The 245325-nt window shown below is 36.3% G+C and overlaps 9 protein-coding genes across 14 annotated transcripts; 7 read left to right on the top strand and 2 right to left on the bottom strand.

The window, feature by feature from the left end:
- Positions 1–7180: 7180 nt before the first annotated feature.
- far1 (fatty acyl CoA reductase 1) lies at positions 7181–30368 on the bottom strand. 3 transcript variants are annotated; one of them, XM_088935182.1, is made up of 12 exons: positions 30217–30368; positions 22538–22760; positions 22019–22194; positions 21356–21535; positions 19489–19666; positions 18710–18754; positions 17882–18009; positions 17447–17514; positions 15530–15701; positions 11998–12127; positions 10853–10980; positions 7181–10318 (listed from the first exon to the last, which is right to left on the bottom strand). In XM_088935182.1, exons 2-12 carry the CDS (start codon positions 22724–22726, stop codon positions 10156–10158), a joined length of 1557 nt encoding a protein of 518 aa, XP_088791308.1. In that variant the 5' UTR covers positions 22727–22760; positions 30217–30368; the 3' UTR covers positions 7181–10155. The 3 variants fall into 3 exon arrangements, with proteins under 3 accessions (XP_088791308.1, XP_088791309.1, XP_088791311.1); XM_088935183.1 differs by lacking the exon at positions 30217–30368 and adding an exon at positions 24697–24751; XM_088935185.1 differs by lacking the exon at positions 15530–15701 and adding an exon at positions 15068–15239 and having other exon boundaries at positions 7188–10318.
- Positions 30369–37104: 6736 nt separating this feature from the next.
- LOC148819518 (uncharacterized) lies at positions 37105–44955 on the top strand. The gene is made up of 13 exons (XM_088935193.1): positions 37105–37149; positions 37439–37632; positions 38077–38214; positions 38905–39043; positions 40511–40688; positions 41505–41646; positions 41777–41935; positions 42015–42073; positions 42233–42408; positions 42629–43029; positions 43246–43342; positions 43939–44140; positions 44828–44955. The coding sequence occupies exons 1-13, from the start codon at positions 37105–37107 to the stop codon at positions 44953–44955; spliced, it is 2058 nt and encodes a 685-aa protein (XP_088791319.1).
- Positions 44956–49354: 4399 nt separating this feature from the next.
- Positions 49355–57515, top strand: LOC148819517 (uncharacterized). Its single transcript, XM_088935181.1, has 13 exons — positions 49355–49512; positions 50336–50532; positions 50803–50940; positions 51874–52012; positions 52424–52622; positions 52947–53088; positions 53353–53508; positions 53611–53666; positions 53972–54147; positions 54382–54782; positions 55080–55176; positions 55578–55752; positions 56496–57515. The coding sequence occupies exons 1-13, from the start codon at positions 49393–49395 to the stop codon at positions 56633–56635; spliced, it is 2136 nt and encodes a 711-aa protein (XP_088791307.1). The 5' UTR covers positions 49355–49392; the 3' UTR covers positions 56636–57515.
- A 3882-nt stretch (positions 57516–61397) lies between these two features.
- Positions 61398–69800, top strand: LOC148819516 (uncharacterized). Its single transcript, XM_088935180.1, has 13 exons — positions 61398–61574; positions 62001–62197; positions 62324–62461; positions 62708–62846; positions 63772–64036; positions 65117–65258; positions 65505–65663; positions 66653–66711; positions 67041–67216; positions 67362–67762; positions 68440–68536; positions 68804–68993; positions 69303–69800. The coding sequence occupies exons 1-13, from the start codon at positions 61455–61457 to the stop codon at positions 69443–69445; spliced, it is 2226 nt and encodes a 741-aa protein (XP_088791306.1). The 5' UTR covers positions 61398–61454; the 3' UTR covers positions 69446–69800.
- Positions 69801–72541: 2741 nt separating this feature from the next.
- Positions 72542–81197, top strand: LOC148819515 (uncharacterized). Its single transcript, XM_088935179.1, has 13 exons — positions 72542–72702; positions 73292–73488; positions 73604–73741; positions 73900–74038; positions 74659–75214; positions 75652–75793; positions 76342–76500; positions 76690–76748; positions 77079–77254; positions 77462–77862; positions 78873–78969; positions 79443–79632; positions 80142–81197. The coding sequence occupies exons 1-13, from the start codon at positions 72583–72585 to the stop codon at positions 80288–80290; spliced, it is 2523 nt and encodes an 840-aa protein (XP_088791305.1). The 5' UTR covers positions 72542–72582; the 3' UTR covers positions 80291–81197.
- Positions 81198–90302: 9105 nt separating this feature from the next.
- On the top strand, positions 90303–118322 carry usp47 (ubiquitin specific peptidase 47). 4 transcript variants are annotated; one of them, XM_088934552.1, is made up of 29 exons: positions 90387–90546; positions 98513–98572; positions 99984–100178; positions 100901–101014; positions 101342–101495; positions 101596–101692; positions 101786–101931; positions 102302–102381; positions 102793–102942; positions 103250–103345; positions 104443–104595; positions 105021–105179; positions 105939–106070; positions 106781–106857; positions 107124–107179; positions 107408–107520; positions 107666–107770; positions 108428–108635; positions 109131–109246; positions 109570–109689; positions 110196–110967; positions 111553–111728; positions 111829–111909; positions 112141–112256; positions 112888–113006; positions 113692–113822; positions 114161–114208; positions 114379–114509; positions 116000–118322. In XM_088934552.1, the coding sequence occupies exons 1-29, from the start codon at positions 90502–90504 to the stop codon at positions 116172–116174; spliced, it is 4125 nt and encodes a 1374-aa protein (XP_088790678.1). In that variant the 5' UTR covers positions 90387–90501; the 3' UTR covers positions 116175–118322. The 4 variants fall into 4 exon arrangements, with proteins under 4 accessions (XP_088790680.1, XP_088790678.1, XP_088790677.1 ...); XM_088934551.1 differs by lacking the exon at positions 90387–90546 and adding an exon at positions 96461–96593; XM_088934554.1 differs by lacking the exon at positions 98513–98572 and having other exon boundaries at positions 90303–90546.
- On the bottom strand, positions 117895–130482 carry LOC148819513 (dickkopf-related protein 3-like). Its single transcript, XM_088934555.1, has 8 exons — positions 130302–130482; positions 129701–129987; positions 128738–128863; positions 128181–128261; positions 121695–121787; positions 120555–120699; positions 120136–120292; positions 117895–118661 (listed from the first exon to the last, which is right to left on the bottom strand). Exons 2-8 carry the CDS (start codon positions 129947–129949, stop codon positions 118610–118612), a joined length of 903 nt encoding a protein of 300 aa, XP_088790681.1. The 5' UTR covers positions 129950–129987; positions 130302–130482; the 3' UTR covers positions 117895–118609.
- A 6181-nt stretch (positions 130483–136663) lies between these two features.
- On the top strand, positions 136664–215291 carry LOC148819512 (F-actin-monooxygenase mical2b-like). Its single transcript, XM_088934955.1, has 37 exons — positions 136664–136855; positions 149059–149420; positions 157756–157963; positions 159024–159140; positions 161189–161290; positions 163149–163304; positions 164475–164575; positions 166514–166771; positions 167427–167542; positions 168060–168186; positions 169298–169388; positions 171314–171461; positions 173243–173442; positions 174236–174345; positions 174773–174859; positions 175083–175232; positions 176846–176962; positions 177227–177439; positions 177979–178083; positions 179357–179488; positions 180387–180449; positions 180821–180916; positions 181707–181814; positions 184007–184193; positions 184930–185009; positions 186088–186187; positions 195936–196098; positions 198077–198213; positions 199970–200047; positions 201666–201766; positions 202221–203196; positions 206076–206164; positions 206558–206668; positions 207731–207824; positions 212823–212922; positions 213258–213331; positions 214421–215291. The coding sequence occupies exons 2-37, from the start codon at positions 149157–149159 to the stop codon at positions 214603–214605; spliced, it is 5544 nt and encodes a 1847-aa protein (XP_088791081.1). The 5' UTR covers positions 136664–136855; positions 149059–149156; the 3' UTR covers positions 214606–215291.
- Positions 215292–217569: 2278 nt separating this feature from the next.
- Positions 217570–243156, top strand: LOC148819511 (alpha-parvin). Its single transcript, XM_088934745.1, has 13 exons — positions 217570–217805; positions 225739–225828; positions 225938–226008; positions 226874–226976; positions 227664–227804; positions 229734–229849; positions 230341–230399; positions 231326–231345; positions 232128–232189; positions 232499–232567; positions 233394–233495; positions 238357–238429; positions 240590–243156. The coding sequence occupies exons 1-13, from the start codon at positions 217670–217672 to the stop codon at positions 240664–240666; spliced, it is 1119 nt and encodes a 372-aa protein (XP_088790871.1). The 5' UTR covers positions 217570–217669; the 3' UTR covers positions 240667–243156.
- Positions 243157–245325: the final 2169 nt, after the last annotated feature.

The following is a 245325-nucleotide window of genomic DNA, read 5'->3' as shown; positions in this document are numbered from 1 at the left end:
AGAGTGGGCGTAAAGCTGGGTTTTCAATCTTGGCATTAACACCTCTTTAATATGTATATCTTTTCTCTGTATTGGAAACCTGCATCAAAAAGAAACCAGTCTTGAAGATGTACATTGTTTTTCAGAAAGTATAAGCTTTCTGCATTTTAATTACAATTTTTTTTTAGCGTGACAATAGTAAGAGAGGAGTCCTGCTGAAACAATGGCTTGGTCATACATGCTTTACAACATTCCAAGAAATGAAACATAAAAGAAAGATATTTCAAAGAAACACAAGCTGCTCACTCACTTGTGACCTCTGCATTCTTGAATCTGAAAAACCACAAAAAAGCTATAACAACTGCAGCTAAAGGGGCATGACCAGATCGCTCTGACATAAATGATTACAATCGAACAATTTTAGAAACCCATTTTCTCCTGTATGGGAAATGATGTTTGCTGTTGTTTATCAATATGGTCATCTCACTACATAACATAAGCAGGTATCACGTGTTTTACTGTCATTCTCTCCGAGTGATTCACTTTATACTGTAAAACAGATGTCAGCACTTAAACATGCTCAGCACAAAGGTTTTCCTTTGATGACTCTTCCTTTGACATTTGAGTTAAAATTTTAGGAGGCTTTGGACAGGAAACAAGAGTGTACAGCAAGACTGTTTACATCCCTCCATTTTCCTATTACCACTGTAATGAGCGCAATCTTGGCAAGCGTAAATAGAATCATTTGAACTGAATGCACAGGATTTTCTTCCTTCAGTCCTCAGTAAAACATGAAAACAATTAACTTCTCTCACTATGTAGTTATTTTTATGTTGGTACAGTGAAGGTAGTTTCCATAACAGCATCTCATTGTTCTTGTTCTGTCTAACGTTGCAGAACACACTCCACCTGAAAGTGTACTTCCTTTGTTGTGCTTCTTAAAAGGAGCACTGCTAGAACAGCAATAAAGCAACTGACCCAGAATCAATTCATTTGACCATGTTCAAGGTGTTTGATTTCAGTGTACTGGATTTACCAGACAGTTAAACATGGGCAGTCCTTGTAACACCCACACAGAATTAAATTGTGCCCTGAATATTACATATAACAAGACAGACACTTGGAGATTTTGTACGTACACATTGTGTATTAATTTCACGTTTTAAACAGTGTGGTAATCAGGAATTTCTTGTTACTTTAAATCCATCTTAAATCCTTAAAAGGAAGCCACAACACTTCTATTTATCCTACTGGATAGCCTGGTTGTTTCATGAGATGCGGTATTGTGACAGCATCATATACTAAATTATATGGAACACAGAAATCTTTCCGTTAACTCGTACAGGAAATATGGCATCACTGAGCTGCAGCACCAGGGATCCCTGTGCAGATACCTTCCACTCTGCAGCCAGCTCCAGATTGTAATGCCTTTGTTGAGGCCACAGAGTTCAATTTATCAACCACTGCCGCTAGCAAACGTCATCCAATTCTTCACTTGTGGCAGGACTGCTTTGTGTTCTTCCCACATCATGGTGCTGTACAATTTCACATTTGGTTGAAAGGCTAACCTTAATCCTTGTCGCCGTAGTACACAGAGGCTTCTCATATCAGAAGCATGCGTCAGGCTATATCTGCTGCCAGACGAGGCTTTTCAGTAAGTGCGAGAATTGAATCCATCCCAACAGAGCTTTTCTAAATATGCCACTGCAGTCTTTATGAAACCGCATGTGCCAGAGAAGCAGTCAGCAGTTATATCAACTTTAAAACCAAGCATAGGTGTGCCTGCATGAGCTGCAGCTCAAATGAAAAGGTCTTACTTGGGGACTCCAATGTCACTAAGGTTACAGTCCAGAATTGTTCAAGATGGGGCTGCCATTAGCCAGCTGGGACAAGCAGACAAACCACATCACCAATGCCAAATAAGGAAAGAACAAAAATAAAATCAGACTTAAATTTTGTTTGGAGTGTCTATCTATGTGGATTGCTTCAGAATAAGCTGATGGCCATCATATCCATTCATCCATGATCAGACATCAATGCACTCTTGGCAAGGGTCATAGTCACTCAGTCTATCCCAGAAACACTGTGTGTAAGGTAGCACCGCACCCTGGATGGGTTGCGAGGAGGTCTGAGCCAGCAGTGCTAACTGATGGCCAATGTCATTGAGATGTCCACCTAACATATCAGGTCTTGAAATCTCATTATTAAGTGGGTTACAGCACAGCATAGCACATTAAAAATATAAGGTCATTATCCACTGATAAAAATACTTCTATACTATACTAAAAATACTATTCTTCTGCTGCCTTCTTAAAAGTTAATCTTGTCAGCCCATTAGACAGCACAGAAAAAAGTCAGTAGACTGAAAAGGAGTCAGAAAATAGACAGTTGCATTCATAGATCACAGAAGCAACAGAACACTACTATGTCAACCATATTTTTCATTGCAGAGTCTTAACCTTAAACAAAGGTTGATGGAGTTAGTTAATTCAATGGGTTTTAGCTAAAAAATGCAGTTCCAGTCCGAAAGAGAACTGAAAGAGAAGATGGCCATACAATAGAAAACCTATTTTGAAATATGTTTCTGATAAAGCAGAAACTTGACAAGGAACTATGTGGTTTCTCAAACAAGTTTATCTAATGTAAAGAGTTTTTTCCCCCCCTTGAGTGTGTATTACCTGTGCTTGGTTGTTTTTGATAAAACAGTTTTGAAATTTGTTTTACCAATGAAGTAGAAACACTACAGTGAACAAATATGGTTTCTTAAACAAATTGAACTAAGAAAGCACATTTTCTTCATGGGCCTTTGTTTTTTTATCTCAGGTATGAAATGAACCAAGGAGGAATGAAATAAAATAAACAGAACATATATGAAGAAATCAAGGACTTCAGGATTCCTTCCTTCTCACAATGCCCATCACTTTCATGGCATTTTAAGCTTTCCTGTGATAATCCCAACCTTTTAACACTTTTTAAGGATCATCATTCATACATTTTGAAAGAGAAAAGTAAAACCTGGAGGCCATTTGTCCCGTCTGCTCGAGCAAACCTGTTTTTTTAAATGTTTTGTGTCAAAACAAGTTTTTCTTTTCTTCTCGCAGGTTCAACCAAGTCACTACCTGTGCAGCTTCCACAACCCTGGCTGCAAAATAAGATCTCTTTGTGTAATACTACCCAAATGGAGTCTTCTGCGCCATGTTGCCTGGCAACAACACTACACCAAGGCACAGGCAGCTATTTGAAGAAGACAGCACAACTTGAAATAGGTTACATCTACCCACCTTCCATGCACTTGTTGTACTGCATTGCTATCCAGAGTTAATACTGCTCCTGAAAGGAAGAGCATAAAAACCTTCTACACAGTTCCCTCTTGAGGTTCTTGGCAAATAAAACTCGAATGTATTTAAAGTTTATAGATATACCAGATACTGTATCACTATCAAGAGTATATTTTATTATTATTTGGATTAAAGAATAGTGAATGCTGTATTTTCAATGAAATAGCTTTAGTGTTTTAAGACTAAGGCTCCAGTTCAGAAGTAATTTAACATTTTTGAAAATTCACACTGTAAAAAAACCCATAAGAAATATAATTAGAGTAACATGAACTTTAAAAATAAATTTTAAGCATATTGAGGTTTATCGTGTTTTCGGTTTGGTTCTTCCTTAAACACTGAAACAAGAACTTTTGTGTTCAGCTAGGACAAATCTACAATTAACCAGTCATGAACTTTGAAAGAGAATGAATGAAATGCCAGTCTTGACACAGTGTAATGTTATGTGGAGATAATTTAGCATTCTCTTCCACGGCAAAACAGACACACCAAGCTTTGTTTAAGATGCTTTGGGCGTATTTATAAATCATCTACCGCCGTGATAATTAACACCTGTTTTTTCCTAATGAGAACACAGCACAAAAACATTGGAAAGCGAAACTGCAGTGACTTGCAGGATACTAATTAAAGAGACGCTAAAGAAATTTAAATGTTTTATTTCATGTTAAGAGCTGGTGGCATGGTGGTACCAACTCTTTGGGTAAACCAAAACTTTTTTCTCTTTAACCTCTCTCTCATACAAATTAAAGAAAACACACAAACTTCCACAACATGACAATTTTCTCTTTTTTTGCGAACTAAACAGTTCTATACACATATAATACTTCTTGCAGCGCTGGGCCTTGGGTTCAATTCCAGACCTGGGGTGCTATTTGAGCGGAGTTTGTACAGTATGTTCTCCTCTTGTTCACATGGGTTTTCTCTGGGTGCTACAGTTTCCTCCTACACTCCCCAAAAATATTGGTAGGTTAAGTGGCTTCTGAAAAAATTGGCCCTGTTGTAAATGTGTGCCTGCATGTGTGCGTGTCTGCCCTGTGTGGTGTACCCTGCCTTGCACCAGTTAATTGCTGGTATAGGCTCCGGCTCCCCCATGACCCTGAGTTGAAGAAGTGGTTAGATGTCAGGTGTTTGAATATCCAGTTTTAGAAGAATAGGGTAGTAAATTTAATGTGAAGGAAAACATTTTATGTTTCATCCATCTAAATCTGGTATTTATGGCTTACTAACTTTCAAGCTGTGTTGGTATTAAGCACAGGTATCTAATTAAACAAATATATACTGTACATATATTATGATCAGGTGGGGCTCAGTAGAAAGATTTGTGTTTTGCAAAATTACTTTTCATGATCAAAATTATTAGGTCCATCAAGGTCTTGACAGAGCCATAAGAAAAAAATCAATGCAGTAACTGCTGTGTTGCTTTTTGATTACTGAGAGAAAGCCCTATGTACCTTTAATATATCACTGATGGCAGCAAGCAGGAATAAAGACATACACAGAGAAGCTAACTTTAACATAAGTCAAGTTTCTGTGTTTTGCATTAGATCAATCCACCTCTAAGTGGACACTCGTAAACACCACTAAACAGACAGCCCAGAAAATAAAAGCATACATTACTAATAGGCTTTCACGTTTCCAAGACTGAAGTGTAAATATTTCCAGATTTTATTTACAGTAAATATTCTTGCTTGCCAAGCCAGGTAACTTCCTCAGTGGCAGTGCAATCAATAGGATGGGTTGTTCTCTAATAAAAAGATTTCATTGGTGCCTCACTCAACATGTTTGAGATGCAAGTCTCTGGCTATATGGAATACCAATAACATTCTCCTCAGCAACCAGTACATAAAGCAGCTCCAACGCACTCAGGGAGGAGTAGAGGAGAATTGCACAAGAACTTATCATTTCCTTTTTATTAAAATGAAGTTTATTTTCATAAAACAATTCTCAAAGTACTGTACAACACTGTAGTAAAGTTATAAGAGACCCTACTGGAACACCATATCTAACAGGAAAGATTAAATGTGATATTTTAAACTTGAGGAAGAACAAAAAATTCCTGATCTCATAGGAATGAGTATTCCATAAGCTTGGTACTGTACATATCAGCAGAAAGCTCCATGAACCACAGTCCTATTGAAGGGAGTAACTAAATTAGTGTCGGAGGACTGGTGTGCTAACTAGGAGCATAATTTATCGGGTCAGAACACATGGGGGTTCTGGTGGTTTAAAAATACCTAAGTTTTATCGGAGGAATCCTGGTATGATGATCCAAAAATGGCACACATCATTTGTAACTCTCGAAAATAAAATAAGCCAACATCAAAAGGTCTGTTTACACCTTAGAAAAGTGGCATTTGGACAGAGATGACCTTTAAAATGGAAATAATTCCATCTCTTAATGCACATTGTGAATTATTGGCATGTGAATACAAACGCTCATGTGCACAACAGGATTAGCGGTTTATTTATAGCCCTGGGAATGTCTGCAGTAAGGGAATACATTTTGCTTTATTCAAAAAGAATTTAAATACAGCTTTCAAAACTTTACAAGTTACCCTTCTTAACTAAACTGAATTTCATCAAATGGGACAAAAAAGGCATTTACATTTGTCAATCCTGACATATCCCAGGAGAAATCTGGAATTTCTCAAACTAGTTAGTTTTTTTTGCTTAGAAAACTCCAAAGATGATACAGAAAACAATAAATGTCCACTGTTGACAACAACTGTACATAAATAAATCAGTAGAATCAAGAATCCATTTTCAAACCACTTTATCCAGTACAGGGTTGTGGGGGAGCCGGAGCCTGTCCTGGAAAGCAATGGGCGCCTGGCAGGAAACTGCCTGGATGGGCTGCCAGTGTATCGCAGGGCACACACACTCACATTAACACCAGGATCAATTCTCCAGAAGCCAGTTAACCTAAGTTAACTGGACCATGGCAGAAAAATGAAGCACTCATGAAAGGAAAAATAAAAAGGAAAGTCTCATGGGGAGAGCATACCAACCCCCCGTGTTCGTGTGGAATTGAACCCAGGACCTCAGCAATGCTAACCGCTGTGCCACCCAACCCTGCAGAGTCATCTAAAATTAAATATTAATTTCTACAAATAACATTTTGTGAAACAAAATGCTGACAGGCATTATAACGTCATATCACAACCCTGAGAGCATGTTTGATTGTCATCAAATACTTACATCCATGCTGAGTCTTGCCTCTTCTGTTCTGTCTTTGATTACATTATATTACCTGCAAACTAACAAGTGGAGATAAATAACTCCAGTGCACTTTAGAAAGTGGATAAGTATTAGCTGTAGCCAAAAACTGAAATAAAAGGGGTGTCATGGTGACAGAAATACAAGAATACAAACATTTAAATACATATAAACTTGCAACTTTCAAAGTCAAATATTGATTCTTACATTCTTTTAGGACTCTGTAAACCAAGAGAAGATGCAAGTCACTTATTTATTTCTTCTTATAAATAAATTTCCCCGTCTACACATGTAAGAAATTCCACTAGTTTACCTACCTGGGATTCGATCACAAAGCTGTAACCACACACTCTGCACTGGTGATCATTATGGAGAGTGTATTAATAGATTTCTTGAAATCATGTATTATTATGTTCCTTATATTGGAGTTCTTTGACCCTGGCTGTTAAAGGCTATAACCCAGGAATTTTCCTAAATTGATAGATCATTAAAAAAAACTCTTAAAACTGGTCCAACCAAGGCCAAATAAGAATAATAATTTTAATCAATGTATCACAGGCTGTAAACTACTTACGATTTAAACAGACTTATAAACTGTACTTACATTACAGAGAAATCAAACGACATTAAAACAACACAAACCATAAACAGTGATTTCACTTGGTTTATTTTTTATTTCATTTTCTTATTTTTTTGTTTTGGTTTACAAACAAAGGCACCCATAAATTTTTCCTTGACATTGACAGTCGAGTAATAGGTTCCCTCCTTTTTCACCATTTTAAAATCACTGAAGAGATCGACTATTGTAGTTATACACACAGCAAGAACATTGAAGGGGGATACATTCATTTAAGAACCCGGGCACTACACAGTAACATATTAGGCAGGATACCTATACTGTACTGGGGCAAGAACATGTTACGATCACTTTGCAAGCAAAAAAGGGTTTAAACCATATTTAACAACACTCCACACCAAAAATAAAAGAGATAAATCTACCAAAAAGAAATAAAAGAGAATTTCATGTTAAAGCAAGTGTATAATGACCCCCCTCAAGAATAACAGCACAAAACTGGAGAAAACAAACTTCAATATGTGCTAATAGTTACTTTTTCCTCTAGAATCTTTGGATTTACAGATGTAATACAATGTCATTACCTACCATTTTGATAACATTGAAAATGTACAAGTCTGTTTAATTAAATCAAGGGAAACCAAAATGTTCTGAAAGCAAGTGCTTCAAATTCATTTTCTTGTATTCGGCAAAACTAATACCCCACAGTGTATTAACTATGTACTGTATAAATTTTAACTGGCTGAAGAAAAAAAGTTAACTGCGTACAAAGTTTAAACCACCAAAAACGAAGAAAACTGACCATTCAAATAAAAAAAACAACAACAATCTGGTCACTCTTTTCTTACATCAGATTTTAACATGGCTTCCAACCCACAACTACAAAGAAGTCACATTGACATTTTATTAAGAAAAAAAAATACAATAGGACATTAATCAACATCATTCTGAATATACAAATTATGAATTGCCACCAAGAATCACACATTAGTCATTTTATAGAATTTTAACCTTAACCTTTCTTTAGGTGTAAAAGATTTCAGACTGAGGAGAACAACATTTCTATTTACATTCTTAAACACTAGCTAACAGTTGTAAAAGTTATTTTTAATTAAAGGGGGAAAAATCAGACAAGACTCCATGTGATTTCAGATGACTTCACACGCTCAAGAAAAGCGCTACGATATCTAAAAGGGATTTCATTTATGTCTTAAGACTGTTTTAGCGGCACAAATACAGGAAGTACAAAGCAAAACTGGCTTTCTTGAAAAGGGTGTACATTAGAAATTATCTGACAAGCTCAAATGTTATCATTATAGTTAACTCAGAATAATGTTTTTTTCTTTTTCTTTTTGTAAATAAATACATCACTTTTTATATTTTCTAAGCACAAAAATAAAAGTTTCTTCTATAACTCAGGTTTTAAACCTCTATCTAATCTTGTTTATTTTTAGCTACCTAAATAGAGTTTTACACAAAGTGATTAGAAAACATAGATCTGATTGCTCTTTTTCACATTTTTAGACATCTGAAAAAAATCAGGCACAATTCACACACCTTCCAAAAGCCTTTTAGTATCTACAGGTCTCCAGGCTAGTGTTACAGCACTGTTTCAACAAGCAAGTCAAAATGGAAAGCTTTCCTTTGTGATACACGTAAGTGCATGTTACAATGCAAGCAGAAAGCCTAATGTTCACTTTCCAGAGTATGACAAAAAATAAACACATATATGTAAAAAAAAAAAGATCAACAGTACTTTAAATCCAAGAATTCTGGCAAATATATATACTAAGTGAAGGGTAAACTTGGAGTGTAAACCTAAAAAACACAAGTATCACCCTCCACTTTTGAGTGGTCTCACACTCTTTTAAACAAGCATTTACCCATTAACCCTACCGTATATATAGAGTATGTGCTTACATTTGAAAATACACTGAAAGCCAAAAGGGAAAGATACTCCTGTCATTCAACTTTTAATTAAATATATAGTCACACATTTTGGCTCACCACTTGTATAAGTATACTAATAGAATCAGCGAAGGAGATACAGTAAATACATCCCTTACCTAGCTGTTTGGACCAAGCCCAAATCTGACAAGAGATATTCCTAATGCCCAGAGTGCCTACGTCCCTGGGCTGGAAATAAGTGCTATATGCAAGGGAAAGGAGCTACTGATACTTATAGAAATAAAACAAATACATTAACCAAACCCAATAGAACTAAGCAACATCTACTGTAAGTGATATCCTGAGCAACACAACTAAAGGATTTATGGCCAAACACTTCTTTAGATGACATTAAAGTTAAAGCTGCTGAAACAGTACATTTTAGTTCCTTTATCCCATTCACCCCCTTTGAAAAAACAGGTTGTAATGTATTAAGAAAGTAGCATATTTGCTCAAATTAATATTGGTTCTTCAGCAATATAGGTTTGTTGACTAAATCAACTTCTAAAAGGTCTTTTAATTAATAACAGCAAAAAAAAATGCTAGGAAGATGTAAAGATGTGCAGTGTAATGAAATAATGATGGAAAAATGAAAGAACAGAAACAGACCAAAATACATGGTAATTTCAATAATGATACATGCATCTTATTCACTCCACCATTTGCTCTCACTAAGAATTCAGAACTGAAAATCACTGCTATCAGCAACCCCAATCCTAGAAAGAACAGCAGTTAACTACTGTCACCCCAGAAGAAGCAGCCCGGCATTTCATGCAAATGAAAATCAATGCCTGCAGACATCAGCATAGTTTAAAGCACTATAAGTTCAATATTCAAATGTACAATATCTGCAAAGGCTCTCTCTGAAGTCAGTAGAACTAATGTACATTATAGGGCACTTCCAGGACCTTAAACCTAGTCAGATTTGTGTTTTCTACATTTACCACTTAAGGTCATGTTAAATAACTTGCAGACAGAGAACACGCATAGAAGAAATTAAGTGTCACATTGTCAGTACAGCGACCAAATACCAACAACAATGTCCGGGCTGTGTAAAGCATTTCATCAAATGCATAGCTTTCTGGGGGCATAGCGTGGCACTTCTTAGTACCTCATGGTACTGGATGCTCGGAAGTAGGACAAGAACTTGAAACACAGACTGACGACAAAATACCAGATGTTCCTTGCCATCTGAGACCTTGCAATAAACACTCTCCAAATCAGGACTACTAAGATGGTATTGAAAGCATATCTGATATTCCTTAATCTGAAAGATAAAAAAACAAGGTTAGCAGCTAAGGTTACCCAACATAAAAACATGAAAGAAACATGAGTTGAGTTGGAAATAAAACACTGACAATATGTTTGCAACTGTGAGAGAAAGACTCAATATAGATCCTAGAGATTAGAGACAGATGGACCAATAATGCAAGAGCACACTTTCCTGTGCAGATAAGAAAGTTCAGAATTTACCGAACCAAATCATCAAGATGCAAAGTGCACATAATGTCTTTCACTTCTCAGCTGTAATTTAAATAACACCCGGTTACAGCTTAGCTGGGATACAGCAGAATGTCTGCTGTTTTATCAAAGCATGTCACTGTTATTTCAATAAATAAACAAACATACTGTCTATTATTTTTTAATGCAATATTCGTAAGATTTGGTAAAAATAGAAAAACACTTTTCCGTTAGAAATCACTCACATGACAGTTCAGGCATTCTGGATATTCCAATTTAAAATAACACTTTTTCTTAGAAATATCAGACCACTGAATGTACATACAATAGGACAGCTTACTTGTTCAGATGTTTCCTTGCAGCTGGAAGCCCAGACAACTCTTCATTCAAGACATATTTTTTTGTTCCCATGCAATAGTTCTCCATATACTCAGCCCAGTGTAACTGCCTCACGTCAAAGTTGAAAACCTGAATAAAACCATACACATTTCCGCTAGCTTTGCAAATGCATATATACTTTCAGAAAGGCAGGAACATCACAGTCTGTTGGAGATTTAGCAGGTATTACATAAACACACAGCCTTCTTAAAAAACATTCTACCGTAAATGTCAACATTTTTATAAAAATAAAATAAAAATAAATTATCTAAAACTTTTAAAATCTAGAAAGAAAAACCTGACCATAACTTTCAATATCTTACAAATCAATCTATATAATCTAATAACCTATAGGGTTTATCCTTTAATTATTTTGACACTTCTGTCTATTTATGAGAACCAAACACAATACATTTTAATCCATAATGCTGCTGTAACATTCAAAGTGGTTATATTATTGCTTCATAACAATTAAGCAATTTATATTTCTCACTGTAGCTTAGGAGACCAAAAGTCATATTTCTTAACCGATTTATTGTACAGCTCTACCCCACTGGTACTCTGTCTAAACAATATACTGGAACTCACCACAGCTGGGACGATACATTTCTGAATACAAATATGGATATATAACAAGAGGACCCTGTTCAGAAGACATTTTGTACATTTCTCATAGTACTATCACATTGCATGTGTATCACACTGCATGATCATTTTTGCTTTCTTTTCTAAACACAGAGCATTTAATTAATTAATGTAACCTAGCCTGTGTGGAATTTGCATAGTCCAGGGACTCAGCTGGCTTTAGACACAATGATTCCATTCATATTAAACAAGCCTCTTTATATCCACTTAGTGAATTTCTCAACTGTCCCAGAAGAGGCCACTTACAAAGTTCATCTAATAAGGCATTATCAAGGAGAGGTTTTGAATATCTCTCATGAATCAGACCCCACGAATCTATATTAAAGCATATCTGATTTTTTCTTCCTAATATTGTAAAGGCATACGGATATTAGTTCAAGGGAGCCTTTGGAATCACAGTGGTAAAAGAGGATCAGTAGTGCAACTATGTAACATAATGTAGGTGAGCCTATAGTTTTTTACCTTCTTGTCTTCTGGGGTTAACTGATTCAGAAGCATGTTGGTGTTGTCGGTGCTCCAAACCCAAGAGTGGCTGGTGAAATATTCCAGGAGCATCATGGCTTTGTGAAGACGAGTGATGGTCTTCATCATTCTAGATTGCATCAGGTTACACAGAAGCAACAGACCATTATGAACAGCTAAAAATGGAGATATCAGACCTCATACTCCATGTCACCAATCCAGTGTATGTTTTATGCTGACGTGTATGAATTAAATGTTCTGCAACATCTCATCATTATACTGTACTCTATTCAGCCAGAACCTCCTAAACCTCCTATTGTTCCATCAATAGCTGTATTTGTAATAGGATAATAATCACATTAGATCAATTCTATTGAGAAAATTGTCAATTACTGGGAAATATTGACATATGTAATATGGGTTAAATTATATTGTAAATTATATAATATTATACTGCAATAAAATGTATTTTTATTGCGAAGGCTTTGCAAATATGAGTTTTTTAAATTTGAGTGAACAAAACCACAAACATCTATGAACCAAACATTGAAATGTTTGTAATGAAAAATCTCAACAGTATTAAATTCTAATTGCATACTTGAGTGAATATAAAAAAGATTAAACTACCAATTTTTTATATTTTCAATTGAAAATGAATTGATGAAGTAAAAGTGTATGAATTTTCATCTTAACAAGATATTAACGCAAATAAATATTAAAAATACCCTTATTTCTATTACTCCACAAATTTGGATTAATAGAAACAGATATAGGATAACAGAAATTTTTCACATGCTTGATATTATAAACCCTGATGTTGCAGTGTATTGTAAGCTGGACTGGTTTACTGGAGCTCAATATTTATAAATAATATACAAAACAATTGATCTCCACAATAATATATCAGGGAAAAAATAAAGTAAAATCAACGCTAGTGATATTCCTGTCCCACTTTCACATTTAGCTTGTACAAGGGAACAGGAAGGCCAATCAGCAATTGGTAGGAAAGTGAACTGTTTGAAATGTCTATATATTCTTTACAATATCCTGAATTAATTGTTTAATTGTTTCGTTCAGGCTTATTTTCCAATGTGCTCACTTTCCTTCCAAGATTGACTCCAATTCGGATTGAAACAAGTGAGGAGAAGAAACCCACCTCTGTGAAATGACTGCAATGAAAAGGGTGGAAAACATTTTTCTAGTCTTTTCAGGTCAGCAAGCCCCATATTTAAAGCCCCCTTTTGAATGCTCCTTGAATATTTCTTTGGAGAGAGAACCAGTTCATTTAAGATTGTGATGGGGGGAAATTCAAACAATGGGGAGGTGGCTTTTTATACTACAACAGCATCCCTGAAGATAAATTAAAAAAATGATCCATCACATCTGTTGACAAATTGCATTTTTTAAATGCATTTGATGTTTCAACATTACTTGAATTGGATCTACATTTTTTAGCATCGTAGCAATGAGGGAAATTAGAAAAATGCATTAAACACAAGGAATGGGAAATGTTGATTGTTGCAAATTGTGATCAGTATAAGAATATAAAGATTTTATTTAATGGGCCTTGATTGGGGATGCTGACAGATTGCTGACGTGCCCAGAAATGATCTCTCATTTTAAGACAAAAGATGAACCGACACTAACACCACATTAAAGACCCATACCAGATACTAACAATTTCGAGATTTGTTACGTTTTAATTTTACTATATATATTATATACAAATAAAGCCCAGAAACTTTCAAATCTTTACTTCTTAGGAACATAGCATGAGTCTTTGCAGTAGCAGTTATATGCGAGTAAAAAGATTATTGTAAATTAACAGGCTTTTGCATTGTAAAAATAATTCAGTTCATTGCTTTAACTTGTAGTTTTGTAACGTAATGTTACTTTAATTTTGTAACATTCTTAGATGAACGTATACAGTATATAGCACTGTTAGATTTATTATTTAGAAACAGAGCTCCAAAGATAAAGGGCTTCTAATATGCTAAATATTTATTCCACAGATTACAGTAGGCAGTATCCAAACAATGTCACCATTTTCTAGCTAGTCCTGTGTTGTTCATTTTGAACAACACAGGACTAAATATCAATTGAGCATGACTCTGCGAAATGAATTATCATTCTTATCTGCTGTACATTTCCCACAGTCACATCCAACAACTAGTTATAACTTCTTCTAAAATATTTTACTTAATAAATCGATACTGTTTGGATATAGACTAAATATTATTAATAACACAGTTGGTGTTTCTGTACCATTTATTAACATACAAGGAAACAATTCTATTACACAGTTTATTCTGCTTATTGTGAAAAACTAAATGCGAACACATCCCTGCCTTCTTGTATTTACAATGTAGGCAGAAAAACACATTTAAGATCAGTCATAAGAGCTACATAAGACACCTGTAGAGATATAGCAAACTCAAACAAGAGTAAGTATCTGGTATTGGTCCAATAACCGAAAGCCCAATAACTCAGAAAACTAGCCAATGTGCTCGGGCACTTGGTATCCAGTATCGGTCAGACTGCACTGAAGAGTATGTTAATTCCTCCTCGCAAAGTGCCAGAGTGAAAGAGGAGACTGGTACTTAGAGATAGTTTAGAGGTCACTTCGAAAGACTTAATGGCATGGCTTACTTAAGGAATGGCTTCAGTGTTACTTTGCTCTACCGATACAGGCTCAAGAACATAGGGGCAATAATTTTTTTAAGCAAAAAAATTAAAAAATAAAGAAAACCTTTTAAAGCAGAATGTTAAATCTGATCACACTCATCGCAAAACAAGTCAACGTAAGATACTCCTACTACAGTAAGAGTGGTGTAGGGAGAATACTTTTCTCTTTCAAAGCATTAACTCAATTCTCTGTCTACAAAGCCAGCATATACTAAAGGACATGCTTTGCCTTTTTTTATGAAGCGAAACCATTCCCATGCTTCATTACACAGCGTGTTAATAGCATTATGCCAAGTCCAATGCCATAAAGTCAAGCAATGATTGCTTGCCTCCTCCACCACTACAAAACCAGCACCAGCGTGGACTGCAGCACTGATCGCCTTACCGGGGCTTCTGACCCGTCAACCTTAGATACCCATCATACAGCAGCGCAGGTACTGTATGACTGACTGTGGTCCAGTACTGATTCGTAAAGGGGTTGGACCGAAGGTTAACATTGGGACGCCTGAAAGCCTGTTCTAAGGGGTTCATCTTGAAGGACACATTTACATAATACTCTGCAGAGAAAATATAATCAAAACCTTAAAGATACACTTTAATAAATAAAATAACATACAGAGTAAGAATGCAGAACTAGGACTATGGAAGTCTATTGAGTTCTGTATCTTTAGAAGGCAGTAAGCAGAGTTCTACTTGTTTGCAAGATGTTGGTGACTCCGTTAGTCCTTTACGTTATGCATTCTTGTCTCTATGTATTTATGAAACACATGGAGGGCAACATTTTGGCTGCACTGAAAGGCTGAGGGCTGAAACGATAACAACAGGGGGCTGAGCAAGTTGGATTTACCTTGGTGTTCTTCCTGTTATCCTGAGGTAGATATCATATAGGAATGCTGGTGCCTTGTGGCTTACAGCAATCCAGTATTGATAGATTAGGTGACTGGATGTGAGATTAACATTGGGCCGTCTGAAGGCCTGCTCGAGTGGGTTCCTCTTGAAAGTAGATATAACATGGTACTCTAAGAGAGAAAAGTGTTGTGATAGTATAACGTTTTCAAAGTATCTCTAACCTCAAACGTGGAACAGAATAATTGCATCTGATAGTTATTTTAAAACATCTGCTGTGGGACACTCACTTAGTTATAAGCATTGGTGTGCATTTCTAATAAACAACAAGACATCAATTTCATTTTCTAGCACTTTTCAAATGCAGTACACTAAAAGGGTTATCTTTATGGCCTTTTCTATTGTCAACAAAACAGCTGCATAGCAAGATACAATACTCCATATAAAAAACAATTTGGCATTTGAAAGAAAATGTTTAACATAATGAACGATGCTTATATAAAACTCTTAATGATTCAAAACATTGCTTTGGAGAAAATGCAATAAGCAATTGTAATAGCATTCTTAAAAATGTGTCACATATGGATGATCATTTTTGCTGGGAGTTGAATGTACAAAATGAAGAAAGTTGGCCAGTGGTCTGTAATTAAGTGGACATGGGCCAGTGGTTCTCATAAATGATCATCAGAGACTGCTGTGTCTGCTGGTTTTAATTCCAACTGAGTCCTTAATCACTGGTGATACCTGGCACATATAACTGATCTGCTTGCCTGATTTGAGTTTTTTTTCCCCCCCAGTCATTTCTTTCAAATATAGCATAGCTAAATAATATGATTTAAATGTCCCCAGCATATTGAACTTAATGCAACCTCTCCTCAATTTCCTAATTAGGAATTTATTTGTGACTAAAATATTATTGATGAGTTTATATTGAACAAACACAGGTGGGAATGTCAATATATGAAATAGTCCCACAATGTGCTTTTGTTTTTTCCTTCTGCTTAAGTCCATTTGGTTACATTTCAGATAACACACCTTAACTTAGGGCAGTTCTGAAACTTGGTACAAGTTGATGCCAAACAAACTCTGAATATATTAGAAGCTGAAACAAAATTGGACAACACAAGTAAAACAGAAAACTGAAATAGACTTTCTTCTGATTAAAAACTTGGCTGAAGCATAAAAGACAAAAAAGAGCTGAAAACAATACAAGTCTCAAACAAATTTTATTACTAGGTCAATTAAGGGCTTAATTATGTGACTAAGAACTCAGTTAGACCAAAACCAGCAGGGCTGGATGCTTCCAATACCCAGAGTGGGAATCCTTAACCCTTAATTCTGACAAAATATGCAGGTGGGACACTACTCGTATCCCATTTGCAGGCCTCCTCTACAAAAACAAAGGCTTTGAATCAGGAATCAGCTCAACCCTGGGATTGGAGACTGAAAATAATTATATATAATAACCAGCTGAACAGATGCACACCAGACTAAGCAACGTCAGGGTAACTGGAATGGTTTCAAATCTCAGTACCTCAGCAACTTCTCCCTGTTTCAGCTGAGCAGGTGTGCAGCATATAAACAAAGGACTTCTGTCTGCCAGCTCTATGATCCGCTCATGTAGAAAGGGGCATCCAGATTCCTGGCTGCACTGGGGTTTAAACTAAATGACATACTTCGACTCTTAACAAACATGCAGGTAAACTTGAACAGATCTTTATAGATCCTCTTTCATTAAAAACTACTATTCATGAGAAAGGTGGCCCTGCAGATGATCTGTCTACATGACCACTTTATGAGTCAGGGCCACTAAATTTTGTTGGAGAAATTTTAAAAATAGAAAAGCATACTTGTCTACAGGGTCCTAAATAAACTGTTTCTATTTCTTGATCATTTGTAATATAAAATGCATCCATACCAACTTCACCCCAGTGAAAGGGGTTGACGCCACCTGTTGTGCAGTTGTACACCAACACACTTCTTGGCCTGTAAAGCCAAACATAAGAAGAAGAACATGGGTAAGGTCACAAACACATGCCATGTGGTCTTCTTGCTCATTTTGCTAGTTTCTTATTGATCCTGAGATCTTATCTAATCTTTTCGCAAAGAATCTCCAAAAAACAGCTTCAGAGTGCGGCTGGGAAGTTTGTATTAAACATGCAGAATTTACACAAAAGTGGTTGTGTATCAGATCATGCCTTGCTAGACCATCATGACATAATTTGGCAACATGGCAAAAACATAGATTCTTAAATAACAAATAGGATTTCTTTCCTTTTACTTAATTAAACATTTATTTAGTTTTCTTTTAAAAATAAATCTCAAGCCATTAAGAATAAAGAGAAGAAATCACCTGGTATATCTGTGAACTCCTGAGTACCATGCTGCAGCCAGTGTAGTATTGATGACTACGTCTACTGGGACAAGATCTGCTACGGCACTGTTAGAGGCTCTCATTGTACGAAGGATTCCCTTTCCAGCCTACAAGTAACAGACAGCACTGAAAAACACCTTTTCTCAATACTTCATACAGTTTTAAAAAAAACTTTTTTTTTATTTTTCAGCTGTTTTAAAGGTAAACTAAGAAAATAAATAACATACATCTCACTTTTCTTCTATTCTTTTATTTACCTTTGCATATGGTGAGGATTTTATGAATTTATAAAACGGTTACTCAAAGTGCTGTTTTTTCAAGGTGCATAAGCAGACAGGCTTAGGTTGGGTAAACAAGGTTGACACTACTAACGCCTGTCCTAACTACTATGCAGATAATAAAGCCTCCACAGGTTTTTCATACTATTCGGATAATATAAATCAAAACAATCACACCTTAATAAAAAATTGCATTTGGTGTAAAAAACTTGCATTGATAGTAAATAGTCAGTTTCCAACCAGACTGTATAAACTGTATTAGGTGCAATGTCAACGATGTAACCCATTTCTCCCTGCTTACGCAAAATGACACATTTCTAAAACCTTGAAACACAGAGACACATAACATAAGATGGCTAAATAAAGCCACAGAATTTTTTTTTTCTGTGCAAGATGACTAAAAATACTTTTAAAGAACATTTATTACCAAAAATTAATTTAACCCATCAAAATTCTGCTAATTCTAGGACGTGGTATCTAATTGTCAACTAAGACCGCTACAATGTCATTCACAAAATTGAACACTTACAGCAATAAATATTCCACTGGGTCCATTAAAATTATCAATCCAGCCCTAGGAGGAAAGAAAGAGACAAGATGAGTAAGGGTTTTAAAAAGATTTCTTTCACTTTAACTTGTCTGTAGCAAACTACTGTCTTTGCCTTACATGGTCACAAAGAACACTATTGTTCTTCCCAAGGCACAGTGAAAGCAATACAAGAGCAGAATAAGACAAAAAACAAAGAAACTGCATTCACTTTTTAGTGAATGTTACCTGTGACAGAATTATGTTCTGAATTTCAAGACTAAAAGCAACAGTAATTTTCCTATCCACACAGAACTGCTCTGACCTGAAAACACTTTTACAAAGGTTTTATCTATGGATTGTGGAAGAAACCTTTGAAAGATTGCTTTTTTCATTTACGGGTCCCCGGTGGCTTTTCAGAACATCACAGCTTATTTCACGGGACTGTGGCTGCTTCCTGGAATTCCTTCATTTCCAGGTCTTAGATTCCAATGTCCCACTCCACTTTACTGTCAACCTCTTATCCCACAGATTCAGCACAGAACAGCTTCCGCTCTGTAGCCCAAAGGTGCCTTAACTGCAATGAACTCTGTGAGCTTCAGGTTGGGAAGTGCTATAAAAGTATGAATCTTCAGATGCAAAAACAAATCCTAAACAATTATTACAATATTGACTCATAAGGTCTCAAATTCCTGTATGAAGAATGATACTACCTAAGAAACAAGCTTCCTTTCCTACCATCAATGGTTTTGATTGCATATAGCTTTCTTCCATGCACTTACTGGAAATGGCTCCATCCAGCTGGCTCCCACAATAGAAGGTCTTATAATTGCCACATTGAGGTTTCCACATTCTTGCTGAACCACATATTCTGCCAGAGCCTTTGTATATGTGTAAGTGTTTGGCCTGTCTCCAATAAGCTTTGGTGTAATTTCATTAATGAGTTTATCATCCATCCACCTGTAAAAAACAAAACTGCTTTCAGACTTTTCATAAGAAATAACATTATTATTTTTAGCCCTTAAGGCATGAGTATGAATTAGAAAATATCCACTGTACAGCAGCTATCACCAAACTGATCCTTTGTGGTAAGTGAACTAATTGATGGCTCTGATAAGTTTATCTCAAAAAGGTTCTCAAATATACCTTATTCATTAATTCCTCTTAAAAAGTGATTCAAAAAATTATTACTCTACTTCACTCTAATGTAGTCTTTCAAAATCACACTTGAATGTGGTCTGTAATTGAAAAACAAAATGCATTTTAAACCTAATACTAAGCTGTGGAAAATGTTAAAAGTTAAATGTGGCTACAAAACACAACAGCTGATAAGGGCCTTCAATGAAGACAAATCTGACATTTCATCTTTCAGAACTGCAATGCAATACAAACTTAGCAAGGCAAGAAAAAAAACATTGCTGGTACTCAGCCAAAGGTTTTATGACTGATGATAAACACTACACAGAGCACACCCTTAAAAAGACTGGTACCTTCAATCATGTCTTGAGAGCATTTCTTGAAGTGACTCAAATGGTGATTTGTCATAATAACAATAACAAAGACTTTTAATAGTCTTCAGTTATGCCAAGTTTGAAAAGGGGAACCAGGATGGAAATAGTCACAAAATACCTTGGTGCTACAATATCAATCCATTAAAAAGCCCTGCTAAATTTGCTTGTGTGCATAACTCTACAGTAAATCTACATATACTACATCCAGGACCTACTTAGCAAAACAGGTACAATTTCTGTAAAAGCAGAGAGGTGAGGTCAACATTATGTTGAGAAAAAAATTGGTTAAGATGTGCTAAGCGTTTCAATGTGATTTAGTCAGAAGACGTTACAAGTACATGTATACAACCCAGATGACTAAATATGTTTTATATACTATTCATTATGCATGTACTATTATTGTCACATTTTAAAGGTTCTCCTTGTCAATGCAACAATGAGCACTATGAACAACTTATGTCTATTTCTTTACAGGTGACCTCAGTGCTTCAGGGGAAGACAAGGCAAATGCTTTACCTATGCTAGTCTAGTAAAGCAAGCACCAGTATTTTTGCATGAAGAACACATCTACTTACTGACAAAAAATGTCGTGCACAAGAAAGAAAAACAAAACATAAAAGTAAAGGGCATGTTTTTCACCATTTCTCCAAAAATATATAATTACACTAACTATAGAACAAAATATATTAAAGCAAGCATGTAATAAAGCTACAGTTCTGAGATAATTTAAGCTCCCTAAACCTTTTTCAGCAACCACTCAATTTAAGTTAATTTCTTTTAATATAAAAGGGTATTGTAGTAGTCTCCTGTCAGCCAACACTATAACCAACTAAATGACTACTAAACATTGAGTGCTACTTTACAGAATTAATAAAGGCCCATGCAATTAAAATAGTTTTCTAAAACAAAATGCTTGTTTTAATGCTAATACTACTATTGCTAATTTAAATATCTAGATCAAAAATATAGACCTTTCAGAAAATCGAAATTTAGTACAGTATTGTATTATGTTTCCATCCATGATTGCAACACGAAAGCTGAACCATTTCATGAACATGACCAAACAAGGGCAAGATGGAAAAACTTCAGGTAGAATCTCTTCAACAAACAAGGTGGAGAAAACACCATTACAACTCACTCTAAAGAGTCAATAAGCTTCTTATAATCCACCGGAGGTGGGTACACTACTTCTTCAATGAGCTTGCGGTTGCAGTTTGCGTACGCTGTTGAAACATGGATGAAAACCTCAAGCTGCTTCATTCTATGAGCCAGGGCTATAAGCTGCTGGGTAGCCAGAACATTCAGCTGCACTGCATCCCTTGAAAATAAAACAGTAATAAGAAACAGAAACATCAGTACTGCTGTGGACTTCAGTGTAAAACAAAGTATTAAAAAACTGCAGCTTCAAAAAATTCACGTATATACATGCAGGCAGATTTAGCTGGCAGAAATGCATTAATGAGAAATTAGCCTTTTTGAACCTTTGATAGCTAAGGACTATGACAGACTAATTAAATGTGTAACTGCAGTAATTGTGTAATAATGCAATTGTGTAATTACATTAAATCACTTTGAGCACAACAATTCGAATTTTTCAAATAAACAGCAATAAAAACTCTGAAGGGAAGTGGCCTGATGAAGGGGCAGTGAAGTGGGAGAACTGATGGGCGAGATCTACAAAGGGAAAATGGCTGTAATACAGTCAAAGGGGTGGCAACATTAGCTACAGGCAAACTCATAGCATTGTCTTTCCATGCTCTGCAAAATGGTACCAGAGCAGAAACTGCTTACGATTACTCACTTCAGTGGCTCATTGAATCTGACAGTTGCAGCGCAGTGGAAGACAATGTGAATGCAGTCGGCAAGTTTCTCTTGGTCTTCTTTGCTCAGGTCAAGTTCAGACTGCGTCAGATCACTGCTCACAGCAATAACTTTGTCTGCAAAATTTGGCTGCTCATCCCTCAATCTATCAAACAGCTGAGGAAAGAAAGGACACATGCTTTAAAAAAATCAATAAAACTGAAATAAGAAGAAATTTGAATTGTGGGGAGAAATCACAGCGAAGTGTTTGCTTTTTATTTCTGCTTGAGTGAAGACAGAGTGAAATCAATGCGGGATTCTTAACCACAGCATGAACAGCAACTGTGGCAGGTGCAACTACAGAAGTTAAACCACAGTGTACATCTGATGCAAGACACATGGTGACCCCCTCCCGTCTCATCATTCAAGAAGGAAACCAAAATGAAAAGTGACTTTTCTGCAGTGCTCCGATAACTCTGTTAAGAAATCATGAGCTGGTTATCTCCCTTCCCAAACCTACCTTGCAGTTCACCATGTCATCAATCCGTGCTTTGGGGGCTTGCCCTGCCTTCTGCCTCACCAGCACATACACAGCATTCACAGTGGGACAGGAGCGCAGCAGCTTTTCCAGCAGGACTTTGCCCATGAATCCAGTGGCGCCAGTGATGAGGACATTCTTCCCCTCGTAGTATTTAGGAATTGAAACCATTGTGCCTGTGGCAACCTTGTTAAAGTGTATCTCCCTGAAGGAATAAAAGCAGAATGGCAACTAAGCATTATCTCAAAATTTCCTACATTTCTACAAACAAAACAAAACACTGTCATGTACATGCTTCTTACGCAATTGTGAAGTGATGGAAGGTTTTTTTTTCTCTGAACCCTGGCATAGTCACAGAACTGTAATTTAAGGGATAAATTGCCAGCAGCCATATCACACTGCAGCTCACAACTGGCAACCCACTGAAGCTAAGCAGCTGTGAGCCTCGTCAGTACCTGGATGGGAGACCTTCTGGGAAAAACTAAGGTTGCTGCTGGAAGAGGTGTAAGTGGGGCCAGCAGGGGGGGGGGCGCTCACCCTGCGGTCTATGTGGGTCCTAATGCCCCAGTATAGTGACGGGGACACTACACTGTAAAAAGGCGCTGTCCTTTGGATGAGACATAAAACCGAGGTCCTGACTCTCTGTGGTCATTAAAAATCCCAGGGTGTTTCTTGAAAAGAGTAGGGGTATAACCCAGGCGTCCTGGCCAAACTTCCCATTGGCCCTTATCAATCATGGCCTCCTAATAATCCCCATCTATGAATTGGATTCATTACTCTGTTGTACTCCCCACTGATAGCTGATGTGTGATGTGTGATACTGGCGCACTATGGCTGCCGTCACATCATCCAGGTGGGGCTGCACATTGGTGGTGGTGTAGGGGATCCACATTACCTGTAAAATGCTTTGAGTGGAGTGTCCAGAAAAGTGCTATATAAGTGTAAACAATTATTATTATTAAGGTAAAAAAAGGAAAAAAATATTACTGTAGGTTTGTAGGTTTTTGGCTTTATGCAACGTGATGGAATGTAATACATTCTTAAAAAGAACTTAAAAAGAACCACTGAAACATATTCTATTGTTTAAATACATCATAGTCATAAAACGGAAAATTTTCAAAATGCACTTAAAAAACAGTATAATACTATCTCAAAAGTCCAAACACATTTTTATTACGAAATTGCAACTGCTTTCAGCAAGTACAATAGTACCGTCAGTATCCTGCTCAGTTACTGCATGCTCCCAATCAGCAGTTGTGTTAATTATTACCCTGTAAAGACAAACTAATCTGATTGTTCTAGATAACCTCAGTTTCATTGAAAAGGCAAATGCTGATAACAAGTAATGCTGAAAGTTTTTTCAGACCCAAACAAGCCATATAAAATAGAAATATTATGCATCTAGATGATAAAAGCTTAGTAGTAGAAAATTGTCCTGAATTTAAGCGCATCTGTAAAATATTAATATTAATTAAAAATATAATAAAATAAATAATAATTTAAAGTTTAATAGCTTTTAGATGCGACAAGGTGTAGGCCCACAGCTCCCACCAACGCCAGAATCCAGCAAGTATTCTAGGTCTCCAAGTCAAACAGTCGATTGTACCTGTTGTACCTGTTTTGTACCTGTTTTGCTAAGTAGGTCCTGGATGTAGTATATGTAGATTTACTGTAGAGTTATGCACACAAGCAAATTTAGCAGGGCTTTTTAATGGATTGATATTGTAGCACCAAGGTATTTTGTGACTATTTCCATCCTGGTTCCCCTTTTCAAACTTGGCATAACTGAAGACTAATGCATAACTTTTCTGCCAAGCTACAACAACAGTAAAACAAGCAGATCTGGAGCCAAATAAAACAGACCCTATTGTAAACCAAACAAAGCACATCACAATGTAGAAATTAACTCACCAAACAGTACATGTGATGAGATTACAAGAAACATGCAAAAGATAAACATCATTTAATGTCTACAACAGCTGTATACCAAACACATTTTATAAGCAGTCATGAGAGAACAATTTCTCCAGAAATATGTACAGTGCCATACAAAAGTACTGTATCTATGCCCTTCCAATGGTCAAATTGTGACATTAAAATTATGTATATACATTTTTTTAAACTTAATACTTTATTCAAACCTGAATGCCCTAAAGACGTCCAACAGTAAGAGATGTTACGGTACGTCAGCAAAACCTAAAGAGAACAGAAAATGAAATATGGCAATTGTATAAGTATTCAGACCCCTGAACTCAATGTTTGGTGAAAAATCAAGTGTAGCAAGGCACTGTACAGTATATGTAGGCCAGTACACGAGATTAATTCTTTACATAACTAAGACCTCAAAAGATTTTCACTGTTCTAAAGATGAGAGAGGCGATTAATGATCGATGGCGGTGTAGTAACTGTAGTAACTGAAGAGACATTTAATTATCCCCAAAAATAACAAACAATACTAAAGGGGGTCTGTAAACACTTTAAGCAGGGCAGAACTGTAAATGGACTCAATGCTACATGACTACTGAGATGGAATGCCTTGCGTTTCATGGTGGAGCACATTCTTCTTTCACTGGATTCCTACCCTGAATATGCATTATATGCATGCTTTTGTGGCATGAAGAAATGCCAAGTTTAAAACTCCACCTTATGATCACACATTTTTCCACCTCAACTGTCCTATGTACAGACACAAATAAACAAATAACAACTAAGTATGATTCATACATATTTTAGAAATGTAGGACTATTAATGATCCCACCACCAACAACCCTGCACCCTGGCCCTGATGTTAAAACTAATAATTCAATACAGGCTTAAATGCCAAGTGTATAACAAGAACCATATGTTGCAGGTGAATCTGAAAAATAGGAAAAATAAAAATAGTGTGCTGTTTGCTGAGACCAGTAACCTTGAAAGCCATACCTTTTGGCTCAGAAGCAAAAGGAATATCCAACTTATATGGACTCACAATAGACAACTGGCTGTGGTGTAAAAATATGCAAAAGAGTATATCCTGTGGGGCTTTCATGCTGACAGCAGCTATGTCTTTGCTGTGGAGAGCAGAGTTAGTTATTTCTGCCTGCCAAGGGTTTGAAGCTGTGTGTGCTTTCCAAGAAATATGCTGCAGTTATTCCAGACGTGAAATAACCTATATGGTGAATGTAGTGAGGGAGACAAGAACTTAAGAAAGACACACAAAAAGAATCTGCTTCCAGCTGTCTCCAGCAGCTTCTGAAATACTGATGCTTCCATGCTGAGGAAAGCAAAAAAATAATAATTTTCCTGTTAAACAACGGTGACAGAACAGGAAAGATATAGTATGGGCTTAATTTAAGCACTAAAAATATTTAATGCATTTTTACTTATTCTATGGATAGGATCTATGCAACATAGGTTCGTTTCTTTTAAATTACTTTGGTTTTGCATGTTGTTTCAGCAAGTAGGAGAATCACTAAGCCTTAGATAACACCATAGCAAGTTCCAGTTGAACCCCCATCTTATTTGCATAAGTGTTTCATTGAAGGCAGCAATGAAACATATCAGAAAAGCCCTGGAACCTTTATTTTCATATTTTATTTCTATACTATTAGAGGACAAGAAAGGGAGCACCAGTTAACAATATTAATTGAATATTGCCATATTTCGTCCATTCAGACAAGCTTTTTCTCAAGTGTTGTTCCATATTATCTTCTCAATTTACTTGGTTGGCACTGAAATGGGAGTCTGGGTCGAATAATATTTAATATCTAGTCAAAAAAAGGTCATTTATCTAGTTATGGTTCAGACAATAAGCAGAACAGGTGGGACTTTCCACTTTTACTCTTTTAAATTTAAGAAAGGTAAACTTTTAGAAAGTCAATTTCTGTCCTTTTACAATATGAAAAAGGTACATTTAATTATGTTATTTTAATATTCTAAAGAATCCCTATAGAAAAACGTTTAGTAAAAAATAGAGATTTTTTTAATCCTCCACCACAAAAACAAAATCAGCACATTGTGAGTGTACACAGACTATAGCTGGCCTGCAATAATACAGTAAAATGTAATGCAATTTAGATTTGCATCTCACATTTGGGATCTGGACTTGACCACACCAAGAATGGCTTTTTCATTTCCATTTTCACATTAAAATACACTGAACAACAGCTCAACATTTTCCACAATGAAAGTGGTACAGTATATATGTATTCTCAAATATACATTAGGTTAAATAAATCATTTATGACAACAATAAATCAAGCATCAATATCTAATCCTGCTCAGAAATGGTAGCATAAATGTCATAGGATCAGATACAATTATCTCAGTAGAATGAATTTAGGCTGCCATACAACTACTTTGGTATAGCTGTTTGTTATACCAGTTGTAACAAACAGGAATAAAAGCGTTAGGTTGAGGTTGTTGAGGTTGGTGTTACTACGTCTGATGAAGATCATGTACAGTTTTGAGATACATATTCACAAAATCTCTACTGTACAACACTAATAACACAAAGACACAGAGTGTGTGGACCCACAACTATTCCTAACAAAACATAGACAGACCTAGAGCTTTTGAGTTTCTAAAATACATCCAAACAAACCTCATTTGTTATTCTTAATACCGAAAGGCACAGGTTTGTCAATGGGTCTGTGATAAGACTGATAGTAATGAAATCAGAATCTTGTGACTATGGAAAAAAAAAATCCAAAAAGTTTTAGTCATGCCTTTTCTCCAAAGGCATGTGTAACTTTTTAGTGAAATGGTTTCCTAAAAGAAAAATCAAAATATTGGTAATCGTCCCAGACAGCACTACCACTGAATGGACTTTTATCACTGCAATATTGAAACTAAATTAAACAAACGAAATGCTCTTTAAGAAAATGTATGCAAATATTAAGATGCATTGAGACTAGGACAGTTCACTGTACAACACAAACTTTAGCCTAAATCTGGAAAATGAAAAGAAGAGACATGGTCAGGGGCAGCAGTGTGGAGCAGTGGTCAGAGTTCAGGACATCAAACTGGAAGTTTGTGGGTTCAAATCCAAGGTGAAACACTGCTGTTTCACCCGAATTGTTCCATTTAAACAACCAACAGATGGTGTAAATGTAAGCCAATTTAGACTGAAGCATCAACCAAAAGAAATTTGATTAGTAAAAACCTAAAAATAGGTATGGAAGAGGAATACATATGTAAATATAATAAGGTACAAAACTAGGAATGTACAGGATACCAAAAAAAAATGCACAGTACAACCTCAACAAATCAAAGGAACACTGTGTTGATTCTCCAAAGATGATGTTGGCCCTGCAGTAGGAAACTGTTATATAGTTTTTACTAGTGAGCTTCACAACATACACTCCCCTTTTGTGTAAATATTGGGTAAATCTGTATTTTTAAGTGGACATCTCTGAGGCATAAAATTTAAAGTTAAATATTTAGAGAGCTTTTAGAACTCTGAATCATGCATTCTGCACTACCACATTTAATAACAGCATTTACCTAAAACTGACTATTTACATACATTACCTCACATACTCTTCAACTGCATATTGTAGTATTTGCATATCTCTGGTCTTCAAGTGATATGCCAATTCATCAGTAAAACAGAGTTCACTGGTTTTGCTAATATTACTACTGTGACGGGAGACTCTGTCTCCACATCACCTGGCACTCGTGAGGTATCCACACACACACACATATGCCAACAGTTCATCGCCAAAGGTGATAAAACTGTTTTCAAACACATACAGACTTTAACTGGTCTGAAATCTCAGGGATAGCTTTGCTTTGCTTTGTGGGTGCACAAACAGAGCAAAGTAAGGTAATTCAAGTACGATCAAAAATTAAATATTTACTCAAACCATACAACTGTATCCTTTGTTATCATAAGTGAAATAAAACACCAATTTAGCCACAGACATTTAGTTAACTCACGTGTTTCTAGTGAACCCAAACCATGACAGAGCAACAGGAGCTGGCTTAGTAGTGCCTGTCCCAGGGTTCGGTACATGAGAAGATACCATTGTGTGGGGGTAGTATTTTCATAAAAACAATAATGTACATAAAATGATTATTGGCATTTTGATTTTATCAATAATATGTTAATTGTGAATTGTGAATGGGAAGGATTTATGTCAGAATTAATTTTTGGATTACAGCAGAACCTTTTAGGGGGTGTTTTACTTAAAAGGGGAGCCCCTCTGGAAAAGAAAAGAAAAAATAAGACAGGAGGAAGTTTGTGGAGTAGTGCTATGATAGAGTTACCTACAGCATTTTCTTTTTCTTGTGTTGTTTTTCCTTTGATTAATTTGTTTTTTTCACAGTGTTTTTTGTTTGTGTGCACTTTGGGAACGCAGCTCCTCACAATAAGCACCATTACACTTCTATACAACTGTGGCTGTGCCATCATTATCACCCCACCATTTTTTCTGTGCTTCTAAACTACTGAAGGATAAGACTGTGACAATTATTCTTGTGCTGCATTATATACACAACATAACTCACTACAGTATCTTCAAGGTTGCCACTTTTAAATTGACATTCACCATCTAAAAAAAGTTTGTCTTAACTCGAACACTAGCTTCTAGGATGTGTATCCTACTGTAATCTTAAAAGCATTAAAATTTCAAGGACGTTGAAAACAGATTTTGACACAGAAAGCTAGGACACATTCCTGTCAGAAATACTTTTTAGAATTAGTCTACAATTACAGAACTGACGCACCTCAGATCCGAGCAACGGATACACAAAAGTGAAATGACAGTGTCACGGAGTATTGTCATATTTATATTTACTGTTTACAATATAACAGCACCCCAGAAATATTCAACTATCTCTCATTTTCTAATGCAAAATTAAGAAATAAGTACAAATAACTTGTAATAATAAAGGAGACGAACTATCACAAGCAGCAGGAAACGTAGCTGTCTCAGCCTGGTACTCTTAAACATTCAATAAGCTTTTGATTTCAAATAAAGACACTCACAGATGGTTGTCATTTTAAAAAAGTGCATCCATTTAACGGAACAATAACTGCCACTATTCAGCTGAAGTTCAACCCAACATTTAGCAACCTTACGTAGCTACTGTAGTGTTACCAGAAAACAAGAACACCGTCGCACCCATGCTGAATTCATGCACCTCTAGTAACAACCTTGTCTCTTTGGAGTACTGTCCCTCGATATAACTTCCAAATTATATCAAGATTCCCCGTACTCTCTCGAAGGTGCGAAAGAAAATCGTGTTTGTGACTTCCCCTTTCCCCTCAATCAAGACAGCCTCACAGGTTCTGGCTCGCAAGTGGTCATGATTAATACATAACTCATTTAATAAAACCCAGACAAAATGCATCGATTTTTTATATAAGCGCACTTATGGGGAGCGCCCCTGAAGAATTCTGTACAGATGTATTTTTTTTTCTGTGTAAGTCCGCATAACAAAAAAATATATATTTTCGCGATATTAAATGAAAGGATACGCCATCTTCAAACGCATGCAGAATTCAAGAATAACAAAAAGTAGCAAATGAACCCAGCAATGCGCCGCGGACGAGCGCCACTTCCTGGAAATATACCTCTTTCCTCTTTCGAACAAAAGAGTGGAGAGGCAACTTGCAAATATAATCCACGCATTACACAATGCAAAACAACATCGTAAAAAAACCGCAGTATTGTACCTGGAAAAAAAAACGGTCCTCCTCCGTGTTACTTCTCCCTTTTCCCTTTTCCCTTTTCCGCTGTAACTGCTGTCAGCCCCGAACTGTAACACAAGCCTTACCGCCCAGCCGTGATCAGAGGATGATCAGGCCACGCCGCTCTCTGTGAGGATGTTTAATCGAGCCCGTCTCGTCGATGCGCCCGTGAGGCGTGCGCCGTTCTGCCGAATTGTGAGCTTCGTGTTCTGCACGCTCCGGCTAGACTGGTTGGTTGGAGAAGAGGGGGTGTAATTCAGAGATAATATTTAAGGATACATGAATCACTGCTAAAATGAATATATCAGATTGGTAAAAACGTACACAGCATTTACAGAAGTAAGGTGGGGTTGTATATTATTATTATTATTATTATTATTATTATTATTATTATTGTTGTTGTTTTTGTAAATATTATTGTTAATGTTATTGTTATTATATTGTATTATTATAATTATTTAAGATGTTATATTTTGTTGCTGCTGCAGCTGTTGTTGTTCGTTGAATAAATACATTTTTATTTTAACGAATAACAACAACAACAACTGCAGCAACAACATTTTAAGAATTTAAAAAAAACATGTTTTCTTGTCATACAACTTCAAAAACCGAAGTCATCGAGCAGGAAACCCCCTCTAGCTACGACAGTTCAAGTTTATTTCTGAGTGACACGAACCTGCATAACAAGTTTAATAACTATCTAGTGAACTAGATCTTATCTGTTTGGACAAGCACTGATTGCTGGTTTTAGTCATATTTGAACTGCACTTCTAAACATCATGAGATGGTACACGATACACTGTATCTTTAATAATGAAATGTAATTTATTTTATGCATGAATCCAAAATGTGAAAAATAACCTCAGAATCTGTGACATCTTTTCTGTCTTGAATGTTTAAATATTGTTGTTTGGCCCTATATTTAGCTCATGAGAAATAAACGTTACGTGTAAAGTAGCACAGCCTGCGATTATGAATGAGGACATTACAAAGATCACCCAACTCCAGCGATATACATGCTGTTGCTCAGATCATGAGGTAGAGGTGGATTAATGCACTGCTAAGTGATATTTAGCGATAATGGATGACAGAAATGCTCCACAAACATGCTGTACATCTTTAAACCAATACACATCCCTATATAGAAAGGACACATGTACAACATTTTAAAGCCCACAATTAAGACCATTTCACTGAATTAGCAATACTAAGCCTTTCAAATGCAGAAATCACCCACCCCCCCCCCCCCCCCCGTTGCTGTTATCAATTCATAATGCAGCTTTATATAAAATTCTACAGAAGATCATAAAACATTTAAAGTTTGTATTAGTCTGTTAATCCAAATTTCAAATTTAAAAAACGAAAGCAATGTTAGGCAGTACGCAGTATATGAAACTGTATTCTACTTCCTCCTGTTTTCTGGCACTTATTTGATGCATTGAATGGTATTTACAGTTCAGTTTACCTTTAACTACTTAGAAAAAACATCTTTATTTCATTACCCATGTCCACCAACTGAACTTAATTTAAGTTAATTAATTTTCCATTTCCTAAAACATATAATCTTGTTTTTTGTTATCTTTCCTTCTTTTGGCTATATTTCAACTTTTGCTATTGTTATATCACTTTATAACCCATCTACAGTTTCTTGCATTAGGAATTTGTCTTTTCGCATGCCACAGCTTGCTTTCCATGAGACACACAGGCACACAGACAGGGAGAGAGAAGCTCAGGGTCAGTCATTTATACAGCCTGCAACTCTGCATAATCTTAGAATGCAGTTTCTTTGTGGAACCACCCTCATACTGTAAGAAATGTTTGCATAGTACGACTGTAAGACTGTTTGCACAGGTAGAATTATCTGGAGGTTGCATCAATTCCGTGTTATTATTCATGGAGAAAAGGAAAAATCTCCCGTAAGGTGATTTATTATTAAGTTCAAAAGGTTGCAGAAGGTCTCCTCATACTCTAAAGATAATAAGTTATGATGTGAATTTACACTTAATCAAGTTCATAATGTCTCCTTCTAATTTCAATGCATCCATCTAGAGAACGGATACATTCTGAAATACTCTGAGAAGCATGTCAGATGAAATTAAATTAACTTGTTAGATTCCTGCCTTGAAATCCTCAGCAATATGTATTAGCTTGAAATACTCCATGGTTCAGGTATTGCCATGGGCAAAACCTACATGAATTTATATTGTATCAGTGGGTCTGATTGAGTGGCTCAATGGGTAGCCAAGCCTGTCCCTGAAAGAATGGTCAAAAGCTTACATTATCAGTGAATGTGAATCATTAACTTTCAACTTTCAACTCTCAATGTCAATTTCTTTCAACAGCCACCACAGGAATCAAACTCTAAAATCATATTTTTTTCTCTAATGAATATATTTTATTTACATTGTGTCACACCATTTTGAGTGTTCTTAAAACACTCTACGTTCTAAGATACCAGTTTCTAAAGATATAATTTCTCATTCATTAACTAGCCTTATAAAGAAATCAGTGCACCGAATCTGACACATGAGCAGGTGCTGAAATTGGCAGGTTAAGAAAACAAAACACCCTGCTGTTTTGTGCCTTGATTTTGTTATCAACATAATGAACATCATAATAATATTTATTCTCTCTTGCCACTCTTTTGGAAACATCACCCAAACATTGCACAGCAGCAGCATTTGATAAGTGAGAAAATACTAAACCCATGAACAAAAGATAACTGGTATTCAAGAAGCAAAAAGATAGCTTTCATAAGTGGCTAAGTGAAAACATACACACCAAATTGATAGACCGCTTTTAAGCAACAGAATTTCTTCTGGCACAGGTTGATTATTATTCTTCCTTAAAGACGTGGTATATTGGAATTGGGCTCAATTACAAAACTAAAGCAGAATCACATTATCTTCCTACAATGCATTTACATAACTGTCAGCTTTGCAATCTCAAGCTTTTTAAATTTAAATAGCACTGAATTAATTACATATGTGGAACATTTTTAAACATTTTTTGTTTTTCTGCTTTACGAATTAGTCTTGTTTGCAGTCTACAAAGGAACAAGTAATAGGTTTATTCCATGCTGAAAAAAAGAAGAAGAGAACACAACGTTTCGGCAGTGGAGCCTTCTTCAGGTGTGAGAGAGACAGGGCAGTAGGCAAAAGAAATGTAGCGGGAGAACAAAGGCTGGGAGGGAGGAGGAGTGAGAGGCGGGAGCAGGGGACAGAAAGAGAGGCCAACCAAGAGGTGTGAAGTCAAAATGGGTGTAGAGAGGTGTGAAATGAAACTTCCAATGAATGGAGAAAATTTAAAAGAACAGTAGTCTGTCGTTAAGAGAAGGGAGAATGTGTGATCCTAGCTGCAGAATGATTTTGGTTTTGGTAGTCCTTCTGATGTATGAGTTCGGAAAACACAGTCTGTTTGCAGTCTATATGTACTGGAAATATACCACTTCCTCAGTGACGTTTTATCTAGATCCTATTGTTCTCCTCCCCACTGATACCTGATGTGTGGTGAGCGTACTGGCGCACTATAGCTGCCGTCACATCATCCAGGTGGATGCTGCACATTGGTTGTGGTGGAGGGGATTACCTGTAAAGCGCTTTGAGTGGAGTGTCCAGAAAAGCACTATATAACTGTAAGGAATTATAATTATTATTGTAAAATGTATTGCATCACAGTAACAACTTATGTTACCAGTTACTGCTGTGGCATTCATCAGCTATCCCTCACAGTCCAGGATGAAGGTACAGATGACTGATAGGACCTAATGACATCCACACACTCTTGGGAAGTTGAAATAGAACTGTGTTAGAAGGTACAGTATCTGATCATGTACAGCACAATTTTGTAAACAATCTTCTGGGTCTCAAAGTAATTTGCTTCTTGTCCAGATAGATATACTCTGTCCATGAGATTCAGTCATAGACCATAATAATATTGATAGTGCATTTCAGCCTGAAAGCTCACAGCAACCACACCCAACAGGATAAGTGGCAAGAAGGCTCCTGAGTATATATATAAGAACGAGCAGCCAGAAATGCTTTCTAGCATCCGCATGACTGATATCATTTTAGTTTTGGAATCACTCATACAGTAAGCTGTTGTCACGGTTAATTACCAGAGGCTCAGAATGAAAGCATTGCAATTTATCAGGAAATGGATTTCAGAAATCATCAGGACTACAAACCGTGTTTTATAAGTTTTCAGATACTGCCACCTAGTGTTTCAATTGGTTCAATCCATCATATATTGGAAAATACACCACCAGCAGCACTGTTTTGTACCTATTGTTAAAATGGAAGACATTATGCTCTGAGGTTCAACATTTCTGACCCCAAGACCTGGAGCAGTTTCATTACGTAGTTACTAATTATTTTCCTGATCAATATTATTTTGTCACACGTGATGCAGACTTGTAAACTATTGACTGCCTAAGTTAAAGTAGTATGTAGCTGCATGCTTGCACATTCTAACATGAGAACTGTGTTCAGTGAGTAAGCAAGTGTGTCAATGTGTTTGTGTGTGTCAGTGGTTGCATTAGTTAGTGCGCTGTCACAGTGTGGGTGTTTGTATCAGTGAGAATAAGTGTGTCTGCAACACAACAGGTCCTTTATAGATTACAAAGCCTGAAAAGATCTAACATTTAGAGGCACATTTAAGAAAAATATGTTTTTCTAAAAGTTTTTTTACATGGGTCAGATGGGTAGTGATAAATCTTGTACTTGCTGCCCACCCTAGTATTGTTTTCTATAGCTATATTTAATTTTTAGGAGATCATTATTGATTGCAGTGCTGAACTATTAATACACAGTATGGTTTCCAGTCCAGGGTTTTGGAAAAGGCTAAACAATTACAACAAAGGCTAAATAATTTTATAAACTTTAAAGGTGAAACTTATTTGCATTTATATATTAAGATTAAAACCCCAAGAACCTCATTTTTTCATTAGAACAATATGTTGTAAATTTAGCTAACTAAACGTTCCAAAGAGAGGTGTTAGTATGAGTGCTGTAGGGAAGTGCTGAATTCATTAACAGTTCAAGTGGGCAGTGGGTGCTGCTTTCTTAGTCAATCAATCAATGGTTATTGTCAGGTCTGACTTGAGCTCTATCATGTGCTTTTGGTTTCATTTCTGCCTCAGCTGCTTCTGACACATATGAGCTGTCACAGGTATACAGTATAAGGAATTCATAGAACTTTTTAGGCACTTCAGCACTTTAATTGTGCCTGGACTCAGCATCAATAAAGGGTGTTATTTTTGTTTTGTTCCTTTAATGTATTAAATAGATTCATATATAATTTTTCATATTTAAATACATATTAATTTGCTTATTAATGACTCATCATTTTGCATACCTATTTCATGTTAAGACTTTGTAGCAGCAATACAAGTGCTGTAGTTCAATGAGTTGGGAGATGCTCCATTCAAATCATATTTGAACAACATCTTTAGACACTTACACTTAAAACCTGACAAATGACATTATTTCACCCTAACATTAGGACAGCTCTCAGGTGCACCTCATACTTCTTATAGACTAGGAGACCCAGAGCTTCTGGTGATCAGAATGGACATTCTCCCCAGAGTAAAATATATTAAATGTAATGCACCAAGATTGTCAATTACGAGTGTGCATTTTACAGTGCATTCATACAATGCCTTTTTGCCTGTATTGGCTGTACACTCACAATTCTTAAGCAAATCATATTGATGAGTTCCGACCTGATCTGTTAAAGTTTTGAAGTTTTTTTTCCCCAAGCTGTGTCTGCATTAATAAAAGCTTATTTAAAGCTGCAGCAATATTTAGTTTCTTTTAATAAAATATATTTGGAAACAAATGCATCAATATTTTACACATCATCTTTTAAAACCCTACACCTACAAATGGATCTTGCTACCAGCTGCACAGTTGGATTTTCCGTATTGGAATAATTTCAGACGAATGACTGACCCACTTACACTCTGGAAAATCTGTACAGTTCGTGAAGCTCGCCTTTCTCTCTCTCTAACACAAAGGTCTTTGTGGTGATCAGCACGGCAGCTCCAGTAATACAATGTGCTATGACATGGAAGCTGAAACAGTATAATCCGAGAGAAAGACCATGTTCCTAAGAAGGGAATTGGGAGCCTGTAACAAGTTACCAAATCAGCATTTAAAACTGAAATAGGGCGGCAAGAACACAATAACAATTCTGACAACCTGGTTCATTTGAATGTTGTACTGAATGTATACTTAGCAGTGTTAATCCTGCTCATAAATTCTTGGCTTTTCAATAATGTTTTGTCAGTTTCTTTAATTCTCTCTATTTTGTGATCGTTACACTGCTTTAGAGTATATTAAAAGATCAGGCCCTGATAATTAAATTATTACCAGGTGATGTTGCAAACTGGATTGACAGTCATTAAGGAAGAGATTACCAGTGTTTTCCAAAATACAGACAATATGACATCATGCGTGCTTCTCGTCTTTTGCGCGTGCACTATCTTGGGCAAATTAGCGTGTTAGCGCTCAAGACAATCTCATTTGCGACTACGAACTATCATGAATAAAGAATAGTTAAGACAGGAAGCGAACGCTTGTTGGCAAATCACAACAAAGTTTGATGAAGTATTTTCAATTCAATTTATTTGTAAGAAATAGAAGTCTATTTAACACTATGTACAAGTACAAACTTTAGTTTCCCCCCTTTCATATATCAGTTGATTAACAATTATTCTAATAACGAGCATCTGCAATCGTAGTTTATAAAGAACGCTTCGCTCTCGACTTTCCACATACTGTCAGAGTCAGTGTAACGATGAATCTTCTGATACTGTGTCGTTTCTGCAGTCTGATTTCTTTTAGCTTTTCATCTCATATTCTGGGGGCGATTATGTACTTCACACCACGAGGAAAAAATCCTGATGATACGTTTAGAGTAAGTAATGTTTGTACAATTAAAGGCGTTGCCTGCGTTTAAATATTTTAAATGCAGGCAAAATTTTCTCTAGCCAAAAATTGTAGATAAGAGGGAAACGTTTAGTAATCCATCATTAAATTGTTCACTACTTTACATGCTTGTTCAGTGTCAATAAAATTAATTCATTATTATCAATCGTACTCTCTAAATATGCACCGGGGATGAGTACATTTTCTTTTTCTTGGAAAACTATTTTATTTTGCATTAGGCACTGTTTTATTGGATAATTTTATATCTTCAATTGCAGGTGGACTATTGGGTTAAAGAATCCTTCACTAATGGATGCCATTCTGAATTGCATTTGAGGTGCTTTAAAGGTACCTGTGGAGAAAACGTGCATTATGAATTTGGGAAGATAGACGATGACATTTTAGGGAACTGGTGTCAAGCAGAAGGGTATATGTCTTTTGACGTTACAACGAATAAACCTTTTGTTTTAAGGTGAGTTTCTTTTCAAATCACCATGATGAATATGAAATATTTAAATTGTTTGGGTAGCCAAGCACACATTATTTGTACAGATTATGTAAGGATTTTTTTTGTTTTTGTATACCAATATATGAATGCAGCTTTTGCTATGGAGTTATATAGTCTTATTTTGAGACTTGTATTAAATCTAAAGACTGTCATTTATACAGTACGTGGAATCCTACAAGCCAGGATATATGCTATTGCCCTGTGCAACATTGACATTGAATTAAGAACTCATAAGTGGCAGTGAAAGTTTAGTGGCTGTATGGTTCAAGACCATTTTCTCTTTCATTCCTTTGAAGAGAAGCTATTTATCCTAAATTTACTACTGCTTTACATGTTCAAGGCCAGAAAGTTAAGATTGTCTTTTTTTTGTTACATTTTTTAAGATTTCTTTTTGTTTCATCAATGCAGGGCAACCAACTGCTGCTGGGTTAATAATTCAGCTAATGCCAATTGGTGGCAGCTTTTGACCTATGTGGATTTAGGAACAAGATCTGACACGCGGGCTTCCAACAGATCCCCAACAACAACAATTCTACCAGAAATAAGGTTTTGCTGTCAGATCTCCATCTGTCAGTTTATTTTTATAATCCTAGAACGCCTCTTCTTTTTGTATTGCCTTTAGGTACTGTTCTGTATTGGTAAAGGATATTTGTGGTAAAACGCATATTTATTGGTAAAGGATATTTCTGGTAAAATGATAAAGATACTGCCTTATTTAACTTAATCATTCATTTAATCGGGATGGTTATGGTTATTATTTAGTTTATTCTTTCAGTTGTGATTTCTTTGAAGTTTAGCTCTTTCCTAAGATGGTGTAATGTGGTAGTTTTTGTTTCCTCTTTGACATGACTGTCACACTTCAAAAGTGAAGCATGCAGTAAGTGTTCCAAATCTGATAACACACTAAAAAACTTATGTAATGTATTGTAGGTTAGTGATCAACTGCATTTAACTTTGTTACTGACATTTAGCCTTGATAAGATGCTGGGTAAAGAGACCACTCATGTCATCCCATTCTTAGCATCCGGTTTTTAATGTTAACTGTTCTGCAATATGGAATGTAATCAACAAATGGGTTATGCACATCACTATAATATGATGTAGAAATAGAGTAAATCTTTGGTTACAGAATGCTTTTTAGAATGCATTAATGTGTTTAAGTAATTGTACTCGGCATGATTAAATTACTGGAAATCAAAACTAGACAGTAGCTTGTTTGGGTTTCATCTTTTCAAGGGCTCCTCAGAACTGCCCAACTACATACAATCTATTGGCTCATGACCCAGATGGAGATCATGTTAGATGCAGATATGGACTGAAGAGCAATTCAGAGTGTGTTGCATGTAGTCAACATCCAGGTTTCTATCTTGATCAGGTAATGGTAATTATCCTACAGTTTTGCATGATGTATAAGATTTGCTGTTTTTACAACATAAGCATAATTATAGTTCACAACTGATTGTGTTGGCTCACATGTTTATTTATAACTCCTGTTTTAAAAACAGCACTTGGGCATTTATGCCTAATATTGTAGTTAACATAATAGGGATTCAAGGTTTCCTAGAGTCTTTTTAATGCTTCTCATTTCAAAATGCGTGTAAGTATGCCTACTGTAAAATAACTATCACAAACTGTTACTAGAAGTAAACTTATAACTGTTAGCAATCATTCTCACATTTTTGGATTACTTTGATCATGCAGTGTGTATTATGTTTCAGGGATTCTTATACTGTAGGTCAATGTAAACATATTTTAAAAATTTCTCTTCAACTGACTAGAAAGTATTTTCTTACTGGAAAAGTAATCCAAAATTGCTCCTGAGCTGTTTAAAACCTAAGATGTGATGTTATTTTCTTAAACTCAGCTTGTTTAGGAGTGTTTTCCTAAACTGGGAATGTGAAGATAGAGAATAGTACTTGTAAGAGGAGAGTGGCAAGGTTCACAGTTCCGAAAGGCTTAGTACGTGACTGAAGGCTCCATGTATTGTATATCAACCTTGCCCAGACACTTGCAGAGCTTATAAACTTGTTGACTTTGCAAATGGGGCAAAACAAAATGAGGTGAAGGTGATGAGCATGATGATGGTGGGAATGATATCTGCACTTCATTCTGAAATTGGAATATACGGGACTATGTTGACATAATAGGCGTTACAAAAAAAAATAACGGGAAGGACCATGTGCCGGTATATTAAATTGTAGATACTATGGAAGAGACAGTCTCTCCAAAAAGCAATATTTTCCAGACATGTAGGAAGCAAACAGAATGTTTGAATATACTGTATTGCAAAATGTGTTATGACAGCAGTGATGCTGAATGTCTTAATTCAGATATGCAACTCCAATTAGAATGTAAACATGTTTTGAGTATTCTTAGAAAAGGAATAACTTAACTCAGTGTTTATTTAAATTACTTAAGTCCTTAATAAAGTGGTGGCCCAAAAATAATTGAGAATTAAATGTACTGTAGTTTACTTCTTGATTAAAATAATTGTGGCTGTCTGGTGCAAACTGTCGGTCTATACTATTGAAACTGATTACTGTTCAAGAAACAGTTTGAAGACCTTGAACCAATTAGTTACTAGCAACTAAACAAGCAATATAGTTAAAAAAAAACTGTATATTTGAATCTTGGATTTTATTTTTATGATAAATGAAATGTTGAGCCCTTTTGAAATTTTATTTTTCTTCTCCTGCCTTATTGTTGTGTGCAACGTGTGATGCTCTCTGGGTGCAATACGAGAAAGTGAGCCAAATGTATGGAACTGAGAAAATTTAGATGATCGTTCTTACGTCTGTGGAGATTTTGAAATGTGCTTGTTGTGGATTTTTTTTTCTTTTAGGGAACATGCACTTTATTATTTTCTGAATCTTTGTGGCTTGTGTATGTGTTTGAAATAGTACTGGAGGACTTTCCAAGGGAAGCCATTAACCTCACCTACACGGATGGCACTTCCTCCATTAGAACTCCTCAGCAGTCTTCCCCACTCAGCAAAGTTCCTTTGCAATTTGTTTTTAAAGGTGAGACTTGTGATTCTGTAAACATTAAGATCTGGTAGAAATTTTAAACGTTTTAGCATTGAGGTTTGTATACCAGGTGTGAGCCTGGTCAGTACCTGGATGGGAGACCTCCTGGGAAAAACTAAGGTTGCTGCTGGAAGAGGTGTTGGTGGAGCCAGCAGGGGGCTCTCATCCTGCGGTCAATGTGGGTCCTATATGCCCCAGTATAGTGACGGGGATACTATACTGTAAAAAGGCACTGTCCTTCGGATGAGAAGTAAAACCGAGATCCCGACTCTCTGTGGTCATTAAAAATCCCAGGGTGTTTCTCAAAAAGAGTAGGGCTGTAACCCTGGTGTCCTAGCTGAATTTCCCATTGGCCCTTATCAATCATGGCCTCCTTATAATCCCCATCTATGAACTGGCTTCGTCACTCTGTTCTCCTCCCCACTGATAGCTGATGTGTGATGAGTGTTCTGGCGCACTATGGCTGCCGTCACATCATCCAGGTGGGTGCTGCACATTGGTGGTGATGTAGGGGATCCCCATTACTTGTAAAAGCGCTTTGAGTGGAGTGTCCAGAAAAGTGCTATATAAGTGTAAGCAATTATTATTATTTATTATTCTTGTATCCAATTAGTTAGTTTTTCATTACATTTTCCATTACTGTTTGCAGGAGCTGAATTTTTAATGTGGTTCTTGTGATTTAATTGCTGTTTATTTTTATTAATAGTTTAAATTTTATCGACACTTTATTTGAAGAGATCATTTGAAAATCCTATTGGCCTTCTATTAATGTAGGAAGCTGCAAGTATTACACTGTTGCACGTTTTTCAGTTAATCCTCCAGTGCCTTCTTGTGAGTTTGGAGAATTCAGGCCCCAGTTCCTCTTGCCCACTCCTCCTCAGGGAGCTTTCAGAGAAGCTACAGTTGGCCATGAGTTCCAGTTCACTGTCGCAGCACAAGCAAATCTTTCAGTGTAAGATGGTTTTATTTTCATTAAAGTGATGTAAAATGCATCTTTAACATTCATTTAACTTTTTCCTGACCTCCACTTATTTGTAACCTTATGTCCTACCTAAAAATCTTTTCCTTTTTTGTTGTTGAAGGGTATATGATATCAAAGTCAGTGGACCTCTGAATATTACTAAAACATTCCATTACAATGGGACAAGTAGGATCGGGCAGATAATTGCAAAGTGGACACCACAAGACAATGATGTGGGGCTCCATGTTCCTATGTGTTTTATTGCAGAAACAAGAGACGGGTAATTTATTAAGGTTATTTATTACTTATTGTGCATTTCCTAAACTTCTAAAATTAAGTGTGTAATTTTCTTTTTTTAGGTACCAGTCAGACCTAAGATGTATAGTAGTGTTGGTTGGAACTACTGCTACACAGACGAGTAAGTATGTTCAAATGAATATACATCTATTAACTTTTTCAGTTGCCATCTGCATTAATTGTGCTATTAACTAGGTATAAGTGAGTAACTGCTTACACCTACTGTATAAGACTAATTAAATTGTTGTATTGTGTAATGTTGTAAGTACTTAATCAACAGGAGAAGCTGAAGTTGTGTGTTCTGAAAGCACAATGTCCATATTTGTGGACAAGTCTTCCATTCATGAAGTTGATGAAAATAATTTGCGGCTCAATGACCCATCTTGCAAAGTGACATCCAATAAATCCCACTTCATTGCCTCAGTTTCATTAAATTCATGTGGGACAGAGCTTGAGGTAATTTCCCTCTTTTTTGCTTTATTTGACATTGAATATTTACACATCATTCTAGACAGTGTCTTCCATAATGCATACAGAAAAGATGTTAAACTGCATATTAAAAAAAAAAACAGATCTAGGAAACAAGATCCTTTTATACATTTACTAGTTATGAATGACTTTCCAAAGAAGTTTTTTTTCCCCCATATGCCCTATAATGTTTTTAATGTATTTTCAGGAAATGGAGAATTCCTTGGTTTTCAAAAATGAAATTACAACATTTGATGCGCCTCGTGATGTCATCACCAGGGGGAATGTTCTGGAGATACCATTTTCTTGCTCCTTTCCCAAAACATTCCTAACATCTGGCTCCTTCACTGTGCACAAGACAGTTTATACATTCACAAGTTCAGGCTTTGGAAGATTCACCTATGTCTTTGAGTTCTATAACAGTAGTGCTTTCACAGAGCTCATTAAGCCCAGCACCTACCCACTGAAGGCTGAACAAGGAGAGATGCTGTACGTGAGCATACAAGTACACTCATCTTTGAACACTACCCAGCTTTTTGTGGAGTCTTGCAGAGCAACCCTTCATGATGACCCAGATGATCCAATATATTATGACATAATAAAAAATGGGTACGTAATTTATTCTCTACAGATGTGTTTGGCCTTTAGTCTATTCATATTTGTCAATATATCTAATGTTCATAATTGCTACACTGCCCGTTACCAGAATCTTGTCAATTACCATTGTGCACCTTGTTTCTGCCCTCGATTTTTTTTTCTCTTCTTCCTACCATACTCTATCCATCCCATGTGAAAATTGTTGTTGAATTGATTTTTTTTTTGTAGGTGCAAAATTGATGATACTTTAGTGGTCTACCCAAGCAACCAGACAGTTTATCGCTTTGGAATGAAAGCTTTCAGTTTCGTTGGGGAGTATAACCAGGTGAAACCTCAAGATTTACTGGGAGCGGGAATTTAAAATTGGATGCTAATCGCAGATGTGTGTAAATAAGATCCTTACCCCACCACCTGTTTTAAAGACTGTATGCATTTGCTACAAACTTTTTATAATTTAAAATCAAAAGTGTTGCTTCACTGTGAATGTTGTTTTTAGACTGCTGAGAATGCTTTTTCAAAAGAAATAGCCCATACAGTATGAAGTGAGAATGCCACATCTGTGACAACTGGCTTGTGCTACAGAGAGTATGATGAGCCACTGGGTCTCAAATGGGCATATCTTAGTTTGGGGGTTTTCAGAAAATGCTCTACTTTCTTTAATCATTTTAACTTTAATACATGCTAAATTCACTATGGATTTAGTTATACATCCCTGTTACAAGGTTGAAGAAATTCTGCTGTAAACTATTATTTAAATGTATTGAAATTCATTCACCAACAGACAACGGCTTTATTCCAGTATCATAGTGAGTCCATAAGTTATGTGGTCCCTGTGCCGCAGTGATTGTGCTCTAGATGCATATCGTTTCAGAGTGAATTCTCTTCTGCCTGCTGACTAATTGCCGCCATGTGTTGTTGCAGGTGTATATCAATTGTGTTGTTATCTTGTGCCGAGCTGGTAATCCCAACACTCGCTGTGCTCAAGGCTGTATAAATAGCACATCCTCCTCCCTTCAGCTTGGGCTAAGCCACCTGAACAGAAGATCCTTGGGCATACAAACGGAGAGGCACTACATTTCTCAGGGACCTGTGCAGATAAATAGGAATCTTACAGATAATTCAGGTAAAGACAGAGACCTGATGGCAAAAAAGTGCAGACGAAACTTTCAGGAACGCCAAATAATTGTCATGTGACAGATTCCTTAACTAAAAACCTCCTTGGATAACACTCAACCAGATGTTTACTTAATTTAGCAGAGTTTCCGTCTTAAATATAACCCAAATTACTCTGGCCTTTTTGCAGTTTTTTTTACATTCCGATATTTTAATAAGTCTGCTTTCAAAAATAATGCACAACCCGAGTTATTGGTGTCCAGCGAAAATTGTTGAAAACCAAAAAATGAGCTTGATGTACACTCTCTGTACTCCAAAAATGTATTAAATGCTGTCCACATTCAGTGGCCTTTGTCAAGACTTGCATACTTGGTTACACAAAGACATCCATTAGTTGTAAGCATTCCATATGGCAGGAAGCCTTCCTTTTAAAATCAATTAAGGAATTAATCCCTTAGGTTGTATGTTATCTGTCCAATCACTTACATGTATGCTGGGTCATTTATTTTCAAAATGAAAACAGTTGGGATGCAGCCTTCGGGCTTTGTACAAGGATATGACTGTCTTGCTGCTTAGAAAATATACTCTACTGGTGATTCCAAATGTATTTAATAGTAAGTGCATTTCTGAGAGTACATTTTCTTTTGTAGTGCAGTAGTAAACAGTTTTATTTTCCACTTTTTTAATGTCACTGCAGATCTCGCAGTGAATGTGAACGTCAACACCGTGGTCGTCGCTGGGGCTGTTCTTGGCACCACTGCTATGGTGTGTGGTGCAGTCATCTACAAAACCAGAAGGGCCGTTCGATACGAACTGCTGCAGTAACAGGAAACCAGTATGGACTGATGTTGGGTGCCACTTCTTTCACTCAGGTTACTGGCTGTGGAAGTCGTCCTTGCAGATTTTAAGGGCTTCTTTCTTCTTTTATGATAAAGTAAAAGATGGGAAGATGGTAAACATGGATTCTTTCAGCCTGCACATCTTTCTATGCTTCAAAATTCAATGCTTCCATTTAGCAGTGCCTTGTATGCTTGCAGATGTCTCCACACAAGACATTTTGTTTGGTTTTTGTAAAGAAAGTATGGGTAGAGCTTCTCCCCCACCACTGCTTTTCTTTCATACATTCTGGAGACATTTGGAACATAGGCAATCCAGGAACTTAGCCACCTAATACGAAGATGTGAATGATGCTGTTCAGCGCAACATCTTAATTTCATCTCTAGAATGTATTTAATACATGTAATTCATCATACACAAAACGGGGATGATCTGTATTTGCGTAATGGCTTGATAATGTCTTATGCACTGATTGCTCTATCTCAAAACTCAACATACAGTAGCTTATCTAAAATGCCATAATGAATTGTCATCTATCTGAAAACTAATGTTATATCACTGTGAATAAAGGGGTAGAATGAGTCAAATGGCAGTCACTTTGTAAGTGATGGAAACATGTAGTTAATTCTGTTTTGTCAAAACTTTTAAAATGCACTTAAGCTGTTAGCTGGTCTAGCAGGAACATGCCTGCTTTTGTCCATGATCAGCTTGTGACTCTTTGAAATTGCCACAGACTGAAATCTTTCAAGATTGGGGATTACCTTTTAAAGTTGGAGGCCAAGGTGTCAAAGATTCAGCTACCATATTGTCAGTTGGGACTTTTCCTGGCTTAGTATGCAATTCTACGGAATTGCCACCAAGGGGAAAAAAAAATTGCCCCCTTATCTTGGAATTACGAGATAGCATTGCTTACCTGTACGTCAGTGTATGTACAACCTATTATGTTGTGCACTGAATGCATGTAGAAGCTACCATGAACTTGGCTGGCACTTTCCATTTAATTTACTTTCGACTGGCGTTTAGTCATAATGAAATCTTGCAATTTTTAGCAAATATGAACAGAATCATTGCAAGCATGAGGACCAGTTTTGTGGGATTTAGAGATCAAAGCAATGGTGGTTCCGTTATGAACAGTTATACGTACAATCACTTAAAACTGTAACTCCGCACGTAGCAATATATGTATTAAAGGAATAAGTTAAAGGTTTATTCCATGCTGAAAAGAGAAGAAAAGAAACACAATGTTTTGGCTGTTTGGGCTTCACAGCTGAAACATTCTTTTTCTCCCCCCCTCTTCTCAGCAAGGAATAAACCTTTAACTTGTTCCTTTGCAGCCTATGCATACTGACGCAGGTACCTACTTGATAAAGGTAGTACTGTATATGACAATTGTGCTATCATGTGATCACATAAAGTACGTGAGAATTACTATCTCGTAATTCTGAGATAAGGGTGAGGATTTTTTTTTTTCTTGGGGGCAGTAATGCGCTTCTGTAAAATTCCACTATTTCCACTATTTTTTATGTATACAGTTCTATTGCATGCTTGCCTCTCTGTTCTTCTTCCTTAGAAAGTGGACCCCACAGGCTCATTTTATAAAGGGCTACTAATGTTAGTCAGACAAAGTTCTTTAGGCTTCTTTTGCAACAGTGACTCCCATGAATCCCAAGACACTAGACTCTGCAAAGCTTTTAGTATGACATGTTAGGAAAATACTCTCTACATGTGCAAAGACTAGTAGGAAAGTGTACATTTTTGCAGTGCGCTGGAGCTGTTCTACTGTAATCGTACTATTTCATTCAAAGAACCTAGATAAGCTTGTACCTGTTCGCTTTTGTCTGAAATGTTTAACGGGTTTCAAGTTGGGTAAGTTGGGCATCCACACCTTTGTCTTGCAAGCATGTTGTTATACAAGCAATATGAGGACATATGCACGTCAGGATGGGCCCACTGCAAGGATGTGATCTATCTGGCATGGTGCGGCCAGGTTGCTTTCAATCACTCCAGGTGGAGGTCTGGGGTGATTGGACAACAGGATTCAAAGTATCACAATTTGACTCCTATCGAGTGGTCTTCTGTACAAAAACAGACTCCCTGACAAACCCTTGAGTCATTACAAAGGAGGACTTTACTCTAGTGTATGCGAGTCCACCTGAGGTATTGTTCCATCATTCCCGTCACATGCAGATGTTCTCTTAAAAGGCAGGGCTAACATAGAAACAAGTATAGCAAAGGGGGGCTAAAACTACAAAAAAGTTTTAGACCTATGACAATTGCCCAAATCAAATGTTTGCATTATCAAAGTGATAACATTTTGGTTAAAATAAACAGTATTTGAATATAGGTCTTTTTTTCTGTCTTATAGAGCATGGGGAAAGCATTTGTTTCTTTGCTATGGTTTCATTATTTTTTCTTTAATGTGAAGTTTATTACACATTAAGCAAATACAAGATGGTATATTTTCAAAACACTGGTATTAGATTCCTTATAAAATGCAATACTCAGTGTCTTCCAGTTTCAGCAAGCCACATCACATCATGGCTGAAAAGTGTAAGAATTTTGATAGGTACTACAACCTCACTTATAACTAATAACATAATAATGATGATGAAAAATGCTGTTATCTGAGGAGGCATTTAATTGTCACTAGATGGAGCTGTGAATCTGAGATCTGGCTTCCATCTGCAATAAAAGCAAAGGGTTCAGTAAGTCCTTTCTCCTCATCTTCACCTGAGAGCAGCTGTGGTGAAAAACACAAAGCTATTGACAATAAACAGAAGTAAAGTTTTCTATATTGTTTGGACATATTTGACTACTTTTACATTTATACAGGACAGTAATTTTGTCATTGAGCCTATGCAATATTTATCTAAACAGGTAGGTAATTTACTCAAACAGAATTAAAACTTTTCTTTTTATCCACAGGCTAAAAAATTTGCTTTTAAATGCATTTGATTAATCAGAAAAAACAGGCATCCTTGAACTTTACTCCAGGTATGTATCTCCTTTGTAGCCTGCTGGTGTGCTGAGGGTGGAACTGAATGTCTGAGAAAAGGCAGACAAGGTACTTTCACACAACTTTATAGGTGACATCTATGTCTGTTTTATGGAAGAAGTAAAGGTTTATTCCATGCTGAAAATAGAAGAAAAGAAACGCAACGTTTTGGCTGTGGAGCTGTTTTCGGGTCTGAACTGTGTCTGTTTTATACTGTTTATTAATTAAGAAGTAAATCTCGTGTGAAAAATGCACTAGAAAACTGGAAGATAAAAGGAAGGAAACAGGGACAACTACAATTACAATTTTGATTATGAATGGCTTACATTTTAGGTATTAGAAAACACTTTCTGATCATTCAAAACAATGAGAAAACCATTGTAAAAGTTCATTACCTCTTTGTTTTAAAGAGCAGTGGGCGGCTGCTTTCTGAGTCAATGTCAAGGGTCATTGTCAGGTCTGACTTCAGCTCTGGCATCTGCTTTTGGTTTTGTTTCTGCATCAGCTGCCTTTTACACAGATGAGTTACCATAGGTGTTTGTGTATAGAACTTGACAGGTTTGTCAGCAGTTCAATCTTGCCATTGTTATTTCCCTACCCTTTTTAATTGTTCCTGGTTGTTCTGCAGCTTTTTGGACAAACTAAAATAATAAACTTAATAAACGAGTAGAGCATTGCAGTAGTCAATTCGAGAGAACACAAATGTGTTGATCAGCTTTTCAGCCACAGTTAGTGATAGCATAGGGCGTAGTCTAGTGATATTTCTGAGGTGAAAAAAGATGTTTTGACAGTATGCTGCACATGTGGGTCGAATGTTAAGCCAGAATCGAATATAACCCCAAGGTTTTTCAATTTTGATTGAAGCTCAAGTGCAGAACCATCTACAGATAGGGTTACAGGACTGGCTTTACGAAGTTGATGGGGGGTGCCAATAAGCATTACTTCAGTCTTGTCACAGTTAATGCACTCAGCATCGACCAGTCTGTGTTCATTTGACATTTCATCTGTTGAATACATTAAGAATTTATTAATTTGTTTCTGTCTCTCACAAATATCACTTTACAATTTGTCAATCAATGCATTTAGTGCATTTGTCTGGAAAGCATTCGGAAGTTACCTCTTTATAAACTACATTCTTAACTTTTGGAGACTTTCATTTCAATTTTAGAATTTCATTAAAAAATCATTAACAAAACTCTTTTAATAGGAACAATGAGTCCCTATGTGGTAAATTACAAGTTCAAAATTGAAATGAAAATGATCAGTCAGGAAAATGTTTGAAAAGCAGGAAGACGTTGCTGTGAATATTTATATAGCACGTGATATTTCTTTCTTTTGTTCTTACCTGTCAGCCCAGGGCATTTTACAATCAAAGCAAAGGACAAGATTTTTTATCTTTTCAGTTGCTGAAGGAGAGACATCAAGCAACAATGGCTCTTTACGAGTTATGGCTTTTTAGTTTCTTGATCTCTGTAAGCACTGCAGGACACATGCAAGGCGGGTTAATGACTTTTATGCCCATTAGAAAAAATCCAGATGGTTCTATTATGGTAAGTTAAATTCATAATGTGTACCATATATGGAGAAAGGGAAAGTTTCAATTCAACACGGGGAGGCAGAGAACGTGAGAAAGGTGAATAGTTTCTTGTTTATTTGATCAGTCATTTTGAATTGAATTTTAAAACTGATATAGGACAATGTAGAATTGTACTAAAAAATCATAAGCCCTTAAATTCAAATATTAAACACCTTTGCATTTTGTGAAAAGGCACTAATTGTCATCCACTCAAAATATGAAATTTATAACAGTGTTCTAAATACTTATTTCAATTTTAATAAAAAAAAGTAATATGTTGTGTACACAAGATTCTTTACTTTATGTTCTGAAAATACACATGTACAGTACAATGACCCCTATATTTCCTGATAACAAGAAAAAGGGAATGATGGGGATACTGTATGTATTTCACTGCTCATTTAACAAAATGTATTTCTGTTTTATGCCTTAACACTCCAAGATGGACTGCGTTACAGAGTTGATTCCAAATGCTTACAAACATTGTAGACATAAATAAATCACACTTTCTTTAAACAAAAAAACAACAATAATTATTGTTCCAAGACAACAGAATAATTAGACATAGAAACTGGAACAAAAACACAGATAATGGTCACCATTTTCATATTCACAGACAGTAACAGAAAAGATTGTTTTTATTTCTTAATTTTGGCTGGATCACTGGCATATTTGATGTATGGCTAAACATGGCTAAACAAAGAAAATTTAATACATGGAAAATACCATGCAAACGAACATATCAGTGGGGGAATACCGCATTTGCTTTCAGTTAAATACCCCAACATGCTTTGTAGGTGGACTTCCGTTACAAGGAGACCTTCAATGGATCCTGCAACCATGAGCACAGCTGGAACTGCCAGAGTGGAGACTGTGGGGAGGTTGTTGATGCTGGAGTTGTGGATGTAGCCAGGGACACTAATCTTGGGCAATGGTGCCAATCAGAAGGATACATATTAAGAAACCTCTCAAACGATAAGCCATTTGAATTGAGGTAAGCAGGTCCTGAAAATTAAAAAAAAAAGAACATTTTTTCATTATTATGGCGAACTAGTTGAAGGGCATTTTTATTTTTAACATACTAATTTACCAAACTCTAGAATCTGGTAACAAATCAATTATCATAGATAGCCTGTCTATTATGTCTATTAATGTCAATTACATTGATTCAAATGTTTGATAATGAACAGATTATATAGAATATTTCTAGGAACAAGCACTCGTATTACTGAATGCAGCATTATTTCTTTTCCGACTGAAATAGGGCCGCAGACTGCTGCTGGATCTCTAATGTTCTTGGAACATCAAACTGGCAGCTGCTGACTCATGTGGATATGGGAAATCGATCTGATTCAAGTCTACTCAATAGATCTCCAGTTACCACGATGCTATCAGCAATCAGGTCTGTGACATTTTTAAGGACCTTGTTGCCGGCTGTAGTGCCGGTAGGAATGCAGGTAGTCACTGAGGAAGAAACGTGGATAAATGTGCAGGCTCTGGCATAAATTAATGTAGGACCCACTACTCTATATTTCAGAAGTCAGGTGTATTGGAGTTTAATCTTCTTTGTGTTATGTTTATTAGGAATGCACGCCTTGATTAGTAAAGATCGGGCATCTACACTGTAGATTACAGTATATGGACAGAACATCCAATGCTTCTGGCATAAAAACCTTTTCATAGCAAATATACAAGTACCTGCAGATGCATTCTCATGACTATCTTCAATACAGTCAGCTCCTTGATTGTACTTGTAATTGCAATGAAACAACTACTTAACGACTTATTGGTGTCTGCGTTAAACAACTGGGCCTTGGACTGGTGACAATACATGGCAGCCTCTTTCCTAACTTTTTTCTTTGGGGGGGGAAATACATGTACCATTACGATTCTCATGTAAACCTCATAGTAAGAAGAAGCACAAAAATGTAACCAAAAAAAATACAGGGTGAAATAGCATGGACTTTAAAATAATTAAAATAATCGTGGCAGTGTAGGGAAGGAAACCAATCTGACCCCAGAATGGAAAAGAAACACTTGGAAAGTTTTATTGACCTTAAGGTGTACTGTCCAACCCCTTGTTTTCTGTTTAATACCAATATAATATTGATGAGAAACATCTTGAAAAATGGATATTTCTCACATTACACTCTATCATCAAGTTCCCTTTTAAAATCACTGACCAGTGTATCCTTAAGATTGACAATTAATGCACAAGTTGGGTGCTGTAGAATATTTAAATAAAATATTTTAAAAAGTACAGAAAGTATACCTCTACAGCTGCTGCAAAGTCATCAACAGTCAGTAACATCATGTTTCTTTGTGTGTTTTGAAGAGTACCCCAGAACTGTATGACAACTGTCAGGCTGCTGGCCCATGATCCCGATGGTGATCATGTCCATTGCAGGTTTGGGCAAGAGGCCAGCGGAGAGTGTGCATCATGTTCCCAAAACCCCGCCTTCCACCTGAGTGAGGTAATATCCACAGCTCGGACAGCTTCATGGGAAAACGCAATGTTGGTGCGATGGTGAATTCATACTGTTAGGGGTTTCATAATTAAATTGCTTACATCTATAGGACAGTGAACAGCGGCTGTTGGATGTTCTTGAATGTGTTGAAATGAGTAATACCCTGTAGCATAAAAGAGGCAGATTTTTTTTAAATAAAAGGATGGCGTATCATTGTTAGATTGATAATTGCCACCTCAATTAGATGTTTTTGGAAAATACTGTACCCACATGAAGACAGAGCTGATTAAGCCAGGTGTGAATGCTTGCTGTATATATTAATATATCAATATTAAAATAATTGTTTCCTACAAATAATCTCCTCCACAGCTGCCAATTAAAAATTCATTTAGTTTTCTAACTGATTTTCTTTTTCAGAATTTGTGTACTTTGCATATTATAAACACTACAAGCATTGGTGCTCATGTATTTGAGCTAGTAATTGAGGATTTCCCAAAGCAAATGATATCCCTAACATATGAAGATGGGACCTCATCTGTCAGGCTCCCCTTTTCGCAAAACACAGACAACAACACTGCTGCACTCAGTAAATTGCCCTTGCAATTTGCCATAGAGAGTAAGTGTTCTGTTTAAATTTAATTCACAACAGTTTAATACCTCAGAAAAAGGTATTCAAAGGCACTTACATGTACAGTCCTGAAATGCATGTAAAATCAACACACATTTAGCTGTGATAAACCATTTTATAGTGCTAGAAAGCAGAACTGTCTATAGTGACGTATTTTTTGTTAAACAGCCACAGATAACTGTATTACCCTTACAAGTACTCAATAATATTAATGTTTCCTATAATTCATGGCAACTCTTGCTTTCTTTTTGAAGTACCCTAACCCTAGCAGATACATTTACATTTATTATTCTTTACTGCACTGTATTGCAGTTCTTCCACCTCTGCCTACCTGTGACCCTGGGATTTTGATACCACAGTTTCTACCTCCAACACCATCTCATGGTGACATGTTTCATGTCACAGCTGGCCAGGAGTTTCAGTTTCATGTCAAAGCTCAAGCCACACAGGGAATGTAAGCCTATTTGATGTCTTAATGTTTGATGTCTAGCATAAGCCTTTGGTGTTTGGCAGAATAAAAATGATGTATGTATAGGTGATGTTATTCCTCTTTCCTTTAAGCCATTCATATAAAATGTTGTGGTATTATGATCATTATATTTCTTGTATATAGAAATGTTTAAGAATGCATCTGTCTATATTAGGGATGAATTAAATACTGTACATACCAGAATCTGTTTTCTGAGTGTGGTTTATTTTTCCTTTTTTGAAAAAAAAGGATCTATGACTTCCAGATCAGTGGCCCACCAAACCTAACAAAACACGTTTATAACAACACCAGTGGAATCCTACAGGCAAGGATAAGTTGGACGCCAGAGCAAAGAGAATTATATCACCGTGTGCCCATTTGCTATGCTGCGGAAACAACCGAGAGGTACAATATGTCTCCTGTAGATAAGCTTCTGTTGTTTTTATTTTTCTGTATACTGTGTTGTATTAAAAATGCCTAACGATTATTCACTTTGACATTTTGCAGTCAGTCTGAAATGAGATGCATAATAGTAGCTGTTGAAAGATTCCATTCACGTTCTGGTAAGATTATTAGTAGTTGTAGTCATGATAGTAGTATTATACAGTATGTTAAGGTAAAGGCTGTAGCTGGTTTAATGATGTTATAATTTTCATTAACATTATTTTAGCCTTAAGACAGCTCAGTTTAATGGAATTAACTGTACCTTACGTATCAATATTGTATAACAATTTGCATTACTGTATATTCAGTATTTGTCCTGTAATTGTGTTAATGAGTTAATATTACTACATTTAAACAGTATATAGTATTATTTAGTCATTAATGCCTTTTAACCTTAATAAATATTGATGTTTTTATTCATCAGGTGAAGCTGACGTTGTATGCACTGAGAACACTATGACCATTTCTCTGAACAAGTCGTCAATTAGAGGACTTCATGAAAGTCACTTACGTCTTAATGACCCATCGTGTACATTGACATCTAATGAATCTCATGTATTGGCAACTGTGTCACTAAACTCATGTGGAACACAGCTTGAGGTAGTATTTTAAAATGTATGATATAAATATCTTCACAATTTTCACTACATAGTGCATTGTTATATACATTTGTAGATATATTTACATTATATGTTTATACATGTATATATGAAGATCTTACCAGTGTTGGAGAATTAGGGTTTTTCTATTATATGCTCAGTTCATAATAATTCACAATATGCAGAACACTTGCTACACTATATTACAACTTTTCTGCCTTTTCTCGTTCTGCAGGAAACTGCAACTGATCTCACTTTCAAAAATGAAATAGTATCAGTTGACGATATCAGGGATGTGATAACCAGGAAACACCTAATTGCGATACCATTCACGTGTACCTACTCCAAGAAGGGTCAAATTACATCCAATTTCAAGAGCCACAAGTCCGCCTATGTGTTCACAGAGGCTGGCTTCGGCAGCTTTGGCTATGTGTTTGAGTTCTACACCAGCAGTAATTTCAGCGAAATGATCGACCCTAGCACTTACCCTCTGGAAGTGGAACTCCAAGAAATGCTCTACATGAGCATTCAGGCTCACTCTTCTCTTGCAAACACTGAGCTCTTTGTGGAGTCCTGCAGGGCATCCCCATATGATGACCCCAATGACTCGATATACTATGACATCATGAAAGATGGGTAAGGTGTTGGCTTGCTGTATTCTGGAAAGAGTTCAGAAGAGTTAGGACTTTTCAGCAAGAAACATAAGAAAAACTGAATCTGGCAATAAGCCGGTGCTTCTAGGAAGGGATACACACATACAGTATTTCCCTGAATATCTCAGTTTAGAAAAAGTGCCCCTTATAACATTTCAGTATTTTTCTACTGTATTTCTTTTCCTTCATGGATACAAGAATGTTTAAAACTGCCAGAAGGTTGCATTTTTCAATTACCACAACATAATGTTCAGCAATCTGTTAAATTATTGTTTTACAGGTGCATCAAGGATAACACAGTAGTTGTCTATTCACATGATGGAATTGAATTCAGGTTTGGAATGGAGGCTTTCAGATTCATTGGGGATTTTGACCAGGTAACATGAGGTTTTATTCAGGGAAATAGCCTCAATTCTCAATCAAACTGACTGCTTTAGTTACAACAGATTGAAGGTGTCTGTTTCAATGTGGAACAGGTAGGGCAGGTATTAAATTTAGTCTATATATATTCAATTTTTCACAAAATCTGAAGCCTACTGGTGTCCAATATAAGATAAAATTAATAGTGACCAATTTTCTGATACACAAAATATATTAAATAATATTAAACATTATTTTTCTGTGTTTTATTGCATTTCAACTCCCTTGCATATATTGTTATTTTAAGAAGATTTAATATTTAAATAACTGAACATAAGATTTAAAGGTGATTTAGCATTACTAAAATAATAAGGTACTTTTTAATAAGGTTGTTTTTTGTGCATTTTCCTGGCATTAGGTGTACATCAGCTGCACTGTGATTCTGTGTGATGCTGGAAATGCTGACAGCAGGTGTGCCCAGGGCTGCATTCAGAACTCTGCTCGTCGCAGGAGATCCCTGTCCTCAGAGACTGAAAGACACTATATATCCCAAGGACCTCTGTGTGCTGCCAAAGGGGCTCTGGGAAAAAGAGGTAAGTAGAAGACCATTCAAAGAAGAAGGTCTAAAGATTGTCCTAGATTAAGAATTTATATGTTTGTTTGCTTTGGCATTTCATTTTGGAATTTCAAGTACCATACCCACCAACATGAATTCTGAAAGGAATACCTTTGCTGATATGTGGATAAAAAAAAGACTATCAGTCAAACACAGTTGTGCTTTATCACTGGACAAAATAGGTGGTGTTTAATGTAAAGACTTTTGTGAAATGTAGGGTAGCATTATTGAAAGTGAAAATAGTTTTGAAGCATTTACGCATACACTGTAAAAATATGATTGTATTTTTAAGTTGATTATTCCCACCTAATTCAAGACATCAGTACAACTAAGAAGAAAGATAGAGAAATGTGTTTTCTTCAACTGATCTATAACAAAAGCTAAAAAAGTTAAAGATTAATGTCTGTAGCTACGCTTTTTTATCCAAAGTATTATGTCCTCTCCATTTTATTGTATATGTGTAATGTAATGTGTGATTATATTGTAATGTGTAGTGAAGCAAAACAAGGGTCTTTGTTTTGCTTTGTTTTAAAAGGATATTTAAACCAATTTTAATAGGTTTCTTAAAACTTCCTAATAAGCAGATAATTTTAAATATAATTAGAAAATGTGGCCCTCAAATAAAGTTTTAATGTGCGATGTTTGAGACTGAAAACTGGGTATGTTTTTATGCTGCGATTCCATTTATTAATGGCAATAAAATTGTCTGGTCTCTTCCAGCTTCGAATGTGGTTATGAATACAAGCACCAGAGTCTTTGCAGGAGCTTTTGCCGTTGCTGTCCTCCTGCTGTGTGGCGTATTGATCTACAATGTCAAGAGATCCAGGACCGTCAAACAGGAAACCCTTTTATCATTTTAGAGTTCATGTGCAAAAGCATGGGCAATGGGGACTTCCATTAAAATAGGCTATTAGATAAGACAAAAAAACATATAAAACTTTTATAAGTTTTAAACTTACATTATTTTTTAACACAAGTATCGGTTTCCTGGATCTCTTATTGGTTAATTAAAAGTAGCATCTTAATAAGCTTTCTTAGGGGAGATGTCATGATCAATAAAATGCAATTTAATAAACAAACATATCAGTTGTGTCAATACATCAGTGAATAACTTTTTTTTTTCAGATGCATAGTACTGATTCCTACATCTGGAAGTGTATGACAAAACTATTATGTACCTGCTAGGGAAACTCATTCATTTTCTTTTACTTCAATATATGGTGTGTGGCTTTGGCAAACTTTTATGAAATCATCATAAGATTAGGATCCTACAGCACTAACATGCAGCAACCCTTATCTCCATCAGTCTGGCTACACAGCAGATCAAGTGTGAGCAATAACTTCTCCAGTTAAATTAAGGGATAAAATTTAGGTAGACTAGATTGTGCAGGACATCCTTGCTCTTATCAATAGTGACCTTGGATCTTTAATAATCTCACTTATGTCATTTATAACACAAAATATAAAAGTGCTTTGGTGTTTTGTGATGTGATAACTGCATTTTTTAACATAACATTTCTAATTAAATGTGTGACAGTGCTGAAAATTAAGCTTGGGAAAAAAAAGTCAAGACAAGGAAACATATCACCACAATGATTTATTTGGATTGCTTGAAGAATGTACCATGACCATGCACTTCACATTGTTAACTTTACTTCTCTTTCTGTTTCATGTTAATCTCCCTTACATTATCTGTTTTGCCATATTTATCATCAAAAATAAAAAATCAAATGTATCAAATTGTTTGGGTTATATGGAAAGATTGTATACTGAAACTGCTGTTATTATTAGGTGATTTTACAATTGCAATACATATAAAACTGGTTTGTGTGCATTCTCCCATGCTGAGACTTATTCCTTTGGCATTTATCAAGGGGTGTAGTCTTCTGGTAAGTAAGGTGTGCTAACACAAAGGAGTCTATGTAAATAATAAATACAAAGTCAATTGTCGTAGGGGATGACTTGCACATTAAAAAATATGATAAAATAATACATCATTGGATTTCAATGTTCCTAAAAGAGTAAAAATTGTAATCCTTCAAAAGAAGCATCATAAGTAAAACTCGCAGAATGCATTTATTTAGACCTCTAGTCTTGCTCATTTATGTAATCAAATAGCTTAGCTTTCAATGAGCAAGACTTGAGACATAATGTATCCTTCACAGACCTAGAACTATACCCTGAAAGACATTCCCCTGTGAGTTTACTTACCATACCATCATAGTATGAAACATCATTAAAAATAATTGTATTATTGTTTGATTTACCTGCTTGTTCAGAATTACTAAAGTGAATTCATCAGTGGTATTTTAAAGACTCTCTTTAAAGACGTTTCTTGGAGAAAATGTGTACTATGCAAATAGGAAAATAGATGACATTCTAGGGCTTTTGACTGTTGCAAACTAGAAACCTTTACCTTTAAGGTGAGTTTCATTTTAAATTCTGACCATATTTTACATGTCAAATCAATGTGAAATTGTGCAATACATTTAAAAAAGGTTCATGCCAATTCACCTTTGTTCCATTTGTCAATGTTTAACTTTAATTTCATTAATTGTGAACATTTCTGCGTCTTCTCTACTGGTGTATATACTGGTATCTATTCGAATTTTGAATTAGGTTTTTATTGATGTGTAATGGATTTTTATGTCAGTCAGCATGGAGATTTTTGCCAGTGTTCATGAGGGTTTCATTTGGGTCCTCTGGTTTCCTCCCATATTCCAAAGGCATACTGAACTGGTAGGTTAATGGGCTTCTGGGAAAATTGGCCCCGATGTGAGTGTGTGTGATTGTGTCTGTGTGTACCCTGTGATGAACTGTTGTTTTGTTTCAACACATGAAAGTCATATTGAAACTGAAATGAGCATCAATACAAAGAATGACTGGTAAAACAAACACAAGCACATGAATGTACAGTATGCAATGTATAAGTAATAGGTTTATTCCATTCTGAAAAGAGAAGAACGAAAAGGCAACGTTTCGGCTGTGGAGCCTTCTTCGGGTGTAAGAAAGATAGGGCAGTCGGCAACGATAATATAGTTTGGGAGAACAAAAGCCAAGAGAGAGGAGGAGGCAGGAGCAGGGTAAAGGCAGAGTGGCCAATCAAGTGGTGCGAGGTCGAGAGAGGTGAGAAGAGGTGTGAAATGAAACCAACAAATAATAGAGAGAATTAGAAGAAAACAGGTTTGTCGTTTAGAGAAGGGGAAGGTGTGAACCAAGTTTCAGGATCATTTTAGTTTCAGATGTCTTTTTGCTATAGGAGTTAAGGAACCCAACTTTGAGAATGCAGATGGAGAGATCAGTGTGATCATGGCTGTTAGTGGTGAAATGAGAAACTATGGGCTTGGAGAAATCTTTAATCTTCACAGCCCTAACATGTTCTCTGAAGCGGTCTCCAAGTCTCCTTGCTGTTTCCCCAATGTAGATGGCTGGGCATTTACTGCAAGATATACAGTAAATAAGGTTGCTGGAGGTACAAGATGTCATCTGGGTGATCCAGAATTGTCCTGAGGGGCTTTGAATGACTGTGGTGTTAGATATGTACTTGCAGGTGATGAATTGAGCTCTGTTGCAGGGGAAAGTGCCTGGTGTGGATGATTGCTGAGGGCAGTCAAGGGAGCTGTGAACAAGAAGGTTACGCAGATTAGGTGGTCGGCGAAATGAGATGATGGGGCGGTCAGAAAAGAGGGCCCCAATGGAGGGATCATCCTGTAAGATAGGAAAGTTGTCGTTAATGGTTCTGGGTAGAGAGTGTGTTAGGGTGGTAGGGAAGCACCAAAGGAATGTGGTTGTTAGGCTGGGAGTTCCTGATCGAATTGATGGTCCGAGGGCTGTTATTGGGTCGGGTGAGGGCCCTGTCAATAACACGGGTGGGGTATCCTCTGTTGATGGGGAAAAAGTGTGCATTTTGAGTGCTTGGTTCTGGAAATCGATGTAATCACTGCAGAGTCATCGTAGCCGGAGACCGTAGCCGTCGCCGCCATAGCTGTATGTAATGTATGTCAGTGTTAACGATATTTTGCCTCTGCATGGAATAAACCTTTACTTGTTCTTTTGCAGCCTTTGCATGCTGACGCAACCACCTACTTGAACTACTGATAGACATTTCATGTCATCTAGGGCAGTTTTGGGGAACCCTTGAAAAGATGAAACCATACTTATAGCTACAAACTAAAATTGATACAAAACTTGCAGTTTGTAATATTGCAGTTGTCTTATTGCAGTTATCTAATATTGATTTGCAACAAAGCAACAGAATTATAGAAAGTGGAAAATGGGATAAATCTGTAAGGAACAGAGCACTGTAGATCAAAATCTTATCAAAATAATATTCAGTAACCCCCTTGTGGATGCAATTGAGACCATTTCAGATACCAATATCTAGATGACAGTTGCAGAGAAGAAACAGAAAAAAGTGTGATCAAACAAATCATTTAACTTACACCTTAGAAGAATAAGTGAATGGAAATCGCCTAGGAATTTTAAAAAGCTGGATCCATAATTGATGGTTTCACATTAACATACCTTTCAACAACAATTCTGTTTCCCCAAAGAATTATACAAAGCTTACTATCACGTTTCTGTTGTTTGTGATGTTATTGGACACCAGTATTATGTCCACATATGTACTGGCCATGTGATTTTAGAAACTAAGCAGAGCTGGGCCTGTGGTGTATGAGATATTGTCCTCCCAAAGAGTTATTAAAATTAGTTTAAGAGTACTTGCATGTTTACAAATTTATACAGCCCATCAAAAGTGTAGTGATTTTAACCCAGGTGATAGTGACATTGGGCCAATTTCAGAAACATTTCTTAAGCTTTAGCAATAATAGCATATTCCTTATGCATGGCAATATGCAATACATATACCATATTTACAATAAATAAATCACACGAACAAGATAATGACAATGAAAAATATGGCATAAGATATTTTTGAAAAGAGAAGACAAAAAAGAAAAGTAATGAGACAAAACATTCATGCCACATTCTTGCTTTTTATGAGATGGTCATACCTGTTTTCTATCCATGCATTACAGTTTACATTTTTCTTATGATTAAGAAGCTTTTGTGAATACATATCATTTCTTGGTATCACTATTGTAGATCACTATTTAGCCAATGCAAGGTGACTTTTTCAGGAAGACCGCCTGAGCATGCATTACCTTTTCTTAGTAAAAATAATTAATATATAACCTACACATTCCAGAAAAAAAGCGTGAAGAGTAATTTCACTTGCTGTGCTCCAGTAAGACAGCTGTGATGCATGGCTCATCTTAGAGTGACACCTGAAGGTCCCTGCCTTAGTGGTCTCTCTCCATGTCATTTGTTTATTTAGGACATGACAATGAACCCATTATCTTAGCTTTAAGACTAACTTTAATGTCCTGCCACTCATGCTTAAAAGTTAGATGGGTTAAAGTGGTCTTTGTAAGCAGTGTTACATACTGTAGCTTGTATTTAAACTTGGGCTAAGATGGTCCTTATCGGAAAGGAACTATTTGTGAATAAATCCTATGGATTAATCTTAACTTCCTCATTCCAAAGGGTGGCACTTATTATTTTTCCTTTCTTTTGTGTTCATCCAAAGATGGCTTCACTGGTGTGTGTTTCTGTGTCTATATGAGGCAACTCTCCCCTTGTCCTTGCATTTCTGTGCACCAGTGATATTCAGAAACAATGTCTCTGATTGCACTGGTGGTCTGCCTGAGCCTGGGCTCCAGTGCCTTTGCCTCCCATTTGCAAGGTGGGATCATGACCTTCAGTCCCAAAGGAAGAAACCCAGACGGGACTTTCAGGGTAAGAGTTGTGTTTTCAATATTACACTCTATGCATGCAGTAGAATAGCTTTTTATGAGGATCATGGGTGATTTTTATTAATATTCCATCTTTACTCAATACTCTTGCAAACAGAATGTCAGTCAGACAGCAATTATGGTTTGTATAAGAACACCATTTTATCATATTTTAATTGTATTATTACAAGCAGAGTATAGCATAAATACTTCATTCAAAAGTGGGAAGGAAAAGAAAATCCACATCTTAGAAGCCTACATTCCAGTTAGACATGGGTTGTTACTACCCAACCTGTTTTTTCTTTTGTATTGCATAAAACAATATGAATATTGTAATGTAACAATTATTGATCACATTTACTTAACACATTAAACAGAAAACATATTTAAATGAAGGTATGAATGATACTCACTGAACACTTCATTGCAGGTAGATTTTCGGTACAAAGAATCCTTTAGGACTGGCTGCCATCAGGAATTTTACTGGCCATGCCGTAGTGGGAACTGTGGACAAAACACCCATTTTCAATATGGGAAAATAGATGACGATCCCTTAGGAGGTGGCTGGTGTCAGGCAGAGGGAGTCATGACAAGAAGCATTGCCAGTGACAAACCTTTCGAACTGAGGTAAGGTAGTTTTCTCAATTTTAAAAATGACAGAGTAGTATGATGCTATATAATATGCTGAACTATCACATTTTTCAGTTTCACTGACATAATTCTTTTATGCATTTGTTTGTACCAATATTACAGTGAGTCAAGCTGTTGCTGGAACTCTGATTCATACAGTGCTCTCTCTTGGCAACTTTTGACATATGTCGATCTAGGAACAAGATCGGACACCAGACAACCAAACAGGTCTCCTGTAACTACCCTTCCACCAATAATCCGGTATGGCAATATAGATTTTTAAATCATGTGTTTAAATATTGCACTTTGCAAAAAAAAACCTATATAATGTGTATATCTTGATTTAGACACAAATGTTCCTATAATAGGCATCACTAGCTTTCAGCCAAATCAATCTTTAAATGAGATTACAGATTATAAATAATGGCATGCACTAGTGCATCTACTTCTGGAAATGCTGCTTAATATTTTTTTAAAACACCTGCAATCTTATTTTGTGTTTTCAAGAGTACCCCGAAACTGTCCAATAACATACAGATTACTGGCACATGACCCAGATGGAGATCGTGTCAGATGCAGATATGGATTTAAGGAAAACTTCGAATGCTATAACTGCAGTCTACATGTAGATTTCCACTTTGATGAGGTAAGTGTCTTGGAGAAAAATGATCAAATAATGTCTAGTATTTTTATCTGCTAGCCTCACACAGTTGTGAGCTGCTCAGGTTTAAAGTTGAGTATGTGAACATTTATTTTGATTTTCTGTCTTAAAATAATTGAATATTCTTTCATTTATTTCCTTTCTTCAGCACATGGTTTCATTAGCATACAGTATACTGTATAGAGTGCAGTGTAGCTTTGTGTTCCCTAATTAAAGGTAAAACCGGTTTATTCTTTAACAGTACCATAGTGCTGAAAAGTAATACTGTATATTCTCTATAATATCAAACTAATAATAACTAATAAACTAAACTAATAATAATAACAAAACTATAATATCAAAGATTGTTTCAAGAACATTCCAAGGATATTTAGGGAATCTAACAAAAGATGCAATTACTGTATTCTTCAAATACAAATATATAATTACATCCTATATAAAGTATGAAGGGTAAAATGTGATAAATTAGTGGGGTCAATAAGAACAATTGAATGGAGTCATGCACACTGACAAAATATCCTACAAAGTGTATAAAGTGAATCTGATGGGTAAGCAGGTTTTTTTTATTATTTTTTGTTCTAATTTTATGTAGCATGCAGGTAGAATCAGTGGCAACCGAAGATTATTGGAATTTTGTTTGTAACCTCTGTGTGAATTAGTTTCCATTTAGCATTTATGCAATTTTGAAATTATGGACACATGCATATTAATGTTTTTTGTTTTCGCTGCGGACAAGACGATCTGTCTTACTTTCCCCATGTTGTAAAGTTAATTATGAAACGCTGTACAATGGATACTTACAGTATTTATTATGTTATTTTGCTGCCCTGTCAATGTTTTGGGGGCTATTCTTGTGATCCTTTGGAAACTGTACATTTATAAGTAAGCACGCATTTTTTCTCCCTTCCAGAATACGTGTACCATTACATATGTTCACTCATTGACGAGGGTTCATATCTTTGAGATTGTTATGGAAGATTTTCCAAGACAGTACATCAGTGTAACCTACAGGGATAACACTTCATCAGTCCGATCCCCGTTGCCACTGTCCCGGCGCCGCCGTGGTGCCGCAACACCTTCACTTACGGATTACCAAACCATTTCCTCTACTAAGTACCCACCTACCAGTTCTACGTCTCCCTTGAGCAAAATCCCTTTGCAATTTATTATTCAAGGTATTAATTTTAAATATGTGTATTCTCGCTAACCCTTTCCTATACAAATACTCAGCCTGGAAAATAAATGAAAGATGTATAGTGGAATCATGCTGTTGTACTTTTGTTTCTTAAGGATTTGACAAACCTTTATAATCAGCAGATCATATACTTTACTTAAGTATATAAACGACGTAATGCCTCTCTTATAATTGTGGTGTACCAGAGAACAGAAACTGGCAATTCAGGCAATTCTCAGACAAATGAAAGCAATTTTAGTATTTGTTACTACACTGTACATTGCATTTTCTCTTCTGATCTTTGATTAATTGCTATGTGGGGTCCTGTTTGCAAAGTAGTGCATTAAAGATCTTGTTAATTAATACACTCATTGATGGCTTTATAATTTATTTTTCAAAATAAGTTGTACTTCCTCAAGAAACAGTGACCAAGGAAAAGAGCTTTAAATTTGAAGCACAACAATCAGGTGTCCGTACACTTCAAAACCTCAGCATTATGTTTGAACTCCTTAATCAACAAGTACACACTCAACATCGCTAGCCTTTGGGTTCCTGTAGATGCAGGAAGACTCCCCAAAGCTGAACTTGCACTTTTGAGCTTGAACATCCATATAAGTTAAGGATGCTAGTGCTCTAAATATTGTCTCATTCCATGTTTGGTCTTTGAGATGTAAACATCTACAGAAATCATTGGCAGGGAGAACAGTAGGACATAATTTTGCTGCTTAGTCAATTCATTGACTCAAAAATGGTCATTTGTGGTATTTGTACATTTTATTTGAGCAATCTGAAATGCTTGCACATTTCAGTTTTGAACAATACCATAACAATCACCTGACTTAATGCTGTCATGACAAAAATAATGCAAATACATACCTTGTGTGAAATGCATAAAAGCATTTTTCTTCTGGTTGTACTGCATATATTGGCAACAATTCAACCACAAATTTAAGTTGTGTGTTTTTCACATGAATGTGTTTTTTAAGTCTGGGCACAGAGCAAACATTTTTTTTTTTCAGTTTTCAAAATACTGAAATTAAACTCAATTTAACTATCTTGCTTTCCCATTGCTGTATTTCAGTTGATAACGATGTGCCTTCCTGCACATTTGGAGATTACAGACCCAAGCTCCTGCCTCCCACCCCAGCCCACGGTGCCTTTCTGAATGCTACAGTGGATCATGTATTTGAAATCAGCATTAGAGCACAAGCATTCTACTCCGTGTAAGGCATTAAATCTCATTTTTCAGAAAACAGTAATAAAAATTCATTTCAAATGAAAAAAAAACATAAAAACACAATCAGCTCATAATCTGATCTAACAGGAACTTTAATATATGTTCTTTACCACAGTTATTGACATGAGATTGGTTGCCCTACTACTCTAAATTAAATAAAATACAACCAAAACTAAATGCATTGCATATTTTTACTATGTATTTAAGATCTTTGCAATTTTCTCCTCTAAAGGATTTATGACATCAAGATCAGTGGACCTCTGAATATCACCAAGTCATTCCAATATGATGACATCAACAAAACTGGACAAGCGTTCATACGATGGACACCAAATGTGAATGACTTAGATGAGAATGTTCCTATTTGTTTTATTGCAGAGACCAGAGATGGGTGAGTATGAAATTACCAGTCTAATCTTACAGGGGAAACCTTTCAGGATATTGCTAAGAGCATGCTGTCACTATATGCTGTCATTCGCCTTATCACTGTGCTGGGAGGCAGGACAACCTAAGCAGACTTCTAATTTCTGTTTTTGCACATATAAATTCAAATTCAGCAAATAAGTAGTTAAGCAACCCAAGACATGTCATATTTATTACTATCTGAGCCACAAATAGCTTTTACAGGCTCCCTGCATTTGACATTCTGTTAAATTTAACTACCTATCTCAATCAACAAACTTCTATTGGAACAGCAACTGTCACTACCCTTCCTCCTTTTTACATACTTTACTATACTGCCACTTCCAGATGCTGAATACTAGGAGCCAGTTTAAGGGCTTATGTCTTTCCTCCAATAAATATCCTGTAGATATTATATATTTAAAGTTAATCACATTATAGTTTAAAAATGTGAATTAAAATTAATACTGTGTATCCCTGCTTATTCAAACTCTTTAGCATATGAACTTTCCCTTAAATACTTTGTTATTCTCTAGAAACAGGAATTCTTTGCAAAAAGTGGTGAGGCAGGTGGAAGCACAACACAGCAATCACTTATCTGTTGTATCTTATCAGACTTTGTATGTTAAAATTAAATGTGCCTGGCAAGTTGTAATGTGCCAAGATGTTAGGATTAGCAACACAAATGTATGCTGTTTACTACAGTATATTCTTATTTCTCATCCATGTCATTAACCACTATTACACAGGTACTGTATTTGTACAGTAGAATACATTTTTTACAAAAAGAGCGATTTTCTGTAGTATACAGGTCTGTGTTCCCTAGTAGCCATTACAGTGTCCAAGGTAACAGATGTATAATATAATACATATAACACCAGAAAGGATGTATAAGACAGTTTGGGATCTCTAATTTATGAGAGGTCTGATGTCACATGCATGGACTTCTCTTGATTTTTTCTGAATTACTCTTTTCAGGTATCAGTCAGAAGTGAGATGTGTTGTGGTAATTGTTGGAAGAAATTATATTCGCAGTGGTAAATATACAACTTAAAATTATAATTATTATTACATAAGGACTTTAACACCGAACATTACCTCCAACACTCCACAGAACATTTTTATAACAACATTTTGTTTATGCTCTTTTCTATCTTAATGTATGATCATTTTGATTTAAAACAATTTGATTTAGGAAATTTAAAACAATGTTAAATAACTGTAAGTAACAGCTGTGTAAAATTTAAAATATCATAAATGGCAGCATGCTTGACTATAGCAAGTTCATCTCTAATTTTAAAAATAACAATTTCAGCACATATATAAATATTTTAAAATTATTTTCTTTCCAATTTAAATCGAACAGGTGAAGCTGAAATTGAATGCACTGAGAACACCATGAGAATTACTGTGCTCAAGTCTTCAGTCAGAGGAATTCATGAAAGCCATCTGCGTCTCAATGACCCCTCATGTACGCTGACATCCAACGGTACTCATGTAGTTGCAATAATGTCACTTCACTCCTGTGGAACACAGCTTGAGGTGATGAGTGTTTCTGATTCTTTTTCCACATTGTCTTTAAGTTGAACTGAGAAGTTGAGATTTAAATATTTTCTTTCAGTTAGCTATGGACATGTGACCAGGGGAATTTTGAACTGAATTATTTTCTTTTTTATGACGCTTGCAGGAAGATCACAAATTTCTTATTTTCAAAAATGAGATTACATCATTTGATAACCCAAACGACATCATAACCAGGAAGCATCTGGTAGAGATTGGATTCTCTTGCTCCTACCCCAAGACGGGTAACGTGTCTTTCGAGTTCAAAGCACGCAGGATTCCCTACGTGTTCACGGAGTCTGGCTTCGGCAGGTTCACCTATCAGTTTGAGTTCTTCAGCTCCAATCTGTACAACAGAATGATCGACTCCAGCTCTTACCCAGTGACAACGGAGCTGCGGGACATGCTTTATATGGACATTGTGGCGACATCATCTCTTCCCAACACCCAGCTGTTTGTGGAGTCTTGCAGAGCGACTCCTCATGATGACCCCAATGACCCCGTATTCTATGACATCATCAGAAATGGGTAAGCAAATAAAATTGGAGGTTGAGAGGAACTGTGAGGAAAGACATCTGCCATCTTTCTTGTGTGAAACATTGCAGAAGTGTAGAGGAGAGGGTCTCAGTCTCAATGACATCATCAGGACCGGGTAACCAGAACAAAGGAACAAAAGAGATTGTCAGAAATCTCTGTCACTGTCTTGGTGTATGGTGTAATATAAAGTACCTTTACCTTTGTTCTTATTCAGAAAGAAACCTTTGTGGGTTGGTGATTTAAAACAAAACAAAACAAAACACATTACAGCAGATACTCAAAACCTTCCAGAAAAGAGAAGGAGGGCTAACCAGTCAAACTGTGGAGCAAGAAAAAACACTGCCACTGTTTCCCACTAGCAAAATGTCACCCAGTTGATTTCTTTCCAAAAGATAAATTTCTGCTAACAAACACGACCAAGTGCGAATTCATGGAGTCCCAAAATCCACCTAACCTAATCCACCTGGTTGGTTCTCATATAGTACATTTCTACTATACTTTTTATAACTGTTACTTTGTGTAATTTGGAAGCATTCGTAGCACCCATCATAGAATACACAAGAATTTTATAAACATAGTAGCCTCAAATGAAAACACTTTTATGCTCTAAAAATGGTCGAATGTGACCTCCCTCCAATTTTGAAAGTAATAGTAGCTTTGTTTTCTAGATGCCTTCTGGATAATACACTTCAGGTCTTTCCAAGCAACAGGACAGAGTACAGGTTTGGAATGGAAGCTTTTGCCTTCATCGGCCAGTATGAAGAGGTCAGAAAGACTATCTCATGAACTTTGTGTTTATACTACCACCATCATAAGTTCTCGTCTAAATTCAGAATTTTAAGAGGAAGTTAATCTTCTATTAGTCTATATTCTATTGTTTCTTTAATCCAATAGATAGGATTTAAAAGTACATTATTCAGTTTACAGAAATATATTTTTGTCTTTATGTTTAAAAAATGTTTTCAATAATGTTTTAAAGTTAAGTAATTTTCACTGTTGTTCAGTGCCGTCTGTGCCCTTGTGTGATTTAAGGTTTACATCAGCTGCATGGTCATCTTGTGCCAGGCTGGCAACCCCTACACCAGGTGTGCCCAGGGATGTACCAATGGCACTTCCATCTATGATGGGCATCACCTTCAAAAAAGAGCTTTGGTTTCACAGACTGCAAGACACTACATTTCCCAGGGGCCTGTGCGTCTAGCCAGGAGCTCAGGAAGTGCAGGTAAATTTGTATAAAGACTTTAAGAGCTTTGGTTATAAGTGAGTAGTGTTAAGAGTGAGTCGATTTTGTCTTTTTGATGCATAATGCATAATCAAAGATCAAGATATACAAGGAGAATTCACAGTATATCTACACTACAGTGGAAAAGCAAAATATCCGGTGCAAAATATAATGAGTGCAAATATGTGAAAGATCTATCAGAGAGTCCCAACTGTTGTAACAATGAAAATGTTTCCTTTTGAGAAGTAGTTTTGAAAATGTAGCTTTGATAAATAATTCAGCAAACCAATTCTTACCCATTTTTTTCAGTATCCCACGTGAATCTGAGCCCCAACATAGTTTTTGTTGCTGGGACTCTCCTGGCTGCCATTGGCCTGGTGTGTGGAGTGGTCATCTATAAAGCCAAGATCTCAAAGGTCCAATACAAAGCTCTTCCGACTGCAGACCTCTGAAGTGCTAATCATCAAAGCGACACTGCTAAATGAGGTGGAAAGGGTAAAACAAATTATTCAAGTGAAATCCTGTGAAACAATTATAATATACAGTACTTCAGTAAAATCATAGAATATCAGTTGAAAGGGAATTAACTGTCAAGCTTACAAACTAAGTAGATGTCTAAATCATGACAAAGCTATAATTATAATAAAAGCAATTCTTTTCCTCAGAGCTTTGTAAAACTCATGTACATCTTTTATTCTTTTGAATGTGATTGGACTTTTATTATTTTTAATGTGATTTTAATGTGATTGGACAAGAATGAAAATAAAATGATAACACTATATGTAACATGTTAATAAAAACTTGAGCATAAAAGTGTGTTCTGACTTGTTATACCAATTCTCACACGAAAGAAAGAATGCAATGGTGAACTGTGTCAAGTTAGCCCTCGAGGCTACATGTTGATTTTTCCAAGACTTGCATTAGTTGGAGCTAAAACTACAGTATGTGTACTCAGGGGTGATTTAAAAGGTGTTGTTGAATAACTTCCCAAAGGCACAGAAATATTTTTGTGCAGTTAATTGCAATCCATTACAGGATACAGTATATCAGTCCCGTCCCTGAAGACTCACATTTACTGTTTTTTTTTGTTCCAGCTTTGTTCTCAGTTGCATTAACTCAGATAACAAGTTGACTAGAATATTTTTCCCTACCAGAAAATAGTATATTGTAACTGTACAACAGTTAAAAGACAATCTCTAACATGCTTAAGAGGTGAAAACAATTCAAATTAATCATATTAGTGTAAATAAAGGTTCTGAGAACTCAGATGTAACAAAATAATTCAGGTGGGTAGCTGCATCAGCATGCATAGTCTGCAAAGGAACACGTAATAGGTTTATTCCATGCTGAAAAGAGAAGAGAGAAAACACAATTTTTTGTCTGTGGAGCCTTCTTCGGGTGTCAGCCTAAAGGTCCCACACCTGAAGAGGGCTTCACAGCCGAAACGTATTAAACGTATAAACCTATTACTTGTTCCTTTGTAACAAAATAAGTTAGTTGCCATAGAAGGTCAAGGCTATAAATAGTTGGTACAATATAAAAAAAAGACATGTAACAAGTGAAATTGAAGACAAGCTGTTCTTTTTTTTTTGCTATTCAGTATGTTTCCTGTCTCAGTCTCACCTAATTAAAGGAAATGCTAAACAGGTGCTAAACAGGTGTGGTTTGAAGAATACAATGAGGAAATCAGTCAGAAGAATGATCAAGGTACAGTATGTTATCGACAGACAAAAGAAAAACCACAAAATAAAGGTGCTGAGATAGGATTTTAAAACTGATCTCACCTGACAAGTGTAAGCACATGTGTTTTCATTTTTTTGTTTCTCACCATTAAATTTAATTTCAATTTACATTACAATTATGTAGTACCTTTTATTTGTTATTGCAGAAATGGTCCTCGCATTACAGAAATTTGCCTTCTTTACTTTCGCTTTCTCTTTCACCTCAGGTCTTGGAGGCCTTGGAAGCATTCCTTCTCATATTTCTTGAAAGGCAGTGGAGTCACAGCTTGGAGGTCTTGCTTGCACCTGGAATCACTTCCACTCCTTGTTAGGATGACTCAGTGTTCCACAATGTCTGGAAAGATATAAATGATTAAAAGAAACTAAAAAATATAATGGCCACATCCCAATTCTATCAGCGCAATGGCTCCCAAAAAGAAATTTTTGAAAGGTGGCATCTGTTCCTCCATATTGAAATCAAGTATTATAACAACACCTGCCTTTGCCATTCTGAACCTGGTGTGAGTTTTTCTCATGTTTGTCATGTTTTGAATCAGTTGGTTTACTGCTTCTGGGAAAGAAGATCTTAAAAGGTTTTTTTATAACACTTGATTCAAGCCACTGTCTTGGCAGACTCGGCAGTAATGTTATAATATTAATTCGCAAGTGCCAGGCATGATACCTGCCAGTTTTGATGTTGATTCACTACAGAGTGTTCAACTGAGATCAGTTTAGATGTTTATAATTCAATGACATAAAAGAGTAATGGTGATCAGAACACCATATTGATTCACACAGTAATATAATTTTATAATGTTGGGAAAGCTTTTTCTCTAGGACAATACCTGTCATATTTGGACTTAACATGCTAAATACCTAAACCCTTGTTTAACAATGTACAGCATTTTGAAAACAGAATGTTGGTCAGAAAGCTGTCTTGGTCTGCACAGGTGCGGCATTCAGCATGACTTTATTTGTATAAGCTTGACAGCTCCACAGTCAAAACGTTGTGTTTTTTTCTCTCTCCTCTTTTCAGAATGGAATAAAAATATTACTTGTTCCTTTGCAGACTACACATGCTGACACAGCTACCCACCTGAACTATCTTTTTAGGTTTCCATGTTTGCGTAAAAAATAAATAAAACACAAATTTATGCTTTATTAGTGCAGCCTTTGTTGTTCCTGTTCTTGGTGTTATAAAACCCAGGTGCCCGAGCCTGTCAGGATAACACTTGGAAGCCAATTAAACTAAAAAAAATAGTGGGTTTACTTCAAACGAATGGTATCAGTGCTTACTATATGTGTGTCAAATTAGCTTTTCATTTTATGATGAAACACATTCAATGCCATTTTAATAAATAATATGAAATAAAGTTTAGTTCACTACAGTTTAAAGTTCAGATCAGGCCAGGGCCTTTCTTCAAAATTGGTGTTGTAGACTTATGGGTCATTAGTACTTGGGTTGCTGTCATTAACAGTAGCATATGCTCAGATACACTGGGTGTGTTTGTGTATTCCAGTCCTAGCCCTGAACTCTAGCCTACCTCATCATTACACACTGTGGAACATAGCAATAGTTGACTAGCCAACAATAATAACATAAACCCAACAAACGTTTTTTTTTTATGTAGCATCTTTCTGACATCTTTTTTCACTCCTGCTACATAACAACTTTGACATAAATGAAACAAAAACTCATCAATTTTTTGCTGTATATCATGTTTGATTAACTTCCTCATTTTTCCTTTTTAACTCCTATTGTGTTAGTGACAGGTGACTTCACTGGTATTTGTTTCCATCGTCTATATAAGACACTGTCCCTGTCTTTGCATTTATGTTCACTGCGGTGAAATAACTACAGTGTTACAATGTCTGCCTTTGCACTGGTGGTCTGCCTGAGCCTGGGCTCCAGTGCCTTTGCCTCCCATTTGCAAGGTGGGATCATGACCTTCAGTCCCAAAGGAAGAAACCCAGACGGGACTTTCAGGGTAAGAGTTGTGTTTTCAATATTGGACTGTATAGCGGTTATTGAAAATACTTTTATAGTGAAAATATCTAATATTTTAATTGTATTTCTTCATCCTGTTTAATCTGTACTTTAATCTTTACTTAATGCTCAACTGACTTGCACAATGTGTCCTTTCCATTCCATTTTGGCAGGAAGAAAAACCAAAAAGATAAATTACTTGTATCCTTATTAAAATACACTGTAAAAGTGCTGACCACAACAATGTCTGATTCATGTGAACTAAAGAAAACACTGAGTCAATAATGATCTAAAGGTGTAAAATTGTTTTTGCAAGTACCTGCATTACTGGTCTGAATAAAGCTATTTTAAAAATGCAAAAGGAATTGTTTGTTTATATGGATATATAGCAAATCATTTCTGAAATAAGTAAAGGGAAAAAATCCTTATTATTATAATAGGCTTTCACTACTGGGAAGTGTTAATACAAGACAGAAACAAAAAAGTGCTGATCCTGTCTTGTTTTTGAATTTTATTAAACCATAATGAATATCTTGATGCGGTAATTATAACTTTATAATTATTAACAAATTAGCAAAATTGAATTACAGGTAGACATTCGGTACAAGGAATCCTTTAGAACTGGCTGCCATCAGGAATTTTACTGGCCATGCCGTAGTGGGAACTGTGGACAAAACACCCATTTTCAATATGGGAAAATAGATGATGATCCATTAGGAGCTGGCTGGTGTCAGGCAGAGGGAGTCATGACCAGAAGCATTGCCAGTGACAAACCTTTTGAACTGAGGTAAGGTAGTTTTCTCAGTTTTACATGTGACAGAGTAGTGTAATAGGCTGAATGCATTTTTTCAGTTACACATTGAAATATTTCTTTTTTGCATTTTTTTGTACCAATATTACAGTGAGTCAAGCTGTTGCTGGATCTATGATTCATACGATACTCCCTCTTGGCAACTTTTGACATATATTGATTTAGGAACAAGATCGGACACCAGGCAACCAAACAGGTCTCCAGTAACTACCCTTCCACCAGTAATCCGGTATGACAATATAGATTGTTTAAATATTGTAATCCCGTGTCTTGAGAAGCATTTTGAGATTAGAGATAAATCATGCCTTGTACTAATGCATTGTCGCTTATGAAAATGTTGTTTAACTTGCTTTAAAATTACCTGGTGTCTTATTTTGTGTTTATCAGAGTCCCTCGAAACTGTCCAATAACATACAGATTACTGGCACATGACCCAGATGGAGATCATGTCAGATGCAGATATGGATTGAGGTCAAACTCGGAATGCTATTCCTGCAACACACATCCAGATTTCAACCTTGATGAAGTAAGGTTAAAAGAACCATAGAGTAATGAATCATGACAGTCATATACAGCAAAGGCAGAAAATCATAAACTGTAATGAAAATACAGTTTGTATCAATGGGTTCTAGAAACAACATATACTTAGGGAATAAACAAAAAGCTCTACATACCACTTAACATACTCCCCCAAAGAGCACGACTTCATGACTTCGGTCACAAAACAGACAATGGGTGAAACTCAAAAATCATTTACCTTCATTTTAATGAAAATATTGCTCAACATCCCTGTTTCTATACTGTATTTGTGAAGAACTTAAGCTTATTTGTATGTTTAATTTTCTTATTCTAATTTAGAAATTATCTGATAGTATCCACTAACAACAAATGCTTTTGCAATTGCTAATATAATAAATTATATTGCAATAATATTTTTTTCATATTAAAGTTATTTACTTAGAAACTCAACTTTCATGCAAAAGTCCCAGTTGTTTGTAATATTTATCAATATACTGAATTAGTATATATTTACCATATATGCATATTTTTTATCATGTAAATCTATGGGTCAAAAACAGGTTAATTTTTCCAGTGTTTTGAACTTGCTGTATATGTGTATGTAACCACATTTTCTGCTTTTTCCAGAATACATGTACCTTATCGTACCAATACTCGTTAAAGACGAATCATCTGTTTGAAATCGTGCTGGAGGATTTTCCAAGGCAGTATGTTAGTTTAACATACACAGATGGCACATCGTCCGGCAGATCACCCTTGGTCCCACAACGAAACCGCCGTTCTATCACTGCGTTCGGGGGAGGTTCTATGTCACCCTCTCTGCCTACCACAGCAGCCTCAAACTGGTGGTGGTGGTTTCCAACAACAGCACAAGCACCTACTACTACCACTGAACCTACTACCACAGCAGCCTCAAACTGGGGGTGGTGGTTTCCAGTGGCAACACCTGCACCTACTACTACCACTGAACCTACTACCACAGCAGCCTCAAACTGGGGGTGGTGGTTTCCAGTGGCAACACCTGCACCTACTACTACCACTGAACCTACTACCACAGCAGCCTCAAACTGGTGGTGGTGGCCTACAACAACCACAACATCCCCAACTACTACAACCACACCATACTCCCGTTCCCTTCTCAGTCCGCCCCTGAGTAAGATTCCTTTGCAATTTGTTGTTCAAGGTATGTATTTCCAAACCCTTTCCTTAAATTAGAACAAATAAATTAGAATTAAGACAAATAGTCCATTATTTTCTATGGAAATATTTCATGTAGAGTAGTGGGTTCATTCTCTTTTTTTTTACTTCAGTCTGAATGCAAGGAGAAACAAAGACTTCATATTTGGCCAATGACAATGGCAGGGGGGACCTGTAGTCATCAGCCATTGTGTTCATTGAAACACAACAAAAACCTCTGAAAAGAATTTGTTGTTGTCAGACGTACAGACATGTTCTTTGTTCTGTAATCACGGTTTACTTATTTTCAGCGTAAGGGGTCAATACACAACTCTTTTGTTTTGAAAAATAATGCAATTGTTTTTTGAGCTCAATGTATTTTCATTTAGATCTAACTTTGAAGTTGAGGTTAATTTTAGATTTCTTGTTTTCCGTTGTTTTCAGTTGATAACGATGTGCCTTCCTGCACATTTGGAGATTACAGACCCGAGCTCCTGTCTCCCACCCCAGTCAACGGTGCCTTTCTGAATGCCTCTGTGGATCATGAGTTTGAAATCAGCATTAGAGCACAAGCAAGCTACACAACGTAAGACATCATGTCTATTTTGTTTATAAAACAGGAAGGCAGTTCAAATTTGCGAAACAATACCCTTGAGTTGTCTCACGCCCCAGCACCTCTGCTCTGTTAAGTACTAAATGCCCTTTAACCTTTACAGAGCTTGGGGTATGTCAAAAGGGAAAAGGATTGAGGCTCAGTGGAACCTATTTGCTCATCCTCATTCCCACTGTTGGTAGAGAAGCCAGTGGTTTGAACCACTATGTAAGAAACAATTGGCAGTTCTAGATTGCAATTGTCAATTGTAGATATTTGTGTTCATCAACACCACAGGATATCAATCTTTTAACTAAGCGAACTGAGAGACTCGTTCATGATTCTTTTGTCACCCCATAAAATCAATTATTCCAAATCATGGTTTCTGTGGCTGTTCAGAACACCTTGCAAACAATGTGGAATTTAAAAGGGGACTGTAATAGCAACTTTTGAACATTTATGAATGTCTGGTAGGACGCTTAAAATAAAAAAATAAATAATATCAAAGCTCTTTATTTACATATTTATTTAATCTTCCAAAGGATTTATGACATCAAGATCAGTGGGCCTCTGAATATAACAAAGTCATTCCAATATGACCAAAGATCCAGAATCGGACAAGCATTCATAAGATGGACTCCAACTGAAAATGACTTAAATGATCATGTGCCCATTTGTTTCACTGCAGAGACCACAGATGGGTGAGTAAGAGATTAACTATCACTACGTACAGTACATACGTTTGCCATGTTATTATTATTATCGCTGTTATTATTATATTGTATTATTATTCAACATAATCGGTTATTGAAGGTAATTTAAAAAGTGCTAAGGTTAATGTTAATTTTAAATGCTAATTTTAAATTAATTTCATGAACTGATCTCTTTAGATACCAGTCTGAACTGAGATGTGTTGTTGTCTTTGTTGGAAGAAATCATATAAGTGCTGGTGAGTACTGTTATTGGAGAAAGTAAAAGGATTTGTGGCAATACATATAGTACCATAGCCGAAGTGAGGGCATACTTTCAAGTGGTACTTTTAAATTTCTTTTCTTTTATGTCAGAAAAAATGGTTGTATATATTAATTTTAAAATACATCGTATTGTAAATATCAAACTAACAAAAAATAGTTCAAGCAACACAAAGTTTAAGGTATTTGCAATTATTTTTTTATTCAATGTGTTTGATGGAAGATAATGAATATCTTGTTTTCCAAAGTGAAATTACATCATTTGATACTGCAGGGTGGTGTTTACAAATAAAATTTGCATTGAACAGGTGAAGCTGAAATTGAATGCACTGAGAACACCATGAAAATTGCTGTGCTCAAGTCTTCAGTCAGAGGAATTCATGAAAGCCATTTACGTCTCAATGACCCCTCATGTACACTGACATCCAACGACACTCATGTAGTTGCAATAATGTCACTACACTCCTGTGGAACACAGCTTGAGGTAATTACTGTTTCTGATTTTTTTTCCCAAATACAGTGTCTCTCAGTTGGCCTAAAAAAAGTATAATTTTGAAACAGAATATAAATTATTTCACATCATCTAAAATGTTTCCAACTTTTATTGCAGCACCTTTATTTCAAGCACCTTATTGCTTAAGGTTTCAGAAACGTTTGAGCCGAATTATTTTTTTATTCATTATATTTGCAGGAAGATTCCGAATATCTTGTTTTCAAAAATGAGATTACATCATTTGATAACCTAAACGACATCATAACCAGGAAGCATCTGGTAGAGATTGGATTCTCTTGCTCCTACCCCAAGACGGGCAACGTGTCTTTCGGGTTCAAAGCGCACAAGATTCCCTACGTGTTCACGGAGTCTGGCTTCGGCAGGTTTACCTATCAGTTTGAGTTCTTCAGCTCCAATCTGTACAACAGAATGATCGACTCCAGGTCTTACCCAGTGACAGTCGAACTGCAGCAGATGATTTATATGGACATTGTGGCGACATCATCTCTTCCCAACACCCAGCTGTTTGTGGAGTCTTGCAGAGCAACTCCTCATGATGACCCCAATGACCCCGTATTCTATGACATCATCAGAAATGGGTAAGCAAATAAAATTGGAGGTTGAGAGGAACTGTTAGGAAAGACGTCTGCAATCTTTCCTGTGTGAAACATTGCAGAAGTGTAGAGGAGTGAGTCTCAGGGATGTTCCTGGGAGCCCCATGCCTTTCTGTTTCTTCGCTGTAGCCGAGTCTTTAATCACGGGCTTCTAGATTCACCTTTTTATGTTGAGCCTTCTTTAAATTGGAGGTCATGGTTCTTCCCAAACAGAATAGTTGCTCTCTTCAGATAAGGGGTAAGCAGCTGCTCTTGGAGGAGGAGTTTAATTGCCTCAGGAAGTTGAAAGGGCTGGTAGAGTGGAGCACGATATCATCAGCAGAATAGCTCTGCATCGGCTGTGTTGCCAGTCCCTTGTTGTGAAGCAAGAGCTGAGCTCTATGTCAAAACTCTCGAGTTACTGGATAATCATTCAGCACATTCCTCACCTATGGTCATTCACTATGGGTAATGCCCAAAAGAACGAGTTCACTGGAAGAAGAAGTAGCTGAGGGTGCTAGACATGTTTGCTGGGCCCACCCTTATGGATGGGATAGAGGTCCATGATCCAGGAGTGTCATAAGTGAGCTTCTGGTCCTCAGCATTGAGAAGAAGAAGCCAAGGTGCATACGAGGTTCCCTTTGGATCCACTGTGAGCATGATGGAAATCCCGAGGTTGGGGTAGCCTCAGGATACACCAGAGGGATTGCATCTTCCAGACGGCTTGGGAATCCCCCAGAATAAGCTGCTATGCATAGCTGGGGAAGTGTCCAATCGTTGAACCAACACCTGTGTGAGCAGATTCTGTAATGGAACAATTTGTAAATTTCATCCCAAAAAATTCTGCTGCCATTTTGTTTTATTATATGTTCAGGCTGGTTAAGCAAATCACATCTTGTTTCTCCTTTTTATTTATTTGTAGATTGTGTGGTATAAAAAATATTTGTAAATAATAATATTAATATAATAATATTTAAATAATCTAATATTAAAACATATTTGCTTTGTATTTTTAGGTGTGTTCAAGATAACACAGTTCAGGTCTTCCAGAGTAACCAGACAGAGTACAGGTTTGGAATGGAAGCTTTTGCCTTCATTGGCCAATATGAAGAGGTAAGAAAGACAATCAAATTGATTGCACAACAGTATATTGAATTGAACCTACAGTGTTGTAGATCATTGGTTGATAACTATTTTCAGAATAAAGTAGTGAAATATATAGATTGAGATGAAAAGATCTTACCTTGATGCCAATGTAATTTAAAAAGCTAATGGAAGACAAGAAAAATAATGACTATTAAGCTTCCAAAAATCTTTTGAATGAAAACAGATGTTACCATATCTAAAAATGTCTTCCCACTGTATGTTGTTAATGTACATGTTTAAGTGATTTTCATACTTAATTATACAATGAAAGAAAGGTTAAGTAAAATACAATAAATTTTCATAAGTTGAAAATACCTCGTAAAGAAAATAGCACATGATGTAAATGCACCTTTTGTAACTTTTTTCAACTGAGTTTTTCAGGTATTCTTTTTGATATTTCACTGTTGTTCAGTACCGACTCTGCCCTTGTGTGATTTAAGGTTTACATCAGCTGCACGGTCATCTTGTGCCAGGCTGGCAACCCCTACACCAGGTGTGCCCAGGGCTGTACCAATGGCACTTTCAATTCTCATGGGCATCACCTTCACAGGAGAGCAGTGCCTTCACAGACTGCGAGACACTACATTTCCCAGGGGCCTGTGCGCCTAGCCAGGAGTGCCGGCAGTGCAGGTAACTTTGGACAAGAACTAAAAGAATCAGTTAAAAAGTCGCTCAGTGAGACTGAAAAGACATCTGAACTTCATTATTTTGTGAAAAAAAGAGTGCAAAACATGGGTTGAAAGTATGGTTAGATTCAACCTCACAGTATTCATAAACTACTGTACAAACAAAATCTTGTGAGGGAATTTTTCTGTTTGAAATATACTGATAATAAAGATCTGGAGGTGTTGCAGCTTTTGCTGTAAAGGCTGTTTCCCATTCAGCATTGACAAATGCTTACAGTATCTATAATGCATAGGTGTGTCTAATTTTGTGTCTGGAGAGCCAGTTTATCTACAGGATTTCTGTGTTTCTTTAAAGTACTAGCATGGGACAAGGTCTTGAGACCAGTAATAAGCTGATCTGCTAATAATCCAGCTATTAGGACTGGACTGGAATAAAGTTGCAACAAGACCAGGACTGCATATTTCTGACATACAGATTCAAATTTAAAGCACCTTTTATCCCCCTTTTTGCAGCCTCCAGTTTGAACCTGAACCTGAACCTGAATGTTGTGTTCATCACGGGGACTCTCCTGATTGCCATTGTCCTTGTGTGTGGAACAGTTGTCTACAAAGCCAGGGTGTCAAGGGTCAGATATGAAGTCCTGCCCACATCCGACTTCTAATGTTCTTTTAAAGTTCTGAACAGCAGTCTGAGAGAAAATTGAAATGTAGTAAAAGCTACATGCAGCTTTGTAATATTGAAAATATACTTTAGTATAATCATACAATAATTGATCAAAGGCAATTTACTGTCAATCTTAAAATAGGCAAAATTAAACTTTGTGGTTTCATATTAACATAATTGCTGTACTGTACATATATGCATTTCTATTTCCTCATTGGTTTAAATATCCTATAGAATGCTCTGAATAGATTTTGATAAATGGGTTGTTTTTGAAGACTATCATTAGTGTTCTCAATTTGCTTCTTAGCGTGACAGTATTTCCCACACCAGGAAGTAGTTTACTGGTATTTCTAAACAATAAAAGTTAATCTCTAAATACAATGAATGTCTTAAATTAAGGTCCCTATATAACATACAATTCCCATGAGAATGTGTTCTAAGATGTTGCTCTTTTTGGTCTTATTAGATTCTTTTGAGAATGGTAATATTTTATTTATAGCCTATATGCTTTATCTAGTATAATGGAGAGCCCCTGAAGAGTTGTATTTTTAATCATTCTAAGCATATATTGTTTTGCAGTTTGCATGTGAGTCTTAATAGTTCCACTGCAGTATAAAGTGATTTTTAAAAATATTTTTATTGCATGTTTTGATCCCACACGTGGCACAGATGGCAGTTTGTTTTATTGTATTACATACTGATTGTGAAGTTTCTGTAGCACATATGCCAATGATTTTTCTTCAGATTTATTACTGAGAGCTAAAACAAATAAGTAAAAGTGCTATAAGCTTAATAAATTTTTTATTTCTCACTCCTTTATACAGGTATGTACTGTGTTTCTGGAGTTACTATACTTTCTTTGTGATTAATGGAATTAAAATGTTAAATAAAATCTTCTTCTTCCATTTGTTCTCCTTGCTAGATGTTTTTATTGCACAGGCAAACACTTCATGTGTAATATTAAGATAAAATCACTTTATTAGACATATACAATTTCTTGCATTAGGAATTTGTCTTTTTCGCATACCCCAGCTTGCTCTCCATGAGACACAGACACACAAACAGAAAGAAGCTTGAGGTCAGAGCGCAGGGTCAACCAATGTACAGTGCCCCTGGAGCACAAATCTAAACTTTTCTGCACTTCTCCCATTGTTAACTTGTTTTGATTTTCTAATATAGTGATTATATTTTTGCCTATTATATGTTTTACTGTCTCATGAATACAAAATTGATCACCTTTCTGATCATATTTCTGCAAATCTAATTGCATAATTGTAGATATAAGGGTGTTTTATGTATATTATAATGTTTGGTTATGTTCTGAAGTATACAAATATGACTATACCAACATATTGAACATAAATGATAATGATTTGGCTAACATTTGGTGCTGTAAACAGAATGCTACAATCTCTATTCTAAATTAAGTCCAATTACTGCAATTTTTTTCTAATAACTATTTTTTTATTTTACATATTTTATTACATATCTTTACACATTCTATACAATATTATAGCATTTTTTAAAGCGATTTACAGTGTAGAAAATTGGTGCTTAGTATTTCAAGTTCTGAATTATTATTATTATTATGATATAAAACTTACTTACTGTATAAATCTCTCCTATAAATCACACTGAATTAGAATTCTACATTAGGACAAATGAAAGTTCAACTGCTGACATGACTAAAAGAAAATGTTTGTCCTATCATAATGAAACTTAAAATTGTTTGGGCTTTGCATACAAAGGGGTGTTTAGAACCTGTTCGAAATGTTTTGCATCATTTGCATTCTCAAGTAGGCAAGTGTGGCGAAATAATTTTCCATAACTAAACCATACCTTAAATAACACGGCCACATTTTAACAACATGTTCCTTTATTAATTACTAGAACATTTTGTCACGATTATAGTCCCTCCTCCTTAAGGGTGATCCGGCCCTTTCACTTCAGACTTGATTATGGGCACCTGACCCCTGTTCCCAGTCCACCTTAAAAACCAGGCGCTGACGTTCATCTGGGCTCTGCATCTGATTTCTGTATCGTGCGAGTCCTGGACCTGGAAGCGCCCGGTCCCGGTCTTTAATTCCTTGTTGGGTGGATCACCTGGCTATGGATTTATTCTTGTGTTTTTGGATTACCCTCTGGATTACTTTTGGATTGTTTGCCTCGGCCACACCTCCCCCGTGCACCACCGCACTTCGGACACGCCCCCCTGTTTTCATCCCCGTGTTCCTGCATGATCCTTTTCCTAGTGTTTCCTTACGATTCTGGATTGTGTCGTCCACATAAGGTCCGGAAAGAACTGAGCGTTACACATTTTTGCTGCACGATTTGCCTTACCCTCTTCAGCTTTGCATCTCAGTCCGTTTGTGTGGATACAGAACATAATAAATATAGAACATGAAGATAACGAAAAAACTGCGAGTGTTTTTGCTTAGTTTAGTAGCTCAAGTGTGTAACATAAAAATACAATTGTCCTTTTTTCCTTCCATTGTACTGTGTGTTTAGGGAACGGGTTTTTATGTTTCATGTGGTATTTCCCGTATTCCAAAATGTAACAAAGTTAACGAAAGATAACAGGGTACTCTTTGTTTTGGGAGTCTGGAACAAGCTATCCAGCCATGTTGTTAAAGCTGGTATGCTTTGAAAAAGAGACGGGTGAGACCCTTGGCTCAGTTAGCTACTAGCAACTGACTACAGTATGTTTATATGGGCTAGATGGTCACTTTTCATTTGTATCTTTTCTTATGCTGTTGTGTTTTATGGCTGCAATTTGTATGGAAGTGAATCGCTCAAACTAAAGTGATTACAAAAAATATCCAAGGCATTAAAGAGTTTAGGACACTTTTCCATTAGACATTTATTTTCATGGATGCAATAGTGGTTTCTACATAGAAAATTGAAGCAATAACAATGCAATTTGTTAATAGTAAAACTATGATCAGTAGAGGTACATATCAAGATATTAGCAATGGGGTGATAAACTGCAAAGGATTCTAGAGGACAACACATGATTGATGATTTTTTAGAAGTTAGAGTTCTAAGTACCGTCAGTTTAGAATGTTTCCACTAAAAAACGCTTTCTTTAATGACTGTTAATGATTGATTTGAACATTTCTTAAGATATGGTAGTTACACTGTTTCATAAGGAATGCTTTTGATTTTTGTTATTGTTATACATAATATATTTGTACATCCGTTTTCTAACTGCATTATCCAATGGTCATGGTCATGGGTCATGGGGGAGCTAGAGCCTATCCTGGAAAGCAATGGGCACAAGGCAGGATACTCCCTGGATGGGACATTGCAGCGACAATTATGCACAAACTCACACCAGGGTCAATTTTCCCAGAAGCTAATTGATGTACTCAGAGGAAACCCACACACACAAAGAGAGAAATACAAACTCCATGCAGACAGCACCCCAGGAGCTGAATCCAAGACCCCAGCACTGAGAAGCAGCAAAGCTAACCACTGTGCCACCCATACTTTATTATATAAATAATAGTATTTTGTAACCTCATGTTCTGAGACTATGCCTTTCCTTTTTTTGGTGGTTAGTTTTATATTAAAAAATGCCTTGTGGGACTAGAGAATGTGAGTGAATTTTCTAAGTTTCTAAGTACAGTATATATGTGAGTGTCCTGTTCACGAGCAGGTTCTGTTTCCCTTGCCTTCCCGACACTCTGCAGGAGTGCGGACAGGGCCCTTTGAAGCAATGAGAACTGCGAAACATGCAGAATTGACTTGCTAAGAAGCCTCTTTCTTGGTTACTGGTACAGTATGTGAGGATACTAGGTGAGCATATTGACAGCTGCATGTGAGGGAGAGTGGATAATGAGAAGGACAAAAGACATCCCCTCCTGTGACTTCAGGTTGTGTTCTATAGAATTCCCTGAGTTGCAGCTGGATGAACACGGTCCGTTGAAAAGAGGAAAGAATCATCAATGTTCCAAACCTTTTGCCAGGATGGCGTTCTGGGATGGGAAAATCACTGGGCAACTTCTTTGAAGTAGGTAAGGAGAATTTATCATTTATGTTCAGTGTGATTTACAACAGCCTCTTAACTACAAATGAAATTCCCCTGAAGAGATTTCACTACCTGTCAAGCTTAATAGTAGTTTATTGTAGTTATGCCCCAGGCCAGATTAAGACGTAAAACTGAACATTAGGCAAGTCGTGGCATGAAAAAGGTTAGGAGCCAAACAATGTGAAGTACTTTTTGTCACTTTCTGGAGACACCATTGCTCCTTTGAGCAATTCATTTGTCACGCAAACAACAAACACAACACAATCAAACATTTTAAACACAGAAAACATTAATGATGAAAGAATCATCATAAGTTTAGGATACAAAACCAAAGCATTATGAAGATAAACATCTAAACCTAATCAGCCTGTGCCCCTTTTTGCTCCTATCTGCAGATGTTTTTCCCATTCTACTGCCACTGTAGTCCAAAAACAGGGATCAGGGGAGTATGTGTAGTGATGATCTGCCTTTCAGGACATGGTCTGCCCATCACAAACTCAGTTTCCTGGTTTCTCTGAACTAATCTCCTGTTTGTTGAATTGTATCCACTCATTGCTCAGATGATGTTATCTCAGGGAGCAAGTCACACTCTCTTTAATCATGCTGACCAGCAGTTTTCATAATCTCAGGAACCATGGTGGTGTCTTATCCTACTCTTGTGTGATTTAAAATGATGTCTTATTGAATTACTATTTACTAAATGCATCAACTCATTTTGATTATTTCAATTAATCTCCAACAGCAAACACTGAGTGCTTGGCATTTTCTATGAAATCACATGACTTGAGCATTCTCCTCTGCCAAGGAACAATGGTACTCAATCAGCAAACCTGTCTGCTCACTATTTAAAATGTAAATAGCAATGCGCATGAGCCCAATCAGCTACTGTATTGATGTAAATGTAGATTCGTGAGTGTTCATTATGCATCAGTTTATTGCTGACTTAGTTTTATATTATATGACCACAGCTTTTTAACTATCCTGGCAATCAACCTTGAAAACACTGTTCAGGACACGTTTTTGTTATAATTTTCACAAACATGGCAGGAATTGTCACACAAGATTGTGAACTTTCAGCATTGTGTTTCTCGTCTTTTCTCCTTGCTCAGCCTCAGGTTTCCAAGTTACCCATGACTTACCCTTTGCTTAGGAAATACAAACACAATTATCTTTTCAATGGAAATTATAAGGACATGAGCATAGTATATTTAAGTTATTTATAAAGTTCTTCATACAGTCCTTTCAGGAATTAAGCAATGTCTGTTTTGGATACGTTTCTTTCCGATAATCCCATGCAGTGAAACTAAATGGCCTTCCAGTAAATGCTGCCACACCTTTTCAGAAAACAAAAGAACAAATAACAATAGACTTCCAAAATGCAGAAAAAACATGAAGCATAAGAGATGTGTAATCTTTTCATCCTTTTTCGAGTCTTAAGCACAGTCATAGCTACAGGACTGTTATTTTGAATTTGAGTCACACTTTACAAGTGTTCGAGCTATTTTATTTTGTGGACACTTTTAGTAAGTTAGACATACTGTATTATACACCTGCATGTCTAACTTTCTCCTGAATAGAAAGTTAATGATGTTTTCCCCCAGTTCATCCTGTGAATGACACCTGTTAACAAACTATCCTGTTCACCAGGTTAATGATAACCAGATATTATCTTTGAAAATGTTTTGTCACAATACAGCACTTTGAGTGGAGTTATAAGTGTAAGGAATTATTAATTATTATGAATAATATATTTGGACATGTTCGTTCATTTATATTCTAAAAATATGTAGTCTAAAAAGTATTATAGGTACTGTAATACACATTTCTATGCATTCTAATAGAATACACTGAAAATATATAGGAAATACTGTATATATACTGTAGGATTGAGGTTAGACAAGGCTTTTCTGGATTCAAGCATGCAGAGAAAATGTCATTCCCTTGGTAAACCTTATTTTCTCATTACATGCTGATGCTTTATTTTTTATGTTTATGTGGTACATGAAAACCAATTGCAACTTTTTTGTGTAAATATCAAAAGTTGTTATTTGCTTTAAAATATTATTGTGTATTCAGTTTTAAATGGTGACTTATATGACTTAACTTCCATCCAAAATATGACCTTCAGTTGTACTTCAAGACTTTTGTACAAAACAATCTAATTACCCTACCCAAAAAAAATAAATGTTGGAAAATATTGATTATGATAATCAATATCAGACTTAGGAAAATCACTGTAATTTATACATTGCTCAGGTCAGAATATCTTCATAATTTTTCTTATTATTGTTGTTATTACTAATAATGAAACTCCAAAAATCATCAGCAAAAAAATATCTTAGTCCATCACATCTTTATGGCATATATTAGTTAGGTTTGTGGACATTTGATAAAACATTGATAAAGATAGATACTTAATTGTTCCCGTGAGGGAAAGTGCAGAATTAAGTAAAAAGTAATCAGTCTAGGTAAATATCCATGTTACAGGCACATACATGTAAATGAACCATATTTAAAGATATTCAAGTATGTAGCTGTGTCAGTATGTGTAGACTACAAAGGAACAAGTTAAGGTTTATTCTATGCTGAAAAGGGAAGAAAGGAAACTTGAACTTTATTGCCATATGTAAGCAGTACATGTACTGGTACAATAGAATTCTCACTTACAGAAAGTCTCTTGATTGTTAAAAAGTGTAAAAACACAAAGTGCAGACAGTGCATCAAGACAATATACAAACAAACAGTAGACAATGTACAAGTAAACTAGTAAACAGTTTTAATGTAAACAACGCAGACATGTAAACAATGACTGCAGATGTGAATAAATAAGAAATTATAATGAGGTAGATGGTGTAGGTGTGGTCCAATGGACATGGCCAAATGTATTCGCCAATAGCACTGCTTGTGGGTAGATGCTATTGAAGAATCTAGTGGTAAGTGTCCATATGCTCTTATATCTCGTGCCTGAGGGCAGTGGGGTGAAGAGCTCATGCCCGGGGTGGTGACTGTCCTCTGTGATGGCCAGAATTCTACCACGGCAGCGGTCCTCATAGAGCTGTTTAATCTCGGTGAGACTACAGCTGATGATCTTCTGGGCCACATTCACCATTCTCTGCAGTGCCTTTCTCTCTCGAGAAGAGGTGTGGCCGTACCACACGGTGATCCCATTGGTGAGGACACTCTCGATGATGCAGCGGTAGAAGTTCGCCAACACAGGTACTGGCATCCCCCAGCGCTTGAGGCACCTCAGGAAATAGAGGAACTGCTGAGCCTTCACAACATTTCGGCCCTCACACCCAAAGAAGGCTCCACAGTTGAAACGTTGTGTTTCCTTTCTTCTCTTTTCAGCATAAAATAAACCTTTACTTGTTCCATATTTAAAGATGCAACTCACTTTTTGGTGAGGGAAGGTGGGAGGTGGCATAAAGGATTTTAATAGTTTAAGAGCTCCATCTAGTGTAGTAAAGATGGATTACAATGAAGAATATTATTTGGGGGACAAGCAACAAATTTTCTACTGTTACTAATAATATTTCTTTACACTTATATAGCAGCTTTTCTGGACACTCTACTCAAAGCGCTTTACATGAAATGGGGACTCCCCTCCACCACCACCAATGTGCAGCCCCACCTGGATGATGCTGCAGCAGCCATAGTGCGCCAGAACACTCCCCAAACACCAGCTCTTAGTGGGGAGGAGAACAGATAGATGAAGCCAGTTCAAAGACGGGAATTATTAGGAGGGCATGATTGTTAAAGTTCAGGGGGAAATTTGTCCAGGACATGGGGGTAACACCCCTACTCTCTTTGAGAAATACTCTGGGATTTTTAATGACCGCAGAGAATCAGGACCTCAGTTTTATGTCTCATTCAAAGAACTGTGCCTTTTTACAATATAGTTTCACTACACTGGGGCATTAGGACCCACAAAGGCAACAAGGTCAACACCCCCTAATGGCCCCCTACTAACACCTCTTCCAGCAGCAACCTCAGTTTTTCCCAGCATTCTCCCATCCAGGTACTGACTAGGCTCACACCCGCTGAGCTTCAGTGGGTTGCCAGTTGTGAATTGCAGGGTGATATGGCTGCCGGCCACTGTTATTGTTATACTTCAGATTACTGTTATTGTTAGAGTACAGTGCAACAAATGTGCTTAAAGAAACCTATTGTTACTGTCTGGGCTATTATTAAAAGACTTAGCAACACTGTTGGAAGCCTGTTATCTGTTACTGTTGTTCGGGTTGTTTCAAGTTCCAGTTCCAGTAGGACGATGCACTAAGTGATTAAAGCCCTGTGGAGTTTGGAGCCAGTTAACAACAGTGGCTATCATTCTTCCCTTGTCCACAGCAACATATGCCCAGGTCCAGTTGCCCACAGACAGTCCAGTTCCCCTTAGGCCATTCCTAGTCACGGTCCAAGCACCTGTGAGGTGGTGAATCTGGCAGCTGTGTCTATGTCCTGTGACTCCTTCTGGCCCCAGGCACTGCATCTGTCCCCAGCACAGGACCTCTGGGACAGCACATCTTTATTCTTCCATTACCATAATCCACCCAGTCAGCTCACCCTTCAGCTAGTTGACGCTCAGCAGAGAGACAGAAGGAGAGCTCAGAGCAAGAAGCCTTGCCCTTACAGACGTGCCCAGTTATTTTTGATTAGCCCCGCAAATGCTAACAACTTCTTACAAGCGACACTGTATGTTTTCTCTAGTTTACTGGGTGCCTCTGCAACAAGAAACCGCCCGTACCAGATGCTTGTTTTGAGTGTTGGAAGTTTCAGGAGGATGGATCAGTGCTACTTTTATCCCCTAAAATATGATGCAAGCAGTCAGTGGAATAGAAGAGCACTCTGTGCATCAGATTCTCCGAATCAGAGGAAATGCGTGAGTGTCCTTGATCTGCCTGGGCTAGCTTCCCTGGATCTCCCATCTGCCCACACAGCTAGGGGGTGATCTCAGTCCCCTGGCCACTGTCCAGTCATGTAAACACCACACTGGAGGCACCACATTCATTAGAAAGTCGTGATGGAGTTTAAAGTCAATAATTTTTTTAATCCTCGTGAGAACAGCCAGATGGGATATTCCAGAAATCTTAAGGTACATTTAAAAAGAGCTTTAACTTCAAAAAAGATTTACTTGTATGATTCCTTCTTGGGGTATGATTGACTTACATTAACATCTTCCAACAGTACTAAAAGAAACACAGCAAAAGGTCCTTTTCAGCATGATCAAGAGATACAGTAGGCATGCTTACTGTTTTACAAATCAGCCATCTGTTACATCACAAAACACCTTAGTATGGTGAGCACTACCACACATTGGCTAGCAATTCATTTTAGAGTTTTTAAGGCATAATATACAACTAGGCTCCTGTTACAACCTAAAACCTCCGAAGATGGTTCAGAGTTGCAGGTTCGCTTTTAGCAAAGCATTGAGATTTTGATTTTCTTTGGGAAAGGAGGGGAATCTAAAACTAAGGTGTTTTGTGATGTAACATATGGCTGATTGGAATACCAGAAATCTATAACTAGAATCATATTATTTCAAGGTATGGATTTTGCTTTGTCTTTCACACCTGTGTGAAGTGTAAGTGTATAAAGCACATGTAAAAAAACATAAACATACAAAGCAGCAATACATATATTTTAAAACATAACATTCAATGAAGGAATAACAATATGAAAACAGAATTAAAAACATGATAATCAAACTAGAAAACCAACAGCTAAATTGAAGCCGTAAATGTGAGGTATACAGTTGTGGTAACGAATGAGTCTCACAGCTTTGTGCATGGTCACTATAAGGACAATGTACATCTGTTAGGCACGATTGAAATATCTTTTTCTAACGCCTTCCTAAGCTGGTTTTCACGTTGCGGGTGCACCTACTGTGCTAAGTTGACCGATATTCCCGTGAATCCTCCTGCGTGTTTAGGAAATGACGTTTGGAGTCCCTCTGAAATCTCGCGAAACTGAAGGACAGCCATTTTTCCCCATTGATTGCTGTCTGTGCTGTAGGTGGTGTAACAGAAAAGAAAAGTAACTGCGCTCACTCTGGTTATTTGTTTTGGTCTTTTTAATCTTGGCCCCGAAACAACACACGACATAATGATCTCGTACGCCGGGTTGAAGCCTTCCTGTTGACTTCCGAGGTCGGGTAACTGTCTGTTTAAACTGTCTGACAAATGGAAATGGTGCCCAGCGAAGAAAACCAGCTCGTACCCAAAGAGGTGAGATAATCACACACAACACGGGGAAAGAAATTGGCAACGGCAGGCCCTGGGTGTCTTGCCTGTGTTAAGGCAAAATAGACAACTAGGCTCCCGTTACAGCTTTAAACTTCAGACGTCGGTTAAGAATTGCCCCTGCTGGTTCGCTTTTAGCAAAGCGTTGAGCTTTTATTTTCCTGGAGGGAGGAGGAGGAGGAGGAGGAGGAGGGGGGGGGGGAATCTAAATAAATTTGGCTAAACGAAGTTAACCATAAACTGCCCGAAATATTTTGTGTTGAAGGACTGGATAGTAAGCCGAGTTTCGGACTGCCGATGGTGTCACTACACAATCGCCGGCATGACAGCATTGCGTTTGTGGGTGCCGTGTTAACGCTGCGGCCTTTTGTGAGTCCTCATGCAAATCCGTATCGGGTTCCCAGCAAACAAGAGGAGGCCTGTTTGTGTGTGGAGTTCGTGAAGTCAGTGGTTCACACATTCTTTCACACGGCTCCTTAGGCTGCGACTGTAAGGATAAATTAAACGTCTTGCTTCTTAATTATCCAGGACAGCCGACTGTGCAGAATCGTGTTTACACGTAAGCTAAATACACCGTAGCGATCCGTAGTGGTGTCACTGGCGAGTTGTAGCTGCGAGCGATCGCCCAGTCCTGCTTTCGCCTCGTCTTTTGTTCTTCAAATAGAAAGTATCTCATCTGCGAGAGTTTAAAGGAGAAAAATAAACCTGAAGCTCAGAAAGTAAAACACGGTCACCTCGTGTTCACGGGAAATAATCCGAGTTGAAACAATTCTCCCGGCAGTTTCCTTTTAATTGTAAAAAAAAAAAAACAGACACGGCAGATTTTAGTACTGTTTAAAGGGTTCTCAATAGGTATGTATTTAAAAAAAAATTGCTTGTTGGTTATTTATAGGTAAAGGAAACCGTTTTGTCTTTCAAGGCCATTCCCGTGCGATGGTTATTCTGCGTTAACTGGTTTGATTGCTGTTTTAACAATCTTGGGAGATAGTTTTCCGTAGCAGAAACTTGACAGGCGCACTTCAGTTTAATCGTCGATCATGAAATTTAATAAAACGTAGCTACTTTTGACCTGACTGTATTCAGAGAGGGTTGGGAAGAGTCCATCTAGAAAGGCAGAAATGCTTAAGCTTTGCGTGCGTGGGACCAAAATTGACCTTTAATTTCTTGTGAAAGTGTGAGTAGTTGTGTTAATCAAAAAATATTCACTATTTCAGCTGATACAACCTGCTGTGTAGTTTACAGATTAGACCGCATTGATACTATAGCCCTATCAATTCTAAAACAAAGCAGTTTTTTAGAAATGAATTTAACAGGTAAAGGAGGAGGTACGATTTGAAGTGAGTACACGGGTGTCTCAATTTCTTTTCTAATAGAGCAACCTGAGGGATTGTGAAATGGGTTAACAGATGTGATTATAGGTAAGATTTTAGATTTACTGAATACAAGGTCACCCAAGATTACTACAGTAGTTTAAACAATGATACACTTACATTGTATACTTTTTAAAATTAAACATGAGTTTATTAATTTTTATAGTTCAGTTTTAGGGAACTAAAATCAAATTATAACATAACAGGCTGTATTTTGGAGATGAGAAATATAGGTGATGCATAAATGTTATACAAATTTAGTAATATGGTGTGCCTGCCATATTCCATTTAAGTGCCTTGCATTTAAGTTTTGTAGGATTTGTTGTTATGATTAGCATTATGCAATTTCTTACGTTGAAATAATATAAGAATAAACTAATGGTTCTTCATTTTCTTCTTTTCCAGTACAAGTGTTTTTAAGTACTGTAAGTGCTTTTCACCTGCGTTGAGATGTCTCAGTTGAGATAGCATTAAGTGTTTTTTGTGCTACAGGGTGTCACTGTTTTTATTGGAAAGTTATATCATTTTCACAACTTGTACAGCCTGACTCAGCAGATGGAGTCTGTAGTTGTTTTTCTTTATACTAGCAACTAAAGGTTTAAAATGTAACCTGTTTATAAAACAAAAAAACAAGTACAAAAACAGTACACCATGTTCCACTTCTGCTTTTGAAGGCACACCAAACAAGCAATACCTGTAGTAGTGTATCTCACATACATTTCATTGTATGTGAGATATACTTTATGAAGCAACTTTTCTGTCTTACAGAGTATTAGTTGAATGCAATGAAATGAGGGCTAAGATGTAACCCATTAGAAATAACTGAATTTTAAGAATTCAAAATATAAGCTTTCACTGTAATAGTTATGATGTGTTTGTAAATCATAGGAACCATTATTCAATGTTTGCTGTCTTTAGAACATTACCTTCCGCAGAAGAATAGAATATGGAATATTCTGTACTGTATTTCAGATACTTTTATTTACAAAGTAATAGAATGCAGTGTGACCATATTAATTGTAATTTATTCCTGTGCAACTGTATAAGCCAACTGTTTATGATCCTCATAAAATAGTTAATTAATGTAGTGCTGTGTAGTATAATTAAAGTATGCTAAAAGATACACAGCAGTAATTATAACACAAACTGGTCACCTGAAATGTGTAATCAAAAGATGTAAAAGCATTTCAAACGAATAAATAAGTACAATGTATTTGTAGTAGATTGCTGAAAATATTGCAAAAGGTGAATCTAAAACCACCATACATAGTGAGGTAGGCTACAGGACTATAGAACAGAATCTGTAGAAACTGTCCCAAGTTTTTGGTGAACAAAATTATTGTTTTGTTTTTGTTCACCATAAATCATGCTGACCTTGTATTGGTGTAAATTTTTCTTAGTTTTAAATTGGTCGCCTTATGTTATTAAATGCAATATAAATATAAATGCTTCTTTTTCAGTTTTACAGATTTAAAAATAAAAACTCTTATCATGTTTGGTAAATTGCATTTGACTGGACAAGACACAGTTCAGAATGTGGGTATGCAGTGCTCTAAGGTATAATATTTAAAAGATGCTTTTATCCTAGTTGGCTTACCTTACATTTTATACACTGAACTGTCACAGTTTAAGATTGAATTGTTACTAAGTTAATTATGGCACTAAGTGGAGTGATTATTCATCTTAATCTATTGAAATACAATTTATTTCTTATTTTAAAATGTAATTTTTTTATAGAAGTTGGAAAGGAGCTTGGGGAAAGACAATGATTAGCATAATGTAAGGCAAATGGAGATGCTTTCTCAGTTATTCTCAGTGACATGTTTTTAAGATGATATTAAGTCCTATAATCTGCTTGGTACTGTAATCAAGTCAGCCCAATAGTGAGCAAAGACCTAGAGTGACTCATTGTTCTGTCTTTTGTAATCACTTTGCTAGACCATATTATAACCCCTCTCTTGGTATTCAATGTCTGTTTCTGAAAATTAAGTAGTTGTTATAACTTTGACAAATTGATCTTACGTAAATGGGGAACAAGATAAATTGCTATGTTTGGAATTATTAATGACATTTCCAAGAATACTGCTTTCCATGCAATTGCTAGAATTCCTTTGCAAGAAAGGTACAAATTCTGGACTGATATGTTATGCTTTTTTCCCTTAAACACTAAGGAATGATTTTATAAGTTGATTTCAAAACAGAATATGAAATTATAGCCTTCTTAGATTCCAGCTACTTGAGCAATCCTGAAACTTTGAGGTTAAAATCTTTGTGGTCTTAGCCTTCAGGGTTTCTTTTTTAATACAAAACACGACTATTATTATTTACACAGTACTTTCAATACAATGCTGTCTGTGTTTCGATAGTACATAGTTACAGAAAGTCTGTTTATTTTCTTGTCATCACTCATGACCATGAGGGACACTAAGATGGATATTTATGATATTTTTTTTCAGACAGCTAACAGTAGAAGAGAAAGTATAGGGGATGGGTCTTCAAGGCTTAGAAATAGGCAGGTTAAGATGTATTACTGTTAAAATTTGGAGAGGAAATTAGTTATTACTAGCATTATGCAATCTGGACACTACATTAAAACTTGCAGACTAGACCATAGTGACAGCAGTGCTAAACAGTGCTAATTAATTTTTGGGAACTTCAGCGTTTCTGGACTTTTCAGCAAAACAGTCTTTGGGCCTTCATGTCGTCAGTGTTTAGAACAATATTAACTACTTAGTAGTTCTCTTCTAATAAATTCTCCAGATGAAAATAAGTATTTGTTTAAATTAAATTCCCAGAACCTGATTTCTTGCAAGGTCCCTGTAACTGGTGTTACCTGATACTGACATTGGATTTTTCTTTATTTTCCATAATTTTATTTAATAGTTCAATTTATTAATCTCTAAATTTAAATTTTAAACTTGCAAAAGAACACTTTTAAATATAACTAATGCATATGACAAGTGGTAAATGCTTGTCCTTCCTGTTTAGAGTGGACGTTTAGGTATTCATACATTGTAGTATTGGCTTTGAATGTTCAACCTCTCAGCTTTTTCTGTAAGATATAGACTAAACTTTGGGTAGAAAAAATATTTACAAATATAGACCAAATATAGGGGCAATATGGTATTATGTGGTTCCACTTATTGCTCCTCTAGATTGGTTGAATGACCTTCTCTCATTTGTATAATTTTCTGGGTAAACTGTAGACAAAGTTAATGTAAGGAAGATATTGTTGGAGATGATCTAGTTGTCAACTGCGAGCATACACAAGCCCCAATTCTTTATTTTTATCAGAACACTGCTGGGCACTCTTACACTAGTAAGTGTTTAAAATAAAAATCTGAGAATGGCCACCTGCTACCACAAATTAAAATGTTTGACAGAAGTCTTATACTCAAGGGTGAGTCAGCTGGGCAGTATGGATATTTTTGTCAGTTCTGTAATTAGTCCTAGAAAGCAGTCCTGGTCGATACAACAGTTCACATGAAACACAATCCTGATTGAAATATTTGTAGAAATTAATGTTGCAGGCTAATTACTTTTTCACTTTTATTAGTGAGACTTTATTGTACTGGAATGTCTTACTTCTAAAATAAATGCATTGTTTACTGATAAAAATCCGTTTTATATCTGTTACCTAACTTTATCTGCACATACGAGAATAGTAGACTTACTTTACAGTAGATCACGGGTTTGCAGTGTTGCTAAACCCATGGCACACTGTGTCCTGTTGGCACTTGCAATGCTGTTTTCCTGAGACAAGTTAGGAGCATTGCTTCAGTCTCTACCCTTCTGAAGCCCATGCACACAGGGTTTTTTAGCTTTACAATGAATGCAAAACAAATCCATGCTGTGCTGTGATTTTTAGTTTATGATCGTGGTGACATTTTGGCTAATTGGGCTTGTGACAAGATCTATGTGATTTTTAAGAATTTTAAAAGATGAAAACAGTGAAGATTTCAAAATTATTAGTTTTAATGTTGTTCTTACTGAAATTTAAGTTAATTTTATATTCTTGATTTTGTAAGGTTTTTTTCTTAGGCTGGTATTTTTTTGTGCAAAAATGTGTGTTACCTGGAAGTATCAGGAAGTAATGTTTTTTTTGATAAGCAGCTTTTGGCACTCCTTTTCTAGAGACATAATATTAATCTGAGTGCTGACAGGCTCTCCTCTGAGTGTTTCTGATTGGCAGAAATGGTAGTAAGTCAGTCTGGATTGGCTTTTTGGCAGGAAGTGCTTCACAGTAGTACAGATACGGTAAAACAAGGAAGTGATAAACTTTCATTTTCTTGTTTTAAGGTGAAAAGGGTAAAACACCAAATAATTGTTATATTTTGTCATTTAAAAAGTGTCACAGTTTGATTTGTTGTCTCATTAGATTGATATTCTCTATGTAGGCATTAATATGAACAGTTAAGATGAATTATTTTGATGTTTTAAACATATTTTGCAAACTACAAGCAAAACACTGATATTATCAGCAGGCCTATGCACTAGCCTGTCCAAGATTCTGCCTTCCCAGAACTGCTTAATTATAAACTTGTTGAGCAGTGGGAGTCTGGAAAAAGATAATTCACCAGATTGCTAATGTTGAAAGTTTTACAAAATTTGATGTCAGGTTTAAAGCGAAAGAAGAGTTTCCAGCTAATATCTCCAAGCCAGGTAGTGTACTGTTTTTATTCCTGTGGGGTGAATGCAGAAGTTGATTAACCTGTTAATGACATTTCTTTGTTTTTTAAAAAAGGCATATCTCAATCTTATTTTATTGTTTGCGCTTTAGATATTTTACTGTTTGCTTAATATTTAATGCTGCTGAAAGCTGAGATCCTGAAACTACTCGAATTATTGTTAATTTTATTTTTCAGGTGGACTGCATTTCACACATTTATTACTTTAATGTAACTGATACATTTTTAAGATTAGTTTACACAACTATGATGGAGATTTTTTTATTATTGTTCTTAATTTCACTACTTAACCTTCTTTATCACCCCTTTGAAGTTTCTGTGATGTCATCTGCTGTGGGAAAATATTTCAGTTGGGTAGATGCAGAAATACTGCATTGCTGTGGAATACTACCTTTGTTTATTGTTTGGAAACTTTAATTTTAATTGGGGATTGTTTTGATGTATTTAAATATATTATAAAAACATTCTTTACTATAAGGGAGTCTGAGCACTTGAAGAATACATGAAGATGCATGAATGCTTACCTCACAAATATAACTTATTTTTTATTTCAAGATTAAATTTGTAATTCAATGTATAAATGATCAAATATAACCACTGGATTAATTATAGGTTTTAGATGCTTTTTAAATACAATTTTTCTAACTGTACTGTAAACCTCAGGTTTAATAGATGTTGGATTTAATGGACAAAATCTGCTAAAGGGGAATTTTGTCTGTAAAATCAGAAATGTTGGTCTTTCCACACAATTAAGGGGAATTGCACAACTAGTAAAACAATGTATAAAGGGTAACATAGGTTTAAAATTCAGGAATATCCTTGTAGGTCAGTTGCTTATGATGTGTTTGTATGCTTTAGTGAATTGTATAAAGTATATTTATGACACATGAAGTAAAGAACTTCTATATTTAAGAAAAGACACGTGAATGATTTTCATTGACTGCAATCATTTTAATTGTTAAAAAATGGTGAAAGTTCAAGAAAATGTATATATAGTATGTATTTCACATAGTATTTTTGAGCTGAAAAATATTATTTGATAAATTAACAGACATTTTGCAATAATGGACACTCCTTCTCCTTGTTAATCCAACTGGGTTTTTACTGTATAAACCTATGAATATTTTACCTGCTGTTAGTCTTTTTAAACTGAAACATGACTTTTTCCTTCTTTAGAGAGAAGGTTGCAGGGTGGGATGTTCCAGACCTTTTCATATTTTGTGAAAATGTACATGTTCTTTACAATTATAAAATGAGGAGACTTGAAAGAAAAATTCCTTTTTCAAGTTCATTTTCCATGGTGAACCAGTGAGTGTCAGAAGCTTTGAATCAGCACGCAGTGTTATTATCTGTTGTTAAAAATACCTCTAATCCGATAATACTCTTTGATGTGTTGACAAGTCGGGCTTTTTAGAGCCTCTAACTATAGTTTTGGAAAGTTATCTTATGTCTGCTAGCTCGTGATGAATAAATCATATAGGCTGTTCGATGGAACGAAGGAGACTTTTTTAAAACAATCTGCTGAATCTTAAAGTAAAACTGAGAAGTGACGTCAGGACTGGAAATAAGATAACAAAAATAACTGTTATGCATACATAATGTTTTGGTAGACAGTTTCTTTAGAATTTGGATATCTCCTGTGAAGTAGTGTGAAATTATTCTTGAGAGTGATTCTGAAAATTTGTCTGAATCGGTTTATGCGAATATAAAAGCTTGGTTTGAGGGAAACTGCAGTTATTCTGGCCCCCTGTCCAGCTGAGTCTGCTGTAGCCCCTTCCTTGAAATAACCATTAGGAACAACAAGTGAACACAGGTCCAGACCGGAATATGAACTGGACAACCAATTGGCTCCATAACAACAGAGTGTTTTGTTTTTCTTTCCACTTGCCACAGGGTAAGTTTTGGAGTTGCAGACAGAGTATTTTTGATGAGATGAAGAAGAAATTCTCTCAGGTAGATCTTTGGTGAAGCCAAAGCATGAGATAGCAGCATGGTGCACTGCTGTAAGTTGTTCAGCTCACTGCTGTCAAGTAGCATGGCGTTTTTAATGTTTACCCACGTTATACTATGAGTGTTAGGCACAGCTGCAGTACCAATAACCTGTGGTGGTGTTACCTGTGAAGATGTTGCATAATCAACAAATTTAACTAACACTTAAAAACGCAATACAGTTTAGGAAACATTGTATGTTTTTTTTTGCATCTCTTGCCACTACTCAGAAAGTAATCTAAGGAACATTTCTAAATCTAAAAACTTTAAAAAATCTAAAAACTTCCAGTCCATATGTACAGGTTCTGTACATTGGACAGAACCAGGTTCTGTACATTGCAGGAAATAATTGCTGCAGCAGTTACAATATAACCAAAATAATAGCATACCATTAAGGATGAAACTGTGTAGTTCTGGATATCAGACAACTGGAAGAGAAATTAAAAATGTCCTAAAGTAGACACTGTAAGAGACCATTGCAGATCATGGCATGGGATGTGATTATTATGGAACTTAAGGACAGTATGGAGATTAGCATACTGTGCACATGGTTAGTTAAGAAGAAAAGTCACAAAAAGCCTTACATTTGCAATTACAATGTTTTTCAGAGATTGAAACTAATCCAAAACATGGCCTAAAGAGCATTTGCCTAAGACCACGTCATTTATCTGTATATCATCACTAACGTGCATGCAAGTGTTTGAATTAAAACAAGTGCTAGCCATTCACAGATGTGCTCAAAGCAGCCTATTATTACATTACTGCAGGACACTAGATACTGTATGTTCAGCTATGTGGCACACCTATAGCTCAGTGGTTTTATAATGCATCAGATGAGTTTTTCCAGTCGCTGTTCATACGCTTTGAGGCTTACCATTTTAAGCAGCCTTCTGAGAGCTTAATGAAACAAGGTGTACAGTGGGTCAGATTAATACTGTATGCCATGAAGCCTTGAACCCTAGGAAACTGGAGCTGTGTGCTGTATGTTTGATTGATGAAATGAACTTTCATGCAAACAGATTTGCGTAATTGGTTAACTCTAAGTGTACTTCACCCATTTAAAGTCACTTGGGGGGGAGATTTGATGTGTGGAGGCTAATGCATTTTAATCAGACCAGGCAGTGTAATAGTGCATAATTAAAAGCTTTGTTGTTATGTTTGATGTATATCATTTCTCTTTTTAGGAAATACTGTTAGATATTTGAGTTACATATAGCGACATATATAGTGAATAGTAGCAGTGAAAGTGTTTTTTTATGTCAAAATATTCAGAAAAAGAAGGGACCATTAACAACTTAAATGTGGACCACATCAGAATATATAATATGTCTTTCCTTTATTCCTAGTATTTACAGGATTTACTCTGTCCTTTTAGATAGAAAATGCTGCAGATGAGCCACGAGTGCTGTGCATCATTCAGGATACCACCAGTGCAAAGTCTGTAAATGAGAAACTCACTTTCAACCTCCCTGCTTCAACGCCCCTTAGAAAACTTTTTGAAGATGTTGCCTCGAAAGCTGGCTATGTGAATGGCACTTTTGATTTAACATGGGGAAGTGGTACAGACATGGTAAGCCTCTTATGCTGAATGCTTACTTCTGTAGTTTGTACACAGCATTATTCTGCTAAAAACAAAATTCAAAACATAATGTTTTTCAACTACCATTGTTAACAGCAGGGCTTATTCTATACTGTGCTGCATAAGTACAGGAGAAGGCAATAGAAACTGAAGTTTATTTCTGACTGCCAATATGTGCAGATGGATTTGAATTTGACCATATCTCCTCCAAAGCGGTGTGCAGATGCTGAGGCTGTTAGAATTCAGGTTTTTACTCTAGGTCTCAGCAGCCAGTGGCAGCAACAAGAATTATTCTGGAGTCCAATCCTTTTGTGGAGTTTGAAAAATGTTTTGTAGTCTCATATGTATATAGATGCTGTCTCTCCACTGAGCAGCACCATAGGCTAAGGCTAAGATAGTAATTTACGAAAATACAAAATATGTGACCAGCTGAAAGATTCAGTATGTTGTGTTCTTGAAGTTTTTTTTATCCCATCTATTGATAATCTTGAAAAGGCCACTGTACAATGATTTCTAGACATTGCCAAGAATCAGCTTATTTACACTGATGAATCTTACAGATAGACCTCTACCGTTGGTATTAAGGAATTGATATTCTATCATAAGTCAACATGAAAAACAAATCTGTTTAAGTCAACAAAGGGCAAGTCAGTTTTTCTTCAGTCAGACCATGATGTATTGTTAATGCATTATTTTTACTTTTGATTGTGTAGGCACCATTGGACCATAGCAGTGACTCATCTCTGGCAGAGTCTGGGTTTGAACCAGGAAAGAAAAACTTTCTCCATCTCACAGATAAAGATGGTGAACAACCTCAGATAGCATCAGTAAGTGGAAAAGTGACAGAAAAACAGATGGAACATTTTAGCCACACTGTTAAGACTGTTTAAAAACAACATCCTGCTTTTCTCTTAGCTAATATACTAAATGAAAAAGTACATTTTTTATCACAATAAATTATTTAGCCCTTTCTATAGCACTTCCCTTATACAAACCATATTACTATTGAGTGGATTAGCCTTACAGTAAGTTTGTGCACCCTTACAGTCAGCTTATAGTCATTTTTTCAAATACAAAATGTGCAATTCATGGAATTGCATAGAAAGCCTTTGCTTGCAACATTTGTTGGATTTAACAATAACCTTTCTTTTTAGGATGAATCAGGTACAGCAGACAGCAGCGGTCTAGATGACAGCTCCCAGGACAGGTTCATTGGTCCCCTGCCCAGAGACTGCACAGTTGGCTGCAGTAGTGACTATAGCAGTCCCAGCTATTCTTACTCCTCCATATTAAGCAAATCTGAAACAGGTTAGGCACTTGGAAATTTTGTTGAAATACTGAGCCTAGCTGTTGACAGTGTTTTCAGCAGTGTACTGTGACACTCATTCTGTTCTGTTTATTCTTGTAGGATATGTGGGTTTAGTGAACCAAGCCATGACCTGTTATCTAAACAGCCTGCTGCAGACACTCTTCATGACGCCTGAATTCCGAAATGCTCTGTACAAGTGAGAGCAATGCTATAGTTTTGCAACAATGAAATAATAAAATAATTTTGTTTATGAGGAACCATGGTAACCAGCCTTTTCCCTTCTCATCAGCTGGGAGTTTGAGGAGTCAGAAGAGGACCCTATAACAAGTATTCCTTACCAGCTCCAAAGGCTGTTTGTACTGCTGCAGACGAGTAAGAAAAGAGCCATTGAGACAACGGATGTGACTCGCAGCTTTGGCTGGGACAGCAGTGAAGGTGCAAAAAGAATTCTCCCAACTTAGTGTTAACTGCTGCAGTGAATAACTGGTTTTATATCTTTATATCTCTTTCCTGTGATTCATGCTTGATTTTGTCCAGATCTCTGTAAGGTTATGAAATTAAAAATATGCTGATTTTACAACCTGCATAGAATATTGTAACAGTATAGCTTCCTTTTAGAGCCTGAGAGAGTCTGTAGTCTCGCCCTATTTGTTTCTGGTGAATTACATTAAAAAGTCCTTGACCAGTCATGAAATAGATTATGAAGTAGACGTTGTGTATTTTTTTTAAGTGCAAAAAACTGCTTTCTAAAGTTGTGTTAAGGTGTTTAAAATGTAACAATGATTTGCTTATGCATTTCATGCAGCCTGGCAGCAGCATGATGTACAGGAGTTATGCAGAGTTATGTTTGATGCACTGGAGCAAAAATGGAAGCAGACAGAGCAGGTACCTTTTAAGTTTCTAAAATTGTAAGAAATAAAGCACTTGGTTTATGAATCAGATGGCAATTAGGAAGGAAGGACACATTTTTGTTTTCACATTCAACACTTTGTTATATCCACTTACAAGTACCTGAAGATTGAAATGTGAAAGGGCAGCAAGAGTTGTATAGTATCTCAAGTTGTTCAGTTAACTCAAATTACGTATCAGGAGGGCTGATTAGAATGTGTGCTGTTGGAAACAGGACAGTATTAAATAGCATTCCTGTTTTTGTTGGTGCGTTGTTTAATAGGACACTGCCTTTGAGCTGTGGCACTAAGGTCACAAAAGGAGGTTTGGTATTTTTGGATAGATACATTTGCTTAAGGAAAAATTTAAAATCCCTATTTCTAATAAGCACTCTTTTTTATCTTCCAGGCTGACCTAATAAATCAGCTTTATCAGGGCAAGCTGAAGGATTATGTAAGGTGTCTGGAGTGTGGGTACGAGAGCTGGAGAATTGACACATACCTTGACATCCCACTTGTGATCAGGCCTTATGGTTCAAACCAGGCTTTTGGCAGTGTGGTGGGTGTTCAGCTATTTTTGCAATGTTCTTTGTATAATAATGTATTGAAAGAAAAAATGAGTAGTGGTGTTTGAAAAAGACTTGTCCAGTCGTTCATCCAGTTTGGGGAATGACCAAATGTCATGTAATTGCCGTGTAATTCAAAGACACCATTCCAGGCTATACATCTATTATATTGTTAACAGTTTTAGGGTGGATGTATTACCAGCTCATTCACGTTTATTTATTTTATAGTGACAATTTAGTAAAGAAGAATTTTAGAGCATCTTTTTGCTGTAAGCACTAATGATGTAAAACTTAAAACAGGAAGAAGCCCTTCAAGCATTTATCCAGCCCGAGACTCTTGATGGCCCTAATCAATACTTCTGTGAGCGGTGTAAAAAGAAATGTGATGCCCGAAAGGTAAGACTAGAACTGATTAACAGGTTTTTGGGTCATGAGTAGTTTGGGATGGAATAATGTAGTAGGCCAGCTGGATTTATATTACTTTCCAGCACAGTACTGTCTTTTAATTCTGTAAACACAAGGTTCAGAAGCTGTTTTCTCTCTTTCTAAATTTGGAATTTGTCCTAGGCATAGTCTATCTTGGTATTAACCAAATGTCACAGGACTAAAAAAATATGTGGAAAAATGTTGTAAACATGGCCCTAGAAAACATGACATTTGAAATATCACACATTTCACCTTTGCATTCATTATTTTCATTATTGATTTAATATAGTATCTTCTAATTTGTATTGAGACCCAACATTGCTGTTATGTGTAAAAATTGCTACTAATGGTATAGTGTAGTCATTGCACTTAGACATTCTTCTATTCTTCCATTAGTTCTGAAAAGCAACTTCCAGTTAAGCAGTGATATTTGCCATTGGCTGTCACTGACATACACTTGTATTGTGTTTATTCGAACACATAAAATAATAGGTGCACAATTCAGTAACACAGTGGACGTGACATTAATTCCAGAGGGATGTAGAAAGTCTTATGTGACTCTCCACACATCTAGATGAACTTTATCATAATGAAAAATTAAGGAAATATATTGACAATATAATGCAGTGAGGCTGCTATTAACGAAATCAGCTGTCTCTGTAATCTGGTACTGGGGACATTTCACATTATTCTTCCAGTACCAAAATATTTTTTTCCATTAGCCCCAAGCCATGTACTCTCAATTTGCCAAATAATGCACAGATCCATAAATCTTTAGCAAGAATAAATTGACAATAATGAATTGTAATTCAGTACTCAAGGTACATACAGTATCTTAGCTGTATCAGATGCCCGGTTTAGATAACTTTTGTAATACTACTGGAATACTAATACTGCTGGAATGCTTACTATTTCTGCTTTACATAAATAAGGGTTAAGGGTGAATATTTCTCAAGAGTTTCTGTGTATATAATCTCATCCAAATAGTCTGTAGGTCTCCCATCACCATATGTCATCATCAAAGGATATTTCTTTGGACTTGAATATATGCCATGTGTGTGTTCTAGGGCCTGAGGTTTCTGCATTTTCCATACCTCCTGACTCTGCAGTTGAAGCGCTTTGACTTTGACTACACAACCATGCACCGAATAAAGCTGAATGATCGTATGACGTTCCCTGAAGAGCTGGATATGAGTCCATTTATTGATGTGGAAGATGAGGTAACATTAGATATGATCAGGGGATGTATCTGTGGCTACATGGAATTTATGAGTTGCTAATTCTGTGTATCCATGAGAGTATTTACATAAAAGACCTATCAGGCAACAAGTGCCTTATAGTTACAGATACATGCCTTACAGTTTTTGGATCCTGTGTTTGATTGCAGGTTGTGGTGTCTTCTGTATGGGAGCATGTTACACTTGTTTCTGCACAAGTTAATTCCAGGATTTTCCAGTTTTCTCTCCGATACATACTGGCTAGTTTGCTACATCTCTCACCAGGACAAGTTGCTCTCTAATAGATGGATGAACCTATCAAGATGATTTCTTATTTGTATTATTATTATTGTATTATTGTAATGTAATTAATTATGTAAACTAATTAATAGGGTATAATTAATCTTTTTCTATTATTTGTCTTAAAGAAATCTCCTCAGACTGAAAGCTGCACTGACAGTGGGGCTGAGAATGAAGGCAGCTGTCACAGTGATCAGATGAGTAATGATTTCTCCAATGACGATGGAGTTGATGAAGGCATTTGTCTAGAGAACACCAGCAGTACAGAAAGATCTTTGAAGTCTAAAGTAAGCCAGTCTTAGCAGTAACCCTATGTTTGTAAGGCAGTGAAGATGAATCTGGTCGTGTGGTGCAAGCAGTGAAATGCTACGTTCCTTACTGTGCATACGTGTTTTATTTATTCTGCCACCTTTAACATGAAAAAGCTGCTGACATTTCACTTGTATCAAATTAAATAGAGTCAGCACTGTACAACATTTCACTGCTTGTGGTTTTTTGAATTAGTAAAAAGAAAGTAGAATTCTGTTCCACAGCTGAAACGAAATTTTCTTTTTCACTATATAATTTCCCCATCAAGCATCAGCACATTATATAAAACACTTTCAAAACAATTTGAATATACATAAGTGCACATTGTTACAGTGTGTGTCCTTTTCCTCTATTAGATTATAATAAGAAGGTTAGCCTGTCCTGTATGATTTGTCTTTAATGTTTGAAAAGTATGTCTCCAGCATTTTAAATGAGCTGCTAACTGTGTAAACATAGTGACTAATTATAAATACCCACCAGAATCAGAACCATGAACTGAATGTAGTGTCATCATCCTTGAATAGAGGATTACACAAGATGACAGACTGGCCCTGCCTTACCAACCTGTTCAAACTATTTTTTGTTTGCTTTTAAGATTTTAAAACATGTTGTTTACTTTTTTTTCCTAAAAAGATACAGAATCTGTGATCTCCTTATGCATAGATCAGTTGCAACCGATTTCACATATTCTTGGGTACGAATGCTAATAATTTTTTTTATTTGTCCTCTTGCACCAGAGTTCCTTAACGTTTGAGCTCTTCTCCGTCATGGTCCACTCAGGAAGTGCAGCTGGTGGCCACTACTACGCCTGCATCAAGTCCTTCAGTGATGGACAGTGGTACAGTTTTAATGACCAACATGTCAGCAAGGTAACTGCACACAACAAAGCAGCCAGCCAATAGCCCATGAAATTGTAAAAGAAATTGCTATTCCATGTAAGACTGCTCAGTTTTCTATCCTTTATTTAATCAGTCTTTTAGGTCAGTGTTTCTAAATCTTTTCCTCCCCACAGTAGACACATTTGCACCATGCACCCTCCTCACAAACCATACACATTTATATATCACCGGCCTGACATTAACACATAACAAAAATTTATTTCAGCATTTAGTCATTTTTCATGAAGTGTGTAGTCATCTTACCCTGGCAGGAGTTGATGATCATGAAGCACTGAGCACTTGTTCAACCAGTCTCCAACGTTCTCTTCTTTGTTTTTTTATGCCAAACTTAAAAAACCTGACCTCACACCACACGCAATTCCCACATGAAAAGTTATAGAGCGTGGCCTCTTTATCACATTTATACAACATGAAACACGACACGTCACACAATTAATGTTTTAACTAATTAATTATTTTGTCTTTTCTCATATGTAGCTGTTCCAAAATTCTGTAGCACTCCCATTAAGGTCAGAAGGCCCAAAGGGGAAAAAATGCTAGGGTAAATAGCTGATTGAAAACTGCTTGCTCCTTAAAGTTACTTACCAGCACATTTGAAATTGGCTTTAAAGATATATCTTTAGTGGTCTAGTTTAGATTTTGGGGTTATCAATTGAAATGTGGTTTGTTCTGAATTGCAGATTACTCAAGATGACATTAGGAAAACATATGGTGGAACCTCAGGAACCAGAGGTTATTATTCTAGTGCCTTTGCCAGGTTAGTTGTAAATGCCTTTTCTATATGACAGGTTTATGGACTCCTGGAAAGCTGTGTTGAAATGCTTTTGACACTTCAGTTTTGTTTTCTTATTAATACATTATTATTCTATGAATCCCATATACTGTTTATTTGGTAGAGGGATTAACCTTGAATTAAACATCAACATCAGTAGCTGAAGCTATTTTTTTAACAGTATCGCCAAACTTTTACTGAATAGTTGTTTCTTCAGACTGAATAATCAACCTTTTTTCCAATTTCAATAGTTCTACAAATGCATATATGCTGATCTACAGACTAAAGGATCCTTCAAGGAATGCAAGTAAGTTATTAAAAAAAGAGCCACTTTCGATATTTGTGGTGTTATACCACTGATTTGTATAATTGTAGCATCACATTTTTCTCTCAAATGAAGAGGAGGCTACTGCAAAAAAAAAAGCTATCGTATGTTTCAAGTCATGTTTAGCTAACAAAATGGTTGGATCAGTACTGCTTCTTGTAATCTGTTTTCACGTTAACATTTTATTATTGATGATGTTTGACTGCATAGAGTATTTGGAGGTTCAAGACTTCCCTGCCCATATAACGCGTCTAGTCCAGAAGGAGAAGGATCTGGAGGAGCAGGAAAAGAAGCAACGTGAAATAGAACGCAACACTTGCAAGGTATGAGGCCCTTGCTAGACGTGGCTGGCTGCCATGTTTTTACCCGTGTCAAGTAAGACTACTGTTATAATAAAATAGGAATAAGAATAGAAATACCTTCTTTTGCACTCATATTTTCATAACTTTGTTTTTTTTCCCCACATAGATTAAGCTGTTTTGCATGCACCCAGTGAAGATGCTTATGATGGAAAACAGACTCGAGGTTCACAAGGATAAGACACTGAAGGAAGCTGTTGAAATTGCATACAAGGTACAGAAAGTATCTAGAACTACATAAGTCTTAAATGATAGTATTTCATGCAATTGTTTGGTGGTATTCTAAAGTGAAATATGGATTAATGTTTTTATTTTTACCATTTGATGCAGAAGATGCACATTTCTGTAGTATCAATTGCAACTTTCATTTTTTTTCTTTAAAAATATGTAGTACGTAATAATGGGTGTTTTGCCGCACACATGTGAAATAGCAAGACCTAAGTAACATTTTCCATAATTTGTAGCAATGCACACTTTAAAAATACACCGTAAACCAGGGAACCTCCTCGAAAGATGCATATATACATCACTTTCTCTGGTCACAGTGAGTTATACGAAGTTAATGTGCCCTGAAACAACAGTCCATGGCTTCTAGTCTTAATGGTGTGTTTGCAAAAGGCAAAATTAAAAGTCTCTTTAGAGACACTTCGCCTCCCAGCATAGTGAACCAGAAAGAGCTGATGTTAATACCCATAAGTCATAGGTGTTAATATGCATTGATATGTTTCAACACAATATCATGTCGTGGATTTCTAGTCAAAGTGGGTATTTAACAATAAAATCTTCTCTTTAATATTGTCTTCAGAATGTTCACAGATTGCACGTTTGTGTTCCTTTGTTGTTTTAATTTTGTCCTTTTTCTTATGTGAAGCTCATGGACCTGGATGGGATAGTTCCCCTGAACTGCTGCCGCCTTGTTAAATACGATGAATTCCATGAGTATCTGGAGAGGTCATATGAAGGAGAGGAGGATACTCCAATGGGCCTTCTCCTGGGTGGAGTGAAGTCATCCTACATGTTTGACTTATTACTGGAAACCAGGAGGCCAGAACAAGTCTTCCAGCCATACAAACCAGGAGGTGAAAATTAGTCTCAAACACTGCTTTGCTTGCTTCCAGTTAGAAAATCAAGCTGCGGTTTTTCTGGCCTGCAATACGTACCTTGACCACAAGATGTCATATTGGGTTTAGAACTGAATTATACCAATTTGCTCCATCAGCATTTCAGAAATAGACTTGCTGGTTGATATTTCTCTCATAATTCTATAGCTTTCTACAAATATCCTTGATTGCACCTGATAATATTTTTAGGAGCAAGCCAAATCTGTGTCAAGCTGTTTACAGCAGATTACATATTGAAGATGTCTGAATGGTTTGGTTAAATCAGTGACTCATAGCCTCTTGCACACAACAGGCCTGTTTAGCTTAGTCAGAATGCTGTAATGCACATATTGCCCATACATAGGTGCACAGTCAAGCTATGGTGTTAAAGAAGTTCTGCACCCATTAATCCATTTCTTCTTGATTGTGGATCCTCATTGAAATTGGCTGCTTTGGGTCTTGTATTCCTCGCAGAGGTGATGGTGAAAGTGCATGTTGTTGATCTGAAGACTGAGGTGATAGCCTCTCCTGTCAGTGTCAGAGCTTACCTGAACCAGACCGTCACAGAGTTCAAACAGCTAATATCACAGGTAGGAGATTCATTGATATGATGTCCAATCTTTTGTCTTGCATAAAAACAAACGGTTTAATGTATTTTTTTTATTTTTAATGTATTGATGATGATGATATACCTCTCATGAGTAATGTGTGTGACGTGAATTCACACGTTGTACAAGCTATAAAACGTAATGGAGCTATTTCTCTCTTCAGAAACTTCTTATAGGGTATTTGTACAAACTGTGATAGAGTTTAAGGGTGATCTTGTAGGGTAGGCAAAATGTTAAATTGTAAATAATGCTGAATACGTTAACCATTATGTCATTCAAATGCAAATACTGTTTCTGTTTGATAGGCAACTGGGCTCTCAGCTGAAACTATGCGTATAGTTCTGGAGCGTTGCTATAATGACTTAAGGCTCCTCTATGTACCTAACAAGACACTGAAAGCAGAGGGGTTCTTCAGGAGTAACAAGGTCAGTCCATTTGTTTACATTATAGTGTAGCACAGTAAGTGGTGAAATATTTCCATATTAAATTTAGGGACCAGAATTTTTTTGTTGAAAATACCTATGTACTTTTGCTCTTACAACAAATTTTTGTTGTCCATCTGGGCTAATGCATTAGATTTTGCTGCCTTAAGTGTTTGAAGATGCTGTCTTCTGAGTGCATCATTAGATCATCAATCTCTCTATTCTGGCTCAGCTGCTGTTTTGGTATTGTTTTTATGTAGAAGATGTTGAAGTGTCAGTGACCTTAGGAAATAGTTGCTTATCAGGTGGTGAAAGCATATATACATAGTTACAGATGTGATTCAATGTCATAATTTCTCATTTGAATAAATGGTTAAATTTTGCTAGTAAAGCTATTAATAGTTTTTAGCTATAAAGCCAGCAGTGTAATGAAAAGTGATTAAAAGAATCAGCAAATATATTTAGCAGAATGAAGTTCTGGAAAGTAACATTTTGTTTGTTAATTTCAGGTTTTTGTCGAAAGCTCTGATTCAACAGATCATCAAGTCACTTTCACGGATTCACTTTTATGGAAGCTGCTTGACCGCCATGGAAACACTATTAGACTGTTTGTCTCATTGCCTGAGCAATCTCCAGGTTCCCATGCAAGCAGAACTCTTTGCCAAAAAGTTGGTGGAGATTCAGGCCATTTGGAAGACAACTTTGAAATAGTAAAGGGCAACAGAAAATCAGTAGAGGCCATTTTGGAGGAAAGCACAGAGAAACTGAAAAACTTGTCCCTCCAACAGCAGCAGGGAGGAGGAAACGGAGACAGCCTCAAAAGCTCAGATGCTAGTGACTTTGAACACATTGAGTCACCCTCCCAGGAGGCCGACTCTTCAATGTCAGTAGACAACAGAGAGCTGGAGAACCGGATTCAGACCTCGGATCCAGAGAACAACTTTCAGTCAGAAGAGCGTTCCGACTCGGATATAAACAATGATCGCAGTACCAGCTCGGTGGACAGCGATATCCTCAGCTCCAGCCACAGCAGTGACACGTTGTGCAATGCTGACAATGCCCCCATCCCCTTAGCCAATGGCCTTGACTCTCACAGCATCACCTGCAGTCGGAGGTCAAAAGCGAATGAGGGAAAAAAAGAGACGTGGGACACAGCAGAGGAGGATTCTGGGACAGACAGCGAGTATGATGAGAATGGCAAGAATAAAGGAGAGACCCAGTACATGTACTTCAGAGCAGAGCCATATTCTGCAGATGAAAGCTCTGGAGAAAGACAAAAATGTATGTCTCTCCATATAATCTTCAGGGCTGAAAAGAGGTTATTCTTATGGGTTGTTTTGTATTCCTGGGGTAGAGCTGCTAATATTCTAGGGGAATAAAATGTTGAGATATTGCAATACTGTTCTGTAGAGTTCTTTTTCCACTCAGCATTTAAGCATTTAAGTTTAAGCACAGTTAATGAAGTCATGAAAAAAGCTGATAAAGGAAAGGTAAATTTTAAAGATAAATTATAAGGAAAAATACATAATTTGGTTGGTTTTTCAAATTCCGTTGTTGCAGTACGGTGTAATTAGCCGTATTAATAGATTTATGAATGTCATTTTAAGAAATTGTTCTGAATACTTTATGAGCCTTTAATCAAAACCTGATTTCAATACAATATGACTTTGTATTTTGTATGTTATAAATGTTTATTCATAGTGATGGTATTAGTTAAATGGCATGTGAATACTGTTTAAGTTTAGTCTGATTTAGCTTTTTTAAATACTTCAGAGTACACAGTGGTGCTGGGATCATTGTTTATATCCTTGTCGGAGTTCTCTTCTAACGGATCAGTCTTTAAATATGTGATGAAATGTCTTGTAGGTCTGTTGGTCCATGTTGATAAAAGAATCACACTTGCGGCATTTAAACAAAATTTGGAGCCATTTGTGGGAGTCCCATCCTCTCAATTCAAGGTCTTCCGGGTCTATGCCAACAACCAGGAGTTTGAGAGTGTGCGGCTCAATGAAACACTTTCTTCATTTTCAGATGATAATAAGGTTAGTGACTTCGAAAGTTGTCGGTTTTGAGTGTGACGTCTCAGCGTTTTGTGTTTCAGCAAAAATGCCTCATAAACGACCCTGTTTTCTTTTGACACAGATAACAATAAGGTTAGGAAGAGCACTGAAAAAGGGGGAGTATCGAGTTAAAGTTTACCAGCTTCTGGTGAATGATCCAGAGGTAAGCGCTGAACAGAAAAGGATTCCTTTTTTGATGACGTATCACTACAGCATTGAAAATGTGTGCCAGCTGTTTTTTTAGTCGGGACAAGTGACTAAAATATTTTTAGCTCTCCTGGCACTTTACACTGATTACTAGTAATGTTTTGTACTAAGGGAAATTTACCTTATGAAGTTGAATACTTCATTTTTTTAATGTGCCACATGTATTGTTTTCCACACCTGAATTCAGCCTTGCAAGTTTTTAGTGGATGCAGTATTTGCTAAAGGAATGACAGTCCGGCAGTCTAAAGAGGAGCTTTTGCCTCAGCTCAGGGACCTTTGCAGACTGGATCTCAGCATTGACAGGTGAGTAACATTGCACAGAAATAGAAAAACATTTAGGAAAGACGGGGGAAAAAATAATTTATACAGCAGATTTGTTTTCAGTAAGTAGTCTGCAATCTTGTTTTAGGGATATTTTTAAGTGGCAGATGACTTAAGGAATAAACTTCTTTTAATATATCGGTTTGTCTTTTGCCACAGGAAAAGATTTTTCCGTAACTGCTGCCCTGTCTAATGCCAGTACAGATGAAAGCATATTTGCTTCTTGCACACAGTGACACTGGCTGCATAAAAAACTTGCCTTAGTCTAAGACAAAAGCACTTTTTTTTAACCAGTCCAGCAAGAATTGACTAATTGATTTTGCTATTATGTTGGTTATTATTTAAAATGTCATTTTTAAACTAAATAACTTTCATGTTAAATGCTAATTGCATTGTTTTACATTTTATTCATGTTAGATATGTAAAAAGTGTCGTTATGTACAGTTACTATGAGTCACACCTGTGACCTTTTTAAAAATAATGAGACCCCTCAATATGGAACAACAACAATAAAAAATGTATCATCTACATCCTTTTATTATAATTTCTCTGATATATAAATAAAAAGTCTTAAAGGAATGTGTTATATACCTGTAACATAATTTTTCCACAGGTTTCGTCTGAGGAAGAAAACCTGGAAGAATCCTGGAACAGTATTTCTGGACTATCATGTTTATGAGGAAGACATAAACATCTCTAGTAACTGGGAAGTCTTCCTTGAAGTTCTTGATGGTAATTGTTTCTGTTAGTGCATGAGTAAAATTTCAAACTGCATTTACAGTTTATAACTCTAAAATATTTGCTGTTGTTCTGTGTAACTGGGGGGGTTAGTCTAGCCAACAAGTTGTTATAATTGTGTATAATTATGAAAAGGGTAATTTATACAGTGTATTTATTAGACGTTATATTCAGTTGCATTTAGCTACTTGAAAGATATTGATATAGTAGAGCCAATACAAAGCTCAATCTTTTTAGTCTGGAACAGAGAAAGTTACATGATTAAAGCATTCAAATCATGAGAGGCCATTCATCTACACAGCTTAATGGATTTTTTCCAAAGTAAGTAGTAACACTAGGAACTGGCCATTCATAACGGAAGACACACAGGTTATGTAGTTGAAGCTGACTTCAGCTGTTATGAAATGGAAAAATCTAATTGTATAATTAAGATACTTGCAGCCAAACAAGCAAGAGATGTTGAATTTTTAACCTTGTGTTCTGACTTCTGACTCATGAGAATGTTTTTGTTGATCCTGTAGGCTCTGTGAGCTCTCTGTCGGCTGCCTGTTTGGGTGATCGCATAATAAAGAGTTTGAAATTCACCTCCCCAGTGCTTCTTGTCACACCAAGGTGCCTTCTCCGCGCTGTGTTGCACACCTACAGTAGCTGTTGCTCTGTCCTTTCACACTCCCTGCAGAACCGGAGAGGATGAAATCGATGTCTCAGCTCGCAGTGCTGACGCGGCGATGGAGTCCTGCACAGATGAAGCTAGAGCCGTTCCACGAGGTGGTTCTGGAAAGCAGCAGTGTTGATGAACTGAAAGAAAAAGTGAGCTGCCACATTTTAGAATTTCAGTCCCCTTTCCCTTCAGATTATTGCCTTAAGACTGAATTTATATAAGGAATGTATAAATATATTTTGCATTTGTGGTAGATACTCTGTTGCCGTTTGAATTTGCATCCACACTTTTTAGATTGTTGACTTCAGACTAAATTAAAATTTTATCACTGATAATGGAATCCTTACACCTTCTCATACAGGCAAACACTGTTAAACTGTCTTAAGTAACAACTCAGTAGTTGCATAATAATTTTTATGCTGTTTATTCCTGTATTTCCACCACTTGTGGTGGTGGTTTAGTGAACTTGCAATGTCTTGTTTTTCAGCTCAGTGAAATAAGTGGAATTCCTCTAGAAAATGTAGAATTTGCAAAGGTAATATATATTTTTTAAAATTTTAAAATGTTACTTTGTGTTTGTTGATGTAAAAGAGTAGAATTCTATGAATATTGTTTTTTATCTGTTATTTAAAAAAAAGAAAAAATGCTTTGGTTAAACAGCTCTATTTTGTTTTTCTGCTTATTTCTTGTATTTCTGTATTAAAGGGCAGAGGAACATTTCCATGTGACATCTCAGTACTGGAGATTCATCAGGATTTGGATTGGAATCCTAAAGTTTCAACTTTGAATGTCTGGCCTCTCTACATCTGTGATGATGGTGCCGTTGTCTTTTACAGGTAAAACACTGCTATAGATATAGTGCAAAACATATGACTTCATGTAGAGTTCAGAATTTACATTGTTAGCTTAAGCTCCAGTCTCATGTCCGTAATACAACCAATAATTTCTTACAGCCTTTAACTTAATTGAAATGCATATACACACATACATAGAGTAGCAGATTTATGTATTGATACCCTTCATCTCCAACAATGTTGTTTGCTAATTTATTAAGCTTAATACAGTATAATTTTAGACTAAAAACTATACTTATATTTTAAACCAATGTCTCTTCCATGTTTGTGGAAAACGCATTTAGGAAGTGGTAGTTCATTTCCTGTGCATATGCAATTTAAATTACAGGGTGTGAAAATATATTTCTATAACATCCTACATTTATTACCTTACATTTTCAGTCAAAAGCTAAATTATGCTTTGACCATTTATAAATGTATGCTGAACCTTTAAGGTAAATCCTTTATGTTCATGCAAATATATGTTTTTAAAACATAAGTATGCTTACAGAAAAGGAGGGAATTTAGTCTTTATTTGGCTGTCAGACAACCATTTGTGTAAAGAGACACCCACTCTGGAGTAGCTCATTCTGGCTTACCTAAAGATCCCCCTTAATTCATTTGGTGAAGCATTTGTGGTGCCATGAATCAACCAGATAGCTCCTATACTGTACATAAAATGCTTTGGAATGGAAAGCCATTTAAAATGCATTTTGCATGCCAAAAACCTAGGAAGAACAGTCATCCTCAAACAGACCCCTGTGGTACTCATTACATTGCTCCATTTTGAGCATTTAAGCCTTATTTAATAAACCCTTATGTTTAAAGTTGATCTTATAAATTAGCTTTAATTAGCATTTCCCTAGCCTTACATGTAATAAGATTTTTTTGGTTTATAATTAGTCTAGTTTTCTGCCCTTTGTATGGATGAGTGCTGCATTACCCTATCTTACTATTACCCTGTTTTGCTTCTTTAAGTACAATTGTTAGAGTACCATCAGGATCTGGAGATTTATCTTAAATGCTTCTAATAGCTTGTGAAATTTGTCTCTATTGTGCTGAAGTGATGTATTGCTAATCTCTTTCCTCCTACTACAGTTTCATTGTTTAAATTTAGTGGTTGTCACTAATTCATGTTAATCAAGTCTCATTTTCGTATCTTTCCTTTGGAAGTATAAATTTATGATGTCTCATGCATTATTAGGTATTAATACAAAATATGATTCCTGTAATCATAAGGATCATTATCTGTATTTTGAGATTTTCTGTCATATCACCTATAGTGTTTACTCTTGAAAAATGTAAAGTGGTGTTTGAATATGTAAAGTTATCATGTTGTTTTGTAATTCTTTAATACATCTGTAACTCATTCAGAAGGTCATCCTACTGCATTCGGTCTTGCATTTAGAATCTGTCCTGTGAGGTTGTATGTTGTAGTCAGAGCAATGCAGTTAAGTCTAGAGATACTCATAGCTCTCATTTTTTAAATTTAGAGACAAGTCAGAGGAACTCATGGAGCTATCAGATGAAGAGAGAAATGAGCTCATGAAAAAGGAAAGCAGCCGTCTGCTGAAGACAGGTCACCGAGTAAACTACTCACCTCGCAAAGAGAAAGCACTGAAGATCTATTTGGATGGTGCACCAAATAAAGACTCAGGCCAAGACTGAAGCTGGCTCTGTACTCTGGAGTAGAACTCTATAGCTGGCTGCCTGTGGCTATGTAGCATCACCATAGCAGGAATCTTGTTTTGGTGTTAAAACAATACCACCAGTGCTGTATGGCTGATTGCCCACTACTCAGAGCCCTCGTGGTGTAATATGGCTCAGAATAAAGTTGTGCACTATAGTTAATTGTACTGTAAAGTTTAAAGGGAAGAGCAAAAGATAAATCAGATAACCTAAAAGAAAACTACATTGAGGATAAAGTAAACAGATGGGTGCACATACTGAGTAGAACAGCTAGGCCTGAACTGGTATTGCTTAGCTTAGTCAGAGCTCTGCAGAGGCCTGAGAAAGAGCCATTCTTTCACAATTGTGCACATTTACCTCATTTAATTATATAAAAAACAATTGTATCATAACTTAGTTGAAACTAACCCCAATGATGTCAAAGATAAATCAAAAGGAAATGCTGAGAACAGTCATCTTCCACTCAATATTATTTTAATACAAATTATGGGTTGTACCATTCTGGAAAATCAGAAATGTTAAGTGTTCACATACATGATTTCCAATCTCCCTTATTTTGATCAAATTTTGATTCTGGAAATTGAGAAGTATGGGTGTTCATATCCAAAATTTCCAATTTTACTTATTTTGATCAAATTTTCATTCTGTAAAATGAGAAGTGTAGGTGTTCAGATCCAAGATTTCCAATCTTCCTTACTTTGATCAAACATTAATTGTTGGATGATTTTCAGACTTGGAGTTGAGCAATCTAGTGCTTTCCATCAGCCTTTCTGAGATTGACAGTGTGTATATGTCTGTATGTAAATATATTTCCATTTGTTGCAGTCCTACTAAATCTGACTTCTCTACCCATCAGTCTCCTAAATTCTGAACGATACTGTGTACTTTTAAATCTATTTGTTTATTTCATACATTTTCTTTTGGTTGGTACATATTAGTTCTCATACTCCCAAGGCTGCTTAGCTTTTTGTAAATTATTTTGTCTAAGACTTAATGAATGTTAGGTCTGAATTATATGGCACAGGTTTTAATTTTTGTCTGTATTTAACCATCTTTTGTGTATGTAGATAAGTTTTTTTTCCCTCTGCACAACAACATAGTATACACATCCCTTGAGGTGAAAAATGTTTCATGGTGTGCGTTTGGAAAGCCCGCTTGAAATGCCCTAATTACAGATAGAGTGCATTGAAAAGCAGGTTTGGCTTTGCTGCACAGTTTTACACTGATAGAGCAGGTGTGCATAGTGTGAAAGCACTGCCTAATTTATTAAACGCAACAAATCACAAAAGAGAAGTGTGGTTTTTGGAAGGTGTCTCATGCTGTTGCAAGCTGTTTACAGTAGACATGCCAATAAAAAGTTTATTATGTTTTATTGTTTTGAGTTTTAAATCGTGTGAACATAGAAGATATGATTTTAGAATGGAATTAAAAGGCTTTTTTTCATAATTGCAGCATTTTGTCATAAATTAAAATATTTACATCTTCGTTTGCCAGATTTGTATTCATGTATTACCAGTAAAGTCTTTTGTCAGAACAGTAGGAAATAATATTTGAAATTCAAAAGAATCTTGAGTTTAGACTATTAGATCTATTTATATGATCCCAGCTCATTCCAGATATTATTCCTTATTATGGAAACCTTGAAACACATGCAGCAGACAAGAGTATATTATTGCAACAGAAATAAGAGAAAAATGTATTGATCTTTCATGTTTTTAATTTCAATCAAGGTACAGTATATCACTGCAAAATGGAACTGAAGTGATGCAGGCAACAATATTCTCACTGATTTAACGATCAACTTTAAAACACTTAATATTTTGGTGGGTTTTAATTCTTTCAGATTTTGTGTAAGTGTCCAATTGGATAGTACAGAAACACTGGTGATGTTTACTTTCCTTATTACATTTTTTTTAAAGTAATTCTTTTCTGGTTCCCTCAAAAAATGATTTCTTTGATAGAATGTATCCCTTTTTTCCCCCAGAGTAAACAAATGTAACAGCAGTTTGTTTCCATCGGTCTGTCACCAGCACACAGTAACCACAATTGAAATGTGTATTTATAATATGCACTAATACATTTGTAAGTAATAAGTGTGGACGGATTAAAGAAAAGCAACACAGAGAAGTGGATGGTCCTGAACTTGTATCTTAGAGTATATTTTACAAAGAATAATTTAAGATCACATTTTTCCACAATTTAGCAGAACCCCCGAACTAGGCTAAGGATATAACCACAACTGATATGAGGATAGTTGGTCTTATAAGTTGGAACAACTGAATAAAAGATGAAGCACATGTATATGTTTTATTAACCAGAATCACTTCTTACTAGACTGTAAAGAGTATTTTTACGCAGGATTCTGAAGCCTGTTCCAGCACTTCTGGTTAATTTAAATGATGTCTATCTCTGATTTATCTTTCTTCGTTTGAAGAGTTTCTGCGTCTTTCACAAAGGGAGCCCCGTCTGCCAAGAAAAAATAACAACCATGATTGACTAAAGTGAGCAATAGGCTGGTCACTAATGCGCTTGTATTTGAACTGCATGCTTATTAAAAAAAACACCTGTCACTCTTGTAAAATATGTCACTTGATTGCTTGGACAGCTTAATGAAATGTGATGCAGATGCTAATTTTAGATGCCACATCACAATGTCATACTCATGTAATTGCAGAATTATCTTACTGTAGATGTAATTACAATGAAACAATAAGCATTGGTGCTGCATATACTCTCTAGAGTTGAATACACAAATTTAAACTTAAATTACAGAATTTTAAACTGTGTAATTATTTTCTTCTGCTCTGAATACAATTAAACAATAAGTACTTGTATTTACCCACAAAATGAATAAACTACTTAGTTGTACTACTGTGAAATAGTTACAGGGTTTTGATCAATGTAGTGCATCTCAAATTAATGAATGGCAACATCTCCATCTCAGGCCTAATGTGCTTACCGTATAAATGCTTCAGATTTCATTATATTAATGACAAGTTTAAAAAGAGCAGCTGCTTTTCTGTAGTTACAGTAACAGCATGATAATTCTGCCAAGTATAACGATAGAAAATATTGACCCATGCTCTTGCTTAGTTCTGTGTAGTCACATACAAATCAGCATCACAGTCAGGATTTCTAATGACATTTTCATGTGGAGCAGCCTCAGGAGCAGGGTAGACTTTTCCAACATTACGGTTTAAACCCACTGTCTTCACAACAATGCAGAGAGTGTTTTCACTGCCAAATCTGCAGCTATTGAAGCAATGGAAAATGCTGTCCCATCACAAACTTCTAAGCTGTATGCTGACATTTCATGTATTTTAACACATGAGCCAGGCTCGGTCAAGATGAGGTATAACCCCGGTGTTTGTTTTTATATGCTGGATTCAAATGAATGAGAAACCTTCTCCAACCTGCAAATTGTAAAACATGTTTTACAACAGACACTCTTCTGAATCTGCTGGGTTTTAAGCTTTTCTCCTTTTTTTTTTTACTATTGACTACCCAAGCTAAGGAGTTTCACGTGCTTGTTCTTAACTTTTGACAATTTTCCACTCTGAAAAAATTAAATCTTTACAATTGCAAAAGGTAATGTTCCATTTGCAATGATCAATCAGTTTCATAGATATATTGTGAATTGGCTGACATTTATTCTTCCCCATGCAATCAATAAAAAGATTGTTTTAGAAGAGCTGGTATTTAAAAGGAGCAATTGTATGATGACTGTACATTCTTCTCACTTAAAAGTGATGAAGTTGAACAATTAAGACTAATGAATTTCACAGCCCACTGGGGCTTGTTATCTTGTCAACAATACCAGTCATTAGTCATCATCAGCACTCAAGTCATAACAAAAGGAGCAAATTAAATTGATGCATCACCTTCCTGATTGATGCACACCTTAATTAATGTCCGACTCCAGAATTAACAATTTGCTTACCCATGAGGCTGGCATCTGAGTGCCCCGATACATGGGCACGTCTCTCTAGGCCCTTCAGCCTCTATATCCCAGGACAGCAAGTCTAGCAGGCTATTGGCATGGCTGTGGCATCGCTCCCCCTCACCGGGTTTTGGGGTACAAATGGGGAACAACAGGGCTACAGACAAAGTAGTACATGTAAAGCGATAAACATGCAACCAACAAAGCACAAGTGCAGCAATAATTATAATAGTAATGCATTTCTAAAAATGTAAACATTCAAAGTAATGTAAAACAACCAGTCATAGAGCATTTTTAAATCTTTTTTAGCATATCTGATGTTAGATATGGGATGCACTCACTGCGATTATGGATGTTACTGTAGAAAACAATTTAAATGATGATTTAATTTGAAGAGTAAGATTCGCAGGTGTCCTTACTTTTGTGGAAAGCACAGCACAGGCCAGCGCTGCAGTCCGTCTGGTACTGACAGATGCTGCCTGCCTCTCCTTTGGCTACGCTGTTTGAGCACTGTCCCAGAACGCAGAGCTGGTCGTTGCAGCATTCTTCGTCTTTGGTGCATTTCTCCATTTCAAAAAGACGAATGAAGCATAGCCTTTTTTATTATTTGAAAGGGGAGCATTTCAGTTCTACAATCACTAAATCTAATTATGCAGAGGTTTTTTTAAACATTTTCTAAATTAGATTTCAGCATGTGTGCAGCTACTGTAGATTAAATATCTATTGGAAAATACTGTGTACTCGTACAGTTAATAATAAACATTATTTACATAATTACAGGCTTCCACTCCTTGTAAAATATTATTTTGATAAAAGTTATACATTACAAAATATGAAACAAATAACACTTCAAATATGAACCACAATTACATACATAGCCTGTATCTATTGCCAGAGAGCCATCTGTTCATGGTAAGAGTCATGGTAACCCAGAATCCACCCTGGTATGTAGACTACAATTGTTATTTCAGGCAAAATTATTTCTTCCTGGATGTCAGTCATAATGTACTGTCTACTGTGCAAATTTACTTGCACATAATTTCCAGTGAAACCCTGCCAAAAAGATCCTAACAAAGCTTTTGATGTCTCTGCTCGCACATCCTGTTTTTTTTTAGTTGCAATTTTACTGGAGAGTTGAGGACTTGTTTAAAATCAATTTACAATTGGAAAAAAAATAACCTTACATGTTTTGGATTTAACCTCAGGTGGCAGGACGTTTGAATTCAACACTGATCTGGTTCTGTTATGGCTCCAGTCCTAACCCTACCCTTATCTTTGTTACTACTCTATAGTAAAGAACGGTTGATTAAGCTTGTGAAGAAAATAACACGAAGGAATAAAGAAACAGACTACGAATCTTCTCAGAACATTCAAAATCTATACAAAATAATGTAAATGAGAAGATTATAGCTTTCCAATCTCTTGAAAATGGCAAGACACACAAGTTTGTCAGAAAAGCAGTAATGATTTGTGGCTAAAAGCAAGACACCAAATGTGTACTTTGCAGCCAAACGTGAAGTGATTTACTTCATGGTAAAGAACTATGTCACAATACATACCGAATCCTGTGTCTTACAGGGTAAGCACTTGGACTGTAGCAGCTCATAGGAGCAGTACTTCCCACTACCACAATCTTCATTAATGATGCACTCCTACAGGAAGAAAGAAAAGCCATCTACTATTAATCAGTACCCTTTCCTGGAACAACAGACGTGCTCACAGTAAAATATTAAAGGGCTGCCTGAGCCTTCTAGGTTGAGAGGTTATTACACAGCTTCTCTGCATTACACCCTTCTGCTACCTTTTAGATCCTCACTAAACTCAAATAAAAACAGGGTCTTGATCTGCAGTGTAAGCAAAATCTCTTTTGTTTTCTGCCTTCTACCCTTAAAAGCACACTCTTCTAAAACCATAATCTATCCGCCATGCAAAAGCACTCACTCCTTGTAACAGCTGAATTACAAATTCAACATTCATTTTTCTCCCCCCCCCCCCCCCCCAAAGTGAATATTTCTGACCAGAACTCGAATTTGCAAACTGAACTTTTACAAAACTAAAAATTTAAAACATGTTGACTTCACGAATATTTGCCCCCAACCCCCTGAATTAAGAAAAAAACAGTTACAACTGCATGTCCGGCATACAAAACCACAAAGCTTACATGCTTTGTTGCAAACTGTATGAGGGATTTCATGTGGTTTCCAGAGTCACTCTTGGCCTCACAGTGGCAATGCTAACCAGTTTCCTTCTTGCCTGGATACTCAATTTGGAGGAAAAACCTGATCTGCAGTGTCTGCATGGTATATCTTCCACTCCTTAATGATCAACGTCACTGTACTCACAGGGATATGAAGGGTATTTGAGTTTATTTCTACCCATGTCCTGATCAATGCCTTTCTACATCTCTATCCCCAAGATTTTTTTTAAAACGTCTTGATCTTCACAGTTGAATCTTTGGAATTTGCTCCCTGGCGAAGGGGCCTTACAGAGACAGGACTATTCTGAAATGATATAAACCACTATTACACAAAGACCAAGGCTGTTCAACTAATAGCGTGACCTATTAAAATCTTTTGGTGCACCTGCCACAGCAAAGAAGGTGAATAAATATGCAATCATCACATTTTAGTTTAGGATTTTTCTTTGCAGTATTTGCCAACATTTAATTTTGTTCACCCATAAAAGTGATTAGTTTGAACATTCAAGCTTTGATTAAAAAATGTTCCTTTTCAAAACGTGTATAATGTACATCATTCGTAATTCACCAAAATGGGACAAGATTGGAAAGGAGTGAATACCTATACTGTATAGTATACTGTAGGTACCTCAGTCAGGAACTCACAAAGCCAATTTAATTTTAACGACACCATCTGGAAACTGTCTGTAATTATGACACTGCAGACTATTCTTTTTGGGTTTTCAATTTAAGTTAAGAAGAGGTTTGGCAGTTCCACACCACTCGGAGTTTAAGCCAAGGTTTTCCAATGTGAATGACAGCCAACATCCCTATCATTCCTTGAGTGCTTGAAAAAATCACATTTTAGTCCAAAACCTTTAAAGCAAATATTAGACCAGATTTGCATCTTCCAAATAATTCCAACAATCAGTCATACAATTTATGCAATTTTAGTGAAGCCATCTGCATAAAGTGCACAGCAATGTAAAAAGTTTAGATAAAACTACTCTACCGTTATTAAATTTGTTTAAACTAAACAGGGTTATGAATTATATAAAGAAATAACAGAGACTTTAACTTAGGCTTCCATTTATCAAGAACATGCTAATGGATACATCCTAGACAGCAAGCTAACTTTTTAAAAAGTGCCTAGTTTCTAATTACATGGATAACGGCTAGTACTCCTATATACTGTAACAATATAAATCATACAGTACTACAGTACAGTATTCCTGCTGTGAACATATTAATACAGTAATATACCAGCAGCCCTAGATCTTTGAAAATGGCAAAACTACCATGGACATTAGTCCATTTCTTTCAAACTCCACATATTTATCACCAAAGAGCTGGCATCCAGCATTTTGACGTCGGTCTACCCTGGCGTTTTTTAACACTAAGTCTAGACTATTTCGGCTATTTGTGGCTTTTATAAGCTTCAACTGACTCATACCTTGTTGATTCACAAAGCTACTGTTCCTTTAACCCCTAGTTCACATGCATGCCTTCTACCCCACCCTGAAAGGATGAAAGAAACATTCTTCACCAAAAAAAAACCCCAAAAAAGCCAGAAACAAATGCTCAGCGTCAAAGTGAAATTCCCATTTCTCATCAGTTAAACATTTAGCTCAAGTTTCATAGTAGGAAAGAAATATGAGACCTGAAATGCGTACGATAGGTTTTTGACCATGGAAAAAAGTGGGATTTTCATTTATCCCTATGCATTTGGTACATATGTACAGTACACTATGCTTTATTCCTGTAATTTTCCAAATGAAACATAATACTCTTTCTTACTTGGCTAGAAAAATCTGGTTTTAATAAGCAAAGCACTCTACAAAAAAGTACTTGAGAACAAAGTACTTTACTCAAAATTCTCCAGTAAATGCAGTAGTGTACGAATGAGAAATCAGTGGGTCAACACTGTAAATGAAAAGTACAATGACAATTGACTTAAGGAGTAATTAAAGGCATTCTTTTATTAAACATTTTTTATGCTCTTATTTTTCTATAGTATTTTTAATTTAAGACATCAGACATTTTCTCAAATAAAAGGGAATTAAATACTTTTTTGAGTTTTTGTCCTGCATTTTCTATAATTTTGACAGTCTGATTATAGCCATGTTTCTGTTATATGATATTAGCTGTTTTGCAACAACAGATAATCAGCTCTTCAATTTCACATATTATATATCTTGTGTTCTACAAATATCTTATTGTAATTCTAGTCATCCTTTTTGGCACTATGTAGACAATAAAAGCAAACATGTTTATAACAAAAGCAAAAGTATAATTAATTTTTCTTCTGGAACAACAAAGATTAATTTACTGTTTCCTTCTATAGCCAATTTGAGTTGTATTAAGTATTAAGGCAACTCAAAAGAAATATGCTTTCTGTGTTGCAAAGTCTGATCTTGCAGTGACCTAGATTTTAACAGAAAATTGAATCAAAGAGAAGCAGTCCCTTGTTTTTTCAGTTATGTGGTTTTACTCTTGGCAGACTCCCTTTGAAGAAAGGGTGACTCATGATAGTAATAAGAAAACAGACCATCTGCCAGTGCTGTGACGCCAAGAGTTGCAAACCCAAGTATGGCCTGGCTTGGCCGAGAAGGACACACAAATGCTAAAATGAAGATTTTCTAGGTACTGTAGAACCGGCAAATGAAAATTTCAGTAATAAACAGGCTATGACCTTCTGTTAATCTAAGGATTAAGAGAGTTGAAGAGTCACTGTCCCACCCCACCTTCAATCACTCCAGAAATTACCGCAGGGGTATCCAATCGAGGAACACTCTTATAATATTCCTCCTGAGCTCCTGATTGTTGCAACTAATCATAAGAAGGCGGTCCAGCCCATTATATGAATGCAGTTCTGTCTAAGACATCTAAACAGCAGTGGTCATACTGAGAACAAATCCTCACCTGAATTTATCTGGGACGTGGGAGGAAGTCACAGCACCCTATGCGAACCCACACAAACACATGCAAACACAGACAGACACCCATCGACAGTGTCAATCAAACCCAGAGCCCCAGAGGTTCAGGCACAAAGTGCCACGCCATTGTGCCACCCATTTGAACATTTTATCAGGTCAAAAGATGTGTCATATGGAAAAAAAAAGAAAACCTAATAATTTGGTGCCCTCTAGAATAAGGTTACATGCCATTTGATAGGTAAGGTTTTACAACTGTAATTCTTAACATGTTCTTAAGTTGAGATTTTTACTCACAGCACTATCAAAATTAAAAATCACAAATTACTTTTTTAAAGTCTTTTTCTGATTTGTAAGTTTATGCATGCAGTCGATCGCATTCAGGAACCTTCTTTAAAATGTGTGGGTATAGGTAGGCAGCAATACTAACAATATAATAATTGGTTTGGAAAACAAATTCTAGGCTCTCTCCACAAAAATACAAATACAGTATGTTACAGATTTTCTGCACAACAGTATAACTGTCTAAGCCTAAATTCAATTTTTGCTTTGTCTTTAGCCACAGGTGCTTTAAACACCAAAAAAATAAAGTAATGCAATGCTGCACAGAATCGCATGTAGAAAGAAAAGAATATGCAAAAATATAAAAGTATTTTCAGTATTTGCAGAACATAGTTTGCATTGTGATTAATTTCCTGCTGTGCCTATACAGCAATATCTTACTATACTGCAAGTTTCACTGGACATTAAGTCCACACTATAGCTCATTCAGCCCCTATTAAATCTAACAACCTGTCTGTTCTTTCTGCTATCAGGTTGTCAAAGTAACTGTCTGACAGAGTTTGGCCAATTTGTATGTTTGACACTGGCACAGTCACAGCCACCTATATAAGACAATATAAAAGTCAATAAAAGTCACCACCTCACCACCTCCAAAGTGGATTTCACAATCCGAGTAAACATGGTTACCGGATGAAACATCTAACATATTTTTAACACTTCACTTCCTTATGTGGAAAAGGAAATATTATTTACTCTTTTTGACTAGTTGATTTACCACTTTAGAATGTGGAAAAACCACCCTGCTTCAAACAAATAAAATGGAGAGGATATTAAATGAATAAAAAGGATATTTAAAAAGATAAGGAATGCAATTAAGCTGTAAACATACCATGTGTGTTTTGCGACACAAAAAAGAGCTGTCTGTATTCTCTGCCGTTACAGAAACTGACCTTTCATTGTTTACAAAAATGATGTAATATTAATGCTGATATTAACAAAAATGACAATTGACAATGACAAAAAAGATATTATTGGGGACGGTTAAAGTGGAAATCCAAGAAAGCTTAGCTACAGAACCTGACATGTTAAATGGGATGCCAACATCAACAAAAAGCAGAAAAACAAACTCTGGCAGCATAAAATCAAACCACTTCAATGCTCCATTGCTCTGATGACCAGAGTTCATTACTTTTGTTTTTCTAATTCATTGATGATGATATTCTTGCCTTTTGCTTTTTTAATCACAAATTGTTCATCAACTCAGTTTTAGAGTTTTAGAGTTTTTAGAGTGTGTGGACTCTGTTCTAATGTCAGAGCTGTCAGCCCCCTGCCCCGAGTCCCACAGTCTCTACAGGTGACAGAGCGCCAGCTGGGAACACCACATCCTCAGCATGCTGTTCCAGGGACTGCGTGACCTCATCCAGCTCTGGCGCAGAACTGCGCATTGGATCCTGCTTGACCAAGGACCCGACCCAGACTCAAACCAGCAATGTCTGCACCTCAGTCTATCTGCCGGTTCAGGCAACGTGGAAAGTGGACTTCACTGTCAAGACTAATATGGATTGTGTGGTTAGAAAAATAAACCCAGCATTTCTAAAATCAAGTAAGGCAATCAAGTAATCAAAACTCAATAAGGTTATAATTAGAGACTAACACAGATAACAGAGATGCCACTCTTAATAATTTGAGGTGCTCATGGCCTTCCACAGTCTGCTCTAGGGAGAGATATTAATATTGTTCTGCTTAAAGTTAGGATTTTTGGCAACATAATGCAAGATGAAGGGACTGGCAACATTACTGAAGAGCTTTTGTCAGGTTTTGTCAAGTGTTTTACCACAATGCAATAACACAAATCTAATCTGCAATAACTACAAATGCACAAATGATAATACAGTATCTCTCACCAGCTACAGTATCTTTGAATTTAAACACAATTAATTTATCCGAAAACTAACATTGGCGTGGTGATGTTTCAAAAGCAGTGGAACCACACAATATATATCTTATATCTTTTTCAGAGAACATGACACTTATTTTCAGACTGAAACATAATATCAAAAAACATTAATCGAATTAGCATTACCATCTGAGAAATGTTTAGTTCATTATACGCTAACACAGTGAGGCACAATTCATTTAAATTTTGGTACAGAGGCCTACTGTATATTGTTTGTTTTTTTACTTTTTAGACTGATAGACACAGGAAAACAGGTCTACCCAACTCCAACAGGTTTAACCACTCTCAGAAAAACAGTCAAATTTATTCTGCAATAGTCCTGCAATTAAATATGTAAACTGGAAATCTGAAGCAAACGTTGTTTCCAGAATATTCGAGAAGGCAGATAGTGACTTAAATGCATTAATGGCAAAGAATCTTGTTTATCTGCTCTAGCTAGCTCTTCCTGTTGTCATTTAACAAGAACATATGCTACAGACACTCAAAGCACATTCAGCTTTTACAGGGTAAAAATAAGCCTGAAACACCATTTTTTAAAATGATTATTTGATTTAGTAATGGTAATGTAACAACTAATCCATGATACAAAATGTAGGTTATACTTCAACTATTTTAAAGAATCAGAATTAGAATTACAGTAGAACCTAATTCTGAAATATTTTTATTATGTGACATTTAAGAATATGAAGTCACTCACACGATCAATTTGATTTTCCTTGCTGCTTGACTTTATCACAGTTTTCGAGAAGAAAGTAGCTCCAGTTTTATTGTCCGTTACCTGTAACGGAAAAGTGTGCTAGTTATTATGATAAAACCAGGCTTAGGGGGAAAAAAGGTTAGGGAGCTTGGATAATAATAGAATCCTATCATTCACTGTAATCCTCACTTTGTCCAAACAGACTCCAGCAAGTCTCAAATACATGAGAACTAAAGGAGTAAGGAGTAAGCATGAGTGCTTCTAGAAGCTAAAAAAATAAAATGACTGCTAGCACTGTGCTCCAACAGAGGATACATTTCTACTGAGAAGCAACTCTGTGGTGACACAGAAAAAAAATCTATGAATTCTTACAGTCTCCTCTTTGGCTTTGTTACATTTGCAATGCATTCAATCAAGTGCAATAATGAGAGATTCAAACTAAATTGCATCACAATATAAAGAAAACACTAAATCAGAATATTTTTTTTGATGGCCAATCACAGATGCAAGGATTCTCAAAGATTAATCTAATAAAGGCAAACAGCACTCGGCAGTACCTTATCAATCTTCTGAAACGTGTGCACAGATGTATTTCCAACTTTCTTCTCTGTTTTGCTTTCATCATGGTAATTTAGAGGCAGGTCGTCCATATTAATTAATGATTTAGCAGTCTCATTATCCACCTACAAAAACAGAGCCATCCTTAGTCTTTGGTGGTATTGTTGTTAGATAAATTAATGACATACTTATTCTGCCATGTCTCGGGGTATTGTTATGTAGTAAACCACATTTAAAAAAAAAAATTAGGATAAATATTACTAAAACCATTCTGATTTAACAAAGAAAATATTCCAAATGGTTGAAGTGCGTCTCGCCTGCTTGGAAGGAAAGTTTGTTTGTTGTTACCTAATGCAAGTCATACGTCTTCATAAATTTCAGACCAGTTCTGAAGTTTTCTGATGTACTGTAGATGAATATAACTGGACTATACGTAAGAAAAGCAACCAGAGCACCGTACGATAAAAATGGCCGTAAAAATATGAAACAGGTATGTGAACGGTTTTTAATCACTTTCAATTTTCATTTAACTCTACAATACCACCATCAAAATTGATTTACGTGTTTTAGAACCCCTTAGTGGGGTTCATATCTATATTATAAACAATATCTATATTATATCATTAATTGTAACTTGTCGCCTGACATACAGGGAAACGTTAGTAGCAATCCAATATACCCTTAATCATCAAGTAAAATAGGACCCTTTGATTGATATAAAGAATGCAGTAATTTTTACTCCTGAGCTCCTGAGTGCCTTTTACTTATTTCGATGTGTGAATTTAAGAAGTCGTGCATATAAATCTTAGTACTCTAGTCGTTTAAAATGTATTTTTGGCACTCGTGTCATGACAATAGTAGCTGAAATTAACGTTGAGAAAAAAAAGTGAATATAACGAGCTTGTTGTCACAAGGGGCAATGTGGTATTCAAACACCGCACTAGAATTATTTTCGACCGCACCTGGTACACCGCCTCTTCCAGTTTGTGCTGCGTGTCCTCCATCAGTTCTTCCACCTCTCTGAACATGTCGTTCAGACTCGCGTGTCCCTGCGCCAGACCCGCCTGCAGGGCCGGCGTGATGTCCGAATTGAAGGTGGTGGACAACGCACTGCCATTGATAAGAGCTACGCAGAGAATGAACGCCGCAAACTGCATCATTCTGCTTCTTGAACCAGACGTGTCAGCGAGGCAAGCTCCTCTGATTCTCATGAATGTTGCGGTTCGCCCCCCCCAAACAATTGCTCTGCCTGATGAAACCCGGAAACAAAATATCCCTTTAACTCTTCTAACGTCCACTGTACCGTTAAGACAATAAACTTAATCAATATAGCCCTATAGTTCTTTCAAATCCAATTTAGTTCTCTTTTCTAAGTTCTTGCATATAAAATCAATGGAATATACACCCATAGATAACTGCATTAAAAAGGAAATTTACTGATATATGTACTATTATAATTATTCGAACAAACAGAAAAAGCACATGTCCCTTTTCTAACTTTATTTTCAATTTATCACATTTATCTAGAGATAAACTATCTAGAGTAGCAATAATATGCCATACCTGTCCGGGAGTAGATTCTGCACAAGGTGAACTGGTTTACCTGAGTTTTTCCTGTAGATTACCTGGTGTGTATTCACAACGGTCTTCGCTTACCACATCTAACTTATTCTACAACGAAAGCCCGTCGTTACTGGAACCAGATACTGCGATTCCCCGAGTTGACTGGCTGGTACACTGTGGTGGGCAGGCGGTCCTGCGCGTTGAGGTAATGTGGGATCGCTACGTAATTTTAATTGGTTATCAGCTCTGCTATTCTGCAGTTTTCTGTTCTGCTGAAATGTACAGTACATTATAAATACAGATGTTCGCTTTATGTGAACATAGATGTGTGAAAACTGAAACATTTTAAATCCAAACTTTAAAATGATGTTTGATTCAGGTAATTAACCTGATCATACCCGAGTAAAATTATGGATGTGTACTAATGCACTTCAGAAATAAACACAGCTTTGTAAAGTTATGCTATACAAAGAATTTATATTACAAAAAGTAAATAGTTGTGAACCCAGAGCCCCTCACCATTACTTCTGACTCAGTGTGTTATTCATGTGACTCATGAGGATTATTATTGAAAACGTATCTTAACATTTTGTAATTAAACAATGATGTGAAAACGCCAAATCAAAATATTTAATATTTTTTTCGGTTTTGTATTTTCAAAGTGCATTACTAAGTAACTTATTCCTTCCTGTATTGAAGGAGTTTTCGATTTGATGTTTGTTGTGTTGATATTCTAATTTGTATTTATGATCCTAACAGTATCCAAATATGTGTTTGAAAAACAATGTTTGAAATAATGTTTGAAAACATAGTTATATTATTTATATAATATAAAGCATGTGCTAACAAACTTAAAAACAGTTAAAGGGAGCAGATTTCTGGGTTTTGGCCCTTAAATGGTAATTTGATATGAGGATTATTAGATTGGGATTTTTGCTGCCACATCCTGATTATGACCGACCTAGTTGAGTACAATATTGGATATCTCTAGTGTCACTGGAATATATAATCATTATTACTTTAAATCTAAATTATATATATATATTAAATTAGGTGCTATAACAAATGATGCCACATCCAATATTTCAAGTAATTTTGACTGATTAAGCAAACAACTGAAGGAGGTCCCTGACAGAGTGGAGGCCCGCTGTGGATCTGGGCTGGAGCTGTACGTTACTGTTAAAACTGATGCCTACGTTTTCAGTGCTGCCATCTAGTAATTCAAAATATGCAAGACAGCATCTGTGGAAAAAGCTGTGCCCAAGCTGATGAGCGATGAGTAAGGCACAGTGAGTGATGACCCTTTAGCACTGAAAATGCTAATCTCTATTAATGACTGCAGACCGTAACAAGACATTAACATTACAGATTACTAGCAGTAAGTAATGACAGTGTGGCCAAACTGATTTAAAACACTTATTGACTACAGAGTCAATCGAATGTACAGGTTTGATAGTTTTATGTGGAACTACAGTGCCCTGCCATCTTTCCCTTTATGGGATGAGACACAGCTTGAGTTGGCTATTAGCTCAATAAAACTGTAACCTCAGAAGGAGATACAAGACTGAGTCCTTGTGTTTTCATCTGTAAAGAGAAACTGTTACATGAATCTTAAAAAATAAAAAAATCTTTAAATATGTTTTGCCATATTTAATATTTTTTTTATTATTGAGAGGGCAGTTTGTCCACAATGAAAAATCAAGACCTTTGTCTTAAATATTTTTTTCCATTTGTTTTTTATGGCTTTCTGATATTTATTTTTTACTTTTAAAGTACAAACAATACATACAAAATCACATGCTTGCTCTTTATACCATGAGTCTTTATCAAACAATTCTAAATAAGATGGTGATATGTATACAAAATAATAATGAAATAATAGTGTTTTCTTGTTGGATTATTAAAGTACATTAAGTTTGGGAAAATATTTTCTTACTACATTTCCCCTGTTGATGGTGCTAGAGAACCGTGATTATTTCATATTCCTCTACAACTCCTAAATTAAATGTATGTTCTATTTATTATTTTTAAAATGGGCAATAGGAGCATTTTGATATTTGCTATGGGATTAAGCGATTGAACAGACATGGAATGTGATTTTTTTAGAGACAAAAAATACAGTTAATAATGGATGTGCATATCATATAAAATAGACAATACAAATTGTGTGAGCATCATAATGGGCGTCAAAATCCATTTCCTGCTGTAAAAAATGACATCAGTTATTTTACATATTTAGATATAACTTACCAAGTAGAACATGGGGCCTATGAGGAGTGCAAATGAAATGATTTCCATCTTTTCACTGTACAAATTTTTAAGAATGGTTGCCGTGTTATGTGTATTCATGTTTTAACTAATTCTGACCTTATAACTATGTGGAGACCTGCAGTTTAAAAATGTGGCATTGTAAATGAAGTTGTGTTTTATTTTTGTTGCTTTCATGATACCACATCTTTTTAAATTATGCAGGCTAGCACAAAACATTCAACTGTCTTTAGCTACAAACTAGGGCACCCTTCTGTTACTTAAACCAGATGAAACCCTGAATGCTCACCTTACAAACATGAACTGTTTTCTTTGTTTCAGCCTGATTTGAAATATAATAAACTGCAGATGTGCTTTCGTGCTCTCGAGATAACATAAAATAGTAACCTAAGTATAAAAAGGACGGCAATTTTCAAAACCCACACAAGAGTATCATGTATAGACTTTGGTTGCCCTCTCAGCCGTCTCCACTTCTCAAAAATAGCAGCAATTTTGCACAGCTACACAAATACTGAATACTTTCAGTCATGCAGTTTAAAAAACAAAAATGGGGTGGGAGCCTTTCATCCAAACCTCAGAAATAACAAACCATCCCAAAGCCTTCCTTGTAACCCTTTGCAATATTATCTTTAAAGACTTGCTTTAATCTAGCAGCGCATGGTTATTACATAAACTTTACATAAAACATATTACATATTACATAAAAACAATGTTTGAAATGCACAGAAGTCAATCTTGTGCAGATTTTGCGAGACAACTTCCAAAAATTAGTGGAAAGATTAGTTTTGGCCCCACCTGCTGAGAGAAAATAGAAACTTTCCCCTTGCTGTGTGTGTCTTTTGAAGTTGAATGTAGTTTATTAAGTGGAATGGCGGACATCTTGCCATGTTCTTTTTGTGACAGTCCAGAGGTTCTTTGTTTTACACAGCAAAGGGCAGCTTTAGACATGCAGAGGACTCAATATATTATAATTCTGTTTAAACACCACTAGGCTTATTAAAGTTTATTATTCAAAAGTGGATCAAATAAGAAACACTATTCACTAGGCTGCAAACCTCTATTACAGTATATCTGCCCAGCTAGAACCAATATGTAATATGTATTATATAATACAGTACATCTAGTAAATCTTTGTTTATTCCACAGCTCAACAGGATATTTGGACAATAAATGGGGGGATATTTATTCTTACACCCTGTGTATATATAGGAAGCTGTGTCATATGAGCAGAAATGTGTTTGCACACCCACATATATGATATATACTGTACATATACAGTAATTGTTTCCTTAAATGATCTAAACTAAACATTATCTAAAAGGTGAGCCACAGCAATGAATTTAATGAATTCATTTACCATGTACTGTATTTATCAAAACATTGTAATGTCAAGGATTTGAATATGGACACTCTAGTACAGGGTACAGAGGTTTATTATTCAGAGATGCCAAACTCTAGTATTTGCAGTAATTAGCCTGGATGTGGTTTTTCACTCAGACAGGATGTGCACCACCATTAGGTTTATTTACATTAGTTTTGAATAAGCTGCAGATCCCAATAGTGGCCACAAGTGCGCACCATAATCATGAGTATGAGAAGCAGAATCATTTGTTGTACTGTATTTTCAGTAAATCATTGAAACCTCCCTGAACTCAATCTGTATAACTGTTCTTAATTAGCTTGTAAGTAGCACTCTTCATCATGATTATATTAATAATGACCATCCTCGTCCCTTCATATCAGTCAACTCTGTGACAGTTTAAATTCTTCTTTTAGTTCTACATTTAGAAAAAAAAAAGATATCTTCATTGTTTCATCTTTTTGTTTGATACATGATACAGTGCTATGAAGCTGAGACCAGACTGACCAATCAATGCTGTTTGACAACCTTGGTGTCTGAAAGTATCATGAAAGTATTAAAGTATCATGTTGGGTGTTAAGAGCTGGACAACCAGTTTGGAGTCCCTGCTTCCCATTGAATTACATGGGCTTATCCTGGAAAAGGAGTTTGGCATGTGGAAGGGGCATGTAGTGTACCCTCCAGTACTATTTTTAGGGTGTGGCCTTTTTCCACTTCAGACAAGGAATACCGAGTGCAGCAGAAGAGTTAATACATCAATCCTGTGTGTTGTTTTCTTTTCATGTCAGCTAAGACTATAAACTGCTTTTTATTCCATAATAACTCAATATGGAGCTCCTGTCTTACAGAGTCAGCTGTCCAGAAGCAGTCGTATTAAAACCTGAGCTGTGACAGGGTGGAATGACTGAGCAGAGTCTGTGAGAAAAAAGTAGGGCTGTGCTCCATAAGTCATCTCTCTCAGTTTTTGTCTGGCAGATAAGGTCACTAAAGGCCTAGATGCGAAGTTAACAGGCTCACTTTCTTAAGAGCACTGCTGTGCTCTGTCAGTGTTTATTCTTGTCAATCTTGAGAAAGAACTCAGTAAAATCAAAATAGTAATATTTTCTGTTTCTCATACAGATTGATTTTTTTGTACATTTGGGAGTTGCGAAACAAAATACCTTTCTACAAAGCATATTATAGAAAATACTCATTTGTAGATTGCAGAGCTTTTATTTTAACTCTGCTTTGGTACAAGAAGCATTCTCAAGCATTTTCACTGTCCCAATGCCTAACATTACAAAAGTCATTATTAATTAAAACATTTATACGTGATGTGGCTGCTTTGGATTAGATTTTGGTCTAGTTGTGGATTAGTGTTTGTTTCATTGTCAGTTCCCCAGACGTATCATTGCCAAATTGACATGGAGTGTCGTCATCATCCATCCGTTTTCTAACCATTTGATCCAGTACTGGGTTGCAAGGGAGCCAGAAACGACCCCACCAAGCAACAGCCACAAGGCAGGATTCACCCTGGACAGGCTGCTAGTCCATCGCAGGGCACACACAGACACAGACATGCACACACTTGTATCAGGACCAGTTTTCCCAGAAGCCAATTAACCTACCAGTACAGTTTATTTCTGGACTGTGGGAGGAAACCTTTGTGAACACATGGAGAACATACAGACTCCATGCAGATAGCACCCCAGGTCTGGAATATAACCCAGGGCTCCAGCGGCAGTGGTGACTACTACAGTACACCACCATGCACCATCCTTCATGCTAATTTCTAATTGGTAATTAGTACTGAAGTACTGTGTGGAGTCGAGTAAAGTTCACGTTTGGCCTTTCATTTCCCTTTTTTCTTCTCTTATAAAAATACTTCAAATCCTTGTTAAATTTGGCTTTGCCTTGCGATTGCTTGATTTAAAAAAATACATATTTAATTATCATCTACTTGCTCACTCTTTTTTCTGTTGGTATATTAAACCCTTTTGACAGTCAGAGTCTATCAAAAGAAATATCCTCAGGGCGAGGTGTTGTTTAATTGTTATCGAGTAACACAGGCACCAACTTTGAGTTACACAATCATTCTAAAATGACAAATTAAATTTCACTGTAGCACAGTGCAGCTGTGAATAATTTAGCAGACCTGCTTAGTGTTTGTTTTTCATTTGTTTAACAAATCTTAGGTCTTATTAGCGTGTGCGTCTACACTATTTGAATACCGACAATATGAGTGTATTCATTAGAACAACAAAATGCTGTTTTCATGAGTTCGCAGCCTTTGTCGCTTTTGAAGGTTTTGAAGGCGTTTGAGCCTTGGTTGGCAGTATTCTGAAGGAACGGCCTTCGGAATACTACTATGATTAATTTTAAGAATAGTCCGTAGGTTTTCCATTTATTTTACAGTATTTCGAGCGAAAGATTAAAAAGATTAAGCTAATGCATCTAGAGTGGGGACACAGAAACAGAACATTTGTAAAATACAAGGTTGATAACCTACGCATCATTTCGAAACAGTAGGAGTAACAGTATTGCTATTGAAATTAAAATAAATATTTTGAAACTGCGTACATTAATTAGGCTTGTAAAGTTCCTGACAGCTGAGGGAAGGATTCGCCTACACAGCCGGTGTCATTTCAGTGTCGGCGAACTTCCCATTGGACGTCAGTTCAAGAGAGCACCGCCTATAAAAAAAAAAAGGAACAAGCCGTACTGCAGCAAGAGTTCACAGGCATTAATGCGAGAACATACGAGCAGTTGATCTTAGTCAGAGGGTAGGACAGGACAGACTGACACCACCTTTGCAGAGGCAGCTGAAATTTGTCACAGAATTTCGGACAATGTGAAATTTTGAAACTTCTTGACTGAATAAATGACCTGTACTAGTCTGGATTACGGCACATGGCATTTTAAGTTTCAGCAAACACTGGAGAATAATGTAAGTTAATGACTGACAAACCGGTTTTGTATTTGCGTTGTAATCACGCATGACATTATTGAGTTTTTGGACTTTTGACAGACAAACATATTTGAAACGAATTACATATATTCAAAAACGTGACGAGTCTAGCTTCTGTTCTACATAGCCTTTGGTCATAAAAAATTAAGGTGTGATTTTTCTAGAGCTATCGTATTACAGCTGAAGTACCTGTATATTGTTACATCTGCTTTACCTAGGCAGAAAACCATGTTCAATAATGAACTGGCTGTCCCAGGTAAGTGGGACTGGAAAGTCAGTCGTTTTTAATGTGTACCTGTATTTAATAAATATTGTTTTCATCTGGTACCTGTTTTAGACCTGTTTAAATAGATTAATGGCATATGAATGAAACTTATTGTCTTTTAAAAAAATAAATGAATATCTGTTTAAAACCGTAAAGTAATTGAACGTATTGGAAATCGTATTGATACACATACAGCGCAGTTTCTGCAGCTGGACTACCCTGAGAAGCAGTCTTCTTAAGACAGTATAAACATTTTACCATTACAGGAAGACCTTCTATGCTAACAGTTGACTTTATGAGCCCTAGAGTCAATGGTATTTGTAATTAAGTTATGAACAATTATACCTAATAATACATTCATTCTGAATGCTCTGGGCTGCATCATTCAAACTTTAATTTCTAATGGACTTCGTTTAAGTGTATTGGTATTAGACCTCACGCTAGAGCGTTGTCAATTGACAGACCGTGTTCTATAGGTACGTTTTATTTGTACAGCTGTAACGCAAATACTGTACTGTATGACTCAAGGGACGAGCCTTTTATTCTGCTGCGTGATGTTGAGAGTTGTTGTTCTGCAATGATCTGTCTATAAAGCTGAATAGGGATTGAATGAGGGTTTTCAAAGTATTCAGTTTGGTTTCAGGACAGTTCGAAAGTGTGTTGAGGTAATTCTGCCAGACTATCTGGCATAGGACTAACACTGTGATGGCCTTATAGTCGTCTAAGTGATCAAATTATAGCCCTTGCAAGTTCTTTGTTAGCCCACGTTGAACTCTGGTTTATAATGACAGTTGTACTTTTAAAGTCTTCTATTACATTTCTAAAATATTTGCTGAATTCTTGGCTTAAGTTATAACGAGTTGAGGCATGAAAGAGGTATGGGAATTTAAAGCCAAATCTTCTGTAAACTCTTTTGTAGATAAAAATGAATGTTTTGAAATGTGTTACCTGTACATTAAGTACAAAACTGTTGTAATATTTGTGTCATTTTAGCCAATCCTAAAGAGTATATGAAGGATGAAAACTGTATCTCCTTGTTGTTTTTTTTAGTCACCATATTCAGTGTTTATAACGGTCATTCTTTGCAACAGTCATTACATAGGAATCAACAACCAATTACAGGAATTGCTACAAGTTACTTGGCAGCTATCTTTGTGTATCTGTGTGAGCTTGTTTCTCCAGCATCTTGGTAAGAACACTGTGATTTTAAAATAGTACTTCTTTTTCCACCTAGTTAGAGATCTTTGTTTGACCCTTCAAAAACTGTTGAAGTTGTGATTGTCCAGATGCTAAAGCACAGATAACAAACTGTATGGAAATATAAGATGCTATTTGTCAATGTACATAATTCAGTTGTCAGCTTGTCATCCAATTGTGTTGAGAGAGATAATTATTTTACCTAAACAAATTCCCTGTAGTTTTTGTAAACAGTGCACTTAACCTAAGCAGGTTATGGCAGAATATACATTTATGCTTGCTACAATATATTGCCAGCATCTTAAAAACAAAGGAAGTTATTTTTTCCTCTTGCACAAATTAATCGTCACCTGGAAGTTTAATGGTAAATTGGATCCTGCATTTTAGTGGTCTAATGCAGGTTCATCATTGAATAGAGCTTGTATGATTTTATGATGGGTCCTGGGTACTAATGTTTGGATTCTCCGAATCTCTGAATCGAATGGCATAACTTTCTACCTTCTTAACGGCTTAACAGAACCAAATATTATACATTCCTCTTCTGCTTATTTAAGTATACCTAGAGTATACTAATACATATCAGAAATCCTTTCTCCTATATAAAGACAAGTTGCAAAATGTTGTCTTGGCATAATCACTGACTTATAAGGTGCTTGAATGCAGGCCATGGTGAGAGAGGATAAAAATATACATGTGCTTTATAGAAACTGTCCAATTAGCAGTGAGACCTTGGCAGAGAATGTGTGAGATAGTGCTTTAGCTTTTTTTAAAAAAATCATATCTATGACTTTTTGCCTTGAGTAGAAACCTACACTTGACTCCTGTCCAAGATCCACTGCAAAAAAAAATAACAGAGCTTTAGTTTAACTGTCAGGAGGTATAATGACATTGTCTCAGATGGTGCTTTAACAAACTAAAAAAAAAAGTGTTACAAAGACTTTCAAGGGGTTTTGGCAGAGTATGTGATGAGCATAGCAAAGTTGTTTTATTTGCTTGTTTAAAGGTATAAGATTAATTTATTTCATGGCTAGGGATGATAGTCTTTACCTTAGCATAATTAATTAAGATAGATTAATTATTAGTGTTAATTAAATAAAGAAGAATTAAGTTAGCCAGTAACTATAAAGCCTAAGCAACGTCTTTTATTTTTGGTCTGTCAGTAGTATATTATTTTATTAGTGTAGTACATGTAAAATTGCTTCATTTTACAGTAGTGTTTGTCGTCAAACCATTACAAGATCCTTTGTGTAGAAAATTCTGACATCTTTTCTATGACCCTAAGATCTGGCTGCTTTGCCTGATTAAGTATTCCACAATTGGCACGAAGATTAGTACAGCAACAAATACATAGTGTTTCTATCCTTGGCAAACTGCTCCTTGCTTGCATATTAATAACATTTACAAACTTTTGGAGGGAAAATATAGAAAATATTTCCTAAGAGAGACAGCATTATGCAAACATAATAGCATATTTTTAACACTGAGTGGAACCGGTCAATGAAAATATGCTCTGCGGGTGTGTATTGGTGCTGTCTGCAGGTGCTGGTGAACACTGAAGAGGTGATATGAATCTGGGAAGACGAGAACAAGGTTGCAGTGAGGTGGAACCAAGTGTGAAAAGGCTTTTGCCTCAGTTATTTCGTTACCTGTTGATTGTCATACTTGTGGGTGGCATTAAGCTATTTCACCTGAGGCTGAAAAAAATCAATTAAGAACAACAGCTGATTAAAGTGTATGTGATGAAACTGGTAACTGTTTTTCCAACTGCTGTGTCGCACTTTCAGGATAGTTTTATCAGGGGGATGTTTGTGTACCATGTTAAATAATAAAGGAAGTTTAGAAAAGGAAAAATAAATTGTGTTGATTCCCAGTCATGTTATCACTCTCACATTTTAAAATAGTCCCTAGAAAGCTATAATGTGTCTACAAAACAGATCAATAGAGAGCCAGTTGCTTGGGGCTCTCAGTGCACATGGACGTTAGGCCTCATTAGTGTTTGATTTATGCTTTTGTTTTACTTTTCAGAGGAATTTGCCTGTGGTGGGAGATGCAGCATTCTGTTATCGAAATAAATGTAAGGTTTAGTGTGAATTCTTCCTGTTTTTGTCTGAAGTCTCTATTTTTTTTACCAAAAACATCATGAAAAGCAAATTGCACCTTGGACAGGGATCCCACTTCTTTGCGAAGCTGATGGCAAGCATGAGATGAGCCATAAATTCCCATTCTCTGACTGTTGTGACCCATAGAGGCACTTATGCAGTGCTTGCCTTATCATCCCAGCGTGCATTTGTCTGGACAGAAGAAGAGGTGCCAAACAACTGTTTGTCTGTCTATAAGGTGTTACATTCAAATGCGTGGCTAGCTTTGAATATGTTAAAAGATGCCATAATATCTCCAGTTAGAAAGCAATTTACTTAGGCCATTTACCAGTACTAAATGCTAGACTCCAAACAGCAATGTGAAAAATTGTATCTTTTAACTGTATTTGTTTCCCCTGTGAATTTCCACTTGGAATTTCCAAGTGAATTTTGTCATTCACTTGGTCATTGTATGTCTATCAGGGAACAACTCTAAGAATTGGTCTAAAGATTTTGGTGATCTTCTATTAAAATGGGAATTCTGTCCTCTTTCTCTCACTATGCTTTGATTTATAAAGCTAAATCGCTTTAATTTTAGGCAACAGCATGTGTGTTGTTGCACTGACAGACCTTTAAATAGTTCAGTTGTTCTGCTGTACTTTTGTACTTTGATTAATATGCATTAAGGGTGCCTAGAATAAGCTTAGCATTTTAATCAGAAATGCATAAAGGGCTTTTTGTACCTCGCATCCTACAGTAATCTGGGGTTAGTGGTGTATGAGCATGAAGCACTGTAATTCAGAGAACTGCTTGCCAGTGGGTGCACTATTAAAGAACCCTGTCCTTTGTGTAGTGCAGACATACAGTAGATCTGGGCAAGTGAACAAATGAAGATAAAGTGTTGTGTAAATCATATGATTATCTTTTGCGCTTCAGTCTTTTTTGTGCTATTAAACAAGGTATGTTCTGCTCCCAAGACAGCCATGACCTTTATTAAAACTGGTGTCGAAAAAAGCCCATAAAAAAAACCTTACAATTTAAATCCACCTACTTATAATGATCTCTGAAGTTGAATTTCTGGTTTCTGCCATGGCTAAAACTGTAAATGTTTTATTATTGCTATAAAATGTAGGAGAAATCATCCATTCTATGTCTAATCTTTGCAAAGAGTTAGCATCACTTATCAGTCAGAATGCTTTAGAAATTAAGTCACTGCCTTACTTTTGCCTGACATGAATGAGCTGTGTTTTCACTTGTGCAAATTCCTGAATTCTTACTAAAACAGCCGACATGCCTGTGTTTCATTCTGATAGTAGTTAACATTTTCGCAAAAATAGATCTTAATTTAGTTCTGTCGTAATAACTCAAGAGGAAGTGGTGTGGGTTGTGTAGTGTTACTCATGAAGACTGAGGAAGAGTGTCTAAGCTGTTCTTCCTGTCTGTCATACCATGATATACCATAATTCAATTCTTTCTTATGTTTGGAAATGACTACAGTATGCCCTGGCCTATTTTACTTAATTTCATTATATATTTAAAAAAATAAAATTAAACTTAACTAAAATACTATTGCCGAATATTTTACATTTTACTAAAAAGAGTGATTTGGGGATGACCATGAACCAGTATTGTCTATGTACATGAGTGCGTCTTTCTCTCCTACAGGTTATATTTTTTTATATTAGTGACTATACGGTCTCTTATGGGATAATTTAAACTAATCTTAATTAAATTTGTTCTCCTTGATTGAGTAAGCAAGTTTTAAAAAAAATCAAAACTGATTTAAAAACCTAGTGTGCGCATGAACTCCAAAAATCTGAATTTTCTCAATCCTGTTCTGAATCGGTACATTTTGAGGTCTATGTTTTTTAAAAGTTCATTGTTCATTGAACTGAAACCCTATCTAATGATAGGTGATAAGAATCTGCTGAATGGGCAGCCTCCTTTTCCCAGTGAACTTGACTGACAAAACGAGATCAATGCAAAATTTTGCAAGAGACAGAAATCCCACAGAGAAACGTTCTGAAGCGGCCTGTTCTGCGGGGTTTTCACTTTTACCTTGCCAGAGAGGTGTTAACGTTTCCTTCCTGTTCTGATGCATCTCCTCCCAGGCCAGCACTGCTGGTGTGCGCAGAATATTCAGGTGCCGGTAATGGAACAGGAAGGGGAAAAGAGGTCATAGAGAAAATAACCTCCTGGATTCCTAATCAGCTGTACTCAGAAGGCCATGCCACCCTCCCGTTGAGTGATTCCAGTCAGCAGCGCTTGTCTAGAAGATGAGAAGCTCCTTTCAAGTGCTCTGATCAGCAATATCTTTTATAGTGAAACTGTAGACCTCACAGCAGGACTGGGCAAGGCATTCAAACTGCTGAAGTAGTTTGTCTAAAGTCATTAGCCCACTCAAGCTTTCATATGTTGTATTTAAAGAACATAAAGGGAAAATGAAAAAGTGTTAATATTGCTTAATGTTAATCCAGGAACGCAATACAGTTTGTAGTCAGGGGGGCTCTGTTAATGTCTTTGACAGATCATTCTGCATGCTTTAGACTTGGAGAAGAAATACATACTTTGACAAAATTGCTCAAATAGCAGGCGGTTTACTTCTAGAGGAGGAGTGTGCCAGTTTAATGATAAATCTATTTTGTATGTACAGTAGCTTGGTACATTTCTTGATTGTCTGTGATTAACCTTTTTGCTTATTTATGGAAGAAATTTAGAGAAGATATTTAAAATGGCTTTTTAAGGGTAAGAATATTGACCCTTAAATATTAATGGGGTTAATTGCTTGGTCTTAGTGTTCTATGGTATATACTGTATATCATGTTTTCTATCTCTATCCATGCTTTGCCATGTGTTTACAACAATGCATCACTGTGCTTTACTGTTCTTTACTCTGCTACACCAGTGGTATACCACATGTGTAACTTGAGCAATGCATTAGCTTCTTCAAGAATTTACCATTTTAAAGCATGGTTCTTAACAAACCCATTGTCAAAGTTTATTGCACAATGTACCTTCTATAAACTCATGGGGATCAATAACTTTTAGGTTCACACTGAAGTAACACAGCTCTAAATAGTATTGGTTTGAAAGCTACTGCAAGGTTATGTATTTATTGCACTGGAACCTGAAACCCTCTCGCTATTCTGAGGTACCCCGTCTTCTCTGTCATACTCTCTTGGCCCTGGCATTTCTGCCTACTCGTAAAGCAGAATGATATGGAACAGCATCAAGCATAGACCATAATTATTTTCACAGTGCACCCAGATAGATTTGAGTAGCAAACAGGTATAGCCAGTACAGTTCCTGTCCTGTTTAACAAAAAAAAAGTAATCGTTTTCACTTCCTTAAACTGGGTTATTTGAGAAGGAGAAAGGAACTTCTGTTTCTTCAAACTTAAGTGTACTGCGTATTAGATATACTCAGTCAAATGTTAATATCCTGCCTTCTTAATGTTAGGGAAGTCAAGAAGAAGTTCTTAAACAACAAGCACCAGAAATGTGAATTTATATGAATTTGAATTGATAATCTTTGAAAATCTCAGGGTTAAAATACTGTAAGTTGTTGCAAAGAGGGTACAAAAGCCTGGGTAACACAAACTGAAATTGCCTATTAATTCTTGCTGGTGTTTTACTCATCCATTTTTAATCGTACACTAACAATATTAAATATAATGCATAGATTTAGAAAATTCTCTATATGTTTTATTTTTCTGAGGGGAATAGTATTTTTACTATTTTTATAGTTTATTTTCCAACAAACTCATAAATGCCCTCATCTACTATATTTCTTGTGATTTTCAGTAGGATCTTTTTTCTTTTACTTCTGGAATAGTGTAAATTCAGAAACGGAATGAATATATTTTAACTGAAATGCAGTCTGTAATTTGATCAAAGGATTTCATTTGTGTTTGAAAGGCTCAATGTTCTTGGCATTTTTGTCTATTTAAATGTGTAGCAGTGATGAATGTGGAGCATCTTAAATATATACCTAGAGTCCTGGCTCTAAACAACCTGTGTTTAAAAGTATTTGATCAACAGATGCAGTGTGAGGAAAAACAAGCATAACAAAGGCCCAGCTGGGTAGATGCCCCATCTTACTCAATATTGTAGGGATGGCTGCATTTTTTATTTCATATCTCTAGAACAAATGTGCTACAGGAGTGATGGCTAAAAAACAACTTTCCTTGCTTTTGGCTTCAGTCCTTAAGCAAATGATGTTACTTAGAGTTTTCTGTGCAGGACACTGCTCATACGTTTTACAACATGGAAATATTTTAGTTCTCTGGATAACTCAAACATTGTTAGAATGAACTAGCATCCCGTTCTAAACTTCTGTGTTCCATTATCAGAGTGCCTGGAGTTCCTTCCTGGTTTTATTCACACTCCGCTGTAATTACCAGAGTTACATAAAATTCCCAGATCCCGCATTGTTCTGCTTGCATCGGTTGACACCAGCTTCCTTTTGTCACGTCTGTATTGTTTATGGAACCTGTCTGCATACACTTTATTTTCTTTACGTCGGAGCTTCACCTGAATTCAGTCTTGGCAACGTCAAAAAGAAATGCACTAGGACTAAGAGACCAAAAGAAAGAAATGCACAAGAAAATAGAGGTACTAAGAAGCCTGGGTGTGACAAGTGGGATTTTCACTGGAGGAAATCTGGACAGCCTTCACAAAATAAGTGCATTGATCTAATTATGATACAGATTATAATATCAGTCATATCCTGAGTTTTTTACACTTGCATACCTTTTAAATGACAGATTTTCAGTTTTATAAGATTTTAAGTCATACTTAAGATGTATATAAGATATCTTTGTTTTTTTTTATTACTAAGACCTTAACTTGATTAAGCTCTGCTCCAAGGTAGTGCATGATCTGAGAGAAGGACCATGCCTCTGAATGTTTCATCCTAAAACACAAAATTGTCATAGGCAGGAGGATTATTCGTAGAGACTCAGTTAATCTCCTTACAGTAAAAATGGAATTTATATACTGAGAAGGATTAAAAACACAGAAAATGCTGTTTGTTCCAATACTCATTTGTTACATTACATTTTTAATACCTCTCAACATATTTCGAAACAGTTACATTCTAGTTTGAGTCTCTTATGAATGACTTGTTTACTTTTCTTATTTCTCTCAACCTTCTGTTGAATTAGCCCCAGCAGGTGCATATTTCACATCTTTTAGATTCTTCTGTGGGATATTTTTTCCAAAATCCTACTACAACGTAGGAACTGCTTTGAATTCCCTCCCTGACCACAAAGTAAGTCCAAAATACTTTCAAGGGAGTTAGCAATCTGTATTTATCTGCTACTTTAAAGTATATTTGTATTCTGTAAGTATAAAAAGTTTACTTTTTATTCTATTTTAGTCAGTATTGTTCCAATTTTCGTATATATACTGCTGAGGCAAATACAGTATTAGTTGGTCTCATGTAGCATTTGCAGAGGTTTTGTACAACAGAGTTAAATTTATTAATACAATTAGAGCTAAAATTAATCTTAAAATTTCTTATTTCAAGAGACTGGATGAGGGGAGAATCTGCAATGTTTAAATTGATTTTAACGGTAAAACTCTTTTCAATAGTATACCAAAAAAAAGCCTACGCTATGTGCATACAACATGTAATGTGGAATAACCAACCAGTCCGTTATTACAGTCAGCACTTTACAAAAAGAGGTGGGGCCGATAAAGGAACTTAGAGATTGTGGTAGCCTGTTGCTTTGTGATGCCACACCTATTTAGTTCAGTGAGCAAACAAAGGATATGCTCAGGAGCTCAAGAAGCGCTGATAAAGAATTGAATATTTCCCCTCTTGCAATATTCATCTGTGGTCTGATTATTTTTCTGCACCGTTATACAGTTGATTCTGTTTCCTCAAGCGGCTGCATTGTCCATAGCTCTTTTTATGATTTTTCTGCCTTTTTCAGCATACAAAAAGGTCTGAGGTATTGTTGGGAATATCTGAGTGAAATAAAACCAATTGCAGTTTTTTGCACTTGTTCAAAAATCCTATATAAGTAGTGGAATACTACTTTGACATTATGCTCTACTACTGTTGACTCATTTCTGGGTTTATAGTAGCTGTTGGTTTAATGTGTTTTGAGTTCCCTAAAATCATACTTCTGCAATCACAACAAACATCAAAAGTGAGCTGAACATAGATCCATCTCTTGACAAGGAGCTGTCGATGGTTTAGTATCTATTGCTCTTCAGGTGGTGAGTTTGCAAAGGAAAGGAAGACTGTTTTATTCTTTTCCCCTAATAACACTTGTTTCTGAGCTAAAAACATCATCTTACAGCATTCCAACATGATGGAAATGGTTTCTACTAATAGTGCTGATTGTTTCTTAGATACGCTTTCAGGCTCTTCCTGTAAAAATCTTGAAAGTCCCAGTGCTCAAATGTTGTGTTTATATATACAGTAGCAGTGAAAACCAAAGTTATTTTTTTTCAGTGTCCTAAGTGTATTTATTTTTTGACTAAATTACATTTGTTTTTTTCCTGCTTCCATGTTAAATAATTTTTACATCATTAGTCACCTAACTCATTTATGCTGTTGTTTTTTTGTTTTCCTTTCAACATAAACTGTTCACTGTCAGTCCCTTGTCCAGAGATCTTTTCACATAAATTTCTGGTATCAATCTGTCAGTGTTTGCTGTTTGATGGAAGATGAGAAGATATGAAGCACTGCCAAGCTCAATTAAAGATGAGTGAACTGATATCTCTAAAGGCCTATAAATGTGAGTTCTGTTTATGTACATCTAGGAAAGCAAGTTAAGCAAGCCAGTCCAGCTTTCACACTTGTTCATATTGCATGCATCTGTACATCCATAATGAATGATTAGAATATCCAAGAGCTCCTGTTTCAGATCTCATGGAAACAATATTCCCAATTTAGAATGCTCATATGGGTTTTAGTGGAAAGACTGAGCACAGAGAAGTCGACTTTAATACCATCAGACATTCTGTATCTCGTTAATCTTCATCCAAATAGTGGTGATTTCAGAAGAATAAATTGGTATTATAAATATATTACATTTGACAAAAATATATGGTCTTCTAGACTAGATATAAGTTTAGTTAATTTAGCGTAGAGATAAAAATAGCTTGTTTAAGGATTGTGCTAAGGGTTGTGTTTTAATGTATGATATTAATATAAACATGGATTTTAATTAATATTTTGAGGGGTAGTGGAATGTTCTCATTTGACTGTGGAAACTAGCATGGATCTAGAGAAATGCATCTTTTGAATGAATTTTAAGGATTAAGCTCTGCAGTCAAATCCACAAGACAAACATGTTTTTTTTCTGCGTTCCTTGCCCAAATGAGACAGTTTGCATTGTTGCTCAGTCAGGTGAATGCAGGCCATTAGTTCTGAAGCACAAAACAGGCAGCACTTTGAGGCAACAGTCAGAAATGATTGCGCTCAAGGTTCGTTTCTGTCAGGGACAGGACAATGAAACGATTACAGACATGGAGCCAGTCCAAGGGGTTCTATCTTTATAAAACAGACCCTAAGTAAGTTTTTAATTTAAACCATCCTATTGCAGAGAAATAAAAGGCAAAAGATTAAGAGATATCCTTTTTAACAACAGCTTGGTTTATATGCTGAATGTTTGTTTGCCTTGAAAGTGAAGAGTGACTCACTGTGTGTTCTTCAGAATGAAACAGTATTTTATTGTACGTTACATCACAGAGAATGTATGTGTAAAATCCACCACTAGAGATTTGTGCTAAATTATAGTATATTATTATTATTATTAAAATATATTACTATAAAAATAATATTTAATATGAAATTATACATTTATTTCTGATAAAGAATGGAAACAAAAAATAAAAAGTGACTCTTGAATTTTTTAAAATGTGTTAATGGTGGCCTTTTAACTTAATACTTAATAAATGTTTTTGAAAATGTTTGCATTTAACAAATAAATGATCGGGGTAGAGGGTTCAGGAGCGGGAATAAGAAGAGAGATGTTGCTTTTGAATTTGAGCTTAAATCTTGGTATTTTCTACATTTCTGAAAGGTTTTGTCTGCTGTTTATGCACATGGCTGTGCTCTCCACAGTATCATTTCCCTGTTATGCAGTGCATGTCTTCAAATCCAAAGAATGTGATTCACTCTTGAAACATATGTAGCTAGGAGTCTATTTTGAGGCCTTGCTAAAAAGCATGCCAATGAGTTTGAAAATGCGCAGTCATGTACAGAACATTGTAATCCAGTAACCTCCTCTCAGCTATTGCATCTCTAAGCATTTTGATTAAAGAATAAGTACTGAGCATTAGGATTTTAATCATTTCTTCAAGGTACCTGTACAAGACATTTTTCCAATGTTGAAGTCATCAGCATTCATTTTTGATTTAGGATAATGACTACTACAGAGTAGTATTTAATCTTATTCATGATGAAAACTTGACAGACCAATTGACTTGAAGTAATTATGGGCTTGCCGTCTCTGATGGGGATTAATATGAAAAAGTAATCTTAACTACTCTCTATACAAAACAATCAGTATAATCATTTCATCCCAGTTTTTTATGTTTAGCTTTATTAGCCATCTGTTAAGAATTTCATGATGATATTCTCGCAGTGATGACATCAGACTCAGTAAGCTTTCTTTTAACCAGTTTAGGGAGAAAATGCTTGAAGACGTCCAGCAGTCCATGTAGCTGCTGAACAGCTGAAGAGAGGGCAAACCTTTGTTGCTGAGTGATCTGGAGAAAACATGGGTGAAAACGATGATGAGAAGAACACCCAGGCTGGCCAGCTGTTTGAGAACTTTGTCCAGGCCTCCACAGGCAAAGGCACCATCCAAGCCTTTAACATCCTCTGCCGCCAACTTGAACTTGATCCTCTGGACTTTAAAAGCTTCTATGCGAAACTCAAGTCCAAGGTTACCTCCTGGAAGGCCAAAGCCCTGTGGAATAAACTTGACAAGAGGGCAAGTCATAAAGAATACAAAAAAGGAAATGCCTGTACAGGTACAAAGGTAAGTAATCTATTATCATCTTGAATATTTAACTCATGATAATAAAATTCTTTATCTTAGGCTTTTTTTTTCAAAATGCCTCTTTGCTTGTGGGCATTGTGACTTGCAGTACAGGAAGGATCATAGTCACAGTAACTCGGTGATGGGGGTGTGTCAATACCAGCATAGCAACACCACTCTGTAGCCTGCCTGTGTCAAATCTCCAAACCTAGACTTGGTTGGTCTGTTTAATATTTGGATGGAGGACCTCTTATTTGGTTAAAACCCATGGATGATGTTCTAAATGGAGTTGGACCAGCAGGTGGTACTCTGCCCTTCAAACCAATTCTCCAGTATGGTAACCACAGACATTGCTTTGTAGAGGGTGCCATCCTATGCATAGAGCATTCATTTGGATCTTCCAAGTTGTATAGCTACTGCTGCAACCATGCTTCACCCAGAGATGGATGAAGTGTGTCCCCTCTTATGCGAGATAAACACAAGATGGGTTCCTTTGGGATGAAAAGTTATATTAGTAATTATTGTATTATAATATTAGTATTAGTAATATTGGCAGCAGCAATTTGTTCCAATGGCATAAAGGCATGTGGCTGGAAAAGGTTCCAGGGGACTCATGTTGTACTCACTTTGTCAAGTCTTAATTTTGTGGCTTAATTTATTTTAAAGTTAATGTTTCCTTTTGTTACCTAATGATTGGCCTCTAAATATTGGATTAATATTATTCCACTCGAGTCATAAGATGCTTTAACCTCTAGCAGGACTCGAAGTTTAGAGTGTTTGACTCCACAGGGTTTTGTCGTTGTCGAATTCCCAGCCCTCGTGCGCCGATCTCATTGGCAGTGTTTGTCTTTGAATGTAAATTCAGGTAAATGACTTGCTCATGCATTCAAAAAGCTGACTGGAAAATCTATACCTTGCCTGCTGAGTTTGGGTATTTAAAAACAGTAGGTAAATTCAGCTCGACAACTTTTTTTTCCCCCATAAGGTCATCTTTTGCAGATTTTGTTTAAATAAGGACGCCATCACTCTCAAGGACTCCCACTTGGTTTGCAATTTCCCATATAAAAAAAAATGTCTAGCGTTAAAGAGGATATGGATTAAATGATCAAAGGCTGGATAGGAATTAATGGCAGTCCTGCCAAGGGTGTCTTAATAGACACGTTGCCCAGTGTGTGGTATAAAGGACGTTTTTGCTAACTGCAGCACTTGTGATGTTTTGCTGAAATTGCAGGCTGAAGGTAACAGAAGAGCTCCTGGGTCATATTCCCATTTTCTACCCTAGTTATTGCTAGTTTGCCAGAATAATCAAGATGCTCTTTCAGTGACATACTGATGAATCACGTTTATAGTTCAGACAAATGTTCAAGAGGAAGGTTGCCTTCATGCAGCTGGAGTCATTTTGCTGATACCATTAGTCACAAGTAATTAAGCAGTCTCAAGAAGATATAGAGTTATAGGCAGGAGATTACATTTGCAAAGCAAGAGGTAGCCAAGCTTTCATAATGTTCGTCATAAGAGCTCTTACTCTTATGACATCAGTGTTACATGATCCTTGTGATCATGCTTTTTCCTTTCACAAAGAAATGTTGCTAAAGCTCACGTCTAAATGCATCTTTAAAATGGTAATAAAAATCACTCTAAAAAGAGAAATACGAGGCAGTTTTTATTGGTCTTAGTATATTGATTGTTGTGCATTATAAAAATATATGTTTAACATTTTTCATGTGAATCGTGCAAACAATAATTACTTTAGTTATTGAAAGACTTCTTATTTTTATTTTTATGTCTAATTTTCTTTCTCTCTGTTGGTGCTTCATATTTTAGAGTATGTTAAAATATGTTCATAACACATAATATACATAATAAATTGGTCAAAATTCTTAGTGCCTGTTTAATTTGATGCAATTCTTGTGTTTATATTTGTTGTTGAAATGCCTTTTCTGTCAGACTTGTCAGTAAACTTTTTTAACATTCCATAAGTCTTATCATATTTTTAAAAGATAGCAAAATAAGGAATTAATGTATTTTTTTATGCAAACACAATGACAGTGATTGTAATAAATATTAGGTTCCATCTAAAAGGTTTTTGTCATTTCATAGAATTCACAAATATATTATGAATTTATATTTGTGATGGAGTGTTCATTTTAATTATTCAATAAAATGTTATGCTAGGTTAATAAAAAGTACAGATTTTGCTTTATTTAGAATGGTGTGATGCCGTGCTGCAAATTGTTAATAGTGATCTAGAATAAATATTACTTAATTACAATTACTTTGTTATTCACAAGTAATTCACTAATGGTTCCTGTCAGTTATTTTAGTTGAACTATTTCCTTAATAAATGGTATACAATACCATAAATACTTGTTGAACATCCCTGGCTGGATTCTAATCTTTCCATGTTGACCTATTGATCTAACAGAAACTGAAAGCACAGAAAAGGCTGGTAAGTGGCCAAGTCTTCGTTAAAATAATGGTATGATTGCTCTTTTAAATTATTTTACCATTTATGTAAAAATCTTCAGACTTTGTTTGCATTCTGTTTGAATGACCTCAGGATCTAGAATGATGACAGAGAGGAAAAGGGTGGATTTAGATGGACAGAGATGCAGTTAAAAGGATATACATGTTTAGTGTGGTGCTGACATACGCTGCCAGTCCAGGAGAAAGTACAGTATTTGGACTTCCTAACTCAGAATTGAACTTGGATCTGTGACTAAGGATTCTGCTTTGCTTGTTGGAGCAAAGGACAGATGTTTTCAAAGTTGTCTTCCAAGCTCTGTGATATTTACGTGGTGGTTTGTACTAGCCAATTACAGACAGATCATATAGGAGAAGGATATATAAAGAAAAGGGAGAGAATAATTTTGAATACTTTTTAAGAAAATGATGGCCATAAACTTAGTTATTCTATAGGGGGCCAAACTAGCATATGGTTTAATTGTACCATAGATTTACTGATGTGAAAGGATGTTTTATGTTTTTTGCGAGTTATATGTTTACATTAAAAATAGACTATGGCTTCTAAAAAATGTACAGGCTCAGACTATTGGCGTAACGCCATAATTTATTTTCCTCTCTCTGGATGTATGCTTGACCCTGCATACCACATCTGAGTAGCTCAGAAATATATAAGTAAATGTCTGTTGTAAAGTATTAATAATTAAAATGTTTTTAGTTTCTGGTAATAAAAGTACATCAAAGAAGCTGCAATCTTGTGAGCTAAGACTCAGTGTTCTAAAATTCATGGAGATTTAATTTCTATCATATATCCTGCAATTTATGGTACGTACTTGCAAACTGAATAGGTTTCTCTGTCATTATCTCATATTGCTATATTTTTTTATTTTTAATGTAGCATTCCTGTGTCAGAAAATATAATCTTTTGAAAATTATTTTATTATTTTTGTCGCTGTGTACTTTATGAATACACACGGAATCCTAGAAGTCCTACATTTAAGTCTGGGAATAGTATGTTATCATTCACTTTTATAATTGGCAGTTGCTGACCGAAGTAATGTATATTGACAAGCAGCCCTATATGTTTTCAGGATAATTATATTGACCAACAGAGGCAGAGTTTAACTCTGTGTTCTAATTAGCTTCAGTATTTGTCTATAGGAAAAGAAGACGTGGCAGAAATTCAGTACATCCTGCCTTGTATAAAGTCTTAGGACTAGTGTCAAGGAACTCTTTCCCTTCTTTTCTTTTCACTTACAGTTTAGCCTTTCTTTTGTAATGAATTTTGTGCTCTAGTGTGCTCTAGGAGCTCTTTTGCTTTATAGAGTACTGATGCGTCCTTGTCCACCTCACTGCTCTTAATAACAAGAAGTGTCCCTTGGAGTTCTTTTTAGAAATTAATGAAGAATGTAGATGCATACATTAAAATGGATCAAAAACCTATTTATGTTTTCCATCCATTTAATTATGTTGAACATTCAAAGCGTGCGAAAGAGGAATTGTTTTGATGTGCACATTTAAATAATTATCACAGACTCCCCCACCACCACCAAAATCAATAAAAAGTAACTGCTAAAGATATTGCAATGCCTCAGCCTACTCAATGATGCCTCTTTGCTGTGAAGAATCAAAATGTGAATCCTTCATATTCAAGTAATCTTCATATTTGCTTTTAATTCCATTGCATCCATTTAAGCTTTAGCAATTTGAAAGTGGAATGATTTAAATAGTCCACTGTATTTCCTAGGACATTGTCCTGCTGTCCACATAAAGGGGCTGGTGTATCCGAAGGTCTGTAGCTGTGACCCTTCTTGCAGTGGCTGTGAAATGATTGTAGCTGAAGGACTTTGACAGTTCTGGTGTCGTGATTCATGGAGGTAGTGGGCGTGTTTCCTGAGCAGCCAGGCCAGCAGCTATCCTACCCATAGGAAGGAAGTGGAAGTGATCTTACTCATTATGTGACTAAACCTGCATCATCCACAGATCAAGCACATGTCCTGTACTGAGGCTTTTATAAAGAAAGCATGAACAAAAGGCAAAAAAGTACTACAGCTTTACTGCTAGTTATACTGTAGATTGTTTATTTAGTCTTTTTTATTTTGAACAGCTACATATAGAACAAAAAACTTAAAATAATAATTGGAAAATGTAATAACTATACACCAACACTTAGAAATGATGAAGTGATAATTGTCTGTTTTATTAAAGATAAAAACCCCTCCCAGATAAGTGTTGAAGTAAATATTTCCTGATATTTAATGAATCTTGTGATAGTAGATTATAAAAAAAGAAGCTCCAAACACTTTTAAATTAGTTCATCCTATCCTGTAAAGTTAAGTGCAACTTTTAAGAGTTTATAAGCTTGTTAATTTTATTAATACAGTGTCAATGATTGCTTGTATTTAATGTAAGTTCAACAGTAATGAATGGTAGAAAAGGGGATATCAAGATCTGTCTAGAATTATAAAACATAGTATGTTCAGCAGTTTTTTGCCTATATTCATTGCTTTAAAATGGAAGCAAATGTTAAATGTTTTCCTGTGCTCCAATTTCACACCTCGCAAGATAAGGAGGAGGAATGTTTTCATAACCTCACGGAAAGCGCTGTTGATTGTTTTGGAATAAGGACTGGCTACAAAAAGAAATGCAGGACACAGCAGAGTGATTGAAAGGGCTTGAGCGAGACCTGACAAAACACAACCATAGCCAGGAGAAGTACCTGAGGAACTGATGCAGTTGAATGTTGTTCAGTTTTGCACGACGATTTGTTGTTTTGCTGTCCTTGGCTGACCTGTCCTCAAATTAAGAAAAAAAAGAGACTGACTAAAGCATTACTTTACTTTATTGCCAGCACAGCTGTACCAAGCCTTTTAAGGTCTGCCTTCTCTACCCACTGGAGGCAGCTCTGTAAACAGCAATGAAGAAACAGTCTGAAATGCTCTTACTCACACGTACTGTACCTTAGTGACAGAGGGCTTCCGTAAGTCTAAACAAACATGATGAGAAGAGCCTTGGCTGCAGCCTGGGAAACTGTTTTTGAGGCACTTTTGTTCTAGTTCAGAAAATATGATGTATCAAAGATATTTTCAAACTGGTCTGCAAGATCCCCAGCACCCATGAGTACCCTATCATTATCTTCTGACACACATTGTGACAGGAAGTGTGACCCAGCACAGTCTCTGGTTGCTCCAGTTCTTAACTCCAGTTGCTTGACCCCTTGAAGAAGAAAGTCAGCATGGAACAAACAAGGAGGGAAAAATTATATCGCCTTTCTATAACAAATAGGGAGTAGTTTATATATACTGTATCTCTTTGTGTGATGTGTTTGTTTATAAAAGGTACGCAGATGGTAATCAATAATTTTCTGAAAAATGTTAAGCTTTTAATGTTAAGTCTGTGCCAAATAAACTTAACAGATTTAAAAAGCAAGACATTTTCTTCTTGATTGTCCTTAAATGATTATATACATGTTGAACACAATAAATTAACAAGTTGTGTGCTTCATTCTAAATTTAATAAGTGATGTGCATATCAGGAAGTCTGTGTTTTACATAAACAATCATATTGAATTAGAGACCTGTGCTTTTTGTGGAATAATTGCGCATTACGTCTTTAAAATAATTAACTTCACAGTTGCCCAGTTCTGACTACTTGAGCTAAACAGAAAACAGTTCCATCAGGAGAGCATTGGCTGTTGCAAAAGGTGTTGAAGTCCTTAAAAACTGAATTTGGATCTTTAATGAACAAAAAAACTTGCAAAAACCCTGTTTGCCAAAGGGTGTGAGCACATTGCATCAGTCTTCACTGGGCTTGGGATCCTTAATCACCCCAGAAACTGAGCCCAAGCCAGTCAAGCCCGTAAGATATGGTGACAGACCACCTACCCTCTTACCCCCCTCCACTGGTGTCCAACTGGTGCCATGTTGGCCCTCGATTCCTCCCTAGCCCCCCCACAAGTTTCTACTCGCTGCCTCTCGCAGGCACATTCTCCTCGGCACCATGACTTTAAGAACATTGCTTTAGCTGCTATTTCTTCTTGTTTGGGAGTTCCGCCTGGAATCTGTCCTTATTCATTCAGTCACTGCAAACGGAGCATGTCACGGAGTTGATATTCAGTCCACCAAGCTCAGTTACATTCTCTTTATTCTTATTACTCTCCACCCTTTCCTCGGTCTGGCAGTCCTCCAGCTCACCAACAAACATCAGCAAGTTCTCAGTCGCTACGATTTCTTACGCTGCTTCCATCTCGGTGCAGATAACCTCAGGCTACTCTTTCCTGGTTGCACAACATCCTCTACAGCCCATCGAAGAATTCCAAAAATAAGTGATCTTAATTTTATTTGCTGACATTTTTTTGCTGACTTGTTTAATCTCCAGCAGTGTTTCTCATTCACTCCACACAATGGCACACATTCTTCAATCAGTGTTTCTCTGAATCCTTGCATTACCCAACCAAGTCAATCAAACTTAAACTCATGCACCCATAGCTCTGTCAATCAAGAACTTTGCATCGATGTTACAGGCTTCCTTTTTGGGGGGCAAAGTCAAGGTTGTGCCATAAGATTGAGGCTGTCATTTCCTCAACCGGCAAAGTAAATGCCAAACATTAAAATTTTTAGTACATTATCCCTTTAAATTATGTCTTGTCACGTTGATTAGAATTTGAACAAACTACTTAAATACTGCCAGATTGTAAAAACAATAAATTTAACTCCTATAATAATGTGTGGTAATATTTAAACACCTTACCTTTTCAGCACATCACAAGTTGTTTCCTAATAGAATGTGAATCATACTTTATATGCATTCAATGCTTAAACCTTTAGACCCTTATACTGTGTAACCTTTATAACAATGACTCGAACAGCAGTATAATAGATCTCAGACAGCTATTCACCATCTGAACAGTACTGTTACAAAGTGACTCAAGCGTAGTTAGCTGATGAGATAATGCTTTTGAAAACCTTGTTAATAACACCACCAACCTCTCAGTCAGCATCCTTCAGGATGAGGTCATACCCAGCTAATACATTTTCAGACTGACCTGTAAACTGAGAAAGTGAATCAAAGCATATTTTAGTGACATAGATGTCAAAAAGCCTTGATCTTGCAGTGCTGTAATTATTGGTTAAGATGATGATGTAATCACATGTTTTCTCATTTAGCATGAAACATTATGTACAAAGAGAGTGTTTGTAACAATTAAGGACTTGACTATTAACATCATAATCTTGAGATGAAGAATTCTGCATATCTGTCTCGTAGATTCGCTGAATGCTACATATTGTTCTTCTTTGCTTAAATGATTCCGTAACGTCATGCAATTACAGAATGTATTTCTTTGGAATTATTTTTTAGAATATACTAATAAAAACTAAATGTACATATTGCCAACATGTTTTTTTAGGTTAGATCCTTAGGCGACAGTGGATAGAATAATAGGCACAAGTTACTTCTGAAGAAAAGCAGACGTGTTTTGGCACTATCCATTCTGTCCCTAACAAATTAGATGTGACGCCATAGAATTGTTCACTGTCATTCACAAAATTATTAGTACTTAATGACAAATAGCACAATAAATCTTTAACATTATGGATTCAGGGTTGGTTATTGCATATGTATTTTGAAAGAAATGCATTTTTTTGTTTTCATTTCAGCAGCTTTGACCCCTGTTATTTTATGTGAATTTCATTGTACCACTGTTTGCTTTCCTTGCAGAAGGTTCTGCATTTTTTTAACACCACCCTAATATGGAAAGATTGTCAAATTCATGGTGACCATTTTTAATTTGTTTTTCCATTTTATGAACTGGTATTCCAGGGCTGCTGTAACAATTGCTTACCACGAAGTTTTCTCTTTTTGCCTCCTGCAGTGTCTCATTATTGGAGGGGGACCCTGTGGTCTAAGGACAGCTATAGAACTGGCCTTACTGGGGGCTAAAGTGGTGGTGATAGAGAAGAGAGACACCTTCTCTAGAAACAATGTGCTTCACCTCTGGCCTTACACCATCCATGACCTGCGAGGACTGGGTGCTAAGAAGTTCTATGGAAAGTTCTGTGCAGGAGCCATAGACCATATCAGTAAGTGGGACAGCTGGTGGAATTTATTTTTTCTTTTCCTTACTCTTACACTGTTATTATCTCTAGCTGATCCTTCATTTAGATTGAAGAAGAGATGTGTTTTTGTGGGGGAAAAATCTCTTCCACAGAAGAGAGGACATTGCTTAAATGTGAGAATTGTAAATTGTTAAACATACAATTCTCAATATGCAGTTATAGATTTTTTGTTGGTAAAATGGTATTTCACTCTGATATGTATATTCATTTGTAATATTGCACTCACAAAAAGATATATTGCTTGGCAGTATTTTAAAACTGAGCACAGATCAATGAAGTCAGTAATCTTGGAAAAGAGCTGCAGAATGAGTTATGTGCCAGATGGTTAAACTCCTAACGGTGTTATAGATAAGCTCTATAAAGAAATGTCAGTGAAAGTCTAAAATAAATGTTTATAGTAAGACCTACTGTTTAACACATGAAAATTTGCTGTTAAACCTGTTGCTTACAAAATCTATTTAATTACATATAGTTATTACAGTAATGACCACATGCAATCAGAATTTTCTGTGAAAGGTCTCTTTTGACTATTCATTGGTATCATCTCTTCTATCAAAGCTATGAATAATACATGTCGAGGGAAGGCTTTTCATGTAGGAGAAGCCGAGACTCAAAGCAGATCTGTCTGTGCTTCTATTGGAAATGAAATATTTCCCTGAGACCTGTGAAGTCTAAAGGCCACGTGCTTGTATGCGTACCCTTAGAAAACATAAAACAAGTATTAGTTTTGTTATTCTTTTCTGTTTTGCCATTGGAGCCTTGAATCAGAAAAAAAGGTTGACTGATTAATTATATGAAATAGTGTTAGATCATATTTTGTCGTAAATCTTCTACATTTCATTAGAATTGTTCATCACATCCATTGAAATTTAAATGTTATAGTGAATCTACTCATTTAAAGTACAGAGCATCAATGTTAATGTCTGCAACTGCACATATGTTGTATGTATTAGCAATAATCATGCCATGTATATACAGTATACAGTAAGTGCTAAACGTTAGTATCTGAAATGTCATTGCACAGGTATTAGACAGCTTCAGCTCATGCTGCTTAAAGTAGCCTTGCTTCTGGCAGTGGAGATCCATGTGAATGTGGAGTTTGTGAAGCTCTTGGAACCACCTGAAGAACAGGAAAATGAAGGTAAGCGTCTCTTTTTAACTGTTGTTTTAGTGACACTGTAAGTGGGCAGTCAAGTATTTACAGTTCACACTGCATCAACACTAGCCTTTTCTCTTTTAGTGATTTTCATCTGGGTGAAGTTCATGAATTCAATGCTCACAGTCTAAATAGAAAAAACAAAAATATAACCGCAGCATCGTTTTTAGGATACAGAGAGAACGTGAACAGCTGATATATCACTTTGGGTGGAGGGGGAAGTCAGAAATAAGCAAGCAAGCAGCTGCAGGTGGGTCACTCACCTGGTCTGAGGTCTTTGAGGTCTTTCTTACGTGGGATCAGATCCAAGCTAGGATCAACGCTCATCAACGCAGCTTAGCATCTCTGTGGCCAAAAATGATTATTAGCACAGTTTAGAAAACCAGAGTTTTTCATTAAGGCGCTATCTGATGACAGATGGGAACAGAAGTTAAATTAACCTCTCTATCTCAGAAACACCTGGCCAGTCTTTACCTGGACTGTTTCCAGGGGTGTCTTTAGCCATTCAAGGGAGAACAGCACATAATAAATAGTTCTGCACTTACTGTTTGCATATGGTGTTTAATGCATTCTGTTGTCTGTTTTTGTTAGTTCAGAAGAGCATTTCCAATAGTTGTTAAGTTCGCAACCATCTTTATCATTGATTTTCTGCTGGAGAATAAGGCCGCCTGTGTGATTTCATCATGCTTTCTTCACCTCTATGCTCTATTAATTACATTCAGTGCAAGGGGGCTGTATAAAGAATAACAGTGTTGGCTCTGCTGTTCGTTTTGTGTACTGCCTCATGTCACTGAAGCATTAAGTCCAGCAAGTCAAAGCTACAAGTTGCAGAACTATGAGCCTCCACACATATAAATACATCCCTGACAACCAGGATAAACAGTATTGCCTCGCTAATGAGAATGGCCTAGTCTACTTAAGCGAAAAGCTCTGTGAAATTCCGCAGTAAAGAAAATCAATTACCATTTGTGAAATAATTGTTACATGCTTAGTTCCAAATTATTAGTTCCGAATTACTGATGTCATTCCTTGGCTGTGTAACAGATGTTCTTTCCCCGAAGTGGGTGGCTTTGTTTTAAAATCAGAATTAATTTGGGGATGAACAAGGTGGGAAACTTCATAAGTCTTTTATTTACAAACTAATCCAGAGGGATTTTTTCCATAGCCCTGCATTTCCTCAAAGGCCCAGACACCAAGAATGTAACTGCACGTGTCAATTTACACACATAATCTGGCACTAAGGATGCATAGAGCGAAGTTTTACTGTTAAACTTCTTCTTTGTAGGATCTTTTTTTCCAATTGGATTTGTTGATTAGATTCTGGACTGCAGTTCTCTAGGCTTCCTCTGTGTAACTGGCCAGCATGCGCGTCAGATGCGAGATAAAAATAGTGTTTCAGAAATGAAGTGACATAAATTTTCCTTTATGCCACTGATGCTGCGTGCTTTCCCTTCAGGATAATGCATTCAACATAGACTGCTTTTCAGTAACATTGCATTTCCATTCCCCACAAACGCAGCTGTTCAGCACACCCTTATTAGAATGCTTTTTTTAGAAAAGTTCATTTATCAGCTTAGTCTCTTTTTAGTTTTAATCAAGAAGAAAACTTAGACTATTACCCCGGAGTGTAATGGAAAACTGTAGCTGAACAGAAACTGGGGCTGCATTCAGTAAGGTAATTGCTTTGTTTGACAATAGTGATTCAGCCTTTAGAAGAATTTAGTGATTCTCCAATTGTGTTGACAAGTGACACCAGCTTTTCTGACACATGTGAGTATTGGGCATACACTCATTACACGCCAGATATGAAGACATAACTGTTCCTGACATGTCAAGTGCTGTCAGAAGTGTCATGATTATGCTTTAAAAAAAAAGTCCAGTAGGAACTACTTTGTGACTTTGTGATCATGTACTGTACTAGGGAGATATGTTCATTTTGTTGGTCCTAATAAAGCTGTTTCAGACATTAATTGCTAAGGTTTTTTGGAGTTTTTCGACAAGGTTAACATGTGGTTCCTCCGTCTGCCTCACAGGCCCCGGATGGAGGGCAGAGATCCGACCAGCCGATCACCCTGTGGCGGATTTTGACTTTGACGTGATTGTGGGGGCAGACGGACGCCGAAACACCCTGGAAGGTTGGAAACATGTGGCCCATAATGAACCACAGCTCTAGATTAAGGCTTGTATTCACTCAGACGCGTTAAAGACTGAGCACGTGCTTAGGGAGGGCAGGGCATTAATTGAAAACTAACAGTTGCTGCTCAGGAAAGTATTGCAAGACAGCTGTACTAAATCTAAATCTAAATGCACTAAATCTAACAACAGCAAATAACGGGTTCCTCTAGTTTTCTGTTCCTGGTTTTCTCATTAGTGTTAATAATTTTTTAAATGCCTAATTTTTTCCAAATACACATTAAAAAGTTATGAACCTATAAATTCATACTAGCCTCTGTAATCTCTTTTCACATGCAATTTTTTAGGAGCTGTGTACAATGATGTCATTGCCTTTGCTACTAATGTTAGGTTGCTCTTTATACATGTTCTGCCAAACTACAGAAACAAAGTAAACCACAGAACCTATGTAATCATCTGGCTCGTATTCAACAGTTTATGCATGCTTCTGGGAGTTTCATGTCTGAAATCTCTTACCATAAAAAAATCTTTCTTCCAAAAAAGGAGATCTTCGCTCATCTAAAAATAATGAAACGTTTGGCTAGACTATAATTTAAAAAAGCCAAAAAAAGTTCTCTGTCCGGCTTTATTTTAACTGCTTTTCCGCTTGTCTGAGGTTAGTTAAATCTACCTCAAACTGTTATTTTAAAAGCAATATTTCCAGATTTTCAAAGAGTAATGTGTTAGGAAAATGCCTCTATAAAATGGGAGCAGAGATGAGTCCAGTGGAACATCTCTGGACTATATTATGGTCTTTCCCTTATGTATACAGTCCATTCCGTTATTTCTGGTACACTTATCTGTACGGACATAGTGGGATATGGATTTCAGGTAGCCGGTTTATTAAAACAGGGCACTACCTGTTAGAACATTATCACTGACACACACTTCCAGCCAAGACTGGTTTCCTTTTTATACAAGTTTTTACAGCCGACCCAAGTAATTTTGTCATGCCCCTGTCTGAGTGTATATGCTACTGCCTGAAGCCATATGGGTTTTCCTTGCCTACTGTTTGTATTTATTAGACATTCTTACCTTTGGGCTATATTGTGCTTCTATATTTTCCATTTTATAGATGAACACTCATAACACCCCTATTTTGGGCTACTTTGGTAGTGAAGGATGAATATAAGTATAACTAGTGCCTATAAGAGATCAAAGAAGACTTAACAGTTTTACCTTTGATCAAACTGAAATTCTATAAAAGCATTCTGTTGAGAGGTTAAGAAGACCTAATTAGAGTGTGTTTAAAGCCCTGCTAGAAAATGCCAGCCTTTGTTTTTTCCGACTTATAAATTTGAGGAAAAAAATAGTTAACATCATTTTACCTTTTCAGATGCCTGCATGTATTTGGGATAAATCATTTCATTTAGGTCTCTATCAGGAACAAAATCTCAAATGGAAATTGGGTGATGAAATAAAATCTTACTTCACTGAATTTTAGCTTTTTTTTTACAAACGTTTTTCTTTATAGGAAGATCACATGCTGTTATTCCTTTGCTTTTTAAGACCCATGGTACTGTTTAGTGGCTCTTAGACTGAGTCCTTCAGATTTAAAAAGTCAAACATAGGAAATCCACAATCTTCTCTTAGTGCTTATTATATTACATCACAAACATTTTATTAGTTTGCTTCATCCAAGCACAGAATAATTTTGCTGTTGCTCATTTAGTTTTAAAATCTAGGATATTAATGGCTAGACTTCTACTTAAAATAACATGCATTTGATTAAGACAAATTGTCTGATTTTTGTGGCTGTAATGTTCTGTGCAGTACACTACTGCACAGCGGGGAGGTAATAATCTGGCTTGCTTTGTTCAGGTTTCAGAAGAAAGGAGTTCCGTGGCAAGTTGGCTATAGCAATCACTGCCAACTTTATTAATAGAAACACGACTGCAGAGGCGAAGGTAGAAGAAATTAGTGGTGTTGCTTTCATCTTTAACCAGAAATTCTTTCAGGATCTCAAAGAAGAAACAGGTGGGTGCCTACTCCCTTTTTTGGTGTTGCAGACATTATTACAAAGAACTTAAGTGAGGAAGATATTGGGTTGCTAACTGTCCAGGAATGGGCCAGTTTTAAAATGAATTCCCTTTTGTATGAAAGTCACAGTTGGGTGCCTTTTATCATAAGGTGTTTTACTGGCAAACATCATTGTTATGCACAACCCTTTCTTGATGGGAGAGAATGTCTAGAAAATTTATCAGATTCAGGAATTTGCCTGTTATTTTCAATTTCTTAAGCATGCATTAAGAGGAGGATTTAGGAGTTTTGCACAGTGTAACCCACAATGTCTTTCACAGATAGGGTTCCCAATGTACAGAATTTCTCTCTTCCATTGCCTGATCCCTAATCCTGAGTTAATGAAACCACAGAGCAAGCATATCATTCACAGTAGCACAGAAGATGTATAACTGGAATTGTGAGGAAATTAGATTTGTTTCATTGTGTGGTCATTTTAATCATAAACCATTATGTAACTCACCAGACCTTTAATATGAGGTCACATTACATACTTTTAATGCCGTGCTATTATTACATGGGATTATAATATACAAGTATAGATTTTTCCAAATGTATTTTTGTACATCATGATTTGCATATGATTGAGTGTAGTAAAATACAGTGAGAGCATGTTTAAACTAAAGAAACAGCATAAATGAGGTCAAACCAAGGTAATCGTGTGAATATACTGTGAATATATCTTAATTGTGATAAACCTTTTGATAAAATAAGTAGCAAACGGTAATTTCTAGAAGCACACCTATTACTGGATTTATTGCAAGGTTAATGCCAGAGTATATAATATAAAAGAATTTGAATACAAAAACTTAAGATTGCTAGGCTTTTAGCTTTTATCAGGATGGCTTAATTTCCAGAGCTTTTTCACTTTTTTTCTTGTTTTCATTGTTGTACAATTTTGTCACCAGGCTATTTCAAAGAGATACTTTCAATCTAGTAGTCAGATCTGTGAAAATAGTCAATTTGGGAATACATTATACACTTGTATCATGACAACAATTCTGTACCCATAATGTAGCTGCACCAAGGAAATAAATCATTGCAAATAATTACATTATCTCTGTTGTGGACAGTGCTCTCAAATTATTTGTATAGTGAAGTAATTTATCTTTTCACTTCTGTTTTCAGGAGTAGACCTGGAGAACATTGTGTACTATAAGGATGACACTCATTATTTTGTCATGACTGCTAAGAAGCAAAGTCTTCTGGACAAAGAAGTTATCATTCATGTAAGGAGCTTATTCCAAGACTGCAGCACTGTGTTAGATTTATGTTGCATATTCCTTTTGAGTTCAACTCAAAAGTTTGAGTTTCACTTTGAATATAAAGTTATCACACCTATGGAACTTTCACAGATTCTCTTAAATCATACATCTTTGCTAAATCAATCACTGATGCAAGTAGATAAAAAAAACCCAGAAGGGTTACAAGAACTCCATTCAGGCCATTTGGCTCTTGATTTCAAGGAGCTGACTGATCCCTAATTCATCTTCTTCATGGTTCCTAGGAGATACATTGGTGGACAGTTTGCTCCAGACAGGCCTACTATTTGTCTACAGAAGATTTATTTGAAAAGTGCAATTACCTTCATGCTCCTTTGCTCACTATTAGAGAAATTTGGTTCCTTTATGCCTGTCTGTGTATATAGTACAGTATAGTATGTGACATTCCTTTCGAGACCGCAATCTCAAGGTTATAATAAGGAGTCCATAACTGATTGCAGCTCATAGGGAACCTGCATTTTACTTGAGCAAATTGCATGACATGTCTTAATGTTTTTAGAAGCTTCTGCCTTCAGTTTATGTGACATAGGGGAGCTATAGTGACATACAGTACTGTAGTTGACACTATGCAATGCAGAAATCCTCCATCGGTGAGGTGCAACCCATGGACACCAGCTGCCTTGGTTTCTCACATAGTTCCCCACATATTTCCCCACTGCACGGCAAGGAAAACGATGAAGCATTAAAGACTTTTCAGCCTTTTTTCAATCACAAAAAGGAAAAAGAGGATATATTAATCCTGCAACTTTGACAAGATAAGGTGACTTTTGATTGAAATGAAAAATAATTTAAAGTGGTTTCTGGTTAGTATTACAACTCCATTAAATGTGACGTGTTTGCTTAATTTTTCCTCCCTTAGTTTGCAGATTAACCAGCCTTTTAAAATACTTTTGCCTATGACGGGCTTGAAGAAGGTGCTGACTTTTAGTTATAGATACTATAATATAAAATCCACTGATGGTATGCACAAGCAAGCAGAGGGAGGAGAATGATAAGACACCAGATTAGAGAATGCTGCTCGGTACAGAAGAGTGCGTCTCTGGCAACATACCAGTTTGACAAGTACTGTCTGGAAACTGTAAACGTCCAAACAAAGATATAAAAACAGGGTCATAAACATCGCCTGAGGGGATCATATTACAGACAAGCACTACAAGTCTTAATATGTTTCCACAGCAGTTTACTTCACACAGTACTGACACAACTATAACAAGACTCATTGCATTTTAATTTTAAAGAATGTGGTAGAATAATTAATCTTTTTTTTCTGGTTTAATGCACTCTATTTTTTAGGGAAATGTTTTTAGATCTTGTTCTGGAAGTATAGTTTTTGTTTTTCTAACTTATTTCATTGGGGAATTGTACATACTGAAATAATTTTGAGAAACAGGGGTTCAAACTTTTCTAAGCTACAGACTATCAGCATTTGTAAGAGCTGTATAAGCTGTGAGAAACTTTTAACTTTTTTTCAACTCTGTAATATAACCTTCATAAGTAACTGTTAATTGTATTTTTTTCTTAATAGTGTGCGTTCCTATTAAAGTACTATAAAAGAATTTTTTTTCATTAATTTGCTTACTATATTTTGCTTTTTAGTAGTTTGACTGTTGGTTTAGCGCCTAATAAATTCATGTTTAATAATAATATACTACTGAACCACAATGTATACAATACAATGTGTATATATTACAGTACTTAAAGACCAACATTCAGTAAATTCCAAGCTCTGAACTTAGTGCCATAGATCTTGATTAAAGATTAAAGATTCAGAAGCTTTAAATAAAGAAGCAGCCTCCTCAATCCTGGTTACCTTGGTTACCATCCATTAGTGACTAGTGTATTTTTAGTTGCTTTTTTCATGTGCTTTTTTCCTCCCTTAATCAGGACTACATTGACACGGAGAAGCTTCTCAGCAGCGACAATGTGAACCAAGAGGCCCTGCTCTCCTACGCTCGTGAAGCAGCCGACTTTGGTACAAACTATCAGCTGCCATCCCTTGACTATGCAATAAATCACTATGGCCAACCTGATGTGGCCATGTTTGACTTCACCTGCATGTATGCCTCTGAGAACGCAGCCCTGGTCAGGGAAAGGTTTGGGCATCAGCTGCTGGTCGCTCTTGTCGGGGACAGTTTGCTGGAGGTGAGCAGGGCACCTTTTCATTTCCTTTTGACTGCAAAAGTACCTTTCACATCTATTTTTTTAAGTTGGTGTGTAGTTATTTGAGCACCCCAGAGGCTTGAAAGACAATGATACAGTATATACTGTATTGGCTTGTTTCCTCTGTAACTGTATGGATTCCAGTGTAGCTCTCTGTAGAAAAATCTGGATTAGTAAATCAGATTTTGATCATTTTGGTAAAGATAAGTAAATGTCATTTCAGCTTTCTGTGCATTATTGGATTTCTAGTGTGATCTAAAACGAGGCATAAATTTAATTTTCACCAGATGCAAATAGTGCATTTAAATGCATATTGCACACAGTGTAGTATGCCCATCACAGGGCTATAGGTACAGTAGTCATATAAAAGCTATGTTCATGCTTCAGATCTGCTGCTGCTTATTGAAAAATGTAGGTGGCTCCTCTTTTTTCTTTCTTTGGCTTTACCCTTGTGTTGAGATCAGATTTCAGTACTACAGAAACTTTTCCCACATTTCTTGGCTCTGGTTTGCAAAAACAAATTGTAATACCTTTTATCTTTTTACTAATTTATGTCCTTGAGAGTTGCATTTACTCCCTTTGAGTTCAAAGGCTCTGCTGAGCACCTGGAAAGCTGTGTATTGCAATGTCTCTGCAGCCCTTCTGGCCTATGGGAACTGGCTGTGCCCGTGGTTTCTTGGCTGCCTTTGACACAGCATGGATGGTGAAGAGCTGGGCAGAGGGTAAAGCCCCACTGGAGATGCTGGCCGAGAGGTAGCTGTGGAAACGTCTCTTTGATTCTGTCGAATTGCTGGTCTCAGTTCTTTTTTTGCCGTGGTCAGGGCCTCAGGAGTTAGGTTAACACTCTTGTGCCCATCTTTCTAAAGAATGCAGGTTTCAAGCACTTGAGAAGTTTCATAGAGATTGGCAATGGTGACCCATACAGGTCTGCCTGTAAGCACCAATAACTACAACAATCCTGGCATGCTGATTCATAATTGCAATATGAATACAGCTGAAAATTAAAGATGCAGATTTAGAAATTGTAATTTCTATTAAATGTATGTGTTATGTTGCTTTTGTGTGCAGATAGAAACCAAAAGAGAATCCCATCTTTTAAGAAATTTTCTAACTTGTATATTCTTCCATGTAAATACAAAGACTTTTGATCTTGATAAAGGAATCTTGTTTTAAAAAATATTCTAGGGGGACAAGCATGTCCCTCACATTAAGGCAACAGAAAGATTAGAATAGTTTGCATTCATGAATCGAAACTCTTATCTATTTTCAGAGAAAGTGTTTATAGACTGCTGCCCCAGACAACCCCAGAAAACATCACCAAAAATTTTGAGCAGTACACCATCGATCCAGCAACTCGATACCCAAACCTCAATTCTAACTGTGTGAGGCCACTCCAGGTCAGTCTTCTTTTAAAAAAATGATTTTACAATAAATGATCAACTCTGGAACCCTCACCACAGCTGTGTGGGCTTCTGTTGACCAGGGTATCCTTGGCTGGCCAAGACAAGTTGACTGGTGTTTACCTGGTGCCAGTGAGCCTGCAGTGTTGTCAGTGAGAGAACTTCTCTATTCCACATGGCACTACCTAGCTCCTACCTAGCTCCCCTGAAATCCAGTCTTGCAAAATATAGCTCAGTAGCTGTGTGTAAGTGTGTGTACAGCCCATGTACTCCCTATTCTGCTGGTAATTGAAGGTCAAGATCAATCATAGTCTCATAGTACTAATGCCACTAATCATAGTACTATCACATGTAAGGCCATACAGACAATTGTTAGAACCACACTAGAGGATCACGTACAGTATATGGAAATTGTGTCCATGGGAATAGTCAACATGGATTTAGAAAAGGTAGGTCTCACCTGACCTAATTGTATGAGGTTTTTGAACAATGGGTATACACAGGGCATATTATATGGTGTATTTAGATATTTAGATGGCTTTAAATAAATTTCCTTATAAAAGATTAATTCTCCAATTTCAGTTGCATTCAGTCAAATGTGTGTATTTAGATTGAGGGTATAGGTGAGGCATAAATGCTCAAATTAGAATGCAATGAATTGGCAGACACGGGGATCTAAACTGAGAGCACTGCTCTTCCTAATTTTAATCAATAAAGATTCTACTATTTCAGATAATACCAAAAAACAGGATTACCTAATGCTATAGAAGCAACCAATGAAATTTAAAAACATTTAGCTAAAATCAAAGACTGGGCAACTACCTTGGGGATGATATTTAATGTAGACAAGGGCAGTACTTCAGTCAATAAGTGGCTGTATTGTCTCCTCTCATTTGTAACCAATCTTATGTGAACTGCCGAAAGCTTTAAAGAACCATGGCAAAGTTTTAATTCATTTTTAACTTGTTAATTAAAAGTTAGAGCTGTGAATGTAAATTGGGTATTAAGTGCAAATCCATTTTACATATTCTGCTAGGCTCTGATTTTTGTTGATTGCAGTGTGCTGACTACATCGATCAGCATTGCATATTTACTCTCTAATTCATAGGTACGCCATCTCTACATCACTGGTGAGCTACAACCCTGTACCCTTGAAAGAGCAGCTTCAGTGAGAAGAACTGTTAATCTTTCTCGACGTGGTAAGTCCGCCAGTTATTTGATGAACTCAAGTGTCAGGACAGCAGAATCTTTCTCGCCTTAAAAACATTGCTAATAAGTCAACTGTGATGAGATTCTGTGGTCAGTTGAAATTATACTGTATAGGATGATGTAATGCAGTTGGGCTGCTCTTTGGTGCAGTGGTTAGCATTGCTGTCTCATAGCGCTGGGGCCCTGGTAGACATCTGCTACCCGACTCGAGCCTGACGGGGCCCGACAAAGTACCCGGTTTCGGGCCTACCTAGCTAACTGTTCGCAGTGGATGAAATAAAACAAAAACTCACAAAGGGAGAACTACTCAAAATGCCAAATGAGTCAGGGACGGCTTCGTTATGGAACCATTATGACCTAAACACCAGTTTTTCTCAGCGCACGGAGGAAAAGAGAGTGACCGATTTCGGGTTCTGGTTGGGTTCGGTTTTCAAATTTGGCAGTACCATTCGGGTTTGGTCAGGTCGAGTCTCAAGGTCTCGGGTACAGGCCGGGTCTGGGTTTCAATGTCATGCCTGTGCAGACCTCTAGGCCCTGAGTCCAGTTCTCCTTGGATTCTCATGTGTTTCATCTGGGTTCTCCAGTTTACTCATGTCCAAAGACATGCTGGTAGGTTGTCTTCTGGGAAAATCGGTGCTCGTGTGAGTCAGTGTGTTTGTGTCTGTGTCTGCCCTGCGATGGACTGGTGCCCCATGCGGGGTGTATCCTGTCTTGCACCCGTTGCTTGCCAGGATAGGCTCTGGCTCCAGCTCCCCCATGACCCTGTAATGCATAAAGCAGTTAGAAAATGGATGGATGGACTTAATACAATTTATTTTTGGAGTGTGAAGTTGAAATGATGATGAGTTTTCTTTTATTTGTCCTGGCATCAGAGTGTATGTAATATAAGCCTCAGCGATTAAGACAGTTTCTCTTTTAGTCTGGTGGATAATGCATTTGCAACCATGGGTGACCAGTTCAGTCCTCCTACTTTTCAAATATATAAAGACTTTTATACTTTCATCTTTGTGGTTAGTTGTTAACCTGTTAGTCATCGGTTTTCATTTTGCAATTCAGTGTTTATTTCTGTACTGGGAACAAAGTACAGTCTGAAGTTTGTTTTTCTAAGGGGATTAATGAGGTTTGTGGAATTTGTTTTTTTTAGGTTTTTGTCTTCTCGTCAGCAGTGAGTACATCATAATTCCAGAAGAGAGGCATATCTTAAATGGATATGTCAGTCTTGAAAGAAGTTAAAAGAGCCTTGAATTTCATGTAATTAATTTAAAAAGCTATACATGCACAAAATATTTAAAATAGCTGGCCAGACTGCAAGATACTGTAACTAAGCAACATAAAAAGCAAAGCACAAATCTGGAAGGACTAACTAATGAATTCTGGTCTTTTGATTAATGGATTATAATAGACTGGGAGTTAGAAAGACTTTCATCTGTTTTGAGGAGTTCAGTGTGCAGCCTCATTCTTCAGGTTTTTTCAAAACTTTTTCTCCAACATGTTGGTCCTTTCCATCTTTCTCCCAGATCTCATCAGTAAAACAATAAAAATAGGCAAAAGAACCAAATTTTGCATGCTCATCACAAATAATAAACTGTACTGGGTAAAATAAATGTTAACATAAGTGACTAAGCTTTTGTCCTCAACTGCACAGTATGCTACACTATGAGTGAGTAACCAGATCTGCCTGTTATTATGTGGTTATATTAAGAATATTTAGTTCTGTTTTAGTAGTGGATGAGCTGATGCTTCATGTATTGAGGGCATCTGTACTCTCCTTTTGTGATAAGCTGGAGAGGTTTGCAATGCAACTTTGGTGAAGTAGGAGTCAGGCTTTCAAGATGACGCATTTTCATTCCTGGTTTGGAAATGATGCAAGCAGAGTGCTCCTAATCATATCTTCTTGTGATGTCTTCTGTTGCAGAATCTGAAATCCGACCCAACCGGCTTTTGACATGGTGTCAGAAGCAGACAGAGGGCTACAGGAACGTGAATGTCTCTGACCTCACCACTTCTTGGAAGAGTGGCCTGGCACTGTGTGCCCTAATTCATAGCTTCCGAGCTGACCTTGTGTAAGTTGCTGGGACGCCTTTAAGACCATTTTATACTGCTGTAGGTGTAATATGCAGAGCTACATTTACTATATTTACAGTGCCCTCCATAATTACTGGGACAGTGAAGTCAAAATTGCAGGTTTTTTTTCTGTACTCACGCATTTTGGTTTGAGATAAAAAGATGCACATGAGACAAAAGTACAGAATGTCACCTTTTATTTCTGGGTATTTCTGCATGTATGCTTTAACATTTTAGAATAATTCCACTTTTTCTGTTCCACCTCCCCAATTTAGTTGAACATAAGTATTGGGAAAAATTAAATTAAAGTAGTATGCAATTTAGTATTTGGTTACAAATCCTTTGCACACAATAACTGCATCACGCCTGCGACCCATTGAAATCATCAAAGTCTTGGTTTGTTCTTTTGAAGTGCTGTGCCAAGCTTTTGCTACAGCCATTTTCAGTTGCTATTTGTTCTGGGGGGGTTTCAGTAGATTGTGATACCTCTGTTCTATTTAGGTTGTTAGTGATTGCAGTGACAACTGTTTTAGAGTTCTTCTTCACAGCTCAGATAATTTTTCTATCATCAACTGCAATTGTTTTCTTCAGCCGACTTAGTTGTTGCTGTTTGCTAAGTACACCAGTGGTTTCTTTCTTTTCCAAGATATTTCAAATTGTGGATTTTACTATGCCCAGATTCTCTGCTATGGTTCTGATTGTCTTCATGTTGGTTTGGGCCTGCTGACTCCAAAGGCAAACACCAAAGAGAAGAGCAAAGGCTAAATCCAACATTACACATTCACAGCTCTTTTCTGTGTGCACAACCAATAAACACCTGACCAATAACAACCACCTGGCTGCCAAATGTGCCAATATTTATCCTCTCCTGAAACACGAAAAGTGCTACAATTATTCTACAACAATGTAAGGTATGCTGTAAGCACTGAAATACTCAGAATAAAAAGTAACATTTTGTATTTTGCTTCATATTTATCTGTTCATCTCAAATCCAAATTCCTTGAGTATAAAGAAAAAATAGCAATTTTGACTTTAGTGTCACAATACTTCTGGAGCGCACTGTATGTAGAAATATGACCTGAATAATTTGATTCCTTTCATCTGCCTTGGAATCATATTCTCTGTTCCTACCTTTTTAAGGAGTTATAAATTTCTTAACTGCAAGAACAATCTGACCTGTATGAAAATTGGAGCTGATTGAATGATAAAACCATTTTCATACAACTTTTTCATTATATTTTTTTTGCACTTGCATGAGAACATTTTCACGTGAATTGTCCTAAAAAAAGAATTATCAAGGGATTGCATTACATTGCATTTCACTATTTGAGCTATGAATTACAGTAGCTTCTTCGGCCTGAAAGCAGCTACGGATTCCAGCTGAAAATGAATGGCTTGTGTGCAAACACTGCTTTGTCCACACCCAGGAACAGCACATGCTGCAGATTCATTCTGCATGCCAGCCTTCCCTCGCTGTCGCACATAGCTGTGATAAAACATAACACTCAGACAAGCTGTTTCTTTTATTTCCTGAATGACCTAAGTGTGTTGATTAGCACAGTGGCGGAGGGAGAAAAGAGTTTGGATAGCTTTACCATGTGTTATAATTCACACGTATTATCCAGGGTAATGAATTATTTCTGGCACTGTGCGAGTGGTTATGGGAGCTTTCCAGTATTCTATTTTCCCAGGCCTCGCTCTTGTCCATCAGGAAAGCCGCTTTTCCTTACGATAGCTGTGAGGCTTAGGCTGACGCCTCTGTCTGTCTTTTGTCGTGCAGTGACTTTGATTCCCTCAATGAGGAAGACTCGGCAAGAAACAACCAGCTGGCATTCGACATTGCCGAACAGGAGTTTGGCATTCCTCCCGTAACCACAGGGAAGGAGATGGCGGCTGACAGGGGGCCTGACAAGCTGAGCATGGTCATGTACCTCTCCAAGTTTTACGAGCTGTTCCAGGGCTCGCCAGTACAGCCACCAGGTAGGCTGGCGAGGTGGCATTTGTTTTTACACAAAACGTAGGCCTGAGACTTTGAGAGATTTGGGGAAAGTGATGGGGCAGGATTGCCTTCCGTATTAAGCCAACGAGCAAATCCTGGTATTGGTAGTTACGAGCAGCCCATTAAACTGAAGGTGCATGTCTTCGGGAGGGGGGAGGAAGCCAGAGTGATCATGAGGGGAACACGATCACCAGAGGAAAGAGCTGAAAGCATGCCCTCAGAACCATGAGGCAGGCAGTGCTACACACCCTGCCACTGTTCTGCCCATACAAAAATGCTGTACCTCCTCTGAAAAGCAATTGAGGACTCGTTCCATGGAGCAATGTGATGTTTTATATTAATATAATTTTGCCTGTTCATCTTATGAATGAAGAACTCACAATGTTAGAGCGAATTAATCTCTGTGAATTATTTTCATAAGAGGGAATAATGTGCATCCGAAAGAAAATGAATGCGAAGAATACTTGATTTACTAGTTACAAGGAAAACCAGTTTGTGTCATGGTCTTATTGTATGTCTTAATATTATTCATATGCTCTTGTTATTTGTAGATATCTTTGGCACTTATTTCATGGAAAGCAGCATTTTATTAATGCATAGTTGGAACAAGATTTCTTAGCTGTATCTAGTGTTTTTTGTCATTGTTTTAGTTCACTGGAACCTCAAATTTCCTACAAACCCTGCTGCGCAAAGCACTTTTGAATTACAATCCATGAATGAATATCATGGAAATCTAGATTAACATTTTAACCATGTTTCTACACTTTATGCCAGGAATAAGAAGAAAAATTAAAGAGAACAATGAGCAATGTCCATCAAAGCCAGCCAACTCTGTTTACAGCAACTTGATAACCCAAACTCTGCCAAGGAAACGGATACCAAAGGTAATTTCAGTACCTGAAGCATGAAATTGTGTCCCAGTTTTTTTTTAAATATGAGCTGCTATAACCCAGCAAACTTTTCTGCCATACCTTTATACTTTTATTTTTGTTTTTGTGGATGTAGGCGCTATAAGAGGAAATGCAACATCAAAAGCAGTTCTGTAAAGAAAACTGAAGTTAACTTTAGAAAAAAAACAGGATTATGGTGTGTTTTATAAGGTGGAAAAGATTAATTGTAACAAAGCCTTGGACAGGTTTTTCATAGCAAGTGTGCATATTCACTTCAGGGCCACACTGAAAAGGACTAAGCTAAAGCTTTCAAGATCTTGATCTTAAATAATAATCACCAGACATCTGTTCTTGCAGTGGTTTATTATTACATATTGATTCCATTTGTTTAATGGTGGTCTTCCTACTGACTTTGTTTTAGGTTGACAAAAAGTTGGAAGACAGCGATTATACGAGCAAAAGGAGGAGAAGGGGCTGCAATCATTTGGAAGAGGTTTGTTTGAAGCATGTAAGAACATCCTAGAATTAAGGAAAATGAATCCATACTTTTAATCTGTGGTCTGAAGGTTTAAATAGATTACACTGCTTGTAGATTTGATATTTAAAAACATTGTGTGTGTCCATTGTAATTTGGATATGTGGATAATAAAATGCCACAATGTCAATGTAATACTCATTGAGATTTTTTCTGTGTTATGTTGCCTTCTAAGCGTGGTTTGTTTTTCATACAGGCGACAAACCTTTCCAGTCAGAGCCTGTGCTCAGTGAGCGAGGGTGGAGAGGTGAAAGTAGGAGGGAATCAGAACAAAGTAAAATCCATGGCTAATCAGCTCCTCGCAAAGTTTGAAGAAAATGCTCCAAGCTGTACTTTACGTCGACAGGTGAGCAACAATGCAGGATGCATCTCTTTCTGTTGCCTAGTGTTTGTATCAAGATAAAAAAAAGTCACTTTATTAGCCATATACAATTTCTTGCAATAGGAATTTGTCCTTCCACGTATCCCAGCCTGCTCTCCATGAGACACACAGACAGGGAGAGAAGCTTGGGGTCAGAGCGCAGGGTCAGCAATTTATACGGCACCCCTGGAGCAGTTGGGGTTAAGGGCCTTGCTCAGGGGCCAACGGAGTAGGATTTCTCTGCCAGCCACGGGATTTGAACCGGCAACCTTCCAGCCACAGGCTCAGATCCTTAGCCACAGTGCTACCACACCGCTCCATATCAAGACATTAACTGTCTTTTTGAAACAAGACAGGAATGTGTCTTCTTCACAGAAAAATCGTATTGAACATAAGATATTGACATGGTTCAGAAATTCCTTCCTGTGTTTTGTAACTGATTTATTTAAATGCTTTCATAAAGTTGTAATGAGGGGAGGTGTGTTGATCACACAACCTTGAAAGACAAGTAGTAAAGAGCCTTTACATGACAGCTTTTATGCCAGGAAACTAAATCCTCTCATTCATTCTAAAGAAATGAGGAGTGAACAGCTGATGCTATAGAGTTCCCTTAAGCAGTAGAGTACTAGTCAGCAAGTGTAAATCCAATTTTGGAAGCTTCGCTAACATGATAATCCCTTATGAATATTGTCCTGTTTTAAAGACAGTATGTGTTTTAAGTACGTCGACATAATTCACGGTACAGTCTTTGATATTTTCATACATTTAAATGCTGTCCACCTATAATTGACTGCAGTGAAGCCTTTTGAGTTTATAGAGAAAAAATACCATCTTGAAAAAGCCATGTATAGCACATTTTCAAGATGGCATTTTTTCTTTATAAACTCAAAAGGCTTCACTGCAGTCAATTATAGGTGGACAGCATTTAAATGTAAGATTTGTTTTATGTGTTATATTTTGATTCAACATTGCATTTTATAGAAACAGCTTGTGAAAGTACTCGTATACTATTGCTTCCAAAGTGAACATTTGGTACTGTAATGACAGTTTCATGTTGTTTATGCCATGAATTGTTTTCTAATACTTTACAGCCAGATTTATTTTTAAAGAATATGCCTATGTGTGGTTCAATTATAAATTTTAAGTGCAGATATCACTGAAGGATTGCTTAAAGTATGTTCTTAATATCTATAAGAAATGATAGTGTGCTGTATAAAGGACCCACTGTGACACAGGTACCGACAGCAGGTATGCATGACTTTTATCCCACTTTTAGCATTGCTTTTTAAATAGTGTGGCCTAGATATGATATTTGACAGATTTATAGGTGTACCAGAAGGCTTTCATCTCTAAAATGCACTAAAATATGCTACATGCACAAATTTTATTTTTTCAGGTTATTATAGACAACAACCTGATGGTTTCATCCCTGCTTCTCTCTGTTCTTATGCAAGAAAAAGACAGTAGAAAATATCTTGCTTCTTCTGTTGACAAGTGCATTTCTTTTTCTTCCCTTTCCTTATGTCTTTCAAATTTCCACTGTCATATCCTGCTTGCATTCCCTCTGGGCTTTCCTGGACTGTGTCTGCATTAAAAAGGTTGAGTCTGGTTCAAGTGCAATAAAGCCTCCAAGGCCTCCTTATCTTGACATGACTGAGAACCCTCGCTTCGCCAAGCCTATGGACCAAACTCCTGTTCCTCCACAGAAGAGGCAGGTATGGGTCTGTTGATGTAGCCCTGGCAGATGCAGATAGAATAAGTCTGCAGTTATAATCAAAAAGTTAATGCACAACCGATAAATAAGACATTTATCGGTTGAAATCAGGGCCTCCTAAGTGGTACAGCTGAGGAGATTTTCATTTAAAACCTGTAATTTACCTGAAATTAAAAAGCAAATTGGTCTCTCTACGCTAGTGTGATGTTTTGATCCAGTTTTCAGTTGTGAGCAGAAGGTATTCACATTTGCTGTGCGTTTCTAGTTACAGTCTTCAGCGAGTATTCAATATGTGGTCAAAAGGACAGACCAGCCATTGCAGAGCACTGGGTATGCTCTGCCCAGGAAACCTAAACAGGCCGATAAAGCACTTGTTGAAGCAGAAAGCACAGACTGCTCGGCTTCCTGTCGCTCCACTGTCTTAGCTGTGTCAGGAATGCTTCAGCGCCTTCAGCGGGTTGAAGAAAAAGTCAAACAGGTGACAAGCTGCTTTTTTCTTTCTCCTTTCCTTTGTCCTATACTCTTTGTGTTTCTTCACAGTACATGCACTCGCACCTTAAAACGTGAAATATAATAACTTCTAGATTTGTGGAGCATTGTGGTTTTGCCAAACTGCAAGCCACCCTACATACTTGACCCTCACCACTATTCCCCTTGCAGACTCAACATTCTCTTCCTACTGCTTAAGGGAAGCATTCTTGAAACTACAAGCTGCTTCCTTCTCCCTCTTTAGGTCCCTCTCTTTTATATAAGTGTTGTTTCAGAGTAGCATAAACATTGTTAGGTTCCCACAAGGAAAATAAATAAATTTAAATGAATTAAGATAAATGACTTTGTACAGTAAATGGGTCCCATTTACATACAATGTTTAATAGAGTCACAAAACATTTATAATCCAGTTTGTAGAAAACATTACTGGTCTCAGATGACTAAAACATTTTTCTAACTATGACTTTACTTTGACCTCTTTCAAACTTTCTTTCTCCTTTGCTTTTCCCTTTCATTTCCATCTTTCAGCGGAAAGCTCAGTCTCAGTCTGCTAGGGAGTTTCACAAAAAAAGCGTTAAAGAGAAGGCTGCTCATCTCTGTTCTCTGTTTGGGTACATGGCTTTTCAACCTCAGGTGACTGACTGTTGCCCTCCTGCCTGCATTCCGGCTCTCCTGTGTTCTTGTGCTCTGCATGTTTCTTCACCATAAGATATCTGATTTTACCATAATAACTATGCAGCATAGTCAGTTTTTTTCACAATTTAACCAAGCAATGCATTTATTTTTCTTTACTAGAGCTCATCACATTTAAGTTCATGCTTCATTAAACCTCTGCACTTAAACATGTTTTTATCATGATTTCACTGTTCATGTACTGTATATATTTATAGCAGAAATGCTGGTTTCCGTTTATTTCAGGGAGGATAACAATCAAATCATTAAATAAAGTATCCCTGCATTAAAATGAAAAATAGCAGATTTTACACAAAACTATATTCTTTACATTAAATATTATTTTTTCTTCCTTTTTATATTTGTACAAACGTAAGAGAAACACTGGTAGTTCTTGTCTTTTTCTTTCCCTATTTCTTAGATGTACAGACATTTTAAATTTCCTATTTCCAGAACTATAAAAATGTTATAGGCCATATGAATGCTTTAGGCAGTCTGTTGTTTTGTTATTAAATTATGAGGGATATTCCCATTGTCTGGTTCAGTACACATCATAATGATAAACATGAAAAGAAAATATGTAGAGGAGTAAATGATCTCTGTAATAATATATAATACTAATACAATAAATCTCGTTGTTTCTGCTATTGCCAGTGCTCATGATCATTATATAAGTTCAGCATAAATGGCGATTGACTCTGGACTATTTTTTCTGGGTAATTTTTTGTAACCATATAAAACAGTCTTACCGTCACAGCTTGTTCTATAAATGGTTTGTTGCATCATTGTGGGATATGGAATGTTGCCAGAAGTTTCCACAGCTGAAATTAAATACTTTTTCATAGCATGTTCACTAATTTGATTTAAAAAACAGACATAAATGCTAATAGGCATGAACTCATATATATAGTTCTTGGCAGACATTTCTTTCTCATAAAACAAAACTAATTTGAATTAAAATTCTGTGTTTTTGCCCTCAACCCAATCACCAAAGAGTGAATTTCTTTGCATGAAGACCACGTAGGCCTTTCAGAGCGTGGTAAATTGTTTCTGTTCATACCTAATATGTCAACACTTCCACTCCTAACATTTATGTTCATCAACAGGCCTGTCCATCCATTTTTCGGTGACTGTGCTTTGTAACACTGCTTTTCCACACTTGCTCTCTCCCCTCTCTGTGTTTCATTGATGGAACATTCCTGATTCATTGCCAACATGCATCTGCTCTGTGCAGAGTGCGCTGCCCGCTCCCAGCCCTTTACCATCCCGGCCAAAAAACTCTTTGGCCTCTCCTTCCCCAGAATCCTCCGCTGCTTCACCCTTTTCATCTCAAACATCAGCTCCATCTTCTCAACGCCCTCCACAGGTACTGTCTAAACATGCTGCAGCTGTGTGCATCTCGCCGGACAGGGGCTACAATTGTACCGCAGATGATGTGTTCACTCGGGGAGGAGAGCTAGCTTATTATACAAAGACATGTCAGGATATGCACTCCACTGGCCAAACGATTAGGAACTCCCGTTTAAATGAGCAAATGGACAGCAGCTGGCTTGAAGAGCAGGTGACAGACTCTCATCGGCTACCTGAGCCTCAACCTCATCCCCAGATACTTGTTTCTGTCAAAGAAAAACTGATGGAAGTGGGAGAGAGTACACTGAAGTCCAACACAGTGTTAACCTCTTAAGCTCAGATGAAGCTGATCTTCTAGAAGGGTGGGACAGGATCAGGTTGCAAGTGTTGTGTAACTTCAGGCAGTTCTTCATGCTTAAAGAGGAGGCGCAATGTGTAGTTTTGTTTGTGCGATGTTAAAAGGGCATATCATAATATTTTGGCCAGTGTACTCCACAACAGATTGTGTTTATTGCAATCTATACTTCAGTGTAGAATTTACTAAAGTAACTAATTAGTAAGAAAATAAAAAAACTTAAATATACCTTGGTTCAGAGCTATGACATGATAATAGTACAGTTAGAAGTCATGGTCTGGTCTCTTGTGTATGTAATAAAATATATTAATTTTGGCTAGGAAAACTTTGAAAATGATAATACTGGATTTTTTTAAAGAATCATAACAAAAAACCTGATATGCTGGGCTATCAGGTATAGAGAGCTACAGTATGTTTGATCACTGCAGGCAGAAGCAAACCTGTTCTTGTTCCTTCTACTATTCTCATGTCTCATTCTGTGTTCTCATATTTCTTCCCTATTTCTCTGTTTTCATTTTTGTTCTGTATTTAATTTAAAAAATTGACAAATGAAATGCAGGATCTAGATAAGCTGCTATATAGAACAGGTGAGCCCAGTGAACAGCCGAGAAGGAGGAATGTGGTGAGTGTCTTCTGCACAATTTCCCAGATCACCTCTCCTCATTACGTCATACTGAGGTTTTATTTTCACGTCATTCTTCCAGAAACCAATATGCTGCTGTCAACCAGGATTTCTAAATTACGGAACTACTGTCACAGTAGAAGGTGACTCTGGTCATCTTGTATGTTTTCGGAAACAAGTTGCTTTTTGCTTGTGCTTAAACTGCAAAATGTTTATCCTCTCGTTTAAAACTGCATTTTAAGATTACGAGTAAAAGTGGTTTCTTATTTTCCTCTTTAACAATCAGATATCATTGCAGAGATTTTAATGAAAAAACAGACTTTGCTAAATAATTCTTACAGTGTTCCTTACAATGTTTTCTTTAATTGTAGAACAATGGAAATGGTACCTCATGTGTAATCTTTCAGAACCCCATTTTCGAAAAGCCCGAGTCTAAACAGACTCAGACATTGAGTTCTTCAGGACAGGTATAGATGGATTGAAGTTTAAATGCCTGCTTTTAATTAATGCCCTTTTTTGTTCATGTTAAGTAACTGTTCACATTATTTTGTTAAGCACAGTAATCTAAGCTGTTTTTTTGGAGAAAAGATTCCAAACCAAGCATGTCAGGTACAGAGGTTATTTTAGAATCCAAAGGTTCTTGAGTGTAGTCTGTTGCAGTTGACAGAATGCCATTCAGAATAACAGCAGCTGCTTATTTATGCTGTATCCTCTGAGTTTCTCCTTCTGCTCCAGTGAAGGAATTTAGGCTAGAGTAGCAGTGTACAATAGGAATTACAACACCCAGACAGTCCTGAAAAACTATTATGCAAACACATTCCTTTGCTTCTTTGCATTCACGAACAGATGTTTTTTAAAAAAACTCCTCTTATTTTGACAAGGAACTCCTGCTTTTGTATTTATTTTTTAACCACATACTTCATAAAGAAAAATAACTAAATCACAGTGAGTGGTCACATCTAAAAAAAAAACCTCCACCTCTGTAATTCTCTCCTTGTAAGGAGGAGTTCTTGTTCTAGAGCATAGGGGGCGAAAATTAATTAAAGCATGCAGAAACAATGTAATTGCAAACCTGTTGCTGTTATTGAGCAAAAGCAGTAAGTCTGCCGTGTGTCTGTGCTTTGGATGCATTTTCATATCCTTCCCTCTTCAATACCTCTGGCTGTCACTTGTTCCATCACTTGTGATGATGTCCACTCTGGCTCTAACCTTTCCTTCCTTTTATTCTGTCACTCTCTCTTCCTCTCCGCCTGTCAGATGACTGTTGGAAAAGTGTCTTCGGTCATTGGTGCAATGGCTGAAGTTCTAGTCACCCTCTATGAGAATGATCACAGGCCCAAAGCTTGTTGCACATCTCCTGTGCTGGTAAGCAAAACATACAGTTGTCACAGAAAGTACAGTAGCTTTCTCAAACCTGGGGTTATTCTGGAATTGAGAAAACCCAGCCAAGTCATTCGTGTTTTAAGGCTCAAGTCCTTATTTGATGCGTGTTTGCCCAGATCAGTCGGTGTGCAGTCAAGTCAGGAATGATTAATGCATTGTAATGTGGGGAAGCAGCCAGCAGTCCTGTCACAAAAGGAGAGTGATCAGTTTTCAATTATTTTTCATATAAAATAAAAAAACAGAGTACAGGTTTGCAAAAGATTTTTATCAGACTTGTGAATCATTTAAATGTCTGTGTACATTAACATCTGGAGAACGTATGGGTTCCCTTTCTTTAGTTCCTGTTGGACACAGTGTTTCAATTGATGTATGAATTTGCTTCTGTGTTTTCAGATAATTTTTACACCTAAATGCAGGTAACCTGTTACATTCTTGCTTTCAAACTTTATTGGAAGCTAGTGGCTGACATACTGTGGCTTCTATAAATGATTGAATCTGGGGTATTAAGGATGTTTTCTGATAAATGCTGAAATTGATTAAGTTCAAAAACATTAGTAGTAATGAAGGGCTTTTTTTAAACCCAGATAAAACTGCCCAAAAGTGTTACCTCCGCTTACCATGAGGAATTGGAAATATTTAGCACTCATGTGAAAACTGCATAATTCTATGTGCATCTTGCAACCTGTCAACATCGGCTGACATTGTGGTATAGTTGTGCCTGTTGGGAAATTCACTTTTCAGTCCTGAGGCATGAGCTTCATTGAATACACTGTCATCTTATGGATGGCCTTTGTCAGCATTCGCAGGAGGATTTGTTTGAGAAAAGAGCAAAATACAGAAACAAAATCTTGAATATCTAGTTCACTCCATAATTAGAGGCTTGTGGACCCAAGGCACTGCAGAACTCCATAACGAGGGAGGAAATTCCATGTTAATGCTGTCTTGTTACCTCCTGGTCTTTACTGGGGTATTTGTAAGTATAGTACATTAGCTTTCTCTTTACTCTGAACACTCCATTGCATCAGGAGGGTTTAGATTGTTGTTTAGGTGGAATGGACAGAGTAATAGGTGAGGAGACCACTGATTTGCCTTTTTTGGAACTGTTTTGGTTTAAACCCATTTCTTCTCAAAGCTACTGTATATTTTTGACAACACCAAGCTGCTGCTTTGTTAAATCGAGAGGTAACAGCAGCCTAACCAATTGCTTAATATTTTATTAATGAATCCTGTCCAAGAACCTGGTCCTCAAGTCTAGACTCATCTTTAACCTACTCCTCCTCATTCCGCTGGGTCGGAAATCCAATTTCCTGTACAGTGCTCTGCTTCACTGTGCTTTATTCTGACAGGTGAAATGAGTGCTAATGGTAACATACCATTACACTTATCGGTTGATAAAAGCGATTTCGTACATTGTTAATCCTTTAGCCCATCATATCATCTTTTCCCACATGCCTGTACTGTATTTTAGAGTAAATTACCTTTACAATTCAGTTATTCACTGAAATATAGCTTATTGTATCAATTAGTTTAATAATGGAAGCAAGTGCATTGTTTCCATTTTGTTTTTCCATTGTTTTTTGCACAAACTCTAAGGTAATTAACCTTTTGTGTTTAGAATGAAGTTATTTTTCATTGTATACAGTGTGTACATGCATGACTTGTGCACATTTTTTTTATCTACAGTGAGGGGTCTTCTCCAGATCTATAATGCACTGTTTTAGATTAAAAATTAGATATTATTTCAGGTAGGAGTGGTTTCAATAATTCCTTTCAAGGCTTTTCACATTTTTGTTCTACAACATGTCCATCTTCACGAGTAGTATTTGATTTACAAACAGTGGCAGCTGTGATTCCCACAACAGACATAAGCACGTTCCTGTTGCCCATCTCATTGAGCCAGGTCCCAGCATGCTAGAATCTGCCATGCCACTCTGGATGTGCCTTAAGGCAACTCTGCAGATGCTCCTGGAAGCTGTTTTCTTCTTCAGTATTACGAGTTAAAGTTCTCGGGGAGTGGGGGGGGGAGAAGCACTTTGAAAAACTTTGAACAGGTCCTCCAATGGCCTTCTATCTAAAGGAGGTATTTCATTCGGTCATGTATCATCCTCACATTTTCCGCACATCTGCGAAGCCTTGTTGAAGTAGATGTTCATCATTTCTTTTTCTGCTCCCAGGGGTCGATGCGCAAGGAGTTCCCACAGAACCTCGGGGGCAGCGACACGTGCCACTTCTGTAAGAAGAGGGTGTACGTGATGGAGCGCCTCAGCACAGAGGGCAGGTTCTTCCACAGAGAGTGCTTCAGGTGTGACGTCTGCAACACCACCTTGCGCCTGGGTGCTTATGCCTTCGATGTGGATGAAGGTATGACCGTGGCTGGGAAAGGACAAGGATTAGATGTCTGTTTAATCTATTGGGAATCTTTTCCTTTGCAATGCTCTTTTGTGGGTGAAACTCATCAGCTGGTAAACTAAACCTTGGAAACATTTTCTTACATCCAGAAACTCTTGTACCCTACATTGTTTTAATAAAAAGCAGAACAAAGATAGAAATCACGATAGGTATTTGAAACAATAACCAGTAGTGTCATTTGAAAAAAACAAAGTTGTTAATATGTTTGCTTTTAACCCTTCTGGTTAATCTTTTGGCCATAATGGCAAGGAAGTGAGATGATGACCCCTGTGATAAACCCAAGGGTTAAAGTGTTGGATTTTGGGATTAATGGAGAGGTGTTAACTTGATGAACACTGGAAAATAAGGACAAATGTTCAAACTCCCATCTTAAAGAGCCTGAGACTGCCAGCAATTTGTCTTTTTGTGGATTTTTGTCATGGGCTGCAAAATATGTTTTGCTATTGCATCAGATGTAGTATTTTCAGAATGGCTGCCATAAACGATTAGAGGTCTGTTGCCTGAAATATTAAATCACCCATGTTTTGACATCTTTCTCCTACAACAGTAAGGTACCTGGTTTTGTTGAAGTAGATATAATCAGGCTTACATTTAACTGTAGAATATTTTTTTCTTATTTCCTGAAAAATAAAGCTCACTATGGTTGTGTCTCCATAAAATCCAATGGGTGTGTTTACTATATTGGTAGGTAAATTTTACTGCAAGCCTCATTTCACTCAACGCAAGACCAGTGTCAAGCACAGGAAGAGGCATGTAGATCTACAAAAGGTAAGCAAAGTAAAAATATTTTCTTTGCTTAGAAGTGGTATATGGCCAAACAATGATCTCAGCATTATTTTCAATACAATGCTTTAAAAGGTGTGTTTATGTATTTAAATATGGAATATTCACACAGCAAGAAAAGTGTATTGAGTATCTTGTAGAGATGGTGTCTTTTAACTGAGATGTTAGATTGATGCTCTGGCTACTCAGTCATTAATTGATCATGTGGCTTTTTTTATACCAGTAAGGGAGTGTTACCCAGGTGTCCACACTGGGCCTGCACAATCTGGCCTCCCTTAAGTTCTCTCTCAATTCAACTGGCAAAGTGATTTCTGGCTCCTCCCCTGCTCTGCTATGGAGTGAAGGTGCTGGACTTCTTTGGTGGATAATGTGGGTTATATTAAAATACGTAGAAGTGTTGAGGTTCTGAATGTCTTGACTTACTAATGTGAAAATCGCTGGACTGCAGTAGACAATTTTTGTTTAATCCATCCGATTTGGAAATTGCCAATCGTGCTTTTATTGTGTCTTGGTGCACGGCTGCAAACCCTACTTCAGAATATGGGGGAGAATGAGTACAAAGGCATACTCCTTCGATCCACTGGTCTTTTAACAGATCTGTCAGTACAGCCCCGCACTGATTCAGGTTCAGGTTAATTAGAGGAGTGAGTCATTCCTGACCAGTAGCCCTGCATTCCTGCAAGTGCCCAGGAGACCTCAGGGTTTTCTGTGTCACTAAAATCTGACTAATTCCAATCCAGCCCTCAGCAGCACTCAGCTAATTGTGCATTAATGTTTGGGAAATTCAATTTCCAGTCACAGTCAGCTAGTGACCCCACAATGTCTGGAACAAAGAGCTCAGTCTGCTTTCAGGCCCTCAGGAGGCCCTTCCATTACTTTAAACAGTGAACACTGGGGCTGATGGAGGGGTGTTAGCATGATGAGTGCTGGGAAATGACATGAAGACTTCCACAGAGGAAGAAAATGACATACCTCATGGAAATTAGATTGTCAGCCATGGTGCCGCATCCCACCATCGAGAACGACCCTGCTGATTTGCATTCTGTGGGTGTTTCCTTTTTAGGATGAGAAGGAGGTTGTGAAGCAGGAGGACTCTGGAACATCTGCCCAGGAAGCAGGAAGCACTTACTCGGCCATGGGAAGCCTGGAGAGCCGGCCCCCAGGTACCATGACTTCCTTCCTTAGGAAAACCATAAGCTGGCCGCTGCGTGTGACCCGGGATGTGTTTGATATCCCCAGACGCCTGTCTCGCTGGATGCATGGTGCAGTGCACGCCACTGGCCTCCATTTCAGGGACAATGCCAATGATTATACCTACTTGTATGAGCTGTTAAGCCTAGGTGTGCCTCTTCTCTGCATGCTCCATGAGATACTAGGGCACATGTTCATGGAAGCCGCACCTCCAACACTTGAATATGTGCTTGAATGGGTGGAGCTGCAATTAGGTGTGAAGCTTAACTAAAGTGCCACTGAGTACCAGATGTGCCATTCAGTATTGGGTGATGCTTGATTTGAATTGGACATTGTAGCGTTCATCACTGTTTCATGAAAATGACATGGCCTTCTCTGATGATGTGCATTGATAACCTGCCAAAAGGACTAAATCTTAGCTTTGATCCTCCCAATACCCCCAGTCTTAAGTTAAAAAAAACTTGATGTATTTCCATTTAGAAGAACAGTATATCCCAGGCAAACAAAATGCAGTTGGGTTGTAATTTTCAATCAGTGTGTAAATTTTGATTTAATCTTGGCCTGACATTTGTATGTGCCTCTTATACCTAATCTTAGGCACTTTTATTGCAGTTATTGGATGTTTTGAAACAATTGAATCCTTCAGCATTTCAAACTAGTAAATTACAAATCCAATTGAAAACCAAGATGTAAACCCAATAAATAGTTTATGATGAATAGCTAAACGGATGTCTTTAAATATTGCAACAGGTAACATGCATAGTCAGACAGTGATCCATATCATTTTTGAAAATCTCATAAATGTTGTGGGTGTCCAGTTCAAACAGGGTCACCTGATTTGGTCTTCTCTTTATTTGAATGCAGTCTTAGCCAACATAACACCTTCAGAGAATTATAAAGCTGTAATAACATTCAGAATTGTTTATCAGTGCTATTCCAAAATTCATAATTAAGAAAAAAGTAATCATAATGCATAGCATTTGTTGCAGCAAATTGCTTGCACAATCAACACTTTTGTTATGGTTAGGGTTTGAATTGGGGTTAAGGTTTAAAATATGCAATATGTCTTTTTAAAATGGTTGCGTAGAGTAATGAATGTTATTACAGCATGGTTACATAGCCTCTGTGAAGTTGTGTGGGCTACATTTAAGAATGCATTCAAATATAGTGCTACCCCTGATGTTACTGTAATAGAGCTTAGCAATCAAATTAAGGTTTTAACAAACTAAGGATGTCTTCCGTTTTTCAATGCTTTGCTCAGGTTACAATAGCCTAAAAATCTTTTAAAACGTAAAAAGGATTTACTGAATGCACTTTAATTTTAGGCACTGTCCCATTCTTTTATTAAAATGGGAATGGAAAAGCTTTTTCTTAATATCGAGGGTTAAAATATGCAGTAAATCTTTGTGAATTCAGCCATTACGCACACAGTTTACTAAACATTAGAAACCTTTTTGTGCAAAGTGTAATGCATTCTTATCCATTATATACAGTCGAAATGCCAAAAAGCTTCTAAAAGCCATTCTCAGAATCTCTTTTTAAAAATGAAACAAAAGTTTACATTTTTTTGTTCTCCATTATGCTGCCATCAACAGATTTTAAATTCCATTGGTGAACAAAACAGTGCATTTTTTGTAGCACATTTGTTTTTTTAATATTGACAGTTGTTTTAGTATTGACAATATTGTGACAATTGATTTTAAAATTGAGGATTTTCAATTTTAAATTACATGCACAATGCTCTCCAATTTTTTATTGAATTTATATTGCTATTGATTTAGGTTCTTTTGATACTTTTTGTAGTTTACACTCACATTTACCATGGTTTACATTTTATTACATTATTTGTTAATACCAACATGTAAGATAGAGAATAATGTTTATTGTTCAGCTTTACATTCTGAAGAACAGAGTGCTAATAAGGCCTGAATACACTCATTTTGGTCTGGTTTACATTTTTATGTTTAAGTTGCCTTTACGGCAACACTGGATATACAGGAGATTTAAATTCCAACTTTTTTTTATTCACAAATGTTTCAATTGTTTCTTATTATGCAAATGACAGCGATAGTTTTAGACTATAAAACTTCCTGCAACATTTCTATTTCTGTAGCCTTACCTAACAAAATCGAGTTTCGTGTGGATAGTTTTCTAAATTACTGTTGATAAAAAAAGAGAAATAAAACAAGCACAAAAATAGAGAAATTAAGATTTTTATCAAATGTATCAGACAGGAATGTTCCAAATTGTTCAGCTCCCCTCTGGAGGTTTTCCTTTGCTAATTATGTTTAAGTTCAAATGCCAGAAATTATTTGTACTGGCTGCTGCTTTTCTAAGCATTTTTCAAAGAATTCCATTCCCATGTTTTTTGACATATTGGTCGTGAAAAGAATAGAAAACAAATGGTGTCTTTTCAGTTAGATGGTTCGTATCAGGCAGTTGGATGCTTATATAAGCAGCTACAAACCGAACTTTGACCAGTGTGTGGAGTATATATCCAGAGAGCAGGATGAGATGAACCCTCTTTGGCATTCATAACTGCGCAGGCAGCAATAGGTTGTAATGTTTTACTGTAATTCCACCTCATTTTAAAAATTTTTCTAAGCAAATCATTGCCTAAATAAGCATATGTCCTAATAACTTTGAAAGACACAATGTAAGGATATCAGGGTTTTTGTAAACAAAAGAAATATTGAACTGTACATGCAAACAAAATAATATGGACATTTCTTTGTACTTCTTTAGAGCTGGTAGCACCTAATTTTTTATTTAATATCAGTTCTTTTGTGTGTTACCTTTTCTAATATTCATGTCAACAGAAGCACTGAAACTGTACTGTTTTAGGTAGATTGCATCACTTAGAAAACAGTGTGCAGTTGTTTGGAGAGAATTAATTAAATTCTTTCACTCCTCACATCCATTTAAGGCTGACTGATCTTATTTTGTTCATATACCCCAATGTAATTTAATAAGAAGTCAAATTCCTTCAAAGGACCAAAATCAGATATACATATTGAATACAACCAGTCACATCTAAGGATCATTCCAGTATTTTGAAAATCATGTTTCTATAAATAGCTCCAAGTCAATTGGGAGTTGCAAATCCAGATTCTTACTTCTAGCAATTCATGGGAGCAAGTGTGTGTTTAAAGTTTTTATACCAGGGTTTTCACCAAAGAATTGTACCAAATGCTTTGGATACAAACATCTCTACACTGGAAGAAATTTAAAAGTTGTAATTAAGATCTTCATTTTACTTTTTATTGATCTGTTTCCCACTGTTGCTAACCAGATTGTATTTTAAATATTCTCAGTGCCTTCATTATAAAGCTTTCTGTATAAATAGTGTAGTTCTTGTTTTTTTTCTTCATGTTAGCTTTAATTATAGTGCTGTAGTAGGAAGGTTTAAATGTTTGTCAACAGTCAAGCATGTTCATACATATTGTTAAGCAGGTTTTTGTTTTTAGTTGAAGGAAAGCATTGGAAATGATTTATAGGTATTTCCTAGACTTACCTTCTGTATTGTACTTTCAGTTTGTCTTAGCTAAAATTTGTTATAAAAACACAGCAAGGAAACACCTGTGTATATCATCTTAAAAATTGTTGTTTCAATCTGCAATCACATTTGCTCTTGTGCAAAAAAAACAGGAGGGTTTGTATGTGTTTTGTATTTGTTCTCAGTTGAATCTTTCTGGTGTAGATTCTCTTTCCTTGATTTACCAGTGTAACTTATCTGCTTTAACCACACTAAGCTTTCATTTTTTCTCTTTTTCTCTTTTCAATCCTTCCATTTTTTATTTTATTCCCTTTTTTTACAATTTGCTTGTAGTCTGTTTCAAGTTTCCAGCACTGCAACCTCTCATTGGCTGAAAAATGACAGTAACAAGGTGAATGGCCAACATTGGTCACATATCTTTTGCAGTAACTGCTATCAGTGTTTCGAGTGCTTTTAACAGCATATTAACCTTGTGGAGAAAATTGCATGGGTCTTGTGTATTAAAGCGTTCTTTTTTTCTGCTGCAAGTTTCTAACTTTGCTGTGCACTTAAGGCTACTAAACAAATTATATTATGTTAGTTTTATAAACCAAAATAAAACTAAAAGACCAAAGTGTACCGAACACTACAACTTTAGTGGTTTAGCACCACAAGTCTGAAGGATGTGAGACTAATACTGCTGCATTTTGATTTTTTTATTGTGCTTTTGGATTATTGAGTTAGAGCTAAGCTTACTAACAGAAATGCTGTGCCATTGGCTTTTAATTATATTATTTTCAGTGTTGAAACTCTGCATGTTTCAAAGTTTTCCGCTTTGCCTCATCTGTTTTGAAATGAACACCCAGGCCTCAAAGTCTCTCTATATACCCCTATTTTATTTTCTGTTGCAGAATGAGCTTCTCTTTCAGAAAGCCACTCAAGAATCTGTCTTATTCTTCCTAAAATTGCAGTTAATATTATTCACAGGATTTCATTTTTACATATTTTACAAATTCACCATAGAGAGATGTTTTGTAAATTTAAAGTTGTATTTATAAAACAAAATCACTTGCAATACTGTATTTTGCACAGTCAAAAAAAACTGTTTAGCTTTATTTATGATATTTAAAGCTGTAAGTATAAATAAATGGATACAATTCTTTATAAACTAATGTGCTTTCTCTTTTGTGACTGCTTTTTACTGAGGTCAAAATGCACAGCATTTCAAAGTGTATTTAAAAACAGTAGTATAAAGATTCATACTGTATAATTAATATGGTCTCTGTACATTTATTGACAATATGGTGTTCGCAATTTTGACGTATTAAATTTCTGGTGTAACTGGCTTAAACTTTAATGTTTTCTAACATTACAGTACGTATAATACACGTACAATGTGAGCATCATAGGGCACCAATACAGTGATTTGTTCTGGAGAAACGCCAACTTTAATCAAATAATACATTCTTAGTAATTCAAAATGCAGTACCCTCTTTATTACACTTAAACCGCACTCTGAAGGTGATACATTAAATTTGTCATACTGGCTGCAAAACCTGACTGTACCTATCTAAATGGCCCAGAATTCTTCTTGTAAGGTTTTTGTGTCAGCCTGTTTATTCAGATGCCTTTGATCACTGCTAGAGCCTAGATGTCTGAAACCCTGATGAGATTCCTGAGCGATGAGATCATCCACCGTGAATAAACTTTGCACTCTTGGTACGCAGGCCAGACACTTTTAATCATACAAGATAAGGCTCACCTAAGAGATGGAGACAACAAAGTCAAACTTTACAGAACAGAAACAGAAAATACAAATCACATTTCCTCTCTTGCCTTTATTTCCTCTTGGGCTATAATCATTAGCTGTTAAATATCCGGAAAGCCTTACATCACTTGTGACAATTTGTATTTTTTTATTTTGAACTTTTACTCCAACACATCTATACATACTACACAAAACCAAGAGTTCTTTTTTTACTGAAGGAAAATGAACATCCTAGAAAAACAATTTTGAAAAAATCTCATATGAATCAAAGGTTCATCTCTGTTGTCTTCAATTGTGAACCAGGAAAGTAGTCTTTTTTTTCATTCCATCTAAAGACTAATTCTAAAGAAAACTTATGCCAACCATGTGCAAACAATGAATATAAATAAAAGGAAAATCAAAGTACTAGCCAAGACAATTTTCTAATTGTAATACAATGAAGTAGTTCAGGTGGGTAGCTGCGTCAGCATGCGTAGGCTGCAAAGGAACAAGTAATAGCTGAAAAAAGGAAGAAAGAAAACACAACGTTTCGGCCGTGGAGCCTTCTTCAGGTGTTCTTCAGGTGACTTCAGGTGACCTCAAAGTCGATGTGAAAATTCTTTAAATGATCTTGTTGCGATGGACTGGTGTCCCTTCCAGAGGCTATCCTGCCTTGCACCCATCACTTGCCAAGATAAGCTCCGGCTTCCCTGTGACCCTGTTTTGGATTAAGAGGTTAGAACAGGGGTGGATGATCTTGGGTGCATTCAAGTTAAAAAGCAAATTGCAAAGGAAAAGATGAATTATGAAGAATGGCTCTATGGCATTGCATGCAGAATGGTAAGACCAAATGATCGTGTCCAAAAGAACTTCCCTTGTGGTCACAGATGGCTATGTAACTGAAATTGTTATATTATACAGTGTCTCCATAATGAAGAATGGTATGGATCCGCACGTCAAATTATTTCATGCTAGCGTTGTCAAAATGAAACATGGCACTCCTCATCTTAGAGAAATAAAAAGTCCAAGTGAACGTTTTTCTCACAATAACTGATTTTGTGTTGGGGAACTATAAAATAAACCAATGTATCACCATAGCAAGAAAAGAATCACAAAAAGGTGTATTAATGTGTACCTGGATGTGTTTCTGTTGGGTATATGATGTCTTATGGTTATTCTCAAATTAGGTTTAACAATGCCTTAATGCACTAGACCCATTGCATTAGATTCTCTGTGTGAGGTATTGATAATAAACAGCAAGATTATCTATCATCTACTTTGTAAAGGACTGTCTATGCCTTTGCTTTTATTTTTTTTTACTTTCATGTGGCTTCTTCTATCTGCTTCAAATGTGCCCAGGATAAAAAGGTAATGCAGATCTGAGTTTTCATTTGAGGTAAATGGGTCTCTATTAAAGCATATAATTAAATTTACTTTAGTTTTTTTTTTACAGCTTCAGGCTCCTGAATTTGTTTTTTTTTATTTTGTTTTATTCAGATTTGCAGTTGTAAAATAATTTGTTGGTAAGACTTTGGTTAATTTTGGTAAGTAGTAAAAATTGTAGTGAACATTTGCTTCCACATGCTATAAAGCTGACATTAGTAATAGATAATACAGTGTTGTAACACCAAGATGGTATTCCCTTTCACCACCTAAAAAACTTTAAAGGTACATAAAAACAAACTGAACCATTTCTCCTTCAAATCCACCTATTAAATGTTAATGCTCTATAAATGAAACAGTTCTTATGATCAGCACCTCAGTGAAGGGTTCATGAAGTGCCTTTGAAAAAAATTAAGTCCAATACTGATGTCCAAATTCCCATTCCATGTATTATTTGTGTTCCTTAGCTTGTTTGGATTGCTCAGATAAAGACCTACAGAAAGAGCCAGGAGGTTGTGTCATATTTGGCTTGGCTTTGGAACTAGCTGTCCTTGTGACCTTAATAATTTATATCAGTAAGCTTAATGCTGCCATCCTTGGCCACAGTGTCCCAGGAAACAATGCTAATAACCTGAGTAATTCTGGTAATAGGAAACAGGCTTTGTTATTGTTGGTCCAGAAACAAGGTGAAGTATGATTACAATTTCTGAAGGTGATGTTGGCTTTATCTAAGGCAGACATTACATCACCTGCACAGCTTCTGAACAGTGTTATGGGAAATTATGACTTCGCCCTGTGTGATTGGACATGGACATTTCCTGTGCTTTCTGTAATGTAGTGCAGGGTTCCAATGGTGTCCTCTGCCAAGATATGAAACATTCTTTCCTTCTCTTTAAACAAGAGAATGAATAGTAGCTGCATCCCCTCTCACCTTGATTGCAGGTTTAACCATCATTATCGCAATATGGGTGCTCCGGATGGTTTATTTCAACTGCCTGCGTTATCCCACAGTTTGTCTTTCATGCGGCCTGATTCTGATTAGCTGTTGTTACAACTGTTTCCAAATGAGCTGTCGGCTTAAACGAAAAAGCATGTACAGTATATGCAGTGCTCTTCCCATAACTTCAAACTGTTCTGTCCACATCTGTATTAAGAACCGTTCAACGAAGTACAGTATTAACCTGCTTGTAATTCTCCACTAGTACTGCACCATCATAGTATGGTGCACTAAAAACCTTAAACCCTATAGAGTGGGAGTTCTCAAATACAGCATGCTGTTCCCCTCTTGTTTTTATCTGATTATTCAGTGGTTTATTTTTTCCAATAAGACAGTGTACAGTACACATGTTTTTATTCTGATGCCTTAACAAAACATTTTCCTTAACCGGAAACAGTAACGGGAGGTGACATAATTAATTGACTTCCTATTTTTCAGATTACATAAGAATTTCATTGGAAATTCGCCACATACTTCATTTAAAAACTGTCAATTAAACAACTTAATTATAAATAAAGGTACATCCACTCTGACATCCACTCTGACACTCACCTTTAAATTGGTTCTTTCCGTTTATTTCCACTACATATTTTTAAAAAATCTTTATAGTATATGTCTGAAAACTGGTTTGGTGTGGAGAACTTGCACGACATCCGCAGTGTCATAGTACAAGCTTGCTGGAGTAAATAGTTTCTACTCTGAGGTACACATATTGAACACTTCTATGTTGGTATAGTACAGTGAATTTTCACTTATTTTCTGCCATTTCAAGCAATCTTAAAAAACGACAACAAAGGACATGCCACTGTCTTGTTTCTTTTTACTAATGATTAAGTCTGTGTGTGTGTATAAGGGCTATTGATTTCTAAATAGATAAGAAATACAGTAGATAATGCTTCTTTGTGTATCATATATTGTGTGTTGAATCTGACTCTTAAAAACAAAATTATATACAGTACATGAGAATGTCTGGAATTAAGGAATTCAAATAGTTTTCTTTAATTAAGATTCCTGAGTTAAAACACAACACCACGTTGTTTAGGAGAAACGTATCAATAGAAATTCACCTTTAGAAAACTGCAGGTATACAGCAGCAAAGGATTGAGAGAAAAGGCCACACAGTCCTTCTAAAATCTATTCATTGCCGTTTCCCAAGTTCCACAGTAGTTTTATCAATTTGGTCTGCTGAAAACATTTTTTCTGATCTGTCTATAGGGTTTAGTTCCTTTTGTTTGCCTTGTCTGTTGAATAGAGCCCTACAAAGAGCAGTTGTACTGTACACAAAATGCTGCTGTAGAATGGGACAATAGAACTCACGAGAACTAAAGCAATTAACTAATGACAAAGGAAACTGGAATTTCCAGTGGGATGGGTCTTTTATCCAGTTAATTAAATTACTGAACAGCTGAAGAAAAAGTTAAATCAATTTAAGTAGATAGAGAAAGAATGTGCAACAAATATTTCATGTATGGTCAAACTTAACATAAATGGTTTTCTTTGACCTTGAATTTTAAGCTGTTTTGTACTCTATGGATGTGTCACCAACCCCTAGCTTGCCAAATGTTCTTGTTAACATCGGAGCAACAGATATTGATCATTTGACACCTGAGTACACATAACACTTCAGTATTACTGTGCTGCTCAACAAATTATCCAGGTAATATTAGAAACCTCTCTTGTTTGGACATGAATTAGCCCTTTCAAAAGTACTAGTGCTTGCAAGAAGTACTACATTACAAATATAAATATTATCTCTGTTTTCTCACTGTATTGTTTAAAATCGTCAATTATTTTTGTAATTTTTTAAAAAAACTATTTGAGTGACTACCCAGTTAAACTCTCTTGATTATTTTAAGCCTACTTTTACCATTTTTCCTCAAAAATATCTACTAGTAGACCTGAACAGCATGTGCCTGGTCAAGCAGAAAGACATTCTGATCCCCTTTCAAAGAGCACATTGGTTCCTCAATGTCTACTTTCTTTTTATATTCTCTTTTTTCATAATTACATTTTCCCATGGACCTCCTGGAGCAAATGCATGGATTGTAGTGAGAAGCACTGGTACACACAGTGCTTTGATCTTCATCAGCCTGTATTGGACATTTTTCCAATTTACAGGAGCCTGTTTCCAGCCTTTGAGCAATTCTGCCAGCCCAAAGAAATCTAGAAGTGTTCTAATGGGTCTGACGTCTGAAAGCTGTCCGGCCCTCTCAGAGTCCAGCTCAGTCACAGGTGTGCCTGAGGAGGCTGTGCACAACAGGATCATGACTGACTCCAGCTAGTAAGTATGCACAAAGTAGGTTAGATCACAAAATTGTCACGTAAAGATTTTACAGGAGCCTCTCAATACTTTTTATTCCTAGTATATACTCATATTGTCAGTGCCAGAATAATTTCTTTATTCATACTCGGCATTTGATTATAATATATAATATATTATAGACTAAATAATATATCATATTATGTAATAACATCCTAGTGTTATATCTATAATAAAGTAATATAATATTATCTAAATAATATATAATAATATACTTGGATTATATAAGTATATATTTGCATACTTTTAGTCTAGTTTCAGAGACCCTCCACAATTTCAGCATACTGTGTAATCAAATTGAAATATGTAATTACTGTTAATAATGTTGCTCTTGGTTAGAAAATTTAAAAAAGCAGAAACACAGGTTTAATATTTTAAGCATGGTTTAGGCATATAAACATGTTTATCATAAATGCCATCACAGAAGTCGTGCTTCTCAGCACCAGGTTTAATGGTTAAAGGTATTCCTTAGTTGGGCCCTCTGGGCCCCTGGCAGTCTCTGAGGACCGGCAGGTCTCCCTCAACCCCTTGACCCCTGCATGACAACCTCAGCACTAATCAGTTATGAACAACAATTTATGAAATGTTGTAAAAGTATGAGTTTAAAAAGGAATGAAAAAAGGACCTTGTATTTTATAAGGTGACTTCCAATTCAAAAGCCTTTTACAAAGGCACATAGTTATAATTCCTACCTCTGGAATTAGCAAGGAATACATGCTTTAGGAGATCTTAATCAATTCTCATGTACAGTAGGTCAATGGCAAAAGACGATAAAGAACTGAAAGTGTAGAAGGCCTGTTCTTGAGAAATCCAACTGAAAAGGCTTACAGCCCAGTGGTATGTGTCTTAGTCTTGGCTCCTTTGGAGAAGTATTAGCTCTACAGACACATATTTAGTTCAGTGCTTTTGTGGCTTTGTAACATATGCCATTAAAACTGAATCAAATCCCATTGTTCCAACAAAGCTGCAACCACAGTAAGGACACTTCAGCTTAAATTCTTTTAATGGCCTTTTTACCCTTCTTCAGTGATTATCTGTTGTAGCGGCTGCAAGCACTGCCGTACACTGGGTTTTTCTGTTATCTCTAACATGCAGCAGATACTCAGCTCTCAAGAGGATCAGGTGGACATAGGTGGAAAATATCGATGCAGTTACATGTATTTGGGAAAATTATTTGGAGTAAGACATTCCACTTAAGAGAAATTTTGTAATATTGAAAAAGGCTCGCTTATACAGCAGCTTATAATTGCTATTTAACTGTGAAGCAGATTCTCTTATTGTTTAATTCAGTAATTTCTAGTGTCTGTAAGATTTTCTTAGAGGCTGTTAAGCCACTTGATGCTCTTTACATCAGTAGAGAGCTCTTAAAAACAAAGTGTCACACTTTTGGGGTTGGTTTGTGGCAAAAATGATTGAAATGGAACACATAAATTTCCCATGCTAGGGTAAAGGAGATTATTTCTCAATATAGTAATGCATATTGAAGAGAGAAGTACTGTGGTCTAGTTTTAAAGAATTATCATAAAAGAAAGGAGATATCAAGCACCACCTGATTTGAATATTCAAATAAATGCATTTATCAGATCAAGATGTATTGATGATTGCTTGCAAACATTTAATCAATACTATTCCCTGAAACATTGCAAGAGCTGGTGTCATGAAAAATGCTGGAATCTTGATTTCAGGGAGAAAAGATACTAGGGACACTACCAAGACCAGAATTGCTCTTTTCACTATGATGGAAGGCTAGCTTTTAATTTGTAGTTAACTCCTGCTTGAAGGTGCAAGAATGAATAATCAAGTGAAAAATATTTCTAAAAGAAAACAATGTAAACAATTTACCTACTAGGAAATAGTGGTGGCTGTACCTAAACTGATGATTAGGTGCATAGTATTTTCACTTCCATTTACAAAGTTTTCATGTCTATGCCAATCAAAGTGCCAGCATTGAATCCAGTCCCCACTGGAGTGCTTGTAAAAATGAAGACGTGCCAGATGCCTCAGACTCACCTCGGATGTCCGTTGAATCCCAACCACACTTAAGAGGATGTGACTCACTGACTGGTGAAAATGGTGGTAGGTGAAGCCTGATAGTTGTAGATGAAAAATGTGAGAAAACTTCCACATGTAGCACGTCCCTCCTCCAGTTCTTTAAGGCCAAGGGACAGCTGAAACATTTACAAAACCTGGTAACAAAAGCTGAGTACCCCTACCTCTTTATCTTAAATATCCCTGTATTTTCCAGTAACGCTTCTTGTGGCCGCTGTAACACTCAGCGCCTCCTGAGTGAGGAGAACTGCTCTGGAATGATAGTGAATCCTGATCCGGCTGAGGACAAAATCCTCTGAGCACCACAGCACCCACAAGCAACAAAAGTCCGATTTTTTAGGAATCCTGGGATTGTTTTGTTTACTGAGAGTAAGGAGTGGATTCACTTAATGAATACGTTTAAGCCTGATTGTAGCTGGATATTGGGGTGCATGTGATTCGATAGTATAACTTGCGTTTTGAGTGACCACAAATGTGTCGTTGCCTGTGTTGGTGTGCAGAGTCATTCTGCACCAGCATTTATAAATCACTTCACCAGTTAAACTTGAAAATCTGGGGTGAATAGAAGGGGAAAATATGAAAATATGTTAAAATCCCTACTGTTGTAATATCAGTGTTATAAACCCTACTATTGTAAGGAATTATGTGGAATCTTTGATTACATCAAGTAGTCATAACCTCAGTGCAAGACTGGAACCTCTTACAGCACCATGTTTCCATTCATCATACTGGAAGACTAATTCGACATTCCTGAGCCTATGGGAAGAGTGTCATCTTTTGGTCCTCCAATGTCTTCCCATGGCAACCTCATATTCCTTAGAGACCTCACCTCCAGAAAGGTGCTTAGCTTCTGAAATCTGGCAAGATGACTCTTGAAGTAGTATAGCAGCTCTGATGAGCACACTGATCTTGTGCTAAAGGAAGTTTAATTGAAATCACATTTTTTATTTATTTGAAATATGTTTAAATTTCTTTAAAAAATCTCTTTATAGTTCATAGAGTCTAAAACAACAAGCAAACCACAGCTTAGCTGCTCTGAAGTGAGGCTGTGAACTAATAAACATCTTACCAGAAAATAATTTCCCTGGGCACAATAATAGGGGTTTATGTTTTGTATTTATAACTTCCCATTTCACCACTGTTTTCCTTTCCTCTTTTCACTTATGAAATATTATATATCAGAATGTATTCTGCACCTGCAGTAGAGTGTATTTCCTGTTTGAAAAACTATATCTGCTAAAACCAAGACACGTTGTTTTGTTTAATAAGAAGAAATGTTTAGTTTGGGTTATTTCATTACTTTTTTAAATGATGTGTTCATATTAGATAATAAAAAGGTTGAATTATAGGCATTAAGAAATTATGAAAATGAAGATTTATGAAGTCTGAATATATATGGAACTTGAGGTCTGTAATGCCACCTCTTGGCCGAATAGGAGATGAATCTCCAAAAAATATCAGTAGTCTGTTGTAACTAGGGCATCGACTTTTTTATTAGTAGATGAACATGGCATCTTGTAACAAAACTGCTATAGGATTTGATAACCGTTGCACAAATATATATGAATATCTGTGCATTTTTTAGAGATACATACATATCTGCACATTGCTGCTTTTGTTCGTGCTATTTTAAAATGAAAATCATGTTTAGCTACAGTAAGTATCTGGAAGGATCCAGTATAATTGGTGATCTTTTCTAAGTATGATGATGGACTGACTTAACATTATAAATATGCCAGTATGTTTGTGGGTGTGTGAAATCTAATTTAAAATTTCCCTGCAGCTCAGGAGTATTCCAGTGCTGTACAGCCCTCTTCATCATTCAACAGAAATAGTCGATGGAGGAGAAAGATCCAGGCCAGTGAGTCTGTCTCTGCTTTCCCTTTCGTGCTGTTGTCTAAGCTTGTCCTGACCATGATGGTGCGTCAGTGACGTGTTTCTCTGGCCCTCTTACTACCATGCTTTAGAATTACAGCCATTACAGGTAATGGGGACTCCCCTCCACCACCACCAGTGCGCAGCATCCACCTGGATGATGGGACGGCAGCCATAGTGCACCAGAATGCTCACCACACATCAGCTATCAGTGGGGAGGAGAGCAGAGTAATGAAGCCAATTCATAGAGGCTATTCATAGTGCACCAGAATGCTCACCACACATCAGCTATCAGTGGGGAGGAGAGCAGAGTAATGAAGCCAATTCATAGAGGGGGATTATTAGGAGGCCATGATTGGTAAGGGCCAATGGGAAATTTGGCCAGGACGCCAGGGTTACATCCCTACTCTTTTCGAGAAACACCCTGGGATTTTTAATGACCACTGAAAGTCAGGACCTCGGTTTTACATCTCATCCGAAGGATGGCGCCTGTTTACAGTATAGTGTCCCCGTCACTATACTGGGGCATTAGGACCCACATGGACCTCAGGGTGAGCGCCCCACTAACACCTCTTCCAGCAGCAACCTTAGTTTTTCCCAGGAGGTCTCCCATTCAGGTACTGACCAGGCTCACACCCGCTTAGCTTCAGCGGGTTGCTAGTTGTAAGTTGCAGGGTGATATTCCTCAACCTTCCAAGAACATGCTGGTTGGGTCAATTGCCATCTCTAAGTTCTATTCCACGCACCCTCAGATCTAAACTTCCTTCCTTCGTTTAATACAACCTGTTTCAGGAACTCATTTCCCTTATCTGTAGTTGTCCTTGGGGTCGGTGTGTGCTCTATTTCTAGAGCAAGCAAAAAATCTTAAGTTGCAATTTAAGAATGTAACCGCTAGAGGGTAGTGTTGATTTCCCAAAATATGCCGTTAGTGTATTACATCAAGAATTGTGTTTTTGAGACTGAAGCTACTGAATTTCATTGAACAAAAAATGTCGTGTTCCTTTACATAAACCAAGGATATTCTAATGCAGTCGTATGCATTGTTTTTTCTCATTTGCTTTTTTTAAAATCTTGAATTCTGTAATATACAATGAGCAGAAAAATCCCATTTGTGCTTGACTGAAACAGTATGTATCCACAAGTTGTGCAAAGAAACATATCTGGAGATACATCACTTTCTTCTCATGCAAAACAAAATACAAAATACCAATAATATGATTTCTATAGCAATCTGTATTATTCTCTGTGCAAACCAAAACATTACAGAAGGTCACAGTTGAAGACAAAAGGCAGAACACAAAGGCAAATGAGTGCTATTCATATTAGAACATTCAATGTTGTGACATTAGGTGAAAGTATAGGAATATGCATATAATATATGTATTTATGTCTATCAGTATTAAATTAATTATGAACATTTTTATACTCTTCTCTCCCTTACTATTGTCTGTGTGAATTTTACAGATATCTGTCAAGTATGTGTCAGTCTATCAAGTCAGACTCAGATTGTAAAACTCTCCTTTGGATTGTGCACTCTGTGTCAGGGTTGCAGATGTGATTTTGAAAATCCATTTCTATCCTTCTTTGCTTTTCCGCTGCCCAAGCTCTTCCTTTGACGATGGTTAAGAAGAAGTTAATTCAGCACCCTGAAGATACATCTCCCACTCCTCAGGATTCTGGAAAGGAGGAAGAATCCAAGTCTGAGGTTTAGAAATGATATACTAAACATCTTTATTTTATAAAGTGCCTTTCGTAATGCAGAGTCTCATGGCACTTTACCATACAACAAAGCCAAAAATACAGACTAGGTAAAAATTACAGGCTATGAAGTGTTTCACAAACCTCTCCTGAACTTTAGAATTCATTCTCAAGTGATATAAAATAAAGAATTTATTTTATTTATTTATTATTATTATTATTATTATTATTATTATTAATTTACTTTTTCTGACCTTACACTGCTTTTACCTTTCATAAATACTTGACCAGGCAAAATTATTATTACTTTTGTTATAAAGTATCAATAATATCTTCCTCAATATGTTTGTGTGGCATTTTCTCCGGGTAAAACTATATTCGGTGCCTAAAAAAAATCCAGTTGGGCACAGTAAAAACAAAATTATTTTTACCTGTTTATTTCTGATTTTTAACTTCCTCAGAGTTTGCTGGGTTGTGCGAAAAGGCACCTGCCATCTTCTGGAATAACCGATGTGAAAACCGATAATCTTCGTTCCACAGACAGAGGCAAAGTGGGCGCCGGTGGCTGGGGGGGGCCGAGCAGTGCATATGTCGATCTAGAGATGATGACAATGAAGAAAAAGCTGACCCTTTCTAATTCCCAGAAGGCAAAGTTACTGGACTGGAACCTGAACGTCTCTGAAGACCTGCACCAATGGAATGCAGCTAGAGAGGATAAGAGCTCTTGGACCAGCAAGGCTGACCATCATACCAAAGATGCGAACTCCCCAAGTGCCATTGATGTGCCAGTAGATGCAGCTCCCAAACCTACAGCTCAGCCTCCACAGTCTTCTAAAGAGGCTAACAAAACGCCTCAGTCAGGCCTTCAGCTTCTTGCAAATGCCTTAAGAAGATCTTTCAGGAGGTCTGGAGGTGCTTCCTCCTCAGGCATCACCAGCAACACAGACAGCAGTACTCCTAGGACACGGCCTGTCTCTGACGGATCCTTCTTCAACTTCGCAGCCCTCTTTGGGGGTCCTTCCTGTGACGAGCAACTTAGTGAGCCCACACTGGAGACAGACAAAAGGGAGACTACAGAGGGAAGGATTGAGGACACAGCGCCACCTCATCATTCTGCCTCAGCTGTGTCAGCATCTGCAAGGTGCTCATCAGAACCAGTCCAGCTGCTGAATAACACTGGTAACATCGGGAAAGAAGGGCTAGGTCCCCGGGAAGTGGAGAATGACATGCCGAAGCTGCTAGAAAAGGTGTCCTTGAACGAAATGTCTTCGCGGGCCACCAAGGATGATTTGACAATTCTGCCACGGAGAAGACTCAACTTCTTTTCCTCTTTGCGACTCAAGAGGAACGAAGGCACCGAGAGGGGTGGAGAGGGTGCAGATGAAGTTGGAGGGAGAAATGACATCTGGGCAATTCTTGCCAAATTCAAGAAGAAAGGTATGGACCAAGAAACTAAGAGAATCTCTAACAGTAGAACTGCACTTTGTAAGAATGGAGGGCCCTTTTATAAAACAGGTGCATCTCTGTTTCAGTCTGGGGAAAAAAAAACAAAAAAACTTTTTCTGTCCTATTGTTGGAATATTCTGAGTGCTAAATAACACAGGGTGATGAAACAGCAAGAGGAAGCCAGAATGTCTCTTGTTTGATAAAATTGATGAACAGCCAAAAAGTACTTTTGATGAAAAAAGCTCTTTTATCTTATTTTCATTTGTTTATTAATTTTACAGCTGTCCTTACAAACTTTTCCAGTCTCAGTGTTTTAGGATTATTCCCTCTAAACACCCTAATTCTGTATCTTTTTGCCAGCCTCATAAAGGAAGGGAGTGGGTTAATTTTCAGGGGAAAAAAATCAATCAAAATTCAACAAAAATTTCAAAATTAAACAAATTTCAAAATTCAACAAAAAAGGTAAAAATACGATCAAGGGATTTAGCTTCTACAGCTGTATTCCAGTTTATTAAATTGTACCATTGAATGGTTTCTGGTTTTAATACCAGGCTATAATAATGGAGAGCTGTTAGTACACAGATACAGTATGTATATTTTATATAGTGATTTCTGGGAAATTTGGATCATTGCTCCTGTTAAAAAAACACTCCAACACCTACTGTAAGTGTAATCAGGATATATTACTTAAAGGTACTTAATATAAATCCCCCATCAAATTTCTCTGAAAATGTTTTGTTCAAAGAATCAATGTATAAAAGGTTTAAAAAACAACTGTGTAGCTCATGGAATTGTGGTTCTCATTTAATAAAGAGGAAATTTCAGATTCTCACTTTAAAAATCTCATTTACAGTAGAAATATCTTTGGTACTGTTGATTGATGTCACTGGATTGCCTATTTTCAGGGTGTTAAAAATTACATTGGACTGTGGGGATGCTGTGTTTCCCTCCTGCATGAAGATGATAATATAATTATGATAAGAATAACAATGGATTGGTTCCTACTATCTATTCAGCCTGAAGAAGTTAGGCCACTCTGAGCAACATATATTAGTTGTGAAAGATTCTGCCTGTCCTAAATGTTTTAATTTGGTGATGTGGTGACATTCCAACCTAGGAAGTCAAAAGCTGACATTCATTCTGATATCTTTCTGTATATATGTCAGTATAAGACACAAGTTAGTTCATGGAAAGCATTTATTCATATGATCAGTGACTTCATTGTTTACTTCTATTTTTGTTTGGGTGTAAATGATTTTTCTCTTTATTTGCTATGACCAGACTTTCTGACGCCAGTTACTTTACATTGAACAGATGTCATGATGCAAATGTGGGAGCCAGATGCTATAAGCTACCTAAGGGTAATCTGTCTAATAGCTGCCTCACAATATTCAATCCAATTATGTGACAGAGCAAACCTCACAGAGTCATTCAAGCCAGTGTGTAACCTTTGCTTATACAATTTAAGTGAACAGATACCTAGTTTAAAAGCATTTAGGCAAATCAAATTCATATGATTATGGATCTTAGCATCAGATTACTCGTTTCATAAATGCAGCTCCTCGTGTTTGGAGACTCATAAGCCTAGAACAGAAAGTTTAGCTAAGACCAGTGCTTAGGTTAGCCAAATTGCTTAACGTCTAGCATATTGGCTTTAACATTGCATTGTGTATCAGTATAATTTTACAGTGTCTCTGATTGTGTCATATGTATGAGGCCTCTTTTACTTTATGTCCCTAAATTCTCGTGCTTTATTTTGTAAACCATAAAATGGGCAAACAGATATACCTACTGTCATGTTTGATTTGGTTGTCTTTAATGTAAGGTTAACACAAGGTTTCTTGACGTATCTTTAAAACGAAATAATTTGATGTACTAAGAATACTGATAATACTCAATATTATTCACAATATATAATAATCCCTTCACATTGATATGCACAGTCCCACGAACACAGGAGAACAATATACAGTATTTGGCAGCTATAATCAAACTGCTTTTGGTCTTATCATTACTTGCCCACTGATCATGCCAGTCCTGGGTAATGCCCGGATTTCCAGACAAACTCAACACTGAAATCTTATTGTGAACTCTTATTATAAAAGTGTGTTGCACTTTTCCATCATCTTACATTTAACTGTCAATATGCTGTTGGTCATTCCAAAGTGTTACATACTGTACAGTATGTTACATGGTTGATGTCTTTGGGCACCACAATACTGTACTTGAGTTGTAGTTGAAGTTATTGTCTGGCAGTTGGTCTGTCCTGAGGTAGTCATAGTTCATTGTCCCCTTGAAGTAATTCTTGGTCGGAATGTTAAGGTGTCAGTGGATTTCTCAATCATTCTAAAGTGTTGATTTCATGATACACAATGCAGGTTATTTGAATTGTCTGAAGCTATAGGCCTTTAAAATTTAAAGGCACATTTGTAAGTAACATTACAGCTATTTAAATTAGTTCCAGTGTTTCCCTCCTTTTACGAGAGCTTGTGAACCGAGTTCATATGTTCCAGTGTAAGATGAATCCAGAGTAGAAATAAATCATTTTAATTAATGCATACAGTTATGCCTTCCATGATGTAATATGATGACTGGAGTTGGATCAAAATATCAGATAGTTTTTGAGAAAGGCTCTTCACATTTCAATCAGAGTAAATGAACAATGTGGGTCCATAATTTAAACTATAGCAATTCATTCTCTCCTCCCAAGTCAAAGTCTGATTCTTTAAAACTTAGTTTGCTTTTTAGAAAATTGTTTTAATATCAGTTGAGAAACTTTAAAAAATAGGAGAAAGGTGACTTCAGAACAGTTTGTAGGTGTGTGCCATTAATCACACCTGTTTCTTACACCTCTTACGCCTTTTTGACAGACTCAGATAATCTGTCTGAAGGACATCAGGCAGACCATTATGAAGCTAGTTCCTCAAGCGAGGAAGAGAAGCTTTCATCAAAACAAAAGGTACTGCATGAAAATCACATATTCCAATAAAAGCTGACTATTTTCTAAGTAAACAAACTTTTTTAGTTTGTCATTAAAACATTGTGTTTGGATTTAAAGTTAAACATTGGAACCTCTTCCTGGTAAAATGACTGAATCTTACCGAATAATTGGAATGAAAATCTTTAACTAAAATGTATTCCTGAGACTGTGCTGCTGTAATGTATGATTGGTAGGGCTCACTTTTGAAGAATATTCTTTAAAATATTCAAGGCTGGGATCTCGAGACAAGATTTATATTAAGTCAGGGGAGTTCCGTTTTGTAACTTAACTTTATATCAAATCTAAGAGCTCTAGAAGAATAGTTATGCTGGTAAGTAACTGCCCCTGTGTTGCTGTGTTGTTGTTCTGAAGGTTTCCTCGTCTCAACTGGGAAGGTCCAGCCTCCGACAGAGGAGGAAGCAGGAGAAGATGGAACAGAGGCAGGTCCGCCACGAAAATCTGAAGAGACTCCACAGGGCACAGGTACAAAAATTTGTATTTTTATTTTCATTGTGCACATGAGCCATATAATTTTGGACATATAAAAGTCTGTTTAAGTACCTTAGAAGATACCTCAGTAAACAAGGTGTTACAGTAGTCTAATCTTCATAATATAAGGCACATAGTAATATTTCATCATCAGATGAAATAGGGTTACCAGGTTAAGCAAGGGTCTTAAATGAGTAATGTTACACTAGTGGAAGAAAGATACCCTTATAATGTTCATAAATTGTGCTTTACGTAATAACATCATGTCAAACTAACACCAAGGTTTCTCATTAAAAGTTTGATCTCAGCACGTTGACAACACTGATGTCACAAACTTTGTAAAGCTAATGATAGAAGCCATTGAGCATAATCTCAGTTTTGCCACACATCAGTTTAACAAAGTTCTGTTGGATCCATATCTTATTTTCAAACCCTTTAAATCTGCCAAATATGTATCAATACTATCAGATTTGTTCTGCAAATACGTCAACATAGCAGTAAAACCTAAGTCTGTGATGGCAACATACAAATAAAAAAAGTAAGTTGATCCCAGTACAGCACCTTGTGGAACTCCATGAGTAAGTGGAACTAGGTTAGTTTTTTAACAACTAAGATTTTTTGCTCCTTGTAACAAAAGAAAAACTAAATAAACTAAGAGAAGAACCAGTGATCCTTAGATAGTTTTCACTCCATCCAGAACTAGAGGGATATTTTCTGTAGACACCGCCAAAAAATCGTTAACAACTTTCGTGAGTGCTGCTTCTGAGCTTCTTCTTTGTGTAAAGCCTGGAATTGAACATTTGAAGATCTGATCTGATCTTTAAAACCAGAGAACTACAGTATTTCAGTTTTTTAACTGTACTTCATCATTCAGGAATGAGAACATTCATACCATAAATTCAAAGTTTAAAAGTAATACTATAAATTTAAACCTGTTAAATGGTAATAATGAATGTAATTCCTAGCAAGTTGCAATTGAATTGCAATTTTTTTTTTTAATTTAGCAGTCTGAGCAATTAACCGTTGATGCTCTGCTTGTCCTTGTGTGTTCTCCAGGTGATACAGCGGCAGCTTGAAGAGGTGGAGGAGAGACAGAGAGTCTTGGAGGAACGAGGGGTGAAGCTGGAGAAGGAACTGCGGGGAGAGACAGGTGAGGGATTCAGCTATCCAAAACTCAAAAACACCACGTGTTGGCCTGAAGCACAGAAGGCCTCTCAATTCCACTTGAGGGACAGGCTGTGACAAGAGCACCTTCCCTTTCTTCTCCTCGTTTCGCCTGCCATTCACAATCCTCAGCTCTGTCACTCTTGTGCTTCTCGTCTCCATTTAATTTGGCCTGCTGTCTGACTGAAGCTGCACCCTTCATACCGGGGCCCTGTCTTTCTCCCATCATCAGGTGGGCCTGTCAGAAGCCATTACAGAGTAGAGCGGAGTGGCTTGTCAGAGTGTCGCAGTTTAGAAGGTGAAGGCATTAATTGAGATGGAATTCATCCTGCACCACACCCCTCCTACCCTTCCTCAGGGGTACCAAAGGGCGAATTGGAGGTTGAAATAATGGCAGAAGGTCACTGGCCAGAATTCCTGTGATTGATAAAGTTATTTCTAAGGAATTGTGGCTGTCCTCACAAATTAATAGGACTGACAGCTGACTTGGCTGCTGGGGTTTCACTCTGCATGACTTGCTCTGAGGCTGACAGATTCTTCTACAAATAATCAAGAGGAAAGAGGGGCTGGCAAAGTTCAGGGCCATCTTTTCTGATCTAAAAGTTCCTTTAAATGTAAAGATGAATTGCTCTAATCCTGGGTAATAAAATGTTGCTTGGTTAATCTTAACAGCCACTTTGGATATTATATTTTTCTAGAGTATTGCATTACTAACCTGAACTAGTTAAGAGTTGGATTTTTAATTTAGGTATTTATTATTTATTACACATCTGTTTATTAAAAGAGTGAGAATAGATAGTTTTGTGCTAGACTGTTGTGATACTGAATAAACATGTTCAATGTGAACATGGCTCTCACCAAGTCACATTGCTGAGCAAAGGTTACTGTGAACCAAAAACCAAAATATTATGGCCCTGACCTGTTATTGGCCACAATGACCTTCTATTCCTGGGCAGATCTATGTATTATCATGTTGTATTTCTAATCGTTCTTCATAGTGCTACATGTATCATGTAAATCTCAAGGAAAGTCCGGACACTTTTGTTACAGAAAATTCTACAGTGAAGTTTCCAGCCTTCCAGGCAGAATGTTATTTTCATCCAAAGAAGTGAACTGTATGTGCTGTTAGATCATTCTCGTTTGATATATCTACTCTGGCAGTGGTGAAAATGCCTTTGCCTCATCTAAGGTGTTTGTGGAGCCAAGAAAAGTGCAGATTGCCTGTTTGGGCTGCATAAAGGAGCTGAATATTGACAGTGAAGAATGGGAAATTATTTTCAGTTGCAGACTTGCACTTTGCATGACCTCTGGTGAGAAACATGGACTAGCCTGGAGGCACAGAAAGGAAAGGAAACAAATATAAGCAATGCAGTGTCTCAGGTGGAGTTGACAGAACCACTTTCATTTATTTATTAGCGTGTGGGCTTCATTAGGGTCATCCAAGTCTAAATGATAAAAGGTTTACAGGATTAGGACTGGATGCTGAAAAATAGATTACTTTTGGAGAAGGTATATTTTGCTAACCAGAGTCTGTATGCATTAGAGGTTAAATTAAATACAAAGCTTTGACAAGCTTTTAATGGAGTTCAGGATTTAAAGTGCAAAACTGAAAAGTGTGGAAGATGTCATGCGCCGTTAGCTGAATTATGAAAAAAAATACTCCCGAAATGAAAAAAAGATTTGCATTCGAACAAAATAGCAATTTGCAGTTGAAATTGTATGAAATTATAGGAAAGGTAATAGTTTGACAAATGATGAAAGGAAAAAACAGAAACGACCCATATCATATTTTATCACCTTAAGGTACATCACAATACAGGATAGTCATTAAAACAGTTATTTCAAGTGGTAATGACAAAAAAGGACATTTCTGTTATTAACAGTAATATTCTTGCCATTTTATTCCTCTGAAGAAGCTGTTTATTAGTGGAGAAGAAGGTGTACACAAAGCAATATGTTACTGTGGAATGTGTTAAAAGAGTTGACCATTTAAAGGGGTTCATTTTTTACTATTTGCATGTAATTGTTGTCGGCTTTGGTTGCTCTTGAATGTATTGTATTCCAGTTTGCTGTAATTTTTGTGACTCCGAAAAGCCTCTCTACCTCCGAGTGACCCTGAGCTATGTTTTCATTTTGCTGTCATATAGTAGATTAGGCTGTGTAGGTTGTCTCTTCAAAAGCCAGCTATTGATTTAAATCAAGCAGAGCAAGGACAGTTGTTGCAAAACTCTTCTGTTTGCAGTTAGATAATGAGTCATGCTTTCAGGATGTATTGACATCTATAACATGATTCATAGCATCAGTGGGGTATAATATAATTATTGTTACTAATATTTTTTTCTGAAGCATTTTGATCAAACTATTGTCGCTGCTACAGAAGTCCCTCTGTGTTGTTCTATGGAATACTTACTGCAAGTATTTTCTGTATTTTAGCAACAGAATAAGGACATACATAATTCTGTATTAGAAATTGTACTGAAATGGACTGTCTTGTTGGATGCACAGAAGCTGTGTTCTGTGAGTGAAAAGTGTCCCTTCATTTACAGAAAAGATGTACAGCCATGGGCCTCAGGCACTTCTCAGTGGTAAATGTGTCCTTGCAACAGATTTTAGTACATAACTGCATGGAAAATATCTATAATAATGACAGCCCAAGGCAGGGCAGTGTCCATTGTATGTAACATTTGCATGGCTTTGTTCAGATAATTGCATTAAGGAGGGGTGAACAGTGAATAGGCCTTTTGTTAATGGGTATTATTCATAAACCCAAACTAGATTGAAAGAGGACATGAGTAGGTGGCAAACAATGCACAGAGATGGTGAATATGACAATCCTGCTATCTCCATTTGACATAATGGACACTGATTTTTTTTCTATGTTTAAAAATGATTCTTTCTCGAATTATTATTACAGAAATGTGTCTTAATTACAATTTGCTAGGGCAAAAACTATGACTGTTGCCGTTTCCTGTCTTCAGAATTTGTTTAATTAGGCTCATTTTCCCCATTTCTTTTGTTAAAGAACCTGCAAGTTTTGCATGTTTGTTTGCTATTTTGCGATTTTCTCTTTGTTGTGCTTGTTGTTTTCAGGATGAAGAATAAAATGTTTAAGATTCCTTCTGCAATACCAATAATAAACACTGTGGTATTTGATTTTAGGACTATTTCCTTTTCAGCCGTAATAATACCATTTTCTTAAGGAATAATAAAAAAAACATTGTATTGTAGTTGAGTGGTAAGGAGATACAACAAGGAGCATACAATTCATCAGTGTGTATGAGTGTCACTTGCAAATTCTCTGAAAGGCCAGCTTTGCAAAAAGTATTTTTTATTGGCTCTAGCTGGATAGAAATCAGCCGTGGAACTCAGCCAGTCAAGTGCAATGGTATTTGAGCTATCGTCTTTTTTTTATACCAGGAGACCTTTGATTCACAATACATGCACATTTCTGGCACTGATCTTAAATTCCTTTGGAAGTAATGTAACTAAAAAATAATCTTCTCAAATGTATGTTATGTATAGAATTTTTCAGATATATTTCTGAAACTGTGAAACAGTGGATTGGATTCATATGATCACAGGCAGCTGGACAGTCTGGAGTGATTTATTGTATATATTGTATAATGATAATTAATGACCACTGTGTAAGAATTGATGTATATACTTTATTTGAGCACTTCTTTTATTGAGGATATGATTACAGAAGTGTTAAGTGATTAACACAATCACTGTAATCACTGGTTCATCAGTAAGGTAAAGGTTTTAATACATTTGGTAACAGCAGCAACATGTGTTTCAAAGCAGGATCTGCTGCCACACGTTATGGTATATTCAAATCTTAAGGAAGATACTTATTTCCTTCACTTTACATCAGTGAAGTATGACTTCATTAAACATTCTTTGTTTGATTTTTCCCCCTTTAGATTTCAGACATTTGTGTACCTATGACATTTAAAAAGGATCCGTTTAATAACATTTATATTTTATCAACATTCTCACAGGATTTGAATTTCAACTCTGGAACGTAATTGCAAATTGCAGCTCTTTTGGTAATCCACTTCCACATCCGTGCACTGTATAAAAAGAATTAGTTAGATTTCATTATGGCCTTTGAGCCTACATGAACAAAAAATGTGAATATATGCTTCTTAGATAATGAATTTAGCAGAAGTATTTGTAATTAAAATTTATTTCCTACTATATGATATGGGGAATTCCATGTAAAATATTGATTGTGCCTATACTAAAATACGTATTTCAGTGAAATGAAGTACGTATTTGACAGATATTGTGTTATACACTGCAAAGAATTTCAGTGACTTTATCCAAGCTGGTATACCTGTAAGGAAATGCGTAAAGATGGGGGTTGGTGTAGAACTGCAGTTTCACAAAATTGAGTTTAATATTACAGTGCAGCAAAATTATTGTTTTTACTGAATATTTAAGCAGAAAATGAAAATTACTTACAGATTCTCCTGAAGGGGGCAGTACTGTTCAAAACTTACATTAGTACACAAATTCTGGATTGTCAGGATGAAATTGGATCAGGTTTGGCACCAATTTAGAAAATAAATGTGTCAAACCTATTGTAAAACCTTAGATTTTATGGGTGTGTTTTGGTGCATCTTAATTTTGGCAATATTTGAGTAATTAAATTAAAACCTTACAATTTCACAATTCTTCCTGCCACTTGTACAACAACATTGAAAGTGATATGCAATCAGTATGGGCAGCATTCATGAAGTGTAATCAATAAATTGCTGTAATAAGTGATGTTCACAAAAGACTGATGTCAAACCATGAGGATCATTGAAAATTATATAACAACAGAAAAGCAGCATACAGATGGATGGATGAGCAGATAGGTAGGCAAACTCAGGGACATATAACCAGGGCTGTCTAAATGGTATTAAAGACCTGAATTATTTGTTCAAGTACACAAATAATTCACATCACCCTAACTTAGGGCTTTTATTCCCTTAAGATTCCAGCTCGGCAGATGAAACACAACTCCTTCAAACCTGGTTTAAGCTGGTTCTGGAGAAGAATAAACTTGTCCGCTATGAATCTGAACTGATGATTTTGTAAGTATGCACTCAGCTTATCCAGAACATCTTCGCCTCTTGACAGAATTCATCTTCTTCTTGGTAACTGACATAGGTTATAATTTTCCAAGACACAATGTAGCTTCCGGTCATTTGGGTATGAAACTAAGAATCTTTTCTAAAATCATCTGCTGGTTTGTTAAAATAATAATTAATAGTAAAAAAAACAGCAAGAATAGATACCCCCCAGGACCGCTCACATCAAGGCGATGAGTTGAGAAGAGAAACAGGAGAAAAGAGCAAAGTATATAATCGGTCCCCAAAAGCTTTGGCATCAGGCAGTGTGTGAGACTGTGCTTGTGTCTACCCTTCAGTGCCCAAGAGCTGGAGCTGGAGGACTGCCAAAGCAGGTTACAGCAGAAACTGCGCCGCAGGATGGCCATCAATGGTGAGAATGTGAAAAGAGGAGTCAGAGGCACAAATCTTTGTGAGGTTTTTAGAAAGAAATGGACAAAATTCTATAAAAGAAAACCAAGAAGCTTAGTTCTCAGTGTTTATTTCACTAGATTGTTGGAAAGACACCTCAGATACTGTAAATTCTTCAACTAATTCTTTGCATTGCGGAACTTTACCTACAAAAGGCAAACCCGAATGCAGGGCTTACACGTGATTTAATTCAGAAAATGATTTATGTTTTTTGTTATTAAGGTTTTACCTTTCTGATCTTTTTTTTACAAAACTGTTGGGGTTATGAGATCAAGAACAGTGAGGGGTTGGGATTCTTAATTGAATTTTCCTTTCTTTTTGAATGAACAAATTAGCTTTGAACCCTGATGGGTGTGAATAGAAGATGCATCCCCTGTAAATGACCTTTTGATCCCAGATTTGTAGACAATATTCTGCATGTGTCCTGATTCACGTATTGGCTTTCAGAAATATCATAATGGTTTAACCTTTGCAATTACAAGTGATGCCCTTAGCTTTTTCATCTTCCTTCTACTGTAGTTGCTTCTGACTAGATGAAGTGGCTTTAGTATTACTGGTTTGTAATGTCAGTTAGAGTATTACTGTCAGGTATAACTAAATATATTATGTGTTTATCTTATTGAGTAAAAATTGTTTCACAGCAGTGAAAACATCAACAAATCGATTATCTGAATGTGTACACATAAATCCGAGGATGTATTTCAGTATGCTAAGTTAAAATATTTATTTTCTGAACAGATGTTTATTTTTAACTTGTTCCCCAACAATAATAAACACAAATGTATACCAAAAGGGCATTTGCAATCAAGAGTTCCCCATTGATTTATTGTGCTTTAAAAAATAACTGTATATATAAATAATTCAGTACTGAAAATAGAATTTTTACTAACAAATACAATGTTTAACGCTTATTTAAATTATATACTGGTGCAATTACAAAATACTGATGCAGTTTATAAAGGAACAAAAACGTCCAACTTTTTTTAACCTCCAATGCAAAATTCAGTGTCATTTTCAGTTTCCTTCCTTTTCGTTGTTTTTTTTTTCCCAGATTCCAAGAAGAGCCCACAGGAGCTAGCCGAGGAACAGCAGGTCCTCGGTGAGATGATGAGAATGGTGGAGGAGAGAGACAGGCTGGTGGTCCTGCTTGAAGAGCAGAGGCTTCAAGAAAGGGCTGAAGACAAAGACCTGGAGAGCTTTGTGCTGTCTAAAGGATATCAGCTCAACTGGATGTGACGCTCCACTCAACAGGAGCCAGTGTCTTGTTGCAGCAGTTTGAAATTTTGCCACATTTGGCACCAAAAACTGAAAAAGTGCTAGTTCTGTCTTTGATGGACAACATGTTTATGGGGCTAAAATATAGAAAAAGCATGGCAAGAAAGTCTTTATCAAGATACATTTAGCATAGACCATATGAACAGGGGATGTCAGTTTAGTCGTACACAGAAACAGCACAGATCTTGTATTACAGAGTTACAGAGTTGGTCTCAGTGGTTTTCAGGCCTTTGTGATCTGTGCCTAATTATGTAAAATATTTCAAGAAGCTTAAATCCAGTAACTAGCACTTCAGCATAATAAACCTTTCTGTTTTCATATCCGTTTTCTAATATCAAATAATCTGTGGCAAAAGTTTTATTAAATTCCTCTTAAAAATGTTTACTAGGAAAAAATATACATAAGGAATTTAAATGGCTAATGAAACGTTACTGCACAACCAAAGAATTCTTGTTGTTTTTTTTAAATTGCCCATGAAAGTCGGAGATTAAGCAAACTGCATACCGTATATGTCAAAACTGCGTATGTGCACCGTGTGTAAGAAATCTGTTCTTTTCTTTAATTTCTTTTTTTCCGATTATTTTGTTTCTGCCCTGCAGTTGTTTGATACAATTGTCTGAATAGGCCAGCTTGTTATAAATGCACACTGTATACATCAGACAGATCTATTTTCATATACATAAACTAACTGATGCTATATATGTGCCTTTATGTTGGCATAACACCTTTCATATTTTTAGCAATTCTGAACATTACAAAAATGTAAAAAATGGTAAAATGGTATATATTTCACAAGAAAATAAGATGTGGTAGTGGCTTTTTAAATGAGATTTTTGACAATTCTTTTTTTAAAATGCATATTGTAATGTGCATCTTCAAAATGGCAACTGCCTCAGAGTGAAGTGTGTGAAATTCAAACATAAAAATGTTCTTCTTTATTTTCACTTTAAGTTACAGAGTTGCATTTTTTTTGTTTTTCCTTAAACATTTTTTTTTATTTTCAGATTATACTGTAACTGACAAGCAATCCTAATGGTGTAAAAAAAGACAATTAGTATAAGTAAATGCACCTTGTGAATCATCTTAGCAGGATTCTAATTGCTTAGTGAACTATTCCATGCTGAAAAGAAACTTTAATTTACTTCAATTTGCAAACAATTCTAATTTAAAACATACTTAATTATTTGTTTCTCTAATAAAAGTTATAACAATTCTATTTTTGAATTTTGAATTTGATAGAGCCAAGCAATCCTTTTTATGTTGTGTTTTCAGTCTATTAACTGAATAGTTTGCTTTTCATATGTTCTAGAATTTTTTAAGTACCATTTTTGTGTTAAGAACTGCACAACCTAAGAAAGTCCATTGTAATTTTTCAAGGACAGTGTACAACCCATGTTCATGAATTCATATATCTTTTAGAGAATCATGCCGTTTCATTGTGAATAACATTCAGAATATAACAGTTGGTAAATTGCATATTTTGGGGGGCATTTTAAGACTGTCGTCTTATAAATTATGACAATCAATATTAAATTAGCTCTTGTGGTTTCACATCACTGAAGGGGGCAGAATCATCTGCATGCTCTTAGGAACACCAAACACCTTAATGGTTTTTCTTGCAAGATACGTGGAGTTGTTAACACTGACATCACATATGCAAAAGGTGAAAACAGATTAGGCTCTTTTGACAGTTTTGTCCCTAGGGAAACAGCAAGTACTAATAAATATTCATAATATCTTCTTATTTAGCTAGCCATCTACAAAAGTGAATATATACAGTATATCATTATATACTGTATCTTCATCTGCCTTTTTTGACCCCTTGCTGTATATCCTTGACAAGTCTCTTCCACATACAGTACTTCTGTCCTTGGCTATCAAACAATTCAAACGAAGATTTGTTCAATCTGATAAGCATCCATCTGTTTGTCCAGACAATTGACATTTTAAGTGGGGGACACAAGTTTATCTCTCCTGTGCTGCTGCAGTACTGGTGGGCCCAAATGATTTAAGGCCTGGCTCAAGCAAAAGAAATAACTGTGCTCTTGCCCGTTCCTTTAATTTTCTGTCAGTATCTGTAACAGATATCTACATATCCTTAAAATATGCAATATTTAGATATGTAGTCCACATTAATTGTGCCCCCCCCCCCAAAAAAAATCCCAAAATGTATTAATCTCGGAATTGTAAATTAAATCAGATTTGTTGTGCTAAGAAAAAGACAAAATAACAAAACTGCTGCTAACTTGTACCAAGAAACACACGCACTGCTGAAATCATGTGACAATGCCCTAGAGGAGATAATGTTGTGATTCCTAGCATATTTTGATGAGAAGTTGGCAGTAAATCATATCCCCTTGTTGCATTTCTGAGGTTAGAAACTTGATATGAATCAGTCAGTTCTGTCGATTGTTCCGTTATTGGTTCTTCAGAAAGATTTCCAGATGTTCCTATAATTTTGACCACAAATCTATAGTATGTACCCACTTTAGTGTTTGGGGGGACACATAGATTGAGAATAATTTAGTTTTAAATAATGAAAACGTCCGACATTTCCCTCTGTAATGTAGGACTCTCACGTGTTGTAAGCGCGTTCATTAAACACACATTACACACAGTAAAGTGACAATCTCCAAGAAAAAGAAAACAAGTCCCACACAACAAATCCGATTGGCATTAATAGATTAAGTTCGCAAAGGTCATACAACACAGTAGTGGGTTACACAAGCAGTAACACAAATGGCTACCTTTTGTTTTTCAGCTAGAGCTTCAGTGCAATTGGGCTGTGTGTAGGCTATTACATATTACATTTTTTTCCTCGCAGTAGGGGAGGGAACATGGATCGAGAAAGGGAACTGGAATTCATTTGTAGGGAAAGCTGACATCCGAAGGCTGAACAAATAACTTGGAATTCCGCTTCCGTTTGGGAGAGGGTAAACTCTGACTAAACTCAAGGTAGACAACTGTGTAAGTCTGCAATCCCCCCCGCCTGCTTCTAAAAAACAACAGGAAAAAAATATCATCGATGGCTTCCTCACCACAGAAATCTCCGTCTTCTCCAAAATCTCCGACCCCTAAATCGCCACCTTCAAGAAAGAAAGATGACTCTTTTCTTGGGAAACTTGGAGGAACTTTGGCAAGAAGGAAAAAAGCAAAAGAAGGTATAAGGTTTTTATAAAACAGCGCTATTTGTGTAGCGCTGTGCTCAAAGGCTTGATTCCATGTATTAGGAATTTTTAACGTCTGTTACTTTTCACGCCTTAATAAGCGAATACGAGATACTTAAAAAAAAACTTTTGACTGGTTGAATAATGATGTTACATTGCTACATTACGGACTGGGTATTTTAAATAACAGCGTAAAACACTTAAATGTTATTTTATGGGACAGAATAATTAATGCAGTGTGACGAATTGGATAGTTTTTAAACTGGGTGTGCCCAGACATCTTGGATTTTTTTTCCTGTGTGACGTGACGTCATTCTACACCCATAATCTTAAGGTTTTTGAATGAAAAAAAGAACAAACCCACAGTTATCACCGCATAACTTATACTTACTAGCCCCTTGGTTAATAACTAAGTTCTTTAGTTCATGGTTAATCATCGCCTTGGTATTCATAGCCTGCAGCTGGGCTTTTAGATAGGAACTGAGATTCTTAGGTTTTACATAGAGGCATTCACAGTGAGCTACAGCAGCATTTAGTTACAGTGCTGAAGTGTACATTTCTGAAAATGTGGCTATAGGTTCGGAAAGAAACAAAGTAGCAATGCGGTACTTAATATTTTTAAAACCGCATTTGAAAAACTTTGAATGCGGCTGCACTGCGCTATCCATAAAGCACGAATTAGGGATTGTATGTTCTTTGAACTTGACCCCATAAACCTTAGTAGCGCTTCATGTTTAAGTAACTTGTTTCGCTATAGCGTAAACTGAAGTCTCCTCTGTAAACGAGGATACGGTGAAATTTTCCTAGACGCAGCCTTGTAAAGCACGAAACATAAGGTACTAGTACAGAAAAGTGCATGAAGTAAAACTCTGGACAATAACACACTAAAGAGGTGGATTTGGGATCGTCCATGGTTATAGAACAGTTACAAAAATGAACCATGCAGGAACTTCAGATAATTGTTTTAATAGGGAAACGTTCTGTTTCTGTGTCTTAAACCACAGACAAAAGAGAGAACTGCTATTGCTATTATTTAAACTTCTCTCTCAGTAGAATCAGTCTTTGGTCTCCACAAAGAAGGCAGTCCAGTTCTCTCCTAACAAAACTGTTTATAAATGGGGTTATTTTTTAAAATGATATAACTCCATACTTCATCTTCTTTTGTTTTCCTTCCTGTTTTGTTGCTAATAAAGAAAAACAAATATTTCCCTCTCTGTAATTTGAGGCTGAGGACTGGACTTACAGTGGTAATATTGGTAAATGGCTGCTGAAAAAAAAGCATGAGATGAAATGCAGTGTGTGATTAAAGAGAGCACTTCCAGTTGCAGATAAATGACAGAAATGCATCATTGATGTCCCACTATCTCTCCAAGGAAACACACCTGGCTGTCAGAGTTTTTTGCTACTGACATTACAGTTTTAATACAGAAAGATTGTCACCTTGGACTCTTATTTTAATAACTCATACTTACTAGGCCAGGTATTATGAGTGCTATAATGAAAACTATTACTAGCTATTTAAATGAAATCATGATTTGACGTAGAGCATACTGTACAGACAGTACATGTGGCCATGCCCTTATATACACTTACCAGCAGCCCCATACAGCTTATTTCCTCAGAGTCAGTACAGGACTTGCCTGAAAAGCACAGGAGGTCGTAATGTTTATATTCAGTGGAGTGCTTCATTCTTGCCTTGTATGGAAGAATATTTGGTTATTTCATTACATGTGCAACTAGGCCAGCAGAGCAATGAAGAAAGAGCAGATAAAAAGACATTTTACAGTAGATGAAATGCTGGTGTGTTTTTTACAGAACAAAGTATTGGATGGTTGTTACAGTTAAAAAAGTGTCCTTTGTGTGATTTGAATTATAAGATAAACAGCAAGGTGCTGTAGTTCAGAGTACAAATGAGTACTCTAATTGTTTTAATGGGCTTTTTTTATTTTTTTATTTCCAGGAGTATGGTATGTTTCTGAGCAGTTGTGAGACTATCTCTGTGCTATACACTGCACCAAAGCTGTCCTGTAAATGGCTCCATTGTCTAAGCATTACACTTCTAAATCATTTTGCTAATATACAGAGGGTGTTTATAAAATGAGTTCACTCAAAACAAGCTTATTTTGAAAATAGTGCAGTGTGAAGAAATAAGGTTTAGTACAAATGTGACTGTAGGCGTAACATTATTTTGGACAACGTTATACACCATGGAGAGTATCTTCAGCTCCGTGTGCGCATCATCAGTGTTGATAATAAGTTCCACACATAGGAATAACAGGTGTACAGCTGTACAAAGCTGTTCACCGTCTGCTGCCATTGTGCATATCAACATTGTCTCTGTGGTCTGTCCTTCCAAAGGTTTCATTGCTCCAAGACACACAACTTTCACAATCGTGTTGTCTGAATAGGATAAAGCACCCTGTGGTAATGTTTTATGTCATTAACCATTGCATTTATCAGAATATTTTCCCTGAATGTTGACTGAAAGTTCAAAATAATCCAAAATGTAAAATGAATCAAATGTTTAATACACTAAATGAACAACATCGTTTAAAATGAGGGGTGTCAGAACATTTTGTCTACAGCTATATTTACTGTATATCAATTTGCGTGGAGGTTTGCTTCAAATCCTTAATGGTCAACAAATAGATTTCTTTGTAATTTCAGCCTGCTGGTGTTTTCATACACTTGAATCAATAATGTCCCAGGAAGGCTCCGAGACAGCAGATGTACCGTATTTACACAGAAAAAAAAAATGGAACTTACCACAATGTTTGAAGGATTGATTCGATTTGATATAAAGTCTTTGAGTCCCATGGGGCGAAATATTAAATTATGAACACTCAGTCATTTGGACTCAGCCATAGTGATAAATGGAGGTGAGAGCCAGCTTTTGTAAGTTGACAAGTGAGAGCAGCCCTTCTTAAAAAAGAGAGATAATCCATCTAGCAGATAGGAGTGGGAGGCCGTAGCAGGCTATAAAAGGTTGAGAACATTTTAGTGACAGTGCATATTGTTCAGGGAAGATGATGGTACCTTGGATAGATTGCAATGGGGTGTGGAGCACTGTGTCCCCAAGGTAGGTCCTTCCTTCTGTCCTCTTGAATCTGAGGAGGGGATGAGGAGTGAAATCAGCCACTGACACACAGCCTTGTTGCAGGGAGCAGTTTGTCATTGTGCCAGGTTGCGATGAAGGCACTGTAATGAATTTTATATGCGAGGCTGAAGCCAGCATTCTATTTAAGCTTATTTGATCTTGCAAAATTTACTTTACTGTTTGCACAAAATGAAATGCATGTATACTGCCTAAAACATAAACTGATTATTAATCTTTTTCAGGTTAAAGAAATGACTTTGCTTTGCATTATGTGAATCATGCCATTATTATCGATATGTATTTGCCCCATGTGCCCTTGCCCTTGACTTTAGTGAAGAAAACTTTAAAATACAGGATCTAACAAACTCCGTTTCTGTATTTGGTACTTTAAAAGAAATCTGGTTAGAACATCTGGAGAAGTGCGTTGTTTTCTGAGACGTTATATGTCTGAATATGAAGTCCAAGAAGTAGAACAGATAACTTTTCAAGATGGCGAGAAACGAAGACTCGAAGAGTCTCTGCTCTTACTAATCACATGAAGGTGCTGATGAAAACTAAGGAATCTGCCTACCTTTATTTTTTTTAAAGCCTTATAGGAGTCTCAAAAATAAAGTGTTCTAATTTTGAATCAACGGGGGGATGTCAGCACATCTGAATCATAGTGTTGATTGTCAGGATACAGACACCCCCTGTTGATGTAGACCTACAGAGCTGGAATAGCAGTGGCAGAAGCTGCTTCCGATGGAAGCTGTGAAATCCAGCACGGGATGTTCTCCAGCACTTTCCCTTCGCAGGCCCACCCAGCACATCGCTTCACGGCAAAGCTGCATCCAGCTCTCCTACTGGGACAAACACGTTTGCTCTGCCTGGGGAGCGATGACAGCGCTGTTGCTGCGTGGTATTAATAATCTATTGGTTTATTTATATATTAATTTGATACTGAGAAGGATAGACTAACTGATGGTGATTATCTCTGAGGCGTCAAAAACACAGGCTGGAATGCTTCTAGGATCAGTAAGCTCAAAGCAACTGCACAAGCATGTCCAGCCAAGTGGCCCCCTTGTGTTTGAGACTTTTGCATGTTTGGGTTTTTTTTTCCTTAAAATCTGAGAAAAAAATGCTTACTGAAGTGTAGAAAAGGATGAAGCACAGAGGTTCTTTTATATATACAAATGCTGTAAGAAAAGATCAATTTAAACTTCTGAATTTAGTATCATAATTATAATTAGACTGCTCTCCTGGATGTGGCAGATTCTTTCCTCTGGTTTGCAGAGTTTATGTTCTTTCTTTTCTTGACTTTAATAACAGGGCAGGCAGAGGTGCTTTGTATAAACCTTGATTACTAAGTTACCTTAATAATAGGATTGTTCTCAAAGTAAAGATTGACAGGTCTGTAGTTAAAAACAGTAATTCTTTTAAGTATTATATAAATGTACTATGTTTGCCTCTATGTCATTCTGTTCAACAGGTCGATAGGATTTCTGTAAGGCACAGAGACTGCTATTTAATGCAGGAGTGTGCAAAGTGCAGCTGGTAAAATTGTCTTTACTTCTTTCTAGAAATGAAATGCCACCAATAGACATTTGCTTCAATGCAAAATCATTTCCGCAAAAAATGTTTTTTCAATATTTCTAAAGCAAGTAAACTGTAATTAGGGAAGAGGAGAAGACTTCCATTGATTGTTAAAGCTAATTTTTCAGTAACAACATGCATGGTCAATTTGCAGTTTCCATCCACTTTAATGCGTGCATTCGCATCATGCAGGAAACCAAATCCAATGATGGTTTTTAGGACATGCAGTCCTTTTTGTTTAATGAAATAAATGCCTACCATCAACATAAACTGATCTTTTCTGTTCACAAAGACTGGGGAATGATGCAGTCTGAAATGAAGACCACATCCCAGTGTTGTAAAACTGTTACTTCATTTAATTTACATATGCTTAGCTTTCGGTCAGATTGAAATTGACTTTCAAGCAGTGGTGATTGTAGCCCTCAACACTGATACTAATAGAATATAATGGAACTAATAGCAAATTATATTAGCTTGAAGCCAGCTTCTAAACTGCTTCTTAGAATTGTGATTTCCTGGTGATAGACACTGCTTTAACTAAAAGAATATCTGACAAGGTAGTGGCCTACCTAAAAAATAGATGTTTAATTTTTTTAAAACTGTTTTAAATCTTAAATGTCAGTCTGTATAAAAAACGTTTATATTTGAATATGACCAATGCTGCAAATACATACCTGGATCTTCTAGGTCAGTTTAAGTGCTGAGTCTTTTTACCTTAGTAGCAAGCTGGAAAAGAATCTATCGTAGTGAGGGAATTTTATCAAGGGATTGTTAATACAGGCCTATGTATTCAATTTCAATTCAAACTTGGAATGCATTGTTATAGAGCTTTTTGGACACATAGGTTAAACTTTGGATGCTTGAGTGTTGTGTGAGTTATTTCGTAAAACTTTCATTATTTGTGAACTAGCATAGAGGTGGGACTTCTCTATAAACCTTAAAATAAAAAATCGAAGCCCTTTCCCCCTCCTTTCATCACCCTGGATCTGAGCAGCGGAGTCTTCCATACTTATGGTTGGCAATCGAGAAAAGCAAGGAATCGCCTTGTGTGGAGTAGTGGGCAAAGTCCAAATCTTTTTCAGAAAGTTACCCACATCTGAAACAGCGAAGCATGTGTAAAAAGATGCTTTAATGATCCCTGGACCTAACCAAGGGGCAAAGCGCTAGCTTCATATGCTAGTGTCTCAGGCAACTCACAAAGAAACCTGGGTGAAAATTGTATTTTGGTGAATAACGCACTTTTCAGAAGCAGAATTTTATATTGTCATTAATGTTTTCCTCACAAAGTTGAATAAGCAGTTCTGAAATTAGTTTTAAAATAAAGAATTTTAAAAATGTTTTCAATGTGACACACTTTCTAGAATTGTCTGTCATTAATTTTGGACAAGGACAGTAGCATTCTTGTTCTATATTTCCCCCAATGTACTGTACTTGTTTTACATAACCAAACATTTGTGTTTCATGGTCTCTGTAAGTATGAAAATTCTCTGCATTGCACAAGCATTGTGAGCAGATACAAAGAGTGTGCCTATCTTTAGATGTTAAAAACAGGGTCTAGCTTTTTTTTAAATCAAATCCAACAGAAGCTACACGAAATTGGAGAGGAAAGCCCTTGTTAGAGCAAAACTGGTGTGCGGCACTATCTGTCCGCAATTTCTTCATGAAGGCCGTTGTGCTGCAATTCTTCTGTAAAGCATAAAAAAAACAAGCGCAGTTTAACTTGAGGGAAAGTGCAATAAATTGGGAAAAATAACTGGGAAGTGCAGTTAGGCCATCTATTAGCCGTATGTAAGTCCCAATTATAGTGCTATCATCTGTTGTTAAGGCGCACTCCAAAGGTAATTGTTCCAATTTAGTGCACTGCCACTGCAATTAGACTACACATGGTGTTCATGTGGGTTGTCTTTGTCAAAAACGTCCCCACACAGGTGAGTCCGCAGTCACAGTGTAGCAGGAATGATATCTTTGTGCTACTGTAAAAATTGAAGTGTTTTTCTTCAGCAGCTGCGCATGTGGATTTGCAGAATTCTGGCATACCCGCGTGGCAATAATTTTATAATAGCAGTCGTTACATGCAATACATGCAGTAAAACAAGAGTCAGCAGCAAGACATAAAACTGGCAGTTAAAGTTAGCAATTTAAACATTCAAGCTAAAATACTGTAATGAAGGCAAACATCTGGATAAAGAAGTCAGATCAGAGGAACTTTTAATAAAAGCAAATGAAGCTGAAAATACAGAACTATAAAACTTTGCTTTTCCAAATCTCAGGCTTACAGACTATTTTATGTGTGACTATGTATGGGTCTTGGTTACATCTCCATATTTTATATTTATGCAGAAAATACTTGTCACAAATAGGTTTGGAAATATATATTTATACATAGGTCACAGTACAATTAAATAGGTATTATGTTTTAAAATGTTGATAACCTTAGATACAATATAAAGTATATAATATGTTGTAAAATATAATATGCTTATAAATACATATACCGTACATGTATTTATGTTTATGTATATGCTCATTACTAAAAGTTTATTTTAAAATGCTAATAACAATATTCTAAAATTGTAATAACACAATTCCTGGAAGATTTAAGTAATTCATTATAGTAGCTTTAAAATTAAAACAGTAATCAGAAGTTTTCACTGATAACAGTTGAAATTCTTTTTTTTTGTTTCCTTCTGTTCAAAAGAAAGCAAGTTAAATTGCAAGTGTTTTAGGTGCAAGGGCTGTAATTGATCTGATTGGTAAAGGATGGAGTGGTGTAGGAACAGTGAAACAGATGTACAGTAGTTGTCTGGTCATGAGTATGAAGCCAGCTGTGGCTGGTAGCACACAACAGGACCAGTCCTCCCAGTGGTCCCAGTAGCACAGTGACTTCTGTAGCTTCCTGGGTGCCTGAAGGCTCTGCAGTGACATCAGTGACAGAGGTGCCACCCGTCCAGTTGGTGCAGAATCTCCTATCATATTTTATTTGCACCCTTCATTTTTTGACACACTGTAAACTCCACAGCATCTTATAATGGGTGGACAGATCAACAAAGCCCCAACTGAGATGCATCATAACGAGAAAAATTAACAATTCCGGATTGGGGAGAATGTAGAAAAAAGATTAATGAGGATTCTAAATTTATTAAAAAAAAACATTCTTTTTTTTATTCATGCAGGTAGATGTTGGTGTATTGTTCTCAGGTTGACAGATGTGTATGAAACCGGTATGTTGAATCCCACTGTGTGTGTTTTTTGCCCTAGTGTCTGAACTGCAGGAGGAAGGAATGAATGCCATCAATCTGCCCCTCAGCCCAATTCCTTTTGAGTTGGATCCTGAAGACACCATGTTAGGTAAGACCTACAGAACATAAAAATGTTAATGCTGGGCAATATGGCCATGAGAATATTTAAATAGTCATGTACAGTATCTGTGCTGTTCATGTATTCTTTACTTTTGCAGAGGAGAATGAAGTTAGAACAATGGTTGATCCAAATTCAAGAAATGACCCCAAGCTTCAAGAGCTAATGAAGGTTTGACATTTTAACTTGTTGACTGAAGAACAAACTTGTATGCTTCAAGAACCTTAAAACAGTTTTTATAGAAGTCTAAGTAATACTACCAGTTGAGTGATCTGCTGTGCATCTCAAGTCAGAAATATTAATTGGAAATATACAAAGATGTTTAAATAATACAAAGAGATACCATTTAAAGTTACAATAAGAACATGTCTTAAATGTAAAGTCAGGGTGCTAATGTACCACATTATACAGTATATGATCTTATTGATTTTTTCAATGTTGCAATTTTTAATATTTTTGTTCTGTACAGTGTATTTTGTCTCAATCAGGGTTTTTGTTGCTGCTTTTGCTATTTCAAAAGCTAGCTGTTCCAATGAAGATTAGCTTTGGAAAAAATGTCGTGTAGATTTTAGCAAGGAGAAATATATTTTGCCACCCAATAATGTAGAATTCATAAAGCACATGTTTCTGTGTCTGTTCACCATAAGCACATTGTCCCACAGCAGTGTATTTCATTCGATGTTGAAGTCTCATAAGAAGTTGTGGAGGCAGGCAGGTAGCAGAAATGTCTGAGCAGATCGTATTGCAGAAGATGCAGCAAAGTTGAACTTTCTGTAAAATGTAGACCATATAAACCGCACTTTTCAGTTTAAGTTGTAATTGCACTCTGCAGATGTAGGTTTACTGTATATAATGTGCTTTGAAACATCATTGTTATTCTCTCATACCTTTGGATAATCATTCTTAAAATAAAAAATTGTAAATGCCTACATTTACACCTTTAGCAGTCTGCTAAATAGGGTGACATTGCTGTTAGCAGTCTGTCATTTTGGTTGTTTTTTTTTCTAGCCTAACTATGTGTCCCTTTGTTTCACAGGTTATAATAGACTGGATTAATGATGTGCTAGTTGGAGAAAGGATCATCGTGAAAGACCTTGCAGAGGATCTGTATGATGGGCAGGTTCTTCAGAAGCTTTTTGGTAAAGACACCTGTCCTTATTTCAAATTATCCTTAAAACAAAAGAGTTTAGATTCAAAGTGCTGCAGAGTTTTTCTTGCAACCCTGACTGACCCGCTCTTGAGATTTGCAAAAAAAGAAGACTTAGGTATTGGAAACATTGAAGAAAATGTTTAATTTAAAATGAATGCTCGTTGCCAGGATGCACAGTTTGTAAAGATGCTTGTTCGGGGAAGAAGCTGAACCCTGTTGCGAGGATGTTGCCAGTTCAAGTCCGGGCTTTGTTAATAACAGACTGTGACTGTAGCTCCATATACTGTGTTTCTATAGACCTAGGTCGAGTCTGGTTTCTTGCCAGGCATCTGTTAGCTCATAGTGCTGTCAGACTGAGCTGCATTGCTTCTCTGTTCAATGCAAACTCTACTGTAGGCTGTGTTAGAGGAAATAGTAACAATGTCATGGCAGTGAGCCCATTTAATGAATCAAAGCAATTTCAAATTGCAGGGTTATAAAAAGCCAGTTTTTGAATTCCAGTTTTTGTTTTGGAAACAAAGATTAATTGCATCTTAATGTCAACAACTTCTTATTGCATAGTTGTTTTTTAACCGAGTGTCTTAAGAAAGCAGTTCTAAATGGTTTGTGTGTGCACTTATTTTACTCTGTTTTGGGATCTGTTTTTGTTGTGAGCACTATTTTTTTTCACATGTAGAAAAGCTGGAGGGTGAGAAACTGAACGTTGCAGAAGTGACTCAGTCTGAAATTGCCCAGAAGCAGAAATTGCAGACGGTCCTAGAGAAGATCAATGACACTCTGAAAATCTCCCCTAGGAATATCAAGTGGAATGTCGACTGTAAGTGTTATGTTATTAATGTACAGCCTTGGTCACATTAAGAAGCTGTCAGGAGGTGATATTGTAGTTTCCATTTGTGATAGTTATTCTGGGTTTATCCTCTTGAGCACATGAGCAAGCCTTGGAAATGTCTCCTTCAGTTTTGTCAGAGTAAGCCGTGTGAATAGAAAATCTGAGATCGCTATCATGTTTTCCTTCCATCTCAGTGGATTGTCTTGTCATGGTCTAAGATCATGAGTTAAATACATACATACCACAAACGGTACAAGAAATATGTATAAAATTATAATTGGAATCGCCAATTAAAATATGAAATTTCTTTTGTTTACCGATCTAGGAAAGTGATTGCCTTAAGCCTTCACAGTGTGTTACAGGAGAGTTAGTGCTGATTGGAGGAGTGGCACAGCTGTTATCAACATCACAAATTTGCAGAGGCCTGGAATGTCATAGGTCTTGCAAGAGCTCCTTGGCCAACTACCATCCTCTCTACCTCTGTGGCACTTGCCAGCAACTCATCACAAATGGCTAGATAGAGGACTGATCAGCAAGTCATTTTTAATGCTGTTTGTAAAAGGCTGGCTTGACATTTCATTTTCAACAAATTTTCAAGATTTCCAAGACGGTAAAGTTCTTAAACCATAACAGAGCTAAAACTGCAAGAGCAACGAATTATGTCTCATATCTAAGATACTGTAGGTGGCTCTTTCAAGACTTCTTTTAAAACTTCACAAAGATTAAACATTTTACATCAATGGGAACAAAACATTTTGCCATTAGCCCAGCAAATAACCCAATGACCTTTAACAACGTCAGTACAGTATTCATTCAGTTTTCTGTTTTGATTTTGCAACAGGTTTCACGTGACTAATCAGTGTTGTTTGAAGCATGGCACTTCTTTAGTGCTGTGCATTTTCTTAAGATGAATTAACTTAATTCATATTAAACATTCATGAGTGTTTAATTCCATCAACATTTTTTGGCTTTTTTATTCTTTATGGATTTATAAGAAAACAAAGCAAAGAGATTGAGCAGGATTACCATTTTTTTTTACCACATGCCCCAGGTTGTCAGGTTACCTCCTCGTTATCCCCTGAAGCATTTTTTTAATTCAACCTTTTCTTTAAGTTATTACTTTTCTTTTTTTGGACTAGCTGATCACTTTGCAGTACTCAACAGACCTGCCTATGGTAAAATTTGTGTTGTTCTGATCGCAGGTGATTTTGATTACTGACATGAATGCACTCAAATAAAAAGTTGCTAGTCTTTGAGTATGTAACCTTTGGGTGACCCAAATCAAAAGATAATCAGCCATCAGACATTTTAGGAACCTCTGAACAAAATTGTATGACATTTTGTCATCACACAATAAAGCAAGTAGTTTATTGGTTTATTTACTATTTTTCATATTTTTGTTTCAGTGGACATTCCAGGTTGATATTTGCAACCTTTCTTATGTTCTTAAATAGTATTTTTACTTCACTAAGAAATGCTCAGTCATTCAGCTTCATTGCCTAGTATAGGCTAGTTACTGTTCTATTGTTCTGTTCTTGGATAACGATGAAATCATTGTGTACTATCAGGAATCTATCTTTTGAGTTATTTTTTTCTAAAAATGTTCCTAAGATCTAGTACAGTATATAGATATACACAAAGACCGTCTTATTTTTAATTATCATGTACAGTATGATACCTTTGCTTGACATTGAGTATTTAATCAGCACCTGGTAAAATGATATAGCTACCAGACTTGGAGAAAATAGATGTGAAGCTAAGTTTTTATAAGAATCATGCATCCTGAAGTACCCATAGCCAGACCCTGTTTAAAATTGCAGTCCTAGGAATTGGAAGATAAAGCCAGAAATCTGGATTAAAATATTTTGCAGGTTGCTGCAGCTTTTTATGATGTCCTATTTCTTTTGCCTTTGACAGCTGTTCATGCTAAGAGCTTGGTGGCCATTTTGCACTTGTTGGTGGCTCTGTCCCAGCATTTCAGAGCCCCCATTAGGCTTCCTGACCATGTGTCCATACAAGTGGTGGTGGTTCAGGTAAACTGCCCTTTCCAATTTTCCTGGTTTTGTCCAATGTGGTAACCTAATACGTTTTGCAGTTAAATTCTAATCCTCTAGTGATCCTTTCTAATGCACTAATCATCTTCACCTTCCAATTAATTTTTTTTCTTCTCTTATTTACTTAAGTACTCATTTCCAGGTATAAAAATTATCGTGTTTTTCATGCCTTTTTGTGTTGTGTAGCATTTTAATATAATTTTTTTGCAAGGAATTAATCCCTGGGAATGTTAAGGTGCATCCCAAAGTTGCTGAATAAAAGGTTTCTGCTTAAATTCCAAGACTTTTTTTTCTCTCTTTAGAATTCCAGATGGAAATAAAATCCTTTAAGATATATTTTTTTTAAAAACCATGGTGCTTTGAAAAAATTGGAAATGATAAACCTGTTGAGGAGAATTCAATCCATATAAGATAAATGTATTTTTTCCTGGTGTCTTCTATAATTTAGTGCTTTGTCCTTTTTCCCACAGAAACGTGAGGGAATTCTTCAATCTCGCCAGATCCAGGAGGAAATCACTGGCAACACTGAGTATGTCAGCGCTGTCGTAGTCAGCGATTTCTCTTAATGGAATACAGATGCCCAGATGAAATTCAATCACTTTGCCATGGGTTTGATACTCTAGTTAAACCCCCTGAAGGAATACAGTGAAGAACAGTAGAATTCTCAACCTGAGTGTTGAGACAGTTTAGCCAGTGTCAAAGAAAAGCCTAAAGACAGTTTTAGGGATGGGCTTCTCTATTTCTTTTATTTCCCATTCTCAACAGCAAGTTAAAATACCAAGGATGGTCAGAGACGAGAGAAACATATGTGATATGTCTGACCTTTCCTAGGGACTTGTAGGGATGCTTTCAGAACAAGAGCAGTGCAATTTCTAAGGTTCTCTTGCTAAATTATTAAAAAGTAAAAAAACTAGTATTAAATTTTAATTAAAAAGGTCAACTAACAGTGTTCATTCTAAAGAAAAGTTTCAAGTGATAAAATGAGCACTGATTGATGAGTACGTAATAAGACCCACGCTTTCTGCCATATTTTGTAGAACGGATTTTGTGCATCTAACACTGGCCTTTGTAAACCTGTAGTCAATTAATTGATGTCCGGCTCATGAGAGCTAGCAAAGAAAATAGCTTGTGACATAATGCTGTTGTCGTGCTACTCAAAAACGTTGCAGAAAAATGTTTCTGCAAGAGCAGATTGGAAGAGAAGAAAAGGCGTTCTCGGACAGAGGCCTCTCTTTGGAATAATGGCCTTGCCCAGCTGATTTGATTCTGTCTCTCAGGGACACAGCTCCGGCTCCTAATCACATCCCCCTGGTAACGCAATCTGTTTGACGGCACATGTAAAATTTCAAATGGAAAAATGCACTCTTTTGATTTTTATAGCATAAGTACATTGTTCTAATATGGGAATCGGTCCCTTTTTTAACTGGAGCATTGCTTTCTTTCCCTTCTTTATAGGGCTTTATCTGGGAGGCATGGTAGGTACTTAAACCTTGTTGTGGAAAATCATGCTTAATATTGTTTGAAAAGCAGCTTGTCAGTTGTCAAAGAAACATTTTATGTAGTGAGTTGGATTGTAGTTAACGCAGTGTTTGATGTAAGAGGAATTCTCAAGTATATGGAGCTCTTGAAGTATGATTCTTTGTTACTGGAAGGCCTCAGTCTCTAAGTACTTCATAAATTACTGTTTGTTTATTAGTCGCAGGTACTACTCGGTGTTCCCTTGTGAAAGTATCTCTGGAATTCCACACCATTTGTTCTATATTGGATTTGTATTATTGAGCCTATGTACAGTTTCTACAGAATTCCATTGATTTTTTTGTGAGGGGTGAGCTGAGTCCTATTTTATGTAAATTATTAATAACAACAAATTAAATGTAGCAACAAGTTTTTTTGTGCAGTACCCCCCCAATAAAAGAAGTTAACAATAGTGACTTTAGTAAAGTTATAGCCTCATACTTGTCATAAATAAATGCAAATCCCATATCTGCATTAGTGCACTGAAATGAAATTTGACTGATTCCATTTACTCATATTTGTGGGTTTTTTCCACTGGAAGGCTGTGTTTCATTGAGGGTAATTATTAACAGAAACAGGAAAAGTGATAATGCTGTGAAATTTCCTGTGTGTTTTAACATAGCTTGTGCAAATGATAAGAATGATACCAAAGCATTTCTATAGCGCTTCTGCTGTCATGAGAAAAATTGTCCTGTGGTTGGCATACTGTACATAACAACTTCTTTATTTTCTAATCTTTTAGAGCGGGATGCTTTTGATACACTATTTGATCATGCTCCAGACAAACTCAACGTTGTGAAAAAGGTACAGATTTACCTACAGATTCAATGGTGATGAACTTTGCAGTTTTCTGAGTACTTTAAATATTATATTAAAATATATAATGTTTTTATCTACACTTGTAATTTCATTCCAGTTATATGAATCACTGATTCACTGATTCACAAGATATTTTACATCTCTTGCAAGCACTTTTCTTTGTAATTGGAGTATGTTTTGTTTATCTATACCTCATCATTAGAACAAACACTTACATTAGTTCAGGAAGTGTGACTGTTTTGTATGATCCCTAACTCAGTGAACCCACTTTGTAAAGTGCGTGCTTTTTTCCAGACCCTGATAACTTTTGTGAACAAGCATTTAAACAAACTGAATTTGGAGGTAGCCGAACTGGACACTCAGGTAAGAACATAAAAGGGACAGAATGCCGCCAAACCATCTAGTTATTGTATTTTGTTTGTTTGTTACTGGGTTCACTGTGACATTGTTACAGAGTCATGAAATAAAGGAACAACCAGAAACATTTTTTTTCCTTGAATGGAGGCAAAGCAAAGTGATAAGAACAGAACTTGCACGAATAAACATCTTAAATCTAATTTATTTCTATGTTACTAAATTCACATTTTTGTTTCTTATTAGAAATACACATTGTTAAGAGAATAATCTGACATAAAGGAACAAACCATAATGTTCTGTAGATACATAATTATCCATATAACTCATATCTGTCTCTGACTTGATATTATAGTATTTGCCGGTTTAAATAAAAACCCTTCTCTCCGTTAAGTTTTCTTTTAGACACATTCTTTAAACTTCAAACAATGTGTTTAAATCACTATGTGAATGTACTCCTTTTACCTGTTATTAACAGAAAGTGGCTGGAATTACTTTCTTACTGTACCATAGCAAAATGTTATAATAAGATGTGAAGTGGACTATTTGTGACTGAAACCTGCATAATTCATAGTACCTTGTGCAGTCATTTGATCTTGTCAAAACGTTAAATATATTACTCCAAAAGGCTGTTTTTACATTTGATTCAAAATGGGACAAATATCAATGTAAACATGAAGTGTCTCTTTTAGCACAAACTCTCAAGATTATATGGTTTGCATTTTTTAATAAAATGTGAGAGAGCTGCGTTTTTTTTCTGCAGACTTGCTCACATTTTTATGATGCTTTGGTGTGCTGGGCTGAAAAAAATCATGCGTGTTCTGTTCTCCTTCAGTTTGCTGACGGTGTCTACCTTGTTTTGCTCATGGGCCTTTTGGAGGGATACTTTGTCCCGCTATACAACTTCTTCCTTACACCCGAAAACTTTGATCAAAAGGTATGTTGAAATGATTGACCTTGAGACCTGCAATTGCCAACACTGAAAGTGGTAGAGATTTTGGGGGAAAAAAATGCTCGGCTAACTTGCAGTAGGTGGTACCTCAGTTTTTTTTTAAGTTATTGAAGACAGTTCCAACCTTAAAGCTTTTTTATTACCCTGTAAAGATATGTATATTTCAAAATTGCAATTCTTCTTCTTGTTTTCCTATTTCATACTTTCTGTGATAATTGATCTGCATACAGGTTGTTGCAAAAAAAACCCCTATAACTTCATTTCCAGAAGATCAATAGTAGAGCTTTTCAACATCTGCTAAAAATTGGCCTTCTTCATAGTGTTTTTTTATTTTAAAAAATCAACTTACAAATTTCAGTCAATATAAAACCGTCTTCCCTTTTCTTTCTCAGTGCTCCAAAAACCACTATGTCTTGGACTTCTCCAAGAAATGTGTTTTGTCCATTATGCTTGTGATTTATTTATATTATATTCAACACAGTATCTAAGTGAAGATTAAATGTCCATAGATGACTCTCCACATGGTGAAAAAAATAATTTGGGGAAAAAAAGCTCAGTTACGTTCAGTAATTCTGTTGTCTGAAAAATTCAAACTTTTCTTTCTAATTTAGCATGCTCACAAACCTTCATTCAGTTTGGACTATCCAATAGTTATTCAGACTTGCTTTCAGGTGGCACTAACTGTTCCTGTATTAGGGAAACTTACATGCTTATATTTACTAAGGAGCAGGAATGATTAAGACAATTAGGCCACTTTGGCTGTGATGTGCAAATGTAGAGGGTCATCATTGATCTGCAGAAGAGCAGAATTAGTTTTTGCTTATGAAGGTGACTTCTGGCAATACCCATTTGGGAGAACAGGGATTACAGCTGTGTGGTAAACAGTCAAATGTACATCATTCCTAGGTGCTTCCACCCACAGTGGACTTGTAGCACAGCTTGGATTCAAACTTGTAATGCTGATGGTACATCATGCATTCCAAAAGGAGGGTTTAATCGGGGGTCCACTTTGAGAACAGTATATGTTTGTTTTTTTAAAAAAAGGTTCTTTCTGGCTTCACAAGCCTCAATTTTCAGCAACAGTTGTTTCAAACAAATATTTGCATTGGCAGCAGCTCAGTTTTGCTTCTAAAACATGTCAGAGTTAAATTGTTTTGAATAGCCTGCACTTGTTGTTATGGTCAGGGTTACCCCCAAAAAATCTTTCAATGTTTTTTTCAGTGTTACAGTAATAAAGAACTGTAAAAGGTGAAGTAAATAGATTTCACGGGGGTTAATGATAGAAGATGATATGGAAATAGTAAACATGCTAATTAATATTTCCCACAGATTGTTTTACATTTTTTTCATTAACATTCCCCATGTTACAGAAGGAGCTCTGTGAATATCGAAGAACTTGAACACTGCCAATGAGATTCTGTAGGGGTTAGGACATCTTGAAAAAAATAAATTAACAGGACCTAGTGGTATTCCCCAGTTGTACATAAGGAAATGAAAGATGCTATTCATGGACCCCTACTTGGGATACATCTCGCAATTAGGATGGGAGCTGTTTCCAGAGATTGGAGTGTTTCAGGTCTAACACTAAGTTAACTTGTTCAAGAATTTATCAGGCTTACATCAGTTATTGATAAGGTTAGGGAAACAATGTAGCAAAAGTTGCAAAAACATGTACAAAACAATAGCATTTTTCACTTTACAATAAAATTGTGAGCTATTTTGTTATAAGTCCACATGATTTGAAATAATCACTGCATTTTTCATGTCTCGTCTCTCGACTACAAACCCTACAACCACACCCAGGACACAGATGTGCGCAGTCAGACAAAATTTAGGATTGCTTTTACTGAACTACCAGAAGAACCACATATAGTGAATTTTGGGCCTTATAATGTTCAATGATGTGATTTCTTACACATATACATTTTTCCTTTTTTTATTTTTACTGGATGTAGAATATTGACAGTGAGAATCTTGCCTTTCTAAAATGCCTTCTCCCCAACTTTACCCTTTACTGGGGAAAGTAATTGCAAGTTTTTTAAAAGATTACAAAAGAGCATTGCTGTATGCATTCAAACTCCTTCTTATTAATATAAGTGAATCATAATCCTTTGTTATTTAAATGCATCATGCTGTATTTTTTTTAGTAACATGTTGTTTGTAACATTTTCGCATGGAATACTTTTTGGGTTGAAGTTCTCAGGAGACAAACAATCCGAGTTTCTTGGGGAAAGCTATTTAGAATTCTTGATCAGAGATGTACACAATAATGCATCCATTTTTTTTTGCTGTTGCTGTCATGTCAATTGAAACTCTGTTTCATGTCAGTTTTTTTTTTTAAATGGCAGCACTGCGTAAGTAATGTTTAAAACCGCAACGTCAGAGAATTGTACAAGGAGTTAGTTAAAGTTAGTTAAATTCAGTCTGAAAGTTACAACTTTAACGCAAATATTACACTGGTAGATGGCGCAGATTAACCCTAATATTCTAAAATCCGGAGAACTGCAATGTTAGGACTGGAGTTTAGTTTCAGAGGGAGCAATTATCATGAAAAAGGCCTACTCAATTTGAAAAAGAAATTCTTCTTCTGAATACATCGTATTGACATTTGGTTGACATTGGAAAATGTTATGATTCCCATTTTTATGGAATTCTTTTTCTTTGGCATGTAGTTGCAAGTTTTTTTTAACAGATTACAAAAGAGCATTACTGCATCCAAACCCCTTCTTATTGATATAAGTGAATCATAATCCTTTGTCCTCGAAATGCATCATGCTGTATTTTTTTTTCCCAATAACACATGTTTGTAACAATTGCGTTTTCCTGTGGCATACTTTTTGGGTTGAAGTTCTCAGGAGATGGACACAAACAATTCCTTGAGGGAAGCTATTCAGAGATGCTCAGAATAACGCATCTGGGGCTAGGAAAGAAAAGTGCATATTTACCGTTTACTTTAGCATCCGTGAGATTTTAAAGTACATTTTTTGTGCATGTACAGTACAGACTGCAGAACTCCCAGATTGAAGTGATTAAAGATTATGGATTTGTTCGTTTCTTCCAACCAACTTTGAACAACTTTAATTGCTATTTAATTTGGGGTTTCTGCGTCTTTCTCTGTTTGTTTTCCACTTGGTTTAGCTCATGGATGCCAGAACCTTGTCTTTTTGGTGTTTTGATCAGAAGTAAGGTTTAAAGTTTCCATAGAAATGTTTCCATTTATTTCTTGAGCCTTCTTTTCTTTCCTTTTTTTTCTCTTTTTCTTCTCTCTTTTTTTTGTTTTTTTTATATTGCTTTTATTTTTTTTATTGCAAATAATGGGATTTTGTAAGGCTGTGTGACATTTTAGAATTCAGTCGCCATTATGTTTTAAGGATATTAATCTGTATTTTGTTAAAACAGTAAAAAGAGGCTGCAGTTCATTATTAAGGCCTTTTTATTAAATTCTCTCAATCTGCCTTCATGGAATAATTTATCTAATGCATGCTCCAGACCCAGCGGAACTGCATTGTTCTACAGTTTGCTGCAGGTGCTGCCATAGGATCCTCCAGCAATGCCCTCTGTCTGTGAGAGCTTTTGATTCTTTTTAGGTATTTTAAAATGCATAAGTAGAGCTCTCATTTAAGTGCAAAACAAACGTTTTGTTGAAATACAAAAGGGAAATAAACATCTTTACTTACTGAAACACTGTTATTCTTAATGTGTGATTGTGTCTCTGTGAAAGAGAGCTTAAATCACATCAAATTTTTAAGAAAATTGTTTACATCACGTGTTCTTCATGTTAAAATATTTGTTTAACCCAGTTGTACAATATTGCATCCTGCTGGTAATGTTAACTTAGACACCACATTACACTTACAAAATCGCCTTTAAGTAATTAAATGCCTGTTTCTTGTATTTAGTACATGGTTTCATTGTTTTCAGATGACTTTTGCTTATTATTTTTCATGCTCGTTAATCTTCACCTCATACTTGGCCTTTGCTCAGTGTTATACAGTACCTATGTGAACTATTAACTCTTTGTGATTTTGTTTATGATGGGATTAATAAGGGTAGCCCTAACCAGGCTAGCAGTACTGCTTTAGAGAGCACTTCCAGGTGTACTGAACTATAACTTATCTCATGCCTCATGTCTTATTCCTTTACTCAGGCAGAGTAATTTCCCTGAGCTTTTTATTTCACTTCCCAAGTAGTCAGTGTTTTAGCATTCCAGATTCTGTACCAAACTGTCTAAACTGCTCCTTGCAAACACAGCAGTATGTGCTTTACATGGTGTAACAGAAAATGTTTATCCATGCAGATTCAGTGGATAAGGCTAATCCATTTTAGTGCTGATGCAATCTGTTCACATGCTGAATGCAGTATAGAATGAACACAGTATATAAAGTGAGTTTTATGAAAATCAGTGCTCTTTGCTGAGTGATTCAGTATGGAAGCAGCATAACAGTCCTTTGTTACTTGTGAAATGAGACCACACACATATGGAAAGGCGCTTTAAGGCATTCTTATGGGACAGGCAGGAGTCTCCACAGGATCCAATGAAGCATTCTGCTAAGCCCTCTGGATATAGCCTTTATTCCAATATCCTCCATGCAGTTCCTACCTCTTTTACAGCTCAGTGTTCCACGTTTTGTGCTTTAAAAAACAATTGTTGAAGAATTTTATAAGAAACATGCAAGTTTAAATCCATGTATGTGTCAGTTTTGTTATTGCATTTAAGCCCGAGTTACTAGGATACATAAGTTTTCCATCACAGCTTTTCATACTTTGCAAATTAGATTGCAGATATCTCCCAGCATTTTGCCATGTCTTTATTTCTGTTCCATAAGGGCTGTGCATTTGTTTCTAGGTGCATAATGTGTCCTTCTCCTTTGAGCTAATGCAGGATGGTGGACTGGAAAGACCCAAACCCAGACCTGAAGGTAGGAGGTTGTGTAACTTTGCATGAAACTCCATGCAGCATTTGTACTAAGGGGGTAAAAACCTATTAAGTAAAAACTATACCACATTTAAGGTTATGGCTATATGAATTAAATAAAAACAGACATACAGGAAAAAGATTTTTTGGGTTTACCATCATGGTTTATTAATTTTCACGGTTTTCTCTCTTTTCTTTCTAATAGCCAACACATTTTTAAATGTTTTACTGCCGGGTGGTTGAAGGCCTTGTGGAAAAGCCTTTATGCCTGCTAAATTTTGCACTAATAATGAGTGACCCCTGTTTCCATTTCAGTTATGAAAAGCAGCTGCTCTAAAAATGGAGGACTCGAGACTATTTTTAAACTCTATAAAGAATATTGACCAAAAAGCAATGTCTTGGCATCAGGAATATTTTTATTTGAATAGCAGGCCTTATTATAAGGAAAACAGCTCAGTAAGGTTTTCACGTCGGTGTTCATCAGTAAGAATGCAGTTGCAGTTGATACTCTTTTCAGAAATTTATTTCACTCCATTTGGCATAGGATTTGAAGGGAAATAAAATATAAATTACAAGCGTTATATTATGATTTATAATACTGTATATAGAAAATATAGTGTACTTTAAAATGGTGGGCAAACATAACACAAAACTGCATTTATACATTTTAAGTTGTACTGTTTCTCATACACATCCTGATACATTTTAAACATGAAGATTCTGAATGCTATTAAGAATAATATTGAACCATTACCACACTGTTAAACCCCCAGACCCTATCAGTTTCAACAGTATTTTGAAGCTAAACCAAAGATATTACAATTAGCATATAATAGGCTGTTTAGAAATTTTAGTTCTCTGACCTCTGGTCTTTTTCCAGATGGTCACATAGGTCTTTTACAAAGTGCAGAATCAGTTATTTTCTTTTACAGCACAGCATTAAAATTCAGAGCTTGCATTGTACATAGCTTTTTTGTATGTATCCGTTACTTCAATTTTAATCATTTCTGATGGGCTTTAACAATGTTCATAAGATTTTATGCCGTATAATGAAATAGGTTTACAATGGATAAGACTCCTGAAAAAGTCCAGACTTAATTCACACTGTTAACAATGTGTTTCAACCATACGTATTAATCTGTTTTACATTGGTTGCTGTTTTTTTCTAAAATCCCTAATGTCTACTGGAAACAATAACAGATATTTTAAAACAAAATGCATTTGCACACAAAACAATCTTAAAATCATGAGCACATGTTGGCAGAATACAAGGAGCAATGTAAAATGAGATCTGACATCCAAACCTTTAAGTAAGGTCCTGCCTGTGGTATTTCAGAATCATTTTAATATGGATCTTAGCTATTACAATCAGACTCCCATCAGTTCTAGTTCCATATGTGCTTATCACGATTTGTCTTTTTTCATGTTTGTTTTTTGTTTCCTCTTGATGTATGAGCATTGACCATTGTGATGTTTTTTAGCACAATAGTGGTATTTTACTTACAAGTAATAATTATTACAACATTTAAGCAAAATAAAATGTGCTTACAAATTTGAAATTAGATCATTTTTATTCTCTTAAGAAGAAACACATGGACCATATGACAGTTCAGCAGCAGGCTGTAAATTTTTTTTTTTTACTTTTTATTAAAGCATCAATGAATGACTTGAGGTGGCTGTTTCAACTATTGCAGTTTTGTAGCTTTTATTTAAAGACTTGGTTGTTTAATTACAGTAACAGCGTATACAGTATGTGGTAGGGGGATGTACATGACTGGAGTTACAGAGCTCTCTTTTACTGACATATTTTTTCAGATGCTGGTGGTACTCATAAATGTGGCTTTAAAATAACATTTAATTAGGTTTCAGCTGTGATGCAGTGTCTTTAAAACCAGTCACAACTGGGTGTTTGCAGTGTTTGCTGGGCTTATCAAGGTCATAGTTCTCTTCAGTAAAACTATGCATCTCTTCTCTTTTAAAGAAATAGGATGGCCTGTGGCCTTTTTGTAAGAAAACCTGTTTACACACCTGTAGAGGAGCAAATACTAATTCTGCTGTCTCATGTTTGTCATAGTGTACTGCATTTTATGTAGTCTGAATTGATGATTTGCCTTTTCACTGATAGTGGCTGTGATTTTTCTTTGTGATTTTCCCCCCCTCACAGATATTGTGAACTGTGACCTGAAGTCAACCCTGAGAGTGCTCTATAATCTGTTTACAAAATACAGGAATGTGGAGTAAAAAGGAAGTGACAGGAGTTGGGTTTCCAGAGCAACTACCGCTGGAGGGAAGCTGCTTTTCCTGCCTTCAGATCTTACCCAGTGAAAAACAAAAATACCACTGCAGCCATAAAAGTAGCTGAAGTCTGATGCAGAATTCCAAGTTTTTAAAAGGATATGGGGCCATTTTGAAGAACTCAAATATAGAAGAATGTCCAAATTAAGTTATATAAATAGTTCTAGGAATAGAATTTCAATACTAAATATGACTGAACATTGTTAAAAAGGTTTAACTGGTTATATTCCATAAGCACCAGTAGTAAAGAGATTTTTGCGATTTGTGTTTTTACCTGTTACAATCCTTGTGGTCTGTATGATTCTCTTTTCTGATTTGCCTTTCTGCTAATGTTGCAAGACAAGAAATTACCTGGTGTAATAAGAGATGCATTGCAATCTTGGAACTATTTTCAAAATGACAAGTTCCACGATAATCATCTAATGATGTTTTTTTTATTTCATCTTTAATTAGGATGGCAATTAACATTCAAACTAGGAAGAACAACCAAAAATATAACAATGTACAAGGAAGAAATTAACAAAAATAGTATTTAAAATTACCCTTTAATGTAATTAACTTGAAATGTATGCTTAAATTAATAATATAAATGACTAGGACAAGACTTCTAAAGAGTTAGTTTAGTGCATTATAGATAGGGTAGAGTTTTGGGCTAACATCCACACATTCTGAAGTACTGTTTATTACTGTAGTATTATATAGCACCTCAGTACAATTCTGCAGTTTGTTTTATTTTAAGTTTCTGAATGTGTATTGGTTGTATTGGTAAAAAAAAAGATTTAAAGGCTAGCAGGCATTAAAAATGCAAAAAAATTTAACTTTATTTCTTAAAACTGAACACCACAGTGCTGTGTACTAAATTGCTGCCTGTTGGTATGTTCTATAAATGTATAAATGGGTTTAAGGAATTCCTCAGTAAAGTGTATAATTAAAGTTTGTATGTTCAGTATTTGGAGAAAGTGAAAACACTGCATTGCTTAAAATAATTTGCAGTATATTTCATTATCAAAATATACTTATCATTTAAAGTATTTTGAAATTAGTTTAATGCAGGACAAAATCTCAATTCTCTTATTTGTATCTACTGTGCTATAATATCTTACCTTTATACATTTAGATTGACTAAAATATATCTTTCTTTGTCTTTTGCCTAACTAAAACATTTAATATTTTACATAACATTTTATGTTTTAGTTAACAGTCTTGTTTTCTTGAAAGTCTCATACTTAATTGGAAGGATGTGTTGTCTTACATGCAGGTGTAGTATTTTTCTCATATTATGTAGAAGTTACCTGAATGGTAATTTAATCATTCAAAGCAAGCTCATTAAATACAATTCCAAAGAAAGTACAATTGTAAATCTTACCTTTATACATTTAGATTGACTAAAATATATCTTTCTTTGTCTTTTGCCTAACTAAAACATTTAATATTTTACATAACATTTTATGTTTTAGTTAACAGTCTTGTTTTCTTGAAAGTCTCATACTTAATTTGGAAGGATGTGTTGTCTTACATGCAGGTGTAGTATTTTTCTCATATTATGTAGAAGTTACCTGAATGGTAATTTAATCATTCAAAGCAAGCTCATTAAATACAATTCCAAAGAAAGTACAATTGTAAAGAGCTTCCCTTACGCTGAACACATTTCCACAATTTTGTTACTGACATTAATGACTTTTGCATTTGAATGTTTGAATAATTTTACAGAGCATATCGTATATCTGTCTCACCATTGAACAGCATCAACATTAGTTTGTGAACAAAATCTCTAATGTTTGTATGTAACATAATGTAACACAAAAACATTATGTAATATTTTGTACGGCTGTCTTGATTTATGTATTATGGTAATGCCGTTTCTGTGTGGTAAATCCTTAACCATTCCTGTAGTTTAATTTTTAAATTTAAATTTATATGCAAATTAATGAAACCATAGTATAAAGCAATTTCTTGCTCAAAAGTAGTTATCTTTGCTTAAGAAAAATAGGTTCCTAAATAAATAGAAGAATTAGTGCATTAAATCTAGTTTGCAAGATAGCTGTGAAACCTGCAGATTGCAGATTGGCAAATTTTCGGTCTGGCAAATATATCTGTATATATTTGCACTCTGTAGGGGTTTATCAGATGGCATAACAGAAAAATTGGATTCATTGTGTGAATCATCAAAAGTCTTGCTTATGTGTGTTTGGAAGAAAACAAGTTTAAGAAAGTGGAGAAACACTTTCGTTCAAGACAGAGCAGTATAGGAATGCTCACATAATCAGATTGCACAGTCATTTTAAGTTCTCTGTAACGTAATTGCTGTTTTAGTAATACTAAATGAGGTTTCACATTTTTAACTTGATCAAATGATGTGCTTTTATAATTCTTTGCTTGCACAGATTGATTCTTATACATTCCCCTTGAGTTGTCTTGGAATAAAGTACTTTGTTATAACTTGTAGTTATTAATTTAAAGACAAGTTTTATTAGTTTGAGTAAAAAGGCTAAATACAATTTCCAGGCCTTTAGGTTCCAAGGGTAGAGAGTAGGCACACACTATGAATCAAGAACAGCAGATGGTGAGCTATATTTTGAAGTATCTGCTGCGTGGGTGTTTATAAAAAAGCTTCCCTTGTATTTTTTTTAATTTGAAGGTCACAGTAATAGTTCATTTTATTGCAATAGTTAAAGAGCAGGTCTTTTGTGCCTTGCACAACACTGCCCATAACCACATTCTTTGGATTTGTGTTCACTTGTCATCCATTGAATTAGTGTCATTTTTGTCTTAATCACTAGTTACCTTTTTTAAAAAATCTGAATGCTTATGAAAAAGCTATAGAAACATTGTGGAAAAACTATATATGGGAACATATTTTGCTTGCTTTTATAGGCTTTCATGTGTTTAACTTAAAAAGAAAAGGGATGTCTATCAAAGTCTCCAAAAAATAATTTGTCTAACAGCAAAGGGAATGTAATGTTGTCAATTTTTGTTTTTCCACAGTGGAAATTCCACAGCGTGGCTTAATTGGTTTTCGAAAGAATGCTGTTGTTCTATTAGTCTCATGTTGATGTCGGTGATCCAGTCTTTGTTTATTATGTTATGTTCTCAATCTTTAATTTACATTTTTGAGTATCAGTTTAAATGTGACATAAATTGAGACCTCTAGCCTGTTTATTGGCTGGCTATAAATTCACAGGTCAAATTTTATTTTTAAATAAAGGTAAAATAACAGTGATCCATTAATTCATTTGTGTCAACTATGAATTCCACATAAAACATTTGGTAGAATATGACTTAATTTCTGTACCACATATACTGTAGGTGAGAAGAACCAAACCTGTCTTTTGTTTCTTCAGGTTTAGCATTTGAACTAATGCTGTACAACGAGGGAAGCTGTGTATTCAAAGAAATGTAATGTTGTCAGTAGTGCCAAAATCGACAGGGTTGTTATTTCTTAGATTCCATTTATTAACGATGTTCCCTTTTGAATTGTATAATTTAACAGAGGAGATATCCAGAACTAAGTCATACTGTTTGTTAAAGGACTGTTGTGTTTTACCAAGTAATGTTAAAATGTAAAAGACTGGCTTACAGTAGACCTACATTCTGCCTTCTGCACAATAGCAGACATGACGAATCATGAAAAATAGTACAGTATTTGTGACATTTTTCGCTATTTCTATTAAGTCTTTGTAAGTGTGTTCACTTAAGTGGGTTGTAACAGTACCTTTCAGCCCATTGTTCAGCTGCATTATCTGGAAAGCTATTATCACTAAACCTTCAGGATTAAGAGCTTTCAGTGTCTTCATATAAGCTTCCTAGGATAGCGAAAATTACAGAAAAGAACACCTGTGTTATTGAGAATCTGGGTTAAGGTATCCTGAAAAGGAAAGAGCCACCATTATCCTGAAATTACTCTAGCATTTCTTGCTCATTCCCCGTATATATTATAAATATTATAAATTATATATTATGTATATTATACTAAACTTGGAGTGATGACTTCAAATGAGTCCTTCTTATTAGGAAGTGCATTCTCTAAGCATTGGGGGCAGGAGTTATTGTTCATTTTACAAAACGGGAAGAAAGGTGGGGCTATTTGCCAGTAAATATAAATATAAACTCAATACATTTTGTAAAATAAATATTTCTGCTTACCATCTTGGTGCTTTTTAATTTCAACACATTTTTCAAAACTCATGACCGGTGTTGGAAACTGATTGTGTGCAAAAGAGGATGTTGGACAGTCACAGAGCTTTCCAGAACGTCTTGACGGACACTTGCCTTTTTAGACCAAACATATGTTTTAATTCCCTACATTTCATCAGCTGCTTTAATAGCCCTAATGCAGTTGAATTGTGCAATTTAAAAGAGGAACTGTTTTGACACCTGCTGTGTTGTGTCTTTCCTGCATGGTTTACATTTTGCCCTTGTTCATGCAGTGTGAGAACTCTGCATTTTCTTTTACTTCAGCAGTTTTGTTTGCTGACCCTTTCTAAAAGTTAATGGCACATATACTGTGGCTGTATCTGTTTATCATATGTATGATCATTTTAATATGATTGGTTTTTAAGAAGCTTTAAAGAGCAACTGGATGATCATCATTATTCCTGATGTAAA

Source organism: Atractosteus spatula, chromosome 16 (genome assembly GCF_055471065.1).
Source record: "Atractosteus spatula isolate fAtrSpa1 chromosome 16, fAtrSpa1.hap1, whole genome shotgun sequence".
NCBI lineage: Eukaryota > Metazoa > Chordata > Actinopteri > Semionotiformes > Lepisosteidae > Atractosteus > Atractosteus spatula.
The sequence above is the reverse complement of the archived record's forward strand: the minus strand, read 5'-3'. Positions and strand labels throughout refer to the sequence as shown.

Coding starts and splice junctions, on each gene's coding strand:
- LOC148819515 (XM_088935179.1), top strand. CDS start 72,583: ATGTCTGCCTTTGCACTGGTGGTCTGCCTGAGCCTGGGCTCCAGTGCC. Junction 75,215..75,651: donor TTTGCAATTTGTTGTTCAAG/GTATGTATTTCC, acceptor CGTTGTTTTCAG/TTGATAACGATGTGCCTTCC. Junction 76,749..77,078: donor AAGAAATCATATAAGTGCTG/GTGAGTACTGTT, acceptor TGCATTGAACAG/GTGAAGCTGAAATTGAATGC.
- usp47 (XM_088934551.1), top strand. CDS start 96,519: ATGTTGAAAGTTTTACAAAATTTGATGTCAGGTTTAAAGCGAAAGAAG. Junction 107,180..107,407: donor GGATCCTTCAAGGAATGCAA/GTAAGTTATTAA, acceptor TTGACTGCATAG/AGTATTTGGAGGTTCAAGAC. Junction 114,209..114,378: donor AAAATGTAGAATTTGCAAAG/GTAATATATATT, acceptor TCTGTATTAAAG/GGCAGAGGAACATTTCCATG.
- LOC148819518 (XM_088935193.1), top strand. CDS start 37,105: ATGTACTTCACACCACGAGGAAAAAATCCTGATGATACGTTTAGA. Junction 41,936..42,014: donor ATTGCAGAAACAAGAGACGG/GTAATTTATTAA, acceptor TTCTTTTTTTAG/GTACCAGTCAGACCTAAGAT. Junction 42,409..42,628: donor CATGTGGGACAGAGCTTGAG/GTAATTTCCCTC, acceptor ATGTATTTTCAG/GAAATGGAGAATTCCTTGGT.
- LOC148819516 (XM_088935180.1), top strand. CDS start 61,455: ATGTCTCTGATTGCACTGGTGGTCTGCCTGAGCCTGGGCTCCAGTGCC. Junction 65,664..66,652: donor ATTGCAGAGACCAGAGATGG/GTGAGTATGAAA, acceptor TACTCTTTTCAG/GTATCAGTCAGAAGTGAGAT. Junction 67,763..68,439: donor TATGACATCATCAGAAATGG/GTAAGCAAATAA, acceptor TTTGTTTTCTAG/ATGCCTTCTGGATAATACAC.
- LOC148819511 (XM_088934745.1), top strand. CDS start 217,670: ATGGCTTCCTCACCACAGAAATCTCCGTCTTCTCCAAAATCTCCGACC. Junction 217,806..225,738: donor AAGGAAAAAAGCAAAAGAAG/GTATAAGGTTTT, acceptor TTTTTGCCCTAG/TGTCTGAACTGCAGGAGGAA. Junction 225,829..225,937: donor TCCTGAAGACACCATGTTAG/GTAAGACCTACA, acceptor TTACTTTTGCAG/AGGAGAATGAAGTTAGAACA.
- LOC148819513 (XM_088934555.1), bottom strand. CDS start 129,949: ATGAGAATCAGAGGAGCTTGCCTCGCTGACACGTCTGGTTCAAGAAGC. Junction 128,864..129,700: donor TGGAAGAGGCGGTGTACCAG/GTGCGGTCGAAA, acceptor CTGTTTTTGTAG/GTGGATAATGAGACTGCTAA. Junction 128,262..128,737: donor CGTTTCAGAAGATTGATAAG/GTACTGCCGAGT, acceptor TTTCCGTTACAG/GTAACGGACAATAAAACTGG.
- far1 (XM_088935182.1), bottom strand. CDS start 22,726: ATGGTTTCAATTCCTAAATACTACGAGGGGAAGAATGTCCTCATCACT. Junction 19,667..21,355: donor AAGCTTATTGACTCTTTAGA/GTGAGTTGTAAT, acceptor TGTTTTTTACAG/GTGGATGGATGATAAACTCA. Junction 12,128..15,529: donor ATAACAGGAAGAACACCAAG/GTAAATCCAACT, acceptor GATGCAATCTAG/AATGATGAAGACCATCACTC.
- LOC148819517 (XM_088935181.1), top strand. CDS start 49,393: ATGGCTCTTTACGAGTTATGGCTTTTTAGTTTCTTGATCTCTGTAAGC. Junction 50,533..50,802: donor GATAAGCCATTTGAATTGAG/GTAAGCAGGTCC, acceptor CGACTGAAATAG/GGCCGCAGACTGCTGCTGGA. Junction 50,941..51,873: donor ACGATGCTATCAGCAATCAG/GTCTGTGACATT, acceptor TGTGTTTTGAAG/AGTACCCCAGAACTGTATGA.
- LOC148819512 (XM_088934955.1), top strand. CDS start 149,157: ATGGGTGAAAACGATGATGAGAAGAACACCCAGGCTGGCCAGCTGTTT. Junction 159,141..161,188: donor TGAAGAACAGGAAAATGAAG/GTAAGCGTCTCT, acceptor TCTGCCTCACAG/GCCCCGGATGGAGGGCAGAG. Junction 171,462..173,242: donor AGCTTCCGAGCTGACCTTGT/GTAAGTTGCTGG, acceptor TTTGTCGTGCAG/TGACTTTGATTCCCTCAATG.